The sequence below is a fragment of the Drosophila obscura genome, unplaced genomic scaffold (assembly GCF_018151105.1).
Source record: "Drosophila obscura isolate BZ-5 IFL unplaced genomic scaffold, ASM1815110v1 contig_150, whole genome shotgun sequence".
Lineage (NCBI taxonomy): Eukaryota > Metazoa > Arthropoda > Insecta > Diptera > Drosophilidae > Drosophila > Drosophila obscura.
Genome location: NW_024542736.1, coordinates 6,166,951 through 6,418,986, shown reverse-complemented (window position 1 = coordinate 6,418,986; position 252,036 = coordinate 6,166,951). Strand labels below are relative to the sequence as shown.

At 43.7% G+C, this 252,036-nt stretch overlaps 27 protein-coding genes, 1 non-coding gene and 1 pseudogene across 39 annotated transcripts; 19 read left to right on the top strand and 10 right to left on the bottom strand.

Moving 5' to 3' along the window:
- The first annotated feature begins 12,145 nt into the window (after nucleotides 1-12,145).
- On the top strand, nucleotides 12,146-14,900 carry LOC111066923. Its single transcript, XM_022355873.2, has 2 exons — nucleotides 12,146-12,775; nucleotides 12,834-14,900. The coding sequence occupies exons 1-2, from the start codon at nucleotides 12,354-12,356 to the stop codon at nucleotides 14,884-14,886; spliced, it is 2,475 nt and encodes an 824-aa protein (XP_022211565.2). The 5' UTR covers nucleotides 12,146-12,353; the 3' UTR covers nucleotides 14,887-14,900.
- A 173-nt stretch (nucleotides 14,901-15,073) lies between these two features.
- Nucleotides 15,074-18,996, top strand: LOC111066922. Its single transcript, XM_022355872.2, has 3 exons — nucleotides 15,074-15,863; nucleotides 15,927-16,179; nucleotides 16,236-18,996. Exons 1-3 carry the CDS (start codon nucleotides 15,322-15,324, stop codon nucleotides 18,651-18,653), a joined length of 3,213 nt encoding a protein of 1,070 aa, XP_022211564.2. The 5' UTR covers nucleotides 15,074-15,321; the 3' UTR covers nucleotides 18,654-18,996.
- Nucleotides 18,997-38,440: 19,444 nt separating this feature from the next.
- On the bottom strand, nucleotides 38,441-39,073 carry LOC111070595 (transcription initiation factor IIA subunit 2-like). The gene is made up of 2 exons (XM_022361264.2): nucleotides 38,808-39,073; nucleotides 38,441-38,742 (listed from the first exon to the last, which is right to left on the bottom strand). The coding sequence occupies exons 1-2, from the start codon at nucleotides 38,877-38,879 to the stop codon at nucleotides 38,485-38,487; spliced, it is 330 nt and encodes a 109-aa protein (XP_022216956.2). The 5' UTR covers nucleotides 38,880-39,073; the 3' UTR covers nucleotides 38,441-38,484.
- A 389-nt stretch (nucleotides 39,074-39,462) lies between these two features.
- Nucleotides 39,463-40,401, top strand: LOC111070586 (protein lifeguard 1). The gene has a single exon (XM_022361252.2). The coding sequence runs from the start codon at nucleotides 39,542-39,544 to the stop codon at nucleotides 40,340-40,342; it is 801 nt and encodes a 266-aa protein (XP_022216944.1). The 5' UTR covers nucleotides 39,463-39,541; the 3' UTR covers nucleotides 40,343-40,401.
- Nucleotides 40,402-48,750: 8,349 nt separating this feature from the next.
- Nucleotides 48,751-50,062, top strand: LOC111070570. The gene is made up of 2 exons (XM_022361232.2): nucleotides 48,751-49,085; nucleotides 49,512-50,062. Exons 1-2 carry the CDS (start codon nucleotides 49,077-49,079, stop codon nucleotides 49,962-49,964), a joined length of 462 nt encoding a protein of 153 aa, XP_022216924.1. The 5' UTR covers nucleotides 48,751-49,076; the 3' UTR covers nucleotides 49,965-50,062.
- A 904-nt stretch (nucleotides 50,063-50,966) lies between these two features.
- Nucleotides 50,967-54,991, bottom strand: LOC111070538 (DNA-directed RNA polymerase II subunit RPB2). Its single transcript, XM_022361154.2, is given in 5 exon segments — nucleotides 50,967-51,466; nucleotides 51,530-52,464; nucleotides 52,529-54,674; nucleotides 54,676-54,698; nucleotides 54,818-54,991. Coding segments are annotated over 5 exon segments (3,531 nt in total). The 5' UTR covers nucleotides 54,840-54,991; the 3' UTR covers nucleotides 50,967-51,061.
- Nucleotides 54,992-55,187: 196 nt separating this feature from the next.
- On the top strand, nucleotides 55,188-56,324 carry LOC111070564 (RPII140-upstream gene protein). Its single transcript, XM_022361221.2, has 4 exons — nucleotides 55,188-55,454; nucleotides 55,519-55,684; nucleotides 55,746-55,834; nucleotides 55,900-56,324. Exons 1-4 carry the CDS (start codon nucleotides 55,282-55,284, stop codon nucleotides 56,255-56,257), a joined length of 786 nt encoding a protein of 261 aa, XP_022216913.1. The 5' UTR covers nucleotides 55,188-55,281; the 3' UTR covers nucleotides 56,258-56,324.
- On the bottom strand, nucleotides 56,273-57,941 carry LOC111070555 (twinfilin). Its single transcript, XM_022361210.2, has 4 exons — nucleotides 57,784-57,941; nucleotides 57,647-57,724; nucleotides 56,792-57,567; nucleotides 56,273-56,737 (listed from the first exon to the last, which is right to left on the bottom strand). The coding sequence occupies exons 1-4, from the start codon at nucleotides 57,806-57,808 to the stop codon at nucleotides 56,579-56,581; spliced, it is 1,038 nt and encodes a 345-aa protein (XP_022216902.1). The 5' UTR covers nucleotides 57,809-57,941; the 3' UTR covers nucleotides 56,273-56,578.
- A 320-nt stretch (nucleotides 57,942-58,261) lies between these two features.
- LOC111070545 (abl interactor 2) lies at nucleotides 58,262-60,428 on the top strand. Of its 4 annotated transcripts, none has more exons than XM_022361178.2 (7): nucleotides 58,262-58,405; nucleotides 58,582-58,948; nucleotides 59,010-59,635; nucleotides 59,698-59,785; nucleotides 59,868-59,879; nucleotides 59,957-60,144; nucleotides 60,204-60,428. In XM_022361178.2, the coding sequence occupies exons 2-7, from the start codon at nucleotides 58,593-58,595 to the stop codon at nucleotides 60,365-60,367; spliced, it is 1,434 nt and encodes a 477-aa protein (XP_022216870.1). In that variant the 5' UTR covers nucleotides 58,262-58,405; nucleotides 58,582-58,592; the 3' UTR covers nucleotides 60,368-60,428. The 4 variants fall into 4 exon arrangements, with proteins under 4 accessions (XP_022216870.1, XP_022216859.1, XP_022216889.1 ...); XM_022361167.2 differs by having other exon boundaries at nucleotides 59,695-59,785; XM_022361197.2 differs by lacking the exon at nucleotides 59,868-59,879 and having other exon boundaries at nucleotides 58,263-58,405.
- A 1,776-nt stretch (nucleotides 60,429-62,204) lies between these two features.
- Nucleotides 62,205-68,320, top strand: LOC111069030 (kinesin-like protein KIF19). Its single transcript, XM_022358911.2, has 6 exons — nucleotides 62,205-62,401; nucleotides 65,606-65,782; nucleotides 65,844-67,284; nucleotides 67,337-67,485; nucleotides 67,542-67,885; nucleotides 67,951-68,320. Exons 2-6 carry the CDS (start codon nucleotides 65,672-65,674, stop codon nucleotides 68,156-68,158), a joined length of 2,253 nt encoding a protein of 750 aa, XP_022214603.2. The 5' UTR covers nucleotides 62,205-62,401; nucleotides 65,606-65,671; the 3' UTR covers nucleotides 68,159-68,320.
- An 87-nt stretch (nucleotides 68,321-68,407) lies between these two features.
- LOC111067834 (odorant receptor 88a) lies at nucleotides 68,408-69,996 on the bottom strand. 2 transcript variants are annotated; one of them, XM_022357170.2, is made up of 4 exons: nucleotides 69,734-69,849; nucleotides 68,855-69,632; nucleotides 68,640-68,795; nucleotides 68,408-68,582 (listed from the first exon to the last, which is right to left on the bottom strand). In XM_022357170.2, exons 1-4 carry the CDS (start codon nucleotides 69,748-69,750, stop codon nucleotides 68,535-68,537), a joined length of 999 nt encoding a protein of 332 aa, XP_022212862.1. In that variant the 5' UTR covers nucleotides 69,751-69,849; the 3' UTR covers nucleotides 68,408-68,534. The 2 variants fall into 2 exon arrangements, with proteins under 2 accessions (XP_022212862.1, XP_041447537.1); XM_041591603.1 differs by having other exon boundaries at nucleotides 68,855-69,996.
- Nucleotides 69,997-71,401: 1,405 nt separating this feature from the next.
- On the top strand, nucleotides 71,402-74,378 carry LOC111067816 (dynein regulatory complex subunit 6). The gene is made up of 2 exons (XM_022357130.2): nucleotides 71,402-71,799; nucleotides 72,049-74,378. Exons 1-2 carry the CDS (start codon nucleotides 71,713-71,715, stop codon nucleotides 73,840-73,842), a joined length of 1,881 nt encoding a protein of 626 aa, XP_022212822.1. The 5' UTR covers nucleotides 71,402-71,712; the 3' UTR covers nucleotides 73,843-74,378.
- A 1,861-nt stretch (nucleotides 74,379-76,239) lies between these two features.
- LOC111067827 (pyrokinin-1 receptor) lies at nucleotides 76,240-78,908 on the top strand. Its single transcript, XM_022357140.2, has 4 exons — nucleotides 76,240-77,680; nucleotides 77,906-78,123; nucleotides 78,182-78,340; nucleotides 78,400-78,908. Exons 1-4 carry the CDS (start codon nucleotides 76,768-76,770, stop codon nucleotides 78,478-78,480), a joined length of 1,371 nt encoding a protein of 456 aa, XP_022212832.2. The 5' UTR covers nucleotides 76,240-76,767; the 3' UTR covers nucleotides 78,481-78,908.
- A 2,437-nt stretch (nucleotides 78,909-81,345) lies between these two features.
- On the top strand, nucleotides 81,346-82,173 carry LOC111067891 (10 kDa heat shock protein, mitochondrial). The gene is made up of 2 exons (XM_022357231.2): nucleotides 81,346-81,455; nucleotides 81,520-82,173. The coding sequence occupies exon 2, from the start codon at nucleotides 81,520-81,522 to the stop codon at nucleotides 81,826-81,828; it is 309 nt and encodes a 102-aa protein (XP_022212923.1). The 5' UTR covers nucleotides 81,346-81,455; the 3' UTR covers nucleotides 81,829-82,173.
- A 698-nt stretch (nucleotides 82,174-82,871) lies between these two features.
- On the top strand, nucleotides 82,872-87,346 carry LOC111067875 (neuropeptide CCHamide-1). The gene is made up of 4 exons (XM_022357211.2): nucleotides 82,872-83,119; nucleotides 85,977-86,012; nucleotides 86,080-86,126; nucleotides 86,184-87,346. Exons 1-4 carry the CDS (start codon nucleotides 83,056-83,058, stop codon nucleotides 86,658-86,660), a joined length of 624 nt encoding a protein of 207 aa, XP_022212903.2. The 5' UTR covers nucleotides 82,872-83,055; the 3' UTR covers nucleotides 86,661-87,346.
- Nucleotides 86,745-89,268, bottom strand: LOC111067862 (ecdysteroid-regulated 16 kDa protein). Of its 2 annotated transcripts, none has more exons than XM_022357201.2 (3): nucleotides 89,235-89,268; nucleotides 87,710-87,844; nucleotides 86,745-87,647 (listed from the first exon to the last, which is right to left on the bottom strand). In XM_022357201.2, the coding sequence occupies exons 2-3, from the start codon at nucleotides 87,792-87,794 to the stop codon at nucleotides 87,253-87,255; spliced, it is 480 nt and encodes a 159-aa protein (XP_022212893.1). In that variant the 5' UTR covers nucleotides 87,795-87,844; nucleotides 89,235-89,268; the 3' UTR covers nucleotides 86,745-87,252. The 2 variants fall into 2 exon arrangements, with proteins under 2 accessions (XP_022212893.1, XP_022212884.1); XM_022357192.2 differs by lacking the exon at nucleotides 89,235-89,268 and adding an exon at nucleotides 88,258-88,367.
- A 1,517-nt stretch (nucleotides 89,269-90,785) lies between these two features.
- LOC111067854 lies at nucleotides 90,786-91,625 on the top strand (annotated as a pseudogene).
- A 215-nt stretch (nucleotides 91,626-91,840) lies between these two features.
- On the bottom strand, nucleotides 91,841-126,618 carry LOC111067374 (forkhead box protein O). Of its 3 annotated transcripts, none has more exons than XM_022356447.2 (11): nucleotides 126,513-126,618; nucleotides 125,276-125,642; nucleotides 116,628-116,991; nucleotides 116,345-116,559; nucleotides 102,258-102,550; nucleotides 100,571-100,852; nucleotides 100,101-100,305; nucleotides 99,255-99,441; nucleotides 99,015-99,112; nucleotides 98,128-98,945; nucleotides 91,841-93,045 (listed from the first exon to the last, which is right to left on the bottom strand). In XM_022356447.2, the coding sequence occupies exons 3-10, from the start codon at nucleotides 116,869-116,871 to the stop codon at nucleotides 98,508-98,510; spliced, it is 1,962 nt and encodes a 653-aa protein (XP_022212139.2). In that variant the 5' UTR covers nucleotides 116,872-116,991; nucleotides 125,276-125,642; nucleotides 126,513-126,618; the 3' UTR covers nucleotides 91,841-93,045; nucleotides 98,128-98,507. The 3 variants fall into 3 exon arrangements, with proteins under 3 accessions (XP_022212139.2, XP_022212123.2, XP_022212131.2); XM_022356431.2 differs by having other exon boundaries at nucleotides 99,015-99,139; nucleotides 126,513-126,617; XM_022356439.2 differs by lacking the exon at nucleotides 126,513-126,618 and adding an exon at nucleotides 126,131-126,317 and having other exon boundaries at nucleotides 99,015-99,139.
- A 13,275-nt stretch (nucleotides 126,619-139,893) lies between these two features.
- On the top strand, nucleotides 139,894-139,975 carry Trnas-gcu. Its single transcript has one exon. It is a non-coding gene; the product is annotated as a tRNA-Ser (tRNA).
- A 9,260-nt stretch (nucleotides 139,976-149,235) lies between these two features.
- LOC111069079 (huntingtin-interacting protein K) lies at nucleotides 149,236-150,768 on the top strand. The gene is made up of 4 exons (XM_022358974.2): nucleotides 149,236-149,539; nucleotides 150,087-150,275; nucleotides 150,343-150,450; nucleotides 150,554-150,768. Exons 1-4 carry the CDS (start codon nucleotides 149,507-149,509, stop codon nucleotides 150,650-150,652), a joined length of 429 nt encoding a protein of 142 aa, XP_022214666.1. The 5' UTR covers nucleotides 149,236-149,506; the 3' UTR covers nucleotides 150,653-150,768.
- Nucleotides 150,769-150,959: 191 nt separating this feature from the next.
- Nucleotides 150,960-153,517, bottom strand: LOC111069064 (dnaJ homolog subfamily B member 12). 2 transcript variants are annotated; one of them, XM_022358956.2, is made up of 7 exons: nucleotides 153,045-153,517; nucleotides 152,811-152,985; nucleotides 152,324-152,738; nucleotides 152,126-152,238; nucleotides 151,893-152,056; nucleotides 151,728-151,824; nucleotides 150,960-151,472 (listed from the first exon to the last, which is right to left on the bottom strand). In XM_022358956.2, the coding sequence occupies exons 1-7, from the start codon at nucleotides 153,175-153,177 to the stop codon at nucleotides 151,427-151,429; spliced, it is 1,143 nt and encodes a 380-aa protein (XP_022214648.1). In that variant the 5' UTR covers nucleotides 153,178-153,517; the 3' UTR covers nucleotides 150,960-151,426. The 2 variants fall into 2 exon arrangements, with proteins under 2 accessions (XP_022214648.1, XP_022214657.1); XM_022358965.2 differs by having other exon boundaries at nucleotides 150,960-151,824; nucleotides 153,045-153,516.
- Nucleotides 153,518-153,823: 306 nt separating this feature from the next.
- LOC111070679 (protein roadkill) lies at nucleotides 153,824-219,099 on the top strand. 4 transcript variants are annotated; one of them, XM_022361423.2, is made up of 9 exons: nucleotides 153,824-154,287; nucleotides 158,624-158,694; nucleotides 216,582-216,732; nucleotides 217,103-217,224; nucleotides 217,299-217,460; nucleotides 217,537-217,832; nucleotides 217,905-218,083; nucleotides 218,155-218,297; nucleotides 218,383-219,099. In XM_022361423.2, the coding sequence occupies exons 3-9, from the start codon at nucleotides 216,655-216,657 to the stop codon at nucleotides 218,525-218,527; spliced, it is 1,125 nt and encodes a 374-aa protein (XP_022217115.1). In that variant the 5' UTR covers nucleotides 153,824-154,287; nucleotides 158,624-158,694; nucleotides 216,582-216,654; the 3' UTR covers nucleotides 218,528-219,099. The 4 variants fall into 4 exon arrangements, with proteins under 4 accessions (XP_022217115.1, XP_022217107.1, XP_022217090.2 ...); XM_022361415.2 differs by lacking the exons at nucleotides 153,824-154,287; nucleotides 158,624-158,694 and adding an exon at nucleotides 162,596-162,720; XM_022361398.2 differs by lacking the exons at nucleotides 153,824-154,287; nucleotides 158,624-158,694 and adding an exon at nucleotides 205,316-207,061.
- LOC111070703 (probable cytochrome P450 6d5) lies at nucleotides 154,331-156,244 on the bottom strand. The gene is made up of 5 exons (XM_022361435.2): nucleotides 155,640-156,244; nucleotides 155,424-155,576; nucleotides 154,937-155,367; nucleotides 154,628-154,876; nucleotides 154,331-154,562 (listed from the first exon to the last, which is right to left on the bottom strand). The coding sequence occupies exons 1-5, from the start codon at nucleotides 156,167-156,169 to the stop codon at nucleotides 154,399-154,401; spliced, it is 1,527 nt and encodes a 508-aa protein (XP_022217127.1). The 5' UTR covers nucleotides 156,170-156,244; the 3' UTR covers nucleotides 154,331-154,398.
- Nucleotides 219,100-221,120: 2,021 nt separating the features above from the next.
- LOC111069171 (origin recognition complex subunit 2) lies at nucleotides 221,121-223,281 on the bottom strand. The gene is made up of 3 exons (XM_022359092.2): nucleotides 222,589-223,281; nucleotides 221,683-222,534; nucleotides 221,121-221,615 (listed from the first exon to the last, which is right to left on the bottom strand). Exons 1-3 carry the CDS (start codon nucleotides 223,193-223,195, stop codon nucleotides 221,179-221,181), a joined length of 1,896 nt encoding a protein of 631 aa, XP_022214784.1. The 5' UTR covers nucleotides 223,196-223,281; the 3' UTR covers nucleotides 221,121-221,178.
- An 822-nt stretch (nucleotides 223,282-224,103) lies between these two features.
- On the top strand, nucleotides 224,104-227,768 carry LOC111069186. The gene is made up of 6 exons (XM_022359116.2): nucleotides 224,104-224,354; nucleotides 224,477-224,667; nucleotides 224,727-226,233; nucleotides 226,298-227,085; nucleotides 227,154-227,350; nucleotides 227,412-227,768. The coding sequence occupies exons 2-6, from the start codon at nucleotides 224,522-224,524 to the stop codon at nucleotides 227,561-227,563; spliced, it is 2,790 nt and encodes a 929-aa protein (XP_022214808.2). The 5' UTR covers nucleotides 224,104-224,354; nucleotides 224,477-224,521; the 3' UTR covers nucleotides 227,564-227,768.
- Nucleotides 227,747-229,150, bottom strand: LOC111069190 (inositol polyphosphate 1-phosphatase). Its single transcript, XM_022359132.2, has 2 exons — nucleotides 228,586-229,150; nucleotides 227,747-228,525 (listed from the first exon to the last, which is right to left on the bottom strand). The coding sequence occupies exons 1-2, from the start codon at nucleotides 229,076-229,078 to the stop codon at nucleotides 227,891-227,893; spliced, it is 1,128 nt and encodes a 375-aa protein (XP_022214824.2). The 5' UTR covers nucleotides 229,079-229,150; the 3' UTR covers nucleotides 227,747-227,890.
- Nucleotides 229,151-237,416: 8,266 nt separating this feature from the next.
- Nucleotides 237,417-238,291, top strand: LOC111069196 (hepatoma-derived growth factor-like protein 1). The gene has a single exon (XM_022359143.2). It carries the CDS (start codon nucleotides 237,510-237,512, stop codon nucleotides 237,996-237,998), a length of 489 nt encoding a protein of 162 aa, XP_022214835.2. The 5' UTR covers nucleotides 237,417-237,509; the 3' UTR covers nucleotides 237,999-238,291.
- Nucleotides 238,292-241,536: 3,245 nt separating this feature from the next.
- LOC111068801 (protein arginine N-methyltransferase 1) lies at nucleotides 241,537-242,869 on the top strand. The gene is made up of 2 exons (XM_022358538.2): nucleotides 241,537-242,067; nucleotides 242,121-242,869. The coding sequence occupies exons 1-2, from the start codon at nucleotides 241,646-241,648 to the stop codon at nucleotides 242,752-242,754; spliced, it is 1,056 nt and encodes a 351-aa protein (XP_022214230.2). The 5' UTR covers nucleotides 241,537-241,645; the 3' UTR covers nucleotides 242,755-242,869.
- A 1,212-nt stretch (nucleotides 242,870-244,081) lies between these two features.
- LOC111068835 (protein arginine N-methyltransferase 1) lies at nucleotides 244,082-245,725 on the top strand. Its single transcript, XM_022358580.2, has 3 exons — nucleotides 244,082-244,521; nucleotides 244,592-244,821; nucleotides 244,887-245,725. Exons 1-3 carry the CDS (start codon nucleotides 244,198-244,200, stop codon nucleotides 245,698-245,700), a joined length of 1,368 nt encoding a protein of 455 aa, XP_022214272.2. The 5' UTR covers nucleotides 244,082-244,197; the 3' UTR covers nucleotides 245,701-245,725.
- Nucleotides 245,726-252,036: the final 6,311 nt, after the last annotated feature.

Genomic DNA, 252,036 nt, shown 5'->3' with positions numbered 1-252,036 from the left:
GCCGACTCTTTCAATTGCGGCAATTTAATTGGGAAACAAATTCAATTTCGTGCAAAACTTTCTCCACAAACGAAGGCTGATGCAGCGCTCCCCGAAGCGATCCGCTGAATGGGTGGGTGGGACGGTGAGTCTATCCGTTTGCATTCCGGCCTGCACTCGATATAACAATCATTAATTAATACCCAGCTCTTGCTCGTTTTTCTTGTACTTTCTGACTCCGATGCCGGCTGACAAGCGGCAAGCAGCCTGCTTAACTTAAACTGCACTCAATCGATTTTATATGCCCGGACTCTCACATGTAATGCATTTTAATTAAGAGGAAAGAAACCCCTGAGCCATGCAGCCATTCAGCCGTGCCCACCGCCCACTTCCCACTGTATGACCCTGAGGCAGGCTTCTGTCGATGCACACCCCCATCTTTGTCAAGGCCTCGCCCCCGCCTTGGGCTGGATCCTGCAGTTTGCAATTTTAAACCCAAATTGAATTACTCCATCGTCGTTGCTGTCGTCCTCGTCGTCGTCGTTGGCGGTCTGGTCTGTGGCCCCAGGTTCCCCAAACGACAGGCCTGACATCCCGCATATCTGATGAGGCTTTAAAAACGTCGCCTCTCAAGGTGGAAACAGACTGCGGCACTCAATTGTCGAGCCTCTAGTGTTAATTGCTGGCAAGTATTCTAAGAATTTTCGACTGGCGTGTGGGAAGGGATTTAGCCAGGAAATGGCTGCTTAGGAGAGAGCTGAAAATGCTGCTGTAAATTGTTATGGCAAAGCTGAAATGTGTCAGACTTGATTATTTTCGCTTAGATGAATAAATCTGGGAAGTAGAACAGCTGCAAACAAAACAAAAATATTTCAGCTTTTGCCACGCAATAAAATATTAATTCAGCGAAAAATAGCAAACAGCAAATTATGGGTGAAAAATCGAATTAAACTGAATAACTGAATCAAATCAAATATGAATAATATTTGATTTAAGTATAATGATCAGAGAACAGCAATTTACAAATCGTTGAGGCAAACGAAATTGTTGCAATTGATTTATGCGGATTTTTTGGTTTTGTTTTGGCCCGTGGTACACTCACAAACAATAATGCTTTCTCCCCCACATTTTCCATTTAATTAATTGATAAATATTTTGACCCACAACCAAACTCCAAACTTCAAACGTAATTTATTTGTACAAATATTATTTCTCTCCCTGTTGCTGCTCCATGATTTTCCAATTAAAGTCGAGCTCGTACGGGTATCCGCAGCCGAAACTAAAAACCAAACCCCTGTCCAGTGGTTGCCCTCTGCGCCGTGTGCTCCTGACAGCTGGCTCTGCCTCCTCCAGGCTTGCGGGTGGAAATGGGGATGCTGGCTGATGGAAAGTGTCCTGCCAGAGCTGCGGGGCAACAATGCAGGCGTGAACATAAATTTCAAGCTTCAGTGAACGGCCCTGCCAACCCATCATGCCAGCAGCCCTGCTGTCAGCCCCTCCGCTCCACTCGATTCCACTCCAATCCCTCCTCAATCCCCACTCAATCCTCAATCCTTGGCAGCCTGAATACGCCTGACATTGTCCTGGGGTCTGGGCCATGGCTAAAAGTGCCAAAGTTTATTATTAAATTATGTTGGCAAATAAAACTGTTGAAGTAAAATCAATTTTCGGAATTTCTCTCTGTTCTGTTTTTCGCTGAGAATTGTCCTTTGTCTCTCTCTCCCCCCGGTCTATTGTTCCCCTTCTTCCTCTGTGTGTGCGTGGTGTGTGTGTGTGTGTGTATGTGTGCGTGTGACCGAGTGAACCCTACTAATCAAATTAAGTTTATTTTTAAAAAACGTTTCATTCAGCCCGAAAAACCAACTCCTTGGGGAGCCCCAGCCACGCAAAACAAAAACCCTTTTCGATGCTGGTAATCGAATATTTTAGCCATCGTTAGCAGCTCTTCAACTCGCTGGCCGAGACCACAAATAGCTGCTAACTGCTTGACAGATACCCCCAAAATCGATTCCCGATATATGGTGAGGTATATATAGACCATATACCCATACAGAACCCCCATTCAAGAGATTTTTTGAAGACCTAAAATAGCGTGAATGTTCCGTTTAGCTAAATGAAAGCTGGAATATACTCGGAGTATGCCCATTGAATAGGCAAATTCCACAGAGCGAGAGATAGAGACAGAGAGAGACTCAATGAAAGAGACAGGTATATATAGAAAGAGAGACAGAGAGAGAGAGAGAGATAGGTACAGCAGAGCAGAGGCTGACAGCTTTCTTTATAGAATTACTTCTGGCGCAATAACTTTTCCAACTGAACGAGCCGCTGATGGAGCACACTCGCTTTGCTCTCTCTCTTTCTCTCTCTGTCTCTCTCTTTGTGTGAGTTACCTAGCCCCTTCTCTTGTTCCCTTTCATTTTCATTCTCTCTCTCTCTCTCTCTCTCTGTGAGGCTTCTCCTGTGTATTTCATCCTCTTTCATTCCATTCATTGATTTGCCTTTTGCCTTGGCCAACTAGTGCAGAACGTGCGACCTGACCAGCGACCAGCAGACATGAGCCGTTTCCCCTTTCCCCCCTTTTTTTGTTGCCTACTCCACTCACATTAACCCGCCAGCGGCCAAGTGCCATTGACTGACCCCAGGACAAAAATAGTTTGTGGGAAATTTCCCTTTTCTCTTCTTCTTCTTTTTTTCAGCTTAACCTCATCCCCCCCCCCATCTTATGTTAAGTGTTTTTATTGCTTATTAAATACTTACTAAAGTTCCCTTCCATCGCATGGAATTCTACAATAAGTACAATAATTCTGCTTAATTTTATTCTTGACGAAAATAGTTGCTGCTCAGGCTACCCTTATCAGGGTCACTTATGGTAATTACTATATTTTGTTATGAAGGTTAAAGTAAATATGTGGCAGGAGTAAATATTTTCGCCTAATTTGTTTTGTTTCTTTTGGTTTTCGCATAATCCTTGAGCTCGATTTGGCTGGCATTAGATAGGTTACAGTTTCCTGATTAATGAACGGATAGCAAAGCAAAAAGTTCATCATAAATAACGATACAAAAAAGTGCTGGGTACTAATCCACGAATTTCACATTCGTTTCATCGTTTAGAACATTCTCCTTTAAGGACTGTTTCTTGGTGCTGCCAAGAGTGCAAAATAAGTATAGGAATACTCATAGTCCTTTTTGGTTCTGGTCAATCAGGTGTTAAAGGTAACGCACCTGCAACTGCATTGGGAAATGTTCGTTGATGTTGCAGCTGTTCCTGTTGCTTCTCCAGTTCTTTGTTCCTGCCAAGTGGCCGTGCGGCTAGCCACTCGAGTGTATCATCATCCTGTCCCCTGTCCAGGGATAAGACAACAGCCAAACAAATGGCGGCTGGTCCGCCTAGGGCTGTGGCATCTTGGATTGGCTGGGCAACCGATGGCGATGTGGATGTGGATGTCGATGTCGAAATGCCGCCGGGCCACTCAGCAATGATTAATTACACTTAATTGTAATTTATGCGCTTCAGAAGTGGCAGAAGAGCAGGAGACACAACAGCAGGAGACCCATTCTTTTCCATTAGTCGAGAAACTGAGACTGCCACTGGGACTCCTCTGTCTGGCAGGAAAGACACTTTATTGAAATCTAGGCCTCCTCCATCGGTCTCCTGCTCTGTCCCTTTTGTAGCGCTAATTGGCTATTAAGCTGACGGAATTTTTAAAGCGTTTACTGCTGATTCACATTTTCATTAGCTAGGGCTTAGTCGTCGTGACTTTTGACCCGCACCAATTTGCTGGGTCTGAGAGTTGAGGGTGTAGGCATGCCTCCCGCTGCTGGCCAGCGGAGTGGACCCTCACTCTGGCTCTGACTCTGGCAAGAAACTGATATCAATCATGATGGTTGCTTGGCTTTCCTTTCCCTAAAGATCCCCATTAATCAGGCGGAGTTGTGGTCCTTGGGGAATGTTTATTTGATGGCTGCTTGTTCCATGCATTTGTCAGACTTCATTTGTGGCCCTTCTCTGCGGGCCAATCCGATTGTCAAATAGTTAATAATTTGCCATTTTTCAAAGAAGTTTGTTCGCTGTACAATGAATTCTTGAAGCATTTCCCCACACACACAATGCATTATTTCGTTTTGACAAAAGTTGTGGAAATTGTTTTGATTGCTTTCCACTTTGTTGTGTCCGGCAGCGTTCAATAATCATTATTGAAAAGTTTGCTTTGAAGTTTTTCAAGCAGTTCAATACGCTCTGAGTGTCAGCCACCCCACTGCCTAATTAGATCAGTTTCGGTGCAACAGAAAACTGTGAAATGGGAAATGCGGCTGCAGTGTGCAGCCGAGGGTTTCCTTCCTTCCTTCCAACATAAATTAAGCTGAACGGGCCACTCCTGGCACTCGTCCTGCCAGTTGCGCATTTTCCTTCTTTTGAAGAGTACTCGAAATGGTACTCGCAGTAAAAATTACGAGGCTTCCACACTTTTTACGAGCTTCGTCAGCATTGAGGAGGAAAATGAAGGAGCGAAAGGGAACGGAACTGCTGACATAGATTCCGCTCAAATATTTCGCACTACTTTTCATTTTACGATGGCACGCAATGAAAATTGTAATGGTGAAATGGTGAAATGTTTTCCCCTCCCCACTCGCTTTTCTCAGTTTTTCTTTTGTTTACTTAATATTTGCTTCGCCCTTTTCTTTTTGGCCTCGCATTTTGTTATGGTTTTTTTGGCGAACAGTTTCTGTTGTTGCAGCGAAAATAAAAGCGGAGAAGTGCAAACAATGCACTGAGTGATTGCCGTGAAACAGGCTGCGATTCCTGGCTGCCTCACACGCCCGACATGAGCATACATCTCCCCGCCCAACCCCAACCCCATTCATTCATCCATTTGGATTCATCCAACCAACCAACCAACCATCCAACCATCCATCCATCCATGGATCCATGTATAGCTTCTGTCAGGCTCTGGGCCATTTCCAACACTTTTGTTTGCACGCATAAATAAATTCTGGCAAATATGTTTTCTGAAACACACTCAAAAAAAAAAACGGAGCAAAGAGGTAAAGAGGCAAACAGCAAATGGCTGCACAAATTGTTTTCACTGGTCAGCTTAAAGATTCGCATGAATAAACCATGAATCTAGATGGTGAAAATGCATCAAGTATCGAATTATTTATTGCAACCATGGATAGGCCTTCAATGGCACTCTAAATTTCATCCAATAAGATTTAAATGCTTCGATACATCTATTTTGGCTGCCATTGGAAATATCTATTTCCACAAAGCTTTTACTCTAAGTAGAAACAAAATGTCAAAGAGAATTTCGTTTGCATTGCTGGTCGAATTATTCAGCAACTGAATTTTTGTTCATTCTAACTGTGAAACAAAAGCAACGTTTTTTTTTGGGGGGTTTGGGGATATATAGAAAACATGAAACATGCATGAAAAATTGGTGCAAGTCCCAGCTCTAAATGTTAGGTGTGTTTTATGGAAATATTTCAGAACTTCTCAACATTTTCATCCACAGGCGCCTTTGTCCTCTGGATGAGTGGTTGGCCCGGCAATCATCAAATTATCTAATGGACCTTGTGCCGCCACCAGCTTCCTTTCCTTTCTTTTCCCCATTTCTGGTCAGCAAAGTGAATGGAAGCCACTTAGTCCTGTGTTCCTCTGTTCCTATGGCACTGCAGCTGACAGCTGGCTTTGCTGCATTAAGCGCTCAAAACTGTCAAGTTTTGTGCAAGTTTTCTGCTGCTGCAACTGCTGCTCCTCCTCAGTGGTATAGCTGGTGTAGCAGCCTTCGTGGACTTGTGGCAACATTTTTTAGGCAGCAATAAAACTTTGGCTCTGGCATCGGGAAGATAACATGTCAAAGAATGGCTGACATGTTCGAATATGAGAGCAGTCAGAGCGGAAACGTGTGTGTGTGTGTGTTGGTGGTGCCATTCAGTCGCTGTGCAATAGTTTAATGGCCACACAATTGACACAAAAGCTGACACATTCCCACATATAAAAAGAACTGAACTGAACTGAAATGAACCGAAGCCGAGCTGAGCTGAGCTGGGATGCCGATGTGGCATTAGCAGATATCCCCCAGGGTTCAGAGCAGCATTTCCGCATTAGATTTCCAGTGCGGGTGGCAGTACCGCAGTTATATAGCACGCTCCGCTTGGGAGCATCAGTGTCTGCCATTAGTGGAAAATGTCAATAGCGAAGCTAGAAATATCCCACATTTGTCAGTGGTGAGTCTCCCTGGAACATATCAGATAGGCTTTGAATTATTAATTATCAATTTACCCCGAAGAGCAGCCACATATCACGCACACTAAAACACAGAAACACTGAAACACAGAGCAACTGAAACTCAAACTGAAACTGAAACTGAACTCAGCCATGGGCATTCTGTACCTACTCGTATAATTTACTACTATGTACTACTATGTTGTACCTCAAGGTGCAGATTGCGTTGTGTAAACTGTACTTTCCCCTCCCAAAGTAAACCTAAATTATGTAAATAACAAGACAAGCAGAGATTGTTTAACTCACCCCCCAAAGAGTATCAACCAAAGAACTATCAATTGGGGCTAAAGCCCAAAAACAAATCTAAACCTAAGGTATAAGCAAATGAAAGCGGAAACGGAAACAAAAACTACACAAAACAATGTTATAGATATTAGCTAAATGGCAAAGTCTTGTATCGAAGGACGAAACTAAATAAAGATGTGTACACTGTATGTATGTATGTATGTATGTATGTAATGTATGTAAGGCTCTTTTGTACCTCTTGCTCTCCCACTTTCGAATTTACTAAGGATCCCTTGAAAGCGCTAAGTAAAACTTGAACGTTTGTTTAGCTCTAAGTAAACTTAAACCCAAAACTAAATACCTTGAACACTTACACATATAAATATATATAGTATATAGATATATTTATGATATATGTGTGTATGTGAATTTATAGCAAATTGAACGAAACCCCTGGGGAGCAGATAGGCATACACAACTCTCTCTTCGGCTCCTGCTCCTGCTCTGTGGGTGTTACAATCTAAGAGTTAAGCTACAATTATGCTGAAAGCATTTAATAGTCTAAAACAAGAACAAGAACAACATAACATAGCATAACATACAATATTGGTAATCCGAATAGACACAAATTAACTTGTAAATTATTGAATCTCAACCCACACACACACACCACACCACACCACACACACAGATAGCCGTAAATCAGAAAAGCAAAAAGCAAATTTGTAGTCAAAAATAGTAGTTCATTGTTGCTGTCTAATGATACATACAAATGTATGAATAACGTATGAATTAAACCATAAATAAATGAATCAGTAAGTCAGTAAATATTTCAATGTGTGTGCGTTATGTAGCCCCACAACTAAAACAAAAAAAGGTTAAAGATTAAAGAAACATTCCAAAGAATTAGCGTTAATGTGTCTGTGTATAATCTGTACATGTCTTTATGTCTGTTAAGATCAAGAACACCTGGTGTACTCTCTCCCTACGCTCCAGGTTAACCCTGCACCTGATACCTTGTGCTTCACAACCTGTTCTGTATAAATTACTAAGCTCTGGTTTAAGTTTATCCCCCGAAAATACCTAGCAAAGTGAGAAATACTTAAATAAATACTGAAACATTATTGATAAGCATGAATTTGGCTTTTAGTTAATTGCATTTTCAGCCTCCCTCCCCATCATCGATAGCCTCGAATTTCTTTTGGGGGCAAACCGAAAAATGTACGAGAATTAAATGGGTAAGAACATTTCCAATTTGATTCATTTATCGCAGCAGTATCTCTCTCTCTGTCTCCATTTGGTTTCTAGGCCAGGTAAGTGTTAGAGCATTTTTCCAAAATTAAATTTCCCTCCCCCCCAACATCTGTACAGATATCGAACTGTCAGTGTCCAGGTTTCTGCCTCTGTGGCAGAGAATAGTGTTGGAATTCCTGGCGCAGCATGTGCAAGGAATTTCGAGTTCATTAAAAAAGAATTTTCCGGAATTCAATAACACAAACACAAATACAACACACACACACATGCAGAACCGAAGCGAACCGCAAGCGAATATTATTTGTTTGGTTTGGGGGGTTTTTCCGAGCCAGTTCTCTATGTGGGTGTGTGTGTGTGTGTGTGCGTGTGTCTGACTGAGCCTAAGGATGCACTGGCAAGCAAACAGACAAGCACAAACATGCACAAGCACGTTCATTCTCGCCTTGTCGGGCCTGAAGTTTTAATTTCCGCTTTGCGGTCACCAGCTGAAAGTCAGAAGCCATCGCGATTGTACTCGTACCAGTAAAAATCGCCTCTCTCTTCGTTAAGCTGATGCCAAACGGTACATTTTTCACCGACTGATTCTTTGGAAAAAGCAATTGAAATGCACCTCCCAATGCATATTGTGGGGAAAGGGGAACGTCTAATTTAATTGGTTCCTTCCAACGATGAAATGGCTCCCATTGTCATGCACAAATATATTCAAAAATGCTGCCAAATGAAAGTGGCAAAGAGTGTATGCGACGGTGAAAAATGTATCTTGTGAGAGCATTTTGCATATTATGCTGCCATTATTATCTACTCCTTTTGTATGCAATATTATGTCAGGCAGCGGATGTAATTTAACTCGAGGTTGGAAAAAATATTAAGGGCCCTTAACAATGGCAGCCTCCTCAAAGCCGAGGACTAAGCTAAATTCAGGTAAAAATCAAATAAATATTCAATTATTCAACTTAACCTGGAGTCGATTTTTTTCTACCTTTAACGCTTTAGAGAGTTTGGCACAAAGCGAAAGGGACTGGGACAGAGACTGGAGACAAACAGTCGGAGTCAATATTGAAATTTGCTTGAACATAATGCTTTTTCCCAGGCACATACAGATACATCCCCACCGACGAGTGTGTGGGTATACAAATGATATTGAAGCATCTGGCAAAGGGCAAATAAAAAATAGATGAACTTACTTGCCTTTCCCCTTATATTTTTATGTGTATGTACATATGTATGTATGTATGAGAAGAGGGGCAGTATGTGTGTGGGGCAGACAAATACCCTTAAGGCAGTTGATCAAGAAAAGCGAGGGGGAGCCACAATCCAGGACATTAAAATGAGCAAAAATGTCATAAAAATCGCAACCTTTTGCTTATCTCCAAATGGCAGAAAAATACCAAAAATTGAAGTCAAATTCTAATCAGGCAAAGCGAAGAAGCTTGACAGCCAGAAAGGTACGAGTATTAATCAAAGTAGGACCTGGAAGGATACACTTTCAGAGGCGATGGAAGCGATGCCGATGCCTCAAACAAAATCAATATTTGAGCGAAATGCAGCTTAAAGTTGTGGAAGCTGGGAAAGCTGCAACTGAAAAGGAACGCGGAGAAAGCCCCCATAATCCAGAGGGTAGAGCAGGCAACACTTTGGCTTTGGTATAGAAAGCCTACCATCCGCCATAATGTAACACTTTGGACAGAACGAGTAAGTTCTCAGTCTCTCAAAGACCAGAATCATCTCCCTTACATCTTCAGCATGCGGAGATTTATCGGATAGCTGAATTCCGACATCCAACTCCAGCTGCAGCTGTGAGGGATTTGCCAGCATATTTCAAACGCATTTAATGGCAGTGCTCATTTGTCTACCAGCAGCAACACCACCACCAGAGGCAGCCACATCAGCAATGCTCTTAGCCAGAATCAGTGGGTTAGATGCGGCTACAGGCACACAGCCACCTAAAAGAGCAGAAGCGAGACGGCGAAGAGGTGCCATGTGCCTTGTGCCTTGTACTTGTGGCGTATACGTAACGTGCGAAAACCGAACAAAGGGGCCAAAAAAGCATTTCCAAATGCTCACTCGCACTCGCACTCTCCCTCTTACCAATTACGAGTACTTGTGGCAATGGAATGTGGCTGTGAGATCCCTGCCACTGCCACTGTCATGGCCATTGCCGAAATAGAATTGGAATAAGTTTTGCCAGCTTTGCTGCTGTGGCAATATCTTTTGTTTTATTGTTTATCCAAAAGGATTTATTAAGCTCTACTTATGGCCAACATGCCTGGGGCCATATCACACTGTCCCACGCACACACACAAAAAGACAGAGACAGATTTAGATGGAGTTAGACAGGGCTTTGTGTCTCTGCAAGAAATTCTAATTGCTTGGTTTTTGGCTTAGCAAAGTGCTTGGCATTTGTTTTGAGTCGAGACATTAATTTGGCAAAGCAATTAAATTGCAGCTCGAACGAAGATGTGGAATTTGTGTGTATGCAAATAAGTTGGGGGCCAAAGTGCATCGGAAAACTCACTCGAAAGTGATTCAGCAAATAAGTTAGGCAATCTAATGCTGGAGACTAGACATTTCGGCAATTTCGTCCACCACTCGATGGACATTCAATATGGAAAGTCTGACCAGAGACAATTTCCATGAGGAATTCGGTTCGCCACTCGATTGATACTCGATCGAAACTCTGACAATGCCGAAAATTGTTTTGCAATTGCTTTCCATGACAAAATGGCCAACTAATTAAGAAGCCATTAATGCAACAATTCCGACCAGAGCAAAGCCAATTGTGCCGCACGAAAATGTTGGCCAGCCAGCGCTCTCTCATCGCCGTTTTCACACGTTTTGTGGGCGCAAACACATTTATGCAAACTCGGGGCTAAAATGTTGTTGCAACCAAAGGAGGACATTTTCTGGCACACTAGAAGGGTGTACACTATACAATGTACACCCTAACAAATGCAAGTCTGTTCAGACTTAATTGGAAATACTTTTAGTTAGGGGGCCAGTGGTTTTTTCTAATCAATCAAAGCTGTCTTTTAATTAAAGGATGAGTGACTAAATAAGTTTGTTTACTTGTTGTAGCGTTAGGATAAAGCATGAAATCAAATTAAATTAAAATGTGCTCGAAAATGCCTTTGAATGTCCTCAGTAATCAATTGGATGATTTCTAATTTAAAGAAAATCTAGCTAATAATAAAACAAAATGATTTAAGAGACGGATAGACGGAGATTGAAACCCAGTTGCAGCAACTCGCCGAACTACAGCAATCGATTAAAGGATTCCTGACATACAGCAGGAAACTAAACTTTGGGGTTTTGTGGTTCGATGTTCTCGTCCTTTGGTTAGAGTATCGTTGGGGGGCCCAACTAGTTTTGGATAATTTATGCACGAGTGGTTTCCACTTGGCCAGCAGGACCCGGCCAAACACTCGACAAACCAAAACATATACATAGAAACGAGCTGCGCCCCCATGGAACCAATTTGATATTGTTTGGCCAACAGCGAGCCACTCCCTTCCACTCCCACTCCCAGCACCCCCTTATCGTTCAGCCTCTCTGGATGCCCACCCACTTGGCTGCACTAATTTGTATCCAATTAAATCGGCTTAGTTAGTCGGGGAGTCTATTCTGTGCTGTCCTCTGCTGTTCTGTTCTGTTCTTCTCCTCCCTCGGAAAATCGTTTTCGTTTTGCAGTTCAGCATTTTTGGACAAATTTTGCAATGTTTCTACTCTACAACATCCCCCCCTACCCGTTTGAATAGTTTGATGAGGTGACGAGGGCGTGGTTGGGGAGGGGAGAGGTGCAGGCTGCCAGAGAACCGATAGGCGTTGACTTAATGCGCGAAATTTAATTAAAATTGAACTTAATTTAGATGAGCATGTGAGCGCGGGCTGATATGATAAATTGTGGCACACTTTAGTGGGCGTGGCAGTGGCATGCCTTGCGTGCTAAGCCGCTTACGAAAACCTGTACACTGAGGGGAAAGCCACCACAACTCTCCGCCTACACTAATTCGATACTGTAGGAGTAGTGGAAATATTGTTCTTTAATATCAGAACTTATTTTCTTGCAGTGCAGTGACCGAGGACCGAGCCGAGGCAATAAATTTCTGTGGGTTGAACGTAAGGGTGCAACCAAGGCATGGCAGAGGTCTTGGGGTAATGCCCTCTGCGGTGCAACAGGCTAAAGAGTGTGTCCGTGATGGCTGTGCCTCAAGTAATTAGAATAACATTTTTTTTGCGCCTTGGCCAAGAGCCAGACACCCTCGACAGTCTGCAGTGTCCCGTGGGGGCCAGCAATAGGTCACCGAAGGTCAGCGCTGGTAATGAGCTTTCCTTTTGGAGTTCCCACAGGAACTGGCAGGCACTTGGGAAAGATTTAAATTGATCCCAGTTTGATTTGATTTTCAGGTTCGACATGAACGAATAAATAAATTTCAGTTCTTCTTTTTTCAATTAGTTTTACATTTTTGAATCTTAGACACACAAAAGGACGGCATTTTGACTGCAAATTAAAGGAAAAGCTTTCCGCATTCTTTTTCTTTTACTTTGAATATTTTTAATCCAGCGACGAAATTCTCAATTGGGTTTGGCTGTCTGATAAATTAGGACTGCAGCAATGGCGGTAAACTTCCTGTGCGACATTGTCGTCAGCCACTTGGAGCTGCCCAATGAGGAGATCCGCGAACCGAAGCATCTTCAGGTGTCCATGCATTTTGGCCGAGTGCCCCTCAGCCTCACCTCCAGCTGCATCAATGTGCGCGAGTTCACGCCCACCAGTCAGACCGAGTTCAAGGACACTCCCAAATCGTTGCGCGAAAGTCTGGCGGCCAATGGGCTACCCATCACCGTGCGCCTGGCCGGCAAGACCCTGGGCACTGGCACGATGGAGTTGCCAGAGGACTTTACCGACCGCATCAGCGTTACGATGAGCGACTTGATGTTCGGCAACATCTGCAACCTGCAAGCCCAGAAGGGGATCGTTGGCACTGTGCAAATTATGCTGCGGCTCACCATCAAATGCGAGAATCCACCCAATGAGTAAGTACTAGAAGGACATTGCGGCTCCAAGGACATCCAATTCAAAGCTATTCCTTAGACCCGACACAGGCAGCAAGCGACGTCCGAGCTGTGCCAATCTGGGTCCCTCCATTAACGAGCAGGACATCATGTTCATGGTGGGATCCGCCGAACCGTGTGGTATTCCTTCGGATCCATGCGACGACCAACTGGTGCCCGAGCCGGGCGATGAGCGGCTCCAGTTGGATCTCTCGCGCTATCGCAGCCGGAACTCGCGGGTCGACCATGATGTGCCCGAGCCGCAGGAGGGGCCCTGCTTTGGACAGCTGCGACAGCTGACAGATAGGTATGGGAGCATCATTCAGTCGGTGGCCGATAGGGTCAAGGACCTGAAGCCCACGCCCTGCATAGTGCGTCCAGTCAGGGAGGAGACACCCCGGCGGGTGCCCATTCATCGGCAAGCGGAGCGCACGATACCCGTGCCACTGGGCGACACGGAAGAGTTGGGCATCAAGCCCATCCGCTTCTGTCCCGTTTGTCTGCACGCCATGTCCTGGCTGCCCAAGTTCGCCATGTGCCACAACTGCGGCACGCGGCCCATGCCCGTGCTGGAGAAGCGGCACACGGTGGAGCTGACGGCGGACAAGATCGTGGAGGAGCAGCTGCGCAAGCGAAAGAGTTATTCGGAAAACGAGGACTTCTGCCAGGATCCCTGCGATAAGAAAAAGCAGCAGATGCACGGCCACGGGGACGGCGATGCGGACAGTGACGGCTGCAAGCCCTGCTGCTGCACCTGCACCAGTGGCAAGGTGTGCGTCCGCTGCCGAATACGGAAGCTCTGCGAGGATGTATTTCAGCCACGGGAAAGCCAGGAGGCCAAGGAGTGCCCCAAGCCGCAGACAGGTGACGACTTCGCCGTGGTCACTGGGCCGCCGGAGAACTGTCGTCCGTACCTCACGCGCGTCTTCTCCGAACTCATCGATCTCTATCAGATCAACGACGCCCGGAAGGCCACCGAGCTGCAGGCGTGCTGCACTCAGTCGCTGCTGGCCATGAAAACGCCAAGTGCAGCCAAGAAAATGTCCGATGAGGCGCAGGCGGCCACGACGCACAGAGGTGTGCCCCTGGGTGGCATGGAGGAGCGCCACAAGACGGGCCACAAAACTTGTCTGTCCAGCGATAAGGCCGTGCCCCGGCACCACGGCTGGGACTGGATGAACACCGACGAGGCTCGCAAGCATGGCTGGCGTCCCGGTGTTATAGCGCGTTCCACCAGCCGAGTGATGAAGTTCTTTCTGGATCAAGAGGCGCACCGGAGCGTGTTCAGCGTCTGCCAGGAGCTGGCGGAGAAGAACAAGGAGACGGAGCTCCAGAGCCAGTCGGTGCTGAACGTGTGCAAGCGGAACCACGAGATCTTCGTGACCTTGCGCCCGCTCAGCACACTGGGCATGGAGCAGCATCCAATCACGTTCAAGATCGTCAAGAGCGAGCTGGCCATGGCCCTGAGTGAGCTCAAGCGGATACTCAAGGCCAAGGGCTTCGTCAAGTGCACCTGCCACCAGACGCTGATGCTGTGCACCTGTCGCAGTGCGCGCGAGAAGCGCCTCCTCGAACGAGCCATCGACAAGGAGTGCCGGCGGCGCACCATAGCCCCCTGTGTGGACAAACTGATCCTCACGGACACCAGCGACAGCGAGATGGAGTTCGAATTTGATGTGACGCCACCCGCGGGCAGCCAGAAGCCGCCCAGAAAGCAGAAGCGCACCTTGAACCACGGCACCCAAACGAGCAAAAAGGACCAACTGCCGCCTCCACCACTCTATCCCATTCCGCAGGATCCCTACTGGCGCGCCTTCGACTGCGGAGTGGGCGATCGGTACATGGGCACTGCCTTTGGCGACAACGAGGAAACCGTCTTCGAGGACGGCGTCTTTGGCTACAATGGCGGGGGCCAGCACGGCGAACCTCCTGCCCTTCGGGATCCGAGAATCTGGGGCACAAATCCAGGCGCTCCCATGCGCCTGGGCAGGGGTCGCAACGAGGGCAACAGCAATCGATTTGCTGGCACAGCGTGGCGCGGCTTAGCCCGCAGAGTAATAAGGAAAATGCGAATTGCGGCAGCCAATAAATAAACAGTGCATAAGTAGATAAATACTCGTAAGAAACAAAGTGAAATTGCAGCTGCTGGGGATGGGAACTGGGACTAGGACTGGGACTGGGGCAGACAGGTCGATGCCCTGCCGAACCATCGAAGTAGTCGGCACATCACAAATGTGTCCCCATAGAGATTTGTGTCCCCAAATCAAAGTTCAGTTTATTGTGAACATCGCAACGTCAGCTCAGTAGTTCAGATTTATTAGAGTAGTGTATTAAGTCTATTAAACAAAAAATTTTAAAGTAAAACAAAAATTTTAATACACCAAAAAAATTACACAAAATATTGTGCAGCGACCGCAGAGTCCAACCAAAACCCTCAGAGTCCAACAAAATCTTCAATTTGCTGCACAAAATTCTCGATTGTATCTGGACAGTGATTCCTACCCAAGTATAGTGCCCTCCGATTCACGATGTCAAAGCGAAGGATAGGGAGGCCGAGGGCCAAGTCTATGATTTTATTGTCTGCGCCAGAGCCCGCGCCAGCTGAGGCCGCGCCAGCGGAGAAAGCGAGGCCCACCACGGTTAAGGAGTCGCCGCCGCCGATATTCATCTTTGACGTTGTGGTGACCAATCTGGCGGCGAAGGGCGTAGAAATCGATGATCCCAAGCGGCTGGCCATCGATGTCAACTTCAATCGCATGCCCTTGACGCTCACCTCGAGCCGGATCAATGTCAACGAGTTCAAGCCGGGCAGCGGCCTGGAGTTCCAGACGTCGCCCAAATCGCTGCGCACCACCCTCGAGGAATGCGGCATGACGTTCGTGGTGAAGTACATGGATCGCGCCGTGGGCAACGGCCAGATATCCTTTCCCGAAGCGGTCACGGAGCGCATCGAAGCGGACATGAGCGACATCATTCACGTGGACACGTGTGTGCTGGGCAAGGGCGGGGAGTCGGCTGGTCAGCTGGAGGTACTCTGCCGCCTGGTCATCCGCTGCAACGATCTGCCAAAGTACGTAGAGAGTTAACCCCATGGACAGCCATGAAAATCCACTACTTATCCAATGCTCCGCAGGGGGGCCGAGAGCGAGTGCCAGCGCAACATGGACAAGAGCATCAATCCGCAGGACATAATGTTCGTGATGGGCGAGTCGCAGCACTGTCCCAGTCCCTGCGATCCCTGCCTGGATGCCTTGGACTCCGAGCCGGGGGACGAGCGACTGCGCCTGGATCTGCAGCGATATCGCAGCCACACGGCCGGCGCCATTGATCCCAACAAAATGATGACGGACAGGCCATCTGGTATTCCCGCTTGCTGTGAACTGAAGGTGGGTAATTAAGCTGTAAACTCCCATTGATAATCCCCTCCATCCCCCCCTTGCAGAAAATGGCCGTGGAGTATGAGCAGCTGATTGACTCCATAACCCGATCCACGGGCTGCGCGCCGCCTCCGAAGCCGCCGTGTCGGCACCCAGAGGAGTTCGATATGAGTCCCTGTCGCGACACCCACATGCCCGTGGATATGCACATGCTGGGTGATGCCCCCCCAGCGCCCCAACTGCCCTGCTTCTCGTACCTGCCGACGCGTCAGGAGCAGCAGCCGGACTTTTGCGATCGGAATCGCATACCCATGCCCATAGCAGACTGCGACGGCAAGCGGCCGGAGATCAAGCCCATCCGCTTCTGTCCCGTGTGCCTGACCAACATGTCCTGGATGCCCAAGTTCGCGTCCTGCCCAAAGTGTGGCATCAAGCCGATGCCGGTGGTGGAGGAGCGGCACAAGGAGAAGAAGCTGACGGCCGATCAGATTCTGCTCGAATTCCTGGGCAAACCGCCGGCCAACATCGATGATTACTGCGTGGATCCGTGCGACAAGGCGGCCAAGGACAAGGATGCTGGTGGCACCGACGAGTGTCCGCCCTGCCGCTGCACCTGCAAATTCGGCAAGCTCTGCGCCCACTGCCGCATCCGGAAACTGTGCGCAGACATCTTCAAGACGGACCAGGTGCAGGCCAAGTGCCCCAAGGTGGAGCCGCAGCCGACCGAAGACTTTTGCGTGGTGAACAAGTCCAGCAGCGAGGACTGTCGGCCCTATCTTGCCAAGGTATTCTCCGAGCTGCGCGACCTCTACGACATCAAGGACACTAAAAAGTTGTCCGACTTCGACGAGAACTGTGAGCTGAAGAAGACCAAGGAGGAGGAGGAGCCGCACAAGACGTCGCGCAAGGACGTTCGCAAGAACATCAGCAAGGATAACCTCAAGAAGATGACCACGCGAAAGCCTCTGTACATCCCAGGCGATGGCAAGCGCCCCACCAACACCCGCACCGTGACCGGCCGCCACAAGCACTGCGTGCGCCAGCCGGGCGGCGTGTCCAGGGACCACGGCTGGGCGTGGAGCAGCAGCTACGAGGCACGCAAGATGGGCTGGCGACCCGGCGCCATACGGCGGCCCATCAAGAAGCTGATGAAGTTCTTTCTGGTGGACTCTACCCGTGAGTCGGCCTTCAAGAAGTGCAAGGCCGCGGAGGCCGAGGCACTGGCCAAGGAGCTGCAGCAGCCGGTGCTCAATGTGTGCAAGAAGAACGGCGAGATCTTCATCACCCTGCGGCCGTTGAGCACGCTCGGGATGCGACAGAAGCCCATCACCTTCCGGGTGGTGAAGAGTGAGCTGGCCGTGGCGCTGCGCCACATCAAGCGGATACTCAAGGACAAGGGCTTCAGAAAGTGCACCTGCCGCCAGACGCTGATGATGTGCACCTGCCGCAACACCATGGAGAAGCAGCAGCTCTTCCGCGCCCTGAACAAGGAGTGCCAGCGCCACTGCATAGCGCCCTGCGCCGACCAGCTCATCCTCACCGACACCAGCGAGAGCGACATGGAGTTCGACTTCGATGTGACGCCCCCCGCGGGCACCGAGCAGCCGTACAGGCGACCCAAGGCGCGCACCGGAAACCGAGGCACCCAGACCAGCAAAAAGGACAAGCTACCGCCGCCGCCCAAGTATCCCGCGAAGCAGAATCCCTACTGGCGAGCGTACAACTGTGCCGCGGGCGATCGCTATGTGGCCACGGCCTTTGGGTCGCCCGGCGAGGATGTCTTCGAGGATGGTCTCTTTGGCTGGGGTGGCGGTGGACCGCACGGCCCGTCCGCCGAGCCTGGCGGCAAGCCGAAGGCGCCTGGCATCTGGGGCTCTCCTCAGGGTGGCCCGATGCCGGCGGGACCAGGAGGAGCCAGTCGAGGCGGCCGAGGCAATGCCTCTGGGGGTGGAGGAGGCGGAGGAGGAGCAGGCGGTGGTGGCGGTGGCGGCACAACCGGATGGAAAGGATTCCCCAAGGGTGTGGCTGCCAAAGTGGCCGCAGCTGCTGCTGGGGGAGGTCTGAAGGGAACACTGGCATCAGTTGGTCGTGGAGGCGGAGCAGGGGGAGCAGGCGGAGGAGGCGGAGGAGGCACCAGTGGACCCATTCCGGTGCGAATGCCTCAGCGCTATATGAAGGCCCAGGAGCAAGCGGCCAATGCCGAAAAGGAGGCCAAGCAGAAGGAAGTCGATCAGAAGAAGAAGGGCATCGACATGATGAAGTACCTGCAAAAGTCTGGAGCTCTCACCAAGCCGTGGAACCCAGCCGACGGCAAGGGTCCGAAGGGCAAGCAGACCGGCCCTGTTATCGGACCCGATGGCCTAACCGACGCACAGCGCAAGCGACGCGCTCTGCTCGAGATGCCCGTGCCCCCGCTGGATTCGATAACACGCCGGGGCAAGCCCTTCGATCCCTGTGCCGCCTACTGTGGCTACTACTGCTAAGCGCGCGTGTGTCTTCTCCACTTCTCCATCCCACCCGACACATCCGACACAACGATTTTCAAGCATTTCCATTTGGTGTGAAATTTTATTTGACACTTTTCCCCGCCTTCATGAAAAATTCAGCAAGTGTGTTGGCGTTTTGTTGTCGCTTTGCCTCGAAGCTGATCAACCAGCGACGATTCGCTTTCAATTGACATCACGTCTTCGCCAAGAACATGTACAGGGGGGGAAGGGGGGCCAAGCATCCACCTCACTAATGCTGCGAAAATCCAATGGCATTAACAAATGTTATGTTATGTAGAAGATTGTATAAAGCTTGTGCATTATGCATGAAATATGGCAATTTCAATTAGTTTTTAGTGCCACAAAACGAGAGACAGACAGACAGACAGGCATGGGATTTAATTTTGTAAGCCCAACAGCTTGTTTGCGATATTATAACAGCATTTTGGATTTGCCAGTCGACATTGGAATCGAGGGGAGTCGTTGCCAGCAGAGATTGAAAATGTTGTCTGTGCAGTTAATTAAATGGCAGGCACGCACAGGGCGAGAAGGAGACAGGAACGAGGAACAAGGGGCAGCGGGCATAGCATCTGCGGCACTTCATCAACGGAATTACACTTGGAGCAAATATTGCACAAAAAATATTGGCAAATTATATGAATATGAAACTTAAATCGGACTTAAACTTTCCATTTGGCATTAAAATAGCATTCCACTTCAAATGTGTTTGCATCACAGAAATAATACCAAGATCAGAAATCAAATATATATGTAAATATATTTAAATTCAAATATACCTTCAAGAATCAATAACAAAATAAATCTTGTACACCCCATTCTCTCAGTGCACAAGGGCACCCACACACACGCTCTACGCATAGAATAATAGCATACATAGTATATTAATGGGGAATTCTAATGCTATGCAAAATACCTAAGCTGATTAGGAGATATGGGTTCCCTATGGCACTCAATAGGGCCATGCGTGCCCATGTTTGGGGGTAATAAGTGGCCCAGCTCCACTATCGTACGAGTATCATAACATGATTGTTGCTCTCGACTCTTGGAAATCCCTCAACACAGTTGTACCCCCAAACACAACCCAAGAGACGCAACTTCATGGGGACAACGAACCGTTGTAAATTGAGTCAATTTATTCGAGACGAGTCGAGCAAAGTTACGAGCATCAAATTTGCACAAGAGGATGCGAAATTTTTTAATTATACAAATTACAGCAATTAAGCGGGAAATGGAAAAATGTGAAAAAATCCTTTTCTTGCGTGTTCATTAATAAAAGAAAAAGATATCTTACCTGAACTGAAAAAACAGCAAGGCGGGTAAAGAGGACCATAAGTATAAGATTGGTTTTGGAATTCTAAGACTCTCCAAGAAAAGTTGATGGCAGCGATGGTAGAACTTTTAATGAGTGACTCTATGTGTTCAACAACTAACCATACAGTATATAGATGTGCCAGTTCATACAACGAACGTGTCGCAGCTGAGTTTTCAGCGTACGTTCCCAGGTCTTCGGCTCTGGGACCGACGGCGTTCGGCACTGGGACCGACCGTGTTCGGCTAATGACGTGACACGAGACGAGTGTCTGTCTTGATGAGCGACTAGATCTCAGAGACTATAAAAGCTAGAGCAACCAAATTTTGTTTCCAGACTCATGTGATATCACACTGCTACAAGTGTATTTCAAAATATTCCACGCCCCCTTCCAAACCACAAAGTATGAAAATCTGTGGCAGGCACAATTTTAAAGATATGATAAAACTAAAACGATAAAACGCAGTATCGTAGAGAATGCCCATATCTACCAGATTGCCGAATCTGAATCTGATCGGATTATAATTATAGCCAGAATGAAGAAATTAATTTTCTGTTGGTTCCCCCGCCCCCTTCTGACAACTCTTTGTATTTCTTTGCTCTCATTTTTCGATCTAATTTCTCTCATTTCCTGCCTCCACTTTCCACCCCTAAAATGGCAGAAAACCGTTAAATTCAAATCTGAGATACCAGGCGAACAGAAATCAGCAGAAGGTCGATGGTTTTTTAATTTCTCTTTTTTTCTTGTTTCTCTTTGTATTTCGTTGCTCCCTTTTTTTCGATATAATTTCTCTCAATTTCTGCCTCCACTTTCCACCGCTCAAATGGCAGAAAACCGTTAAATTCAAATCTGAGATACCAGGCGAACAGAAATCAGCAGAAGGTCGCTGGTTTTTTAATTTCTCTTTTTTTCTTGTTTCTCTTTGTATTTCGTTGCTCTCCTTTTTCGATCTAATTTCTCTCAATTTCTGCCTCCACTTTCCACCGCTCAAATGGCAGAAAACCGTTAAATTCAAATCTGAGATACCAGGCGAACAGAAATCAGCAGAAGGTCGCTGGTTTTTTTAATTTCTCCTTTTTTCTTGTTTCTCTTTGTATTTCGTTGCTCTCATTTTTCAATCTAATTTCTCTCAATTTCCTGCCTCCACTTTCCACCGCTCAAATGGCACAAAACCGTTAAATTCAAATCTGAGATACCAGGCGAACAGAAATCAGCAGAAGGTCGCTGGTTTTTTTAATTTCTCTTTTTTTTCTTGTTTCTCTTTGTATTTCGTTGCTCGCTTTTCTCGATCTAATTTCTCTCAATTTCTGCCTCCACTTTCCACCGCTCAAATGGCACATAACCGTTAAATTCAAATCTGAGATACCAGGCGAACAGAAATCAGCAGAAGGTCGCTTGTTTTATTAATTTCCCTTTTTTTTCTTGTTTCTCTTTGTATTTCGTTGCTCCCTTTTTTTCGATATAATTTCTCTCAATTTCTGCCTCCATTTTCCTTCGCTCAAATGGCAGAAAACCGTTAAATTCAAATCTGAGATACAGAAACCAGAAACCAACAGAAGGTCGATGGTTTTTTTAATTTCTCTTTTTTTCCTGTTTCTCTTTGTATTTCGTTGCTCTCCTTTTTCGATATAATTTCTCTCAATTTCTGCCTCCACTTTCCACCGCTCAAATGGCAGAAAACCGTTAAATTCAAATCTGAGATACCAGGCGAACAGAAATCAGCAGAAGGTCGCTGGTTTTTTTAATTTCTCTTTTTTTCTTGTTTCTCTTTGTATTTCGTTGCTCTCCTTTTTCGATCTAATTTCTCTCATTTTCTGCCTCCACTTTCCACCGCTCAAATGGCAGAAAACCGTTAAATTCAAATCTGGGATACCAGGCGAACAGAAATCAGCAGAAGGTCGCTGGTTTTTTTAATTTCTCTTTTTTTCTTGTTTCTCTTTGTATTTCGTTGCTCGCTTTTTTCGATCTAATTTCTCTCATTTTCTGCCTCCACTTTCCACCGCTCAAATGGCAGAAAACCGTTAAATTCAAATCTGAGATACCAGGCGAACAGAAATCAGCAGAAGGTCGCTGGTTTTTTTAATTTCTCTTTTTTTCTTGTTTCTCTTTGTATTTCGTTGCTCTCTTTTTTCGATCTAATTTCTCTCATTTTCTGCCTCCACTTTCCACCGCTCAAATGGCACAAAACCGTTAAATTCAAATCTGAGATACCAGGCGAACAGAAATCAGCAGAAGGTCGCTGGTTTTTTTAATTTCTCTTTTTTTCTTGTTTCTCTTTGTATTTCGTTACTCTCCTTTTTCGATCTAATTTCTCTCATTTTCTGCCTCCACTTTCCACCGCTCAAATGGCAGAAAACCGTTAAATTCAAATCTGAGATACCAGGCGAACAGAAATCAGCAGAAGGTCGCTGGTTTTTTTAATTTCTCTTTTTTTCTTGTTTCTCTTTGTATTTTGTTACTCTCCTTTTTCGATCTAATTTCTCTCAATTCCTGCCTCCACTTTCCACCGCTCAAATGGCAGAAAACCGTTAAATTCAAATCTGAGATACCAGGCGAACAGAAATCAGCAGAAGGTCGCTGGTTTTTTTAATTTCTCTTATTTTCTTGTTTCTCTTTGTATTTCGTTGCTCTCATTTTTCGATCTAATTTCTCTCAATTTCTGCCTCCACTTTCCACCGCTCAAATGGCACAAAACCGTTAAATTCAAATCTGAGATACCAGGCGAACAGAAATCAGCAGAAGGTCGCTGGTTTTTTTAATTTCTCTTTTTTTCTTGTTTCTCTTTGTATTTTGTTACTCTCATTTTTCGATCTAATTTCTCTCAATTCCTGCCTCCACTTTCCACCGCTCAAATGGCAGAAAACCGTTAAATTCAAATCTGAGATACCAGGCGAACAGAAATTAGCAGAAGGTCGCTGGTTTTTTTTAATTTCTCTTTTTTTCTTGTTTCTCTTTATATTTTGTTGCTCTCTTTTTTCGATCTAATTTCTCTCAATTTCTTCCTCCACTTTCCCCCGCTCAAATGGCACATAACCGTTAAATTCAAATCTGAGATACCAGGCGAACAGAAATCAGCAGAAGGTCGCTTGTTTTATTAATTTCCCTTTTTTTCTTGTTTCTCTTTGTATTTCGTTGCTCTCTTTTTTTCGATCTAATTTCTCTCACTTTCTGCCGCCACTTTCCACCGCTCAAATGGCACATAACCGTTAAATTCAAATCTGAGATACCAGCCGAACAGAAATCAGCAGAAGGTCGCTTGGTATATTAATTTCCCTTTTTTTCTTGTTTCTCTTTGTATTTCGTTGCTCTCTTTTTTCGATCTAATTTCTCTCAATTTCTGCCTCCACTTTCCACCGCTCAAATGGCACAAAACCGTTAAATTCAAATCTGAGATACCAGGCGAACAGAAATCAGCAGAAGGTCGCTGGTTTTTTTAATTTCTCTTTTTTTCTTGTTTCTCTTTGTATTTCGTTGCTCTCTTTTTTTCGATCTAATTTCTCTCATTTTCTGCCTCCACTTTCCACCGCTCAAATGGCAGAAAACCGTTAAATTCAAATCTGAGATACCAGGCGAACAGAAATCAGCAGAAGGTCGCTGGTTTTTTTAATTTCTCTTTTTTTTCTTGTTTCTCTTTGTATTTCGTTGCTCTCTTTTTTCGATCTAATTTCTCTCAATTTCTGCCTCCATTTTCCTTCGCTCAAATGGCAGAAAACCGTTAAATTCAAATCTGAGATACCAGGCGAACAGAAATCAGCAGAAGGTCGCTGGTTTTTTTAATTTCTCTTTTTTTTCTTGTTTCTCTTTGTATTTCGTTGCTCTCCTTTTTCGATCTAATTTCTCTCATTTTCTGCCTCCACTTTCCACCGCTCAAATGGCAGAAAACCGTTAAATTCAAATCTGAGATACCAGGCGAACAGAAATCAGCAGAAGGTCGCTGGTTTTTTAATTTCTCTTTTTTTCTTGTTTCTCTTTGTATTTGGTTGCTCTCCTTTTTCGATCTAATTTCTCTCAATTTCTGCCTCCACTTTCCACCGCTCAAATGGCAGAAAACCGTTAAATTCAAATCTGAGATACCAGGCGAACAGAAATCAGCAGAAGGGCGCTGGTTTTTTTAATTTCTCTTTTTTTTCTTGTTTCTCTTTGTATTTCGTTGCTCTCTTTTTTCGATCTAATTTCTCTCATTTTCTGCCTCCACTTTCCACCGCTCAAATGGCAGAAAACCGTTAAATTCAAATCTGAGATACCAGCCGAACAGAAATCAGCAGAAGGGCGCTGGTTTTTTTAATTTCTCTTTTATTCTTGTTTCTCTTTGTATTTCGTTGCTCCCTTTTTTTCGATATAATTTCTCTCAATTTCTGCCTCCACTTTCCACCGCTCAAATGGCAGAAAACCGTTAAATTCAAATCTGAGATACCAGGCGAACAGAAATCAGCAGAAGGTCGCTGGTTTTTTTAATTTCTCTTTTTTTCTTGTTTCTCTTTGTATTTCGTTGCTCTCTTTTTTCGATCTAATTTCTCTCAATTTCTGCCTCCACTTTCCACCGCTCAAATGGCAGAAAACCGTTAAATTCAAATCTGAGATACCAGGCGAACAGAAATCAGCAGAAGGGCGCTGGTTTTTTTAATTTCTCTTATTTTCTTGTTTCTCTTTGTATTTCGTTGCTCTCCTTTTTCGATCTAATTTCACTCTTTTCCTGCCTCCACTTTCCACCGCTCAAATGGCAGAAAACCGTTAAATTCAAATCTGAGATACCAGGCAAACAGAAATCAGCAGAAGGTCACTGGATTTTTTAATTTCTCTTTTTTTTCTTGTTTCTCTTTGTATTTCGTTGCTCTCTTTTTTCCATCTAATTTCCCTCATTTTCTGCCTCCACTTTCCACCGCTCAAATGGCAGAAAACCGTTAAATTCAAATCTGAGATACCAGGCGAACAGAAATCAGCAGAAGGTCGATGGTTTTTTAATTTCTCTTTTTTTCTTGTTTCTCTTTGTATTTCGTTGCTCTCTTTTTTAGATCTAATTTCTCTCATTTCCTGCCTCCACTTTCCACCGCTCAAATGGCAGAAAACCGTTAAATTCAAATCTGAGATACCAGGCGAACAGAAATCAGCAGAAGGGCGCTGGTTTTTTTAATTTCTCTTATTTTCTTGTTTCTCTTTGTATTTCGTTGCTCTCGTTTTTTCGATCTAATTTCTCTCATTTCCTGCCTCCACTTTCCACCGCTCAAATGGCAGAAAACCGTTAAATTCAAATCTGAGATACCAGACAAACAGAAATCAGCAGAAGGTCGCTGGTTTTTTTAATTTCTCTTTTTTTTCTTGTTTCTCTTTGTATTTCGTTGCTCTCTTTTTTCGATCTAATTTCTCTCTTTTTCTGCCTCCACTTTCCACCGCTCAAATGGCAGAAAACCGTTAAACATATGGAATACCAGGCGAACAGAAATCAGCAGAAGGTCGCTGGTTTTTTTAATTTCTCTTTTTTTCTTGCTTCTCTTTGCATTTCATTGCTCTCTTTTTTTTTTTCTTTTCTTCTTGTTTCTCTTTGTATTTCGTTCTCTCTCTATCTAATTTCTCCAATTCCTCCTCCACTTCCAATAAATTAAATCTAAAACAACAGGAACGGAGAGGTCGCGGTTTTTCTTCTCTTCTCGTTGGCGCGTGGAAAGTGGAGGCAGAAAATGAGAGAATTAATGAAAAAGAGAGCAACGAAATACAAAAGAGAAACAAGAAAAAAGAAAATTAAAATACCTCTGCTGATTTCTGTTCGCCTGGTATCCCAGATTTGAATTAACGGTTTTTGCCATTTAGCGGTGGAAAGTGGAGGCAGAAAATGAGAAAATCAGATCGAAAAAAGAAGATGACGAAAAGAAGAAACAAGAAAAAAAGAAATAACCACTGCCTTCTGCTGATTTCTTGTTCGCCTGGTATCCAGATTTGAATTTAACGGTTTTCTGCCATTTGACGGTGGAAAGTGGAGGAGAAAATGAGAGAAATTAGAAAAAAGAGAGCAACAAATACAAAGAAAACAAGAAAAAAGAAATTAAAAAAACAGCGACCTTCTGCTGATTTCTGTTCGCCTGGTATCTCAGATTTGAATTTAACGGTTTTTTGCCATTTGAGCGGTGGAAAGTGGAGGCAGAAAAAAAAAAAATGAAATCGAAAAAGAGAGCAACGAAAATACAAAGAAAACAAGAAAAAAAGAGAAACTAAAAAAACCAGCGACCTTCTGCTGATTTCTGTTCGCCTGGTATCCCAGATTTGAATGGTTTTTTGCCATTTGAGCGGTGGAAAGTGGAGGCAGAAAATGAGAGAAATTAGATCGAAAAAAAAGACAACGAAATACAAAGAGAAACAAGAAAAAAAGAGAAATTAAAAAAACCAGCGACCTTCTGCTGATTTCTGTTCGCCTGGTATCTCAGATTTGAATTTAACGGTTTTCTGCCATTTGAGCGGTGGAAAGTGGAGGCAGAAAATGAGAGAAATTAGATCGAAAAAAAGAGCAACGAAATACAAAGAGAAACAAGAAAAAAGAGAAATTAAAAAAACCAGCGACCTTCTGCTGATTTCTATTCGCCTGGTATCTCAGATTTGAATTTAACGGTTTTCTGCCATTTAGCGGTGGAAAGTGGAGGCAGAAAATGAAAAAAATTAGATCGAAAAAAAGAGCAACGAAATACAAAGAGAAACAAGAAAAAAGAGAAATTAAAAAAACCAGCGACCTTCTGCTGATTTCTGTTCGCCTGGTATCTCAGATTTGAATTTAACGGTTTTCTGCCATTTAAGCGGTGGAAAGTGGAGGCAGAAAATGAGAAAAATTAGATCGAAAGCAACGAAATACAAAGAAAACAAGAAAAAAAGAAAATTAAAAAAACCAGCGACCTTCTGCTGATTTCTGTTCGCCTGGTATCTCAGATTTGAATTTAACGGTTTTCTGCCATTTGCGCGGTGAAAAGTGGAGGTAGACAATGAGAAAAATTAGATCGAAAAAAGAAATACAAAGAAATACAAAATACAAAGAGAAACAAGAAAAAAAAAGAAATTTAAAAAACCAGCGACCTTCTGCTGATTTCTGTTCGCCTGGTATCTCAGATTTGAATTTAACGGTTTTCTGCCATTTGCGCGGTGAAAAGTGGAGGCAGACAATGAGAGAAATTAGATCGAAAAAAAAGAGCAACGAAATACAAAGAGAAACAAGAAAAAAAGAGAAATTAAAAAAACCAGCGACCTTCTGCTGATTTCTGTTCGCCTGGTATCTCAGATTTGAATTTAACGGTTTTCTGCCATTTGAGCGGTGGAAAGTGGAGGCAGAAAATGAGAGAAATTAGATCGAAAAAAGAGCAACGAAATACAAAGAGAAACAAGAAAAAAAAAGAAATTAAAAAAACCAGCGACCTTCTGCTGATTTCTATTCGCCTGGTATCTCAGATTTGAATTTAACGGTTTTCTGCCATTTGAGCGGTGGAAAGTGGAGGCAGAAAATGAGAGAAAATTAGATCGAAAAATAGAGAGCAACGAAATACAAAGAGAAACAAGAAAAAAGAGAGAAATTAAAAAAACCAGCGACCTTCTGCTGATTTCTGTTCGCCTGGTATCTCAGATTTGAATTTAACGGTTTTCTGCCATTTGAGCGGTGGAAAGTGGAGGCAGAAAATGAGAGAAATTAGATCGAAAAAAGAGAGCAACGAAATACAAAGAGAAACAAGAAAAAAAGAGAAATTAAAAAAACCAGCGACCTTCTGCTGATTTCTGTTCGCCTGGTATCTCAGATTTGAATTTAACGGTTTTCTGCCATTTGAGCGGTGGAAAGTGGAGGCAGAAAATGAGAGAAATTAGATCGAAAAAAAGAGAGCAACGAAATACAAAGAGAAACAAGAAAAAAAGAGAAATTAAAAAAACCAGCGACCTTCTGCTGATTTCTGTTCGCCTGGTATCTCAGATTTGAATTTAACGGTTTTCTGCCATTTGAGCGGTGGAAAGTGGAGGCAGAAAATGAGAGAAATTAGATCGAAAAAAGAGAGCAACGAAATACAAAGAGAAACAAGAAAAAAAGAGAAATTAAAAAAACCAGCGACCTTCTGCTGATTTCTGTTCGCCTGGTATCTCAGATTTGAATTTAACGGTTTTCTGCCATTTGAGCGGTGGAAAGTGGAGGCAGAAAATGAGAGAAATTAGATCGAAAAAAAGAGAGCAACGAAATACAAAGAGAAACAAGAAAAAAAGAGAAATTAAAAAAACCAGCGACCTTCTGCTGATTTCTGTTCGCCTGGTATCTCAGATTTGAATTTAACGGTTTTCTGCCATTTGAGCGGTGGAAAGTGGAGGCAGGAAATGAGAGAAATTAGATCGAAAAAAAAGCAACGAAATACAAAGAGAAACAAGAAAAAAAGAGAAATTAAAAAAACCAGCGACCTTCTGCTGATTTCTGTTCGCCTGGTATCTCAGATTTGAATTTAACGGTTTTCTGCCATTTGAGCGGTGGAAAGTGGAGGCAGAAAATGAGAGAAATTAGATCGAAAAAAGAGAGCAACGAAATACAAAGAGAAACAAGAAAAAAAAAGAAATTTAAAAAACCAGCGACCTTCTGCTGATTTCTGTTCGCCTGGTATCTCAGATTTGAATTTAACGGTTTTTTGCCATTTGAGCGGTGGAAAGTGGAGGCAGAAAATGAGAGAAATTAGATCGAAAAAAGAGAGCAACGAAATACAAAGAGAAACAAGAAAAAAAGAGAAATTAAAAAAACCAGCGACCTTCTGCTGATTTCTGTTCGCCTGGTATCTCAGATTTGAATTTAACGGTTTTCTGCCATTTGAGCGGTGGAAAGTGGAGGCAGGAAATGAGAGAAATTAGATCGAAAAATGAGAGCAACGAAATACAAAGAGAAACAAGAAAAAAAGAGAAATTAAAAAAACCAGCGACCTTCTGCTGATTTCTGTTCGCCTGGTATCTCAGATTTGAATTTAACGGTTTTCTGCCATTTGAGCGGTGGAAAGTGGAGGCAGAAAATGAGAGAAATTAGATCGAAAAAAAGAGAGCAACGAAATACAAAGAGAAACAAGAAAAAAAGAGAAATTAAAAAAACCAGCGACCTTCTGCTGATTTCTGTTCGCCTGGTATCTCAGATTTGAATTTAACGGTTTTCTGCCATTTGAGCGGTGGAAAGTGGAGGCAGAAAATGAGAGAAATTAGATCGAAAAAGAAGAGCAACGAAATACAAAGAGAAACAAGAAAAAAAGAGAAATTAAAAAAACCAGCGACCTTCTGCTGATTTCTGTTCGCCTGGTATCTCAGATTTGAATTTAACGGTTTTCTGCCATTTGAGCGGTGGAAAGTGGAGGCAGAAAATGAGAGAAATTAGATCGAAAAAAAGAGCAACGAAATAAAGAAGAGAAACAAGAAAAAAAGAGAAATTAAAAAAACCAGCGACCTTCTGCTGATTTCTGTTCGCCTGGTATCCCAGATTTGAATTTAACGGTTTTCTGCCATTTGAGCGGTGGAAAGTGGAGGCAGAAAATGAGAGAAATTAGATCGAAAAAAAGAGAGCAACGAAATACAAAGAGAAACAAGAAAAAAAGAGAAATTTAAAAAACCAGCGACCTCCTGCTGATTTCTGTTCGCCTGGTATCTCAGATTTGAATTTAACGGTTTTCTGCCATTTGAGCGGTGGAAAGTGGAGGCAGAAAATGAGAGAAATTAGATCGAAAAAAAGAGAGCAACGAAATACAAAGAGAAACAAGAAAAAAAGAGAAATTAAAAAAACCAGCGACCTTCTGCTGATTTCTGTTCGCCTGGTATCCCAGATTTGAATTTAACGGTTTTCTGCCATTTGAGCGGTGGAAAGTGGAGGCAGAAAAAGAGAGAAAATAGATCAAAAAAAAAGCAACGAAATACAAAGAGAAACAAGAAAAAAGAGAAATTAAAAAAACCAGCGACCTTCTGCTGATTTCTGTTCGCCTGGTATCCCAGATTTGAATTTAACGGTTTTCTGCCATTTGAGCGGTGGAAAGTGGAGGCAGAAAATGAGAGAAATAGATCGAAAAAAAAAGAGCAACGAAATACAAAGAGAAACAAGAAAATAAAGAGAAATTAAAAAAACCAGCGACCTTCTGCTGATTTCTGTTCGCCTGGTATCTCAGATTTGAATTTAACGGTTTTCTGCCATTTGAGCGATGGAAAGTGGAGGCAGAAAATGAGAGAAATTAGATCGAAAAATGAGAGCAACGAAATACAAAGAGAAACAAGAAAATAAGAGAAATTAAAAAAACCAGCGACCTTCTGCTGATTTCTGTTCGCCTGGTATCTCAGATTTGAATTTAACGGTTTTCTGCCATTTGAGCGATGGAAAGTGGAGGCAGAAATTGAGAGAAATTAGATCGAAAAAAAGGGAGCAACGAAATACAAAGAGAAACAAGAAAAAAAGAGAAATTAAAAAAACCAGCGACCTTCTGCTGATTTCTGTTCGCCTGGTATCTCAAATTTGAATTTAACAGTTTTCTGCCATTTGAGCGGTGGAAAGTGGAGGCAGGAAATGAGAGAAATTATATCGAAAAATGAGAGCAACGAAATACAAAGAGAAACAAGAAAAAAAGAGAAATTAAAAAACCATCGACCTTCTGCTGATTTCTGTTCGCCTGGTATCTCAGATTTGAATTTAACGGTTTTCTGCCATTTGAGCGGTGGAAAGTGGAGGCAGGAAATGAGAGAAATTAGATCGAAAAATGAGAGCAACGAAATACAAAGAGAAGACAAAAGGGGGCGGGGGAACCAACAGAAAATTAATTTTTTCATTCTGGCTATAATTATAATCCGATCAGATTCAGATTCGGCAATCTGGTAGATATGGGCATTCTCTACGATACTGCGTTTTATCGTTTTAGTTTTATCGTATCTTTAAAATTTTGCCTGCCACAGATTTTTATACTTTGTGGTTTGGAAGGGGGCGTGGAATATTTTGAAATACACTTGTAGCAGTGTGATATCACATGAGTCTGGAAACAAAATTTGGTTGCTCTAGCTTTTATAGTCTCTGAGATCTTGGCGCTCATCAAGAGAGACAGTCGTCTCGTGTCACGTCATTAGCCGAACACGGTCGGTCCCAGTGCCGAACGCCGTCGGTGCCAGAGCCGGAGACCTGGGAACGTTCGCTGAAAACTCAGTTGCGACACGTTCGTTGTATGAACTGGCACATCTATGTATATACTGTATGGCTAGTGGTTCAACTAAGTTTTTTCACAGTGAAAACATGAAAAAGGTTTGGAAAGGTTTGTCTTCCTAAATTTTTAAAATTTAATCCAAATAAACTTTTAAGTAATTCCAAAGGAATTTAAATGTTATCGTTTATCAATAGAACTTTTAATGAATAAAATAAGAATTCTAACATAGGAATTAGCAATATATAAAGCATCTTCGCACTGCGAATTAATTTCAAATTAATTCATTTTCTACTAAGACTCCTTCTATTTTTGTGCCGCATTCCGATATGAATCCTCTTCAAAGCATTTGAAATTCATTAGAGTTTTCCTCAAATTTAAAGGAAATTTCCTCTCAATTTCCACCCCCAAAAAAATTTCTGTAATAAAACGTTTCTGCAGCAACATAAAATTCACAGAAATAGCCAACAGAAAATCGCCTGATAAATCGTGCAACAGTTTCAAGTTCCGTTGCGGAAATATTTTATAGGACACTTAGCAGGCGACAGGAGCACATTTATTTTTGGCAATGCACCAGATGGGCATGAAAATGTTTAAAATTTGTGGCACAAATTTGTAGCTGCGAACGAGGGACCACTGCAAGGATACACAGATGATTAAAATATTCGAAATTATGATTTAAGGCGAGCTGCCCCAGGATGCCCGCCCTGTCCTGCATAATTAAATGAAAGGCGGAGTAGGGTTGAAATTCTGGGCAAACTCTGTTGAATATTTCATTTAATGGGATTTTTAATTTGACGCTTTAAAGTCAGCAAGGCGGGAAAGAGCAGTGGAGGGCGGGGGAAAAGGTAAACGCATTTTGGCACTCCATAAATCAAACCGAAGAAGAGTACCCTCCAGCAAGTGAAACTGTTGATACCCTGGGCCAGGCACGAGAGGGAATGGCAATTACCGAAGAATGTAAAAATATTTATTTAGTGAGCTTGACCTCCGGTCGGGTGCTGGACTCTCCTCGAAAGACCCTCGCCCTGGCCGGCCATGTCAGTGGCCATTCGGTCTGGCAGTTAACATCCGTTTCCGTCAGCACAAACAAAGCTTTTATCGGACATAAAACTGTGGGCGAGGGCGCACGGGAACTTGCCGGTCTTGGCCACGTCAGACAGCGTTAAGAAAATGTTTTACACGAGTGAAGTGAAGGCGAGTGAAGGCGAGTGCCTGTCCAAGACACTTTATCATCATTTGTCAATTAGTTGCATTACCTTTAAAGCCGGCAACCGGCAAAGGAAGTCTTGGGAACGACAAGCCGCGGGCAGGTCCATTAGTAGCCGAGCCAACTTATTTGCTGCATAATTCATAATAATTATGCCGCCAGATTTGTGATGCCCCCCGAAACTTTTGCAACTGTCCAAATCATTCTCCTTTCCTACTTTCCCAATTTTGCCAACTTTTCTGTGGCGTTTTTGGCTCTTTTTGCAATTTTGAAGCAGCTGTGCAGGATTCGAGATTCCTGGCTGTCATATAGCTGCCACTAAGGAAGCCCTGCAACACCTGCTGCAACATCGCAGCGTCTTTTCTGTGTCGCTTTAAGCTGCCATAATGCCACAATGGCAAAGGCCAGCTGTCCCTTGTGTCACAATTGGGCTTTAATGAATATTCGATTGCAGCATTTTAATTGCCACACAACGTCACCACGGTTGCATGCTGCCCGACACGCAATCTCGAGTCTCGGGGCTGGCTGGCTGCCTCGCAACCGTTGCTCTAATTAATGCAGAAATCCGCTCTGCGACAACGCTGCGTATGAGCAGCAAAGCAGCGACGACAACGACAACGCTGCGTATGGGCAACGACTTGGAAACGTAATCGGAGTACAGTACCCTTCATGTGAGTCCACTCCTCTTTCAGGCAGTGGGGCCCGTGGCCCCGCCCTTGTCCAAAAACAAACAAACAGCAGCTTTACGATTCCATTAAAGGCTAAGGGAAACTGGCAGCCCGCCAAAAAAAGGGCATCAGCTTTCCCAGACTGCGAGAGTGTGGCTTAGTTTTTCACCAAAACTTTGACAGCACAAAGGAAAGTTTCCCAAAACTCGACTCCAGAAATGAGGCGCACACACACATTAAGTGCCACAATATTTTCCATTTAAAAAAATTTGATTTGGGTTTGTGGCACTCTTACTGCCAGATTTTAATTCGGGTTAGTCGGAGTTTTGGCCCATTGGAGCGGATTATAGGTGCTCGAAACTCTGTCAGACTTTTGCAAATCAACTTTGTAGCACCATAATCATTGGCTTTTGTCAACTCGGAATCATAAACAAAAACTCTGCTCTCGGGTATCTCTTTGTCAGCGCAAACTATAATAATCCGTAAAATAAAACTTTCTAGTTGAAAGAGCTCGAGCTCTCTCTCTCTCTGTCACCCACACTCGCCGAGTGTGGGGAGTGCGGCATGTGGCAGCGTTTGGGTCCGTGCTGCCCAAGTATGCAATAAAATAAAATATTTATTCATGCATGCGCATGCAAACAAGTGCGCGGCAAATTTCGCCTGAATTTTATTTTATTTCTATGGAATAAAACCCCAAATAAAATAAACCCCCGAAGCAAGTGCTTGCTTTGTGGCAGTGCCGGCATTTCGGAAGGCACTCTATAAAGAATTTTTCGAAACTTGGGTTAAATTTACCGACGGAAATTGAGCAAACGCCAAGAGATTTAAGGTTTAGAGAAACAAGAAAGAAAAGTTGAGTTTGCGGGCTTAAAGACTTAGCATGAAGCATGATCAACTCAGTACTGCTATGCCCCTATAGTTCGCTGATTGAATATGGTAATTATACATTAATGATTTATAAAAGTGTAGCAAAAAAAGCATACAAATTAAACCAAACGTTTCGGTCTACAACCAGAAAGCCCATTTGCCTTTCTCCGTTTCTTTTATTCAGCATTTAATTCAAAACTTTTTCCTCTGGCCCATAAACAATTTATTTAAAATTAAAAAATAAAATAACACCCCAAAAGCTTTGTTTTTGTAACAAAACTTTTCCTCCCTCAAGCGACAAGTGAATTTTGTTCAATGTGCTGTTGATTGATTTACAATTTTCCCCAGTGCATGTATTTTCATTTCCTTTTTGGGGGCCTCGGGGGATAAACATTTGTCATCGGTTTATAGCAATAAAAGATTAAATGAATAGTGAAACGATTCCAAATAATAAAAGTAGTAACAACCAAACCGAAAACAAAATAAAATAACATTTATATAGATTTGTTTGTTTAATGTTTTTGGGGTTATCATGTGGTGGCCGGCCGGCATTCAAAAGATTTGCATAGAGCAATTAAAAATATAGAAACCGAAGCCTGAAGGCAGCTGCTGGATGAAAATGAATTTCAATTAAATGAAAACCCCAATGAAAATCTCCAAAAATATAAGTGTCCGGTTAGCCATCGAGATGGAAAGTTTAAATTCAATAAAACGAAAGTTTTGGCTTGGAAATAAATTGCTCAACATTTTGTTTCCACTTAAACATACAGCAGCCATGCGTGGAGCGAGGGCGTTCACTGAAAAGTGCACAACTTGCTTTAAAAAAAATGCAGCTAACTTGAGTTTAAAAGAAGATGGAAGCCAAATCCTCTGCCTCAATAATTGTCTGGAGATGTAGCGGTTCCATCGCCTCCTCCTTCATGGACCACTGTCTGAGTGCGTTCGATGATGAGCCAATGACCATGAACTTATGGATATCTTGCGGTTAAATCTTGTTTCTTTATCCACTTTCTCTTCTCTCCTTTCTCTTTCTCTACGTGTTTGTGTGTGTGTGATTGGCAAATATTTTTGCTTGCTTGGAAAATATTTGTGCCAGTAGAAGAGAATGGCAATGGGTATGATTTTCTAGCTGAAAATTGTGAACTGCAAGCAGCCGCAGGCGAACAAAATGTGCAGCATATTAAACACTTTCCCCACACAGTGTCCCAGACTTGATTTTCCATGGAGTCATTGAACCGAAAAGGGCATTAAGCTGCCAATTTGCATGACAGACCTCCAGCCACTGAGTGATGCAAATGGAAATGGGATTGCCGTATGCATGAGGTGACCCAGCAGCAGGGTCTGAATAAACGAAAGTGGACAGAATCCTGTCTTAAAGTATACAGTTTATAAAGGATTCACTGACCATATAATAGAGTTTAAGGTAAGAAAGGAAAACTTACATTTCACACAGATTTTCATGTTTATTTTCCGTTTAATAATAATAATTTAATTTCTTAATCATTTATGTACCTTTTCAAGGCAAATTATGTAAATCAAGTACTTCAGTTACACCACTACATGGTTGATTCCTTTCATGCTGTCTTATCTGGCAACGCAACAGAAAATTGAGGCTAGGAGCAACAGCAGCACTACCATTATGCCTTTTCTACAAATTTTTCTTTCATCACTTTTAATGTACTAGTATTTATCACTTAACAATCCTTCAGTTTAAGCTCAGAGCTGTCTTTAATTATCACCAACAATAAAGGCTCGCCAGAAATAAAAACTAATTGTTGCTCCGAGCAGGAGCGTGGCCAGACTGCATCTAAAATAATACAGCGACTCAACGACTGCTGGTGCAGTTGCTCCTCATGGAGGTTCTTGCCATTGGCGTATTGTAAATTTTAATGACCGCGACAAAGGGTTAAGGATGGGGCCAGAACTGCTACCCAGTGCCGCGACTCTGCAATGAGCAAAAAAATTCAACAATGACAAACAAGCAACAACAAAAAAACTGGCGAAAATAAAACCAGAGTGAACATAAAATATTCCATAATAATGCATAAAATAAAGGAAATGGGGCCTCGGTAGTCGAGACTCGAAAAGAATTGAGTTCTCTCCGCATAAAATTCACACGAAACACGGAACGGAGTCGACTGGAGCGGAGCGGAGTGGAGTGTGGTTCTCCATAAAATAACTGTGAGTGTTGTGGGGTGGGGTGGGTGAATACACAAATACGGAGGAGGAGACGGAGAACCACGGATATTGTCAACGACATTTCTTGTGGATATTTTGGGCTGTTGCTGCTGGGGCTGCAGCGTACTTTTTATCAACTTTAAATCCGCAAAATGAGTTTTTCTTGTGGATTTGCATAGATTAAACTGCAATGGCTCTACTCTCTACTATCCTCTACCATAAGTATACACAACACCAGAATATCTATGTACTTATATACCTAATATTTTTCGGTGCCGGACACTGGTCGTTGTTCAGATTTCGTTGATGGTTGTTGGCTACCTCGTTATGGGTTGTTTGGCAAGTATTTGTTAAGCCAAAATCACTGGCTCGTGTCCCATTTGCCTTTTTTTTTTTGTATTTTTTGGGGTTCTGTTGAACTTCTGGCCAACATTTTGCTGTTGGCTTTCGGTCTTTTGTCATCGATTTTGTGGTTCAACTGCGTTTTGTGGCCATTCCTGTCGGCCATTCCCCTCTACGCTACGATTTCTTTAGTTTTTGGCGGTACTTTTGTTTTGTTTTTTTCGGGGCTCGGGCCAAAGTTTTTGTGTCGCTTGAAAACTCATTTAAAGTTTGGAAAGTGTTGATAGATGACTGCCAGCCAGTCAGCCACGCCCCTGTGGGCGCACCCTGTCTTAGATGTTTCCCATGCCGACCATTTTGGCCCTGTTCTGTTGTGACTAAGGCTGTTTTCATTAGCCCAGTCCCGACCCTCGAGGATTAGCTTGACACGTGACGCACTTCAGCTTTGGGACTCAGCTCCCTTGCCTTACCCCCAAAAAAATATAAAATAAAACATCAAAAAAAAAAGAGACAAAAGAAAACTTGTTGATAGTTGTTTGACAAAAGCTTAGGGCTTACCATGAGGATGGGAAGACGGGAATGGGTCTGGATTCACTTTAAAAAGCAACACGTGTTGTGCTAGAGTCAGACCCTGGCCCGTGTCCTGGGGCATGGCCTCACTAAATGGCACTTTGATTGATGTGTGGCACAAATGTGTCTGGGCACACCGTCACTTTCCAAATTCCGGAGCAATTGACGGGCCTCACATGCGACCAAAAAGGGAAAACAACCCAGATTTTGGCCAACTGTCAACTCAATTTGTGTGCAGGATTCCCCTAATTTCGTACCACACATAGAGGAATTATATACATAAGGCTTTTTATGTCGAGCGTAGAGTCTCCAGAGAACTACGTCAAAATGGGGAAGTGTGGCAATCAGAAAATGCCAAGTGCACTCCTCCATCGGTTCCTCCGGCCACTCCAGCCCCACAAAGGTGCTGAAAATACTGAAAAGCATTTTCGTTTCCAACCAACCAAAAAAAAATGGACGAAAAAAAAGCTCTCAATTTGTTGCTGAATTATGTCAAGGCGCAGAAGCGAGTGAGAGAGTCATAGATGTGGATGGGAGGAGGGCATTCAGCCCGAGTTTTGGGGTCTGTGAGCACCACCTGTCCTGGTTTCCGTTGCTTTTGTTAATCTGATGGTAGCCAAGATCAAGCCATAAACTATTGACCCACTCACCAAGGAGATTGTGCTTGCAGAGTCTAGAATCTTGACTCTAGAGTGAAGTCAAAGTTCTTTGAAGCCACTTAAAACATTTCATTTTTATTTTATTTATCTCTGAGAAACTAAACATTACTTTTGAGAGGTCATCTTTTTGAGAGGATATCACTCTGTTGACAGTTGCGTGGATCCTGTGTGTCCTGTGATGTGCGGACCGACGGGTTAATGGCAAAGCAGCTCATAGCATTCTCCAGCACCCGATGTAACTGGGTTAAAGCCCTTGATCTGCTTCCCCGTGAACAGCGTCACCAATATGCCCCAACCTAGAGGTTCTTCATCGTGATCATAGTCTGAATCTCATTAAAGCTTCTCCCAATACTTCAAATTGTTGAATGGCCAAAGGTCTCTTATTCCCCAGACGAATCGTGATCTAAAGGAATCAGATCAATTATTTTCTGAGAACATTCTTGTTGAAAGCAGGAACAGATTCGTTTCGTTCATTTTGTTTTTGGTTATGCCAAGCATTTTTATCAGGAATGATTTTACGGAATCGATACTATCGATACTTAAGAGTTGCTGAAGCGCGTGCTTATGGTTAAATTATTCAAATAAAATGATTCAAAACAAACAAAATTAATAAGACCGAATATTAAGAAGAACAACCAAGAAACAAAGGAAGAAAAGGTAAGTAGAAAGAACTAGAACGAACCAGAACTCCAATTGCAAATTCGAGGCCCTTTCTCTATCTCTCTCTTTTTTCTACGGAGCCCAACACTGAGAAAGGCTGCCAATTTGTTATACAAATGACAATGAAAATTATACACGACACTGAATTAATTTGTTTATTGTTTTATTTACTAAACAGTGATTTCTTTTATCGCTTTCTTCATTTCTTTTCATTGTTCTCCCCCTTGCATTCGCAGGCCACAATTTTCACCTTGTCGACCTTAAGGATTTCGGTTTTCTCGCTGAATGTCACATCTTTCAGCCGAAGGGTCCACACATTGTCGCAGAATTGGTAGGAATGCAGCTGGGTCCCCTTAAAGGTGAGGCGCGACTTTGCATTCTGTTTGATGGCCTCGGTGGTGCTCTTGTCGAACTGTTGGAGCACCGTGCGTGCCAGGACTGGCGTGATCTCACCTCTCTGCAATGGAGAGAGTTGGCACTTGCATTGGAGACACGCGGAAAGGCAGCTTTCGAGACACTAACCTGGATGAGCTCATCGAGGGTATCCTGCAACGTGTTGCCCAGGGTGGACGTTCGGTATAGCTGATAGTCCATTATTGTGTTGCTTTTTGCTAGCAATTACGTTTTACAATTACAATTTCACACACAAGCTCGACTCGGGTCTAGAAAAATGGCTACGAATTTATCGATAGGAAAATTTGTTATCGATGTGCGGATCTGAGACAAAAGCTGGCGGATTTTGCGCGTGTAATTTAGCTTAAAATGAAATTAATAACTGTACTAATACAGTGTAGTAAAACCCGTACAAAGTTTTTCCATTATCCGGCGTAATCTTCTCAACGTTTTATCTGCTGGTACTAGCAATTGTCCCGCTCTAGATGTCGCTACAGAGTTGCACGAGAGGAGTAGCCACGTGGCTCTCGCCTGCATGATTCTGATTAGCCCGAAAGGCCATGCTGCGCAGATCTCATGCAATTGGGTGTCTCTCCGGTGTGCTTCGATCAGAGCTTCGATTCACATTCGTCGCCTTGTACCGCCGGTCGACTCAAATTCAGTGTTTTGTGGCCAGGAGCTGGGAACAGATCTTATAGGGAATTCATAGCTTTTGTATTTACTCAAATAGCAAGTAACAAAGACGGCTTGACCCTCAAACCATCTCCGACTTTCCAATCAACCCTTGATTATTTTCCTTAGTTGAAACCTGGAAGTCTATCTAAACACTCGAGAAAAAACGAAACAAAAAAGAAGAATTAACAATGCAAGTCGCCAGTCAACCCATTCAGTACGGAAATCTGGGAGGACACCAAGCAGAGCTTCTCGCCATGGGGCCCCTGGGGCCATATGGATCGTATGGCTCCGACGATCCCGAGGGCCAGCCGAAGAACATGGGATTCAGCAATGACAGCATCCGACGGGGATTCATCCGCAAGGTGTACCTTATACTGATGGCCCAACTGGTGGCCACCTTTGGGGTCGTGTCGATCTTTGTGTTCAACGACAATGTCAAGATGTACGCCCTGCAGAATGGTTGGGTCTTCTGGTCGGCCCTGCTGCTGATGCTGGCCACGCTGCTGGGGCTGGTGTGCAGCCAGAGTCTGCGCCGCCAGACGCCGATGAACTTCATCTTCCTGGGCGGCTTCACCGTGGCCCAGTCGCTGCTGCTGGGCGTGTCGGCCTGCCGCTTTGGTCCCATGGAGGTCCTGATGGCTGTGGGCATCACGGCTGCCGTCTGCCTGGCCCTCACACTCTTCGCCATGCAGACAAAGTACGACTTCACCATGATGGGGGGCCTGCTCATCACCCTGCTGGTGATACTCTTGATATTTGGATTTGTGGCTGTGTTTGTGGGTGGCAGCATGCTCACCCTCATCTATGCCTCGGCCGGCGCCTTGCTATTCTCCATGTACCTGATCTACGACACACAGCTGATGATGGGTGGCCAACACCGTTACTCCATCAGTCCAGAGGAGTACATATTTGCGGCCTTAAATCTCTACTTGGATATAATAAACATATTCATGGACATTCTGGCCATAATTGGAGGCTCGGACAACTAACAGAAACAATTCTATATACGATATACTATATACGAGCTGCAGGCTTTGAGGCTTTCATTTAATTTTTAATTTGTTGATTTCACTCACGAGCCAATAAATCAAATTGTGCAGCATTAATTGAGGCTCGTTTACTCGTTTTCGAGTTGATTGCGTTGGGCATAAATTACAAATTACTATTACAGGACAACAGGTGCACACATCCGCACAGCCTCCCCCATGCGCATCTCCAGTGTCAATTAAGTTATTAGTTCAGAGCAATAAAACTGTCAAGGCCATAACAATATTAACATAAAGCCAACATAAATTGGCCGAAACTTTGGCAATAAATGTATCTACAAATGTCTGGAGAGTGTGTGGCTGTGGGTGTCGCTGACAGAAGCAGTCCGGCACCGAGGAGAGTCGCAAATCAAGTGAACTCGGGGCCAACATCTGGCCATGGGTATACATTTAATTAACAATTGACAGTCGCCTGACAGCTGGCTAAGCCCACAAAAGAACCCAAGGGCCAGGCATTAGGGGTATACGAGACAGATGGGGATATCAGATATCGATGGAGCTGAGTGGTTCCGCTGTGAAGCTGCAAAAGGAATTAGAATGAAATATAATAATAATAAAGATAAAGATGTAAGGAATATAACTGCAGATCATTTAGCAACAATAATTCCATTCAAACAAATGTACAGATCCTAGCAATCCCAGCAGTAACATCTCTCTTAAATTCCCCATAAAAAGTGCTTGTAAAAACTAGTTCCAACGATGGCACCCAATGAGACAGCACTAACAGGACCTGAACAAGAAGAGAAATGACCCCAAAAAGTTTGCGGTTGCGGCCATCAATAAAAGTTGGCTGGCGCATTCACATCCGAGCATCCACATCCACATTTAAGCATCCGCATTCGAATCCCGCATCTTATCTGCTCGCACGACCATGACCATGATCCCTGGCCGCAGTAAAGGTTCTTTTTTGGGTTTGGGGGGCCAACGTTACAAGCGCTTGGTTTTTGCATCTGTAGTTGTATCTGTGTATCTGTGTTTTTGTGTGGACAGTTTTGTTTCCTGTCAATGCTTTTGTCACTTTTCACACGTGTATACACATATGTACATACCCCCATACTACATATATTTACCGAGAGGAAAATGTCAAAAGGGCGCCCGCATTTTTGTTGTCACGTTTGTGGTTTATGTACACATTGCCCGGTCGGAAAAGCGGAAAAGTATCCCGAAACTAACAGTGATTCAGGTAAAACATGCACTTTTCTCCACTCGACACCAACACTCACAAATACACTCACTCATGTGTAATGTGAATACGTGGAGTTATGAGTCCCGTCCCCCACCACCACCCACCACCATTATGCACCCGCATTCATACGGAACTGGCATAAAGCCAACACTCACAGAAAAGTTTACGCTTATGGCCGACATACAGAATGTTTTTATTTCTACTTTAGTTTCAGTTTTAGCTGTCCTTTTTTACGGCTTTTGGGAACTTTTGCATATGTTTCGCAAACAGCAAGAGAGACAGCGATGGAGAAACTATTATGAATATTATATTTAGGACATGTTGCAAGTGCGTTAATGAGTTTTTTGTGCTCGTTTCGTATGCCGTCTCTATGTAATTAGTCGCCCATAGAAGTCGACCGACCCTCCAGCTGTAGCCATTAATCACACAACTCACACACTGACGAAGAAACTGGCAAAAGTTGACACAGATTTGACCTGAAGGGGGTTTGGCCAAAGGACGTTTAGACTCTAAGGAGATATTGTTAGCAGTAGTTCAGGGTTCAACGCACCCTTCCCCATGAAGGTGCAGGTTATGGATAAACTAAGCCACTATTATATTTGAATATATTCAATAAAATATGTAACAAGTTGATAAACTCACTCGTAATCACTGGTAATGCCGTAATTGATTCGGATTCAATTGATTCGATAATAGTTCTCGCATTACAAAAGTTAACAAACTGTCAGAGCCATTAAATGAAGTCAATTATTGGAGTTATGCTAGAAATAAATTTGGTTTGGCTTGGAAATTTAATTGGTCAGTTATTGGTAAAGTCAGCTCTCGAATTGGTCTGGAAATAGGATTGTCAGCTAGCGATTAGGAAATATAATTGTTTATAGAGTAGGGCCAATATATGGACATAATAAATTGAGTCTTATTGAGTACATTTCCCTGACATGATTCATGGAGGGACATTTGAAACTACATAGAACATTTTTTGCATTTATTCATAAAATGTTTAAAAGGTTTTTTAAAGAGGTTGCAAGTTTGATATCAAAAGAAAATCTTGCAAAGGAAGTGCCTTTCATTCCACACATTCTCGCATCGTATCATGTCCGATGGAATTTTCTTACAACTGTGGATGAGTTCACTCTGCAAACCAATTCACCCATAGAATGATTGCGGAACTGAATCAGAGCCCCAGAGCTATCAAACATCCATCAAATGTTGAGCCGAAAGTGAGCTGCAGCTGTGCAAAAGTAAATGTATATGTACATACATAAATACAGTACATATGTATATATGTATCATTGATGCAAGCAAAAATTCAGTTTTCTTGTGAAATTTTTGGGCGAATTTCCGTTTGCAGTTTGGCGTACGCCTACCGATGTCCGAAATCAATACGAACTCGGACTCAATCAAACATTTCCCCATCTGCATTCCGGTTCAGTGCTCTCTGCTTTTGCTCCAGCACACCACGTTGTTTGCCATTTGCCCAATCACAGATTTTTCTTTTTATCAATTTTCACGGAACTCTTCTACATTTCCCCTCACTCTGGCTGCCAGCTGACTCTCTCTCTCTCTCTCTTTTCCGACCAGTGCGCTGTGCAGTTTATTTTGCAATCAAATTGTTTTTATCACATCCGCACAACTAAACTGTAAACATTTGCAAGCAACACTTTTGCCAGTTCCGGCATTCCCTGAAAAAATGGTCCCTCTAAATCCAGAAAATAGGAGAATGCAAAATGAATATGATGCAGGGGCCAGGAGCGGCCTCAAGGTTTGAGTGACTATAACAGCTGCGTACAACGTTGTTTCTCTTGGATTGGATACATGTACCCACTAAATATCCGACATCCACGGATAGAGAATATCTAAGTTAAGAGCATGATGGTTATGCTACATTTACACCACTCTGCAATCGGAATGATGGTGTTCATAGCGTGATAGAACCTAATCTTATTATAATTATCATTTAATTGTTAAAATTTGCACTTTCCAAAACCTTATATGGCCCATCCGAACTCATCCCAAGCCGCCCCTGAACATAGACACGCAGACACGCAAAGCTAGATAGAAGAGAATATTCAAAAAAGAAAAATCCGACTCGAACTGCAACAAAAAATTAGAAAAAACTACGAGTGAGATGGGGAGACTACCCACAGTCAATGTTAGCGAGTGATAGAGGGTGGTGGGGGAGTGTGTGCTACAAAATGTTTCGATGAAGGCAGAGAAATTTGCAATCAAAGTTCAGAGATTCTGCTGCTGCTGTGCATACCCGGGGTATTTTTTCTGTAGTTTGCAGTTGTTTGGTTTTTAGCCACATTTAACTTGAGTTTGCGGAACGCAGGAAGATTGAAAACCAAACCGAAGGCGAAAATCAATTAATGGCTCGGCGGGGAAAACAGTTGGAAAGCGTAGCTCCGCTCCGACTAATTGTTGGTCGAAAAGTTGGCAAACAAGTCTGTGAATGGAATGCCATATGCGAGCGAAATTTTTTGTGGTGGAGGGGAGGGTACGAGCATTGTGGGCTCTTTGGGGCAACGGCAAATTCATGAAAATTTCAATCGCTTTCCATTTTGCGGTAAGCTGCTTAAATGCGCCTTTGATCCACGAAGTAGTCGGGATGCCGGGACCCGAACCAGCATCCCCAGACTTCGACCAGAGGCAATTTTTGACCGGCCACGTGATGAGCATCAAAAGCGTATTCAAATACACGGCCAGAAAGTGACAAACAGGCAAGACGCAGAGCAGAGCTTAGGGGAAGTTGGCCAAAACATACAAATTGTCGAGCCGCATTTACAACGAGAACTGGGGGTCAGAAGGTGGCATGGGAGGACAGACAGTTGCCGGAGCAGTCATGCACACGGAGCCACAGACCCGAATCGGGCCACGGACTTGACTTCGGAATGGGACTAAGCCTGAAGCCTCTGAAGCGGGGACAATTTAACAATCTAATTTATTTATGAAAGCCAAAATGCACTTCGATTGTCCGACAATGGAAGATGTGACCGAAATTCAATTTAAATCATCAACTTATTGATGGGCATTAAGCCAATTCCAGGCGCAGTCACGTGTCCCACACCTGAGTCAATAAGCTATGGACAAATGGCTGACCAGAAAGATATTAAGATGGAAAAAGGGATAATGAGCTAAGCCCTTCTAGTATTTTGATCCATTTATTTCTCAAATATTCTGTTCCATATCGATAATCATATATATGTAGTTACCAATCCCCAACTGCAATCTTTTCTTCCTAATTTAAGTAAAAACTTCAAGGCGTTACAGTCTTACCTCGGCAATTTTTCAATTAGTTTTCGCCACACCAATTCTTGCTCTGTTTCTGGTTCTGATTCCCAAACTGTGTCAGCCACGCCCATGGCACACTCACGCCCACTGAAAAAAAAATAATATGAGTGGAACAGCAAGCAGAAAAGGTAGCAAACAGGAGGCAGGTTAATAACCGACATGCCACGAAAAATTAATAGCAAACCATTTAGCCAAGTTTTCGCGGCTGCCACGCGACGAGGCCAAGAAGGAAAACACCCACAAATAGCAGCAGTAGTGGGTGGTGGAAATTATGCAGCGGCAGCAGGAGACATCAGAGGGGCAGGGTAGAGGCAGCGCCTCTCTCCAGACAGTAAATGGAAATGAAAACCTTTGACTTAATTTGCGGCCAAGCATTGGGTTTGAGAGGTGCGAGCGTGCGAGTGTGAGTAGACTTGCAATTTAATTAACAGAGCCAGTTAGACAGTTAAACTAAGCCCTGGTCCCATTCCATAAGACACCACCTTAAACGCACACACACGCAGAGAATGTGACCCTTGAGCCCCCTGCTGAACCCCTTGTTCGACCAAAATAAAAGTGCTCCACTCAAGTGGTGCACGCAAAATAACTTAAAAGCCGCAAAGTGGCTGGCAAAAACTATTTAAGTTTATGCGATAACAACAGTTAAGAGGGTCCTTTGCTTCAGACCATCTTTTGGATAGGTTGAAGAGGGTGTCACAGGGTATTCCAAATGAAAGGTAAGGCAGGTAAGTTTCAGCCTTTAGATAGTTCGAATATATGTGCGAGGCTGCTATAAAGCATCGATGTATAGACATGAATCATTAGGTATTGTTTATATAGATACGTTACTACTGCCTTACCTTCCAACTTAATGTTCCATCTATTTTATTTGCCACAATATTGCATACTTTCAGGCGCGGACCACATTCTTCAGTGTGCGTCCGTGCGTGTGCAGAGGGAGTGTAAGAGTAAGTGTGCGTGTGTGTATGTGTGTGCAGTTATGTAATTATGGTAATTAAAAACGCGCAGCAAACGTCGCTTGTTGGGGCTCCGCCGTTTGTCTTGTCATCGTATTTCATAGTTAAGCACCTTTTGGCTTTTCCTATTTGAACAAAAGCCATAGACAGAGAGGAGGATCCCCAACACTCACACACACACACACACAGACACAGACCTCTGTCACAAACACAGATACTCCAACCCTTAAACATTCGCATTTACATACATGAATAATATTACAGGGAGACAGAGAGAGAGTGAGAGGCATCGCCTGTTTCCCCAACAGAATTATGATTATTTTGTTATAAATTGTAGCTGTCTCACTTTGTCAGACTCCACCCACAAACACACACACACACACAATTATCAATTAACAATGCTAATGAGGCTCCAATCTGCCTGAAAATTGTGCAAGGCAAAAACTGTGCAAACCACACGTCGCGCCAAAAGGTGTTGAAACTGAAAAATCCGCTTAAATCTGGTCTGCGGGGATTATTACTCTGCACTTTAACCGAAATCAAAATCATCCACAAAAGAAAATACACATAAAAAGTTGTATATAAATGTTAATATAAAACATCTGGATTATTTATCTCCCAATGAACATTTAATGGCTTTAAGGCTTCATTGATTAAAGCGAAACATAAAGTTTATTACAGCTTACAACAAATAATAATAATATATTAAATGTGTTAAATGTAAACCGGAATGGAATACCGGGAAAAAAGTTGACAGCACATTAAAACAGAATTTAAGGGCTTAGTATTTGCTTTCCTGAAAATGTAATGTTTCATATTCAATGAATGAAATTTTACTCTTTGTGTTGTGTTCGTTTTCGTGTTCATGTTTTTTTCTTCCTGTGTGTAATATAAAACTCCACAAACATCAACAACTTGCATAAGATATTGGCAAAAATATGCGAGATATAAAAATTGCTTACTAATTCGATTGGCAAAATGTAGACGCGAAATCTTACCAAAACATTTGCAATTCCATTCGCTTTCCTACCTCCCTCTCATTAGCTTTTAAATAAATATAAATCAGCCAAACTAACAAAATACAAAATAAATATTTATAAATATCAAAGTGTCAAACCTTCCTGTTTACATTCAAAATTATATAAAATAGCAAACGAAAAAACACAAGAAAAACCATAGTTATGAAATGTACATACATATTGATCCAATTAACTAATTGCTGATTCACATTTAAACAATTATTTGGCATTCTTTCACTAATTTCAAATTAAACAAAAAATTCCGATTGAATTTACATTCTAAACAACAAATTCAATTACCTCTTTCGACTCCCCTATCCATACTCTTTCCGTTCTCTCTGTGTACATAAACTGACATATTATTTTCATTACAATCAAATTTGCTCACATTGTTTGCAGTTTCGGATTAACCTTTGCCTCTGCCTCTGCACATTGATGGCCACCTAATCCCCGCCGCAAGTCCCTGAATGTTACAGTGTTACACGACACCTGTTAGTCCACTGCCAGCACACATCGATGGGGATTCCCATCGCCTCCCCCACTCGAAGACCCGATACAATTGCGTATGGTTATGGCTTTTGGCCAGACGCATAAACCACAATTTGTGGTTAATACTGGCGCCACAAACATCGATGCCGACACCTCTAAAATCGAATCGAAAGCTTTCCCTTTTTTTCTGGTAAACAGTAGCGATAGAGGTAGAAAAAAAAAAACAAAAACATACACTTGAGTATTCCACATTTTACACGATTCCCCCGCAAGCATGCGAATGGTCTCATTAAGAGCGTCCGCTTCTTGGCCCAAAAGAATGAAACCAAAACGAAAACGAATCCGAAACGAAACGAAAGTACAAATCAAATATGCAAAATGCGGACACCCACAGCAGTACTGCTGTACGGGGTAGAGTCTCTCCGAACTTACAGCTTCGTCTTCAGATGTGCTGCAATTAATAAGTCACGAATCTATGGTCTGTGGTCGAGCGAAATCGGGCGACAAAAATGTGTTTTGATTATGCGATGATGGGTTTTCCAAACTGTAATTATTTTCTTTGCCAGTTTGTTTTCTTGCCGTTGCCATTTAGGCCATAATTTCACATTTAAAGCGATTAAATTTCATCTGGGGACAGCGCTTGTTATTTTGCTTCAATTACACTTGCTTATTTATTTTATGTTACACTTGCAAGGGGTATAATGACTTTTACCCGATGGCCTTCCTTTCTTGTTTTATTTCTTGCTGTTTCTTGTGCACTTTTGCTGCAGTGTTGGGCTCTTGTACTCGAGCTTGTGATTGATTTGCAGCTTGTCCAAGGTGCGTGTGATTAATATGCCAGCAATCATCAGCTGCAACTGTAGAAGCCACAAACAAAATGTATTTATCTTGATCGCTTGCCCCCTCGACTAAGCATAGAAATTATTCAATTATTACTTGTTAAGAAAAAAGACAAACACTCGTAAAACTATCCAGCAAATGTGCAAAACTCTTTACCAAACTCAAGGCAGCGCAAATATTTGCTAATTAAGCATTTCTACGTGCCTAAATATAACTCTCTGAGTGTTTTTTTTTTTTTTGTTTCTGTCTACAATCTTTATTTTGCTTACCATTCAGAGGCAGTAATAATAAATTTGACATCACAGCATAAAATTACCGGCAGCAGCTGCTGAATGTATGTAAGTCTGGAACTCAGCCTGAGCTCATCGCGCGGCTTAAAACCGAATTGATTGATAAATATTGTATGCTGATAGCATTGACCCGTGCGGATCTCCGACCTACTGATCAATTACTAGCACAAATAATGAGTGATCTCCCAGCAGCCACAGCAGCATCTCTGGGCCGTCTTTGGCGTTGCGTTTGCACAACATTTTTGCAATTTGTTGACAGCTCTGCTGGAAGCTCTGCTGCTACTCGTGACTCCGTGGAACTTCAGTCCCATCCGATCCGACTCCAGAGTCAGCCTCTGCCTCTGCTTTGGTGGTAAATGAAGTTCGCTTGGCCTTGTCGCACGCCAGTCTGCCTCTGACATTTGCACGTCGCGCTTCATCGTCTGCGTTCCGTCTGCGCCGCCGTCTCCGACTTCTGTGATATTTCTATTTTATTGGCCAAAAGAGCAAGCAAGAGTGCCGAAAATACAAAATAACAACAACAAAAAGGCGAACCAAAGCCGCTTACAATATCAGAAAATTTGATTTTTGTTGAGCGAACTTGAGCTGTGATTTATATCAAACGCAATGAAAACGGTAATTCAAAGACAAGAATCGATCCATAAAGAGTGTCGAATCACCCCATCAAAGTGTGTGTTTTGACTGGAAGCGATGATTCCGGTTGGTCACATTTCTCAATTAGCTGAATCAGATCTGGAGATCAATTCGATATAATTAGATATGCAAATCGCTGCTTTATCGCTGCTTAAACTTACGACTTGGTGCTATATTTTTGTCAAGATTTATCACCATGGGGATGAAGTAATGTTGGGCATTGATTTTAGCTTTTATAGACTACTTCGAGGGAAATCAGGAAACCTCTCCATTCAATTAAACGTCTCACAACTCTAAAGTTATCTTTTCAGTTGTGGTATAGAGTAATTTTTAGGCATAGCAGATCTCACGATTACTGACTTTCCTCTAATATATTTCTAACAGCTTCTTTATTTTGTCTCCTCCTAGCTCTGCTCTTTCCTTCGTCACACACTCAGCCTTGTTCTGCTGATGGTTTCCATACAGTCGTCCTGGGCAGCTCCTGCTCTGCGCTTCAGCGATAACGAGGTGGATGAACTGGAGGCATATCCCACATCGCCCAGCCAAGTGCTGCCTATCCAGCCGCTGCTCATCTATCCGCAACAAAGGGCCAATCTCTACCAGGCACGCACCTTGGGGGGCAACGATGATAGGGACATCATTTTCGTGAAGCTGCTGCAGGACAAGTCCAGTGGCTACCGGCCCAAGCAGCAGCGCCTTGTCATGGAGGAGGAGAAACCCGCGCAGCGCAAGGAGCTGGGCCTGAAGGACTTCTTCTATGTGAAGGCCCACACAAACGGGCGCTTCAGTCACGAGCGCCTGAAGGTCTACAGAGTGCCCGAGTTCTACGCCATCAGTGTGTTCCGCAACGGAGACACATAAGCAGGGAGGAAGGGTGGCGAGAATGCGCTGCATCTTAACGATGCACAGAAGTAATTTAAGTTATTTTTAAGACGCTATAAATAAATACCATACCTCAGGAATGCTTAAGAGCAGCTCTCCTTATTGCTGCAGGGGGGCTGAACCTCTTATGAGAGACACTTTGCGTGAGGATTTACACGCAATTTCAATTATTCATCAAACAAGGCAAAGGCGCTCCCGCTCGGATCAGTCTGCAGAATGATGGGTGTCAGCGTCGCCTTCGCCGTCGCCATCGCCATCAGCATCAACATTCGCATCAACATGGACTCAGACATGAACTTTGCTGGGGCTGGGGAGCCACGTCAAGCGGCAATTAATAACTGTCACTCAATTGGCGGCTTCGGCGCACGTCGAACTAAAGCTCCAACCTCCACCCTCCAGCACCTGCCTCCAGCCACAGCTCCACCTCCATCTCCAGCAGCAACAAAGAACTAATCCCTTTTGTCATTGAGCGGCACCGACCGCGGGCCAAAGCATTACGTCAAAATCAAAGAAAGCAACAAAAGCATAAACAAAGCATAAATCGAAATGGAAATGCTTTCTACTGAAAGTCGAACTGTGGATACACTCAAAGCAGTGTCTAGACATTTAAAAATAGCTAATGAATAGTATATGCATAAGAATCCGCTTAGAACCCATATACCTGGAATTATCTACGCATCATCCATCATGATCGGATAATTTTTGTAGACAGAATTTACTCACTTTATTATTATTATATTTTATTGATAAATGATCAGTTTACATCCCAAGTCTTCCAGCATAGGCCTTATACCCGATTGAAAGCAATGCGAAATAAGTAAATAAATCACATCCCATTTGAAACTCTTCAACTCTTGTCAGACTTTCGCCCAAAAATAATTGTAGGCACGTCTGGTGGCGTCTTTAAAATGCAGCCCAGGCATTTGCTCCACATGGGCGACAGAGAGACAATGGAGACCCGTCAGACAGAAAGAAATTGAGTGTCAATTATGGTAATTTAATAATTAACTGCTAATGGGAGCTGCTGGGAGGAGCTCCCCAATCTGGGGCCTAGGGCAATTAAGCGCAGCGCTCTGTCAGTTGACCATCAGACGGGGCGCAATGTTCATGGACATCAGCTCCTGGAAGAGCAGCTTGGCCGCGTAGGGGAGGCGCACCTGGGAGATTTGCGTCTTGTTCTTGCAGCCCTTGCACTCGAACGTATTATTGCGCAGATTGGCAATGGCGATCAGGCCGCAGAAATTACAGATATGGACGCGATACGGATCGGAAACCTCAAAGAGACGCTCCCTAAGGAATTGGGCGGCGCCGTGAGAGATCTGGCAATCACGCTCCATCTCACCGAAACGCAGGCCGCCGTCACGGGCTCTGCCCTCCATAGGCTGTCGCACCAGAATCTGGACAGGGCCGCGGGCACGTGAATGGATCTTGTCGTCCACCATATGCTTCAGACGCTGATAGTATGTGGGTCCCAAGAATACCTAAAGCAGAAGGGCATTTCCATTGAAAGAGAGCTCACAAATGGAAGTGTGTATGGGACTCACCTGGGCATTGATCTTGCGTCCTGTGTGGCCATTGTACATGACCTCGTTGCCACGCAGATGATAGCCGTACTCCTGCAGGAACGTGGAGATCTTCTGCACGTTGACGGCATCGTTGAAGGGCGTGGCATCACCGATTTCTCCCTTGTTGGAACCCAGCTTGCCCTGCAGGCACTCGATTAAATGCCCGATTGTCATACGAGAGGGGATGGCATGGGGATTGATGATGATATCGGGGGCCAGTCCCTCGCATGTGAAGGGCATATCCTCCTGCCGATACTGGATGCCGCACGTTCCCTTCTGCCCGTGACGAGAGGCAAACTTGTCGCCGATCTGTGGTATGCGCACGGAGCGCACACGAATCTTGCAGAACTTATAGCCCTCGCTGTTGAGGGTCAGCATCACCTGGTCCACGATGCCCGTCTCGGAGTTACGCAGGAAGGTGGAGGCATCTCGCTTGGCAAACCTCTTCGTGTTGCTGTCCAGCTCGTCATCGTTTTCCGGCAGGGTGATGGTCTTTCCAATCACCACATCGTCACCAGAGACACGAATGCCAGGGGCTATGATGCCGTCGTCGTCCAGTTTGTCGTAGTGGGCATTCCGCATGCCCTGGCAGGTGCCGCGATGGGGTTTCTCAAAGTTCTCCTCCTGATCGCCCACCCGCTTGTTCTCCGAATCCTTGTACGACCGGTAGAACACCGATCGGAAGAATCCTCGCTCCACCGCCGAGGCATTCAGGATGACAGAATCCTCCTGGTTGTAGCCCGTGTAGCAGAGAATGGCCACAATCGAATTGATGCCGGCGGGCAGCTCTCTGAAGCGCAGATACTCCATAGATCGTGTGGTGACCAGCGGCTTCATGGGATAGTACAGCACATGGGCGAGCGTGTCCATCCGCACATGGAAGTTGGTGATGTACACGCCCATGGCTTGTTTGCCTGTGGAAGGGGGAGAGGAGTATAAGAACAAGATTGATACTCCAAAGGGGATTGGATGCCTTACCCATAGCACTTTGATAGGTGTTACGCGGACTCTGGTTGTGATCGGGGAAGGGTATAATGGAGGCGCAGACGCCCAGGATCATGGCGGGATGAATCTCGCAGTGCGTATAGGTCGTACAGTAGGCATAGTCCTTGTCCTGTTTGAGATCGTAAGGCGACATGGCAATCATGACCGTCTCCTCCTCAAGGGTATCGATGTACTCCACCACGCCGGAGGCCACCAGCACCTGCCAGCTGTAGTTGTTGTAGTCGCGCTCCTTCAACATCTCCACATGGGTTTTCTTCAGCAGCAGCGATCCATTCTCCACGATCAGCAGCGGCCGACAGATGCGACCCGCATCCGTGTAGATTCGAATCTCTCGATCGCGAATATCTCGGATCATGGACACCTCCGACACGATGATGTCCATCTGGCGACGCAGTTTTCGGAGCGTGGCCATCAGCTGCTCGGGATCCCGATGGATGCCCACCCAGCAGCCGTTCACAAAGATCTTGGTGGCATCCGCAATCGCCGAAGGTGCAATCTCCTCCAGATTCTCCATGGACCACTCCTCCAAGAACTCCAGAATGGGCGACGGCTGTGAGCCCACGGATATGTAGGCCATCAGAGCCAGATTCTTGACCAAACCGACGGCGGCTCCCTCTGGAGTCTCGGCGGGACACAGCATGCCCCAGAGCGTGTTGTGCAGCTGGCGGGGCTTCGCCAACTTTCCGTCGCGGCCGATGGGCGAGTTGACGCGACGCAAATGGGACAGGGTCGAGGCGAAGGTCAGGCGGTTCAGCACCTGGGAGACACCGGCACGCGCCTGATGGGCTTTTTTCTGGTCGCCCCAGTTGCCGGTGGCCAGGGAGTAGCGCAGGCCGTCGGTAATGATGTTCGTCTTGATGGCCAGCTCCAGATTGAAATCCTTTCCGCGATCGATGAACTTTTGTGTGTACATGCGCACCTCCTTCATCAGGTTCTTGAAGAGGCCGCGGAAGAGGAAGGCCAGCAGGGGTCCGGCCAGATCCAGGCGCTTGTTGCCGTAGTGATCGCGATCGTCCAGCTCCCGGCGACCCAGCGAGGCCAGCAGCAGGCGGTGCACCATATAGCCGAGGAAATACGCTTTCTTTGTCTCGCAGAAATCGGAGACTCCCACATGGGGCAGCATTTCCTTCTGCAGGATCTCCTTGGCGTACTTTATACGCTTGTCCTTCGTCACTCCAGGACGGGCGCCACGTGCTCCGATGAAGTTGAGGGCCACATTCTGCTCCTGCACCACGAAGGCCTCGTCCAGCGATGGCTTCACCATTTCCATCATCTCCGGATCGTCGAAGTCGTAGATGATGTGCTCGAGGATGTCGCGATCGGCTACGAAGCCCAGGGCACGGAACACAATCATAATGGGTATTTCCTGCTTGATGTACGGCAGGATGGCAATGATTCTCTGTCCAATGGCGGACTTCTTGATGTTCTGCGATCCTCGCGCCATCATGTTCACCCACAGCGTGGAAGTGGGTCGCGAGCTGTGCTCCAGACAGGAGCGTATCTCCGTCTTGAAGGCATACTTGCCATCCTTCATGCTGAACACATACACGGTGTTTGTGGCCATCTTCTCCTGGGCAATCAGCACCTTCTCGGAGCCGTTGATGATGAAGTAGCCGCCGGGATCCAGCGGGCACTCGTTCAACTCGGTCAAATCACGATCCGTCAGCTGGGAGAGCAGGCAGTAGGTGGATCTCAGCATAATGGGAATCTTGCCGATGAAGGTCTTCTGGTGCTGCGTCTCCACGGGATCTAGGCCTTCCACATTCTTTGTCTTTGTGATGTCCACGTACAGGGGGGCCGAGTAGGTGAGGTTTCGCAGACGCGCCTCGTTCGGCATCATGGGACTGGGCGAACCATCCTTCTCCCAATGCGTCGGCTTCGACAGATAGATCTGTTCGAACTTAAGCGAGAATCTTGGCGGCGTCTCCACCTCCCCGGATGTGTGCTGTGCCTCTGCCTGCAGCTCGATGGCCGGCGAGTCCTCCACAATGCGTTGCACAGACATCTGAATGAACTCATCGAAGCTGTCCAGCTGCTGCCGCACCAGACCCTTCTCATCGAAGTAAGCGTTGATCACGATCCAGCAGGCCTCCTGCCACAGCTCGTGGGAGATCTCCTCTGGCATTCTCCTCCTCGAACAGCTCTGCAATGACATATTTATTAGCAAAAAATTATAGAAAAACACGAACGGAGCGCTAGTGCTCCATCGCCGCCATGTTAATTTTTGCCGCAGCGTGCCTTGTGGCATCTTTTTTTCCACACCTTCTTCGTTGTCGTACATCATCTTGTCGAGTTTGCTAGAGTGCGAGAGCACTTAAAGCGTATTAATAAATATTGATATATCGATTTAATCTTATTTAAACTATAAAAACACACAATATTTCACAACAATTCTTGGCAAAAACCGCGTTCGGCGGCGTTTTGTCTTGCAGTGTTGGACAGCGCGCATTCTAAAACAATAACAAGAATTATGTTATTTTAATATGCTAAATTTGTTACGCAAACTAAACTGATCTGTGTAAAAATGGAAATATTAAATATTACAAATCATTAAATTATGCAATATATTATTTTATTGGACATTTTCAGTTTAAATAAATATGCGTTTGAAGACACTCCAACTGAGTCCGCATCACTTTGCAGCACTAAAAAAACAGCCGGGCAACAGCTGGTCTTTCGCATGTTTTCCTCCTTTTCTTGTTATTCAACGCAACGCAGATTTTCGAATGAGTTTTTTAAGAAAAGGCGGCCGGTTTTTGATTGCCGGCATAGTGCCGGCCATACAGGATTCCCCTGATGACATCGTCGACAAGGAGAACAAAACCTACAAAGCCTATTTGGCCAGCAAACCGCCAGATGAGACCGGTCTCGAACGTCTGAAGCATATGTTCACAATTGAGTGGGTAAAATGTTGATAATAAGAAGTATTCCACGGCTAATGATACTTATCCATGGTTAAACAGTGAATTTGGCAGCATATCCTCCGAGCTGAACTCTATTTACCAGGCTGGCTTCCTTGGCTTCCTTATTGGAGCCATCTACGGCGGCGTTACACAATCGCGGGTGAGCTACATGAATTTCATGGAGAACAATCAGGCCACGGCCTTTAAATCCCACTTTGATGCCAAGGTGAGTGCCTGCACTACACTTTTGTGTGCTCTAGTCCTTTAGCTTTGAGTTTTGATTACAGAAAAAACTGCAGGATGAGTTCACAGTGAATTTCGCCAAAGGTGGCTTCAAATGGGGCTGGCGTATGGGTCTTTTCACGACCTCCTACTTGTGAGTGCCTCCTACCATCAACTGAGACGAGATCCCAATTGACTTACGTCCTCTCTCGATTCCAGTGGCATCATCACCTGCATCTCTGTTTACCGCGACAAATCCTCCATTTACGAATACCTCGCCGCTGGCTCCATAACCGGTGCTACATACAAAATGAATCTGGGTCTTCGGGGCATGGCTGCTGGCGGCATAATCGGTGGCTTCCTGGGCGGAATTGCTGGCGTGACTTCCCTGCTGCTGATGAAGGCCTCGGGCACATCCATGCAGGAGGTACGATACTGGCAGTACAAGTGGCGAGTAAATCGCGACGACAACATTCAGGCGGCATTCAAGAAGATGTCCGAGGACGAAGACCCCGCGCTGTTCAAGGCCCACGACAATCGCGTACCCGAAGAGGTGTCCCTGGACTCGGTTAAGTAAAATGTTGAAAAAGTGTAGACTTAGATCAGAGTTTAATTTAAATAAATTGCATATATGTCCATTTAAAGTTAGACAGAAATACATTTAAGGAAGCCCACAATGGCTGCTGCTATGCGTTGTTTCAGTTGATGCCTAGTGCAACTAAGGATTTGGATACGTTTCAAGATACAGATACAGATACATGGAGACATGGGTACGGAAGACACAACATAGAGAAGAGACGAGAAGACTTGCATGCTGACACGAAATAAATTAAATGCTTTGCTAGGAAATCGAAAGTTGAAGGTGGAGGAGAGCATTGACTCGGTGGGGTATTGCGATTCAGACTTGGTCTTCGTTGGAGGGACGCGTGAGGCGCTTGGCGCCCCGATTCGGTGGGCCCTTGGGCTTGGCAAATGCCGGACGATGCAATATCTTCTTTGGATGCAGCTCGTCTAACAGGTAGGCTTCAGTCAACTCGTTGCCGTTGTCGATTTCCAGCTGGAGGAGCGAAAGATTAGACAAGCAATCGGAATGACAGGTTTTTCCACTTACCTTTTTAACCACATCGACTCCCATTGCCGCCAGCTGCTCGAGGAACGGTGCCTTGCAGCTGGAGTACATCATGCGCTCGCGCACTGAGCACGTGTAGCCGGGCATGGAGTAGACAAACACATATGACTCCTGGTAGTCGCCCTCGTGGGTGTGCCTGAACAGGAACAGATGATAGCGGGCATGATCCTCGGGCACCTGCTTGGGCAGAGCGCTAAGCTCCACCTGGGCCGCATGGGCGACATGGATGCGCTCCTCCTCCAGATCGATGCGAAACTGCAAGTAGTCGTAGTTGCCACGCACCAGATCTTGCACAGCGGCCACCGTGGCATCCGTTAGGGGGCAGGAGATCCCGCCGAGTGTCTGGTGCCGTGTGTTCGTGCTGATTTCGGTGTGGACCTCCGTCTTGCGCAACTCCTTGAGCTCCTCCTCGCGCATGGTGAGCGGTGCGGGAGCCGCAAAGTCCCGCTTGTGCTTGCGGTAGCCCTCCAGCGTGGTCTCCTCCAGAGTGGTGGCGTGCAGCTCCTCTGTGATGTACGCGGACCCGAACTCCGTCTTGAGCGTGGCCTTGGTGGAGGCATACACCATCTTTTGGCGTATACTGGCAGCGTCCGGGATCCAGCTGATCAGCAGCCAGCTGTGACCCAGCGGTATCTTCGCGTCCAGCCGGTACAATATGTAGCAGGGCACATTCTCCTCCAGCAGCGGCCCCAACAGCTTATCGTAGTCGCGCTCCCAATCCTTCTTCGCATCAGCTGTGGCGCTACAGCTGAGCTGTTCTGTGGGGGCGGAAGAGAGGCCGGAAGCCGTGTGCTTATCACTGGATACACAGTATATTTATCGTGTATATATACTCACCATTCTCTATGGATACTTTAAGCACTCGCAATTTTCCATTTTTGGCCTTTCCAAACAGCTTTGCCAGTTGCTCATTGGCTGCGGGAGCACAAAGGAATGTTAATCTTGGGTTTTATTAGGTGTAGATAAGAACGTACCTCGGATTCCCGTTTGGTGAGACATTTTAAATGCAGCTAGCTAAATTTACCGAAAAAAAATTATTACTAATGCTGACCAGTGTGACCGACCATAACGAAATTTATCGTCTCACTTTCAAAATATACTGTAAATATACTGTATTGTATTGCATGCTGTGTGTATTGGAAAACATAAAGCCAGTAGACGTTTCTAGAAAAGGCTAGAAACACAAACTTTGCGTTTTGTCTCTCATCCTATCTCCTTCTATTATGAGAATTAATTAAATAAGAAATACTTGAAACCCGATACCATCGAAGAAAGTGCAAGGTGTGCGACGTAAAAGAGAGAGAACGATTTCCAGAATATTATATGTTGTATGGGAAAATAACGTAGTACGAGTAAAATAATTATGATATAATGTAGTATTGTTACTCTGAAATACGACCATTCATTGCACTTATTTAATATACCTGGTACGATCGATAGTGCCATACGCTATTTCGATAGCAGCTCGTTAGTGTAATCGATTTTCACGCTGTGCTTGGTAAAATGTAAAGGAAAAGTGCATTTAATTTTAATTGCATTTAACGCGACCAAATCGACACAAAAAAGCATTTATAGTGCAAGCGCATAGTAAATAAAGTGAGTAGTAATTAGGTTTCGGCGTTTATCCACGGTCTAGTGGGCAATCAGAGTGGCTCTGTCGCTGGCGCAGCATTCGCAGTCGCTGCCGACGTCAGCAGAGGCCAGTCACCGCCCCAAATGTTTACATGCCATGAAAAACGAAGCAAAGCTGATGGTTTTTTCCTCTTGGACAGCATCCACACCCATGTTAACCGAAGCCCCCATGGCCAGTGACAACATAATGGACGAACTAGCATCTTTGATACGCACCGAGATCCCCGACGGCCGCCAGAGCCTGCGAGACAGCTACACCAATCTCGAGAGGGTGGCTGACTACTGCGAGGACACCTACTATCGGGCGGAAAACAAGAAGGGGGCTCTGGAGGCCACCAAGAACTACACCACCCAATCGCTGGCCAGCGTCGCCTACCAGATCAACACCCTTGCATATAGCTACATGCAGCTCCTCGAACTGCAGGCCCAGCAGCTCAGCGAAATGGAGTCGCAGATGAATCACATCGCCCAGACGGTGCACATTCACAAGGAGAAGGTGGCCAGGAGGTAAGAGGAGTGTTGTGTGTGTGCCCTGTGTCCTTTTCGATATTGAAACCTTTGCTTCCAGGGAAATTGGCGTCTTGACGGCCAACAAAGTGAGCTCGCGGCAATTCAAGATCGTGGCCCCCATCAATCCGGAGAAGCCCATCAAGTATGTGCGCAAGCCGATCGACTACTCGATTCTGGACGAGATCGGGCATGGCATCAATTCTGCCCAGCATCAGGTGCGTCAGAAGCACCGCGGCTCCAGCCATGGGTCTGTGCAATCCCTAATACCGCCTTCGGTGGGTCCGCCGCCCACCACCAAGCCACCGACGCCGCCGCAAATGTCGCGTGCCGGCAACACGGGTACCCTGGGCAAGTCGGTGAGCAATACCGGGACGCTGGGCAAGAGCTCACGAGAGTATCGCACTCCGCCGGTGGTCAATCCGCCGCAGGTGCCCTCGCACTACGCCCCCAACTATCCCATCGGGCATCCGAAGCGCATGTCGACGGCCTCGTCCAGCACCACGATGACCACCACCACCATGGGCGGAGGGGCAGCAGGCAATGAGCGTGCCGCGGGATACAGTGCGCTGCCCATGCCCCCGAGCCAGCAGATAGCCACGCACGTAAATCTACCCTCGGCGGGTATGATGCAATCGCTGCCACCACCGCCGCCTACCACCTACGACGACAGGAGCAGTATGCCACGTGAGTTAGCTTCAAATGATGACCCGAGCGAAGGCTAATAATCGCTTCCTGATATTTAGCAGCTCCTCCTTCGCCGCTGACGGTGTCGCAGCACGAGATGACCGAGCAGAGCCACATCGGAATGCACACGCTGGGACGCAATATCAACAGGTAAGTCGCATCCCGCCACCCTGCATCCCTGCATCTGCCTGTATATGTAACTCATTTCATTGTTCTCTATGCAACACCCAAGGAATCCGAATCGGTAAATTGCATGCTAATTCATTATGTTCCCACATATTTATGTTCCCAGCACTTGATTAACCCTTGACTTTGCCACAGGAATCATTTCAGCTTAAATTTTGCACGTCCGGGCTCGCAGTCACCGCCCTTGCCGCCACCGCCGCCGCCAGAGGATGAGCACCAGGACTTTGGCAGGCCACGCACCTCGACGGGCCCCCAACTGGCGCCCATTGTGCCCGAGGATCAGAATTTGCCTGGCTGGGTACCCAAGAACTTTATAGAAAAGGGTGAGGCGGATCCCTGAGGGAAACACTGTAAAACATAATATTTATTAAATTTATTTCAGTGGTGGCCATTTATGACTACTATGCGGACAAGGATGATGAGCTCAGCTTCCAGGAGAGCTCGGTGCTGTATGTGCTGAAGAAGAATGACGATGGCTGGTGGGAGGGCGTCATGGATGGCGTGACCGGCCTCTTTCCGGGCAACTATGTGGAGCCCTGCGTCTAATTAGAGCTGCTGCTGCTGCGGCTGCGGCTGCTTCGTATTCTAAAAACATGCCAACCCATTACAATAATCTGCATTATCTGGTCTGTTCCCGTCTTCAGTCGTTCCCAAAGGATATCCCAGAACTTTACTAAACTCTTTTTGTGTGTGTTTCTTTGGAGACTCTGAAGACCGGAACAGACTCGTTTGACAATGACGATAACGATTTTGAGCATATTTTGATAAGGACAATTATACAATTACACATACACACACACAAACACACATACATAGGCACAAGCCGCGAGAGAGCAAGTATTCCATTAACAGACATCAGCCTCAAGCTGCATTTAGTCTAATATCAAGCCAAGCACAGGATCCATTGTCCACGCTCTGAATTGCTGAATGGGAGATTCGGAGCACATTTGTGACCGCATTTAGCAGAGCCCAGAGCCCAAAGCCTGCTGCAAACTCAAACTATTTACACTTTAGTAGCAGAAAATATTGCAAAAAGTTAATAATTAATAACGAAAGACATTCGAAGCCTATATTTAGACGAATTCATGTCCTGACCACCCAAACCCGACCGCATCCGCAACCAATCCAAATATTTGCCCACAGTTATGTCAAGCGATTTTTCTTTGTTTGTTTGCCTTCCGCTTGGATTAAAATTTTTACCCCCCCTTGGATCGGCCCAGTCCATCCAGCAATAATGCCGTAGGTTATATAAATTTCAGTTAGCATTTAATTCGTTAGATATGCGTATTCGTTTGCGTTTTGCTTTTGCCTTTGTCTGCACTTTTAAGAACCGCAACGAGAATATATAAATATTTTTTGCAATTAAATATTTAGTCGAAATGGAATATGGAAAATGGAATTGCCCAAAAACGGAATCAAATCAAATCTATACACAATATGCAAAACGCTCTACCATGTACTCGTACCCCTATTTGTATTCGTATGAATAATAGCTAATAAAAAATTTCAATTACTAGACCGTGCCAGTCCTTGTACACACTTGACCGTGCAATTTGTCGTGACCTTCACGTGTGTGTGCGCGCCCATAAAAGAAAATTTGTTAATTGGAGGGAGGCCCTGCCAAAATGTGAAATGCAAATGAAAATCCTTGGACATGCATCCATTCGGGGGAGTGATGGATGGGGATGGGAGGTATACATGGATATAGGTATGCCAACATTCCATTTATTTAGGCCACTCGCCCGAATCAGTCAATCAATCAATCATAATCGTTTCCCCAACAACGAAATCGACATGCTGCTCCATAAACATGTATGCATTTCAATGTCTTGTCCTGTTTTCCCATGGAAAACTTTAAGTTTGCATCAAGGAAATGTACGACTTCTCGGTGATATGTGGAAAATACGCTCGCATTTATTATTTGGGGGAAATACTCGTAGTAGAAGTTGAAGTTGATGTGGCGGAAATGCCTCGCCATTTGGACGTGCCGTCCGACAGACGATTGTGTTAGAGTGATTTGCATAAAATGTGCTGAGAGCCGCGAGAATGCCTTACTTATTTGTCGACAATTATTAAAGTGGACCTCAACAAACGCCAAGCAAGAAATAGTTGTTCGGATCCGACACTTGACCGGCGCACGAAGCGAGGAACGCTCAACTCCTGCTCAAACTCCACCTGAAATGTATGCAAAATGGCGCATTAGCATTTCAACAATTCACAAACGAAAAACAACCCAAAAGGAAGAACCCACACACCCACCTCCCTCGTGCCGTGCCGTCTCTGCCACCCAACCCCAGCACTTGGGCTCGGGGCAGGACACGTCCGTGCTGTGCCTATAATTTCGTTATTTCTGACCAGTTGAGTGTGGTCCGTCGTCGCGAAAGGTTCAGTTCAAGCCGCTTTGCAACTCGGAATTTCATTTTTTTGTAGCCCGAGCCGCAACTGATTCGTCCGTTCACCGGTTTAGTTTCACCTTCCGTTTTCAAAAATCTTTTTGACGGTAAAGTTTTTTCCGTTTTCGGGTGCAGTGACACAGCAAATACCAAGGACCAAAGCGGATATAACGAAACAAAACTATTTGTAAGTGCGCCATTTTGCAGAGGTGCTTCAGAAGTTGTTATCAAATGTTTTCTATATATAATCGATCTTTGAGTCGTCCGTTCTGCAAATACAAGAGAGCCGTGTTCCATGAATGGGGAAACTCTGCAGGAACCGCATTTAATTGACCTACTTGGGGGTTGCCCTATCCTCGGAGTCGCATTTGCCTTCAGCTCAACTGTAAAATATTACATTATTTCATGTCAGAGATTGGGGCCAGACCCCCGTACCCAATCCACCAATCCTCAGTCTCGTAGCCAGCCATTGGCCATTTTGTTGTGTGCCGAATGTGTGAGATATGCGAATACTTTTCGGCCCGACTGTATTTACCAACAATGCGGACAAGTTGGCCCACTTATTGGCTCAAGTTCTTGAGACTTTATCACGCACAGCATTTCGCTACATACCACACGTTTTCATGTTTCCTCCCCCCTTCACTCCGCTCAACTTAATGAAGGTTAAAGTTTTCGCACTTGCATGACGTCACTTAACCTGGAAATGCAGCGCAACAGCAGCCAGGGGGGCTGGTCACTTTACTCGATGAGGATGATAAAAATAGCCAATGGCCACGGCGCTGCCCAGAGAAATGGCTTTCGTGTAATTAAGTAAATCCTGTCCATCAATCACACAGGACTGCTGCGTATACGCAACGTTCTCCCGAGGGTAATTACAGTCTAAAAAACCTTTGGGCAACTTTGGTTGAACTGTGATTAGACGGGGGTGGAACCAGACAAGCGTGCCGAGTTTTCTTTTGAAACCATATACAACTGCTCCAACGATTTGTCAAACATTTCCAATAGGAAAATCTGGTAAACACATTTGTTGAGTCTATAAATTTAAGAAGACATTGAAATCACTGCTTGATTTACATTGGAGTGGGTTCTTATGGGCATTTTACTTCTTCGTATCAATATACATTGCAAGCCCCGACTAATTAAGGTTTAGTTTTCTTTGTTTTATTTGGATCCCAATTTGAAGTATTTGTTAGGCTTTGTCGGATCAATGGTTACAGTCGAAATTTGCCTATTCTTCATTAGACTTCTCATGTCCTACAATTTTCAATGATTTGTCAATGTTAATCTCTGATTTTTATAAAAGAAACTCCATTTGACAGTTGGGAACATTCGAAGCCTTTGAATTACATTAATTTTACTTGTTTTTTTGAATAGTTTCTGCATATATATACCCTTTGGGTTTATTAGTCCACTTTTAGAGTTAAAAACTTTGGATTATTTTGATGTAATGGCTGCTAATAGGTACTGCTTTTTTAAGGCCATATTTCAATTATTTTTTTAACGTTTTAGTGTTTAATTTCCCAAGTAGGATCTTTATCTAAAGCCTCTATTTACCTGGACAAACTCTTTGTTGTGTCTTTTCATTGTTTGGCTCATTAGGCGGCCTATGAAAATCATTAACCATAAAGAGTCTTTGCCACACGCTATTATTTATCTACGGATTGATGCGTTGGAAGTGCCTTCCCCCTGCGATAGTATAGGACTCTGAACCCAGTGGAACAGTGGATCCAGCTCATAAAAGGCACTCAAATAACCACTACCCCTGTTCCAATTCCCACTCCCGATTTCCACTAATGAGCTCCACTATAGTTGAAAAAGAAAACTAAAACGAGGGCGGCCTGTGGTATACAAATATTACCACCTCATTGCCGGGGATCGGGGTTCAGTAGCCCACGGAGAGAGGCAAATCAAAACGCGCCACACCAAAACATTAAAAACATTAGCAACAAAGGCAGACAAAGCCAACCACGCAGCGCTCCCCACGTAGTCCATCCGCCCATTCAACCACTCAACCACCCATAGCATTCCACAGGATATGCCTCCACATGGGCAGTACGCCAGGAGTTCAGCTGTCCACTGGCTGTCGTGTCTGCTGGCAATTTACACAAATTCAATAAACGACAAAAGCCAGTCATACTCGACTCGTGGAATATGAAACGAGAACTGGGAAAAGTGTTGAGGTCCCTCCACTCGCGGTTTGCTTTGGACTCTTTTTTTTGGTGGGTTGGATTTTGTGTGGGAGGATTGGTTTGGCGCTCTCATTAAACTATTTGAATCGATTTTACGTAGTATTATCAAATTAGTTGTGTTGTGGCGGAATCCCTCATCGTTCAACGCGCCCCATTGGTCGCAGTGGAGAAGTCCCTCAAGAGTGTCCCCTACTCGCCTCTACTGCCATGTCCCTTATTGTTGACACTCGAGGCCCGTAATTTGTGTACATATTTGAGGAGAAAGTGCCGCGGATGCTTTCTGGGCTGTTCCATAACATATTCATGACAGCCACTGGACATGGAATTAAAGTTAATAATGTATTTTCACTTGGCACCCACAACACAACTTCGATGGTCACACACGTTTTATAATTAAGCAGCTCTCAGCTAAATTAAATAGTTATGGGAGGGGCTGAAGCGACAGTTTGTGGAGGGAAGCTCAGAGGTAGGTAAATAGGTTTTGGAACAGGCCATCTAATGGATAATGTGATGGACAGCAAAACAAAAGTTGGAAACTAGATTGTAGCTGTCAGTTGATTCCATCATTGACACGAAGACTTTGGATAGTTAAAGAACTTTGGGAATATGCGTTTTGGATTAGAAGAACTTGGAACAGGTAAACATTAACATCGGATAATGGTCCGTGGGGGTGTTGGATGAAAGGAAAGGAAAACAGGGGTTCCAAAATCCATTGATCCTTCCCTTAACACTATTATTTCGTGAGTGTAAAATACCCAAAAATATATGCCAGAATAACCTTCCAGAAGCTTTTAGTGCTTAAACCTTGAAGGTGTTTTAAACCCTAGTGGATAGGTTCATGGGACTTTCCCAGTTCATTGAGTGTTCCCACTCCCGTCGAATAAACTTCAATGATTTGCATGCCAAGACACGCAGAGAGGTGTTTCGGGGTATTCAAGTTCACGGCTTGATTTATGGCTCACGCCAACTCCTCCAGAAGGTAAGCGGGACCCTAAGGACTCCAAGGTGCCCCTGGCCCATGCTTCGAACTCATTCGGGGCAAGACCTTGGCGCGAAAATTTACAAATCCATTAGGACAGCTCGCCAGCGAGGGTGTTGCCGGGCTGATGACATTTTTACGATTGTTGACAACAAATTGACACAATTTGTAATGGTTTTGTTGGTTCCCCATCACCCATCACCCGTTATCCGTCACCCGGCAGGTCATCAGCCAGGCCAGGCGGCACGTGTCCAGCGAAGGGCATTCGTCCAGCGACCATCAATTGGATATGGCGGCCAGTGCGGGAGCTGGCAGCTGGTCGGGCAGTAGCGGAGGAAGCACATCCTCCCAAGGACGAGCCATTGCAACGGCCCAAACCGGACAGGATGAGCGTCTAGTGGTAGGTCGAAGCACGAGATGATATCCACAGGGATATTTAATCCGGAATCCTCTTATTTTAGGTGGCAGTTCGAGTACGTCCCAGTTTGGAGGCCGCTGAACGCTGCATCGAGGTGATCTCCGGAGGATCGCTGCTGTACGACGATGGCGGCAAGAATCGTCCGCGGCAGTACTCGTATGACCATGTGTTCCGGGAGAACGACACACAAGAGCAGGTGTACAAGACAACAACGGCGCCCCTGGTGCGAGATGTCCTCAGCGGCTTCAATGCGGCCGTGTTCGCCTACGGAGCCACTGGATCCGGCAAGACGCACACCATGCTCGGCCCTGTGCCGCGCAAGAAACCAGCGACGGGTGACCGTGCCCCGCCCACCGCCACCGCCGCCGGGTGTGAGGCGGATGTAAGCAGCCAGGACATTGGGCTAATGGTGCGCGCCATCGAGGATATCTTTGCGCACATCGAGTCCGTGGAGGGGGACGGGGCCTGCAAGGTCTCCATCTCGTATCTGGAGATCTACAATGAGCTCATCCGCGATCTACTGAATCCGGGCGGACCGCTGGAGCTGCGCGAGGATAATCGCGGACAGCGGATCACGGTGGCCGGTCTGTCGGAGATCACCACGTCCAGCCGCAAGGAGGTGGTGGGGCTGCTGCTGAAGGGAAACAAGGCTCGGACCATGGAGCCGACGGCCGCCAATCAGACCTCCTCCCGCAGCCACGCCCTGCTCAGCATCACGGTGCAGACGCACACTCCGCTGGGCACCAAGCAGGGGCGTCTCTTCCTCACCGATCTGGCCGGCTCAGAGCGGGCCAAGAAGACCAAGAACCGGGGCAAACGACTCCAGGAGGGAGCCCACATCAACCGCAGTCTCCTGGCGCTGGGCAACTGCATCAACGCGTTGTCCGGCGGCGCCCGCTACGTCAACTACCGCGACTCCAAGCTCACACGCCTGCTGAAGGAGGCACTGAGCGGCCGCTGCAAGACGGTCATGATCGCCCATGTGGCGCCCGAGAGCAAGCACCGCGATGAGACGAAGAACACCCTCGTGTACGCGGATCGGGCCAACAGCATCACCACCAAGCTGCAGAACTCTGTGTACATTGACGAGTTCAAGAACTTCCCCACCAAGCACTACCAGAGCCTGGTCTCGGAGCTACGCGACGAGGTCTCCCGCCTGCGCACCAAAATGCTGACCGATCGGCCACGCAGCGGAAAAGCAGCAGCAGCCGCAGCGACGATGGCGATGGCGATGCCGACGACAGCCAGCATCCAGCAGCCTCCAGTCGAGGTTGAGGAGCCGGACGATCAAAGGAAGACGGAGCTGCGGTACTTGCGGGAACAGATCGTGCTTACCTTCAAGCAGCAGATGAAGCTACGCCGCAAGCTGCTGGAGGCAGAGAGTCATCTGCTGGGCCTTGAACTGGACGCCGAGCGGCAGCATATGATCATCTCCCACTGGCAGGGACGCATTGGCAAGCTCTACGATGCCATGGGCGAAGATGGTAAGTATTCTTTGATGCTGCTCCTTGCAGAGGATTGATATTTCCTCCACAGATGTCGAATCGGAGGGCTCGGTGGCCCTGAAGAATGCCTGGGGCGAGCTGGCGGCCATTGAGAAGGAGAACAGACGCTACAAGGAGATACGCGAACGCACCGAACAGGAGCTGGAGCAATGTCGGCAGAAGGGCGTCAAGCTGGAGGACGTGAGTTTTCACAGTTTCCATATTGTGCCGCAGACTTAATTAGCTTTCAATTTCAGGAGCTGCCAGAGCGGATCACGAGCGACGAGGAGCGGGAACTGCTGGCCCTGCTTTGTCGCGTCCACGAGCTGGAGGCGGACAAGGTGTCCCTGCAGGCGGAGCGACTGGCCCGCCAAGCGGAGCTGCGACGACGTGACCTACAGCTGCTCCGGGCTGAGCGGCAACGACGCCTGTGCGAGGACATCATCAGTTCGCAGCGGCGGCTCATCGAGGAGGGAAACGTGGATCTGCCGGACGAGCTGCGTGAGCTCTACGGCCTCTATCAGCAGGAGATTCATGCGGGCGTCGTCACGCCCAGCACCAGCAGCTACGAGAAAAAGCTGCCGCCCATCTACACAGCGGGGTAAGAGTCAAGTCCCCTTCTGCAATTGGCTCTATGTCCAATGATCCATTTTGCATTTCACACAGATCCGATTCACCAGGCTCTAGCTCCAGCTCGGAGTGGTCTCCGGCCTCTCCTTTGCCGCCCATCGAGATCCACGCGGATCCTGTGGATCGCGTGATGGGTCCGCCCGTAAATCCACGTCTGCCCCGACTAGCCACTGGCACGGCAGGTGGTCCACGACGTTCATCTCTGCGAATGGCCAGGAATACGCATTCGCGGCCGCACCCGTAGGAACGATGGCAGTCCAGGTGCAGTGAACTGGAGGTGCTCAGGAATAGTTGTTACTAAGGGTTAGGATTACACGCGTGTAGGGTGGGTCACCCTGCAGACGGTTTGCTCGAAAAGCTCTACCTAATTATTGTATTATATCTCTTACCAACTTATATCTTATAAACTTATACGTATCTTTGATCATATGAATAAACGAATGGAAAGCTTAAATGAGTGGATATTGCCAGTTAAAGTCACCCAAAGGGCAGATACATATTCTGAAATTCTACTATAGAATCGGTTTTACACTACAGGACCCTCTACTAGGGTAAGATAATCGTGTGTGCTAGTTGTAACTCACTTCACTAAAGAACTTATGGGATTCTTAGTGCATTTCCTAGTGCGATTTTAGAAAGGTGAAGAGTCTGTAGGCCAACTGCATGATCTGAAAATGAACAAAAGATATAATACAGACGATCTTTATTCGACTTTATCCACTCACATCGGTAAAGTGCACCATATTGATTTCGATCAAACCAAAGGCGCCGAGCTTCTGGGTGCGCTGCGAGTACTGCAGCCACAGCAGAAAGAACTTGCGATACCTCCTGCTGCCCATGTACCAGGCCTGGTCACTTAGCGCTGACTCTAGGCGAGCAGACTGTCACAGGAAGGAAGGGGTTAAAGAATATTATTAACGGACTTAATTAGATGACTCACCGCATCCTCTAGCTGGGTACCCCGCAGACAGATCTCAAAGGTGAATGCGACCAGAACCATCGTGGGAATAACATACTGGACCATTATGAACAGATCCGTTGTTTCCGAGATCATGAAAAGATTTAAGCAGAGCGATCCGGATCCTATGAAATTGCTCAACAAAAAGGCCACCTTGAAGATGTCGTTGTATTGAGCGCACAGCCGATTCAGGAGCTGCTGACGCTGCACTAGAGTCCTTAGGTGTGCAAAGAATTCAACTTCATTGGTCACACTGTCCACGGGATTGATGGCCTCCAGGTGTCTGCAGAGATGATCCAGATGCATGATCAGGTGCCCCTGCATCACGTTGAACAGATTGTCGAAGGTTATGAAAAAGGATACCCCGCAGGCGGTGCACGACACGTCGAACAGCCACACTAGAAGAAAGAATCTGGGGTTTCTCCTCAGGTCGAAGGGCATCCAGCCGCCGAGGAGTTGCTGGTGCTGGGTTATGGGCGCCCCGAGGCCCTCGTTGGTCAGCAGATAGACGGCCAGCGGCAGGATGCAGAACATCGGCCCTGCCAAGTGTACATAGACCCGCAGGAATCGATACCGCTGCCAGAAGGAGCTGTATGTGCGCTCCAGGCGCATTTCCTTCTGCCGGTCAATGTCCAGGGGGCACTCCCGATCCAATGCATTGACAAAATCGATAATCTCGCGACGCTTCACGAAGAGCATCAGTCCCCGGATCGAAAAGTAAATTGTGATGCTAAGCACGGGTGGGTTCTGATTGTGGGGCCTGCCCATAAACACATTGCCGATGATGTCCCAGCCGTTGAACAAGAAGAAAATCACATTTAAAATCGCTGCTATCCAAAAGCCTATCGAGGAGGAGTTCACCAGACGATTGTCCCCATCCCGCTTCCAGTCGAAGTGCACAAACCGGGTCCACTGCTGGAACTTTTGAGTCCTTAGAAAGTCCTCCATCCTGATTGGGTTCCTTGGCTCGGTGTTTTTCATCGTGGCTTACTGTACTGTACTCTGGGACCTTGCCTCCAATCGGCTTATATATAGTGCCACACATCGTTGCAGTTAGTAGGGTCCTGCAGCTAGGATTCCTAACAATTAGTTAGCTGCACTGCCTCTGTCTTTGTTTCAGTGGGTTGATTCAGCTGAAATTATCAGAATAAATCAAGAGTTCTCCGCTTTTGCAATACTTTACAAACTTCACCGTTCCGTCGTGGAATTGCAGCCCTTGCCAATTATGAGAATACCTGCAATTAGTAGAAATTAACTAACAAGTGTTGAAATAATTACATGGTATGTCTGTACTTAAAGCGAATTCCATCAGTTTAGACTTTAAAGGTTTAAATCACTGGCAGCTTAAAAAATAAACTCAGTAAGAAAACAACCAATGCACGACGAGGTGTTACTGCGAAGCAACGCGACCGCATCCGTATGAAGTGAACTTTGGACCAAAAATCGCCCTTACTCAATACAATATATCTTGACATCTTGTGAACGTATTTTCCATTATATGAATATAGAACCATATTTTGAGGTTAGGTTATTTTCAGTTGCATGCAAACAAAGCTTATCGTCCATCGATAAGCGTGTTATTCAGCACTGGGAACAAACTATTTTGCGGGGACCATTTTGAGTCTGGTTTAATAATGTCGAGTTCGAACTATTGGAATATATTTAGCTACAAGAGTTGCAAGAAACACTGAAATATACTGGAAATATTCAATTGCTTGTCGGTTTTCATCACTTTCCGCGTGCACATTACTTTTGCGAGGGATAAGTAAAGTGGGAGTGCATCCTTTAAGCTGTACAAATCGCATACACAGAAGGAGCCTGCCTTCTGATTTCCTTTGTCCAGATCCTTAAAGTTGAAAAGAACGCACTGTATGCTTTAAGCTGTGTGTGCACAAATTGCAGCCCCTGCGCGCGCAGCTATGTTTTTGTATGTACTTTTTTCAATTGCCCTGTCTGGCTCATTTCCACTTAGTAATCGTCTCCCCCTCTCTCACATCAAGGCCGCCCCTCATGGACGCCGTTTTTTTTTTGTATGTGGGTCACAAGCAGCAAACATAAACAAAATAGAACGCAGTAAGAGAGTCTGTCTCGCAACAAAAGAGCAAGAGAGGTAATTTACAGTGCGCATGTCCAAAGTGTATTAATATAAGGTGTGGCTTAATACTCTTGAGTGGCCTATTCGCTGGAGTGCCATATGTGCTTCAGTTGTGGTACAGAGAACAATATAATTCAGTATGCTAAATGTTATAATGATATACTAAGTCGCTCACAAATTATAACTAAATTTGACAACCTAGTTAATAAGAGACTGTCATGTGCTCATGAAAGAGTCGACTCTGAGAGTCGTAGGTCCCTGTTGTGTTTACCGCCCTTACCTTTCATGGAATATGCACTGCGCTGGCCCTTTTGGGGTGAGTGTGTGCGAGTGAGCGAGAGGGAGAGAGCATGCGTGCTGGAAGTATCTCTGCAGCGGCAATCAAATTTTCATTATTAGATACACAGCTGTAGCTGTGTGCTGCAAGTGGTTCGTTTTTCCGTCGTTCGCTGCCTGGAAAACATACATAGTTGGATTTTCCAAGGTGCACAACGGCAGCAGGTTGCCGTCAAACAACTCGTAATCAAAATCCAACGAAAAGTGTTTCAAAACAACAGCAAAATTCTGTCGAATCAACGGAAAAGTTCCATTTGACTATTTTCCAATTAACGCTTCTGTGCGGAGGCACCGAAAATCAGGTTCGGGGCTAGAGAAGTGAAGTTGAAGTTGTTCTGCAGAGGCGCTAAAAACGGTGTATTTCCGGTTTTTTTTCAACCAAATCTGAAGAAACAGATAGAGCCATTGGATGGGGAATAGTCTTACTACGTGTGGAAAACCCAGCCAGCGTCGCGAGAGGAGGTTCTTGGAGAGGCTGAGCAACACCTACGCTCAGGTAAGTTCTCGTGACGTGGGAGTCTTTCCACCTGTCACCTGGCTGCGCAAAGTGTGGGTGGCAAAGTGCAGCGTTTGGTCCCTGACAACAGTGCAGGTTCCCTGGCAACGGTGCAGGTGAGCAGTGCAGCCCAGGGATGGTGCCTCCCCTCCCTCGACTGCAGTATGGTTATCACCCATGGCTACCAGGTCATATAGCTCTTTCAGCAGCAAACACCTAACAGATGTCCATATTTTCTACCCATTTCAGACTCACAGGAAAATAGAGTTCAGGATGATGCCGCTGCTGGGGCTGTCACGGAACAAGAAAGGTTCGTCGGCATCGCCGCCACTCTCGCCGGATAAGAAGGATCGCAGGGCAGTGCGGAAGATACAAGTCCCCATCGATATGCTGCCCAACGAGATGTGGCTGGAGGTCATGTCCTATCTGTCCTACAACGATCTCAAGCAGCTGCGGATGGTGTCCTGGCACTGCTACGACCTGGTCAACCGTCGCAAATTAATGTACCAGGGCAAGGTGATCGTGACCAGGCACAATCTCGCGGCGATCAAGGAGCATGTGGAGAATGCACCTTCGAAAATGACCTTCGAGAGGATGGAGTTGCGCAACCTGAAGCAGTCCCCGAAGCTGGATAGCTTCCTGAAGCTGGTCGGTCCGGAGGTGAGGCATCTGCAAGTGAGTCATGCGCCCGTCTTTCGCAACATAAACGGAAAGATGCCCAACCTGAAGGTGTTGACGATTGCCGCCAGCAATGTGTTTGACGACACTCTTGGGATCAACCTGAAGCAGTTCATCAATCTGGAGGCCTTCGAGTGTGACGGCGTCAGTCTGGACTCGACGCTGAAGATCAGCATGCTGCTGCAGCTAAGGAAACCCGCGAACAAGGTGCGACTTCGTCACCTGCAGTTCGAGTTCACGCACGACAACGAGGAAGTTCTGGTGGCAGTGCTCCGGGACCATGCCGAAACGTTGGAGTACATTGACATATTCTTCAGCTGTGCGCCCAGCGTCGACGTGCTGCCGTGGTGTCTGGCCTTCGAGGAAATGCGCAACCTCAGCATCCTGAAGCTGTCGGGCAACTGTCACCTGCTCCTGCTGGAGTCCATTCTTGTGTCGGTGCCGAAGGTGGCTCCGTTGCGCCAACTGGACCTCACCGGCATGCTCTCGCTGACCAACGATCTGTTCCTGTATGTGGCTTCCAAGTGGGAGTACACTCTCAAGTCCCTGGACCTCATGTTCTGCGTGCAGCTCAACAGCGCCTGCATCGATGCCCTGCGCCAACTGAGCGGCCAGCTGAAGTGCTTGACCATGGCCTACTGCCGCGAAATGACGGGCGTGGCCCTGCTCAAGGGGATTGCCTACAAGCCCAACTATATAATCCAGGAGCTGCATCTCGAGGAGGTCTGCTTCATCGACGAGGAGTCGCTGTGCGAGCTGCTCGTGCGACTCTATAATCTGCGTCGCCTCAGCCTGGACAACTGTCGGCAGGCGGTGACCGATCGCACCATGTCGCTCATCTGCAAGTACCAGACGAGTCTGCGCCAACTAAACATCGAATACTGCATCAAGATCACGGACAAGGGCTTCTTGGGCTGCCCAGAGTTTCCCTATCCCATCACCCGTCTGCGGGGACTACGCGAGCTGAACCTACGCGGCTGCAAGAACTTGACAGATCGTGTCCTGAAGGAGGCGCTGATACTGCCAGAGCTACGTGTCCTCTCGCTGGGCTATTGCTCGTTCTTCTACCCGGAGGGCTTCGAGGCGCTGACCCACAACGCACCGGCCATCGAAACGCTGTGCGTGGCCAGCTGCATGAAGGTGGACGATGACACCGTGAGACACTTTATGCGTAATCTGAAGCGCTTGCGGAGCATCAACATAAGCAACTGCATGAGGCTCACGCTGCAGTCCATTCACCATATACTGAGGCATGGGCACAACATGGTGGAGCTGATTGCATGCTCCATCGATGGCATGGACCAGGAGCAGGCCCAGCGGCTCCTAGAGAAGCAGCGCCCACAAATGAAGCAGGTGCTGCTATAGCAGGAGAGGTACATTCACTGACAGGACGTCAGAGTTCTTCCCTACAACTGGGGGAGACAGAGCTATTACGGCAGCGATGACGAGGAGGATGTTGACGTTGAGGAAATCGAAGTCGTGGTTTAAGAACAGAAGAGAACAGAAGTCCCAGTGAAATATGATGAAGCAAAGCGTCCATCGTATATACGTCTATAATCTATAAAGATACTTATCCGCTGTCACTGCACATTCGTGTAGCAATCCTTGAAGGTGAAATCTTAAAGTTGTAATCCCCATCGATCCGTTACCTTCAGATCAGCCACAACACAAGCCAAATATCGTAGCAACGTACACACAACGCGTACCTCCAACACAACACCTTCACCCACCTATCCCAACATTTCAATGTTCCATAAATCCCAAGACGAGGATCGACCTGGTCTGATTTCCCTTTACTGACCAAACAAACACTTTCGGATTGTGCAATACTAGTAGAAACAATTATGCGCTGTTTAAACAAAAATTAAGACTCTAATTTAATCAATAACAATATACATACATACATACATACCATATGTATGTACTCTACTCGTATTGTGTATAACCCATTAATCGGATGGATCCACATGCAGCACAATTATATATATATATACTCGTACACGTACACGTACATATGATATGTGCTTTTGTGTCTATACTATACAAATTATAGTCAATGAACGGCATCCAGGCTGTAGGTAGCCGAAAGAAGGTCCAATCACTTGAGGAATCACGTTATCATCGTAGGATTCCAATTCATTTGAGGGTTTCGAGCTTGATAAACGAAAGAGGCTGGTAGCATAAGTATTCAATGATATTTCAAGTTCAAGCACAACATAACCACATACACATATACGAATATATAATGATAATCCCTTGATGTTAAGTGCAATTTTTTTTGAGAAAAAAGGAATTTGTATTCCTGGGATATGCAGATTAGAAATAATTGAATTTTTGCAAGAAAAACTTTTGGAGAACTTTACTTTACGAACACTTTTGGAACGTGTGCTGGAAATTAAATTGAAATGGAAATGGAAACTATGCGTTAATTTACAACATAAGAAAATAATAGCCCTGAAAAGGGGGAATACTGTAAGGAATATCCTGCTGGTAATATATAGTACATATATACGTACATATACTGTGCTAATTTCGAAGAACTTTAATAAACATGCATATATTATTGAATGTTAGACACAATGCTGGTGTGTTTTTGTTTGTACGTGGGTTGCATCCCCTTGAGTTTTCATTCATCATTCGCTTCGATTCGATGTCGTTGATTGATGGCATTTCTCCCATCCTTCGCATGCAGTTGGCAAAAGCTTTTCAAGCTCGCCCAACGTCTTGTCGGTCGGCTGCAAGTGAAAAAGCTACCAAGCTACGACGAATCTATCCTTTCGTTTGACTCGTGCCAAATTCCACAGGGCACCGCACCTCACGCACTTTGACACCCATCGACGGGGCGTGTGACCAGAGCTTGAGGGGGGCATAGGGTGTGCCTGCTTATCGGGGGGGTTGGATGGGGGACACCAGACACGGAGTGGCAGCCTTCACTTAGCATCGTGCTAAACGAAACGAAACAAACGAATGAAATTATTATGTGGCCATAGAGAATGTCACTCGTCAGCGGCGTGGAACTACAGACCTATGACCAAAACGCATTTGTGCCAACTTTTCTCAGTTTTCCCAGCGCCTCTGCCAGCGTGTGGCTGCTCTTTTTGTTTTGCCCAAATGTAGCCTAATGCCCCCATAAGTTGCCTGCTTCATAGCCACTATGAAATATGGTTGCCAAAATACAAACAGGATGGGTGCGAGCACGGGGCGAGACGTATATTCATAATACATATACATATGTGACTGAAAGGTGCGTGGAATAACTGTAGGCATTGTGATAGATTGTCACGGAAGATCCATCTGCAGATGCAGCGCATATGATAAGCTCTTTTGCTCGTTTTTTTCGCAAGTTTATCTGTGCATTGTCCTATCAATATCCCGACTGGCAGCTACTTTATAAGGCCTCCCCTTGCGACAAAGGACCTTCCATTATTTAGTTGGAAATACTTGTAGTGCTGTTTATTAAATCTATTAAAGATTTGTGATGTTTGTGTGTAGCAACTGGAAATTCAATATGTAAGAACAAAACTTTAAAAAATAAACATTCAAATACTCAAGTAAAGAATGTCCTCTTCCATATCCCATATCTATCAGCCATCACATGTCTCCTTGCTAATTTATTCAAACACTTAGTCGCACCGTAATCATTATGTCGCGCACGTTACGCTCTCATGTGAGGGAAAACTGCGACGCTTCGTCGCTAGCTTTTAGATACAAATCTGAATGAAATGTCGCCGCTGCTTATCAGATAAGTTTGGAGCGCGCTGGAGTACGGTTGCTCTGCTGAATGGAGACGGTACACGGACACGAACACGAACACGGACTCCAAACTTGAATCGCTCGCTCTGCCGCTCTGTGTGTTTACAAGTCGAGAATTGTCGTTGAGTACGAGTACGTGTGTAGGCGACGTGCCTCCAAAATCAGAGCCAAGTCAACGTCCGGGTGCGAGTGCAGTGACGGGAACGGACTACGGAATACGGTTATCGTGGCCGGGGAACGGTACGGAAATTGGGGATCGACCTCGCCGCTTGGTAATTTGGTGCGTTTGCGTGCCAGTGGCAGTGCCAGTGCCAGTGACTTTCGAGAGAGTCAAGACGCTAGCAGACGAGTCAGACTAGTCGCTGGATGAGTCTCCGTTCGCGTCATCGAATTATTATAATTAGCATAGTTGGGGGGGACATAGCCGCAGGCAGATAAACGGCAACGGCATCGGAATTTGTCGCAGCTAGTGGAAATTTTGTGAAAACAAAAGCCGCTTTCGTAAGGGGATAAGTTCCAGTTCCGGAGCACAGGAATATGCCCGACGCCGACACCCAATCGGAGATCCTGGCCAGCGCCAGCGCCACCGACGACAACGGTCCACTGTGGACGGCTGGGAATGTGAGCCAACTGCTGGGCCCGGCGCGCGATTCGCTGTCCATTGTGGTGCCGGTGACGGTCGTCTACTCGCTGATCTTCCTCAGCGGCGTGGTGGGCAACATCAGCACCTGCATCGTGATCAAGAAGAATCGATCGATGCACACGGCCACCAACTACTACCTCTTCTCGCTGGCCATCTCCGATTTCCTGCTGCTGCTGTCGGGCGTGCCTCAGGAGGTGTGGTTCATCTGGTCCAAGTATCCGTACGTCTTTGGCGAGTACTTCTGCTTGGGACGCGGTCTGCTGGCCGAGACCTCGGCCAATGCCACCGTTCTGACCATCACCGCCTTCACCGTGGAGCGGTACATAGCCATCTGCCACCCCTTCCTGGGGCAGGCCATGAGCAAGCTGAGTCGTGCCATCCGCATTATCGGTCTCGTCTGGGCCCTGGCCGTGCTCACCGCCATACCACAGGCGGCCCAATTCGGTATCAACAGCTACGCGGGCGTGGACAAGTGCGTGGTGGTGCGCGTCATCGTCGAGCACTCGTTCCAGCTCTCCACCTTCATCTTCTTCTTTGCGCCCATGTCCATTATCTTTGTGCTCTACCTGTTGATCGGACTGCAGCTGTACCGCTCCAACCTGAGCGATGGCCCAGCCCCAGCCGCAGCATTGGCGCCGTTTAGGAGGTCACAGCTCAAGAATGTGCAATCGGACACAATCCTGTACCGCTATGCCGGCTCCAGCTCAGCGGTGAACATCAATGGTGGGACCGGCTCAGGCGCCCAGCTGAGCTCCGTGCGGGGCCGGCTCAATCACTATGGGACACGGCGTGTGCTGAGGATGCTCGGTAATTATGCAGCCCTGGGGTAGACAAGACCAGACCAGACCAACCCAGACATCGGGCCATATGCCATAATCGTCCTAAGCTTGTTAATCAGTCGCTCTCCAGCCAATTTATTGCGTTTGTCATTTGTCATTTGTCGTTTCTCATTTATGATTATGGCGATTGCCAAAAAAAAACGTCCAAAAAAGAGTCCAGCATTTCATTCACTTTTTATCTGTCTCCTGGCAGTGGCTGTGGTGGTCTGCTTCTTCCTTTGCTGGGCCCCCTTCCATGCCCAGCGTCTGATTGCCATCTATGCCCCCGCCCGGGGCGCCAAGCTGCACGAACAGCACGAGCTCCTCTACACGGTTATGACATATATCTCCGGGGTGCTCTACTATCTCTCCACCTGCATCAATCCGCTGCTCTACAACATCATGAGCAACAAGTTTCGCGAGGCCTTCAAGGTATGGGTAATTTTCTATCGCACTGGATCTATCATCCAATAACTATCCCTCATTGCAGGCTGTGCTCTTTGGCAAGAAGTTGTCCAAGGGTTCGCTGAACTCTCGCCACCACATCGAGTCGCAGCGGCTGAGGAGAGCGCTCAACTCCTCCAGCCAGACACAGCGCGTCTCCATTGAGTCGGCGGAGGCGCAACAGTCGAAACAGACACTAACGCAGGTGGGTGGTACCCTGCTATCAATGTATCAATTACCTCTCGACTACTTTCTCTCTCTCAGACTCCGCTGCATGATCGTCAGGCCCCGGCCAAGCCGCCGCTCGCCTCCCAGTATGCCATGATCAATGCCCAGAGCAACTAGAGGGCAGACTGGAGGCAACTCAATCTTCATCTAGCTCACCGAACCGCTTGCTTCCTAATGCTAATTTATTTGAATATTGTTTAAGCCAGATTGTTAGTTAGTCACTTGTTTTTGTCTTTACTAATTCCACAGCTATGGCCGCTGCTGCTACCAAAGCGTTTAGTACAAGCTGCATTTGCAATCATTTGCCTTGCAATTAGACCTTAATTACTCTCTACTCTCTGTCTATATATTTATCTACTGTAACGATTTTCATTCATTTAGAATCAGAATCAGTGTCGGCACGAGTACGCCTGAGCTAGTCTTTCGAGCATTAAGATTTACGACTATTTAGTTTAAGAATAGTATTCAATGTGCTTCGCTCTCTGCAATTAACTTAATGGCAACACGCCTAGTGGGTATTTGCGCTGGAAAGAAAAGCCTTGCAGACTCAAGAATATTTAAAAAAGAAAACAAATATCTACGATATCCAAACAAAATCCAAATGTGGCACAAATATTCGATATGTAGATCCGTAATTTCTAAGAAAAGTCATTGACACTTTTTAAAAGCAATTTCAGTTGCAAGTCAACTAAATATAAAATTCAATTCATAGTTTCAACAGTGTCAATAAGGTATAACCGCTGCTGGAAAATATATATGTATGTAAATTCCTTTCAAGTCGTTGTATTTAATACAATCGTAGGGCCTACCGCATTCTGCCTGCCTTCATTTCTGTATCAGTTCACTTTAACAAGCCTTAAAGCCAGCGAATTATCAGCAAAATACATTTAAAGATTGATTATAATGCATTGACTTTATTGAACAGCCAACGCTGTTGAATCAATGGGAATTGAACCCTTGAGGAATTATAATGAACGGATATACCCAAATTATTCCACAAATAAAACTTAGCATATTCCCATAGCCATTTGCCTTTTTTTCCGCATCCCCGTATCGCTCTCCCTTTAGCCACTACTAAGGATTCGCCGTGCTCTAGCTTCAAATGTAATTTGGCCATAAATATATTTGGGTTTTGTATCGATTGTCGCCCTGTCGTCTGCCCGACTACAAATGAAATTCTAATGAGGTGCCAGGCGGTTGGTTCAAGGTCATGCAAATGCACGGACTACGTGGCGCATTAGTAATCCTGCAAATTGTTATGAAAATGCAATCAGCCAAATGGATGCCAGTGGCCCCCTTTGATTTGTATCCGCAGACCCGCAGTCCCGCAGAGGAGAGGTTGCATAGAGGACCTGTCCGTTACCGAGCGTTAGTACGTCGCAAATGCGTCAAAGTCCAAAGCGCAGCGGGGCCATAAAGGAACCCACAACAATCAGGCCAACAAAAAAGCGAGAGTGAAACAGTCAGTTGGATAAAAACCACACCAAATTGTACGTTCCACCAGCGTCACGTCACGTAAAGCCGAAAGAAAATATATATCACAGACACACATGCCTGCAAAAATGACGTAGAAATTATGAAGTTTTGTGATTTACGAGCGGAAAGCAGCAGGAAGGAAAACGCGGAAAATATGTTTAGGTTAGAGTACCGATGGTTTAGATACCCTTGCTGTTTTATTTACATACACTACATACATACATGTATATGTATATCTGTAGGTCCAATGGCAGCTAAAAGGTATTTAAGCTGATTCGATGTGGATCAACTTTGGTTTAATTACTTAATTAATACATATGTATATGTAAAACTTACATGTGTAACGCTTTGTTTTGCTAACTTCAAAAGTGCAAAAGTCTTGTCTTGTGAGCTATTGTTCGTATGATGATTTATATATATACATATGTATATATAAACTTCAAATCATATAAAACTGTTACTTTGTTGGAAATATGTTAAGTAAACCATGGTTTTACCCATTACGATTACGATGGACACCTCCGATGATTCATATGCCAACAATACTGTCCTTAGCCTTAGTGAGTTCGGATGATCTTTGTGATTCCGACTAATCTACTCGTATATAAAACAATGATTTGTAGTTCGGCCAACAATATTTACACTTTAATGTGTCAAAATACCATTAATTTCTTTGCTGAACTCATACAAACAATACGCCGCGTATAATGCAGGGATATAAAAAAAAGCCCCTGGAAAAAGTTAGACCAAACAAAATTTCTAACAGCATTTAACGCGCTACAAGTTTAGGCACACACCCACACAAACTCACACAAACAAACTTTAGCACGTACAACACACATACACACACAAGGCAGGAAGGAATCCTCACACACGGACACACAGAGAGAGGGCGAGAGGGAGCAGGATGAACCAGCAAAACAATAGAGCAAGAAAAACTACCGGAAAGGGAAGGCAAAAAACAAGCCCCACCCCTACCCCAAGAACTAAGCTTAGTAAGCTCAACTGCCAACAGGTGGCGCTGACGCCAGCGTGGGAATTAATCAAAGCGAAAAACATAACGGACATCAAACAAGCCACCAGGCAGGCAGCGACCAGGCCACACAGCTGTGGTTGGCTGGGTTTGGGTGGACCATGTTAGTCGGAATTATTATGGCAGTGAACTGTTTTTTGTGGAAACTACTGCCACAGTGGGTTCATGATTTAATGTCCATACCTCAAAAAAATTATACAATTTATTTAACATCAAGAAATAATAAAGGCCCATTAGTTAACGTCCCATTCCAGCCCTCTTACAGAACGAAAGCTTTGTCCTAGCAAGTATATTTAAAGCTTTTCTGTTTTCCATTGGGAAACAGTTTCCATTGTGAGACTAGCAACCGAAACATTGACAGCTTCGTATTTGTATTTGCATTCTATTAATTTTTCTCAATCGCAGTAACCTCTTTTAACGCTTCCATCGCACTAGCCTGGATTTTTTTCAGTGAACAAATTTATTTGTAGGACTGGGAAATTGGGGGAAAAATCAGTACCAAGTCGAGAGCGGAACGAAGCACATCGTGACGAGAACAAAAAAACCAAAAACAAAACCAAAAAATTATTTTTCTGAAAATAAAGTAAGAATTCAAAATTATTTTTTTGTAAAAAAAAAATTAAAATAATCTTCGGTAACATTTTCAGATGGCCAACGCTATCAAGAAGGTCATTCCCATGCTGGACCGCATACTGATCCAGCGCTTTGAGGTGAAGACTACCACTGCTGGTGGCATCCTGCTGCCGGAGGAGTCGGTGCCCAAGGAGATGCAGGGCTTGGTGGTGGCCGTTGGACCCGGAGCCCGTAACCCTGCCGGAGCTGGACACCTGTCCGTCGCCGTCAAGGAAGGCGATCGTGTCCTGTTGCCCAAGTACGGGGGCACCAAGGTTGACATGGACGACAAAAGGGAGTACGTGCTCTTCCGCGAGAGCGACATCCTGGCCAAGCTGGAGTAAGGGATGGAGCGGCGATCCCTACACAACCACACATACACATACATAGACATGTACGTACACACACACACACTGTTCGCATACTTGCACACACATACCGGCGCAGCGAAAAAACTCATTTCAATTTTTCTACTGCTCTACTTGCGTTCGATTTTAAATGATTATCATGTGTTGAATGCTTATTTAGTATCTTGGACACACATTTTGGACACACAACTGTACTCGAACCACACATGCATATGTAGTGCATCCCACTGCACTAAATGGGATGAATGCGTTGACCGCACTTGGCCGCCACATACCATTTTATGTTTATGTTATAAAGCTTTGAAATAAATAATAAAATACTGAAATATTTCTAAATCACTAGGAGAAGGCAAACAGTGAAAGCTCTTTTAGGTAGGAGATGATGGCAAGAAAATATCAGAGGAGGAAAGCTTTAAGCTAAAATATTTACATTAAATGTGGGACATTTCTGAAATATTTTTGACATTTGTGAACAGTCTACTTGGTTATACTTTTACCAGAGTTTGCAGTCCAAATTGAAATGAAGCTCGTTCCTGTTTAAAAACTATAGAGTTTCCAGCTTGCAGAGTTGCCACTGTAATTAAAAGTTAATCCTTGACGTCAGCCACAAAATAAACTCTTTTTTGCGTGGGGGGCCCCCCGAGCTGCAGCAACTTCAACTACGGCGTGTTTTATAGCTTCGCCTTTGCCGGAGGTTGTGGAGACGAATCTGACTCCCCTACGACTACGCACCTGGCACACCAACACAAACATCCACATGCCAGCCCACTCAGCGCCAGTCTGCTGTCCATGGGGCAGGCAGGCAACCAGGCAGCCAGGCAAGTAGCCTGTTGCGTGGGCGCCTCTCTCTATGCTCATTGGCGGCGCTAGCCTCGTCTTTCTTCGTGCCCGACTGCCCGATTCGGGTTTCGGGCTCTGCATTGGCTATCCGTGTTATCTTTTGGCGCTCTACTGGTGCCATGCTGGTTGCATGCCTCCTCTACGAGTAGCTATAAAAGCCGTTGGTCGACCACATTTTGTTGGCAATTCGAAAAGTGTTGGCAGCAAACTCTGATCAACAAGTGCTGGAGGTGAAAAGTGCAGAAAGTTGAGCAAAAGTTCACAAAGTTTTGGAAAATATTCCAAATTAGAAAAGACATTGGAAAAATTTGAAAATTAACACAGTTTTAAGTGCCGGATTTTTGGATCTAAATTTGCTTGAAAATGTGGTACATGAAGTGCAGTTGGACTTTGTTGGTTTTTGTGGCACTGTTTGCCCTGGTGACAGGTAAAATGATTTCAGAAAATTCTAGAATAAATATTACTATTATTTTCCCTCTACATATAAATCATAAAAGCGTTGTTTTTAATTTCATTAAAAATTGGCTAAAAATCCATTGAAAATAAAGTGTCCTTTTCTGAAGCATACTTTTAGGCACCTGCAAATGGTGAAATTCTTATTTCCGCTTGAGTCAGTTGCTGCCGCGTCATGATCATAAATGTTTCTAGGAATTTCCTAGCTTATCGTACCATAAAAATACCAAACTACCAACTGATTAACAAGCGATAGTCTGGTTTTGCCATATCCCCAATCCTGCACTCCCCATTCATTTGATCCCATTGCCACAAATCCGTCTTATCAGCTTCAGTTTTATGCACATTTTCCTGTTGATACGCCTTTGTTTGTTCGTTGCTTCAGCGGCTTCCCTTTTAGATTTTCTCTATACAATTTCTTACTCACCGCAAAAGGCCAAAAGGACAGCAGGGAATCAGGGTGTAAAGAACATGGAGAAGCATGGCACAGAGATCATGGGCGGCTGGGCTTACCTTTTTGGACGGACCCTCCCTCACTCCAAATGCGTCGACGCTTTCAATTGCTGTCGTAAATTAATCCAAACTGCGTACCAAATAACAACCGGCAACCGACAATGGTAAGCGGCACAGCCACGGTGGAAATGGAGACCGATAGACTAAGAGACAGCGGGAAATTCAGCGGGAAAAAACCCAAAGCGAACGTGTGAACCCATCAAGCTGTGCCGCTTGCAGGCATTGCAGTTGTGGGTGGCATTCCGTGTCCATCCCCCACTGCTGGTGGTGGCAGTGGCGAAGTGGTGGGGGCAGAGATTGGGCATAGACGAAAGCTAAAAAAGTTGGGCGTTTCAGTGGATGAAGGTGAAACCAAAAATGATATGCATGCAAATTGGGTTAGGTTCAGGTCGAAATGCGCATTAAAAATGATCATAGAAAAGAACAATTGGAGTTGTTTGGGATTGAAAGTCATTGCAAAATCAATATGAGTTCTCTGGCGTATCTGATTACAAAAACAAAATTTCTAAGCTCAATCCTATAAATACAAATATTAATGATTATGAGCAAGTGTAGGGAAATCGTAACTTTATTAGCCACTATATGATCTCATCGAAATGATTTTATGTGAAAGATCCATTAGCTTACAAGGGATTATTTCGTAAGTAGGGTTCTATGTGCAATTTTTAGAGCTAGAGAAAAAACAGAGATCTGTTGGCACTTGGCAGAATTCTAAGCACGAGTGGGGTTTGAGGTTATAAACAATTTTGTTCACACCTGATTGATGGAAATAAATGTACTGAATGTTCAGTTATATCCCTTAGACAAAGAGCATCTCACACTAATAACACTTAAGTACAGGTCTGACCAGAACTGCCAGCTAATAATCACATAAGATAAGCAAACCCATCTGTAATGATGCTCAAACGCAAATGTGTCTGCCATAAATGATTAAAATCAACTTTACCACTTTACGACCTTTTTCTGGTGAATCCCCAAACCCCCAATTAAACAAAAACTCAGATGGTCTCCGTCAGATATGGCTGCACTTCACTTCACTTAGGTACTTGTGCAAAAAAGACCATTAAAAGTGGGTTCAAGCAAATTGTTTTGAGTTGAGGCTATTAAAAAAAAAGACGCCAACGCGAATCTAGAGCTGACCAAGATCAAGGATATGACCATTAAAAAGGAGGGTCACGTTAATTAGGTGATGGTGAAAGCCTTGGAGAGATAGAGAGAGAGAGAGGAAGGATGGTCGATGGTCTGTGGGCGGCTGTTAAACGGAGCCTTCGTTTAATGACAGCCCTTCGATGCGGCGCCCCAAAAGGCTTCGAGAGCTGGCCCCGCTATCTCTGATGGCCTCTATGCCTGTCAACAAGTGTGCGTGTGTGCATGTGTGTGTGTATGGTGCTTGTATTGGTGTATCTGTGAGTGCCCGGCAACAATTAATCCACGGTTTAAGTAATTGACAAATGATTACATGTTTGATATATGGCCAGGGTAGCAACAGCCCAGCGAGGAGGAGTCATGATAGAATCGTCTGGTCTGACATTTATATTTATCTTGGCTTATGCAAACACCCCATCCCTCTATCCGACGACATCCCCCACTCTTATAACCAGGCCAATTGTCAGCCATCTGCGTCATGGAACTTGTTGCTGCTGTTTGCTGCTGCTGCTTTTGTGTAACCCGGAGATCTCCTATTCCATGCTGCTTCCATTCACACACACTTACACAGGAGTGACAGTTGCGCAAAAGCGTATTCACATCCGTATCCAAGTGTCCGTGCATGTCCCAGCTGAGCCTTTCAACGCTGACGCCTTCTGATGCGTTGCCGTCCATTTGTGTGATTAGTTCTGGTCTCTTCTTTTGGGGGCCACACAATGCAGGAGCACGAGTTGTGTCGCATCAAGGACACGTTGTATAAGAGCTACAACGCCACAGGTAGGATGATGATGATGCTGCTGCTGCTGCTGCTGCTAGGCAAAGGCTACGCCCACACCTTACACTTGGAGGTGTATGGGAGGCCTCCGCCTGAGTGCATTACTCAACCCGCTCTGACTCTGGCATATGAGTGCCGTGCCGTAATGGTCGCATTTATCATGGGTCGCGACATTAGCGGCCGAAGCACACAATAAACAACTGCAGCAGCATCCAGTTGCCACTTTCCCTGGCTTACATTTAACTTTTCCCCGTTTTAAAGAATAACCTTTGCCCTAGGCACAACGGGGGTCTACCCATAAATTTATGCGCGCACACAGTCTTAGCGCGTCAATGTGAATCCACATGAAGATGATGATTTATTCTAAATAGAAAAAAAATATATTTCATACTTGCAGGTTCCTGCCTGGAATACGGACATTCCTGTTGGGGAGGTAAGTTTTTCACTGAGAAATATTCCATGGATTTTCTTTAACATTTTGTGGCTGTTTCTTTGCTCAGCTCACGGCAAGCGTTCCGGTGGCAAGGCAGCAGTTGCTGCAGCCAAGGTAAGCTGCGATGCTGTGCATGATGCGTGTATTTCCTTACTCCTTCTGTTTCCCCAGACTGTCGGCAATCCTCTGGCGGTGGAAACTCTGGCTGAGCAGCTCTATAACAACAACCACAACAACAACAACAACCCTGAAGACACCGATGACGACGCCAACACCAACAACATCAGCCTGAACAACATGCCCTCGAGAGTCGCTGCTTTGCCTGCACAAAGTGGCGACAACGAGGAACGGAATAGGAACCATCGCAGTCATGAGGCCAACGATCTGAAGTGGACGCAACTGATGAGGCAACAGCATCGATATCAACTGCGGCAGCAGCAGCAGGAGCAGTCACGACGCAGTCACGCAGCCGGTGGCAGAGGCGGCGGACAGTACGATGCAGCCGCTGAGAGTTGGCGCAAATTGCAGCAGGCCCTCATAATGGCCCAAGCCCAAGCCCAGGTCGAGGCTGAGGCTGAGGGAGAGGACGAGGCTGAGCAGCAGCAGCAGCAACAGACTCTCAGCGAACTCTATGAACTCAAGAAGTGAACATTGCCCCTCCCCAGGCGTATACTTAATTAAATTGCCAAAACTATGCGGAAAAGCGACTAAGCAAAAACAAAGAACAAAACAGAAGATGAAACGATATTTATTGCACCACCATCATCATTGCATGTTGGCCAGCAATTAAGAATAAATTGCAAATAATTAAACAGATCATATCGGGAGAGAGAGAGAGAGCGCGAGAGCAGATCAGGTTAATTGGGGGGGGAGGAGTGTTCCATTTTATTGAATTCAAAATGTAAATGAAACCTTTGCGTAGAATTTGTTGTTGTTGGTTTTTATTATTACATACATACATACATGCATGCATATACACATACATATATATGTAGAACACACCTCACAACTGATCGAACAGATCAGTGGGCGGGTGGGGGGTTTGGGTTACTCTTCAGGCACAATATTGCGTCACTGGCTGGATGCCGCAATATTGGCACACACATCAAGAACTTTGCTTTGCTTTCATTCACTTAACCGTACTTAATCCCTAACTTACTATGATATGCAAATATGCAGATTTTAAGAGATTCAACCTTAATAAACGCTAACATCGCTTAACAATCTCTTTGATCTCTGTCTAGGCTTTGATTTTGGCGGGTATCTGGAAGCAGGCCGCATCGCCCTGCTTGTCGCCTAGTCCCCAGTGGATCTCCAGGCTGACGGTGGGGTAAAGGGGCAGAATCTTGAAGCTATTTTTGTAGGTGTAGTTCTGGCCGGCCTTCAGCGGACAGCCCACATGTTTCTCGCCAGCCTCGTCGTAGATATGCGGACAGGCACTGGTGCCGTAGTAGCCGGGGAAGGGCAGTGGCACATCCAAAATGATGCCCTGTATGTCCGAGGTGAGCTCCTGGAAGTCGCGCTCTGGCCGAATTTTCATCATAATGCTGGCCTCCGTGTTGCGCTTCAGTATGCACCGGCTCTTGGGACAATTGGAGATGGACACATCACTGGAACTCAGGGCCTTGGACTTGGCTGTGGGAATCACCAGAGATTTAATGCCTACACTCCAAAGTTTACTCTCCGTTTTTACTCACATTTCGGGCAGGGCCTGACCTCAGTGGCTGTCGAGCATCCCAGCAGGGCGGCGCAGATCAAAAACAGTCCAGAGTTGAGCTTCATTTTGCTGCTTCTGCTGTCGTTGGTCGTTGTGCGAGTACTTTTACTTGTGGCTAATTGTAGGAGAAGTGATATGGATTTAACGATAGGTCGCTAATTGCTGGTCAACTACTCTGGCTATGGCCGGGCCTCGAGAGCTTTGGCTTGGCTTGGCTTGTTATCAAGCTCGAGTCGAGGCCAAAACCGGTTGCACTCGTCTCGAAAGATCGACCTTGACTTAAAACTTAAAGCACACACGAAAATCATGCAAACAAACTGCAAAATCAAAAGGCAATTACACCTGACAACACAAGTCAAATGGGGTGGGAGGAGGGGAGAGATCTGTCAGTTCAGAAGATGCCATTCCACAGACTGATTGGCACTTTAATTCTTGTGGGACTGTAACCATTATTTGGTTCACTTTCTTGCTTTTTTAACCCTATCCATTTGTATTTTTCTGCTGCCTCCAGCTAATTGAATAATTTACCAATTTCCACAGCAATTGTCGTCAATTTGAGTTGTTGGCTTGACTTTTTACACGGAGCTACGGAGCTTGTACTTCCAGTGCGACTGACGGCGATCGGCAACTGAAACCTGAGCCGCATCGCATGTGCCGTATATATAGAAAGATAACCTCAGACCTGACTGACTGACTCTGTGTATCTGTTTTTGTTTCTGTTTCTGTGTGTCTCTGCCTCTGGCTCTGTCCTATGACTCACAAGCTTAATTTTCTTGCCCTGCCTGGCATGCCAAGCATCTGATTATATCAAGAAACGCCGACGGAGTAACCAATTCTTGAATTCTGTGTGCGTTGAAAGGTTTTCCCAATGAAAAGTGAAATCAATGCATTGCCAAACGAGTTTGGAAAGCAGCTCAAATCAGTCGCCACTGATCGATATCCAAGTCTGTAGATAGAGACCCCATCCTAGGGCATATATTACAACACAGAGCCGACCCTACAGATGCCCTACCTAAGGCCAACAAAGGTGCGATGTCCACAGACAGGTTAATTGAGTAAGTCTCTCTCCCATAAAGTCTCAAGAGGCCCGTGTGGAAAATGTTGCCAATCATTTCTGTTTGGCTTAGACACATTCGATGCTTAAAATGCAATTTGCATTCACACATCTATGGCAGATTATATCATAAACAAGCTAAAAATGGGATAGGAACTAATCCCACGCGGCCCGGCCCCATCGATCGCTCTTCTCATTGGTTATGCGGCACGGCACCCGCACCCGACTCGCAACGCTGACTTGTGCAAAAAGCGTTTCAGTTTCAATTTAGTTAAACTGTTTAAGAATTAGCAGCGCGTTCTCCTGCCTTTCTTTGTGTGTTGTCAGTCAGGAAGTTGACGAGCTTATGACGTGCCCACTTCTGAGACGATCGTCACTCCAGCGCCCAATTAGCATTTCTCATTTAGAAAGTTGGACCACACACGAAACTGAGAACTTGGGTTCGACTTACAGCTGGGGCAGGGGAATGGCAGGCGTTTGTTACGGCTGCGGTTTGTTAACGGTTTGATTTCGGGTTAGCCGATCTTGTGACTGCAGCGAACGGGGCTTGAAATGCAACTGACAAAAAACCGAAAGCTGTGGCCAAATGGATGGATCGGCCCCAGCCGGTTTGTCTTTACACAACATTTCAGTTTCCTATTCGAGTGCAAGAGAATTGAAAGTTTCCGGTCTTTTGTTGCACTCTCGTGAACAGCACTAGCATAGATATACATGTACATATGTATGTATGTAGGTGTGTGTGCGGTCAACGTTTAATCAGCAACCAAAACTTGAGCCTGAACTGAGAGGAAAACGGTGATGATTTACAAAATGTTGAACTGCGTTGTAAGTATTTGTTGACGCTGCCGCCTCGCATACGGAATCAGCGGGAGCTGGAAGTGGCTCCCACTCAATGTGAGGAAGACAGAATGGGGAAATGATATTTGTTTGCTGTTCCACTCGGAAATGTATGAGTACGTATGTTCATCCCATGGTTGATGCTCGAATGGGTGTGGCAGAGGGGATGGGCTGACACTTCGAACTTCAAAATGGATTCCAATTTTGGATGAAGTCCCGAGAGTTCTGTTCCGGTATCCGATGGTGATACAAATCCTAACTTTGGTCGTCACACATTAACCAATATGCTACGATGTTGCGGAGCATTGTTGCGGATTTAGCGATTTCCATTAGTTCCATTTCTTGCCGCCAATTTAATACTGGCTCCATGACGATTTTCTTTGGAACTATGGCGGCGCAGTGGCGCTGCATGTGGTCATAGTTTGAACTACACTATCAGGATTCAGACCGGCCACCTTCTGTCAGAATGTTATAATATTATTTCTGACAAAAGCTCGCCGCCATGGTGTAACATAACATGTTAACAAAATATATTACGTTGTCACCTCGTTATGTTATGGTGTAACATAACATGTTAACATAATATGTTATGGTTTCGCCCTGTTATGTTATGGTGTGGTGTGGCCAACCTTGCTCGACGACGATGGCGCGAAAATTGTTTGAATTTCGAATCGGAAAGCGATAATAATATAAACATATAAAATATAAATAAATGACTAAAAAATATAAACAGTAATATGCTCACCTTACTTTCTCTAGAACTTGTTCTCTCCGAGCAGATCCACTGCTCCTACAAGCCGGGTTGTATAAGTTGGTTCTCCTATGTGACTTGCGAAATTTATAATATTCCCAGAAAATATTTTTATAACAAAATGCTTCCCATGCCCATGTCTTCAATTCTTTCAACTGCCCCAATATATCTCTTGACTTACAAAAAATTCCCTAAAATGCAGGTGCATGTGAATCCCAACAAAAAAGGAGCAACAAGTTGGCGGTGCATGGGATAAGTTCAGGGCCCTCGTAACGAATATACAAAAGTAAATCACAAACGGGAGCTGGGCTCCAAGCGGGGATTTTCTAGCTGATAAGACAGATAGAATATCGATGCCGAGGTGATCCCCCCCTCGTACGTATTCGCGATTGCTATAAAAGCGTAAGGTGAGCCACAATCAGGCATCAGTCAGCCACAGCCAACACAACTCAAACCAAACACAACATGCAGAAGGGAAGCATTCTAATTGTGGCACTTGTTGCTCTGGGAGCCATAGCCGAGGCAATGCCTAATTACCAAACAGTGCCCTACACCCCACCGCCGACCCCACCACCACGCTGGCGGTTCCGCCGCCAGGTTTTGGGCGGTTCATTGGCCTCAAATCCGGCCGGGGGCGCCGATGCCCGTATGGATCTAACCAAGGCATTTGGCACTCCCGATCACAATGCGGTGGTTCAGGCGTTTGCAGCTGGAAACACCCAATCTGGGTCCAGCCACCGTTGGCGGAACTGCGGCCTACAATAAGTAAGTGGATCACAAGCAACATCCGACAGACGGGCGGAGTCTAACGAGCTTCTCCTCTTTTCTCACAGCCATGGCCATGGTGCCTCTGTGACCAGGACCCACACTCCCGGCGTGAAGGACGCCTTCCAGCAGGAGGTGCATGCCAATCTCTTCAACGACGGCGTACACAATCTCGATGCCAAGGCGTTTGCCTCGCAGAACAAGCTGGCCAACGGCTTCGAGTTCCAACGCAATGGCGCCGCTCTCGACTACTCCCACATCAATGGTCATGGTGCCAGTGTGACGCACAGCAATTTCCCCGGCATCGGTCGTCAGTTGGGCGCAGAGGCTCGTGCCAATCTCTGGTCCTCGGCCGATCGCAACACGCACATCGATCTGACTGGAACGGCCAACAAGTGGATGAGTGGCCCATTCTCCAATCAAAGGACAGACTTTGGCGCTGGTCTGGGTCTAACCCATCGTTTCGGTGGTTAAAGCTGCCTTTAAATTTATTTTATTTATTGTTATTTATGGAAAGAATAAAATGTAGAAAATTTTACCAGAATTCCAATGACATATACATTCAATGTGCAGCCTGCAGCTGAAAAGTGGCTTGAGAATATGATGAGCATTATATTTATAATACTCAGATCAATATTTCTGTTGATATATTGAATCCCAACAGACTTTCTTCCGCTGTGGACAAACCAATGAATGTTCGTTTGTTTGTTTCTTAAATTGAATCATCGATTTATTCATCTTCACTCCGTTTTTGCATTTGTTTTAAATAGTATGAACTACATTTGAATTGTACAATCTAGTTATTAATTAACATTTAGCCCATAAAAGTACACAATGAGGCGCAAGTATGTGTTTAATGTTTTCTGCTTATGCATTTGCTTCTATTATTTTTTTTGGATATTGATGTGATTTGCTTCTTTGCCAGGCAACATTTACATTTACTAATTTACTTATTTTGAAATTTCGTGAATTACATTCAATGTGGATTTTAGTTGTTATTGTTTGCTTTCGTTTCGTTTTTGCTCTTTTATTAACGTGTGACAGCTACATATGTATGTATAGGTTGGTGTATGTGTATTCATTTAACAAAAGGTGAATAGCGCATTCTTCGGGGGGGTAGGTAGGTGTAGGTTATGGTAGAGCTACTAACTAACCAGAGAACATTTTACGTATTCCATTGCGAGTCTTAAGCATAATTTTTACACAAGTTTTCTTTCATTCATTAAGGGTTTCGTTTGCTGTCTCTCTCTAGAAAAAATATACAATTACAATTAGATTTTCAATTAAATACATTAATTAAGCATAAATTATTACATAATTGTGCTAATTTCTTTCGGTTTCTATTTTCTGTTTATGCTTCTTGTTATTTTTTTACCATCCTTTCATTTTTTTTTTTTGCATAGCTTTTACTGTTGTTTTCTTGACGAATATTTCCCCTTTTTAGTGGTATTTTTTTTTCTTCGAACATTTAGTGTACGTTTCACGTTTGTTTATAATTATTATTATAGTTTGTTGGTTGCATTACGTCAAGGTTATTAAAATTAATATGTACAAAGTTGAACTTATTGACTAACCATATTTGTTATTTTCAATTCTATTTCTTCCGTTTATTTTTCCTTCATTAGTGCTGACTTTTCACCGGCTCTCAAGGCTCACAAGGAAGTGAGGTTGTTTTTACCATTTCCTTTCCTTTCTATTTTTTCCATTCATTCCATTTTCATTCCTTTATTTGCAGCAGAGAATTTCACTAATTGTAGCATCTAATTATTGGTTATTATTGGTATTATTTGTATGCTTCGTTTCTATGTGTAATGCATATATACTCGTATATATTTTTGTAATTATATGTCTATGTATATGTACTGTACTGTACTGTATGTATGTTAGATTAGAAGCGACCAGATTTATCCTGAAACGAGAAAAAATAAGAGAAAACTTTATTAGAATTTATACTTTTATCAAATGAGTCGCAGTCTCACAGTAGAGGAGTATCTCAGTGCCACATCAACACTTCATAAAAGGACAATCAGCATGTCCTAAAAATGACCAAGCCCATCCTTATCCTAGAGGCTAATTTATTCAGATTTTGTCAGAGTTGGGAATGGGGGAAAGGACCACTTGACACTTGGCAGCCTCTTGTTAACTTGTCGCCTGCCTAGCCATCAGAAATATTCATAAGCAATGCGATGAGGGGAGATAATAGGGAGAAAGAAACGGCCTCAACTATGGCAATTTTTATGCAAATTTCACAGCCCCGCACCGCACAGAAAAAAAGGCACAAAAACTACCAACGCCTGAAAATTATGCCATAAAAACGAGAGCACTAAACATTTAAAATAAGATTTCGCGCTGCTCTCGGGTTTGGCTAGGCACTTGGGCTCATAACCAATAAATTGCCTTTGGTGGCAAATTGTTGTCACTCCGAGAGGTTGGGGCACAAAACATAAAAATCAAAGCTCGTCCTCGTTTGTCGTCGTCGCTTATCGCTGACAATTTTATTAGTTACAGCTTTAAATTATATTCTGTATGTAGATCACGCGCAATTTTTATGACCTGCAATTGAATTTTATGCGGCCCTTAAGCTTCGGGCAGAGAACGAGAACGCAAAAGAGTGTCACCGAGACAGAAAGAGAGAGAGAGACAGGGCACAGTGTGAACAGAAAACATTGCCTACTTATGTGCGCTTTATGGCCAATACCCACCGCCGCACCCCCTTGGGGGCATTAAATTTGTGTGTGTGTGTGTGTCTGAGTGTGGCAGGGTGGGAGTGAGTGCCTTGGCCTGTGATTAGTTGCCACGCCCCCGGCATATTTGCAACGTCTTTCACGGACCGATTGGCAAGGCGGGTAAGGCACCTGCAGCTGTCTTTACCTTTACCCATGCCGTGTGGCTTATATCCTTCGTGCCACACCACTATGGTCCCGGCCAGGCACCGGGACCCAAGGGGGCGGGGGAAATTAGGGGACGGGAGGGGGGTGGTAGCAGCCACAGCCCACCGGGAGTAGCCAATAGACACCGGTTGTGGTGGGGAGCGGCCGGACCGGCACCGGGGGCGGAAAAAACAACATAAAGGGGCACCAAGCCGGGCCAGCACACCAGCTACCAGCTACCTTCCGTCTTGCAGTTTATTACAAAACGCGTTGCCTGTTTGCTTTATTACTTATGGCGTGCGGTGTGCGTGTGTGTGTGCTCCTTCCTGTCACGTCATTATCCTTTGTCCATGCAACAAGTGTTTAAATCGCTCGCAGAGCTTTATTTGCTCGAGTGTGCGTTTGTGCCAGCGATTGTGTGTAGGTCTCTACTTCTGAGTCCTTAAGGACCTTAAGCAGCTTGTACACAAGCCGTTTTTCCGTTTACCCCGTAACCCTGTCGCTGTCCCTGCTTCCTTTGGCTTTGTTTTCCTTCCTTTAGCGAGTGCCAAGCCCCGGACTAGAGGACCGGAGGACCGGAGTACCGAAGCGACCTCCGAATCGTGTCGAGTTAAGTGAGTGTAAATGCGGTTTGGTTGCCACAAGGAACCCCAGCACTCTCATGCCCCTGCGGCAGGTCCTTGTGCTGTCTGTCTGTGTCTGTGTGTGTGTGCGTCTGTGCCCTCGCTTATCATTGTTACCGCTGGCTGGCAGCTTAAATGTTATTAAATTGCTGACAATTTGTATTATGAAGTCGCGAAGCGCAACTCGCTGACAAATTGATTTCCACTCCCGTTTGCCGTTTTCCGTTTCCCGTTTCGCCATCCGGGATAATGAAATTTTCATTTGAATGCCAATGCGGTGTGTGTGTGTGTGTGTGGTGGCAGTGTCCTTTTGCTCCACCTTCTCTCTTGCCCTACAATTTCCCTCTACCATTTTCGTGCACTTGAACAATTAGTTGTGACACTTTTGCGGCGCCAAACCTGTCCAAAGTTTGTCAAACAATCTGCGGGGATTAGGTGGGCCCCGCCGGACACATCCCGTCGCTAATTCAATTTATTCATCCGCCGCACCCGCTGGGAATTTATTAATGATGCACTGGCATTAAAATTTAATCAAATGTGAGGCTGGGCAGGAAAGAAAGTTTCTGCTCTTTGAATTATTCAGCGAGTTGCGGACAAGTTTCAACACCTAAACGAAAGCTGCGGCTGTCCTGGTCCTGCCCCTGGAATGGTTGCCTAGGCATAGTCCAGGTCTGGGTCTGGGTTTGGGTTTGGGTCTGGGTTTGGGTTCTGATCCCCTCTGATAGGCCACAGGACAATGAAGCCGCACATTTTTTTTCCTGCCCCAATTCCCATTTTCCGCCAGATTTTTTTCCAATTTTTTTTTTTTGTTTCCTTCTTTGTCAACTAATAAATTGCCTGAAAATGCTTTTGTGTTTCACGCGCGGTTTCACCAGGGCAACCAACCTGCGCCTCCTTCTCATTTTGTATAGCTTGAGATGGGGGCATGCCCCACGGTGGCACGGTGGCACGATGGCATGGTGGCACAGCACAGCTGCAGCCATAATTTGAGTGTGACTTTATTATGTGTCAAGTCAGTCAATCTGCGGACGATGATGTGATTTCCTCCAGCCACCGCTTCACGAGTTTACAGCGCTGCCTCAGCGCCTTTTATAGACAGGACTCCCAGGGCTGTCGCCCAGATGTTGCGGCAACTTATTGAGTGGCAGGGGCATGTGGCACGATGTGTCGCTGCTGGCTAATAAGCCGCGACTTCTGCTTAAAGTTACATGATTTCTTTTTTTTTTTATTAAATATGCAACAGCCTCTCGCTCGTTCTTCGGCTTCTTTAAGGCATTTGCATAATAAGAATAGAATTTCCCACCCCCCCTCCTGTCACTCGCCGCTGAATTATGAAAAGTGAAAGATATGGAAATGGCAATGGAAATCCGCTCATCCTCATCTGCTGATGCAATTCAAATTATTCACTCAAATGAAGCGAAAGACCAGACCCAGACCAGAGCAGACCCCACGCCAAACACAAAAGTTTGCACTTGGCATAAATTTTCGAAATCCTCTCTGCCTCCGAATGGAATCTTATTTTATTAGCACGTCATGCGATTGGCGCCAAAACTTGACAAAGTTACAACTTTCTTCACTAACAACTTGGTCTTCTGCAAACCATTTACCATTTCTTTCTCTCGGCATTTCTTTCTTTTTTTTTTTTTTTTTTTGCTGTTTTCTAATTGTTGTCTTACAGCAGAACTTAATGTGGAATTCAATTTGTGTGGGTGTGCGGACAGGACAAAGGTTTTTGTTTCCTCCCCTTCCCTTCTCTGAGCAGTTTTTTGCTTAAGAAAGTTTGCCACAAAACAAAAATGCCCAGTGACAGTTACCAGTGCGACATTGAGACAAAAAAAAAAGCAGAAGTGGAAGCGAAAGCCAAGCTGGAGGAATGTTAATCAGAGCTGAGCATAATTGAGCGGACAGGGAAACCTGAGGATGTATTGTACATTAAAAGCCATAAGGACTGTGAGAGTGATACGATATCGATCACAGTTTTGCTTTAGAGACAACTAATGGTTAGAGTAAGTCAGAGTGAAAACAGATTCAAGTATTGAAGTACCTTTATGAGAGAGTTCTCACATAAGACATAACACTTTTTCTTGGTAGAAGGTAACTATTTATATTGCCTTATCAGTAATCTTCCAATTTATCTATTTTCAAGTTACTCTTTGGACTCTAAAGCTGAGCACTAGCATAGACACAACAAGCACACAATACCTTCCAAATCAAAGTAAATAAGTATCAAAATCTATATAAATTAAGTCTCTACTAATTTTTATTCTAAAGCTCATCAATCCGCGCGCACTTGACACTTTCAATCCTCAACTATCAAAGCATTTCAATTTTAAATCTCAACCATTAGCTACGTCCGCTCACACCAGCTGGTAAGTCTGTGTAATTTTTCAATATTAGCAGCGTTTAACGCGCTTGATTTGACTTGCACCCACACCGTACACATCCTACAGCACCAGCACCCCATCAAACCCAACCATCCACCCTCTGTCTCTTCAGGTGGGCAGCGACGTAACAGTAGCCACGGGGCGGTGGGGGCAGTCAAATATCAGTGGCATGCATAAGTCACCCTAAGGACGTAATTAATTTTTCAGCATTTGCTTTTCGACTGCTTGCCCCTGGAGTTGCCTTGACTAATTTGCGCCGTGGTTTGCATGAGAAGAGATGCCTGGTGCTGCCTTCGGGGGTTTTCTCCCTCTCGACTTGGGACACGGAATTGGGAGTCAAATTAGCGCGACTTGTGGAAGGACACTTGCCTGCCCACGGCCCACGGACAACCGTCCACATTCACGTATACGTATCCATGCATCGTATCGTCGTTCGTCCTTCGCCCGTTTCGTTCGAAAAGTGGCCTCTTACATATTTTATGGCTTAGGTAAATTGACTTAATTTGCTATAATTTGAGTGAGCTTTGAGTGAGGGGCAGACACATCACATCACATCACAGCACATGCCATGCCCCAGCCACACCACACTTTAAAATCGCTCAAATTGAAAAGGACTTAAAGCGATTCCCCTCCATTCTACCTACTCCTGACAATGTATTATGATAATTGAACGCGTGTAATTGCCCTCAAATAGCGGCAGACAAACACACAAAAAAACAAACAAAAAAAAAACATAATAAGACTCGAAGGAAAAAAAAAGGAAATCCACGAAATAAAATGTCCATAAAAGATTCATGGGAAGTGAATCATGAAATGAATTCAAGTGAAGACGATTTCTATATAAAACAGGACACACAGCAAAGTCGCAGTGCAAAACTAAGAGCAATCAGAAAAGGAAAAATCTTTAAGAATATTTTTGGGTGTAGGAGGGCTAGAGGGGTGGATGGTTGGTCTCTTGTACTTTTTTCTTTACATATTCATAAAATGTGCCGTGAAATGACATTATTAACATAATTTATGCTGTCACATTGAATGGCTTTTAGGGCTGATGGAAATTGAAAGCGACTTCCCCTCCGTTCACTCGCTCTCATTGCGCGCTCGTTTCGTTACTCACTTTGTAAACTTTTTAGTGGCGGTCCAGCTGCGGCGACTCCTCCTCCTGCCTCTCCTTTCTGCTTTCTGCTTTCTGCTTCCTGCTTTCTCTTGCATCCTGATTTCTACTGCTTGTTGCTTACTGCTCACTGATCCTGCAGCTGCTCCGTAACCATTTATGTTTCAGTTTCCGTTTCCCATCTGCGGTGCTTAAAAAACTTTACACTATTGTCCTTAGAATAAGCGTTTTAAAGCGTTCCATTGGCAACACACACACACGCACATGCACGCATACACAAACAACACCCACAACATACAACGGATATAGCCTATCGATCAATCATCGTTTCATCCATCGATGAAGCATCTCTAATCCTCTTCCATCGATCGATTGAATCAATCCTAATGCACCCACGAGGGCGGAGAGGTCACCACACTGGGCTGCGAGTACTGTACCCGTGCGGCATTCAGATTTGTTGTTGCCGTCTGTGTGGCCAAGTCGAGGCTGCTGTTGCTGCTGCTGCTGTTATTATTATTATTGTTGTTGTTGCTCAGCAGCAACTGTTGCTGGTGCTGATGGTGTTGCTGCTGCTGCTGCTGTTGGAGATGCTGCTGCTGTTGCTGTTGCTGCTGTTGCAACTGTGCCTGCAACTGATTCAGCTGCACTGCGGCACTGAGACTGCTGCTGGACAAGGTGGTGGTGGAGCCGCTCAGGTTGCTGCTGCTGCTCATCGTTGTACTATTGTTCACCAGGCTCACCAACGGAGCATTCGTGCTGACACTGGCCAGGGGTATATTGATGTCCAGCAGGCCATCGTAGCTCATTTCCTGTTGCAGCAGCTGTAAGGGGTAAAGCAGCATCGTGTGAGTATATATCTATAATTAATAAGATCGTATCCTCTCACTTACCTCCTCTACGTTGCACTCCAGATTCCCCACCGGGAAGTTCTCCAAATTAAATTCGTCTATGGGCTGCCCCTCATTGTTGAGCACCTCCAGGCATTGTCCTATCAAAGTAGAGGCGCAGTTATTATCTATGGCATTTGACATCAACATTTGGCAGTTAGAAGAAGATTTTGGGAGAAAGCAGGATAGGATATAGATAACAGAGTTTCACATAGAGGTCACATTGTTGCCGTTGTTGCTCACCTTCAAATTCCACTTTCAGCTGTTGCTGCTGCTGTTGTTGCTGTTGCTGCTGCTGCTGCTGTTGGACGAGCAGATCCGAGGAGCCATCTAGCACCACATTGCTGTAGGTGTTGAGCGAATCCGAGGAGGGCTCGCTATTGGGATACGCGGGCGACATTGTGGTGGTGACTGAATTGGGCGAGAGACCCTGTTCCAAAAAAGAGGCAAACAGATGGATGATTAGTTAGAATGGCAACTAAAGTATGTAGCTAATTATAATCAGTACCCATTAAATCTCCGTCTGATTCTTTAAAAATCGATTCTATCAGAGAAATAAAAGAATACTTGATACTGAATACTCGTACTTGCTTAGATCTGCTAATTGATTCAATAAAAAAGTTTTGAAGTCGTTTTTATTCCTATTATATACAAATCCATGGGACATAAGTGCATTTAAATTTTTAAATCCATTAAAACACAGTGATTAGAACTATTGATCACAAATATGGCATAATTAAGGTTGTAATTTCAGTAAAATATTCTTAAAAGTCGCGTTTTAATAGTCAGAATTTAATTTAGCTAGAGCTTGTTGATGCATAAATTTGATAGCTTCCCCTGTTAATTCTCTATTTTATACAGAAGAATGAAGCCACCAGAATCAGAATCAGATGACAGCTCTGTGGATTAACTAAAGTGTAATCCAATGAACAAACAAATGGATGCAATACTTGGATCAAATAGTCGTAATCGCAGCAAACTCTGATTGAATCAAATACGAGCAGTTGTAAGTACTCTTCTGTTCGAATAACTCACTCCGAATGATGATGATTGATTCCATTGAAATAGTAGTAGATTGTTGGTACTTACGTCCCGCGCATTGTGCAGGCAGCTGCAGTTGAGTGATCGGTGCAGCAGGCACTGCGACTGCGACTGTGGCTGCAGCGTCTGGTAGCCGACGGTGGCGGGGCCGTTCAGCGTGTAGGATGGCTGCTGCTGTTGTTGCTGCTGGAGCTGCGGGGGCTGGTATGGCGGCGGTGGTGGCTGTGATGGGAGGCCCGAAGCGGCGCTGAACCTGCTCCAGCCGTACGATCGTTGGGTGGCAAGAACGAGAAGAGAAGTTGACTTTATAGACATGTTTTTTTATAGATCGAATATCGGATATCAAATGGGAATCGGCAAGACATGCAAGTGTACGTTTTGTGGCATGCAACAACCAACGCAAAACAAACAACATAAGAGTGTGTGTGTGTTTTGGGGTGGAGTGGGGTTACATGGGGCGACAACACACACATAATGGAAACCAAAGGAAACACTCTCAACACTCATCGAGAACTGACCCTTGCTGCTGCTGCTGCTGCTGTTGCTGCTGCTGCTGCTGTTGTTGCTGTTGCTGCTGCTGTTGGGTGCACAGTGTCAGCTCGTCCGCTATGGAGCCCGTGAGCTCCTCGAGGGCCTGGGCATGGGCCTGTGTCATCGTCGTATTCTGGTAGTCACCCGGAAAGCCCCAGAGATCCTGGGGCTCGAGATCCTGTGCTCGTATGGGACTAAGGCGTCCGCAGGAACTGGCATTCGATGAGGCGCGCTGACGGAAATCAGGCGACAATTGGAACCCGCCGCCGCTTCAATATCGCACACAAAAACGAAGAAGAAAAAAAAAAACGGAAAGAAAAAACAAAATAGAAAAAATTGGCGGATAAATTATAAGAATAAATTCAACAAATCAACAACAAATCAAAGGACGAAACTTATAGACAAGACTAGGAGACGGACGGAGGACGGACGAGGTAAAATGAGATCCAAAAAAGGCTCAAAATATTCTACAAATCAATCGCACAATAGAAGCTCAAGCGCTGATTGTTGAATAAACTTCTAGCTGATCATGCTCTAAAAGCGATACGTACTAAGAGTTATGATATTTGTATATGTAGGTACTAATTTAACTTAATTAAATCTACATTATGCAATAGAATTATCATGCTTAAATTTGCCTAAAAATTATATTTAATTGGATATTACTAGGGCTAATAGTGTTATAAAAATTGGTTGAATATAGTGTGTATACGAATATATGGAAACGGAACCCTCTCTTTCAATTATTTCAGTTGTACATACATATGTATGTGCTTACAGTTTGTTTGAATCAAGAATCGAATCGTGATTCATAACACTTTTTTGCACAATCTTCTGTGTCAGTGGGGAAGCGTGCTGATATTCCCATTCTCGTGCGACTTGAACACTTATTCATCGCGTGTGAGACAATGTGAATGTAATAATAGGCTACCATCAAAGTGGTTCGATCAGCTTGCACAATAATTCATCGATTAGCAGGCGGCACACGTACAAAAGGTATCGATAATTTTTAAATCAATGTAATCGAAGAAAGAAAACGATCAGCAATGTGACTCCGATACTCTGATCGTGATAAATATTGAAATTTATAAATATCAGATAAATCGCCTCATCATCAAACGTTATTATATATTGGCCGTTGGAAGGGAAGGAAAGCCGGTTTTTCGTCGATAAATATATCGATAAATAGCGATAAAAATCTTGTAAAAATATAAACAGAATGACCTTGAAGAGGAAACCTTCTTCTGTGAAGAGTACAGAGTAAAAAACATTTTTATTGATTGAATTGAATTTTATATTTTAAATTTTGAGGTGATTTAACATTGAATTTGGATTCTTAAATTGTGGCCCAAAATAAGGACCTAATAATAGGGACATAATCTTTTATAGACTTTCAGTTTTCCCTTCAGTAGTCCGGAGTCCTGAGGCTTCGGCAACAGGTTGGAGGTCGAAGGTCCTTGAATACTGTGTTTGCTGCAATTGCGGAAGCTATAATTATGCCATATCTTTCAGAAAGATCTTAGGTATTCAGATTCAGGTATCTCTGCCCGTTTTGCCAAACTTAGTAAACCAACTAAATACCAAACTCTAATCGTAGGATCTACTAGCTACATAACTAAGCAACTAACTAATGATCAACGCAGAGGGAGTATCTTAAATGAAATTGATAGTTACCTGTGCAGTGGACTCTCCGGAAAGTGATCCAATCCCTCGCTGACACTGCTACTTGGCGAGGGTGTGGCATCGTTGAGACCCACCACGCCGGCCTGCCGCAGGGCCTCTACTCGCTTCTTTGCCCGACCGCGACGCTTCTCGTAGCGCGACGTCTCCATGGAGGCGGCACGGCGACGCACCGATTTGCCCGGCTTGGCCTCCGGATTCAGCATCCACCAGGAGGACTTGCCGGTGCCCTCGTTCTGGACGCGCATGAAGCGATTGTGCAGCGACAGATTGTGCCGTATCGAGTTCTGTAACGAGCAGTAGAAATTGGAGTGAATTTTTTGTAGAGAAATATCTTTTGCAAAATTTGCAAATCCCCAAGACAGAAAGACGTAACGTAACGAAACGTTCTTTCGTTCGTTCGTTGAGCTGATGTAACAATTTGTAAGCAATTTCTATGACCCCCATACCCCCCCTACCCATACTTTCCCCAGGCTCTCTCTTCTCTCTCTCTCTCTGTGTTTGCTGCGTTTCCTTTTGCCGGTTTTGCCATTCAATTGTCTGTCGACATTTTTATGGTTTACAGGGCGCACACACACACACACACACTCACTCACACACGGACACGCATACCCTCCTCTAATTGGAAGACGTCTTCGTCTTCACTAGACCTCGTCGCCTGTCGACTGTAGTCGTCGTCGTCGTCGTCGTCGCCTGTCAATTCATATTTTCCAGCAATTGTCATAAATAACCGCGTGTAAGCAGCGTAATGACAGCAAATCGACATACGACTACACCCCAACCCCGATCCCAATTCCAATCCTCTAGCAATCTATAACTCTGTCTAGGTGCTGGGTACTGGTTACTGGTTGCTGGTTACTGGGTTGGGTCCAACAATTACATGTCATCGAGTGCAAAAAGTGTAAAAGGGAAATAAATAGAGAAGAAACAAATGGAATCAAACACGTTTAGTGTGGATTTGTCATCAGGCTGAACAAAAAAAAATAGATAGAAAAGTAAAAAAAAAGGAGAGCGAGGACGGGGACTAGCAGCATCAGGATCAGAATCAGGAAGGGAGTGCGTTGTGGCAACACAAACTAAATGGAGCATTACAAAACTAAACTAACTGTAAAGGCAACTTGCCACAGATTCCACCCACCCGCATAGACACCACCCCTGCCCTCAAACAGCCAGAACCCAAAAAAAAAAAGAAACGATTGCGACGCGTCGCGTCGCGAGGCGGCACATTGGCGCCATTTATCACCGTTGCCACAGGACATGTGAGTGGGTGAGTGGGTGTACACTGTACAGACGCCAAAACCTGTGCACAGACAATGCCCCCCGCACCCCCTCCGCAGACTTTTTCTAATACTTTTCATGGATCTGCTTTACTCCACAGATACTTTTTCCTATGAAAACTTTTACTTGGCGTCAGTCAGTGGCTGGGAGTCTCCTGTGTCCTGTGTCCCGCGTCCTGCGTGCGGAGTGTGTGTGTATGCGTCTCCTCCTGTAATGACATTTTCTTCTTTGGGGGTTTTCTCCAACTAATTTTACCCCCTTCGTCCATAAAGTTATCATTTTTATTTAAATGTTTAAGTGCCACCCCCCACCCCCCTCTGCAGTCTTTTTCCCCTTTTTCTCCTCCTTCCTCCAGTAAACATTTTCAAACATTTTCTTTTGGCAAACGTTCTGATTATGCTAATGGCCAGATTGTGGAATTATCCGAACCAACATCCGCCCAGAAACAGGATGTACATATATATAGACGTACTTGCTTGGGTGAGTAATGGGTATATATCTGTATCTGAGAATAAAGTTCTCAGTTCATACAACGTTTGGCAAGGGGTTAAATGAATGGAAAGGCAAAAGGTTATGTCATATTTCAGAGGGAGTAACAGGAGCTGCAGAACGACAATTGCAAAGCAATTTGAGGAAAAGTTTATGAAGAAGTTAGCAGTGTTTCCCATTTCACAGATATTTACATATTTTTATGTGAATAACTTTATGGGAATGCTGATGATATTGTATATATAGCAAAGCTACCGCTACATCTACTATAGGGCTACATTCAATGTAATTACCGTGTAATTTAAGGTTCAATTAAACCTCTAAGTTCCCCAAAAAACTTATCTATAATTCTTGTATACTTCTCGAGCACAAATGTAACAACTTATAATGCAAAATGGTGTTTTTACTTTGGTTTAAAGCAACACGATGGCCTTAAAGATCAGGCAGCAGGCAGAAAGGCACGCAGGCAGGCAGGCAGGCGCTTACACGCTCAAGGCCATAAAATCAAGGCAAAATGCAAACAAATGGCATTTATAATTTATGGCACACACTTCATTGAATATTCATAAACTTAAATCTGGCCAAAAAGAACAGAACAGCAGCAGAGAGAACCACATACACAATTCATCTAACTAATTGGGACTATTAAATCTAGCAAGAGAGAGTGAGAGAGAGATACGAGACACGAGAGAATTATGCGAGAGAGACTCCGGCGACAGCGACCACATGCCGGCCAGGCCTCCAAGGAGAGCAACCTCCTCCTCCATTCCCCTCTGAAGAAAGTCCTGTCGACACATTTGGTTACCAAGGAGCTGCATTATGAGAGTGTGTGCCTAGCCATCCAAAGGGAAGTACGATATACATATATAGGTCACCAGCCGACCCACCCACCACCCAACCATTTCGCATCCATGGCAAAAATACATACATACGTTCATACATATGTATGTACATTGTATGAATGCAAAGAAATCGCGGGGGCAAAAACTGCGACAAAACTGGGCTTCCATTGAATTTACTTTTAGCAGCAAATGAGCAAAAAAAAAATATATATGTGTATATCCAAGCAATGGAAATTTCATGCGAGTATTCCCCCCACCCATTCCATTCGTTGGAGTGTCGTCAAGGATATGCTTACGAGTAGATGTATCCTTATTGTTCCGTGTTCAATTAATGTGCAACGAGCGTGAATCACAATGGATTGCCCTGCCCTGCCCAATATCGCCCAATGGAAATCGATGCTTGGAAATCATAGTTAAAGTTCCTTCCCCCCAATTACAATTATTACAGCAACAACTTTTGGATTTATTGGCGGGGGGGCGGGGTTTCTGATTCATTTCTTTATAATTTATATGAGTAATTGTCAGAGAGATACGCAGACCAAGGGTAGAGAGAGGGAGGGACGGAGAGCAAGCCAAGCGGGGGAGAGAGCACTAAAATATATTAAATCTTCCAATCTCGTTCTTCCTCTTCCTTTGAGGGTGCCCCAGCGCCCGGGGGTTCCACTGTATCGCATGATACGCTGTCATCTTCCCTCAAATATGCATATTTCATTGGGCCATTCAGCCGCACAGAGTCTCACAGAGAAGCGGAACATAGCGCTTTCTGTGGGTGAATCGCGACATGTGGCGCTAACTGGGTCGCCCTCGTCATTGCGGCGCAAGTGGCTGTTGAAAGAGGGCAAGAGGGCGGGGGAGTGGCTAGACATGTACAAGGCAGAGAGATACATCAGAAGGTCTGGAAATCTGAAGTGTTTTCTTGTAGGTAAATTCTGCCAAAATAATGTTTGACTTTAAGCAGAATTTCTGAGGTTTTCATGCATTCAAAGTAAGAAATCTCCCAAGCCCAATTTTTCACAAATAATCTTTCCTTTTTTCAAAGGTCAAACTCTTAAATTTTGAGCACAAATTTAAATCCTTTCCGCTTATACATTTCAAGTCTAAACCTTTTCTTTTCAAAACAACAAAACTTCTACACGCAGCATTTCAAATGAATCGCGGTTGTTCGCGTTTCAAAAAATTCAACAAAAATAGGTACAAAATAATAGAAAAAAAAACCAACCGTTCATTGGACACCCAGATCTATATCGGTTTATGGTAAAAGGTTAACATCAGATGGGTGTAGTGGGGTGGGCAGGAGCGAGTGTAGTGTAGGGTTATCGGGAGAAAGAGCGGGAATCGCGCCAATCCAACGGCAAAACAGCTGCAGCGATTCTCACACACAAATCAAATGAAACCCCAAAGTACTCCAGTGGACTCGCAAATACAAACACACACACACACACACAACACTCTCGCAGCGGAAAAAAAGGAAAGATTATTCGCATTTAGATGTGAAATTGAGATATAAATTTTTGAAACGACACTCTCCATGGCTCCCACACCACCCTGCCCCGCTCTCTATGCAGTTAAGGGGGCAGAACAGGTAGAACGGCACAGCCCCTCACCATCCACGCCACTAGCACACCTCATTCATTCAGCTAATTGCTGGCATGCCACCGACTGGGCAGCCGTTGAAATTTAATACCCAAACGTAGTAGCAACCGCATTGAAAATGCGAATTGCAATTTGGACTGAGAGATACCCTACGAATAAGTGATATTCTTCTCAGATTGAAACGTTGTAGATAGATCCCTGCATTTCGAAGGGCTACAGTCACAAAATTTAGCAAATAGATATGCTGGAGAACATACAGACTTGATTGATATTCCACTGCTATTCGTAACATGTCTTATCAGATATTAATATATATTCATACAGACTCGACTCGAGCTCCTCTTCCCTCCTCTATTATCCCCATCATTCCATAAACCAAACACAAACACCAATATGCCCTTGAACTCCATAAACCAAAAAGTTAAAAAAATAAAAACACAAATTCAATGGCAGCAGCAGACCCGTAAGTTTGGTTTTAGATTCGATTTTTGTCATCGCATTTCAAGTCGAAAATTTAATTGTTTGAGCAAAACATTTTTTGTGCGGCTGGAACGGCTGTACGGCTTGGATGGCCAATTTGTAAACAGTCTCTGTTTCTGTTTCAGAGTTAGGTGCGGTGCGATGCCTCCAAAAGACTAAACAAATCGCAGAGAAGAGATGAGGATGAGAACTTATGTATGATGATGATGGTGTCTGGGATAAATGGTCTGTCCGGCTCGTGTGTCTGCAAATTCTGTTTACCGACAGCCTAATTAATTGTTTAAACAATTTCAATGTTTGCAGTCAAGATGGCAACAGATGAGATTCGATTGGATTCGACAATTGTTTACCCAAACGAACAATCGAAGAGCCGATCATTGACAGTTGCCATTAAATTGCAAATGAGTTGGAAATTTCAAAAAACCATTTGGAAACTTATCACGAAACAGTCGCTGCTTGATTGGATTCCGTATAATTTCTGGCGCGTGTGCAACTCAAAATCATCGAAAATTGATAGGAACTCAAGTAATTGATTAGATAATGACCCCAGACTACCAGATACCCCAGATAATGACCTACAACAAGCGAACATTCAATGGGTTTTTGTCTTTCCCTAGAATTTGATTGGCCAAAAAGATATGGAAAAGTAGAACACTTTCTTGGTGGAAGCCCTTTGTAACATCCATCAAATGATAAATTAAGTGACATGTCTGGGCTTATCATATGTTTTATGGGATATACAATACAAATATTTCTTGGGAGAACTTTTTGTAGTCTCTCTACAAACATTTCCCACTTTAAAGCACACATTTCATTCAGTCTAAAATCAATATTTAAACAATTTCTATATGAATAAGCCATTCAGCAAACAAAAACGAACTTCAAACTGTTCAAACTAAATAAAAGAGCAATAGACAGACGGGTGTAGTGTGGAAAAATGTTCGCCCTAGCAACTAGATATAACCCAACCAACCACCCCCCGTGATATCTACAAACCCCTCCTCTGGGGGTATCCAAATATTCCAAAGATACGGAATATGTGGAACATAAAACAGGCAGACGGTCGCATTATCATTGGCAATGATGATGTGATGATATGATATGGAATTGCAAAACTTTTCTTTTACTTTTTGTCTGTGTGTTTCGGTTTCCCTTTTTTTTTTTGAACGCTGGCAAACTTTTATAGTAGAAATAGGAAGAGTTTTCCTGCGACAAAGCCGCCAAACAAGGATTAATCGCAGGACACGTCGGCGCCTGCGTGCCAAACGGAAACGGAAATCAAATGACAACAAAAAAAAAATGATAGTTTCCATGCCGCATTTCGATTGAAGAAGCACCTGAAGAAAGGAGAACCTTTAAGCGGAGAGAATCCAGAGAAATAAAGTTCTGGCTGTCAGGGTGTCTGTCTGTCTGCCTGCCTGTCATTATGTGTCTGCGGTACAAGTGCACTTTATAAGCAGTCCATAAGTGTCGCATTTTGTTGGCGGCGACAAAGGACACCCAAGGAATGAATTGAAAGAAAAGATTGCATAGGGAATTGGTAGACTTTGCAATGCACTTTCTGAAAAAGGCTTCTGTGGGATAATACATACATATATAATAGAATCTATGAAATGTATGGCAGAATGTCCAAGCGAAAATCAGTTGATTTCTTGCTTGCAAAAATGTAGTTCTCATTTAAGAATTTTTTCCTTCATCGTTAGGCAGCTCTTTATTCGATTTTCTTTACTATATCAGCAACTCAAAGTTCTAGTCTGTTGCAGGCGTTGTCCTCTTTTGGTGAGTGTATAAATCGGGTAAGGAATATCCTCAAGTAGAAGCAATCGAACTATAACTGGAAGCTCCACACAAAACTTTTGCAATTGCACTCTGGCCAACGAAATCGGGCCAAATGATGTGCAATTTCTAGATGGTTATGTGTGTGTGTGTGTGTGTTTGCTGCTTAGTGCGGGCGGGTCGAGGACATTGCCCCAAAATGTATGCAATAGAAATAGAATTGAAGCCAAGTTCATAAATGTGTTTGTCGTCTGCTGCCCATGCCCATGCCGGGGCCATGGCCATTCCTTTGCAATGTTTATGAAGCAGTTCTGCTCCCTGTGTGACATTCATTAAGTACAAATAGGAGAGAAAATCCCACCCTCTGTAGCTGTGGTTGGACTGTTGGGTTACTTAGTGTTCCCTGATTGATTATGTGACTGAAGTTTGGGGCAGTCGTAAGGCTTGAGGCTTAAAGAGAGTCGCGCGAACAAATTAAATAATCATTTTTCCATTTCCAATTGCTTTAAGGAGAAACTCCAACAATTTTCCAAAAAAAAAAATAAAACTTTATTTACGATCTCGTGTGTGTATGTGTGTTTGTGTGTCCATTGGCCGCCCCATTAGTTTGCTTCCTTCCTTCCTGCTACACACAAACTCCCCGTTTTGGCCATTAACTGGACATCCATACAATGGACGACGCCCCTCTCCACCTCCCGGCGAACTTTGCAAATGATAAATGTGGGTGAAACATCCAGCAAGTGGTCTTTGAGCGACTATCAATGGGATTTGGAGTTGTCATCGTCTGTCTAAGCCACGCCCTCCCCACCGCCACATGCATTCGCCTTTTGCCCATAAACTTTTGAGAGCGGAAAAAAAGAAGGGAAATTATAATTTTATTATGTTTCGAAAAAGTTGTCAGTAAGATAGAACCCATAAAACATTTGGTCTAATCATATCTCTTACTACAGGGTATAGCAGTGCCATAACATTCCATGGTTCTACTTTTCGTTGCGCCTTTTGTCTTACGTTTTTATCGCCTTTTGGGTTGGTCAATTCCACAAGAGAAGTGCGGCGAGACGTAGCCCCTTCAGTTTGGTTGATTTTATGGCTTATTTCTTATGATTATTGCATATTTATTGCGAAGCAGACTCTGGACTGGACTGGACTACGTTCTGGCTTCTGGCTCTGACGACGGACGGGTGTCGCTTTTTTTATGGGAGCCCCCCCCCCCGCACCATCGGACACATGAGATAATTTCTCAATAAATAATTTGCAATTTTTTTATCCGTCTCAGACACAAGAAACCAGTTTCAATTTGCGATGCCTTGATTGCAGTTAATATATTTATATATATGTATCACACAATTACGACTATAGAAAGCACACAAAAAACGAGGACAAACTTTGATATTTATATGTACATATGTATGTATGTGAAGAACAGAACCGAACAGCCCACGTACATATTAATAAGGTTTATAAATAACTCTATGCATTTAAAAATCAGTCGAATCGACACTAGAATACCCAGTGATCAGGCACAGTTCAGGTACATATTTAGTGCTGAATATACCCCTGTACATTTTCGAGCAGTGGGCATCAAAAGTCATCGTTGGTGGAAACCAGAATGTGTGGCACACTCGTAAAATTCTTCCACTCAAAATTGCGATATTTTTTTTTGTGTTCCGTTTATCCCCCATAAAACTGAAAAGTGCGCAACATTTTCATAGCCCATGGATTGGGGATCAGGGTACGGGGATCGGGATCAGGCCACCAGACATTCGGCGGCAATGCCAGACAGCGATACGAGAAGCCTCCCTCACACCGCCTGCCACTTGCATTCCGTGCTGTGTTCGTGCACAAATCGTAAAATTCTAAGCAGAACATAAATTTTACAATACATATATTGTAGATACATCATGTGACTGCCTGAGTTTAACAACACGGAGAGAGCGGCAAGTGGAGCCCCCGGGGCTGTGCGCTGGTGGTGTTAATTTGTACAACAAATTCCGTCGTGGGGCAGGCTGTAAAATTCCCAATCCCCACCCCACAGCACAACACTAACCTCACACAATGCAAAACCGCGTGCAATATGTACGAGTAAGTACAGCATAATTAATAGCCGCGCCGCAATTACGATCTAGCGATCATATTTCTAGATCTTTTGAAGCAATCGGAAATTAGTGAGTGCATTAATTAAAGAATGCCTGATATATGTACACATAAGCACCAATACTCTAGCTGTATCTCAGGTTACATCTATTATAAAACCAATATATAGAGGAAACAGCCAGTTAAACATGCTGATAGGTTCAGAACTTTCCAAGCACTATTAGAATCGCTTTAAATTTCATGTAATTATTACCACACAAATGCTATAAGATCTCTTTTAAGTGGCAGCGTTGATATAATCACTCATAACACACTGATTGCGAAAACCCTTCCTTATTAATTTACTTATTATTTATTTATTAATTAAGTCATCAATGCCAAGTCTATATAGAAAGAGTGCCAGGGTAACACCCAATACTACACCCCATGTTAGCTCAGGACTTTGCGAACTAATCTTTTCCAGCAAATACTTGGAATGTTCGTTCGGTAATAAATGACATATCACCCCAGGGCTCATACCCCCCAACAACCGGTCATAAAAAATGTTAACTAACATTTTTCCAAAAACAAAAAAAAAAAACAAAAACAAGTGTAACTAATGCACTAAGCAAAAACAAAACGAAAAAAAAAGAAGGCGCGTCTGCTTCCGTGTCGGCAGAGTAACCCGAAAAGGGGGCGTGTTCGCTCGTAGTCGAGTGAGGGAATCCGAGTAGTATTACGCAGTGGTTGCATGCAAATAATGGAAATACTCAAACAAACGAATAGAAATTGAATACACCGAATGGCATCACGAGTGGGCAGCAAAGGCGCTCGGTCGTGAGTGGCAGTTGGTGGGGGAGAGGGAGCGGTAGGGGGAGGGGCCTGGCGCAAGGTTAATGCTTATTTATAAATGAATAATATGTGAATGTTAGACTTCTAATGATCTCGTTCTTGTTCTCATTCTTGTTCTCGTTTTTAGTGATTGAATTTTGATTTCATTTCATTCCAGTATTTGCACGTTTCGGGCAAACAAAAAAATTCAAATGAAAACTAATACTAAAGTATTCAATTTAATTGCAGTTTTATGGCACACAACATTTGTTTACGTTTTTGGTGTATTGTTTTTGCATTTAAATGCACTTTAAGCCCAATGAAATGCGCCGCAAAAAAAACATATGTATAACTCGTACACACCCTGCGTATACTTAATGTTCGGTTAACGAGCGTGAAAATTTGAGTGAAAAACAGTAATCAAGAGAGCGAGAGAGCGCGAAAGAGAGAGAGAGAGAGAGAGAGAGAGTGGCAGTGTGAGAAGGTGCACACTCTCAAGTGTCACACTGATTGCCACCACACGCCAAACAATTTCTAACGTAAATTGTTCACCCTATCCCTTAATGAATGCCCATTGTTTACTCTTTTTTTTGTTGCATATTTATACATATATTTACTTCGTATTTGAAGAGCTTACGTCTTACGACCGACCCCCTGCAAATTTGTACACTGCATTTTGTGCACTGGGCAAGTGAGTGACAGGCCACGGTAAAGGCTGAGTAATGCGCATTTTGCAGGAACATTTCCAACGGCTTCAAGTTGTAGACACACGTGCATTTCTGGCAGCGGTGGAGGGGGTTGCAGGAGTGCTGCCAAGGCCATTGATAAGTCCATTGATAACAGACCAGAATGAGAACCAAGGTTGTGTAAGTGCTAGGTACAGCAAGTATATATAGGGTATCAAAGTTTTACATGGCATGTGGTAAAGCCTATCTGTAAGATTACAATGAAGTTGAAATGGTTAAGGGAAATTTCCACAGAATAGAAAAAGTCTTGCAAATTCAATTGAATTCTTTTGAAGAGAAGCTTCTGGGAACGGAAGGGAATTCGTTCACAACCCCCTTCGGTAGGACTTTGGTATCTTTCCTATTAAATGCTTCTTGATGAACGCTGTGTATGCTTCATTTTTCTTCATCCTTCATTTACAATTTCTTTTCTTTTAATTCTGCTAATGTTTTTCTATAGTTTTTGTTTCATTGAATTCTCCTTTGATGATTTTATCAGATTTTCTCAGATGATATTCTATCTTTTTTCCTTAATTCTGCATCTCTCTTGTGTTTCCCTTAAGCTTCTTCAAATATTTCTCACATATAAGCTTGCCCCTCAATCTTGTTCATACGTTCGTCATCTTATTTACGTTTTCCTCAACCAATTCTTCACTTTTGCCTTACCAATTTTTCATATTATTCCATTCAATATTGCTTCATTTTTTTTGCTCAACATTTTCCCCCTTCGTTTTATATTTGATGAGCAAAAATTGAACATATAAATCTTTCAAACATCCTTCAACACCATCTGATCTTTTAGCCCCCATCCCATCCTACACTTCTCTGCATTCCTCACCTTTCCCACACTTTGCCAAAAAAATCAGGAAATAAATTCCTATATATGTGATGCCACCTAAGAAGGCATCCCATCCATAAATTACACAAATTTCCAAACATAATTACGAAAGAAAAAAAAAAACTAAATAAAAACCATGAAAATGTTGCGGGGCCTCAAGAAGAATATTTATAACACGTTGCGGGTCGCTGCCAATTAAAAGATTCAGAAAAAAAAAAACCACAAAAAAAAAAGAATGAAAAAAAGAAACACAAAAATAAATATGATAAAAGGAGCAGCAGAGGAAAAATAGAAGGAAATACTTGGCACCGGTTCAATGGCCAAAACGCAGCAGAGGAGAAGGTGGCTGGGTGGATGATGATGATGAAGACAGGCCACGAGCCACCATTCCACTATCCAGAAGAAGCCTTCGAAATGCAGTCCGCTACTGACGACGCCGAGTGGAACAAAAAATTTAAAATTCCTCAAATGTCATTTGAGTGTTTCGCTCGTTTCGTTCTTTATGATTACGACGAGTATGATGATGACTATTCGAAGAGGAAGTTCCTTACGCTTCGAAATGCAGAGGAGGCGGGGCGGCGGACACAAAAAGGAAGTAAGTGTCAGGTGGAACAGGCAACGTGTTGCATAAATTAGCCAGAGGGGTCTATAAACATTTATAAAAGGAATGTCCAGAGACTGGCTGGCTGGCTGGCTGGCTAAAACTCTTCCTTTCAATATGCGAAGAAAACTATCTATAAATAGATACTAGAGGATGTATCTGTATGTGAAGAAAATACGAGTACAACTGTATCTGTGTGTTTAGTTCTGTGGAAGTGCTTGCAGCAGATACTATATATATATTCCCATTCTTTGAGAAGTTCTACTAGGAAACTCTGCAACGATTGCAGTTCTGCTTTTCGCAGAAACTCTCTCTCCCTCCCTCCCTTCCCCCATTTAAAACGAAGAATGTTTCTACGACGCGGAAATACTCCTAATATTAGTACGAAATTCTTTATCAATTTTTTTGATTGTTATTTCCCGCCACGCAACCCATAAACTCGTAATCAAAATCAAAAACAAAAACAGAAACCCAATGCGAGGGGACATCTACGGGGGCTACGCCCGGGGCATTGCGACTACTTCCGTGAAGTCCTCGAAGGCAAACAACCGAAACAATTATAAACAATCATCATCGCAGATTAATATAAATAATGAAAATATTAGTTCACAAACCCAAAACAAACCAAAAAAAAAAAAAACCATACGGGAAATAAAAGAGCTCCAAAACAATTCTCTGGAAGCGCGCTGTCTGGGCAGAAAAGATTCGGTTCGGGTATCGGGTTTTCGGGGTCTACGTCTTCGATTTCGTATTTTCAGCGCATTCTTCAATTATTATTATTTTTTGTTTGGTCGGTCGTACGAGTATTTTTATCACTCGCGAGGTGCCAAAAGCAAGAGAAACGAACCCCCTCGTACGGGTAATGAAATATCAGCAAAAATGACTTGGTAAAGAAAACAATCACGTGAATGACGCACTGCAGTAAACGTAGAAATATGAGTAGATCGAATGATTTTTATAAACGGAAGGAACCCATGCAGTGGGGGGTTCAGTAGAAGAAGAGTTGAATAACACCGTGGAAGGCAGAGTAATACGTGATCAATGGGGAGTACAGACTGTTGTATGAATAAAGTATTATTGTGGATACTTCCAATTGAAGTTAATTTGCTCTATAAAATATAATAAAAGAGACTAACAGACTGAGGGGCGTTGCTTGAATGATTTGCAACATACATAGCCCACAGGAAATGATGTGCAGTAAATTTGACTACAATCGAACCTATTCCTTAACGCAACATCAAAAATCCATGCTCTAAAATGCCAAGGAAATATCACATTCAATTCTACCAAAAACAAAAAAAAAATCCCCTCCTTAAAAGTATCTATCAGTCAAAATGTTCGTGATGGACATCCTCTAATTCTTAAATCCACAAACAAAATATACGAAAAGATGGCAGATTGTGCAGCATGTCAATGAACTTATGGCACTTGCTGATAACATTGCAAAAAGTATCTATATTATTAACACACACACACACACACACTCACACATAGATACTTATAGCTATGTAAGGGAAGTGTATCAGTGGAAACACAAAAAAAAAAATTCATGAAAATTAAGATGTACACAGAAATCAAATGCTTTTTTTTTTTTAATTTTTTGTCGAATTATGAAACGGAAACCCGTATAATATTAGGGGGAGGCTTTAGTATAAGATAGTATTCATTTCATGGGCTTACTATTATTACCTATTATTTTTTGGCCTATAAAAATAAGCCCTGCCAGCAAAAACGGGTGCCCTAATTAAAGCTAGAGATTCTACAGCTTCTATAAGCTTCTATTCTCGATCAGTAAGCTGTAAAATATTAGCGAACATGATGGTGAAAATGTAGCGTAAAGAGACAGTAAGAAATGTAAATATGAAATAATTTTGGGATAAAAGAAGACGCATACCAACAAGTGGAAATTGCATAATAATACACGTAAAAGCAGCAAAAAACAAAACAAACAAAAATAATAAAAAAGAAAACAAAGCTACAAAAAATATATAAACCACACAAAGAGTTCACTTCACTCTCTCCTTCTTTTTTCATTCTGTTTCTCCTTCATTTTTTTCTCCATTTTATAGACTTTGGCCATGAACTTGACCGTTTGCGCCCCGCCCTGTGTTTGTTGCCCGAAATGCGAATGAAATTGCTATTTGAAAGCCAAAAGAGCAAGCTATTATGAGAGAGAATAAAATACAATAGTACAAAGCAGAAAGCTCTCAAAAAAAAAGAAGAAACACGAAAAATAAACTGGATATGGAAGATGAGGTACAAAATAAAGCTAAAGACCTGGGAGGGCCGCTTAAGTGAAGTAGATGCTGTAATAAAGTCACCAGAGAAAGTGGAAAGGCAACTTTTAAAGTACCTTCGAATGTAAAGAAACGAAATATTATGATGATGGAAATATTACAGATTACTCCCATTGAGTTCGAGCATATCAGAAAGTTGCAAAAGGGTACAGGATACAGGAACAATTGCAGATGAAAAATGATGTTCACTTTGAAATATATCCCCAAAAAACCCAAAATATTGCAGAAGAAACTCTTCAAGGTGTTTCCAGTTCTTACCTTCCATCCGGCACTGCTATTCGAATCGCCTTTATCCTTGAAGTATGGCACATTCTGGACCATCCACTCGTAGATCTGACTGAGGGTCAAACGCTTGTCGGTGGCGGAGCCAATGGCATGCGTGATGAGATCCGCATAGGAAAGATTTCCCCATGCATTGCGACGCGATGAATTCTTTTTGGCTGCATTTGCATTCTGTATAGCCTGCTGTGAGTCTTTAAGAATGGAAAGAGATAAGTTATACACAAACATATACACAGATACGGTAGATACAGATGCATACCTCCTGCTGCCAATTGCTGATTACTGGCCTTTGTACTGTCCAATTCGTCGGCCTGTTCCACAAAGTTCTCGGGCCGCGGACAGGGCCATGTGTTGGATCTCGCACGTGTCTGGGGCTCAAAGCCCACATCGCCGGGAAGGTCGCCGCCTCCGCCGCCACCCACCACTCCGCCCAGCTGGTCCATGGCCAGGCCATTATCTGTGTGGGACAGCGTTGGCCAGTCCTGCGCGAAGCCGTCCATCATTGGGTGGTACCACTGTTCGGTGTAAAGTTGCAGCTTTGCAGCTTTTCAGGAACTCCCAAAAAAAAACACACACACACACACAGACAACAAAGCTTTCGCTTTAAGATCTGTTTTTGTTCACTGCAAAGAAGAGAAGAAAGAGGAGTGCTTAGATTTAACCTTGAATTCGTGTCTAGTCATTGTGTCAGTCGTTCCTCATGTAATACACGTATCTTAGTGCAAGATCATTCAGTGATCGTTTTATCATTTCATTGGGAAATTACATTCTGATTGTTTCCGTGCGGAAAAACGATTACAAAATGATCTTGAGTCTTGCTATCAAATCGTTAAAGTAAAGTAATTGACGTTTTGGGTTTTGCCTAGATTGAACACATTTTGAAGATTAAAAACAAATGAATAACTGCTCAGACACACGGCGAGAGAGAAAGAGAAAGCAACGAGAGTTGCGGACAAAGAAATCGCTCTTGATTAATCCAAACAATTGATATTTTTGGGAAAATACGACGATTGAGAGAATAGTAAATAATATTCTATTGAGAGCCAAAGAACACACACTTTTAAAGAGAGTCATTTAGAGAGAACGAGAACGAGAGTTAACTATTAAGAGAGCGTCTTATCAGCAAACACACACAAGGCAAACAAGAGAGAGAAGAAACAGCAGGCAACGGCAATGAGCGATACGATGCGTTGATCGTTGATAATGTAGGTTATGATCTTGTTCTCAAAATGCCACACATATTTTCTATGTATGAATTTCAATATATTCAAACACTCGTACACTCTGTTTGATGCTTGAAATGTGGAATGGAAATCAATTAATTTTAATAAAATCTATGAATGCCTTTGAATGACTAAATTTAGCAAAACAGAACGGAGCAGAACAGAGCATAACGGAGCAGAACGGAGCGGAACGGAACGAAGGAGAACGAAGAATAGAAGCGATTTCAACTAGTCTCAAAGTCTGGCGACAACTGACAGTTATCAATGTCCGACCGTATAATTGTTGATAGTATATGTATTTTGGTGGGTAAATAATCAAAATAAAAGTTCAAACATCTCGCTCTATCTCTCTCTCTCTCTCTCTGTATATAGTATGTTTGTATGATCGGAAGAGACAATCTGTTTGTGTATGTATGTGTGTGTGTACTCTCGTAAAAGGTCTATTGACACTGTCTGGAATGGGCGGAAAGACCGGGAGACTGCTGATAAGTTATTGAAGCTTGACGAGCATCGTACGGGAACCTTGATAGGGAATGGGGATTCTGTCTGTTGCAATTTTAACCAAAATAAAGTAATACAAATTAAAAGAAGACTAAAGAAGATTTTGAATTACCAAAAAAAATGTTTTTTAGATTTGCCTGAGCTTTGATCTTTGTACAAAAGAGAGCTTGCACGACAAGGTAGCTGATCTCATTATAAATACCCATAATTATTCCTTGTAAATTATCAAATCAAACCGTTCAAACCTTAGCCTCTTCTAACTGTAGCTCAAGTTGCGCTCTTGAAGCATAAGAGAGAAAAGCTCAATGCAAATAAAGAGCACACACACACGCACTTTTCTCTTCCACTCTCCTCTCTCTCTCTCTCTCTTTATTTTGATAATGTAAACAAATTGAAAAAAGTGTGTGTAAAGGCGCGTAAACTCAATTAAACACACTCACACACACTCAAGGCACTCAATCATATCTCTGTATGCGTATATTCGCATTTTTTATTTCAGTCAACGGCAAGCACATAGATAGAGGGGAAGGGAGAGGTACATGTAGAAGTAGGTACGACTAGAGAGTGATAGAAAGAGAGGAGGCGGACGGCGGATGGCGGGGCCAAAGCATTTTGCCTTGAGAACACGGAAGTTCATTCATTCGGGATTTTTTTTTGTACCTAAAAAACATTTGTGGCGGGGCGGCCTACCTGAACATCGCGTCGCATCAACGAACTATTTTTGTTCTGGGAAATCATCTCTGGCAGTGGCCTGATGCCGCATGCCGCAAACTTTAGACTTTGGCAAAAAACACATAAAACACTCAGAATTATATATGTCCGTTTCTGCATGTATTATCTACATATACATATACATACATATGTACATATGAATATGGGTTTGTGCGCGTATTTAAATAACGCAATTATTTAGATAAGGTCGCACCGTCGCTGTCGTTGTTTTTGTCATTATATAATATCTTTCTGGCGAAAGGTTTATGGCCGCAAATAATTCTGCCCCCAAAAAAAAAAAACTAAGTAGCAAATCGAATTGGAAACAGAAAAATAAGGAAACATTCCGACAACCTGACCTAAGCCAATACTACAACACTACAAACTACAATTAAAACACTACGCGAGTAAAAGTCACAAAAATCAAAGCAGAAATATAATGAGAGGCTGTCAAAAAAGAGACACAGAGAGAGAGAAAGCACAAAAAAACACATCTTAGAACATTAGAAACTATGATCGAATGGCATATACTCTCTACCCAATGTTCCAGACAGAGAGAGAGCACGAAAAACGAATCAACTTTTCGAGCTTTCGGTTCACAAAAACCTTCGGGTAGCACCTTCGGGGGATCGTGACCACAGCTTACCTCTTTCTCTTTATCTTTTAGGTTTTTTTCATGGTATAGCATTTAGGCCCCCAACAAGCTCTTCATGCTTCCCGCATAAATGGATTTGAATATTTTATTTACATCCACAACCACTAGTTGTTTCATGATCTTTGTCATGTTGATACCTGCCATAACTGCTAAGAATTTTTGTTCTATTCCAAGTATCCGTTAAACGAGGTGGGCACAAAAAACACACAAAAATACCCTCGCTTTACTCGGTATCAAATACGTCGTAGAGTGCGTTTTCTCCATCTAAAAATAAACCATTTGGGGGAGTGTAAAATTCTAATTGCTGCCAACTAATTCAAGTATATTAAGATGAGCATTTTCTGTTTGCATTTTTGCCTGGCTGTTAAATATAATCTACGATTCAATTGTATATTCGGCCAAGTGCCAAATTGCGTCGCAAAGACGTTCAACAAATGGGAATGCTAATATATTGAATACCATGCAATAGGAGTTGATAATATTGTAGAACGTCATTATTTGAAACAACTCAAGACCGAATAACAATAACATCAAAACAAATTGTAAGCAAAAATAAGGTTTCTTTCCTCTCAGATGGAAAATAGTGGATTGGGTAGTGGATTTGATTTGCTTTTGGCCTGTGGCCTATGGCCTGATGTGAGTAGATGCGTCACACGGCTTAAAATCCATTGAAGAGAGTGAGAAAGAAAGATTAAAATTAAGAAATGGGGTTTTCAATACATCATTTATTGCATTAGATTAAAGACGCAAGATTCGGCTGACGCATATTTGCGTAGGTGTTTTCCCCCGATGCGATCATAAGAAGATCAATAGCAAATACATCTCGAATGAGCATGTGCGAGATTATGTTAATGGTTGCAAATACATAAGCTTGTAAACAACCGCTGGGCAGACAGACATAACCTACTCCATAAAACCCATATGCTATATGTAATCTTTAAGAGATATTCAGAATCAGATGATTCAGACTAAGTGTTTGTTTTCCATACCCCCCACGTGGGTGTACGTTGGAGAAATTAGCCTTGAAAATAGTCCATACGTAATATGTATTTTCCTCGCGTATATTACAAAATATTCTAAATTTCTATGGTGAAATTTGTACAGAAAATATTGTGAGGAAATGTGCGAGTATTTTGGGGGCAAAGTATTTCAATGTCACGGGCAGCAAAACGTAGCATAATATCATTTGACAAGCGCCCCATTAGGGAAATGACTCGGGCTGTCTCTTTGGGTTTTCACATATCTAGGGAGGTGTGGCAATTGTTTTGGTAAATGGGGCACGCAACAAGTTGAAAATTTCTACAACCAATGTACATTCACGTATCTATCTGTGTATAGGTAGCAGTATATAAGAGAAAAATAGAGAACGAAAGGTAAAAACAGATCTTAAATAATAATAAAAAAAAGAAAAGCCCACAAAAGCAAACCAAATAAAGATGGCAATAAAAAAAAAGATATAATGAAAATAAAAACAGAATCCGAATGAGAATGAGAATGAGTACAAAAAGTATAAAAGAAAACGAAAACGAGAAGAAGAAGAAGAAAAGAATATAAAACGAAACGATTCGAAGCGAAAGAAAAGAAAAACAACAGAGCAACAGAGAACAAAACAAAAATAAACTGAACACTTGTTACGTAATTCCTTTAATAGTTCTCTCTTTTTGCTCTCATCTCTTCTGCTGCTCCCACGAACTTTTCTCGTTTGTTTCGTTTGATTCCACATATGCATATTCTATATGTATTGGTTAAATCCACTTCTCGGGGGTACAGAAATGTTCCGCTATCAGCGCCTACAGTTCTACCAAAAAAAAATCTCTTGACTTTGAGAACATCTGCTCCGGAGACCCGAGAATTGCCCTCTCCGGAGATCAAATGATAAGCCATCAAGTCATAGGAATCAGGGGCGTAGACTACACATTAGGGGTGTAATAATTGGTGGAGGTCATTATAAGCATAATCAATAAAAAGTGGGTCAAACTATTATTTCTAGTTGTAAATAGAAATCAAATTAAACAAGTCAGCCTAAATCTAGACTAATCCACAGACACATTTTAACGGGTTAAACATAAAATAAAATAATAATAAAAAACAAACGAAAGGTCTCTCCCAAAAGGTGAAAATTATCATTTACCATAAAAACAGGTAAACTATATAAAAAATATAATGCCTCCATCAAATGGTGACCCCGACAATGGTAGGACTGAAGCCTGATCCAAAGCTTGAGGTTTATCCAAAGACTAACAACTTATATCCTTTCCTGTATAGTTAATGTCATACGATCAAGGAACGAATCAAAACTTAAGGGCCACACTGGTGACCCCGCCACAATGTCAAACCCTGAGGGCCTTGATTGACCTGACCCACCCATGGACAGCGCCGCCACTGCTGCTGCCGCTGTCACTCTCTGCTTATCATTTTAAGGGGAAACCGAAAGATCACGAACCGGGATCACAAAACTATCTGCCAGATGCGAAGCTCTGCCCCTCAAAACCATGTGATTATTTTCGTATGCATGGAAACTCTTACTCGTATGCCTGTCCCCCGCGGACCCTGCCTCTTGCCCCTCCTCACCTCCCCGCACATAAGACCGGGTTCAGCAATGTGGAAGTAAAAGAGATCTACTCCCCAGCAGCAGCAGCAGCAGCCGTAACTCGTCAAACAGGATTATGTAGCAAAGTAAGTCAACTCTCGAGAGAAGGTCTCCCCAGCCAAAAACTAAAAAAAAAAAAGAAGAAAATAAAGTAAAAAAAAAGAAACCTAAAACAGAGAAAAAAAAAGAGCAAGACTGACAGCTGGTCAATCGGACGGGACAGCATCGGCATCGAAGATACAATACACAGTAACAACTGGTATGGTCTGCACTGATCTGGTCTGGTCTGGCCCTCTGCCTAATGAGCTGACGACGACGACATCAATCCCCAGCCCAAGCCAAAGCCCAAAGCCCAAACCCAAGCACCTCGCGACCCTACAATGTAGGGGGATCATAATGATTAACATTATGATGATGATAATGATGATGATGATGACGATGACGAGGCCACATCGAAGTCACTTGTCCGCTATACTCTACTAGTCTGTGCATGTATGTTGCATCCGTGTGAGTGTGTGTGTGTGTATGTATATATGCGGTTTGTCACCCTCCCTAAAGCCGGAACGACCTTTGGTTTTGAAGTATTTTAATTATATTCCAAGTAAAAGCTAACCTACTGATAAAGAACTTGCTTGAAATTGGAATGCACTCTTACATTCTTTTCGACAAAATAATATTGAAGATATATTAAGAATATTTTAAGAATATTGGTTCTTGAACAGATTGTTTATTCCACTGGATTTTCAATGGATTTCTGTTGCAATCCTTTTCACTCTTTCTTCCTGTACTCCATTCGCAGTGCGTTTCTTATCGAAAGCAGGAGAGAGAGAGAGACAGAACGCGGGAGATAAAAGCAAAGATAAATAGGAATAGGAATAATGCACATCATATTTGTATGCACATTGTAACTGTTGCTATGGTATGCTGCTCTGCTCTCCCTCTCTGTCTCTTTTTGTGGTTTGCGCTTATCTTAAATGTTCGTCCCTCCCTCTCACTCGTTTGCTGCTATCTCTGTGCGAAGCTTTACGGCTTTAACCCCCTCCTTGACATTGCCAAAACCTAAACCTTGGACAACAAATCTCTTCAGGCGACACTTTCCATCTGTATCTGTGTAGAAAGTAGAATTTACTTGTGCTTTTTGCTACGATTTCATTGTTTTGTGCATTCTGCGAAGTGGAAAGGAGGGAATACACGTGTAGAAGGGAAGGAGTGAAATGCTTTCCATAATTTTCTCATTACTTTTCATTCCAGCAGGCAGCACTCTCCTCTCCAGCGACAAGTGCCTGTGCCGCCTGCATTCCCACTGCATTCTGGTTTTTTCTACGCTGTTAATATTTAATAATTTATTAAGTCAATTATCGCGGAAGCTTATTCAAATAAAAGCTTATTGAAAGTGCAGTTAGCTAACAGCCCAGAGTCTCTGGCCCCTTTCTTTGCCTCTCTCTCTCCCTTCTCTCACCGAACACACACACGTGGAGGCTTGGGAGAGAAACACGCGCTAGGAAAGAGAGCAGTTCAAGGGAGAGTGGAGAGCGGGGAGCGGATAGCGGGGAGCACTAGAGTATGCGGCGACACAAAGGCAATGTGCAATAGTTCACAGTCACCGAAGGAGGAATGCAGCGGCAGCAGCAGCAGCGAATGCAAATGTAGGAAGTAGGCAAAAGAGCGCGTGCAATGTTTGTAGAATTCATTTAAATAATTAAAAGAGCAAACGATTCCGAAACCCATCAGTCGATTGACGAATTGATGGGCTTGATGGATGGATGGCTGGATGGATAGAAAACTTGTGATGTGATCATCCTCCTTTCCAGTTAATCATCTTAATTGAGGATGCTTTTGAGGTGCAATCTTCGCATCCTGGTACTTGTAGTTAGTATTTGGATCGATTTGGTGTTTGTTTTTATTGCACTCTTAAGTCTCATCGATTCTTTGAATCATTTCATTGATAAATATTTGTGGACATTCCCATTCTCTCAATCGAAGGTTGATAAAGAAGCTGGAATCTTTTTTTAACAGAATTACAACCAAAAATGTATCTTTCAAATTTTAACTCTTAATTCTTCCTCCTTCTTCTTCAATCTTTCCATCATCTATTCTCACCCATTTCTTCCATCCACTACTTTCTCCCAACTCCCAATTAAAAAATTTTTCAACAAACTTTAGCACATTTTCTAAACTTTATCGGTGCGGCACGTTCCACCGTTGTGGCCTGCAAACACTCCAGATATGATAACACCCACACAGACCCACTGTGGGCCATCAGCTTCTTGGTAGCACCTTGGCACCTCTTACCGCGGCGATAGATAAAAAAAAACCTTGTCATAAAGAACTCTTTTTGACAGCCAAACCGAGTGGCGAATTCAACCCATTTATTAAAATTAAACCTTATCACATTTCAATGTCAATAATATTTTTTTAAAATACAGAAACATGCGAGTACTTACTCGTACTCGTAGCAAACGAATCGAATCGAAAATCGGTAGGAAATCGGGGGAATACAAACAACAAGAGCAAACTATTATGTACAAGCGACACACGACACTCGGGGCTCGGGAGCTCCAAGGGGTTTCAGTGTGCTATCAGTGGATGGTGTGTGGCGCTGAATGTTCTATTTTTAGAGCTATTATCAGCAATGCTCTAATTAAGATCTCCCCACCAATCCCCCCAGGTTCCCCTCTCTCTCAACAATCTCAACAGTCGAATAAAAGCAACACAAAAACCAAACTAATAAAACACCGCACGCTTGCCACAGAATATCAATCGAACGTGACTTTTCTTTTCATCATTCGAATGAAACTCACTTTCTTATTGATCTTGAAAAAGCGAAAGGCTTTACAAAATATGGAGGCATCTAAAAATTACACTGCAATTATACCTTTCCGGGGTTCGTAAAAGCTATGGAATTTTGGCAAAATTATTCCCAATGGATTCCTAAATAACTATAAATATTGTTTGGGTAGCTCTCAAGGGATTGCCCCTCAACGATGGCTGAACAAACAAATACCATAAAGTTATAAGAATCTATCGACACGAAAACGTTTGAAAAACCTTTAATTAATATCAATTTGATTTGATAGATTGTAAGGCCACTTATTAAAATTTAAAAATACTTTTCTTTTAGTTTCGGATCTCTGATCTACATACATATGTGTTTAATCATTCTTATTGATAGAAACTATTATATTCTTTTAGCAGGTATAGTTCTAGTTATAGTTTTAGTTATTTACCCGCCAAAAAAGTGCCAAATGGTTATGGAAATTATTCAGCAAACTGTTGCTCCTTGTTGACTGCGGTATACTTTGTAGATATTAGATGTTATAACTGCCAACGATGTTGATTTATTTATGTTTGTGTTGTATGTTGTTGTTAATTGGCACTGTTTTAATTTGTTTTTTTGCACTTTTAATGGGGGGTTTTTATGGGATATTTCTCGTTATAGTTGATAATGTTGTTTTTGTTTTGAGCAAAACTTGTGCTTTCTTTACGTTTTATATATATGTTATTATCAGATCTCTACAGGTTTTGAATAAGCATAACTTTTTGCTCGGTTTTGGGGTTTTTGTTTATTTTGTTGGGCGGCGGTTTTTGCTTAAGCTGTATTTACAAAAATATTTGAAAAATTATAGTGAAATTCTAGAGAATTAAATGAAAACAACACAAGAGAGCAGCAATAACACAATCAAAAAGCACAACAAAGAGAAAAGCACACACACACGCGCGAAACGATAAGAGAGTGTCTAAAAGAGAAGCACTCTACTCTCTGTGTGGATCACGATCACGTCACGTCATCAATTCATGCCAATTGGACGCACACACACACACACGCACACATACAACCGTTTAATTGGAATTCGTATGAGAATTCAATGAAAACCGAAAATGTTGTTTAAAGTTCAAATGGGTGGGAGAGAATACAACAAATTTTTAATATAAACACGTTTCAGGTTTACTCTAATTTGCGCACACACACATACACACACAGCCCCCAACACCGCCTAAGCGGTGTGCGTGTTGAAATTTTCAAAATTTGTTCCCCAAAAAGCCAAAAAATATAAAAATCGCAATATACCCGCCCGCCATACGTTCATACAAGAAAATACAACAACGTGACTTCTTCGAGACGAAGATCATCCAAGCATCGTGCTACGTATATGTTGTATATACGCTCTCGGATATATATATCTCCTCTCTATCTTTTCTCTTTTGCTTTTATTTCGCTTTACGCTACGCTTTACGGAACGCGTTCTTTTTACGCTTTAGTTTTTTCGAATTTTGTTTTTTTTTTTTTTTTTTTTTGGTGGGGACACTTTTTCTTTCTTTCACATGTTTTTGATTGCACACATTTCTTTCACTTGTTTCTATATTTATTTTTTTTTTTTCAAAACGCGTGATCGATCGTGGTTTTTGTGGGGGACGGGACGGTGGCAAGTTAAGTTTGGGTTAAGTAGTGTTTAGATGAACGACCTCGTGGCTTTTAACCGCGCAAGACTACTTCGTTAACGCTGCTGCTTCTAGTTGGAAAGTTGGATGCCGACTGTGAACACTGATTCGTCGTTTCATTTCAGTCGTTCAATCGTTCATTCGTTTCGTGGCGCAAAAAAGGCGGTCGCTCTGGTGTGTGTGTGTGCGCGTATGTGTGTGTGCTTGTATTACGTCGTTCGTAATACGAAGCAAAGCAACAATCGGAAAAGAGCGAGAGAGCGCAAACAAGCTTTGCTCTCCGTTGCTGGCCATTCAAGTTCCACATGGTGCTCCCCACTTACGTTCCACTCACACACAACACAAAAAACCGCCTTTTATTTTATTTTTTGCCGCTCACTCTTTACTTTTTTTTTTATACAAACTAACACACACACATGCTAACATAAATACATGAGCATATATGTATGTATTTATAGTAGATATCAAGAAATAAAAGACATAGTTTACCTATTTTATACATTTGGAATTTAAATTTGATGCCTTTTACACATTCTTCAACGAAAGGTGATCAGAGAGTGTGGTCTTTCCGAGCGTCGGGCGGGGGGGGTTAGTGGATAGAAGGTGTGAAATGAGGCGGCGCTGTGGGGTGTCTGTGGATTGTGGATGGGTCAGTGATTGGGTGGGTTGCTTCGTTGGGTGGTTTTGCGTTTGGCATTGCTGATAAGAATACGTTAGGCAGCTGTTATCTCACAACTTCTCTTCTTCTTCTCTCTCTCTCTCTCTCTCTCGAGAACACTATCTCTAGTGCTCTCTTGCAGTCATTCTCTTCCTCTCACTCTTGGACACTCACTCTCTCTCTCACTCTCTTGCACATTCCGTTGATTGTCTCGTGATGGAAAATTTCCCGAAATTGCATTCCACTGATAATGCCAGCGCTGCACATTTGTGCAGTTGTCTATATAAGAGGGGAATAAATGTTCATACATACATACATACATACATCTACGTAATGATACGTAATTAATATTTCAAAGATATTTCATAGATTTCAATAATATCAACAACACCGTCCTTACATATTCTGGTTTAAAATTCGATAAAAAAAAATATATGTAATACCCAAGACTCCACTATGAGAATTAATCTGTGTCAAAGTGTGTGTGCGTGCCTTCAAGCTTTTTTTGGGAACAAGTATTTTATTACCATAGCTTTTTTCTACATCCATCTCCTCACCGCCCCTCTCCATATCTACATATATACAGAGTACCAGTTTAAGCATATTCGCCTAGTCCCGGGGCCCCAGACACTTGCTCTTTTTGCCCCATGTGTGAGTGTTTATCGGTGTTTTTTTTTTTTAATGTGCCTGCCACATAAATTCTGCAACATTACACGGCTAATGAAGTCTAGACGGCTGTGGCCGATCCACCACTTTATGGATCGTCTAAAACTTAACCGCGCTGCCCAGTCCCGAGATGAGTCGCCAGACGTGCTTCAGGTGGATTAGAGACGATTAAAAACTGGACTGGCATCCAATGCGAAATTCGAAATAAATATGCGAAGAATTTGTAGAAAATTATGGGAAATTTTTGGGGTATACAGGAAACACAACCCTAAAATTATATATATTTCAACAAACATTATATGGAACTTTGGAACTTTTTAAACTCATACCGTCTGAAAGTTTTTAAAAACCCCAGGAATAAAGATAAAATCAGATACGAGTGTAGTTATCTTTTGCCAGTTTATAAAGGATAAGCTTAAGTAAGTACCACCTTGGTATAGGTAAGTTTCATTGGGCAACCCACAGCACATAACAATAGTATATGTACATAAGTTGGGTTAGAAAGAAAAAAAAGCTCAAGATACCATCGATATTCGAAGTGAATGCCTGTCGAAGCTTATTAGAACCAATCGAACAGTGTCTCAATGAAAAACCCGCCCACTCGTATCGCACCAAACACAAGAAATTCCATTCAGATTACACAAACGTCTCTTAGACATCAACACCCTGGTCCCCCCACCAAAGCCCCTCCAGTACTTGACCATAATTGCTGCCAGAAACATTAAAGAGATGCTTGTCTTTTGGGCACTGACGCTTGGGATACCCCTTTAATGAGGGGAAAAGGGCGTACGTTCCTCCAGCAATAATACTGGTCGAAAGCCAGTTGTTCAAAGAGCCTTAACCTATAATATTGGTCCGATCGGAACTTATTTCTACAATCTAGTAGATATGATCAATCTATACTATTTTCTTTTTCCGTTATCGCGTTTCTTAAATTTCTATGGGGACTATCCTTATGGGATCGGATACTCTACCTTCTGACTGATACATAAACCAATTTAATATACTCCTGGACTCTAAAAATATTGGGTACATAAATATTGTACGGGTGCTTAAAGCGTTTTTATTTTTGCGTTGGCGCGTGGCGAATTGCAGACTGTCGACGCCCGTTGGCGGAACACTCCACTCGCTGGCTCGCTCTCCATCCCCGTCGCAGTCTGCGTCTCGTAATCACTGCCAAAATTGACAAACTGGACACGCTAGGCATTAGCTCAGGTTTCAAATTGGGCGCCAAACATCGCCAAGCCAATGGAGCTTTCAGTCGAAAGAGTGACGTGACGCCAACAGTCAACAGCCAACTCCTCCAGTGACGTACTCTCTCAGACACAGCCATAATAGCATTTCTTTCTCTTATTGCGCCTGCGCGAAGCTTTTAAGCCGCTAGCAAAAAAAATAAAAAAGAAAAAAAAGAGCAATCGACGACGTAGTATTGTAACAATTGACATTAGAAAGATGTTGGGGCCCCCGAACCGATACGATCCGAAACGAGTGGAACCGAAGCACAGCACAACAGAGTAGATTGGCCTTCAAAAAATTATAATTTCTGTTTTAATGTCTCGACTCGACAGTGTGTTGGTATGCGGCATATGGGGGGTGGGGTTTCGGGGTCTTGCTGGTGCTAAGTATTGCTGGTGGTCTGATGTTTGTGGCTCCAGTTGGCCCTCTTCGCCTCGCCCCGCCACGACCCACCCGATGTTTGTTTATAGGTTCCGACTGTAAGTGTGTGTTGTGTATCTTTTATGGAAATTTGAATATTGTTAGTAACAATTTGTTAGCTCAACAATTTATAGAGAGCATTGTGTGCGGTTTTTGAATTGAGAACACACTTTTATTTGGTAGATAACTGATAGCGAAATGGGCGGGTCGGTTAAGCGATGAACAGTGAAATATTTTTAGGTGAAGAGCTGCTTAAAAGGTAATTGTATGAAAGCTATTAAATTTTGCTTGGCATTTAGATCTTAAACATCCTAAGAGTTCATCAAATCGACCTCCAATGAAATCCCCATAAAGTAAAAGTAAACTAAAATCTTTGGAATTTTACTATATTCACTTTCATTTTTTTTCTCTTCTTAACATTCCAATAATTTTCATGGATTATAGTGAGAATAATTCGCCATAATCCACTTGATCAACTGTATCTGAAACGGTATTTTTCAGTGCTATTGCTTTGTGGAAGGAACACAAGTTTTTGTGACGTTGCAGGCCAGATGATGTCGAATGTTGATGAGCTCCAATCAGGAATATTAAAAAAAATAAAAAAATTCATATGTATATACATATGTACGTAAATATATGTACATATGTATGTTTGGATTTATATACAGATGTACATATGTATGTAAGTGTATGGGTGTATATTTATATATTTGTCAAAAGCGAGCCCCCCTGATGTGGCTCCACATGGAATGCCTCAGACCAAAGGCGTAGTCAGGAAGTCTCTTTATGGGGGCTTACAAAAAGAAGGCGAACGGGAATATGAATCAATCATAGACAGATGTAAAACATAGAATAGAAGGGAAGGAAAGCATGGAAAGGTGATTGAAGGCTTTCATGGATTACTCCCCACTATTATTATTATTATTATGCATATCATATTTTAGTATCACATATATAGCCATATATAGCCAGTATGAATATTAGTCATGTATATCTCGTTCTCTCTTTCTGTTTCCCAGTGTAGCGTATAAAGATGAACCCTGGAACTCCAATCAAAGCTAGATCGATCCCCCCTTGGGATACGCCCCTGTCTATGGCACACACACGCACACATATACACAGATCTCAACACATGGGATGGAATGGCTTTGGGGCGCGGAACGGCACTCACATCATAGTAGTACTCTTGCATTGGAGGCTATTTCCAATAACTGTACCGGTAGCGTGTGGCATTTAAAATGCAAAAAAAAAAAAGAAGAAAAAAATATCGGGTAAGCGTTATCTCTAATTTATTGAGATTAAGGCAAACTGATTAATTTAACGACGTAATTGATGCAGCCGCAAAAGCGCACGATTCGACCCAAACACACAGAACTGACGCAACACACACAGATACACACGGATGCACAGATGGTGTTGTACCTGCCCACGGCCCACGGCCCTCAATCTCCTCCAGAGATTGGAACGGAGAATATTCCTGATAGAAGTGCGACTTAGATTGGCCGCTCCAGTGACGGGGGGAAACAGTGTTGTTGGAAAGTGACTGGACTGTCGAGTGACGACTGTCGATCGGTTAGGTTAGGGGCGGGTTCTGAGCGGTTCGTTTCGGATCGGGCCCGTTTAATATGCAAATATGTTGGGCCAGCGAGAGTGGCGCATATGTAAATTTGATGAAGCGTTTCCTGAAGTCGAAACGATCCCAAGATATTCACAAGATACAAGAGCGCGATCCACACACCACACGACGAACAGCGCCCACACCACACCGCTTAGCATCCACATAGCGCGCCATAGAGCCGACCACGTGGTCGGTTCTCGCCTCTCAAGTTCAGACGAAGCACATAGACAAAGCGCAGAGCGCAATAAATAGGCAAAAACGCGAAAGAGAAACGGCAAAGCAAAACGGAAAGAGCAAAGCGTAAAAATATACCATAAAAGAGAGCAAGCAACTAGTACGAGTGTATACGAGAGCCATACACTGAGCGAAAAGATGGTGACAATAGACAGGTTCCGCTCCTCTTGTTCACCGTTCACCGATTCGATCAAATATTCACTCCGATATGTATCACATTTTTCAATGGGAATTTTGGAAAAAATCTCTGTCAGTGTAGCAATGCCCTGAGAAATAATTGAGGAAAACCACATGGTACGCGAAAATATTTCAAAGCGCCGCAAACCAGTTGCGCCGGCGGCAGAGACGGCGAAAGCAGAGCAAACACGATGAAAAAGCGGAAACAAATACCAAAAGAAAAGTGGCAAAATAGCATACAAAATCAATGATCGGAATGGATGATCGACTGGTGTCTAAATTTTGATTCAGATATTCATTTTCTGCATCTGCATTGCTAACATTTTCGCTGTGTTCCAAGCTCCAAGGAAGGGTATTAAGAGAGCGCGGTTTATGTAAACAAAACGAAGATTGTCGGAGGTGTACAGGGAGACGAAAATTCCAAAAGCCCCCAAACCGAAACAAGAACAAATTTGCGTCAAGCCAAAGGTAGAAATACAGAAAGCAGAAACAGAATTAAAAACCTAACCTTACCTAATGTGGGCTATGAAGTGGCACGCAGCACACTCACATACACATGCTCTCTCTTTGCTGACACACCACACTCCCCCTCCATCAGCACACAACAAACCAAATACAACCATTCACTAATACTCAGGCAGTAGCGTACGCGAAAACGTGGTACGCCAACAGCGACGTCAGCGTCGGCCTATTGCGTCGTTCACAAATTCTTATAGTAAAAAAGTTTGAGAATTGTGTTGGGAAAAGGGGTGGGGGACCGAAAGAACAGACGAGATAAAAGGGTAACGGAGTGGGGAGTGGGGATAAAAGAGAAAACTTTTTAGATATCGTTTTGGCAGGTAAAAAGTTTCTGGTTTGTGGGAGAATTCTTAGCCGCAGCTCAGAAATTAGATACGCTATGAAAAACGATACACAAAAGTTGAAACGGGCTGAAACGTTGCAGCGTGACATCTAGAATTTAAACTCTCTAGAATCTATACTTAAATCAGAAAAATCAACGTTCTAATTTCTATGCAAAGGACCTTCCTCTCCCCACTGATCTTGCAATCAACTCGCACTCCTGCCGCCACAAACAATACCATCCAAAATACTCTCTTCCTTGGCCACTTGTTGGATTCTACTTCAGGCTGTACTTACATTCCACAAAACGTTCTCTCTCTCTCACACACCCGCAGACACACACACACGGAACTTGCTCTCTTCGCGAACAAACTTTGTCTCGTCGGATGATGTCCTTCGTGAACGTCGATTTCTTACGACAAACTTTTCGCAGCCTTCGGTTCGATTGCTTGACTCTTCACCCAACCCAGCCCCCCCCTCCCCCACAGTACCGTTCAAACACAGGCTGGCTCGCTCGCACCAGAGCGGGATGGCACTTGTGGAAGGACTCGCCTACAGGCAGGTAACGGTAACACGCACCGGAATGCCCGGGTCCTTTTCTTGTGACACACTTTTGTGGCCGTGCATTCGTGAGCCGTTCCACCTGTGGTACAGTTTAACGCCTTGGTTAATGTCCCCGCTCCCGCTCCAAGTGGGTGTGGCCGGGTCTGCAGCCAGGAGTCTGCGCAAGAGGTCCTCGCCTGCAATAGGTTGGTCCTCAGCTAGTTGCCCGTTTAATTGCCGACTGGCTGCGGGTCCTTGACGAGCCTCCTGGTTGGATGGGAGCAGCCTAGGGAGCGAAGCGTCTCGCACTGTTGTGTGCTACCCATCCTGCTGCAGGACTCTACCGACGGTTCCTATTGTTCCATCGTTGTCCGTCGGCTATTCGGTTGCTCCTTTGGTTTGTTTGCCGTCGGGCTTTGTTTGGTGGTTGTTAGGACGGACTCTCTCCCACGTCCTTGGATGTATCCTATTATGTGGCAGGAGACAGAGATAGAGAGATAGCGAGGGAGAGAGGGATACGGGAGAGGGGGTGTGTAAGTGGGTGACAAATGGTAATGGTCCATTACCATATTGTACGCATACATTACACGTGTATCTCATAAAAAGGTGCTTACATATTCACTATTCACATCCATGGGTACACACATTTATCCGTACATATGCTGGATCGGGGTCACCATAGTCCTTGGCGGAATACGAATACCTACTCTTCCTTCAGCGTTTCGTCTTTAATTACTTCTGTTATTCAATGGAGACGCACAATGATACCCTCCCAATGATGTAAGGATACGGTTTTGGGCGCTGCCATATCAACAAGTTGACTGCCTGCCTGCCCCTGCCCCTGCCCCCTACCCGTTACCATTCTACTGGTCATCCTTATCCTTTATCATGGTCCAGTTCATGCATCCATTAGGAAAATTATGCTCACGAATACTCGCACTCGTACTCGTCCTCGTACTTGTGTGTGTGTGTGTGTGTGAACAGTTTCCCCCAACATTTGACCCATTTAAGTCATTATAAAACCTCTTAATTAAACACTTTGTTCTGCGGTCTCTATGTCTCTATGCCAGAGATTCCTTTTTGCTTTTTGGGGGTGGGTTTCAGTCTCGGCGGTGGGTGTGGGTATCATATTTAGTTTAGTTTTATTTGCTTTGTGTTATTTATGGAACATCTGGGAGGAGGCTTGTCGTATTCCAAGGAACTCTTAGAATGGAAGAGAACATGCGTAAAGTTGATTAGATATTGCTTATTGAAATCAAAGTTATTTTGCATTTGAATTTAGAAAAAAGCTTAAACAATCAATGCGATTCTTTGAAAGCAATCATCAGAGATATCATCTTGCTTGTCACGGGAGCCTAAAAGACTTCTAAGGCGACTCTGGGTGCTTAGAATCCTTAAGTCTTATAGATTCTGCTTAGGCATATTCAGTTTAAGGGACAGAATGGTTTCCAGCAACCCCATAAATACTTGAAACAATGTCTTAAGGTTCTGCGACTACAAAAAAGTAATAAAAATTACAAATTAGGGAAAAGATTCTTATACTCGTAGATACATATGTATCCTTAATACTCTTTGCCATTCAACAATAAGCAGCTTCGCGTTGCGACTAAGTAGGTCAAAGGGCAGGCAAACGACGAAGCGAAGAAGGAGGCTGGTTGGTTGGTTGAACGCGAAGTGGGTGTACAATGGAGGCCCAGCCTCTTACGTATAAGTATACGCGTATATAAATATGATACGAGTGTATTTCTGGTTGCTTATCGTTGTTATCAATGTGATTTCTTATCACTTGTACAGGTCGAACAGTTTGGCCTGCCTATGATGTCTTTTATTTGTGGATATATTTGAGCTTGGTGGAAGCTATGTTTAACAATCATGGTGTTACTCGGAACGACTAGATAGTGTGAGCTATGGACGGACAGATGATAACTCATTTGTGCTTGAAAAAGAGATTGACTTCTCTTCAAAAATATTTCCATGGGATGATCATTACACGAAGTTTCTACGTATCCACATCTTTCCTATAGTTTATCAACTTGTTCTACATTTGAGGCTTCACTGTGCAAACAGTTTTTTTTGCACTTTTGATGGCTACATTGAACCTCTCTCTGCTCGAAGTTTTGCTATGAATTTTGCTGCCGTTGGAAAATTCTTTGTTTCGCTCATTTGCATGATTATCACTGACTGATAGACTGTACTTATACATATGTACATATGTATGTATAGGTACATACATATGTATAGTGAGTGGGATCAATGATAGCCACTGCCGGGGGGGTGTGGCAGTTTTTGTTGCAAGCGGCACAAGCTTTTGTGTGCACTTGTGTCGTCGGCCTTGCTGATTGCAGTTCCACTTCCACAGCATACGAGTATTTGTATGGGTTTTCCTTCTCATTTGCTTGTTGCTGGGCAATATGAAAATAGCAATTGCAAAATGCAATTTCTACTCCCATAAGCATGCGGAAATATCAAGTTGGGTTTCCAAGTCTGGGGTTTCGAGCCTCAGCTCATCTCCTTTGTTCCAATTATAGATGCAAGTTGACTTCATAAGACTGTATCTCTCGAGTGTATTTTATATACATATGTGCATGTATATGTACGTATTTATATGTGCCGGTTTGTGTCTGGCGCTTGGCTGATATAAGGCCGAGGGACTCGCCACCGTCTGGCGGAATTTCTGAATTGAATGATTCTGATTTGTGCTGCTGCTGCTGCTCCGGAGGTACGGGAGTAGTGGGCAGCCCAAGCAGCTGATTGCAAGTTCTTGGAGAGCAAAATTCATTTCATGAATGAAGTTGAATGCACTGGCAACAAGTTGAGGCGATATCCAACAGACGACGAGGCATTCTGAAATTCCTTTAATATCGGAGTAAGCGATATGCAAGTATAAGTGCATATGAGGGGGAATACGAGAGAGAAGTTCCTTGAGATAATATTCTGGGTTATACATTAAAGGAACGAAGGAAATATTTTCCCCGTCAGCGTGCATTATACTAAACCTGTCGAAAATATTTATTGATTTCTTTACCCAATTCTGTTGGAAAGATTTAACTTAGAAAATGGAGGTACTAGTTGTGTAAACATAAGTTAGGGAATTGTGTAAAAAGAATTGAAGGAAAATTTTTTTGAGTTACCAAACATACACATATTCCATCCCCCCATTTCTTCATGTTTACTTTAATGATCATTATTAAAGCATACCTTCCGCTTCTTTGGAGCCGCTAGAACCCTTTGTAATATGCTAATCTTCTTAGTTTTTTTTCTGGGTTCCACATCGCCCCATGTAAGATGTTAGGCATTAAGGAAGACATTTATATTGATTAGTTGATTCATAAATTGAAACTATTCATTCCATAATCATAAATTATGCAGCTTTTTTCTGTATAATCAAGCGATTAAAATGTAAAACATTTGCATATCAAATGATGATGATACCCAGAACTGCGGCGGTCAAAGAGCGGGGGCGTTGATATGGGAGAGGGATCGGGGGAATGCGATTGCCCTTTTGCCAAGATTTTTCCAACACAGCTGTCGATGGCTCCAGCAGTGGCTCCAGCGACCATAAAGCAATGGAAAAATTGCCAAGGCAACCAATAGCCACTAAAAGGCTTAGATAATCCATTAGTGCCCAAAGGCCAGGCCAAAAGGTATAAAAAGGGCAACACAAATCAGATGGCTTCGGGGCTCAACGAAAATGGGATGCTCTTTGCCAGGAATAGTTCTGGGTTCTGAAATTCGATTAAAGGCGTGAAAATGGATGATGAATGTGTTCTGAACGGATTAATGATCTAATGGTGTTTGAATGTTGATCATTGAATACAGCTTATGATAAAAGAATGCGGAATAAAATAATATATTCAGAGATCCTTAGGCGAGACATAAAAACTATGATTATTCTCCATTACAAAATCAATATTGATGGGGAATATTGGAATAAATAAAATTAAGGCAAAGAAAGCAGTAATCAATGGAAACTACAGATGAATATTTTGATCAATTCAAAACCTTTTCTACAGTGATTTACTAAAATTCTTTGCAGAAGTCTCGTGGTAGATCATCACTGTTCTTTCTGTCAGCAAACTTCAGGATGAACCCATCCCATCCTCATCCAAGAAGAGTATTCCAAAGAGGAGACACAAACGTGTCTACATTGCCAGGACGACGACGATGACGATGGCGACGACGAGAATGTGGAGTAAACCCCCCACCCAGCCCAATCCCACCTCAATCCCACCCACCCGCTATATCCTGTGCGTGCGGGTGCGTCTGTCTGAGTGTAGTAAGTGTATCTGTGTGTGTATGGGAAGCTATGGTCGACACAGCAATTTGTACAAGTCAAACCCGTTGGCGCCAAAAGTCTACGGTGCTGCCAATGGCAAAAGGAAAAACCCGAAAACGAAAGATGAAAATCGGCTTAAAAAAGGCGCCCAACCAAGCATTGGGCCAAAGAGTGCCAAAGGTGCTGTATAGAGCAGCCTCCCTACCCCCTACCCCCGTCTCTATGCCCCTGGAGAGGATAATTTATAACCCGACAAACTTTGCGTACAAAAGTTTTCCTCTCTCTCGCTGTTTTTTTTTTTTGCTGTTGTGCTGCGTTGCGATGAAAAGTTTTCCACGTTGCGCGGCGTTGGCGATTTTTAATTCTTGCGCTAAATTGTTTAAAAATGTTCGAGAAGAATTCTGCTTCTGCAAAGCACGGAACTTTGACACCACGGCCCCCGCAACCACCCTCCTCTCCCAGAGACCCTTGCTGGCCACCCACTATTGGCAAAGGGATAACTAACAAAAAAAAGTTTGTGGCATGTTGACCACTTTGTCGTCGGCCTTTGGCTAGTTTTTTCTCGATACCCTGTATGCGCAGGGTGTCGTGTGCGAATGAGTTGGTTTTGCGTGGATTTTTGTAACGGACAGTGCAGAATTTATATTTATATTTATGCTCTGTCTATCGGTTTGAAATTACATCTAGAATTCGGATGCTTTAAGCTCTGCTGAAGCCGATCTTGTCTTGTAAATTTCTACAAATAAATTGCGTGATGTTTTTTAATTTTAGTAAATAATTTTTTTAATTATACAGTTATTATTATTATTTATTTATTTAATATTTTTAATATTTAACCTGTGAGGGATTAAAAATTTAAAAAATATCTTGTTCTCATTCGATGATTTTATCTAACTTCCAATATAAATCCTGTTCCAATACCTGTTGTCCTAAGGCTCTAATTAAAAAAAAATTAACCCAATTAAGAGGTATCCCTTAGTCATGACCATCTCCAGTGAGCCGTTCCACTCGCTTGATTCCTCACTTTGTTGAAATTTCCGCTTCAGTGTCGATGCAATTTGTATTAGAAAACTTTGCTAGAACCGAAAGAGATGGCAACTAAATGAAAGAGGGAGAGGCAGAGGAAGAGGGAGAGGCAGAGAGAGGTTCAAAAGAATTTTCAGAGTGCACAAAGTATCTGAAGGCAATAAATTCTTCGTAACGAACATTTTTACCAACTCTGATTTATGCTCAATTAGCAGCCGGGCCCTCCCCTTGGCAGCACCCATGGAAGCTACTGCAATTGCAGATGCAGATTCACAGATACAGATACAGATACGTATCAATAAACCTGACAACGCCTTCACACAACATTCATCAAAACTCTTTTGGCGCTTTTGCTGGCTCGACTTTTATGGTATCCCCCCCATACCCAAACCCATACCCATCCCATGGCCTCTGGTTCTGGTTCCTGCGGTCGTAAAACCATTTAAGTCCCTGCCGCCGACGCCTTGGTAGATTTTATGCACGGTTAACCCGATATCTGCGGGTGGGAGGGAGTTGGGGTTTGTGATCGTAAAACTATACACGCGCCTTCCCCTACCCTCCAAAGCCGTCATAAAGGCGTCAAAGTCAATTTCTTTTATCCTTCCTTTTGGACCCTTTCATATGCTCTTCGCCTCTTCACGCAATTTTTTTTATGACTTAATACGATTTAACAAAGTTTCCGTGGGGGCAGGAGGACGCTGAACAATACATACAACGTACACTTCTTATGGGGGAAAGATAACTTTTAGAGTTTGCCGCTCGTAAAAATTAATTTAAATTGATTTCTCTGATGAGTCCGAAGCGTGGCCTGGGGCCGTAATCAGAGCCTGGCTTTGGCCGTGGTTCAAGGAACTGCTTAGAATCCTCCATAAATGCGGTGTCGTGTCAAGCGATTAGCAATGTGATAATCTTGCCATTCAAAATCTTAGAGGCCATGCATGATATAGCGCTTGATTGGGTAGAAGGGATCTGATTGGAAAATCAAAACCTTTCAGGGCTAAGCTTTGGAGAGATCTTTGGTGAGAGAACTTCGCCTTTGGAGAGGAACTCCCTGATTGTTCCCAGGGCGCAATGTTCCATGTTCGATTGGAATCAAGGGTTCAAAGATGATATCTGGGGGTCACAATACAGCAAAAAAAAACCATCTAAGCAGCTTTAAGCATAATTCTTAATCAGCTTGATTTATGAATTCTATTTAGTAGAAAAGTTCTTAAACACGTTTAGAAACCTCTTTTACCATCTGCCACGGGCAAAAACAACTTCTTTGTATACGTGCCACATGCCACGTTAAGATTCGCTCAATTATTTCGCTCAATTGCCATCACTAATTGCATTCTGCGAGAGATAGAGAGATGAAGATGCCTTCCATGCTTTATATGCTGGCGATCTCTTATGGCCATAGTTGGCACCTAATTTATTCATTATCTAACCATAAATTATATAAGATCTAGGCAAACGCAGCTGTTGGCTGGAAGGCTGGCTGCAAACCAGTTATCATCATCAACCGAACAATGGCCAGAGCTTTGTCCCAGTTCTAAGTTTAGATAAGAAAATTTCCGCTCATAACTCTCATTCGCACAAAGGCACACAGAGAACAGACATCAAACAGCGCGAAGAGCGATGAGATGGAAGAAAGTATAAGCTGGTAGAAGTATAAGTAAAGAAGTTGTGGCGTAGAGAAGAACCACCAAAAGATTCAAAGAGAGAAAGTGACGAGGTGGCCGAGAGGTTAAGGCGTTGGACTGCTAATCCAATGTGCTCTGCACGCGTGGGTTCGAATCCCATCCTCGTCGATAATCGTTTTTTATTGCATTCCAAACTATTTTTCTTTTTTTTTTTTAATAGCCTAGAGATATCTTAAGGTATTCTTGCACTATAGCTAAATATTTTAAATAAAAATTGAACAAAAAAATATTTAAATTTGACTCATTTTGGGGCATTTCTTTTACCATGTAATTTTCTTTGTAATTGTAGAAGCTTTATAGCTTTTTATGTTGATTATGTCTAAGCCTTAAACATTTTTTCAAATAGATTTAAATTCTTGGCTTGAAGATTTAATATTTTTTTCCGTATAAATATTGATTTTAATCGAAAAGCTGCTGGTTTAATAACTCAGAAATTATTCAATAAATCATTACCTAAAGCTAGACTTTGATCAATAATATTCGTATACTGAAACTTTAAGATTGTTTGAACTTTAAGAAATTTCTACAATGTTTTGGTAGATTAATTTTAATTAATCGATCTTTAATCCTTGTAGTTTGAGAGGTTTCAAGAAATTCGTATATATGTATATGAAGAATAATCTGTGCTATTATCAGTTTGGGTTCCCAAATGTCAAAGAAATTTCCCTTGAATTGATAATTTCAAAATCGATCATTTTTTACTGATTTGTTTCTTATATTTTTCCTTACATATTCCCTTTAAATCTTAAATTTGCTCACCTGCACTTTTGGCAGCCTTTGTCTCTAGACAACGTTTTCCTCTTTTTTTTCAATTTCTTGGCTGGAGTCATATATCAATATATATATTTTGGCTGCCTGATGTGCGGCTAGGCATCGATATGAGTATGAATACGAGTCATACCCAGTCATCCAGCTTAACCCAATTGGCCATAAAGCCAAGAGGCAAGTGGCAAAAGCCAGAGAGCCGCCTGCCACAAAAATTCAGAGGCAGCCACACTTTGCCTTGATGAAAGTGGCGCGCGGCTAAAGGAATGGCAGCCAAATGTTTCCACAATTGCTGTCCTCTCTCCTCCAACTCCTCCTCCAGTCCACACTTGTGGCCAAAAATCACAAAAAATCCAGAGTGCGGAAGAGCGAGAGATGGATGGAAAGCCAAGGCAAATGAATTGGATTGAATTGGAATTGTAGGCGATAAAAATAAATCTTTGCAAGTGCGCAACGCGGCGCCGTCAACAGCTGACGTGCTGCAGGATGACAAAAGGAGGGGGGTGCAAGGGCGGGTTGACAGTGGAGGATATTTGGGTTGCGGGTGGTGGGGGGATTTTGGTAATGATGAAATTGAAAAGCTCCATCTATGTGCAATGGAACAAGCAGAGCTCTCTCCAACCATTGCCATAAGTCATACGATGAGCATTTTGCTTTGGAAATTTTTGCATTGCTAGGGTTATGATATTGTTAGCTTAGAATAAGGGTAGAAAAAAAGAAAATCCCCCCCATGTAGCTGTATCCTATTCTATACACGCCACTGAGCCTGGCTGGGACACACATCAACTCTGTTCGAGTCACTTCAATATGCAAATGCTGCTCAATCGAGCTTGTCTCTCATTTTTATGCCCCAACCAGCAGCAGCAGCAACACTACACACTACACAGCTCCCCAACCACTGCCAGCCAGTGCTACTTTAAAGCCTTACTGGACAGGACCTCATCAAACATTTCGGCAAAATATTCCTCAACTTTCCCATAGTCGTCATCAAATTTGATGCGTTTTCTATCGCTGGCCATTTCTGCAGCAGCAGCAGCCGCAGCAGCAGCAGCAGCAGCGCGGGGGGTTCATAAAACGACACACAAACTTTACGATATGAACAAAAATTTGTCATTGGGAAAGATGTGCCATAAATGATTTCGTTCTGCTGTCCGCCAAAGTGTCGCATTGACGATGATGATTCCTCTACATCTGATGATGATGATGTTGATGATTGTACATATTGAAATATTTTGTGTATTGGATTATGCTTAGTGTGGATTGTTTATGGTCATGCATTGGGTTGGAAATCGTTTAACTTTTGTAGGCTGTCATATGTTTAGATGATAGATCATTTGATTGAATTTAAATTAAAGAATTTTTACTGCTAAGAGCTCTTATAATTTATCGCATTCCTTTCAAATGCGATAGTCATAATATCTTTCTGATATGTCACTTTAGAGCACTTTATATCCAGCAAATTTCATAACATATATTTTCATGTTTGCAGCAACTTTATTTCCATCTATTTTTTGATTTCCCTGCTGATAATTTAAAAATCTTCTTCGAACCAAATTTAAGTCCGATTTTATTTCCATTTGTATTTCAAAAAATTTTCATGCACTTTTTCAACTTTAATTCACATTGAAACTTCACCTGATGCCTGCCTCTACCTGCCTCAAGGTCGATTCAACCAAAAAAATAAAAACCTCCAAAATTTAAGGCCATGGCAGACATGGTCTTACATGGGCTTTCACCCACGCAATGCACAAAAGAGCGAGTTTCAGGCGAGGGTAGGGGGTTTCACTGGGTCTCAGGACAACCCATCGAGAGGGTCGGAGTCCGAGAGCTGATTGAATAATCGCACCACTGCGCCCTGCCGCTGCGCTCCGCTCCGTCTCATGTGGGGAGGACAGTGGAACAAATCGTGTCTAATAGACTGATTAATATACAAGATTTCCAGTTTGGCTCAAGTCAGGTCGAGCAGAGAGAGCCTGATGCCCTGCCCTTCCCTGCCTTGCCCCTGCTATGCCCCCCTCTTGGCCACATGTAACACGATTCGTGTGGATTAACTCTGCTTCAAATTGATTGATTGTTAAAATGATGTATAGACATTTGATGGTTTTTTTTTCCACTGCTCGTTTTTGCCTTCTCGCCTTTGGCTCTCTTCCCATTCCCCACACCCCCACCCCACCTCTCTGTATAGCACCTTCCACATCCAATATTTCGACCGTCTGGCAGGTCTCACTTCTAATTAGTAACTCGTAACACTCTCAGGCGAAAAATTAATATTTGAAGATTATTTTCTCTTGGTTTTTTTTTTTTTCGTATTTTAGCAAACTTTTTTTTGTTTTGGCTAAATATGGTGAGCATATCAAATTGATTGAACGGAACGAAAGAACAAGTTTCTAGAGGAGATGGGGATGAGTACGGGGGATAGAACCATTATAATGAAACAACCCTTTGGTTTAATGGGAAAAAGTAGCAGAGTATTCATAGAAATTATAATAATGTGATATATTAGTCGGATGTCCGGTTGTGTTCATTGATTTACACACTCCCAAAGATACCCTAGAATTGGTCTTGCTATGGGGTATATTAAATGAAGGAGGCTGTGGGAAACGTGACTCTGATAGATGCAGAGAGAGAGACAGAGCGTGAGAGATAGCATGTGAAAATAATAGCGAAAATGACTGAATAAATGAATGAATTTATATTAATATGAATATTCTGAATTTATATTAATATGAATATTCTCTGTAGATTCTTATAGTAAATATCCAATTTTTATTGCATAATAATTGCTAATGCAGCTCGTGCTCTGTTCCGAAAGAGAGGTATCCAGCTTGTCGATACCGTTTCTCTCAAAAGCCGCCTCCACCAGACAAAGGAAAAAGGTTCCGCTGAAAAGTATTGCACTGCTATTTATATTTTATTATCCTTAGCACACATCCCCACACTTTCCCAAAGATATATGGGATGTACATTTAGTTCCATCTCTGCCTCAACCTCACCCCTCGCTCTGACTCTGTTCCTCTCTTTCCCACTTGGTACACCTTAAGTGCGCTGTGTGGCATCCGTAGTTTGGTTATAAAAAAGAAATATTACACATTATGCCAAATTGGCGGAGACTGTCAGGCGACAATAATAACGTTTAAACTTAAATGCATGGCACAATGGCAGACAGTTTTAGTGTTTGCCGGTCTTATAAAGTCCACCAAAAATACTACGCACTGTAGCCACCCACCCACCACCCCCTGCCATCATTCGTAAGGGTTATGGTGGCATAACCCATTGATAAGAAGAGCCTGGGAAATGTTTATGCACTTCTACCCGGACTGGCAAAGTTCCTCTCAAAAGCTTATCACAACTTTTGCCCCTGAGTTTCTGCATTCTTGGCTGTTGGTGGTTTTTAACTAGAGTTTACTTAACGGTAAAATGTGGCATGTGGCAGTGGGGTACGGGTGGGTGGAGAGATCGAAAAGAAATGTGCAAAATAACAGTCAAAAACTTATTGAATGACTTCGGGACAAAGTGGCAACGTAGCTGCATTAAGAGAACTGCTTTAATGCGAACTGAAATAGTGTTGCTGCAGTGTTGATAAATGTCAGGGTTTTCTGGCTATAAATACAGAGGTTTATGGGGAGAGCTCTAAATGTTAAAGAAACTCTGCTGGATACATAAAAGCTTAGAAATCATTCAATCTTCAACAAAGTTAATTTTGTTCACGTTTCACAACACATTCTTGTGTTGGAAAGTGATGTATAGATAATATTACACTTGTCAACACTGAATTGTATTGGAAACAGACTTAAGGACCAATGTTTCGGAATTCTGAGTGGATTTTGAGCATTCAAAACCCACGACAATAACTAACTATCAATAATTCAATTGAACAACAAGGTCATCTAATCATCAGATATGACCACAATTTATTTGATAAAAAATATCAAATGCCATCCATTCATTATGCCCTCCCGCCACCCTTCAGCCGGGCAACCTTTTTGTAGGCGCTCAATTGTCTACCTAGAGAGTAAGTACCGCTATATCAAGCAGGTCCTGCACCATTCCCCATGCCCCACGCCATCCACTCTTAATCTCTTTCTTGTAAAAGTAGGTAACTTATGTAAATGTTAACAGACACTGAAAATGAAACAAAGGAAGACAAAAAAAAATCCGACCTACAGCCATATTAAGACCCAAAACCAAAAACCCCAAAATCGAAGCAAAAGCAGTAGGAGGAAAGGGGGCAAAGGGAAAGCCCAGGAAAAACTCAGTGAGTCGAAAGGTATAAAGGATGTTTGGAGTCGTTTCGCCTAACGACACTAATAAAATATTGAACAGGCCATCGATAACCGAAAGGAGTTTGCTGCGGACGTCAACGAACCTTTGGTAGGGTGCGGGGTGGAACGTGTAGGAGTCCTGGGATCCTGGCGAATGCCTGGGAAGGAGAAACGCTTACGTAGATGGCAAAGATGACGATTAAAACAAATTTCCACGACAACCTGGCGCCGTTTAGCCAACGGAAGGAAGCGAAATTGTTAAACGCAAAAGTTGCAAAATGTCAGGGATACATTATGGGCCATGGGGGCAGGAGCAGGAGCAGGAGGCAAAACGGAAGCAAAGACTTTACGAGACACACACACACACACACAGAGACACTCGAGGAGTGTTTGCACCTTGGTACCATAGAAAAGATGTGTGGGGGTCTGAGAATGAAGGAGCCAAGTTGGCAAGTTGCAGACAAGTTTTAAATGAATGAGCATCGGCTTCCGTTCGATGCGTTTCGTAGCTGGCCAATGCCCAGAGCACATTGGGATGTATCTCTGGGATACAGATGTGTGTGCATGTGTGTGTGTGTGTGTGTGTGTGTGTGTGTCCATCCTGTGAAGCATGACAATGGCCAAAAAGGATGCTTGCTCGAGTGGCGACCACTTGCCAATTGCGATTATGGTTTATGTACAGACCCGATAAAGGTCGTCAATGGGTCGCCGCTGCCAACCACACCAGCTATGAATGCCTTGCCTTGCCTTGCCGCCTTGCCGAACAATACGGATGAGCCCCACTTTCAGCAAGGAGCAAGTTTTCCCACTTCGATATCAGTTACTGTTGGAACTTTCTGCTGACCATTCGAGCGCCTTCAATGGCTCAATTATCCTCCACTCTCTCTCTGGACAATGGGCGAAGGATTACTCCTTGTGGCGTCACTCAAGCGCACATATACAACATGTAGATAAATATACACAATAAACACAGTAGATTTGATCCGAGATTCCAAGTGTTATTAGCGTAATTGAGTTTGCCAGCCAATTATCCATGCAATGGGCCGAAAAGAGGGACCCAAATTTAAAGATATTCGCCCTCCCATTTCCGGGCTGAGAGTTGTGTCCTTGAATTTAAATTTTAATGCAATTTCACTCTCTCACTGTGGGTGGATTCAGCTCGGAAATGTGCAACAGTTCTTGAAAATTGCATTTTCTTAATTTATTTGCTATGCAAATTTATTTATTGACTGACGTACCGAATTTCCAGCCACTGTCCTGCCCAATGGCACAGACACAGATGGCGTGGAATCACGTTGCAACATGGATATGCAACACAGACAGGGGCAGAGGCAGGCAGACAGACAGTCGATTGCATTCTTCATAAAGGGAAATCCCCCACCAAACAGCAGGGGGAAAGAGAGAGACATGTCCATGAGCCTGAAGGCTGTGTTGTCTTTTGCAGGGGGTTTGGCTCATAGGTAATCAGGGGTCCCATCATCAGCCAATGCCAGCCATATCCTTTGCATCCTTGGCTTTATTTGGTTTTCGAAATTAGAAATCTAATCTGGTAGTCAATGTGAATGTTTGTATGTATGTATAAGCCAATCAATGGGAATGAAATGCATTTTGTGCATGAAGAGTGGATGGGAAATGCAGGAAGAAATGAGGTTAAAGATCAGGGCAATTGACTGGGCAAGTAACTAGTCGGCAGGACAATTCCTCGCTGTAAAGGTGCCCAAGGACAGATCTCTTTGCGTAGTTAGCAAATGGGAAGTGCATTGGCCTCTACGGTTTGAAAAACATATTGAAGATATCTTATAGTAAGCAATGTGAAGTTCCAACCAATATGATTTATATCATATATCCAAGACCCTTCGTCTTCACTCACAAACATTTTAATTCCTTCATATTTGGAGTTTGTAAACCAAGTACGTGTCAATTTTCACCATATCAGGATTTAAGGTCCCAAATTATTGCATAATCCTGATGTCAGTCTGTATCATTTGTGCCTCGCGTCATGTTCTATCTTTTTCGTTGACTTCGCACCCACACTATCCAACAACGAATAAGAGAAAACAATAAAAACCAAACTGTAAAACAGGAAGTGTAACCACAAAAAAGGGCAACCACAACATGCCCTCCTGCCCCTGCCCCACCGCTCCAGCGGGCAAAAGACAATGCAAGTCAAATTACGTCACGCGACCGAAAAATTGTTCGCCCCACACGCCCCTCTCTCTTATCCCAAGGCTTCCAATTCTCACTCCAAAGCTTCCATTCTCATTCCTACGATTGCTTGCTATCCAAGTGAGCTCTCCCAGTGCCCCTACCTTCCCACTCCCCTCTCTCCCACTCCCTTTCCCACCATACCTTCCCCTCTTACCGACTCCCATCATATATTCTCTTCTCCCACTCTGCTATCTCTGAAACGGTTGCAAAAAATTTACTGTGTGAATTTTGGGCTGCAACCCGCACATGTACGTCCCCACACACACACACACACTCCATACACCATGCACCCAACAGGAGAGAGAGAGAGAGAGAGAGGGAGTGAAGAAAGGATATGTGGCATTGCCAGCCACAATGCCAACCGAAATTGCCAACTTAATTTATGTTCGACGCTAATTAGCGCCATAATTTAATTTCCAATTGGAAAAACGAAACAGAGCCAAAAAAAGCGGTAGAAAGTGGGTGGCAAGAGAATGGCCAGTGGGTGGGCAGGATAAACCGTGGGATTGAAATGAGAACCGAGAACTGGGCTAACCAAGCAGTACTACAAAAAATTTGCCACTGCGCGCCTGTTGCCTCTCAAGTGGAGACACAGATGTCAGATGCACTCTCTTCCACAGACAACACACACACAACAAAAACACACACGGATGCGGTTTTTAGCTGCACTTGCTGTAAACACATTTTTCGGCACTCACTTTTTTGGATACACTACACGAGGGTATGACGAGGGTATGACGAGGGTATGACGATTGTAAGCTGAATTTTGTATTGAAGTTTGCAAAGCACAGAAGAAATCTCATCGGGACCCCAGTGCGCATTTTCGAGTATCCCTTTTTTCGGTATGGTCTTTCCTAGTGTAGTCTTTTTTAGTCCTTAGGACTTAACATCTGAATATAAAAGGAATTTTATTTTGGGTGGATTTCCACATTTCCAATAGGCAAAAGCGTGAATAAGTGTCCCCATTGCATTGAGAATTATATATATGTAGAAGGAAATATTTGACAACACAGTCTGTCTACTTGACTCTACTTCTATAAACATTTTTTTTTTTTAATTTTTCTCAGGGAAGTGACTTGAATATTTATCATATTTAGAATAAAGGGTATCTTTTAGTGGTTACATAGTAAAGGTTTTTTTTTTAATCAGCGCTCTACTGCCACTTCTGCTCTTCCATGCGCACTGCATTAAAAATGTTAAACACTAAAAAAAATGCTTGGCTATCAAAATAAAATCGAATTAAGTGCAGCGCACATATGGATGTGCCCCAAAAAACACACGACACACACTCTCCCCGAAACACATACCGCTTCCCGCGCCCACAGCTTCACAGCATCGCCAAACATCCTCTTAAAGCCCCCCTCTACACCCCACGAAAACTCTGCCCCCACTGACAAATGATGTTGACCGCCCATGGTCATGGATGCTAATTAATCTTGATTTTCAACGGAACTCCAGGCGAAGGAGTGCAAGCAGATACAAGAAGATAGGGAGAGAGGGAGACAGAGGGAGTTAGAGATAGAGCTGGAGAGAACGCTGGAGTGTATATCCTTACGTCAAAGTGACAATTAAATTAATCATGATGGCAAACGATTATGTCAACAGGACACACTGACTCAGACCACCCGCTGCGCAGGCGGGTACGGGGTACGGGATACGATGGAGGGTCAGTTTAGGATGTACGCGTGCATATGGTAGTCACTGTATAAGTATATGGAAGGAAATCCTCTGCCAGTGCAGAAATCTAATTATATCCGACATCAAACTTATAATTAACATTTTGACCGCAGCACAAAATTTTGCAAAAAGTTAAAAAGAAACTAAATAAAAAGTAGAGAAAACAGAAAGTGGGATAAAGGGGGAACAGGCAGCACACACACACACACACACACCGCCAAAGAGACATGCAAGAGACATTTTTAATTAGTTTTGCGGTTGACACACAAACTTAAATTTCAATTTAATGAAGTTTAATGTTAAAGAAAAATGATAAAAAAAATAATACTAAATTTATAGAATTTTCGATTTTAATTCAGTAAAATTAGCATTTTCATGAAATCTGGAATATATTCAAGTAATCTTGTTGTTTTCGATCAACATTTAAGTAAAAACATATGAAAAATTTCATTTAAATTAAAAATTCCAATTTATGCAAAAATCTTTTAGAATTTTTAGATAAATCCCATCAAATTTCAGGTACTCTTCGTTTCCAACAAACTCAATTAGAGTGAAAGAAACATGAAAGATGACTATATTTCTGGGAGTTTTAATGCTTTTACTATTCTTTTGGATTTTGATTGAGGACCCCTAAAATTAAACCAAAATTCAAATTCACGCGCCTAAATTAGCAGACAAGTTGGCAGTACTCATTGAACCAGCAGTTCGCGGTCGTTGCAACTAGTTCATGACACAGCTACCAGACCTCTGTTCATCGCAGGTAAGTGGCAGCGCTTACCTTTTGGACAGGTGATTTCTGCTCGCTTGATTTAATATAATTTAATTTATAAAATATCTAAGTAAGCGTTATCGTATTGATATTGCCGGCACACCATCTCTAGTTTAAGTGCTGTAAAGCATTTGTTTTTAAATCATGTAGAGAATTTCATCCCTGTGTAGTTTCCATGTCTAAAAACGCGTAGTTACCATGTAAGACCAAATTAATTTTGTGTTGACGTTTTTAGCTTAAACCTTATTTTTCAAGCAATCCAATAAAAACGAACATTTAAATTAGCCAATCTGGCAGAAAATTTATTCAATTGCTAAATTAAATTGCATTTTTAGCGCTGAAGTTTCTAGCTAGCTAGTATTAACAAACGGAATATCAAAATCGAAGAAATATCATAAACAAAAAAAAAAGAACGCGTAGTGTAAACGTTTTCTACAGTCAAGTAGTGTAGTACATACATAGGCAGCACGAGGCGGCTAGAGCAGCATTAATAAAAAAAATATAATTTTAAACAAATCACTAAATAAACCAAAACCAGACGACAGACAACATGACGGAAGCCGAACAGGAGGTGGAGGTGAATGGCACCGAGGCGGAGGATGAGGGTCAGGACGAGCAGGACACAAAACAAAAGAAACAAACGCGTCACGACGGCGGTGCCGCGGATCTGGAACGTGTTACGGACTATGCGGAGGAAAAGGAGATCTCTGCAGCAAATATATCCAGTGTACGTATAACCCAGATGTCTATTCTTTTGTCTGGAGAACTAATCCAGCGGTTTCTCTGACCTGCAGGCGGTGGCACAGTTTGGCAACCAGCGCAACAAGGAGAACGAGCTGCGTGTCGCCAAGGAGAAGGAGCTGCAAATGGTCCAAGTGAAAAAGGAAGACATCGAACTGATTGTACGTATATGACGACCGTCTGGACACCCTTTTGCAGAACGAGGGTGTGGGCGTATGCTCAATGCTTAATGGCTTGACATTCTCCCTCTTTTATTTTTTTTAGATGAACGAGCTGCTGGTTAGCAAAGCGCATGCCGAGAAGGTTCTACGGGAGCAGAGCGGCGATGTTGTGGCCGCCCTGGAGGCCATCATAAGCAATTGACGGTGCTACTGGAGTCTGGACCATCTGTTTACCATCTTTTACTTAGCATAACACTGCTTTATTTGTACATTTATAAACTCTTAGTGAAGAAACAAACATAAACAAATGATTTATAAGCGATGTTCTTTTTTTTTTTTTAGATATTGGTTGGATTTGGGGAGATCTAATTGAAAGTGATTCCAAAAATGTTATGGAGAAATGTTATCAAGAGAAAACTAATGGATAGTTCTCTGTGTGGCAGCTACAATTTAAAAATATATAGAACCCAACTTTTCCACCCATCTATAAATAAATATCAATGCAACAATCATTGCAAACAAATATTAATTATATTTAAAACCAAAGAAAACCAATTCTAGCAGTTGTATGGCCATGGAAACACTTTTTATAATGATTTGCTTGAAGTTTTATTCAGAGTATCGCAAAACACTGCCCAATGAATGATTGATAGGATGTGTCCTTAAGAAAAAACCAGTTTACAATTTGTCTATCAATGTTTTTTTTTTGTATGTATATATGTATGTATGCATCATCGTATCATTTGCATTATGCCTAAATATCCGAATTCTAAATAATGAAAAAAACACGCTTATCCATGGATTTTCAGCCTCCCACTTATAGATACTCGTACTCGTTGATACGTGATGTGACTTAATGGCAGTTGCGTTCGCTTCGCTTTCAAACATGCCGCAGGGGGGTTTGGAGGGGTTTAATGGTTCAATGTGGAGGATTGCACTATAATTTATATGTTCAACTGTCGGAGGACGACATCTTCTACCATATATTCTGTACGTTTTTACCATCAAGCCATATAAAAACTCTATTTGATTGGTCGAGGAAGGTAGGAGGATGGTGTGGGTGGGGGGGAGAAAGAAAAGGTGTTTCAGTATATATAAAAATGATAACAATCAAATGATAAAACAATGAAATTCATTTATAACAACTATAAGCAATGGGTGTGTATGGTTGGTGGGGGGGCTGGGGGGACAAAACTACAACCAAAGGTAATGGCTTTTAAAAAGGGGAATTTTCGTGTAGCAGCAACATGTAGCAACTAGATTATGTGATTAAATACTTTTGCAGATTCTCGCATGAAGGCGTATTGATATTCTGCGCTTTGCGATACAGGTCCCGATCGCCAAACGTACGCGCCTTGGCCAGCATAGAGTCACCTGTAAACGGGCAAGACAATCATTAGCTATAGGAGTCAGCTATAGAAGGTGGCCGCTGTTGTACTCACGATAATTCCGTTCACGACTGCAAGAGTGCTTGAGATGATTGACAAAGTCCTCCTCAACAGACTCCTCCAGTCGCGCCACAGAGCCCTGATACTCTGAATAGAAATTCTCCTTGACATAGTAAGGAACCTTAAGGCCGTTCGTCTCACGCTTCACCGAGTATTTACTTGTGAAGAAAATGCAATTAAGATTAGAAAAAAAATCTTCCAGATGGGAATCTCTCTCGGGTACTCACTGCGAGGGCGTCAAGCTGTACATAGGATCAGAGATAAAGAAGGACGACATCATGGACAGGCCAATGAGCAGCAAGATAGGCAACAAATTGATCAAAGCCGATGAATTGTTTCCCTGTAAACACAAAACGATTAGACTTAAGATAAGTCTCTGTTCGCCGTAGCTGGGTTCAAAGGTCACTTCACTCCACGCCACATACCTCGCGATCCTCACGTTGCTGCCGTTGACGCCGCTGCTGTCGCATATAAACATTCTGCTGTGGGAAGCCGCCATTGAAGAACATATTGAACAGCTCCTCGGCACTGATGTCGGCCTGGAAACCGCGCGAATATCCATATTCATTGTAGTACTGTCCATGCCCATGGTTTCCCCCTCCATTATTATGTGTATTGACACTGCTCGTCTCGTTAATGCCATAAAGATCATAATTCTTGCGTTTCTCCGCATCGGTCAGGACGCCAACAGCATTGCCGAGTGCCTTGAAGGCCTCCACGGCGCCAGGGGCCTTGTTCTTGTCGGGATGCAATTGTAGGGCCAACTTTTTGTAGGCCTTCTTGATCTCCGAATCCGTGGCGGTCTTGTTCACACCCAATACCTCGTAATAGTCTTTACATCTGTGCAAATTATTGGAATATGGAAATTAGTACAGAGGGAAACGGAAAAGGGTTTTCTGGGGGGGAACAAACTTTTTGATCTTGCGCACAGCCTCTAGCTGATCGTTGGAGTAGTCTGGAGCGGTGTTACGCGAGTCCGAATTGGTGCGCTTTCTGGGTCCACTGTCCTTCTCATCGGCGGCAGCCGCTGGTCGAGATTTGCCATTGCTGCCGCTGCCAGGTGTGCTCTTCACTCTGGCCAGTAGCTCTAAAAGAGAATATCAACTTAGTAGCTATGGGAAATATGTAATAACTCCCACTGCTTACTCTTTGCATTCTCCGTGGGATAGAGTTTTTCTGCCTTGAGCAGGAACTTTTCTGCCTTGTCGATTTTGCCCTCGGCCAGGGACTGCACCGCGAGATCAATGCAGCGCTGTGCCTCGTCCTTATTGCCCTCCATGTTGGTTATTGGATGTTGCCTCTGGGACAGGTGATGACTTTTTTGGATACTACGTGGTGTTCGAGGCGCCGTTTCGTCAGTAAATACTGGCTTATCACTGTATGCGTAGGGCAGCCCGTATGTGTGTATATATTATGATATATTTCCGGACTACACACAGCCAACACACATCTAACAGGGCCTGCTACTGGTGTTTTTGCTATCAGTTAAGGCGCTGCTCTATTTTTAGTTGTAGCTGCCACTAGTATTGCCCATTTACTTAAGGTCTTCCACTATAATTTAATTGATTTTTACTAGGACAGGATGAAATTTTTCACTAGGGCTGCATGACCATTGATGACACTATCGATCAAATCGATGGTTTTAGAATTGTGCGATAGATCGTTTTGTTCGACAATCTAAATATATCGTTTCTGACAAAAAAATATGATTTCGAAGTCTAAAAGGGTAATTAGCGCACTTTGAGAGGATTTAAAAATAAATTTAAAATGTAATATAGTTCTGTACACATTTTGTACCTATTTTTAAGCGAATTTAAATTTTTTCGGTGGAAATGTCGTTACATCGATGGTTTAAACCATTCGACGGTAAAACTATCGTCGGAACGACAATCGATGGTTTTGCAGCCCTACCCACGAGCACGAATGCGCTGATTCGGGCCTTAATTCCGTCATATTTATTTAGTAAATTGATAAAGTAATAGAAAAAAGTAATGCAATGCTGCATTCAATGAGCTAGCCAAACGGGCCCCAAATACAAGTGAAGTGCAATATAAATAATTAACGGCAAAGGCAGCTGCTGCCCCGTGTGCCCCCTTATTCACGCCGCGTACGCTCTGTGTGGTGTTGCTTTGTGTGCGTGTGCGTGCGTATGTGTGTGTGTGTGTGGTGTTTGGCCTGGAAAAAGTGAAAGAAGCAATAATTTTTTTTCGGCCATATTGTGTGTTGTCATTGCTCGGGTAAAAGTGCATTTTGAATGCAGATGCAACTGTCACACACAGGAAAATATAATACTCGAAATACCCCCCATATATCATTGAGTATATAGTGTTTGTGTGCGCCGACTTATGTAAATCGTGGGAAGAATACTACTATTTACATTCACAAAGAGGTGCGTATTTTCTTTGTGTGTATGATGGGCGGGGGGAGGGGGGTTGGTTGTTATTATTTGATTTATTATTAACTCTAAGAACTATAACTAGACAGAGACATTTGTGGGCGGCTACTTTTTGCGGGATAGACGGACGGGAACACCGCCGTTGGGCATCAGAGGGATCCCATGGACAGAGAACTCGATCTCTCGCTTTTCCTTACGCATCTCCAGGTTGAAATTCGAGAGAACCTTGGCCACTGCAATCTTAACGTTGACTTTTCCCATGCGTAGACCTACAGGAACAGGAAAGTTCTCATTACAGAAAAGAGAATCCTATTAGTGGGTCTCTCGTTCTTACCAATGCAATGACGCGGACCCTCGCCAAAGGGCAAATACGCCGCTGGATTAAAGTTCTTATTCTCATCCAAGTACCTCTCTGGTTGGTAGGCCAATGGATCTGGGAAGTTCTCTGCATCGCGATGCATTCCAATCAATGAAATGATAATGGGCGTACCCTTTTTGATGACCATTTTGCTATCGGGCACTGGATATTCCTGTGTGCATACACGATTCAGCAGGGGCAGGGCAGGATATTTGCGTGCAGTCTCTGCAAAGGAACACAACACTCTCTTTTATAGAAGCACAAACTCTGCCTGCCAAGACTTACCCATTATGCATAGCTCCAGATACTTCATATCCTGTATGGCATCGTAGGTTAGCTTTCCATCGTGCTTCTCCAGCGCACTCTTCACATCCTCCACGGCCTTGGCCATCACCTCTGGATTCTGGGTCAACTCGTAGATGGTAAATGCCGCCGTTGAGGCTGTCGTCTCATAGCCAGCCACAAAGAAAATAAACAGCTGTCCGGCAATAAAATCCTTGGACACTGTTTTCAGTCCTTTGCTGACATTCTCCGCCGACCACATGCCATCGTCGTTGCTAATCTTTCCCGTGTTGCGGAGCTGCAACAGGAGTTGCAAGAGATCGCGTCGCACGATATTTTTCTCTTCCCTGAGATCCACAGTGCGGTGGGAGAGTTCCCTCAATCGTTCAGGTCCCTCCTGGGTCCAACCCAAGCGAACAAAAAGCTTTTCCAATCTACGGATGAAAGAGCTCAGCCAGAAGTTGTGGAATTTCCCAGCATGAGAACTTACCCTGGATACAGGAAGGATGTGGTGCCGCGTAGAATATCCGTAAATTTATTCTGATTGATGGTTTTTGTGATGGCCAGAAATTCATTGTTGGGATCAGCAAAACTATCCACGTCCAGGCCAAAGATAGACGATGCAATGATATCCACAGCATAGCTAAAGGCATAACAGAGGGTAATTAGATCGAAAAAGGGATATTATTCCCCTCTTTTTACTCACGTTAACATCAACGATTTCAGTTCTATCTCCTGACTACCCTCTTGTGGTAGTTTTTCATTCAAATGTGCCACCAGCTTATCGCCAATTGCCTCGGAAGTCGAGAACATGGCCTTCAATTTTCCCGATGTAAACGAAGGCGTTAGCTTTGCCCTCAAATTTCGCCAATTACTCCCCTCCAATGCAAATATAGTGGCCGACATGGGATCGTTCTTCTCATCCACATAGATGCCACGATCATGGAAGCTGGCAAAATCCTTGACCAAAATATCATGCACCAGCTGTGGATCGCGCACCAGCAAGGCAGGACGCAGGGTCAGATACATGCCCAATACGGGCTCCTTTGTGGCCGTGTACATGTCATAGATGGCCATGCCAAAGGATCGTTTGCCCCTGCGCACGGCATCCAAGGCGCCAAAGGGTATGGTGACCCCCGCAGAGGGGAAACCCTGACGATCCCAGTAGCTGAATGTCCATTTGAGATACACAAAAAGCAGGCTGACTGCCGCAACCAGCAAAAGTATTCCAATCATTGTCGGCAGATTCGATTCACTACGTTTCTCTTATAGAAATGATGTGCCTCTCTAGAGCGTTGAAACGATACTGAACTGCTAGATTCCACTGACGATTTATAGTCGTTGGCGACTCGCGGGGAGTGTTTCGTTTCGAGGGCTCAACATTTCGCTTATATTTGTTAAAAGGCTAGATTGTGTTATCTCTAAAAAAAATAATACAAAAACGTTATGGATTACCGATACTAGGGGTAGTATTCCCTTCATCAGTGTGACATGGCATTTTCATCAGTTCAGGAAGAAAACAAACAGTTTTTCCTATCGACTTGCAGGTACGAATACTGAGACAGAATGTTGATAATGACAGAGTAGCCAGCCACTTAAATCGTTTAAATAATCATATATTATACACTTGTATATTCGATGTGTGTTTTAATTGTGGTCGCTGAGTGCAAAAGTAGCCAAGTGACTTGCAATGAAATTCTATTATTAGACACTTATTTTATGGTAGTTTTTCTTGTGTAAATAGTCTAGCCAATTTTAAAGAAAGTTTAGGAGATATTAGGAAATTAAAATTCCTAGTTTACTCATAATTTTTCTTTCATTTCCAGCTTGTGCATGGAAATATATTTAATAAAATTATCTTTTAAGTATTTTTGAATTATCTTTAAAGTAGTATCATCCTTAAAGTATTTGTAGGGGCTTCGGACCCTTAGAATCATGCTGTTTCTGTACTCTTTGTGATACTGTCATAATTCTTGGAAAATGCTTAAGATAAAACATTAAGATAAGCTGTGCGCCCCCCCTCCCCCAGGGGATAAACCCAAGGAAATCCTAGATATAAACTCCTTAAACTCTAAACAGACGAAAAGGGTTCCCTTGGGGCAAAACATAATCCGTAAAAGCTGTTGCAGGTTGGTTATTCGATTAACCTTTAACCGGAATTTGTACGCTTATTTTGTTAGACATAATTTCATGAAATCCAAAACGAATAAAAACTGGTTTTCAACATGCTAATTAAGAAAACGAATTGTTGTGAATAATATACCATATGGGAAGGCACGTTTTGCACCCATATTTAACTAAGAGACGAGTAAGCAAATCTATGTTTGTTCTATAAACTACGTTTACATAGATCAACTCATATGAATCTGTGGAATCTGTAGAGTATATTAAATGGGGGAACCGCTTAGGTCATCGTTTTGACAGTAGAATATGGTTTAACATTGTATTTGCGTAAAATAACAGCCAGCAACAACCTCTTTTGAACAATCTCAACTTGATTTAATGCCATTGAAGCTGTAGAGAGACTTTTGTTTAATCAAATTTAATTTACGAAAGCTCTCCAAAGCTTGCATCAGCTGCCACGCAAATGAATAGCTGGCTACATTTATTAAAATATAACGCTCATATGTGGTGCTATCTACAATATTTTGGTATAGCAATTCCTTACTAAACACACAGAGAAAAAGTTATGAAGTACTATGTTGCTAATAATCCTATAATAATGCATTAAAATGCCTTTTGCTCTAGCAAAAATAGTGCTCGGAAGCCAGGTGTTCAAAGAGCCAAACGACTAGGGCTCTTTTTTTTTATTAATATTTTGGCTTTAATAATGATCAGATCTTAATGTTCGCAATCTAGTAGATGTTATTGGTATATTATATTATTTATTCGGCATCTATTTATTACGTGCCAAAAAGAATTTCGAAATTTGATAAAAATCTGAGTAATACGTATAAAAAAGAATTTTCATTGCCTACAAAATCCATTATCGATTTCTTCTATTGTGAAATTGTGAAACTTTGTTAAACCATGAAAATTTTGTATATTTTAACGAAATTATAAAAAATGGCTTGTCGGTCTATTTTTCTTCTAGATAATAGTTATGGTTAACAAAAAGTTTGATTATGCGGAATTGATAAAGTTTTTGGTTTGGTAAAGTTCTTTCTGCCTGGGAAGTAAAAACAAATTGATAAAACTTTCTTCTTGGGGATATGTGGGTGTTGAATGCTACCTATGCAAAATAAATTGACCTAGGCTTAAGTGGTGTTTTTGGGTGGTTTCCCCCTCTTTGAGAGTGGGTGTTTCTGGGTAGATGCTATAGCCCAAAAACTTTCCACTTGCCACCGCTTTGACCCGTTTTGTTGACTTTCGACGTTTATATGATGGGGCCTGCATGTGTGGAAGAGGAAGCGCCATTGCAGGAAAAAGAGGGAATGGGGGCCTCTCTGTGTCTCGTTAAGGTTGTTAACTTGAGAACTTTTGTGCGCTGTCAAAGGTACTCCTCGTACTCGCATTTGTTGTTGTTTGCCGTTCAGCGGAATGGATGGCAACGACATTGTCATGACGTTGGGGCATGGGCCTGGACTCGTAAGACGTTGAACCGATACCCCAATGTATTTTTGTATATATTTTGTTTATAAAGCGAGTTTGCTTTTTTTTTTTATTTTTTTAAATATGTTTTTCTTACAGACCTCTCCTCCTTGCCTCTAAGCTGGGATTATTAAGGGACGTTTGTAGCCCCTAAAATATCACATAATAAGGTGAGTTTTTTGTCCATCGTTTTATCAATATATCAAATCATATCATATCATCAATTATTATATTCTAATTAGAGTTCCTTTTGTTATTGGACTTTAATCGGGCATTAAATGATTTCCATTTAATTTGGTTTTCTCCCTCAAAGATATGCAGTCAATAGCATTAGCTCTCCCTCTCCCTCCCTCTTTTTGGCTCTTCCACTCCATCCCATTGTTTTGCCTCTGATAAGACTTGCAAAAAATAGCCTTGATAAGGGCCTTGAACAGCCGCCGCCATCAAACATCTCTCTCAAGCCGCTTCGCTCTCTAAAAATGCTGCCCACCAAAGCTTCGTGAAAGCTCTCTCTGCGCGCAAAGTCAAAACCCAAAGACAAACAAATGCAAAATCAGAAGAAAGCTTTTCAGTGTCGTTTTTGCTCTCTCACTGAACGCAAAAATGAGCTCTTCGCTCTCGCGGCACATGAGAATTGAGAATATTGAATGTTTGAATGTTTTCTTGGTCGGGCGGGTGAATCAAAAATTATACGGCAAGCTAAAACAGCTGGTGTGCTTTTTCCGTGCCGTCCGCGACTCCGTACCACACAAAAACCCCCCCGCACATTTACGTCGTCGGCCTAGTGTGTGTGTTGCTAACTAATTTTCCATAAAAAAACCTATTCGAAACGGTAATGAGTACTCCAAAAGGTGAATTTTCGAAACAAAATTAATAGCGTGACCCCTAGGCGCGCGTGTCTCTCTCTCCCCAGACCTTAATGTGACCTTAATATTAGTGGATATTGCTTGGGGAAAATGTGTATTAAATCTTCAAGACAAAAAGTGTACAATTAAAAGAGCTTTAACCGGAGGTTAAACCCACAAGAACAACGACCACGACTGCTTCCTCGAATCTAACGCCCTTCAAAATCGTTTAAGCCACAAAAAAAAAGCCTGAGACCAGTGTTTCCATACATATATCGAAACTTTGGTTAGGAGTCGGCTTTTCTACACACAGAACACTTTCTTATAGAATCAACCCGGTGAATGCTTGCCCTCTCTTTCTCTCTATCTAGCCTCCAATTCACCCACCCACTCCTTGCTCTCTCTGTCCATCTTTCTGGTCATATCTGATTCTTTATCGCTCACTCTTTCGCTCTTGCTGTTCGTCTCTAATGCAAATCACATGTTTATGTGGTCGCTCGAATTTGATTAAATTTATACACAATTAATTTTTGTTTGCCCAGTACATATATGAGAGCTTTCGCTGTTGGCGTTGCCAGATGTCTCTCGTTCAAATAGCATTGACATTCTACAAAGGGAGAGGGAGATAGCCACAGAGAGCGAGTGGGTGGGCGGAAAGGGGCGGGAGCACTACACATGTTTTGTGTGAAAGCTCTCCCATCCACACAACTAAAAACATGTGCTGTGTCCACTCTGTCTGTCCACTATTTTTGTTTATTGTTTATAAATGAGAGAGACTCTCTCTCTCTCTCTGGCCATGTTTCCCTCTCTTTCGCACTGCATTGGAGGTCAGTCTCTGCCCCAGCAAAACACCCACAGCAAATGCCGGCGCTGCGCTCTCAACTGCGCAAGTTTTTGGCTTTGCTTGGAGCTTATTTGTTTGTGTGTGAGTGTGTGTTTTTTTTTTTCTTCTCTATTAAGTGTGTGTGTGTATATAGTTAGTGTGCCCATGTGTGTGTGCGTGTGGAAACGAGTGATATAGGAAGAACCTTGTATTTGTACATATGCTCATGAGGCTATGGAATGGAATGGCATTTAGTAGGTTGTAGTTTTGTTGTTGTTGTTGCTGCTCTACAGCTTTTGTTGTAGTTTCTCAATTCCGTTGAAGCTGCTGCTGCCCCCTGCCACCCCCTCCGCCCGTGCTCTCTGATTATGTTGGTTTTCTGTTATCATAGAGTTTATTTCATTGGGGTGTCTGTCGTCTGTACATGACATTTGGAATCAGCTCAGGAACTTCGTTTCAAACGTGTTTCCATTGAAGTGTTTCATAATCGATCTCTTTGATGCATCAAAAGCGATTTGTTTGATGTTTCAGAGGGAAAGGTTCTTTTTAGAACCTCTTACTTCTTTGTTCTACTGCTTGATTCTAGCTGCTTTCATGGTCAAGCAGGTTAAAATAAATACGATTTCCAATCAATTCACTTCCTTAGCTTCTGTTGGGTTTTTTGAGAAGTTTTTTAGTGTTTCTTTTTAAAAAAAAAACCTGGTAGATTGTAGAAGTGCTTCCTCTCTCCCTGTCCTCTCTACAGCTTTATATCCCACATTCATATAAATCGTTTAACCCATCTAATGCTCAATAGTTGTAACCACCTGATACTGAAGTTATTCCATATTTCGCTCTGTTTCTACTGCTTCTTCTAGTTACAGCTATTCCGAGATTTCAAACAGTTTCCTGCATTCCGTTTGAAATGTTTTTCCCAATTATTTTCCCACAAGTTTTCTTTAGCAGCTTCCTCCTCCTCCTCCTCCTGTCCCCTCTTCTAGTTCTGAGTTCTCCTTCTTCTTTGCGTCTTGGGCGTCAATGCTGACCTCCAAAGCTCTTTTTTTTTTTTGCACTGATTTATTTTGCCGGCTCGCAGCAGCAGAAGGCGGCAGTAGCAGTAGCAGCTGCGGAAGCGCCACCAGATTTCTACTTCTGCCTCATCTGTTCCGTTCCTTTGCTGCTTGTTTGCTCCTCTTCTGCTTTTCTCTCTTTTTTCTTTTTTGTGTTTTCTTTTTATTGATTTCGTTTACTATTTAGCCCCGAAGGCTGTGGATTCTTTTTTAATGCCGGGCCATGTGCAAAAATGTCTAGAAAGAGATGCACTGCAGGTCCACACAGTGTGCAAAAGAGAGGTCTAGACTCTAGTCAGTGAGAGAGAGAGAGACAGTAGAGCTTTTAGCACTCTTTGTTTAATTTTTGTTATCAGAAAACAACAACAAAAAAACTCAAAAAAATTCTGCTGCTGCTGCTGATAACTGGAATCGTTTTTGGTGCTGTGTGTTTCCAGTATCTTTTTTTTTTTTTTTTGTTTCGTGAATTTATTTTTATTTTGATTTGGCATTGAACATTGTACGCTCGGTTTTTTCACCCTTCCACATTGATGTATGAGTGCCGTGCGTGATAATGTGCGCCTGTGTTGGTTATAGTTATACCCTGAATGAGGAGGGTATTATGGGACAGTTTTGCTTATAAATATGGCCTTGTCGGCATGTCCGCGTGCACGTTTGTTTGTTCTCAAGCATAGACGTCTCTCATCTTTGCAGATAGCTCAATGAAATTTTGGACATAATCTGCTTACGTGAATAGGTAGAGCATATACGAAATTCAGCCAAGTCGGTAAAGTAAAGGTCGCACGGCAATACATTCTTCTACAGAACTCGGTGAAATTAGAATCCAAATGCGACTACCATATCAGTTTCTACTAGAACGAAACATATGTACTACACCCAAAATAGTTCAATGATACTGTGAAAAATGAAAATTTGTATCACCATATCGTATATCTTTCATAAATAAAATGTATCTTTAAGGGTATTCAAAGCTTCGACCTTCAGCCCTTCTTTCATTGACTTTTTGATTATTTCGCGTACAAATATCACGTATTGTAAAATGGGGAGTACGTACGACGTATAGGAACCTGGTCATTATATGGTCACACACGTACGCCTCACAATTGAAATGTGATACAATTTATGTGATTTCTTCTTGTTCTTTGGTTTCTTTATGGTTCTCTTGGGGGAAGTTGTTTAACATTTCCCAGCTGATTTTGGTCGTTGTCGTTGTTGTTGGAATACCATTATTAATCATAATTAATTTCTTTGTTGAAGCACAAAATGCAAAGAACTTGAAAAGATTCTCTAAATAAGTGCCAAAAACGTTGAAAATTGTATAAAGAACATTTTTTATACAAACAACCAATAAAAATCAAAGCCAAAAAGTTTTGATCTGTGATTTTGTGTGCGAAAACAGTTTGCGGAAAAATCTATCAAAGTGGATACCCTGGCGTTACCTCACGGAGGGCTTTCTCATGTTAGAATGGCCTTAGCCAGGTAAGAAGAGTCCTCTTAAAATTACTAATAAATGGATATAAAATATAACAATTTTATATGTTCTTTAATCTACTATTCTTTCATAATAGTTTTGGAAGCACATTAAGGGTTGATTCATTGTACAATTGGCATAGAGCATCTTCAATCTTTGATACTTTAAGAACAGTGTGTGTTTTCAGATAAGGTCTTTGTATGCTAAGAACTTATCACATAATAGATAATATAACTCTTTAGAAATTATATTGCAGGACAAAAGATAACTAAAACTATTTAGAGTAGCAGCAGTATATGTATGCATGTATCTATAAGTATACCGCTGCTAAACATCTATGGAATACCGCAATACCCTCTAAAAGATCATAAATATTCTATTTAGTTCTAATTTGAAATAATCCTCCAATATTTCCGCTAGCTTCAATGCAAGATCGAACATAAAGACAACCATAAAGTTTGATGATCTTGGGACAGACATCAATTAGTTTTGTGATGCCCCCCCTCCGCGCGTCATGCCACAAACAACAACAAAATTCAATGTCGTCATTAAAAGCGATTACCGTTAAGCTATGAAAATATACAGCGATCGGAATCGGTGGGGTTGCGGTGGTGGCGGTGGCGGCGGGGGGATGAAAACAATCAAATGAATGCAACATTTGTTGCATGCATGTGTGTATTTGTGTGTGTGTGTGTGTGCATTAAAATTCAGGGGCAATGCCGTGCCTAGATGTAATTACCGTTATACTCAAGTGCAAAAAGTGCATATGGGAGATAAATATCGGCTGACCCCCCTGCCACACGCCCCCTCTTTCTCTATCTCTCTCTCTCTCTGTCTGGCCCATCAGGTGATTGTCGTTTTCATTAAAGTGAAATGAAATTTCAAAAACAAAAGCAAAGGCAAAGAAAAGCAGAGAAAATGGCAAAGAAAGAGTAAGGTTCGGTTACCCTGGCAGAGCCAGCCGATAATGTTATAGGTATCCTCATCTTATGGATCAGTCGTCCCAGGTTTCGAGTTACATATTTGCATGGATCAGATATAGGATCAGATATATTGTATAGTGGCAGATGGATTGCTTTTCTGCGTCGCCTTAAGTCCAAAATCCCCTGCCTGTATAGGGCATCAGAAACTTATTGCAATTGGCGTAATTGTAATTACAAACTTTTTGCCGCAAGCCTTTAATAATAGCAGGGAGATGTGGCAGCAACAGCAGGGAAGGACTAATGGAGAGAGAGAGAGAGCGGGGCGCGCGAGATTATATGAATTGACTTAAGGGACAGCAGGTCCAAGGGAGAGGGAGAGGGGCAGTGTGTACTTGTGTGTGGGTGAGAGGAGTACAAAGAGTGGAGATTAATAGAAAGGTAGAGTGTGATAGTTAAATACTGGCGTTGGGCGAAGGTAAGCGAGTGGAGAATGGAGTAGGGTGACCCCTCTGCTGCTGCCGCTGCTTCTGCTGCTGTTGCGCTTCACTTTCACGGATTTCGAAAATGTCTCTTGCATTGAAACTCGATTTCAACTATTTATAGAGTGAAAGTAGACGACGAACGATCCACACTCTTCACTCAAAATGAAGATCAACGGCCAAGGCTCTCTCACCATCTTGCTCTAAGATTGTTGTTCTGCCGTGTCTCGTGAAATGTGTAAGCTGTTAGCATGCTCCCTCCACCCTTCCATTACACAATGGGAACAATGAGAGCACTCTGTGCGCATGCCTCACCTCGTTTTAATACACTTTGGGCATGCAGGCAAAGCCTCGTGCTAATTCATTTTAATTCGTTTGACCGAAGGTGAATCGTCGAGCAACGAGTGTGACAGAGAGGGAGAGCGCGTGTATGTAAGTGGGGGAAAATAGCGATGAGCTATGAGCTATGACCTTGTGTGTGGGCTGAGAGAGAGGGAGAGGTGGGAGGGAGAAGGGCTGGCTGGCTGGCATACGACAGCTGCTGCTCTTGCTCTTTATTTTGCTGTGTGCAAGAGCACGTTAGATTAAACCGGAGGTGTACGATAGTCTTGCTCTTTGGGTGGCCTAATCTCACGTGTCTCTTGGTGCCTCGATAAAGTCTGAAAGCAACTACTGCAGACTTAGGCCCCCCACTCCCCACCCCTTCTGTGCAGCATACCTTTGGCATGAGGAAGTGTATGCAAGCGTTTTTTTTTTCTTTCTATTTTATGCGAAGGTGTTTTCATTTCCACTTTGTTTCGCCGTCGCTGCCGCTTTTGTTGCTTTTGTTGCCAAGGCATTTGTAATTACTTACACATACACGTATACGTTGCTGTGCGTGTGTGTGTATGTTCATTTTGTTGTAATCGTGGGTTTCAACAGCATTTTGTTATTGTAAAATGTACAACATACGACGAGCAAATGCTGCTGTTTCAATTTGTGCCTGCGATAAGGTCGTCCGTCGTCTTGCTCTATGATTTTGCGTAATTACAGTTGATAAAATATTTTCAATGCTGGGAAACCTTTTTGAAAAAACCCTGACAAGGGGTCATGTGGGTGGAGATTCTGGGTGAGGTCGTAACTGAGTATAAAATTGGATTGTTATCACAGATACGGAAATAGAAACTTCCCATTAGTGAGAAATGTTCCCATAAATGACTCACAAAACCATTCCCTCGTCCGAAGGATGTTCCACAAAAACATGGAAAAGAAACAGTAAACAAATTTAATTATAATGGATATATGTTATCAGAAAGAACCTTTTCCTACCAGATTTAAGCTGAAAATTACTAATTTTTTATTTTTTCTAAGTGGAAGGAATTTACATTTGAATTTAACCAACAATTTTCTTTATATCACACACACACAAAACCCCTTTCAAATTTTCTAATAATTTTCCAATATCAGTTTTTGACACCTGCCATATGCTGGCCTCTCTGGCATCAAGGTTCTTTGACACCGAACGATGTCCCTGCTGTCAGTCAGTGGAACCTGTTGAAAAGGAGAGAGAGAGATAGAGCTTATGGGGTCTCTCCCATTGTCATAGTGCCACAGAGTGGTTGGGGGTGGACTGGGGATTGAATATGGAAATCAATGTGGTCAATAAGAGTGAAGGTTTCCCCCCCCCTAATAAACCAATCCATAAATTCTACACGAGTGTGGCGGGATGGATGTGGGTGGGTGCCTGTGCACCGTGTGAGACCCTCAAACTTTGTCATTTTGACGTTGACAAATAGATAAAGTTGAATAAAGGGGGGCTTGGAGGGACAGACTACACTGTGATAGAGCTAAGGTTATAGAACATAGAACCCAAAAAAGAAAAAAAAAACCCTCGTTCTATATTTATATCGATGACATGATTTCATTTCAATGTTCATGCCACACAAAACTCACGATTCCCCCAGCCCGATAACAATGACACACAATTCACGAGTGTGTGAGCACGCGAGTGGATGTGTGTGTGTATGTGTGTGTGGGGGGTAGGTGGAGGTTGCCACCAGCCACCCGCAACGGAATCCGACTACAATCATTGACCCTCAGTCGATGTCCATGCCTTCAATCTGATGGCTCTGGCCTGGCCTGGCACCCCTGTCCCCACGATATGCGTGTGTGTGTGGCGTCAAATTTATTGATTCAAAATATGTTATATGTCTCGCTGGCCTAATTGCTGTGGCCTGGCCAGACACACCAAAAGGGAATTATTAAATGTGAATTGAGTGGAGTACTGGGGTGGGGCGGAAAATCCTTCTCAATAGGTTAGGATTAGGGGACAGGTTTTGGGAATGTATTTTGAGGTTCCACAACTAGATTTATCGAAAGATACAGTTTGGGTGGCATTTGTTGGAGATTCTAAACTGAAGATACAAGAAAAAAGAATGCCAAGAAATCCCAAAATCTTCATCATATTACTCTCCCTCCAAATCCAAAATCTCGAAAGGTCAAGTAGTCTTTCGTTACTTACTAGTTTCTACTTACTATTTAGTTACTAGTTTCATTTTCAAGCACCTATGCCTATCCCCTTTCTCCATCCCAATCTCAATTACCATTAACTTCGTTCTCCTTTCTTCTCGTTGTCGCTCTTGAGATGCAAAGAGCAGCAGCAGCAGCAAGCAACATTCAAACATTTAACACGCAGAAATGCTTACAACAAAATAAAAAACAACAACAATAAAACAATGAAAAAGCCAAAAGGAGGTGGAGGCTAAAAGCAATACAACACAACGCAGCAGAGCAGAGCAGTGCTGAGCGGTGCTGAGCAGACAGCGCTGCAGCAGAGCCAGCGACCAGAGCAGCTGACAAGCGACAAAAATGCAACGCCAACGCCAACGTCCAAAGCCAAAGCCAGCAGCGCGCGTTGACGTGTGCTTACATACAAAAGCAATGCTGCTGCTGCCGCTGCTGCTGCCGCTGCCGCTGTCGCTGGTGCCGCTTTAGCCTCGTTACAGCGCGTCAGCCGCGCCCTCGTAAATGGCAGCAGCAGCAGAAGGCAGCGCAGTCGCCCTCCATGTGGCCACAACAGAAAATCTCTTAACACCCGAATTCGTCACCAAAACTTTGGACACTTACAACAGCCAGAGGAGGCCAGGGGCAGAGGCACAGGCAGGAAAGGCAGCGAGAGAGAGAGAGGCCAAAAAGCTGACGTCAACGTCTGCGTTGGCGGTGGCAGCAGCGTGTACTACTTTTGTTTTCATTGAAAACGTTTGCTGTAATATGTTTGTGGTATGTTGTGTTGTGGCACATCGCAGTCGCAAGTCGCTATTGCTGCCGCTGCCTCTGTTGCGTTGCAGTCTCTGCTGCTCACATGGTCACTGAGCTTTGGGCTTCGCTGCCTCTGACACCATGTGCTCGCTAGCTGGCTCTCTCTCCCACTGCCGCCCGCCACCCTCTCTCACATTGTGGTGTGTCTCTACTGCCTGTCCTCTCTCTCTCTGTTTCAGCTGCTGCCTCCCCGCTCGGCCTCTGCTGACTTTACTGCCTAGCGTTGCCTCGCTCATTTGTTTTGGGTCGTATTGACCTTCTTAAAAAGTAGGTAACCTCATTTCTCATTTATCGTGTACAACTTACATGCTGCCTCCTCTGCCGTTACCTCGGTCGCTGTTGATGTCTCTGTTGCCGTTGCTGCTGCTGCCCCTCTGTCTCTGCCAGCTGAGGGTTGCTGCGTTGAGGCGTTGCGTTGTGTTGTGGTGTAAGATCATGTTGGTGGTGGTGCTAGTGGGTGGTTGTGGGGAGGGGGGCTTGTCTCAGCTGTCACTCAAAGAAATCGCATCGCACGCACTGAGAACGCCTTAATTGTTTTGGCCAAGATTCTTTGATTTGTAAATGTAAATTTTATAAACGTATCTGTTGGGGGGAATACTCTCTCTTAAAAGAAGGAATAAAATAAAGTCATATATTTCGATAAAAAAAAACATTTTTCTTTCTTTTAAAAAAATATATATTCGAAAATTTATTAATTCTTTGATCATTTTAGATGTCAAATGTAATTCGATTTGTGTGGGAAATTGTGCCAGGCCATGCTCCAAAGGGATTTGATCAATCCAAAGCCATTTCTTTAATGAAACTCTTTTATTTCGTTTGTCACCGGTAGCGGCGTCAATTGAGAAATAAAAAAATCATTTGGTTAAAGAGAAAACCCTGAAGAGAGTAGAGTGACTTTGAGCTTTTGAGGAAGTCTCTTCCTCATTCTAGCACACACATACGAAGGGCATTCAATGTCTCTCTCTCTCTCTCTCTCTCTCTTGCACTCAATTGATCGCTTCCTTGTGTCGCTCTAGCGGCTGACGTCACAAGGCGACGGGGCTGGCGGCGGGTGGGTGGGCGATATGTCATGTAATTGAGTCCGGAAAATTGAGCAAGGTTTTCCTTTTTGGGCCCTGAAGGCTATGAAACATACATAATTTGAAATATAATTTGTGTTGCACTTATGCCTGAGAGATTCTCTCATTGAGAGGCATTGAACGTTCAGCGTTTTGCGCGCTCAGTTGAGAAGAGAGTGAGATGAGCGGAGGGCGCGGGAGAGTGGAGCGTAGCGTAGCGTACCGGAGCGGAGGTTGTCGCCGTCGCCGTCACCGTCAGAGTCTCGTTTACTATTGACACCATTAATGCTGCCCCGAATGTAGGTCAATTGCGCGCTAATTGCCCCGCACTCGCCTTCTGCCGCCGGGGTCGACTCAATGCTGCCGCTGCTGCTGTTGCCAGTCTGTCCGCTGTTGCTGTTGCTACTGTCGCTATGCTACTGTTGCTGTTGCCCCTACTGATTGACAGCAGTCGCTTGACCTTTTAGGCCTCAGGAGCAGCTGTAACTGAGGCTGAAGCAGCAAAGAAATTGCTAATATTACGCATACGCCATGTGAAACGACTACAATATATAAATCTGTGATTGGGGGGGCGATTACTGTTGGTTTTTGGATGCCCTATGAAAGGCAACAAATTTTGTCAAGCAGCAAGAAAAGGATGCCACTCACAGTATCTGGATTTCCTTAACATCTTTCAATCTAAAACAATTCTTTATAAAACAACATTAAACTAAATTTTAGTTAAGTTTCATCTGATGAATCTGATGAGTGGCATCCCTAATAACTCGACATCTTTCAGAGTATCAACAACTTCGCTTAGCCATCCTTTTTTTTTCTTTAGGGGCACACTTTTTTGGGGCACTCATCAGCGCCCCGAAAACTGTGACCCAGTTTCCGCATTTTTCGGAAACTGAAAAAGTTTTTTTGGTTGTTCGCATTTGTTGCTGGTTTCTTTTGTATTTTTTGCATATTTTATGATTTAATCAAAGGAAATTATGCACGCATATAGAGCAGAGCAACAGAGCCACACAGAGTCACAGAGAGAGCATCCCAATCCCATCATCAGGGTGTGCCCTGGGAAAAGAAATGGAGAATCATACGAGTGGCGGCAGCAGCAGAGGCAGCGGCAGAGAGACTCATTGGGCAATAAAACAGAAACTTGACCCAATTCTGATGCCTCCGCCGCTGCCAGCCAGCTGTCTTCAGGGCCTGGGAAATGGTGCTGCTCATCCGATAGAATAGATAGAACCCTGAAATGTGTATTATAATGATATAAAATTCCATAGGTAAAAGGCTAAGAAAAATACACAAATTGAAAGGGGTTATAAATCGATCGATCTATGAGCTAATTGAGTACTTGGGACACAGCATTGGATTCGTAATAAAAATCGCTTGAAATAGCAAATAAAACAATCGTTTCGTTGAGTAATCCCAAAGAATTTGTACCAAGCAATATCAGAAATGTGAATGTAAATATTGTTGTAATTTCCATTTAAATGTTCATATTTATGGACATCCCAACAGAATCTCTTTGAAAAATTATGAAATTTTAATTTGAAATCTTGATAGATTTATGTGAAGTTATGAATTTTTCTCATTAGAAAATTTGATGAGAGAATAATACTTTTTGTTTGAAGTAAATTGTTTTCGAAGAATTCTAAATTCGGAATTTTATTAATAGATTCAGGGAATGTTACGCAACGATATTGATCCCAAATATTGGGCTCCATTTTGTATACCAAAAATTAAGTTTTCATTGATATACTTTTGAGATTCATCTCAAACCTATTAAATCTCTGTAAATCTTGTTAAATAAATTCAACAGAAAAAATTCTATTATTTAATTGTATTTTGTTCACTTTAATCTTTAGATTTTGTCCCAATGCCTCCCGCCCCCCCCAAGAGTAATGTTTCTCCTCTCCATCTGGAATGCCACTTGTTTGGCTTCTTCATAATTTCCCATTTTGCACACTACAATTATTTTGTATTCAGTTGAATTGCAACAGATGGTGCCAGCCCATCACCCACAGCCCAACCTCTCCTTCTCTCTCTCTCTCTCTCTGTCTTCCCTTTGATTAATGCATTCATTCCCCTGGTGGGAGACCGCCCTTTGGAGCCTTGCCCCTCGAATTGTGCTTCTATTTCATTATTACTATTATTAGTCGCATTGTTTGAAGCACTCGCCCAGTCATTTGCCTGTTGCTAGCCAGTGGCTGGCTGTCCCTTTCTGTCTGTTCTCTCTCTCTCTGTGTCTCTCTTTATCTGTCTGTAATTTACGCGCTTCGATACATTTTGCTGTACTATTTGTAAAAGGGTATACGTTTTCCGACAAAAAAATTGCAATTTAGAAAATAAACAATTAAAAGAAGAGTTTTAAAGTTTTTAAAATTTAATTTAAAATAAAAATAAATAATTTTAAACTTAAAATTTTGTTTTAACATTATATGAATAGTGCAATTTTTAGTTTGGTCTTTTGTTAATGTTTTAAATGACAAATCAATCGGAAATACGGAATTAAGAATTTGACATCATGCGTAATGCAACAGCGCCCCACTGTCACGTTTTTCGTTTCTTTACCGGAATCTGAGATTTCTAAAGTATTCCCGCTTCGTTTTATTTAAATAAGCTGCTCTGTCATCTGTTTTCTGTTTCATTTGTTCTGTCATTCCCCTGCACTGTCTGTCCCTGGCTCTCTGGTTGGCGGTAAGGTATTCCCTTTCCCCATTGACGGCCAGACCAGAGACAGATCCCAGACCTCAAGCCCGCGAGTACAATAATGAGAGTGGTGCCCAACTACTAACCGAAGCCGAACCCAAAACGAACTGAAAACTGAATCGAGAAACCAGCTACGGTTCTAGCCTTGTGATTTTACTTGTTGTTGTTGTTGGTACCTTTAACCTTTGGGTTAATGGAAGCAGCGCCGCTCAGAGACGTATCCTTGAAAGTATCTATCCGACGAGGGTCATCAACTACTGCGGCTGGGACTGGGGCTGCTGCTGCTCTTGCTTTTTCATGGTCGAAACGAAGCTCTGGATTAAAACAGGGAGGGAGCACTAAATATAATAAAATATGAAAAGGAAAAGGGAGATATGCAGGATTTGCCAGAGTAATCGTTGGGTGTGTCATTGGGTGCCGCCGCCACACGTGCATCTAATGAGCAGCGATACAGCCAACCCCAAACCATTATCAGTAATTGCCTTTTTAGTTGGCTCAAATATCGATTTGTGCTTTTGCATGTTGTATGTTACCCTGTTTTCCATAATCAATATATTTATACCATCTATATAGTGCGATGTATCTGATAGATAGTGACCGAAGCACACGCACATCCATGCCCCCTCTCCCCAAAGAGAGTGAGAGAGAGAGAATAAAAACTACGGTTTCAGGTCAGGGTTTCCGAAAAGTACACACACCCAACCCGAACCCGAGCCCCTGCCCCCCCGACCAGACCATAATTATCTGACAATGAGATTGCGGACGAACGGACCCCGGAATGGACCCTGAAAGAAGCGGCTGGGCAGGCCAGCGGAGGCAGGGAGGGGGCTTAAAAAGTAAACTGCATTAATGAAAAACTGGGTTATAATTGAAATCAATGAACAAACAGACAGGCCACAGAGCTACGCTACGCTACAGTTCGTAAATCCAGATCCCAAAAGTGGACTTTCAACATAAACAATGCATAAATCCAAAAGATACTTGCCACAGAGGCGGCAGCGGCGGCATCCACGAGAGCCCTACAAAAGTCAAACGATTTATGACGAATGCCACCAACAGTGGAAAGTCGACTCCCGAAAGGTACAGTGGTACAAAAAGCATTCGAAATTGATTGTAGACTGGGATTGAAAAAAAAATTCATTTTATTTTTACTAATTAAATAAGTGAATTAGTTATTTAATTTTAAGAAATCACCTTTATTATAATTTTATTTTTGATCTTGTATCTATCATATTAGAATCAACTTTCAGATAATTTCCTACATAAAAATTATACCCACAAATATCACTTATGTATGGTGGTCCACTGGTACCAGTACAGTGTCCACTACCTTTGCCCTGAGTGTTTCACTATCTGTCTCTCTCTCTCTCACTTTATGGTGTTTCATTCCATTCCGTTTCGTTACGGCACGCTTAAGCGCTTAACAAATTGAATTCAAGTGGCGGCGGCATCACAAGAAAAGCAGAGACAAACCAGCAGAGAAGAAGAAGACACAAAGAAGAAGCAGCAGCCCAAGAGGTAAAAGAAGAAGTAACCGCAAAAGAAGAAGCGGCAACGGCAGCAACAGCACAAGAAGAAACCGCAAGAGAGAAGAAGAAGAAGAAGAAAAGACAGGGGGACGCCTTCAAACAGCTTTCGTGCGTGACAAAAATGATGACAAAACTTGTCCAACCATCCGGCCCCCCCCCCCCCCCCCCATATACCCGTCCATTGATGCACATTGTACATTTTTTTTTGTGGAGCAATGTAGATGGCATTTTCCTTTTTTTTTTTTATTGTCATCGTTTCTGCTTCCTCAAGATTTGCATAGCGAGTGGTTGTTTCAATTCCATTCCATTGCGCTTCGGTTTCGTTTCACTGTTTATGCTTCTGGTTGACCATGAAACGGCGACCGATCGAGCCGAAGAGACGACAGACATATGGATGGGATGACATGCTCTTAAAGCTCTTTTGATCATCATATTCTCTTGCTCTTGTAATTTGTATCTTTAAGATATGAGCAACCGACTACTGCCTGCTGCTGCTGCTGCATCTCTCTACACATATTCCACATAAACAATTTATGATGTAGCCCAAGAGTTAAGTCGCTCGAAAGGCGTGTCCGCCGCCTGTCCATTGTCTGTCCCTCGATTCTTGTGTGTCTGTGTTTCCGCTTCATCTCCAAAAGTATCTCAAGAGCAATAACGACCTCTGCCGCCGTCGCCGCTGCTGTTGCTGCTGCGGTTGAGGCTACCTGTCTGCCGTCGTATCTGTATCTTTTGTATCTGTCTGTGTGAATGTATCTGATGGCTACTTAATGTCGACTCAACTTGTATGGCCGCTGACCGCTTCCTTGTCTCTCGCTCTCTCGAGGTTGGATCTCTCTCTCTCTACGTCTCTCTGTCTCCCTCTCTGAATTTTGAATATGTTTAATCCGACTACCTCTTCTCTCAACTGCCATTTATGGTTGATAATCGCTTGTATTATATCGCATTTCGTCTACCTACTCGCTGTATCTTCAAATTTGATCTAGTATTCATGAGGAAGAGGGGCAGCATGACACGGCCTAAACCATCTCCACTAATTACTTGAGGTTTTCCCTCATCACCCTGTTCTGGTTTTTAGTTTCTATAATAAATCAGTTCTCATTTGAGAGTTCTCCCTACTTATCCCGCTCTTCATTTTTTTTTAGCGGAAAAGCGTGAAAATTATGCCATCTGTTATCTGTGAAACGCTTTCACCCAAGAGAACTCTAGTCGCTTGTCGAGAATTTAACACTCTGTTGGCCACACAGCGTAATTTGATAGTCGTTAGAAAGTATTTTACTTTTGTATTTACTTTTCAGCTTGTAAGCGACGATCTCAGGCCTAGTTTTCATGTTTCCAGATGATGTTGAGAGATTATGGAATACCCCAAAATATGGAAAACAGAAAGCCGAGATTGTTAGATGTTGAAAAAGGGGAAGAGTTTTCGTTGAATTAAGTAGGTAATATTTTCCAAAAATTTGTTTTCAAAACAGAGTTGAGAATCTCTAATTAGTGTTGGTAAACACTTAATCATTGAGCTTAAAAATGCTTGCAAAATTACAAAGCCCCCAAGAAACCAGCATTTGGATTAACCCTTAAATTTTTAGTAACCAATTTCTCAATTGCTCACCCACTTTCCATCTTTTTGCCATTCATCGTACAATTAAGCTATTCAATCTTAGCCATTCACCCCATGGCGCTTTCCCAAGGCCCACTCACGCCCACTCAAACGAAAAGCCATGGCGTAAGGAGGGGGGTGGGGCGAAAACCCATCTGGGAAAAATGCAACAACTAATCGCCAGAGTAAAAGTTAACTTTTGTTCGAAGAAAATCAAATGCGAATGCAACAAAACAGCAACAGCCACGGCAGCGGCGACGGCAGCGGCATCCCATGGCCAATGAAACCCATTTCACTTCCTGTTTATCTATAAGATACTTTTACAAATGAGCAGCAGCAGCAGCGGCGGCAGCGGCAGCAGCATCGGGGCATCGACGAATGAATGCAGCTGCCATGCACACATATAATTAACTGCACAGAGCGTTTCGTGGTGGGATACATTGGATGGATATTTGAAAGCGAGGCAACGATGTGAAATTGAAATTGAAATTGGTCCTTTTCACTCTTCAAAATGAAAACATCCCAGCGAGCAGAGAGCCAGTGTGATCAGCGGGGGGGAAACAGACAGGGAGAGAGAGTGAGAGTGAGAGATGATGATGTGCTTCGAGAGTATCTTTTACTCAAATGAAAGTAAAGGAAAGTACTACTGCGGGTGGGCGCCCGCAGAGGCGGAGTCAGAGTCGAAAAGCCAGCCAAATGAAATCAAATAATGAAATGAAATGAAATCTGCTTTCAAAGTTAGCAAAACAAAATCAAATCCGAAACCGAAGAAGTCTTAAGCGTTGGCTAAAGAATTTAAAACGATTTCAATGGATATTAAAATGGATATTGATTGGGTTTAATTTAGGGAATGATCTACATATGCGAAGGGTATTTATCATCTGGTTTGATTGCACTTTATGTAACCCTTCAGCTGTGGCATTTCTTGATGTGCCAGTCACATGTAAACGTTGAATAATACAACTCTGGGCAGTTGCTTTCATAAAAGAATGATAAAAGAGACACTAGAGAGAGAAAAATGTATTTGTTCATCACTAAAGTTATAAATTTATGAATTTACATATCTTCTTCATTCTTGGTACCTTCTCTGCATCTCTTGTGCATCTCTTTCGCTCTCGTACGCTGCCTCATACTCTCACTTGCTGTCTCGCTTTGGTTAAATGAAAGCTTGACGCTGGCCCGACGACAGCTGCCGCAACAGCAGCAGAGGCCGCAGAGGGGCAGCCTCGATAACAGCAGCGGCAACAGCTACAGCAACAACAAAAACAACGGCAGACGTTTTCAAGGTGGCAACTGTCATTCACTTGGCGGCCAGGCAGCAGCGGCAACTGCTGTAAGCTTCAGCTTCAGTCTCAAAATTCAACTTCAGCTTCAGCTGCTGCTGCTGCTGCGGCGTCCTCCTCCAGCTCTTTGGCATTGACTTGACACCTTGCCAGCAGCTAAATTTATGAAGTGAGAGTCGCCCCAGAGTCAGTCGCAATGGAATGGAAGTGGAAGTCGATGAGACGGAGTCACATTCGAAGTCGAAGTCGCAGCCGAAGCCGAAGCCAAGCCGCCTGCAATGCATTACTTTCTCTTCCTGTTTCGGCGTTAAATGAATGGAAATCATAAAACTTCACTCCAAAGCGAAACCCAACATGAAAAACTATTGAGAGGCCCAACTAATGTGGGTGCAGAGCAGCTGCTGCAACTGCAACTGCAATCTGATGTCGGGATTCGTGTGGAAGACAGAATGTGTGTGGACTCCACTGAACAAAGACAATAACAAATGACAGTTGTCTGTCTTTTGATGACAGTTTTACTCTAATGAAAGGGTGTTCGGATACTGGGGTGAAATTTGTAGAGCAAAGACCTTGGAATACCTTTATAAGCAGGGATATACCTCTATTTGCACCCACTATCCGCTTCATAAAATTCCCATAAGCGAAAGGACAAAGGATGAAGTCCCAATAAAACTGGGAAATGTGCAAGCGAAATTTCCCTTATCCTACGAATAATATTATTTAAGCTCTGCCAGATATATTTTCTTTTTATGAATCATAAATTTCGAAGAGTATATAAAGATGTGCTTCTCCGTAGATAGTTTTTTTTTGTATTGCTGGCACGCTGCTTGTCCAGCCAATTCTCATCTCAATTGCTGCCACAGACTTGACGTTTTTCTCTGTATCTTTGTATCTTTTGTTGCTGCTGTCTGGTGTCTGCAGTTGATTTCATTTGTTTAAAAGTTGGAAAAAGAGTGGACAGCGCCCAACACCCACGCTCCAAGGGGGTGGGCACAGGCGGAAGGGAATGGCGTCTAGACATTGGAAGGTACAAAACAACAAAATGGGAGTGGAGTGTTTTTTGGATTGCTTTATGTATTATGGTGATAATGGATTATGGGAGATATAAAATCAAAGATTAAAAAAAAATTGCCCCCAAATATTACCATTTCATTCCATTAAACCCTTCTTAAATATTTCAAACATTAAGATGTATCTTTATCTTTTGGTTTGTGTATCCACACAATCGCTGGAATCTCTGAGGTTCACTGAACTTTTTCTGACTCACACACAAAATGTTGTTTCGCTTTGGTTTTTCTAGATTTATTTTTTTCGGTTTTTCTCCTTTTTGTGTGAGTGTGTGTGTGTCTGTGTGTGTGTTTGTTGCTGCACAAAATTTGCATTTTGTACAATTATTTGTCGTCGTTAGTTTATTGCACAATTGGACAACAAGTCGAAATGAGTTTAACCGTAAAGTGTGGCTGGCTGACTGTCTGTCTGTTGATTGTCTCTGTGTTTGTGCAATGCTTAGCAGGCAGATACGGCTACACAGTGGAATGGAAAAGTGATTTTGCGGGAGAAGAAAATATAAATTAAAGATTGTAAAAGAGCAGAAAGAGAGCATAAAACCCTTCTCTTTGCTACTAAGCCACTCTGGGAGAGTGAAGGTGAATAGGTGAATATATTAATCTTCCCATTAGCCCACAATATTGATGCTAAGCCACTCTGGAATAGGGCCAACAAGTATCCTAAGCTGTTCTTCTTAGCACAGTAGGATTCTTATCTCTCTCTATGAATTCCCTTCATGGATAACCTTTTCCCCCCTCTGTAACCCTCCTGCCAATGATCCAATGCTTAAGCAATTCCCATTAAATGTCTGTTCGATAAATTTGCATTTGCCACTGTGCCACAATATGTTAAAGTCTTGGGGTGCCCCCGCCCCCCATCCCCGTGAACGCTACAGTTCAGTTCGGAGTCGACTCCCCGATGCAGTGCACCTCCCTTCCTTCTCCCTGGTGTGGCATTCTTGATAAGTTAAGCTTTATGGTTGCGCTAGTTCATTAAATTTATTTTACAGACACACGGGTCGGGTCTCTCTCGCTCTCGCTCTGCCTGCCCCCTACAGCAGCAACAATGTGGCATGGCCTGGGCCCAGCTTTGTGGCCCTCCTTGTGCCGCACCTAAAGACTCAACTTTTGTGTTGTTGCAGAACGAACGGGAACGGAAGAAAGAGAGCAACCAGAAGCACAGACACAATCCTGTTCTCCTCCTCCTCCCTCTCTCTCTCGTAAAACTCTCTTTCGCTCTCTCTCTCTTTCTGTCCCCCACTATCTGTTTGTGGCATGAAACATCTCTCACAGTAGTCGTCTTGTGGCCGGGCATAGTGTGGCAAAGTAGTAAATTTAATGTCAGTTGCATTTAAATTGAAACTTGAGTGCCGCCCTTCTGCTTGAAGGTTCTCTCTCCATCCCGTCCTTCTTCCCACTCCCCTGCTTCATATTTTGCCTTCAGTCTGCTCTCTATCCTTTTCGTACCGTTAAACACTTCTCTCCCTTCGTACCGGCTAACCAAATACTTCGTTTGTGGCTCTTGTCGACAGTTTGAGTTAATTTCAGAGTGTTCCGCCTTTTCCGCACACATTTAGTTGCAAGTACAGTGAGTTTCATAGCTAATGAAGCCCTAGTGCTAACCCTTTATTGTTAAGACACACTGGGATAGAAAGAGAGAGAGGGAGACTAGAAGATTGGAATTTCATAAGGTTTTTGTATATTTTCCTTAGGAAATTGTCAGACAAACTCGATACACTTTCGATAGGCTATTGCTTGCATACGATTACTTTTTCGATTATTTATTAAAGAGTTGACTTAAAGCTGCGCAACGCACTGTTTTGTGGGGATGTATCTATGTATCTTTGGCCTCTGGCAGGCATCCCAGAAAGAACGGAACATGCAAGGGACACAGCAGAAGGATGAATATGAAGAAGTGTAGAAGGATGGAAGATGAAGAGTGCAGATGGAGGATTGCCCCTGATTGAATCCCCCCTTAACCACTCCCCCCCTGAGTTCGTTCTGTTGCTGTTGCTGCCGTTTCCATTTCTGCATCCCCAATCCCTTTTTATGGTTTTCCCCCTCGCTCTCTCGCTCTCCCTGTCTCCCTGTCTGTCTGGCTGTATCTCCTCCTCCTATCATAAAATTTAAAGTTGAGCAACGAGTAAAAGTTGGACCCTTGACTCTGGGAGTCATCGTCGTCGTCGTCGCTGTGTTGCTGTTGTATTACTTTAACGCGCTCCACTGAAAGATACAAATTGTTATGCAAAATGGTGAAAAGTTTCATTCGGATACGGTACGATATACATGGTACCAGCGACTATATGTACATATGACTGACTGACTTCTTCACTTGTTTTGTTTTTTGTGCTACCCTATACAAAGTATGGGTAATATGATTTGGAGCAAAGTTGCAAAACGAGAACCTATTAGATCCTATAAATATATGAGAAAAGTTTGCATAGACAATTTTTGTTTTAGATCGGATTACTATATTCTCAAGATATTATTATTTATAGAATAATTTATTTACTTTTATACCAATTTAAATTTACAAAAATTTAATGTAAATCAGATCGCTGTATCCTAATGTTTTTAAACGAAAAATATCTCTTAAAAACAAAAAAAATGTCTCTGAGAAAACTTTTTTAATTCCAAAGTTTGAACGAACCAAATCATAAGAAAATATAGCCCCATGTATTTCTATACCAAAGATGTATTTTCGAGTGTATCCTCTACCTTCGTTCTACGCAATTTCTTTTCTTTTTTATATCAATGTTGTACCCGTTGAAAAAAAAAAGAAAAACATTTTTGCTGTACATTATTTTTTGTTTTTGTTTTGTTTGATTTATTTTCTTTTTATGTTGATCTGCTTTTTGCAGCCGTCGCATGGTCGCTGTCTACGCTTTTATTTAATTTCGCTTCCCTCAAAAAAATGTTCATTGTATCTCTCTGTGCAACTTCAATTGGTTGTTGCTTCATGGTGGTGCCCCTCACTGTGTTGTGTAGCTGGTGGTGCCCCTCGCTTTCAGCAGACTTGTCTTCCCAGCTACAGAGATCTTCCCCTTCTTTTGTGGACAGAGAGAGAGAGAGAGAGGCAGGCAAAAGACAATGCACAATGCGATCTTTATCAGAGGCAAAAAGCCTGGCAAAACCGTTGAGAGACGAGAGACTCATTGTACAATATGTTATTTATGTTGTTTAATATTCCCTTACATGTCACGGTCCTCCCTCCCCCTCTACCGTAAACCTCCTCCTGCTTTGAACCTTTATTAATCGGTTGTAAACCTTTAACTCTTGTCGTTTCAGGTATGTTTATCATCCGATGACATTTATGTTGACAATTGGCGAGGGTCGCTTGTGTCTGGTGTCTCTGGTGTGTGTGTAAGTAAATGGGGTTAAGCAGATCTCAGATTTGATCTATGAGTGAAGGCTGGGAGCGGGTGTTTATATAAGCAAAAGTACAGTTTTGTAAGCCATGGGAATGGGGAAGAAATGTTTTTTTTTTAATGGAAATATTGGTAGGCAGTTAATTAAAAGGAACTTTGGAATGGTAAACGATGAAGAATCGGTTCTTGTTAGTTGATACTAAATTCGGGAAAAATATTTAATTTAAATGTTATAAAAAATACTAAAAAAAATATCGTAATAAATATAGGAATATACTATTTAAGAAATATTAAAACAAAAAAAATTAAAATAAATTAGTTTGAGTGAATAATAGTTATTATTAAATTTTTTTGGATAAAAATGCTGGAAAAGTATATCAGGAAATCATCTGTATCTCGATAAGACTATAAAAAAAGCTTGGCAATTGAATCCAAATCCAAAAAAAATAATTGTAGATCCTTTAGAGCAAATCTTTCACAAACTCAATTTAAGGGTCGACATCGTGTCCCTTCTGGGACCCAAATTTATACCAAATTTTATTTTAAACCCAAAATTATGTAAATTTTGCAAAATGAAATCCCCCGCAAAAAAAATTTCTTAACAATCTCTCTTACTCTGGTTTTTTACGCGCAAACTTATTCAAAATTAATGGCCATCAGGCAAAGAGAGAGAAAAAAGCCGCCTCGACCAAGCCCCGGGGCCATTGAAACACAAAACGCCCTAAACCTCAAGGTTTTGCCTCGAGTCGATGGCACGTTTAATGCCCCCGAAAAAACAGTCGAGGAGTCGAGACACCTATATAAGACTTCTAACGTCTATAATTACTAAGCAAATACACGCACAAATGCACGAAAGATACGCCAGATACTCGCAGATACAAAGATACAGATACCACCAGATACAGTCACGAATGTACGTTCGCTCGTTCGTTCGGTCAATAGCCAGACCAAAAAGCTTGTTAATTATGCCCCGTCCTCTAACCAACGAAATTATGACAAATTTATGTGGCCAAGAATAAGTTTTGGAGTACGATCGACGGGGAGAAGTTCAAATAGTCCGCCCATTCGAATAAACAAAAACCGAACCCCCAACAACTACACCAAACCAAAAAAACAGAAAGAAAAAAACTACCCATAGTAACATGAAGAGGAGCTCCCCACCATTCAACAAAAAAAAAGAGACGCGCGAGACACATTCTACGGCAAACATTGCCCCAAAACTGAAATAAAATCGTGAGCCATTTGAAACTTATGACGGGACCGACCAAAGGGGGTTCATGGTCAAAACAACCTGAGTTCGTTAAAACAATAAAAAAAATAAGGCAAAAAGCAGCAAAGAGAGAAGCACAAAATAACAGAAAGGCGCAGAATGCGAAAAACAAATGAACAAAATTTGTGTGTACCCGCGGGAATAAAATAAAAAGAAAGAAAACGGGCAAAGAAAATTAAGGGGGGGTTGGATAAGAATAAGCGAAGATTCGATCGAGAAAATACTCTATTCTCTCTATTCTAGGGATGAGATTTATGACAGTTCTATTGGTTCACTGTACAAATGTCCCATAAGCGAAAGGAGACTTGCGTTCCACTCGCTCCATGTTCCACTGTTAAACAGTCCTTGAATTGCTGCAGCAATGTCCCATAAAAAAACTTAAAAAACTATTTTTAGTGCTGCAAACTTCTCCCCTAACCACACCGTATAACAACTTTGCTAAAGGGTATCGCTGAAATAACTCAAGCATGCTGAAAGATTTTTGCTGTCAATATTTATGGCTAGCAAACAATATTCTAATGGATGTTTCTCTGTTTTGTATGTGAGATTTCGTGCAAAAGTTTATCCAACTCCCCAGAGAAGTATCTTGTATCTTGAGCAAAAGTTTTTGCATGTATCTGAAGTGGTCTCTCTCTCTACGTCTGTCTCTCTGTCTATCGGATGTCAGGCCCGTGTCTGTCCATAAATTATGCTCTCTATGGGGGCTGGGACTGGGCTTCTTTGCTGGTCTTCAGCTGCTTGAATATTTGTGCTAAAACTTCTAGTTTCGTTGTTGTCGCTCGTTGTGCCTCCGCCTCTGCTTCGCTTCTCTTCCGTTTGAAGCGTGTGCACACCTTGAAAATAACTTCCAAGGTTGCCTCTGCCTCCGATGAGAATGATTGCCACTGCCGCTGTCTTGCTGTCGCTGTCTTGCTGTCTCTATCTATCAGTAGGTGCCCCGCTCTGTCGCTTTTTGCACGATTTCATTGTATGCCCCGTGCCATGGCCTCACACTCTGGGCTTGTAGGGTTCTGTGGTTCCCATCATCGCCCTGCCCTGTCTGCCCTGTCTGCCCTGTCCCTGTCCCTGCCCCTAGCCTACCACGGATGCGGATGGGGCCGTCCACCGAGTGTGTGAGTACTTGTCTTCTTGTTCAACTTGTTCTCAACCGCTCAACCCGTTCATCAGCCAAGTTCTGGTCTGGAATTAGCTTTGTTTTGCTGTTTAGCCTTTAGCCGGTTGTTGCCATCGCCTGCTTGTTGGTCTGTTCGCTCAGTGACGTCAGAAATGTTTAGCCGGTTCCGGTTCTGGTCTTCATTTCCAATGTAAATCAATGCTAATCAAAAAAGGGAAGCCATAAAAACGATTAAATGAAGGGAATGATAATAAATGATGAACAGAAGAAACCCAAGAACAAGTTTTAACTGTGTGAATTAATTAAATAAAGGTCCTAAAGTAAAGTAAAGGTCCTATTCAGTAATGAATCCTTCTATAAAACATTTATTTGTTCTTTATCACAGCTGTTTTCATTCCATTGCTACATCAAAACTATCTGTTTTTGTAAATTAAAAAAAAAATGTTTTAAATATATGTATATTTTTTTTTTTGTTTATTTATTTTTGTTAAATATATTTTTTTAAATATTCCTAGGGTTTTTCTAATTGAATTTTTGCATTTTCTGTTGTTTTTTTGATGGTTTTCAAGTTTTTTTGTGAATGTCTCACGTACTGCGAAATGTGAGCATTTTAATGATCTAAATTATGGTTACTTTATTGCGTTATTAATAACATTTTGATTGCATCACGTAGGCACGCAACGAACGGCGAAGAGCAGAGCTCTTCCCCAAAAATCCGATCCTCTGAAGCTCTTTTTATGCTTTTGGGGCTGTCAACACGCGCTTCTTGGGGGCTCTGCTCACGTTTCACATACATATTTATTTTTTTTTTTTTTCGGTGGCGTCCACGTAAATGGAAATGGCATGGAAATGGGTGCAAGGTGTGTGTGCGTCTGTGTGTGGGGAGGGAAGTGGGGCAGTGTCTGCGAAGAGGAGGCACTGGGGTTTGAGGAGTCTCCGCGTCTCCATCTCCTCCTTGGATTGGATTCCATGCACTCGCGAAGGGCACTGCCAGTTTCATTTTGCAGCTGGTAGAAATCGTGCTTCAAGCGTCCAGCCTTGGGTTTGTCTCCACTTACCCCTGCTGCCTCTTGGGGAGGGGGCAGCACCCCACTCTCTTTTTTCGGTGGTGTCTTATCAATGTTTTTCGAGTGCCGTTTTTCAGTTAATTTTCCGTTTCTGTTATTGAATTTTTACAACTGGCCAAAGTGGGTCAAAGATACAGATACAAAGCCCGAGACTCTTTGCCTCTGCCTCTGCCTCTGTTTCTGCCACTGCCACTGCCGGCGTCGCAGTCAGCGTCATTGTCGGCATCGTCGTCACATAATAAAGAGAGCGGCTATGGCGGCATCGTCGACGGTAATTTAATGTTCATTAATGTCTGGGGCATAATTTTTGGGCACTTCTTCTTTTGCGTGCAACGTGCCACGAAGAAGATGAGGAATGTGGCAACAGCCAGGCCAGAGAGCAGGCCGCTCGCTTTATCCTTCGAACGGAGATCGAAGCGGCAGGCAGGCAGCAGCTGCCGAAAATTGCAAGCGACTCTCCTTCGTATTTAAATGGTCTTATTTTCTGTTCAGTTTTAAGTATTTAATTTTAACAGCAACGAAGGAAAGGCTTTCCAGCAGGAGAGTCTGTCTGATCTCATAAGTTTAATGTTTCGCATAAACGATCGGAATATGCAGATGAAAAGGTGCTTAAGATGCGATTTAAGTGATTTAAGTGCTCTGGCATGGCTTATACATATCGCTTATTTAGGTCCTATGGAGAGTATTACTTTAATCGTTCCTTTTGGGCGGAGCAGAAGTGGAAGAAGTATGCTCCAGCGTGTGTTGCAGATATCAACGAACATCAATCGGATATATTTTTTCGATATTTCCATTTATCTATTAATTTATCTGTCTTCTAATATTTTTATTCATCAGCATCGTATCTTTCTATTAATCGTTTTCATCCTTATACCTTTGCTACTTTCTAGCTAGTCATCTCTTTTCAACCTTGAATATTGTCTCTCCACCCTCTTTTGTCATCTTTCTTCCACCATCAAGCTGCATTCTGTGCAGTTATCTTTTGTCAACCATCAAGCTGTCTGTTGGCTGTCCCGTCAACTCTCTTGTCATCTCCTTTCAACCTTATTTGTCGTGTGTCTAGTTACCTCGCTTTAACCTTAGCTGATGTCTCATTTTCTTTCTCTTTGGACAGTGCTTAACAGGTGATTCCTCTCAAGGAATATCTTAAATAAGGTACGAGTATCTAACAGGCTATCTAAAGCAATTATTTAGAACACTTAGGAATTGTAATACCACAAAAAGGATTCTTTGTCATACTTTGAGGTGATTTTCTATTCAATGATAATTTCATTCTGCTTTTAAAACAATTATTTTCCTTTGAAAAACATTCAAAAACCGAAGAATATTCTTTAAAATTTCAAATACTTTAAATCCCTTTCATTTCTTCGATCTACCTTTGATAAATGTCTCTTATCTTTCGGTTTTTCTTAAAAGTTGAGGAAAACTAAGTGGGTGTGGGGGTTTTCAAACCCTTTTTGGCAGTCATGTTGGCGCCGCTTTTACACGGTTATTTAAGTGTTAAGCACTCGATCACGCCCACCGCCCACTGCCTACAACCATTATCTTTCTGTAGATCCACTGAAGCGGAACCCGTGGCTAATATTTGTGACGTGTGTGTGTGTGTGTGTGGTGGAGTGTTGCAAGCGCCACAGCGTACCCATAGTTTAGGGTCTGAAGGGTAGATACAATACCTCTAGTACTTGACTTCGTAGCAGCTGCAGGGCTGGAAGAAAAATTATTGGATTGGATGGGATGCCTTGATTGACTGCTTGATTGATTGTTTAGCCTGGAGGGTAGACCCTTTTGGGTGGAGGGCGGGGTGTGGATGTTGCCTCTAATTGAATTATAATAATAAGAAGAGCAGCGTAATTGTAGAGATCTATTCCCTGAGGACACTCCCGGCATATCTGTCAGATACCAGCAACATTTCTTGCCGTATCTTTTATTGCCCCTGGAAACTCCCCTGCTTTTCCAGCACTCAAAATATCCTCAACTGTTCATCAATTACAAGAAGAGAATTCTCTCTGGCCCAAACGGTTGGCCACACTCAAATTTCACCTTACAAAACGGAAATGAGACAACATCTTCGCCCCCATAAACGTGTGGCAATGTAGTCTTTCAGCATTATTTTAGGGCCAAAAGTGGGCAGGATGTAGCCCTAAGGGGATATTGTGGAGGGTACAAAATCAATATTGTTTCTGGTGGCAAAGTGTTTTGCCATTTTTGCGGGAATTGTCGAAAAGCGAAGCAGCGATAAGCTGACAATAGAAAAGTGCCAGGAAAACTAAGATTTCAGCTTCTGGCCAGTACGAAAACAAGCACAGGGGTGGCGTAAGGAGGGGTTTCTGTTCAGGAAAAAGGGGATGTTCTTTAAGGAACAAGTTTTTTTTTTTAATAAAATAAGTGCAAATAATGAAATAAAAAGAAATGATTTTCTCTTTTCACAATGTCCCCTGCCATCGCTGCCACGTCCTTTTGTTTTTTTTTTTTTGTGGGAATACAGAATGCATTCAATTTAATATCGGAAAAGCTCTTGGTCCTTGGTCTCATATGTGTGGATTCAGTTTTGGCATCTTTGAGATACTTTTTACGTCTTTATTTTCTGTGTAAGTTTTTTCTTTTTTCTCTTTTTTTTGGGTACAAAGAAAGCGTCAGGCAGTTGATAGGCAGCCGGCGGCGATATTGTTTCAGCTCCATAAACTATTACATAAAAAATTGAAAGCCAAATGCGACAGAGAGAGAAATAGAGGAAGGAGAATGTGCAGAGAGAGAGAGAGAAAGGTGAAGAGGGCAGATAGGAGGAGAGCGCGGCTTGTGGCTGTGGTAACGAGAGATTTGCTTGAAGGAGAAATCATTAGAGACAAAGTGGGAGACGAGAGAAAAAATGACAATGTGAGAAAGAGGTGGACAGGGACAGAGACACAAATGCAGGAGGTAGACACGGAGTTGGGCTTTCATTTTGTTTCTGGCTTACTGCAGCGTTACAAACTTCATAGGAAAACTACCATACTGCTCTCTCCTAAGGGTAAAACAAACTGAAAACTTGCTGATAGCTGGAGAAGGAGAGACCAACAGAGAGGGAGAGAGATACAGAGAGAGTGGACGAGTGGGATGCAGAGATAAAAGGAGACAAAAGGCAAGTGAATGTTTGGGTGCCTCACTGCAATGAAAGGAGGAGGTGCTGCAGCGGAGAAGATTGTCGTGGGACAGAGTGAAGGGGCCGGGCCCGGCCGGGCCAGGCCGTGTCTGTCGTTATGCGGTGATATATTCAGGCGATATCACCAGAAATCCCCCAGACCCCGAAGCTCAATTGAAGCTCGAGTTATGTTTATGACAGTTTTCCCTGCTGCTGCTGCTTTCCATTTTCCATGCTTCTCTGTTTCTCTCTTTCTGTCTCTTTGGGAAAATGCAAATTTGTGCAACGATGCGTTTTGCCAGCATTTAAAACGCGCGCGTGAAAGTCTCTGCAGCTAAGTTAATAATAGTTTTGGCCCCCGACTCCAATCGCTTGTGGATGTTGTGGCCCGTTGATGATCCTTATTAATGATGATGATGAATGCTGTTGATGGCTATAAGAGTACACACATATGTATGTATGTACGTGCATGTGCGAATCAGGAAGGAAAATACTTGATGGATTGTTTGAAAGTGCAATAAATTAACAGTTTTAAATGGTAGAAAAGAGAATACCCTTTTAAGCAGATACGTTTCAGTATCAGACCAAGGAAAATAAGTTCTCCTGTGAGAAAAGCTCTATCCATCTCTCTTACAGTGTGGCTTAGCAGTTAAAGTATAAGACGTTACCCTTTTACCCTTCTACCCAAGTTTACTTTACTCTACAAATATCTCATAAATATAAAAATATGCTTCAATAACCCGCCGAACTTTCGCGCTAAACAAAAAGTTTTCCAAAGCTTTTTTTATTTTGCTTTTGCCCGCTTCATAAAATCAAAAGAATTTCTATAGCCAATCGAATGGCGAATGCTTTCATTAACAATTTTCACATGATTTTCGTCACAGTTTTCTCAACTGATTTTCTCTTCAGCTTTTTCGTAGCTGCGCTGCTTGCTGCTGGCTGCACTGGCTGGCTGTTGTTGTGGTTGATTTTTCAGTTAGTTGCTTTTGCAATTGTTGCCAAGCAGAAATCATTTCCAAAGGCCATTCAACGGTTTGGATCGGCAGCACTAAATTGTTGGCTTTTGCGCTGCTGTTGCCGGCCATTGGCGTGAAATTTGTGTGAATAACTCGAAACGAAGCAGAAAAACAACAAAAGCAACGACAGCTTTTCACTCTGCCAGGCCAAAAAAAAAAAAAACTATGCCTATGAGCAGGCGGCCTGCTTCTCTGGCCGTGAAACAGTCAGCAGAGGTAGTAGCCACCAGACACCAGCGGCACATGGCACCACTTTCGGGCCTTCGCCTGGGGAGGGGGGGTCTCTCTGAACTGCGTGGCGTCCTCCATTTGGTGGAGATTATGCGTGAGTATTTATTGTTTCAACTCGAATTGTTTGAATGTTTGGATTTTGTGTGTGTGTGACCGAAATGAGGAAAATTTGAGAGAAAATCAAACTATTTGCAGATGCACTTTTGGGAGTTCGATACGAGCTTAAGTACTTCGGATATTTAATGGAAATGCAACAGTCTCAATGGGATTTATTTAATCAAAATGTAAAAAAAAAATAGAGAGAAAAGCTAATTTCTTAAGAAGCAGTGTTGTAAAATGTCATAGCTGTTGACATCTCCAGAATGGTTGTGTTGAAAAATGTGCTAATAAAGTGGTAAAGCACATTTTTTAATTCATATTGAAAAGTCACCAATAATAATATGATTTGAAGATAAATTATTTTTTTCAATTTGTATTCATTCAGTCAGTTAATGTTACCATCTTTTGACCCAAAAGAGTACAAGAAGTTGTGGGCCTAACAAGCGCTCATTGCCAGCCAGCCAGTAAAGTAGAGTAGAGGAAGAGGCAACCATCAGAGGGGCAGATTTAGAGCCACAGATGAGACCCTCAAATACGTTTAAAGTAAATCTAAACTTTCGATGGTTTTAGGCAAACACTCCAGTGTGTGCGTCCACCGTCTCATCATTAGTTCAGATGTGTGGAAGCCAACAAAAACAAAAAAAAACAGAGAAAAAAATGGTCATGGATGCCCTTAAAGTCGCACATGACAAAAAGGCAACACCAACAAAAACCCTAGACACCAAAAGATAGACGACAAATGGACAGCTATGGGCCAACGCCTAGGTCGTCCAGTGTCTCTACCCTCACTCCCTATAGAGATATATCTCCAGAGAGAGAGAATGGACTGGTGGGGGGGGGCCTGTCAACTTTTGACATGATTGTCCAATGTCCGAATGTCTGGCTTTGGTTGATTTATGATTGGGATTAATATCACACATCTCTCGAATGTATTTCTTTATAATTTCTCGTTGTACCTTTTTGACGAACATTTTTTTTTTGGAGGTTCATGTAGATTTCTAAATGGATTTCAACTTTGGGCTAATTTCACTTTGGCATTTCGTTGTCGTCGTCACAAAATGATTTCATATTTTATTGGTATACTTTTTACGGAACGAAATGATTTCTTTTCTTTTTTTTTGTGAATTTTGTTTCGGTTGAACGAGCGATTATTGATGGATACTTTGTAAAGAGGTTCTTAAGTTTTATCGACCCCTTTAACCCCTTTGTGTGTGGCTTTGTGGATAGAATTGAACGCAGAGTGTGTGGGTGAAGATTCTGGGAATTGAAACGATTTTGGGTTTTAATGAATCATTAAGGTCTTCAGAAATTTATGATCCTCGTCTAACATTTTATGATGATCTCAAATGTTCACTCAAAGCAGGAGTCAATTCTCATAAGCAACTCATAAATCATCGAGTCCTATAGGAAATTTAAGTTTTTGTTTGGATAAAGTGCTACCAAAAATATATGATCTAGGGAACGCGTTAAAAATTGACTTTGAAGATCTTTCATTAATTTATGTTCGATAATAAATCAGAATATTGATTTATTTTATTTTCCCAAATCATGGATACTTTGTTTTTATGGGTTACGTACTTTTTATATGGGGAATATATACACACTGATGTATGCATGTTCTCTTGAAGATGAAAATATATTTTCAGACAACTGTTATACAAAATTTTTCTGTCATTCAATGTGCATGCAGAGAATACTCTTAAATCTCATTTCTAGAGTTAAATTACTCTGGAGCACATTAAGTAAAATCTAAAACATTTAATTAATTAAGATTTTTTGCCTCTTTTATATCATTACAGGTATGTACATGCGGAATGAGTGCTGTGCTGCATTGGGTGCCATAAAAGGGCATTCCCTTCCATAAAAAAAAACCATAAAATACTATCGCCCTGATCTCGTTTGTCCAAGGATCCCATTAAAGTTAAAAACACGTTACCCAAGCGCGTGAGTAATTATAATTTATTTAAATCGATTACGAGGCTACGAGATGGTGCTCCAGACAAAAGGGAAACTCGATCGATTCGATTCGTATCGATGCGATCTCCATTCGCGGTCTGGCTCTGGCTGTGGCTCGGGCTCTGGGGTCTCTCTGGTGACCCATTTCGGAAAGCCCAGCGCAATTATTCATTTATAACGACACTAAAAAAATGTCTGAAATAAAAGAAGAGAAGCGAAGCGATAAGCAAACCAGTTGAAACGATCCATCGATGCGTGTGCCCCAAATATCTAGAGTTATTCCACTCAAAAGGGTTGATCTCGGTGCAAAAGGGGCAACGAACGAATCGATCATCTGTTAGAACTTCTGTTGAAGAGAAAGAGAGAATAATGAAAGATGAAAGCCAAAAGAAGAGGTGTTAATGATCGTTCAATTCTATTAATAGATTGGCGAAATATAATTCTGCTACTGTCGATGTTTCGATCTTTGCTTTTGCATTACTTCTCTCCTGTGGCCTCACTGGTGATTAGCCAGACTGGAAGAGATAGAGATAGCCTTCAGGCAGAGCATAAGCCATTTGCTCCGCTTCCTTATGCCTCCGCTCTCCTTGGTCAAGTCTTAAGTACTGACTTAGCGAAACTGCAGAACATTTAGTAGTCGTGTTTGACTTCGTTTTGGCTCTGGCTACCACAGATCTTGAGCAGTTCTTGTCTTTGCCTTCATTCAATTCGCTTTCTATATCAAATCAGAAATCGCATAATCACAAAACAAAATACTTGTGGATTTTAACACCCAAACACATACATACATATGTACATAAATGCATACCGCAAATCATCTGCTGTCCCATTAAGCCAGGTACTTGGTGCTTAACCAGAAAAGAAGAGCTCAGTAAAGCAAGGGCACCACTACTCAGTCAGTCAGAGCCCAGGGCCAGAGTAGCCCTGCTGCCCTCTCTGTGCTCCAGCTCCATCCTCCTCCGAACATTAGGTAATCCTCATTTCGGTTGAAATCCAACAGAAATTGGGTCAAAATTTTCACCTGAAAACGTTTTTTTTTTTTTTTGCCTCTAATTTGACAGACGACAGCGACCGCATTTTGGTGGCATTTTCTGTTTCCTTCTCTCTGTCTCTGTCTCGGTTTCGACTTCTTTTCCTTCCTCTTATGCTTGCTTGCTGTCTGTGCTTCTGTTTCTCCTTCTTCTTTGGCTTCTTTTACTACTTTTAAACTCTCGCGCTTACAATTTTAATTGCGGATGCGCACACTTTCGTTTTCGTTTCGTTTGGTTGGCGTCTCTGTCTCTCTGGCTTTGTTGTTGCCATCTATCTCTGATGATGTCGTTGCTATCTCTCTTTGTTGATTTTGTTGTTGCTGCTGCTGGGTGTCCCCACGCATTAAGTGAGGCCTATCCTATGGATAGCCGGCGCTGTCTTTTTTTTTTGCGGCTTTCCCAAAAAAAAAAGATCCGAAAGGAAATCTAGCTTTATGTTCGAAATATTTGATACCCCGTGATGTATACTTCCCATTAGGACTAATTAATAATACAGCAACAATCACGAGGATCTGTTGAATATTTCACCCAGATATCTTTAAAACTAAGATACACTGAGACGCTTTCCATGAGTATCCATTTATTACTGCTAAGCTGCACTGTGAGAGGGAGAGAGTTGAAAAGAGTCAGCCACTGGAAAAGTATTTATTCATTCTGGCTATAAATATAGAGGTATAAATGCTGATCAAGAATACCCTACATATAATCTATAGAGTAGGCGATGCTACCGTCTCTACAGACCCACAATACCCTCGAAAAAGGGCATACAAATAAGACAAAAAACACATATATATGTACATATAACCGCAGCTTACAGTTTCACTTGAGGGAAATCGCACCTTACCTCTTCGTTTTCTCCCTTCCCCTGCGCCCTCTGATCACGACTTACCTCACCTCTGGTTATGACATAACCCAACTTTTTCTGCTGCTGCTGCTGCTGCGACTGCGCTGCGCTGCTCCTCTGCGACTGCTCTGTGGAAAGTTAAACACAAAAATTTGTTTGTCGTTCGCTTTGAAAATTTTGCAACTTGGAAAGTTGCTTTTGTTGCTGTTGCTGTGTTTCTGGGGCAGCAAATTGAATTTCACATTAGTGTTGCAGTTGCAATTACCCCTGCACACCCCTCCACCACACCCTGCAAAACAAAAATCGAGAGGAAAAACTACAGGAAAATTGTGCAATGCGGCCGCACATTTAGAAAGTATCATATGGGTGCCCGGCCCCACCCCCGAAGGCAGCGTAAGACTTTCATTTGAATAGGCGACTGCTAACAAAACAAACACACAATAAATTGAGATACATTTCGGAAAAGTATCTCCTGTTCGTCTCTCTCTCTCTCTCTCCCCTGGCTAATGGTGGATAATAATAATAATCACTTAATTTGAACGCTAATTTGTGGCTCTTCTGCTGAAACTGCGACTGCCACTGCCACTGCTTCTTTTTCTTTCTCTCGCAGTCGGTCTTCCATTCACTTAATGACTTTCTTTAGCCCAAAAACGATTGGAGATCACCACGGGATGGAAGGTTGTGATCTGCTTTTTCTCTAAAGAGGCTTTCCACCGGAGAAACGAAGTCCCAGGGAAAATTATGCAAAAACAATGAAGAAAGGTTAACGTTTTGGAAGTCGAAATTGTTGATACTCTTATGTGCATAAATAAAGGTTTACTATGGTTAGAAAATTTAGAAAAGACGATCGAAGTCATGGTAGATGTGCTAGCTAATCGTATATATAATGAGAGGTGGCTATGATTATTTTGATGATTAAAGAATGCCGTTTATAAAGTTTCTTGAATTATATACAATAATCCAACCTTTACTTCTAAGACACACTGGTAGAGGGATAGATTGAGGCTGTAGTTATAGTACCTTCTGATAGAGTATTTACAATGAGCAATACCCTCTTTGCCATGGCGATGCCCTGCTCTGCTTTTTGCTACTTCTTGGCTGAGCTTTCAAATGCAAATCGTCTCGCTGTTCATTTGAACAATTTCATTTGGGGTTTTTGAAAGTTCCAGAGAGGGAAATTTATGTGCCGGCCACAACGATAAAAAAAAGCGAAACGTAACGGGGCAAACCGAACCAAAACAAAAAAAAATTCCCGAGGGTCTGGTAACAATGCGGGCAATTCGTTATGAGTGGGTGGGAGGGGGAGTGAGGGTTATGGAGGGTGTTATACGTAGAGAGAGGGAGGGATATGATATGGTCTAATGGGGGACGGACGGACGGAGGTTAACCCCAAAGTAAAGTGCCAAGTGTGGGGGCGATAGACGGAGAAGGGTCGGTCAGGTCCCGCGTCCGTCTGTCCCCATGACATTTCGACACGAACATTCGTGTTTCTGTACTATTGTTCACCATTTGATTTGTTGTCTTGTTGTTGTTGTTGTTGTTGCTGTTGCTTTTGCTGTTTCTACTATTGTAAATGCTATTTTAAGATGCATATTCGAAACAGCGAGAGAGAGAGGGAGATAGGGAGAAATAAATTCATTTTAATAGAGTTTTCACCTTTCGAATTGGGTTTTATAACTTGGGTTTGGGTCGCTTGATTGACGCGATATAAGCAAGTCACTTACTTTCGATTGGTGTCATTTGATAGGTCAACAGTCAGTCGATTGGCGTATAACTGTTATATAATACGCGGTTTTGTGGTTAAGTTGGGATGTTGTTATCATGAGATTATTGTGTTATTAAAGTATAACAGTTGTATTACAGTTTGTATAACAGTTCAAAATCGATTAATAACTTTAAAGTATACATAAATAAGTACCATAATGTATCAATAATTTTATACTGTATAACACTTTCATTGTGTATATGTATGTATAAACTCATAGTGCATGTTTCTATGTGTACAACACCTACTAATGTGCGCTTTTGCAATTTATGCAAATGTAACATCCATTCACACCCTCTTGGCAGTTTTCACCGCTCATGTATCACAGTTGGCCGGCAAATTAATCTCCAGCTAAGCTTCAAATCGAATTGGGATATGAATCCCCACTCGAGATTCCCATTAACACCCCACCCGCTGTCGTACTCTTTCCCCCTCTCTCTCTCTTTCTCTGATACCCCATAGCATACACATTACAAATTGAATTTCCATTCGCTTTGCCAATCAATTCCAATCTGTGGATCCGTGTGTCCCCCCGCACAGGGCTACATACGAGGGCTACGAAATGCCGGAACTATACGGTGGCCTAAAAAACAAATTCATGCACTTTTTCCATCCATCCTCGCCGATTTCACTCTTGGATTCGTAACACACCAAAAAGAGAGGAGAAGAAGAGTTGCAGCGGCAGCAAGAGAAAGACTTTAAATTTATATTTAAAACAAAAAGAGACCGAAATATCGCTGAAACCACCCGCGATTTGTTTGGTATCCAAATCTCACCCGCGCTATCACACACGACGACAACGATGACGCTGAGGGCCCCACACTGTTGCCATCAACTCTCTTTTTCTGCCGCTGCCCGATTATCTACACCTTTCACCTTTCACGCCAACAACAACAGCTACTCGCACAGCCCTGGCCTGGCCTGGCTCGGCGATGCTCAACCTTTGTTGTAGTTTCTTCTCTCTCCAAAGCCGGCACAAACATTAAATTTGCTTCGCTCTTGGGCAGCCTTTCTAATTTCAATTGTCTTTTAGTTTTGCGATTGTTGTGCAATCGAATTAATTGCCGAGCTCCCCCCACCCCCCATAGAGACGGGAGTAACCCTAACAAGAGCGGGGAAGACCCTGCAAAGGAGCCCAATTAAGAGGGGTAACCCTAACAAGAGCATGTGAAAAGCCCATAGCCCTTTTATAAATTCCAATGGTGGATAGCCCCCTAACATGAAAAGTGATAAAGTGATCGCCCTCTGTCTCTCAGGCATTCCAACGGTGAGGGGGCAACCCTAAACAGAGTAGTCATGAAGCCATTACTCTCTCAGGAATTAAACATATGGTCATGCATAGAGGACTAGCGCTTCATGAAACCATTTCTCATGCCTTTCCGAAATATTCGCAACCCTAACAGAAGCATGCACTCCGGCAGTGTGGCAACCATACCACAAAGACTAGAAGAAAATCTATCTCCTTCCTATCCTGCTCCCTGCTCTCCACGCTTCACTCTCTTCTCCATTTGCTACTGCTGCTGTTGCTTTTCCTCATTCTTAGAGTGACATTTTACAAAAGAAAAAAAAAACAGCAGCGGCAGCGTCGCCCACTAAAAACCCCAGAGCCAAAACTCTACCCAAAATTGTATTACATAAACGCTTCGAGGGATTTCCACATACCAGCAACAAAAACAAAAACAACAACGACACACATAAAGAAAAAAAAATTAGTTTCACCTCTTTTTCATGGCTTGAGCTTTAAAAAGCGCAGCAAATTATAAAATAAGCAAAACCAAACTTTAAAAAAAAAAAAACTCCAAAGAAGAAAGGGTAGATTTTCGGGGACACTCGAAGATTTAGATACCTCTTTTTATTTACTAAAAATTATTGATATAGGCTTTAGATTTCTATAAAATTTTCCTAGAATTATATAAAATTTATTTTAGTGAGCAAATTAAAAAAATTGTTGGCTCTAAAGTAAAGCTCCATTCCGCCAAAACCTCAGCATGAGTCTGTCATGCCCCTCCCTATACCCCCTAGGGTAGCTCAGAAATAACAATTTTTATCTCAATGCGAGAGGCGCGAGAGTCGCCCACAGTCCGATGCTGCCGCTGCAGCTGCAGCTTGCAATCGCTTTTTTCTTCGGCTAACTGTTTTTGTTTTTTTTGGCAACACCAAAAATTGAAACCAAGAGAAACCCAAATAAACGGCTAAAAAAAGAGACGAATAAAAAATGAACGGCAAATGACAAAACGTAGCCGACGACGACGTTGCCGTTGCCGTCGTTCGCTGGGGATATTACATAACAAGCGCGACGCGTTTTTTGTGCAAGCCCCAACGGCGGCAGCAGCGTCGTCATATGGCCCCAAAAAGGGGGCACGACAGCAGCAGCAGAGACACAGCAGCAGCAGCAACAGCAGACAACAAACGTAACAAGCGGCAAACACGAATGAGAGAGACACAAACACAAACACAAACACAAAACTTTGGCTTAGTTTGAGCGAGCGAAACGGAACGTAGATCGAACCGAAGAGCCGAAGAGCTGCGAGCCGATCTCAAAGAAAACGTTCGAAAGAGCGAAACACCTTTTCGGGTGGTGGTGAGGAGGGGTTTCTTTCGGCTTTCTTTTTCACCATCAGTCTCTTCACTCCCCTCTTCTCCTTCTATCTCTCTCTGGCCCACAAACTGTTACTTACATCTCTCCTTTTTTTTTTTTTTTTTGGGACTGTCCTAATTTAGCTTAATTACACATACAACAGCAAATACAACCAGAAAGGAAGTTCAGTCCGTTGGAAAGACGAAGCTTTAGATACTCTTGAAGCGCTATATAGTTTCCATATTGTGTATTAATATTATGTACTGTAATGTACTCATAATGATTTGATTTCAATTGGTTGTTCCCATGGACAAAAAAGTATTTGGCTTGCTACCGATTTTTTTTTATAACTTTCGATTTGTTTTTTCTTTATATCCCTTTTGAGACTTACGATCTTGTTCAAAAACTCTAAAACAGAAGGATAAGTTTCGGCAGAGGCTTAGTTTTCATGATGATAACTTCACTGCGTTGCAAAGATCTCCTCCAAATAGTAATAGCCTTTAAAAAGAGTATATTCAGAGCATACTTTGCAGATATTGTGCGTAACGACGGGCGGCGTCTGCTGGGCCTTCTTTCTCCCTCCTCCCCCCTCCATCCACCTCGTCATTTTACTCATCTTCGTTCAGACACCATTTTAATGTTCCATCTGTCTGCTCCAAACCTTTTCTTCACATTTGTATTTTTTTTTTATGTAATTCGCTTTATTTTTTGTGGGTCTTTGCGTTTAAATGTTTGTCCGTCGCCGTCGCGCACACAGTTTTCACTCTTTCATTTCGAAAATTTACGTTTATTTACAATTTGTCTTCATTTAGGGCGACGCTCAGACGCAGACACCCCAACAGTTCGTTTTTTTTTTGTTGTATATTTTATTATTATTTCTTACCACTTTTGAGGGCCAACTCTTTCCGCGTATTGGATTGTGGGGGGGTGGGGGGTCCATTGTAATGTTAACTCTCTTAACTGGGCCTTGACGCGCCAGTCGCGTTGCCTCGTTTCTTTTTTTCAGTTTTTTCTGTTTGCTGTCGAGTTTTTCTTGGCTAAATATGATTAACAGCTGATTTGAAAGTTTTTTTTTTTGGGGCATTGGAAGTGTTGGAAAGCCATGCGATAATTTAGATTACTGAAAGCTGGAGCCAAGCGGCAATTTCGGGAGTAAAAAGATATCGTAGGAATAAAATCCTCTAAATCTGAAATTATTTTCTTGGTATTACTAGTTTCTCCATTGTTAATATATATCTCGCATGCATTAATCATCTTTTCCTTATCGATCGGAAGCTTGTTTTATCGATAGCGATATTCTCTTACCTTGAGAACGTTTTTTCGGCGAGATTAATTGGAATCATTAATTATTGTTAAATCTATTATCAATATGCCAAAATCGAGCGCTTGAGCGCTTCAATGCAATTTCTTATCTTTATTTCTTTCTATTAGACGGAATTTTGCGTATACGAAAAAAAAGTGACAGCCTTGAAATGATAAGAAAATGATAACCTAATGGATTGACATTTCTTATGTGTGTAGACATAAAAACATTAATGAATGGAAAGTTCTTGTAGAATGGAAGCACGGACTTATTAGTGAGCAGATAATATTGTGAAGGAGTAGTCTTTGGGTAGAAGTATTGTTGGAACCCATTAAGGTTCTCCGATTGATCTAACTGATGAATCATTGAGCACTTTTCGTTGGAACACTTAGAACATGTACCATAAACAAATATTCCGCATTAGGTAAATTGCCACAAAAAAAAAACCACAGAAATTGTTCAATGAAAAGCAAACAAAAATTCACATCCAATTACAAAGAAGTCCCCCGCTTAATGGCTTTTGAAAATCACTTAACAAGACACGAATCGGAGACGCCACCCAAGACGAAGGCAACAACCACCCAGCCCAGACCAGCCCACTCCACACTTTTCCAGACATAAAACCCAACCTGTAGCTAATTTTACAGACTAATTACAACCTAAAGGCCTCGTAATAATAAAGATAATAATAATAATAAAAAAAAACAAAAGGGAAATTAATTACCCGCCGCCTTAATCCACAAAAACAAACAGCAAGAATGCCAGGGAATGACAGACCGACAAGTGTCAAAGGTCAGAAGAGAGGCGCGCTCTTAAGGGGGGGAAAAAAAAACTTCTGTATGGGAATAAAAAGGGAAAACCTTGGACTTGATCTGGAGGGAAAGCAATTAAAAACAGAAGAGCAATAGCAGGCAGCAATAAAAATCCATAAAAAGACAAAAGGCCAGAAAGTAAATTGAAACGGGAGTTGGACAAACAAAACGATTCTACTTGTTGGTATCTTTTTTGGTTCTTGCCTCTTGGCTCTGACTCTCTTGATTCTTGGTTCTTGGCTCTTGGACCCTGGGCCCTGTCTCTGAGGCCTGCCTTGTGCCTGTCCAAGCGAGACGTATCCGGACAGTCAACGATATGGCTATGGCTATGGCTATGGTATGGGGGTCTCTGGGCCCACCAACGCTGTTTGATATTCGTGTGTGGCTCGCTGTCGTCATCAGAGACCGCCGTCCCGTCCGGACGGTCCTGAGGCCGAGGCCGCGACTGCCTCACATGTTTGTTCCTCTGTTTGTCTCTCTGCTGTGTCTGTCTGTGTGGAGTATCTGTGTGTGTTTAGGCACTGCGTCTGCGCTTAATACACCCAAATACACACTCGTCAGAGCATGAGCCAATGATGTTTGCCCACAGCCATAACCCGAAACCACTTTGGTGGCATTTTTTTGTGTGTTGTATTTAAATTATTAAAAACAAAACAAAAAACCACCCAGAAAATTGTATTTAATCGTGAAAGAGAGGGAGAGAGAGGGAAAAAAGGAGTTCCCATCCTAAGCAAAGGCTCTCCAGGAGTTTTGGTATTTGAATTATAAATTTCTACAGATATGGGATACGTTCAGGGGTACAGTAAAGACTACCTGTGATCTACAGGACATCATCAGACAGAGAGAAGGAGATCTTTAATAGATCTGTTTTAAGTCATGGCTAAAGAAAAAATGGTACACGCGTCATGCGGCACCGGCCGCCACCTTTTCTTCAACTAATTAAATTTCCCATTCTGCGTGTGTCTACTGTAAGCAGCGGAGATTTGTGTGCCTTTAAAGGCCACACACAAAGCCCCAAGAGATACGCACACGCACTTCAAATTAGCCTAGGACGCAGATACAGATACAAGAGCCAGCCACACATGCAGATACTCCGATGCAAAAACAGGCAGGAGCAGGGAGCAGGGAAACCACACATGCAGATACCCTCAATCCACAATCCACACCTGAAAGCAGAAGATCTTTGTGTGTGTTCTCTCCTCTCCACTCCTCACCAAAGAGCACATCCATCACACATCCATCCATCAGACAAAAGAGCAGCTAAGCAGCGGAAAAGCCAAAAGATTGAATTATATGCCATTGAAAGTCGGTTGTAATTGTTAGAGAATTGTTTGCGCTGTAGAAAAAGGAACCCACAGAAGAGAACTCCAAAGATCTTTCAGAATGAAGAAAGGGGTTGTACGAAAGCGAACGAGAACAAGAAGTACATGAGGGACCGCACCGCACCGCATCGTATCGCACCACAGAGCCGGACCACACACGATGGCCTGGATGGTTCGTTGATCTACAGGTGCTAAGGTTTCCTCTGGTGGTCTTTTGCCTATTCGGATGGCACCTTTTCAGCGTTTAATGAGCGTAAACAAACTCCGTGGGATGCAATTCCCCGACACGGGAGAGGAGAGGAGATCAGAGCAGAGCCTTCATCCTCTACTGGAAACTACTAAGACTTCTCCTTGTTCTGGCATCTCCTTTTGGCTTCTATGACTTCTCCTTCTCCTTTAGCTGCCTCTGCGATTTGTGGTTTTAGCCAGCGGGATGTGGTGGTAGTAGATCCATCAAGACGATGCCTTTTTGCAGTTTGCAGCTCACAAAACCCAAAGACAATTTCATAATTTACCTTCCACGCAGAGACGCAGAGTCACAAAGGGTAGGGGTAGGGGGTTGGGTTTGAATGTTTTGACATTTTTGTTTGAGTCCCGCAGATAAGATCTTGACAAAATCCCATTCTGGGTGTTCCCTTCTTCTCCTTTAAATGATGATCTCGCTTTGTGTCGCTGGTTGGTCTGCTCTTGGCTGCCTTTTCTTCTGACTCTTTTGTGTGGAATGGATCTTTGTATATTGATGAAACAATTGAGAGACTGAAAAGATAATCGCACGACTTGACAAATTGTTTGCACAGACATTTTTGCACATTCAAACAATTTGTCGAAGGATTTGTCAGTTTCAGAATCAGATTTCGAAAAAACAGGAAATGCATTTCATAATTTTAGTGGGTTTGTTGCTACCTGAAGGCAGAGCTTCTCAAGCTCTATCTCTTCTCAGTCATCTGTGGCTCTCTGTGGCTGTATTGTATAATCGAAACCACAAGCCAAAAACCAAATACAAATTTAACCCAAGGCCAAGTGAAACTTTTCTTTTGCCCTTAACGGGCCAAAATGGGTTTGGTTTCTCACAAATACGAAACCGAATCGACTGGAAATTGTAAATCATTTTATGATTTATCTGTGAACTAGTTTTCGATGGGCGCGTGACAGACAGAGAGAGAGGTAATATAGGCCCGAAAAAGGCGAGTTACAAAACATCAAACACAATCAAAAGGGAAGACTGAATGAAGCCTGAAGCCCGAAGCTGAAGCTGGTAGCAAAACCAATGCGAGATCCCATCGCTCAGACTCTGTTTAATTTTAACCGAAACCTCATGTAACTTGGAATCTATTTGGGTTATCTGTGGAGCATTTTGAGGATTGTATAAGAATTAATATATTATTATTGAATGAGATTAAAGACGACTAGTTTTGAGATTACGGAGTTTGATTTAGTTTTTATGGAGAAATTGCGGATTAGGAAGGAATACTAGTGGATAAAAGTATAGAAACCCCCGACTAACATTAAGACCTCTATCTGAGCCCATATTTCCCTTTGCTGCTACTTACAGAAATTGGCCTCTTAGCAGATTAACTCCGTGGCGTAAGCGACAATAAGAAAGCATAGAAAGGAGAGTAAAAGAGGCTAAGATAAAACACCAGAAAGCCAAAGCCAAAGCAAGAGTCAAGCGCCGTCAAACAAAAAAAAAAAAAGAGATGACGACAAAGCGCAGATTTCTATGATCGTTGTATCTTTTTCGTTTGTGTGAAATGCGGAAAGCTGTGTGCTCCAATCATTCATTTGTTAAATGAGCAACAGACACACAACAGCAACAACAACAAAAGGAGGAAAAAAAAAAGATTGTGAAAATGTGAAATGTAAATTTCTCGACAAAAAACCAAACCGAAAACCGAACCGAAAAACGCCAATTGCTGCAAAGTGATTACGAAAAGTCGATCTCTCTCTGTCTAGGGGACGCTCTCCCTCTGTACCTTTCTCACACACTCTCTCTCTCTCCTCTCTCTGTCTCTGTCTCTGTCTCTCTATCTTTGAAAGTTTCACCTGGGGCACGAGTGCGGAAGTGATCCCACAGCAACAGCAGCCGCAGCAGCAGCATTTTCGGAGTCAACTTACAACTCCATTTCGTATTTAACGGATGCAATGTCAGCGTCTCGTAACTGGTTAATCTGTTGGCTTTGATCTCTTGAGTTTTCTGTGAGGGAGAGTGGGAGGGGCAGGGGATTTCTGCCTACTTTTCGAAGGCAATCTTAAATCTCCAAATCAATTAACACTTTCGTTGCGTCGCTGCCCACGCAAAACGCTTACGCAGGCAGAGCGAACAGGCAGAGCAGTCAGCGTAGTCAGCGCAGTCAGCGGCAGCACAGCCTCCAGTTTAGATTGCTTTGATTTCAATTTTTGTCATCTGAGGTGCTTGCAATGCTGCACAGTGATACAAAATAATAATTGTATGCCAGTGGGTAGAACATCTCCCGAACAGTCGACTATTTTCTACAATCATTTTCTTCGTTTGATTACGTTTTATTTTCACTTGTAAACCCACTTTTCATTCACTTTTTGACTCAAATGCGTCATCTATTTATAAGTTTTATAATCTTGAGCTTGATCTCATTTCCATTTCCACCTTTTGGCAAAAACCCCAATTCAAATGCCACTTGAAGCACTGTGCCATGTGGCGGCGCCTGCCTCGATTGTGAAAATTGGGTTATTGTCAGCAAGCAGCAGCAACAGCAGCAACAGCAGCAGCAACAAACCATTCAAGCGGCAGGCAGGCAGGCATTTTTATTAAAACTTTTTGTTTTATTTATGGAAATTAGTGTCAAGTAAATCATGTGCATGAGCATATTGGCACACACAAAAACAATAACCTGCAATCTATGAGTAGTCCTACATATATCAAGCATATGGGAAAGCGTTAAATGAAATTTCTATTTCATTGAAAATCGATTGCTGATGATGAGTGGCAGCAGCAGCGGGAGAGGAAAGCAGTGGCGGAGGAGCTACACGGGTCAGCAGGCGCCATGATGTTGTGAAAGTTCCAATGAAATTGAAACTCATTGAAGATTCAATGACTAAGTGGAAAAGGTGAACCAGTTGATATTCGCGTTTATGTATGCTTCCGCAAAAGGCACTGAAACATACAGAAAGGAAGTTGAAATATAGACGCCTCCAGCAGATGGAGATCTGCTGCTGGCTGACCCAAAAGGTCACTGAACGTCCGTTTTGTACATTCAAAAAAAGATGAGCCAATCATACAACCTGAAACCCAGACACACTCGAATACGTACGAATACGAATAGATGACGCTTTATATGGCGGTGTGTGGGGGTGTTGATAACTTTGAAATTGATTGTTGTTGCTGTTGGATGCTTCAATTATGTTTAACGAACGGATTTGCCTTGGAATTTCTATGACTGGACCGTGAACCTTTGACGAGAAACCTTTGTTAAAATCGTATTATTCTTGGTTGGCAACAGAATTCGAGGTGAAACTGTACCCACGCTTAACGTGAAAAAAAATAGTTTAAAGTAAATGTTAAAAATTTGTTCTGCCTGCAAATGGATTGCTAGAAGGGTATTTCATGTGCATAAATTGGGACTACAAAAAATATGTCCTGGCACCCGAGGGGCGCCTACCGCATAAAGAGTGTGGAAATCTTTTATGGGTTTTTACGGAAGTAGTTCCCAGCTAAAACTACCTAACTCCATAGTACCCAATGCCTTGTACATTTGTGGACAACTCAATTATGCCAACGATTTCACAAGTTTTCGAACCTACTCCAGGCCTACCCCCCACTGTTGGGGTATTTGAACCACTTGCGAGTGTGCAATGGGTTCACATAACTCGACTTTCAACACCTTCGGTCCGTCGCAACATCAAAGGGCGGGGTATTACTGTCCAATTTTCACACATTCTAGCCAAAATGCCACATTGAGAGGAGACCAGAGGCATGGACTTGGACGTGGACCGACTGAAACCATCTAACTAATGAGCAGGCAAACAGATGAACGGAGCAACGGAACGGACAGACGAATGGGCCACACGTGTGGATTGGTTATGCGTGATTGTTGCCGAGAAGTCGGACGGAAGCTGCAACTAATGCGAGACATCTCCAGCGTGTGTGTGTGTGTGCTCGTGTGTGGCCCTTATCCAAAAGGACACACACGAAGCCCTTTTGGCCTTATGCTAATTTGCAGGCCATAAATGAGACGAATGGTGCCGCCGAGTGGCAAAGCGATGTGCGAGTAGTTGCAGATGCGGTGTATCTCTGTATCTGTATCTGTAGTTGTGGTAAGTGGAAAAGTGCTGCTGCTGCGACTAGCTATGAAGTGGCAGCAGCAGAGGCCGCACGGGGGGCCCAACGCAATGCCAGCTACATACATGTGTTGCCAGTGCCACCGACAACGCCCCATTTGGATACACACACACCAAAAAAGTGACAAAACGGAAGGATAAAGTGGAGTGGTCCGACCATGGAATACCCTGTAGTCAGATAGTCAGAGAAGGCCAAAAGTGAGATGAAGAAACGCTCTCATTAGACTGTTCCATTATTATATTATTCTTCTTGCTCTCTGCAGGGTATCAAAAGCGTCACCAAAGGATGGCCAAAAGCTTATGTGTTCCAATGTCAATTGTTCCAACAAAGAGAATCTCTTGTGTGAGTGGGCGATAACTGTAATTCACAGTGATAGGAAATGAAGGGAAGGCCGCCCGCCGCGGTCCCATTGAAGAGCCACAAGAAGAAGAAGGGGCTAGCGCAAGAGAGAGGGATACAGATAGATAGTGATAGCAGCAGAGCGGATCGACCGCCGCCTGTGTGTGTCCAAGCGATTACGGTTAATCGGCCACGCCAAGGACCGGCTAGCGGCCTCCATTTTGTGCCTTCAATCCTGTGACCACACACACACACGCACGCATGCATATATGTGGACACACGCGCAATAATTTATCAGCTGGCCCTCAAACTTAAGATACATTCTCTCTCTCTCTTTCTTTCTGTCGCTCACTCACGCACGTTTGGCTCTCTGCACTTGCGCTCAATTTTCAGTGTCGTTTTGTCGGTTGCATCGCTCTCTCTCTCTCCCTCTCACGAAAGTGTAGGTGTGCTCTGCTCACCCCCCACCCTCTTCCCCATGCGTTACGTTACATGAGGTGAAACGAAATGAAAACTGAAACGCTGCGGGCAGCGCAGCCAGCGTTGACAGCAAAGCAGCCGCGTCGCAGTCGCTGTCCCATAAGAAGAGAGCGTAATGCGCTCTCTCTCTCTCTTGCTCAGCCGGCAGACTTTTTACAGTTCACTGGCAGCATGTTGCAGAGGCCTCTCAATGTTGCCGGAGAGCTCAGACTTGATACGTAAAAATGAGTCTGAAAGGTATATAAAGTATTTAATGTGAATTTTAGCTTGCAAGCGCGGAATTTTTTAGCCCGTGTTGCCTGCTGTCCATACCTTGTTTTTTATCTCAGCAACATTTTTAGGCACCTGCAACATTTGAAGGCGGGGCGGGCGTGTTTGAAACGGCCTTGCGAACACGAACATGCTTAAACGTGTTCAAGTCGTTCCCCGTTATTCGAGCCGAGAGGTTGCAGCCGACTTGGCCAACGTTTGAACTGCACGGTTGCTGCGCGCGCGTCCAATAAGTTAATACAAACCAATAAAAGTACAAAAGTTTATACATTTTAACATAAGATTAACTTTGGATTCCGCTTCCGGCCGTGCCGTGTCTCTGTCGTTCTGCTCTCCTCCGCCCTGCTTTCGAGTGTTGTTCGCCCACCAAACAGCCAAAAAAAAAAAAGATACCAACCGAAAATCCAAAGCACACACTCGAAAAATTATACAAAAAAAAAAGTAAGGCATTTGGAGCAATGTGTGGCACAAAGATTTGTTGAAATGTTTTAAAAGAATTGAAACAGAAATTGAGCAATTTTTTAACGAAATCAAAGAGAAAAAACAAAATCAAAAATCCATAAAAGTTTTGGTGTACCATAAGTGTGTGGGTGTGTGTGTATTGTTAAGATAAAGATATATCCATATATCCATAAAGAAAGAGATAAAAGATTGAATTGAAATCGTTTGAATTGAAAGTAAAATGTTTGAGCCCTATGTGAAAATCAAGAAAAAGCGAAATGTCCATGAAATTTATCAACAAAACGACGAGAATTTAGAACGGGAACGTGAACGGGACCGGGACCAACAACAACAACAACAGGAGCCACAAGAGTCGCAGGAGGATAGTAGTGATAATTGTTGCTGCCTGGAGGAGGTGCCCCCAACAGCAGTGGGAGTGGGAGAGGCCGCCACAGTGGCAACAACAGCAACAGGAGGAGCCAGCAGCAGCAGCAGTGGCAACTGCAGCCGATTGCAGCAATTGATTTCCACGCCGCCAGTATTATTGCGTAGATCTTCGCTTTCGCCGCCGCACCACCACCACCAGCACCACCACCATCCACAAGGGGGCAACTCTCCCTTGCAGCAGCTTCCACCACAAGCTGTAAGCACACCACCGCCCACACCACCCACACCACCGCACCACCAGCAACAGCAGCAGCAGCAGCAACATCTAGCTGCTGCGCCTTCAGTTTTGCAACAGCATTTGGGTCACCTGAATTACGAAAGTGGAGCAACTGCAGCAGCAGCACAAGCAGCTCAAGCGGCAGCAGCGGGAGCTGGAACCAGTAGAAGTGGATCGGCAACACTGGCACAACATTTGGCAACACCCAGCAGCATATTGCAGGCGGCATACAGTGGCAGTGGCAGCCACAACTTGCAAAATATATTGACGCGCTCACAAAGTTCCTCCTCCTCCACCTCCAACTCCGCCTCACACGTTGCAAGCACCACCTCTGCCGCTGCCGCTGCATCTGCCTCATCGTCCAGCTCCTCCAACAATAACAATTGCAGCAGCGCCTGTGCGGGGAATACCCATTACAACGGTGGCAGCAGCAGCAGCAACCACAGCAGCAATCACCACAGCAACAGCATCATTGCCAGCCGTTTGTTTGGGGCAGCATCATCCTCTTCTTCATCGTCCAGTCCCTCCTCCTCCTCCTCTTCGTTGTCGTCGTCGTCTTCGTCATCCCACCTGCCGTCATCGTCGCCTCATCATCTGCATAGCCATCATTCCGCGTTGACCAACTCCATCACGAATCGCATCAATCAGAGTATAAGGCGGCATCTCAATCAGCAGCAGCATCATCCCATCAGCGCCTCCTCCTCATCCTCCTCCTCAAGTGGCACGTCGTCTCGTTTGCCGCATTATCAGACGCAACAATCGCCGATCCACCAGCAACACCAGCAACACCAACAGCAGCTGCAGCATTATAATTGCGCTCATCCTGGACAACAGCAGCAACATCATCATCATCATCACCAGAGTAGTAGCAGCAGCAGTGGCAGTGGCAGCAACCATCATCATCAACAACAGCAACACCAACACCACAGCAACAATCAACAGCAACAACCACAACAATCTCCTCTGTGCCTAGTATTATTAGTTAAATGCCCCAATTCTAAGGAATTTTGTAACGCAGCCGCCGCAAATTTCTGTGATAAAAGGTAAGGGATACACCAAAAAAAAAATGGAACGAACCTACTATTGTTCTTATGTGTGGCATGGGGCATATACACATATGTACATATGTAAATGAGAACAGCAGGCAAAACGAATGCTTAAATGCCATCGAATGACATTTTGTACAGTAATCTTATGTGAGTTATTTACACCTCTAAATGGTGGCAAAAGCTAATGCAAATTCAGTCAGAAAAGTGGCAAAAGCTAATGGAAATTTGGCACAAAACATGACTGAAGATAATTTAAATATTCGAAAATGTTCTAGTGATCTATAAATGATAATATTGGAACTTAAAAAGGTTACAATAGGGTCTCTTTATTGTGCACATTTAAGTAAGCAGGGAATCCATCACTGACAAAAGCAATCGATACTCGAATTGATCTTTAAATTATGTGCCTGAATGATTAGATTATGGCAAAAATATACTTAAAGAAGGAGAAGATTGATTCGAATATGAGTTAAATGTATTTTTTAAAGTTTCTTAAAGTTTCCTACTTGGCTTCTAATCATACAAAACTCTACAAAAACAGGCGAAACTTTATTTATGAACCAATCAAGCTCCTTTAAACCATACGAAAACCCACACCTACCATAAGGTATTTATATGACTTCACTAACTAAACAGAACAAAAAAAACCCGCACATAAACGATTTGGGACATAGCAACAAGTAAAGTACTAAATTATGGCACATTTTACTCGGTTTATGAAGGACTTGTAAGGCAAATAATCATTAGCAGCAATTCGAATGGTAAATGCTCTTGAGATGTGCCTCGCTTATGGGGGGGTGGGGGGCTATGACTATGACCCACTTCTTTGGTATTCAGGCAACAGGACAGGACCTGCCCTTCTTTTCCTGCCTGCCCTGAGCTACATTTTGCATACACAACACTCGTAGTCGGAAACCCATTGTCACATCCTTGAATTACTGAAAACCACACAACAAACAAACCACTAAACAAACAAAACTTTTCATTGGTACTATATATATTTTTGTGTATGTACACATATATTATTTTTGATGACTTGTAAGTTTGTTGCTGTAGTATGTATAGACCTCGATGGATGGTTTTTCTGTGCATAAGGCTGACCTTACTTTTGCGTAAGTAATTGGTTTCCTCCATGAAACCTGATGATGATGATTTGCCTACTGATTCTCTATTGATTGGTGGTTGCACGTGGTGGTGGTCACTGATCCAACCCCCCAAACCCCTAAAACCTTCTACCCTCGTTTTCTCTTTTTCGTTTTCCCTTGCCCTGAAAATGTCGTAATATTGCATGGGCGTATGAAATACAAAACTTAAGTAATTAAGTTTTCTCTCACTCTCCCCCCCTTCCTCATCTCTATCTGTGAGTTCTCTCAGCCACCCTAAGCGTGCTTTTCTTTGAGCTTTCGACCACACACAAACACAGCCACACACACGGAAAAAGTTGACCCCAAAAGTCGTTCGCCTAACCTAAAAAAAAAAGTATAACAATTTGGTAAACAACAAAGAAAATGTTTGTGTTTTATGCTGATGCGTTTTGTTTACCGTTTCATCCATTGAGTGGCACTCAATTTTCGGCTAATTAATGGGCGTGGAGAGCAGCTGTTTTTTCTGTCATTAAAGAAATGAGCAAGAAAGGTAAAAAGAGAAAGAGAGGGGAGAGTGAAGAACGAGAAAGAGAGAAAGGGAAAAAGACGGAGAGAGAGTGGAACAGAGAAGAGTGTGTACTGGAGAATTGAGACCATGGCTATGGCGGCTGCTGCTGGTGAACACAGCGAGAGAGTGAGAGAGAGGGGAGACCTCTTTCTTTAATTCTTTTGACCATGTGCCACAAAATTGTTAATGTTCTTTTACCCCCCTTACCGCCCTTTCATCCATTTTGTTGCACTTGTTGCTCATGGCCTTGCTGGAGTGAAATTCTCTGATAATCAAGAACAAAAAAAACGTTTCTTTGTGCCGCCTCTGAGTCATGGATGGGGCTAGGGGAAGGGGGTTTGGCTTTATCAGTGCTTTGGCCCCGCATTGACGTCTGCGAATCTACATATACACACAGGCACACACACACACAGGGTGGGTGCAATGAGAGGCTGTACAGGGTGTCTGCTGTCATTCTGTCTCGCTCTGCGGTTTTTGGGGGGAACCAAATGGGAAGTCTGCTTCACTGAATTTTTGCTGCTGTGAAAGGGCTCTGGCGGCTGGCAGTCGCCTTGGCAACATTATGCAATGACCTCTTTCAGCTTCCGCTCGCCGCTCCACTCCACTCTGCTCTGCTCTGCTCCCACCTATCCATCATAACTCCCTTTGAAAGCTGAATATGGTACATTTGATATGATAGTTACTGGAGGGGAAAGAAATGAAAGTTGATATTTCTGAACACTTATTGAAGAAAACCACACCGAAAACTTGGATTTGAAATATTTTACAATACTATTGTTCAGATATCAGCGGTTTATGGAACGTTTCATGCTACGGATCATAAAATTAGATAGGAACAAACATCAGTATTTATCACTGAAAACTAATTGAAAGTACATATTTCTGAACACTTAATTATTACTTAATGATAAGTATAGGATTTGTTGCAAAGTTTTAAGCTTTAAACTGAGTAGTAGAATGGATAATGTATTAAGCATCAATAGAATTGCTGAAGAATGTCCAATGTTGGTTTTAACCAAATTATAATCTCTTTCACTTATTTTCTGATATCTGCTGTGGCTGCAATGCAACTTTCCCATTTGTGTGACTGGTGCCTGCCACGGGCTGCTGTCGTCTCCCATTTATTTTATATAAATTATTGAAAACTTTCAAAAGTTAAGGCGAAATTAAATTCATTAACATAGTTGCTGTCCACATTCGTTAGTGCTGATATGGCATGCGGATCTGATGATAACATGTAGCACGTACCATTTGCAATGATTACTCGATTAATATACTATCAAAGTGGGTGCTATATCTTTGCCAAGAAGTTTTTAATATGGTATGCAAATACTTGATCTGCTGCAAAGATATATCCATCATCATGTGCACTTATTAAGAGAATTCAACATAATAAAAGTCTTTCCTCATCATCAAGATCCCATAACTATATCTCATAGCTAAAATCTACGATCTGCAAGGGGAGTATCTTTTTGGCTGTGGCCTCCATTCTTTTTGGAGCAATTGCTCTTTCGAATCGTGTGTCTTGAACTCTGCTACAGATACAGATTCAGGAGGAGTTTTCACTTTGCTTTCAACACGGCGCAACATTTCACCCAATAATCGTAAAACGAAAAATCTGCCTCGCTCTCTCACTCAACCCACATTTTATTTAGAACAAATCTCTTGGAAATCAGGGCGAAAAGCAAACAAGAATTTCTAAGCCAATAAAACAGAGAGAGAGGGAGAGGGAGGAGAGATCGACAGGGGTAGAGGAGGCAGAAGACAGGCAGTCGTCTTTAAGCCAAATACAGATCACGAAGACGCATTGAGCCTAAAGAAAAAGTAGTAGAAATCCAAAGAGCAACAACGAAGCAAAGAAAAAAAAAAAAGAAAAAAGAAAGCACGACAAAAACAAAATGTGAAAACGCATGAAAGCCAATTTCTCGCCATCTCCCTCTCACGCGCCGCTCTCTTCAGTGCCGCTCAATTTGTTTAGAAAGTGCAGAGAAAGAGGTAAAAGCGGCAAAATGCAAACAAGAAAGCTCCGTCCGGTGTCCGGGGCGTCGGGTGTCTCGCAAAAGTTTGCCCCAAAAAATATTTGAATGGGGAAAATTGGGCACACATGGCATATGTTGCTTATTAATTTATTGATTTCGACATGATGATGATCATGCCCACAGATCATAATGATGTTTGCCAGCAAACTTGTTATACAACAACAACAACAACCACAACAAAGAAAACACTTAGAGCCACGCGCTGCAACTCCAACCAAAGAGAGGCTCAGACAAGAGAGCGAGAGAGAGGTGCACACAGAGAGCGTAAAGCTCGACGACGTCATCAAACAAGTTTGACTCGCTTTACGATTACATAAAAGTGTTGCTCTCGTTTCGAACTTCGGCTTTGGCTTCGTGTTTGCTTTTGCCATCGGGTGAAAACGTTCGCTGCTGCCCACCTACGCGCCTGCGCACAGTCCCCGCCATACAAATAAGCACAGAGCAAAGCAAAGCAAAGCAACGCAGCGACGTCGTCGCCGACGTTGTGATGTTGCTCATTTTTTATGCTGCTTGTAATCTTTACGTAATCGAAATATGTTTTCCCCTCATTATTATTTGCGGTTCAAAAATGGTCAACTTTCATTTATGCTGCAATGCCAGCCCCCCCACGAATCGGGCCAACTCGAACCAAAATACAAAAAGTGTCAAACAAATGTTGCAAGCCACGCCTACGGCCTACTTTCAGGCACACACAAAGTGTGACAAAGGCCTCGTCTTCAGTTGATTAGCATTTCAAATCCAAAAAAAAAATAAAAATAAAAACAAACAGAAAAAACTAAGCCACGGCAGTTATGTAAAAATTAACAGCATAGTCGCATTATGCGTGGAAAATGGGACGCCGTGATGACCATTGTCACATGCTGATGATGCTGAGATCTGTTGAAATTAATTGGAATTTTATAAGGTCAGAAAGGGGTCAAAGAGTTGAAGCATCTTCGATGGGTTTCCTATAGTTAATTAATTTCAGGAAAATATCATTGACAGGAGTAAATTCTCTACAATTACTAAAAATGATAAATGGCCCAGGAACCCCCCCTTTAGAGCGTTCTCTATAACTCTGTAAAATCAAAGCTTGTGTCCATTTAGGGTAATCCATAATCCAGCTGCCTAAGGGAGCAGCCTCCCCGTCTAACAAAGTTTTTCCTGCAATCAAGGATCATTTAAGAGGTTAATGTATGGTAACATAATTTCCCAAACTTTCAATTGTTTTCATTAATACAAACAATGAAAAGAAAAAAAAAACAATCCAATAGGCCCAAACAAGGTAAAAACAGCAAAAAAATCGAAACAGAAGGCAAATTTCACTCCACTTACATGATTTCGTACGCTTTATATAACAACAAAAGCTCAGCTAAAGGGGCAGAGGCGGCAGCAGAGGCGACGACGCTTGTTGACTTTCACGAAAACTGCAGGCAAAAGTGCATATGCGAGAGGGAGACAGCGAAAAGGAGAGGAGCTTTCTCTCCCTCTGCAAAAAAACGCAATGCGGATCGTGGATCGTATCGTGGAGCGTGGATTGTGGATTGCGGGGGGCGTAGGTAGGGAGGGCAAAAGGCAAATGGACGGACGATCGGCTTGAGTGAAAGACCCCAAAACGAAATCCAAAAAAAAAAAACGAACCACAACAAATGGAGACAAAACAAAAGCGATAAAAAAAATGTTGAGCGTGGGAGTTTTGAAAATTAATATGCGTCAAACTCTTGACGACACTCCAGGGAAGGCGGAGAGAGCTGGCTGGAGTGCAGGGAGAGTTGGAGAGAAATTGCATGCGTTGACTTATCTCTCTATCTCTGTCTTTTCTTTTCATCGGGTGGGTGGGTGTCATCGTTGCTGTTGTTGAAGCGTTTGCTGCTGCTGTTGCTGCATTTGTAGCGGAAGTGAAGTTGTCGGTTGTTCGTTGTTTCGTTGTTTGGGGAGCAAACGAACCGAACGTGTTGGATGGAAGGAGAGTTTCTCTTTTGAAATCATTTTCATTGGCATGAAAGTTCACATTATTTAAATTAAATTGCCAACCGGCGACGCTTCTTCCTCTTGTCACGGTGCGCCCCTCTCTTCCCCACTCCAGAAGAGATGAGATTTCTTAGGGTCGAAGCTTTGGATACCCTACCCTTTTGATAATGGACCATAGGATTGATCTATTAATAAATTACAATTTACAGGGTGGATCAACAGCAATAAGATCCGTTTTCCATTGTTCCTAAGGGTTCCATTGAATTAGCTTTCGTCTTTTAAGGGTGCTGCAAGCTGTTCATCAAACATATGATACCCTCCTTTTGTTGGGGTACCAAATATGTGTCTTTGCATTTACAATATGTAAAAAGAAAAGCGTTTCCTTTTGCTCGCTCACTCAGCGACAGCAGAAAAGCGTTTTTCACTCCGCTCCATTCATTTGTTGTTGCTTTTGGTGGTGTTTGGTGTTTGGGCGGCGAGTGAAAGGAGGCATTTGTTGTTGTTGGTGAAAACTTTTGTGGCAGCCGCCATGCAAGTGAAAATTCATGCGATAATTTGTTGCAAAGAAAATACAAAAAATGAACAATTTTCACCATTTTTGTTGTATTGTTTATTTTTGCCTTTTGCCTTTTGTTGTCGACATTCGTTCGCGGTGATTGTTGTTGTAGTTTTTATCAAATTTCATTTAAATGCTAATGAAAAGTTTCCGGAAGTGTGGAAAGCGCCAAAGCGAGTCGCTCGCTCAAATTATATAACTTTTCCTCTTTTCTTTTATTTATTTATTTTTTTTTTTTGGCGGAAAGATTTTGGTGAAAAGTTGTGAGCCACACAATCTCACTATGGCCTCCGCCTCCCCTCCTGTCTCTTTGGAGCAGCTGCTGGCAAATCAATTTCACCTTCTCCCCCTTTCCCCTTTCCTTTCTTCAGCGCCTTCCTCCTTTCGCTTAAGCCGATTTATGGGATTTCTTTAACGCGTGCTGCACCCCGACTCTGCTGCGCCGTTTCTTCATCTGTCATAAATTCTCACTGCTTTTTCGTTCTTCCTTCATTTTCTCTCTCCTTTGTGGGTGAGAGCAGCCCACACAAAGACAGCGAAGCGAAAGAGAGGAAGGCGGCTGCTCATCTGTCCGCCGAGGATCGCCCAGGGTGATCTTCTCTCCTACTCCCTCTCCCACTCTTCCTGTCCCTGTCCCTTCCTGCGTCTCAGCTGTCGGATGTTTGAACAGGCGCGTCCTCCTGCATTAGATTAGACTGGCACCGAACCTACAGTACGGGGCGGCATATACTGTTGATATTGGGAAGGGTCAGTATTTGTGGTTTTGCTTTGGACCATGGCTAATGGCTTTTGGCAGCTAAGCAAGTATAGCTAATGGCATGACTGGGGGAAATTAAATGGAAAGGCATTTGCATTCAGATGTGTGCGTGTGTTTGCTAAACAAATTTCATTATAATCACATTTCGAGTCAAAATCCTCTCAGTCGGGGGTTTTGGAGGTCTTCTCTAAAAATTGCTTATATTTGAGTCTTACAGTAATTACAATTAGACCTCAGAGGTCTTACCAAGAGTAATACAATTTCATTGGTATTTTCTTGAAGTCTTGAAAACAGAATGAAGGTCCACCCTAATCCACATTACAGTACTTCACGTCATCGCGCGGAGAGCCAGAACTTTACCCTTCCTCCTGCTACTGCTGTCCGCTCATTAAGCTTCGACTTCTTGAGCTTAACCTTCTTATGCCCCCCTCACCCTCCCTACACATTGTGTCATTTGCCTTGTGGCGCCATATCCAAATAATTTTCAATGTCATAACGAAACAAATTTTTTTTTTCGGCTCTTGGGCCCTTGAGAGAGCGAGAGGCGAGCCAGAGGCTTGAGAGAGAGAGAGAGAGAGAAGAGGCAGCTTAAGGTAATGGCTGAGTGTGTGTGTGTGCGTGTGTGTTGATGTTTGTGTGCGTGTCTCAATGCCAAATCAATGTCATTAACATTAAAGCACACTCACTAAAAATTGAACAAAGCGGCCCCTGCCTGCCTGCCTACGAGTGCTAAACAGTGGAGTTGCGCTGCTGCCTGCTGCCTGCGTTGGCTGCTCTGCTGACTGATGACTGCTCTGCCGGCAGTTGGTTTTACGGTTTGTTCACCTTGACGAAATGCTCTGGCCTTTTCCTCGGGCTGTATGACAGCTCACACATGCCAACGCACACAGAGAGGGGAAACAGAGGCCCATTGAAGGTCCTTCCCAGCTGGATTTGATGATGGCCATCAAAATCGCCAGCACATCAGCCTGCCAGCCACCAAGGTATACGCAGGATAAGGTACTTGTGTACATATACATATGTATGTATGTATGGTAACCTACAAGCGGCCCCGCGCGTTGGCACCTTGAAAAAATCTCAACCTTGCGGGAGAGCAGAACACAGAGGCTATTATTGTTGATGCTGGTTGGTGTACAAGGCTGCGCCTTGTACAGATTTTCCGAGTTTTCCTCCGCTTAATTGTACAAATAGTTCTGCTGCCGCGGCTGCCGCTGCTGCTGCCGCTGCTTCTGCTGCATCTGCGCCTGCTTGCAACTCCGACACAAACGAAACGAAACGAGACGAATGTGTTTTGTTATAGTGTGGCAGATCTACCTCTACCTATCTGTCCCCTCCCTCTCCTGAGCATCACCTTCACCCTATGCATCGCTGACCCATTGTTTGTCAATTTTCCACTCTTGGCTACAATTCTGGCTGTTCTGTGTTGGCCCTTTGTTTGCTGTCATCTGCAGAGCCAGAGCCAGAGCCTCTTCTTTGCCTGTTTTGTGTCCTTAGACACGGATTTCCTTTCCTTTCCTTTAGATTTTTGAGGTCCATCAGTGCATCAGTTTTCTTTTGCTGCTCCTGCGCAACGGTTGTGTTCTTCATCTTTTGTGATATTCTTGCCGTTCGTTCTTGCTCTTGTCTCCCAGTCAAAGCGCAACGAACTTTTAAAGCTTCCAAAGCTTCTTACTGTGATCTGCATATGCTGACATCTCGCTTCGATTTACACGCATTCCATCTGCCTCCCTCACACGCCCACGCTCTCAGGCGCTGACTAATGTGCGGAATAACGGTTAACGTTTGAGATTCCTTCGTTCCGCAATTGCACAATTATGATTCCACGCTGTCGCGGCTGCACTTTTTGGCGCATTTCATTTTGTGTTGTCCTCGCGTTTGTGTCGTTTTAATTGTGTGTGTTTTTTTTTTGTTAAACTGAAAATAACCCCTCAGCACTTGAGTTTATACTTGTTAATTTGTCGTTAACCTGTAACCTGTCTCGCTGATTTTATTCCGTGTTTTGTGTGCGCGCGTATTTTAAACGGGCGGCAAGCTGGAGAACTCCCTGCTGTTGAAGCTGCTCAATCTACTCGCGAGGCACTCGACTTCTGACTCCAATTTTGTCAAAGTTGAATTCGAGCGCAGTATCATGGATTTAATCCAAGAGCCAAGGTGAAACCAATCTCACATTTAGATTATATATTAAGTGTAATCTGCTGAAAATTGCATAGAATCAAAGATGATTTCCTTCTCGAAATTCATGCTTCGATCTCTCTTATATCTCTCTCAGTTCCTCTGCACCTTACTTCTTCTCTCACAAAATAATGGAATACAGTTTTTATAAAACCAAAACAAAATGGTTTCTTAACCACAAATAAAAGTTTTCCATCGGTCTATAAAGCTTTCTTTTTACTGTCAAATAAAAATATGTATTATCTATAGGAAATTGTTATCCAAAGTACAAAATATGTGCTATATTCTAATGAGGTTATCAACTAATTTCTTTTCTTTTTGTATTAAAAGGCATTTTATCTATCAATATCTAATGCTAATCTATTCTTTTTGTTGCATTTTTTACAGATTGCCGGTGAACGAATGTCAGGCAAGCCAAACAGCTAGAGTCACCTCGAACCTGCACGCATCCAGTAGCACGATGGCGGTCAGCCGTGTTCCCTCGCCGCCCTTGCCGGAAGTTAATACGCCAGTTGCCGAGAACTGGTGTTATACGCAGGTAAATTCGACTCCCAATCCTCATCATCATCCTCAGTTTCAGCCTCCTACCTCCCTTTCTGCTGATAATCCCACAGAAGGGATTAAATTTCCCTTCCTATACATACAAATGGTCCGTCCGAGCATTCCTCTTCGTGTGGATTTTTGCATTCCTATGGATTTGCCGATCGAATTTCACAATTTTTCGTGTAAACCGAATCCATTTTGTTGTGAGGCGTTGTAAATGCATTTCCGTTTGGGATACAGGTGTGTGGCGTCGGGAGAATCCATTGAAGTTAGGGGAGAAATTGGAGATGGTCTCACAGGAAGGAGATTTACCACCTGAAAATTTTACTAACGCTGCTCTTCGCATTCTCTTCTCATCTTTCCAGGTTAAAGTGGTTAAATTTAGTTATATGTGGACCATAAATAACTTTAGTTTTTGTCGGGAAGAGATGGGTGAGGTACTCAAATCGTCCACATTCTCAGCCGGTGCTAATGACAAACTGAAATGGTAAGAAAACAAACAAACATCTTAGATCGAAATATACAGATATCTAAAATGCATCTCCTCTGTTTCTCTTCCAGGTGTTTACGGGTTAATCCAAAGGGTCTCGATGAGGAGAGCAAGGATTACTTATCATTATATTTACTGTTAGTTTCGTGTAATAAATCAGAAGTCAGAGCCAAGTTCAAATTTTCCATACTGAATGCGAAACGTGAGGAGACCAAAGCCATGGAATCCCAAAGGTAAATCCATCAATCTTCAACATCCGCAAGGATCATCACTAATCAATCAAAAACCTTTTTTATTTGTCCTTTGTAGAGCTTACCGTTTTGTACAGGGCAAAGATTGGGGCTTCAAGAAATTCATTAGACGCGACTTCCTGCTGGACGAGGCCAACGGCCTGCTGCCGGAGGACAAGCTAACGATCTTCTGTGAGGTTAGCGTCGTTGCGGACAGTGTTAACATCTCCGGACAATCCAATATTGTGCAGTTCAAAGTGCCCGAGTGCAAGCTCTCCGAGGATCTTGGCAATCTCTTTGACAATGAGAAATTCAGCGATGTGACGCTCTCAGTGGGCGGTCGAGAGTTTCAGGCGCACAAGGCCATACTGGCAGGTAAGCACAAACTAAAACTCCTATCATATACGAATCGCTTTAACCCACATATGTTTTGTATGATATTTTCAGCGCGCAGCGATGTCTTTGCGGCCATGTTTGAGCATGAAATGGAGGAGCGTAAGCTGAATCGTGTCGCCATAACCGATGTGGATCATGAGGTTCTTAAAGAAATGCTGCGATTCATATACACGGGCAAGGCGCCCAATTTAGAAAAAATGGCTGATGATCTCCTAGCGGCTGCTGATAAGGTAAGAAAATCTCGAGAATTACTTATTTTTAGACTGTTTTGTAATCAGGAATCTCTTTTTTAATTATGCAGTATGCACTCGAAAAGCTGAAAGTGATGTGTGAGGAGGCGCTGTGCGTCAATCTCTCTGTTGAAACAGCAGCCGAAACATTAATATTAGCTGATCTCCATAGTGCGGATCAATTGAAAGCACAAACGATAGATTTCATAAATACGTAAGTGCTTTAAGCCATAGTTTTTCCCCCCCTTTTGGTTTTCCATTTACTTATCTTTGTATTTTGCCTCTGTTTCGTACTTTAGTCATGCCACCGATGTGATGGAAACCTCTGGATGGCAAAATATGATCACAACACATTCACATTTGATAGCGGAGGCATTTCGTGCACTCGCAACACAACAAATCCCACCAATTGGACCACCAAGGAAACGCGTGAAAATGAGCTGAAACCACACTTCAACAACAACAACAACTACAACAACAACAATAAACAACCCGAAAGCAACACCAATAACAAACTACAAGAATCAAAGCAATATACTATATGAAATTTACCAGAAATGCAATCATTTCTTCAATCGTTTGGCAGCTAACCTCAAGAGAACAACATGCCGCAGAACAACAGATACAATAATTACACCAACAACAATCAATTATTTCAACAACAACAACAACAGCAAAATCAGGCAGAAGAATATTATGAAAATGGAGTTAGAGTTAGAGTTGAAGAATGATGAAAGAAAGAAGATGGAAATGAGGAGCAGGAGCAGGAGTAGGCAGTACCGTATATTGTTTCGATTTTTGAGTAATTTAATTCATTTTTCAACATAAAAACTTGATTTTAAATGTATTTTTATTTGAATTTTGTTGATTTATGATTATGATCCTATGATTAAAATGTTTACGAGTAATAATTATCCATTAATTCTACGTTTAAGTCCAACAAATAAAAGAAACAAACAACAAACGTACTAAGTAAAATAAAGCAAGAGAGAGAGCCGAAACACACACAAAAGAAAGTTGAAAATATAATAAAACCTATAATATAATATAAAATAAAGTAAAAGAGAGTAAAAGGAGCGATAAAGAGATCCATCAAAAAATAAAATTAAAACAAAACAAAACAAAAAAAAAAAAACGAAAAAGCAAACAGAAAATGCAATGAGAGAAAAACGCAACTATTATTATTATTCTAATTGTAACGAATTATGATTACCGATTACAAAGCGTACACTTTGATTGTGATGTATATTCGATGAGAGAGAGTATGAATATGAATATGAATATGAGATGAGGATGAGTATGACTAATGTTGAGTGACGAATAACGAATAACGTGTAATGATGAGTATGTAATTGAGTAATGCATAATGATACGGATATGATAATGAAGTTGATTTATACTATATTGTGTGTATATGTAAACTCGGAAACAATTTTCTCCATTCATTCAAGGTTTAATTTCGCCTCACCTATCGAATCCCCACTCTCCTTCTTTAGTGGAAGAGTGCGGACATGGTATTCCACCTATTATTTGAATCCACTATATTGGATGTTTTCGTCTGATCAGCCAGAGTGATTCCAAGTGGCTTCATGCTGAGGTCTACTTTCTACCCATCGTTAAAGCGTTTACCATGTGCAAATGTCTATCAGAAGAGCAGCTCTTTTCCTCATTGCAATACAAAATATCATATCCCCAATGCTACCACCGCTATCACAGCCCTTTACACCCACCAACATCCTACTTTCGGATCCCTAGGAAGAAACCAGAACCTTGTCACACTTTCTTTGTTTTTTGTTTTCTCTTTTTTTTTTTTTAAATAATTTAAACAGAGCAACTTTAATTTTTTCGTTTAAGCGCAAATGTAATTAATTTGTTGTACAAAACTCTTTAAACAAAAACAAAAAAAAAAACAAAAACTATCATAAAATAAAAGCAAAACGTAGCAATTTGTGTATAGTAAGCAGATAAAAACCACAAACAAAAAATACCAACGCATCAATTCATTCATTTTGTGGCATTCCAAGGGAATGAGAAGTGGGATTGTGGTGAAGGATGGATGGATGGATGGATGGCTACAGTAGATCCTCCCATTAGTCGCTCTTTACAATAGAAATAGCAACTGCGAAACAAGATCGAACGAATAAAGTGACAGTAAAGTAAACGTGATAAACAACTTATCTAAACTAAAGTAAACTTTAAAGTAATTGAGACATTTTTTTATGCTAAAATGCGAATCGTAAGAACACATTAGAACTCCTGGGATCCTGGGAGTGTGTCAAATTCAGGTATTCAGGAATCAACATTGTAGAGAAAAGAACAAGAACCAGAATAACAACAGCAACAAATACAAATAATAATGATGTAAAAGTGTAAAATGCAAATGCAAAAATGCTTTCCATTCAATATCGTACTTCCGATTGCATTAACCGAAAATGTATATAGAAAAAAAAACTCCTCTAGCCTTAGTCGTCGCATCAATTCCATTTTGTTTCGACTGCACAAGAATGCTTTAAATCCGTGTATGTGCCGTGTGAGTGTATAATATTAGCTAAAGAATAGGGATTCCGGGAAGAGCATCTATATGTTTGCTATACCAATATTTGTTTCACTTTGTCGCTCGCTCGCACGCTCTCCTTTCGAGTGTTGAATCACAATTGAGAGTGTTGCGAGGGCAGGCATCCATCTTTACCAACACTGCTAATCATTTGAATACTCTGCTGAAAATTGAATGGGGGTAGGGGGAGCGGAAACAGCGGGTAGATCTGTTTGGTAATACAAAATCAAAACTTATGATCTAAAATATATATAGTATACATGTATCTAGCAAAGCAAACAAAAAAAAAAAGAAAACGGACACCAAGAGAATCAGATACAACTTTTATGCATGCGCCAATCTAAATGTGTAGGAAGTCGAGTGAGTGAGTGGAGCTCATCCGTAAATCTAATTGAAATCAACCATAAATTAAAGTAACTTCGAATGGGCAATACAAGTGAAAGCAACACACGACATTTTTAAAGAGCAAAATTGTAATTGTATTTAACAATATTAGATAATAAATTAATATGTTCTAAAATGATGCGACGGCCTACTATTCCTATTTCTTCTCCTGCTCATCCAGGAACTGTTGCAGCAGGGCTCCATCAATGGGTATGTTTAGCTGCTCGGAGCCATCGACGCTGCGCTTCGACTTGACCAGCTTGTGGTCCAGGAACTCTGTGAGCTGGGCGCGCAATGCCAGATCCGAGCTAACCAAAAAGGACTCGCGGCAACTAGAATAGAGATCCTTGAAGGGCATACCCTGATACTGGGCATTGCCTTTGTTCTTCAGCTGGTACTTGACAATCAGCATGTAAATGCCGCGCGAGTTGGTCGTCAGCGAGCAGAAGACACTGCGCATCGAGGACAGAGCCAGCTCGCCAGAGTTCTGCACCAGCAGCGAGTTCTCGAAGGCTGTCTCGTCTGTGTAGGGCAACATGGTGGTGCAGTCCCACCAGGAGAAATTAAAGTTGCTCAGCTTTCCCTGGTCCCATACTGCAGGAGCAACAGGTGGAACGTTAGAAGACAGCCCTTAGGGAGCAATGAGTGCGCGAGTACTTACGCAGTGGTGTATTGATGTGATCGATGGAAGCCAGCAGATGGATGTTGGACACACGAGCGAGGCGGGACAGTATGGCCTGGGCCTTCACGTTCCGCAACATAGCACCGTCCAGGTTGTGCACGATCAGAAAGAGATGCGTCTCTGGTATCAGGGCGAACTCCTCCTCGATCATGTCCACAGCTTCGTGTGGATTTGTCGGACTGATGCCGGCGTCCAAGATTTCACTGGTGATGCTGTCTAACATGTCCTTGATCGTGAGACTGGGAAAGAAACCGTTCACCACCAGAACTGTCTGGTGGGAAAGGACCTCGTGGTGGAAGGACTGCAGCAGCTGGCGCTTGGAGCCCAGCCCGTACAGCAGAAGGTTGAATCCCTCGTTTAGGATGCACATCCATTTGGGAAAGTACGAGCGATACTCCTCCATGATGGCATTGATGGCGGTCTCGTGCTCCGCAGACACTTTCATTTCGGAGAGCAGGCTGAACAGACGATCGGCGGCCAGGCGAGGATTCTTCAGCCGATCCAGAGTGTGGTCCGAGGTGAGAATCTTGCTGCTGGCATGCGAATGGAAGTAGCCTTCGCTCTCTGGCACAAACTCATTCGATTTTTTGGCCCGTGCCGACTGGCGGAGGCGAGCCGCTGAAGGAGTCTTGGGCAGGACGGGCACCACGATTGCACGGCGCGTCTTGCACGGTGTCTTGGGCTCATCGTCGGCGGCATCGTTGTCCGAGGAGTTGCCGTCGCTGCTACTGCTGCTACTGCTGCTAGACGACGACTCTGCGCCGCTGGGCCGATAGTCGCTTTCATCCCCAGAGAAATCCTCTTCGGAGTCGGCCACAATCTTGGCAATCTCTGAAAGAGAATCACTTTTAGTGATACATCATATAAGATCAACCGAGTACTCACGATTCTTGACACGGCTGCGCACACGGGACGGCGTCTTTGGCTGCTCTGTGGGCTTCTTTCGCTTGGTGTCGGGCGTCTTGACGCCCAAGCGAGGCGTCTTTGGCGTCTTGGGTGTACGCGGCGTGGCACTGAGAGCTGCCAGAGCCATGGCATCTCGCTTCTTGGGCGTGTTGAACCCGAACAGGCTGGCGCCGGCCACATTATGCTCCAACTGGATTAGGTTCAGGTCTGGCCTGGCCTCGATTTCCGCCTCCTTCTCGCCAACCTCCGCCAGCTCTTCTCCGTTGCTCTCCTCCTCGCTACACTCCACATAGTTCACAACAATGTGCTCGTGCTCCTCGCGGTCCTGGCGCTGGCCAGACTTGCTCTTCTTCTGATATACCTGATACTTTTTGGTGGGACTGGGCTTGCGTGTGGAGCGTCGAGCGACTGGATGTGGCTCCTCCTCTTCGGATCCCGCTGCATCTTCCTGCACGACCAACGCCGTGTCCAGGTCAGCCACAGAACCGTCATCCTCGGAGTTGGTTAAATTCTCAATGGATTTCAGGTTTCTTGATTTCTTTTGCTTCTTTGGTGTTCTGTACTCGCCATGATTAGTGGCGCTCATTGTAAAACTCTAGAAAACTGCTACAATATCAAAACGAAATTGTTATTTTTTGATCAAAATAAAAACAGCGCAGAAGAAGCGGGAAACGATCGATGACACTAATCGATACTATCGATGAATGCGACATTTAAAATACTTTTTCTTGGTATTTTTATAGCGCACAAAAAAATACCGAAGTCTTACAGCTCACCAATAATTGGTATCGGGACAGGGATAAATTTATTTACAGATAAAAAATCAAATGCATAATTAGGTATAAAGCATGTGATTCTAAGACAAATTCATTATTACTGGTTTATAGCAGCTTGGAACAAAACATTTATCATCAATAAAAGAAATAAGGTACGCATGCAGAAACTTGGTTGAACAGCAACAATGACGGAATGTGACCAGAGTTCACACTTACGTTTATGCTTTTGGCCGTTTTTGGTTGAACCCTATTATATTAACCATCCAATATATAGCAGTTCTGAAAACAACCCAATCTTGTACTAAAATTTATTGAGGAATTGGTTAAAATTATTTGTTAAGGGCTGAAAGGGCCAACTAGCTAGTAATATTAAACTGAATATTAAAATCATGGAATACGATCAATAAAATAGAACGCTAGCCCATTGTCGACCAGGGGGGTATTTAATATTTCCACGAAATTTATTTAACTTTAACTTATTTTACGCATTACACGTGAAATATGTCGGTGGTCATTTTTGTTATATAAGTAAAGAGGAGGATGGAGCTACAAGGTCCCTTTACAAACAGCATTATTTTCTGCGGTTTAGCAAAGGGTGCTCATCTTTTTAAATGGAGGGGTGTTAAGTGGGTTAAGTATCGTTTGATCGCCGGAGGGTATTTTTCGTTATCGACGCGGTCACGCTGTCGACGCGGCTGCTTTGAACCTAAAATACTAAGTTTAGAGTAAAGTGAATATTGCAAACTTGCAGAAAACGTAATTTTCCATTAAAGAACTATCAAGTGCGTTCGTTTTGTGACAATTTTCGTCATTCATGCGACGCGAAGCATTTGAAACTAAGAAAACATTGATATCTGGATAGCGGCATCGCTTTAAACATAAATATATATCGCACACATCTGTAGTTGAACAATTTACTATACTATAACTACGAAAACTCGGAACGCGCTGCCTTCACATTTTCTGTGTGTAAGTATTTGCCGTCGGCGCCACGCATTAACCGTTAGGTCGGCCATTTTGATTTTGCATTCTCTTTCGTCTTCTTCCATTCATGTGTACACACACACGTACTTTTTTTTGCGTGATCGTAGCGTGGAAGAATTCGTTCTCGAAATTGCCATTGATTGATTTGTAAAATGAGTGCCGTGGCTGCTAATATGTTTTGTGCAGTATGCGGTGATGCCGCTGCAATGATGTGCGAGCGTTGCCTGGAGCCGTATTGCAAAAAAGATTGTCAAAGCGCAGATTGGCGACGCCACAAATATTACTGCAGCCCCATGCCGTAAGTAGCCGCTGCTGAAATTTTTGTCTTCCATGCGTACATGTGTGTGATATTTTTAGTGTGCTGGTGCCCAAAAAAAATGCGCCGAGCTCTGAGCCGCCAAAGCTTGCAAATATTCCGAAACCAAAACCAAATCCGAATCCAATCAATACCGAATTGGTGTCCTGCTCCAAGCCAGTGGTATCTCCGTCCAATGCAGTCAAGACCGTTGCATCCGAGAACCATGTGACTACCGCCATAGTGAAAGACGAGAAGAAGCCACTGTCCTCTGTCTGGCGTGAAACGTTCTTGCCGCCGCTGAAAGACTTTTTCGAGTGCCGTGTGACGTACATGGAATCTGATGGCGTCATCTGGGTAGTGGATGCGGCCAATATTGAGGTAATGGAGCAATTCAACGAGAACATGCAGCGCGTCAAGCCAAAGCTTACCCTGGCCAAATCTGTTGTTGAGGACTCGCTGGTTGTGGTTCAAGGCGACAAAAACATGCATCGCGGACATGTGCTCTCTGTGGATACGCAGTCTGAGACTGCTATGATCCGTCTGATCGATCATGGATCGGTAGTCACTTTTTCTTTGCTGGAAATCTACGATCCGCTGTCGCGCATGGCAGATATCAAAACGTTTGCGATTCAAGTGAAGCTGCTGTCGAATACGGGCGTGCAGAGTAACAAGCATCTGACGCTGCGCATACTGGGCCCCAAGACCCAGGAGGGCGTCTACCCGGTACAGCTGAAGCCCAAGATGACCATTCCGCTCAATTTGCCGATTAAGATGCTGCAGGTGAACCCGGAGGTGAGTCTGGTCCGGATCCTGGAAGGTTGTCTGAAGCGCGAAGAGAAGCCCATTGCCCTGCTTCAAATAGCAACAATAAAGCAGATCAACGCCGCCATGTGTGACAAACTGGAGGGAAAACAGCAACAGCCGATCTCTGGCCCTCTTCCATTAGATACGTGCCCAACCATATTTTTGGCCACTCGCACCAACCAGGGCTACCGACGCGCCTTTTTGCTGGACGTAATTGAAGGGCCGCCTGCGCGTACTTTCCTGGTGTATGAGATGGACGAGGGTCGCATCTCCATCACCACTGACGTGTGCCGCATTCCCAGCGAGCTGCTCGGTCATCCCATTCAGACATTTGCCATGAATCTGAGCGACGAAGAGCAACAGCCACCGCTGGAGCAACTGGTGGACAGCATTGGGCCCGATTTTACTCTCAAATTGCGTCTGGAGAGCATTCAAGGGCAGGAAAAGGTGCGCAAGGCCAGTGCCGCCTTGCTGTCCAAAGGGAAGCAGATAGGCGAAGTGGAGCTGAAAACGTTCCTGGGTGAGGTGTCCACAATGGGTCACAAGTACTGGCGTGAGGCGATCAAGAACGGCACCATGGTTCGCATAACTCACATTGTCGACTACAAGGAAGTCTTTATCAGCTCCAGCGTCACCTTGCAATATGCAAACCTTTTCAAGCGCATGGAAAAGAAGTGCAAACCCTTCGAGCCCTCGGTCCAGATTCCGATTGGCTGCATTGTGCTGGTGGTGAGTCCCAAACTGGGACACTTCCGTGGCGAGGTAAACATATTTACGTGACTCCAACATGTACAAATAAAAAACATATCCCCCCGCATCTTTTCAGATCTCTGGTGTTGCAAACGACTTATTCAGTGTCTACAATATTGACACTGGCGCAACACATCAGGTGGATGGCCAGTTCCTGCGCATGGCCTGTCGTTTCCTCAACAACATGCCCGTGAGTCTGTGGCGCGTCAAACTAAAGTCGGTTTGCGACATTCCTGCATGTGCAGTGACCCCAAACAATGCCGGGTGTCAACTGATGCAGGAGCTCTTGGCCGAAAATGTCGAATTTCGCGTCGAGATCGTTGGGTCCAACAATCAATTGGTGGACTTGCATTCGGGCTCGGGCGAGGGGACATCGCTTGCGCTTCGAATTCTGCCGCTAATGTTTACGCCCGTTTCGAATAAATCGCAAGAAGTAGCTGCTACAGATCCAGCTCCTGCGCCTGCTCCTGCTCCGGCGGCAGTTCCAGCTCCGGCAGCAGTTCCTGCTCCGGCAGAACTGAAAAGCTCTCTAAAAGAACTCAACGTCAAGACGTCTACAACTGCGTCAGAGATGTCCAAAGATCTTCCACCTTTGCCGCTATCGCCCCCAGCTTCCCCCGCTATCGAGACTAAAGAGACACCAAAATTCCAACGTTTCTATTACAAGGATTTGCCTAAGGTTCTTATTCCACTGAGCGCACGTGTTGAGGTTTTCCTTCTGAATGCAACAGGATTATCGGACACTGGCGCCATCACCGCCTGTCATTTTAAAGACGAAGAAGATGCTGCAAACTATCAGAATTTGTTTAAATTAATTGATGACGAAGGAAAGTTGTCGCACCCGAACATAGACTTTGTGCCAAGGTAAGTCCTATGCCAGCCCATAAAGCCAACAAGTAATCCAATTTCTCTATCCAATATTATCGGCACAGTGTTGGAGAAATGTGCCTGGCCCTGTTCAGCGAGGACAATAACTGGTATCGTGGCGTATGCGAGGAGATACTCGGCAACAAGGCTCGCATTTTCTACTGCGACTTTGGAAATCGTGAGGTCGTTTCCGTCAAGAAACTCAAGCCCATTAGCGCCAGTCTTTTTCAGGTCATCAATGCCACCAAATGTTACATCGAGGGTATGTGCTGTCTCATAAAAAACTAACTCTTTAATAGTTATTAATCACCTGTTGCTTTCAGGTTTCGACAAGTCGGAGAAGTTCAGTCAATGGCAGGAACATATTAAGACGGAAGTGCTCATTCCGTGCACCGTCAAGGAGGGCCCCGACTCCGATTCGCGTACCCTTGTCATACTCGATCTGGACAAGATCGTGCCCCAACAAGCTTCCTAACTCATTTTCGAGTTTTACCTTAAGACAACAAGGATCGCGTTCCTTCATTATAATCGCTAGTTATAAGTATTAATACCACCGTACACCATCAGTGTACGCATCGAGACTTTTGAAAATGTTTTTGAAAATATTCGTTTCTTTTCGCGATTTAGTTTTTGTTTTTTTTTCGACTTGGCAGGTCCTGTATAGATGATCCTTTAATACATACATATATCATTACATATTCGGATACAATACAATATATATTCACTGTTAACGTTCCACAACATTTATCTTTCAACTAAATTCAATTACAACACTTATAATGAGATTACAACAACACCAACACTAGCAACATTGTTCGGCCAGCTTGGCGAGGAGCAGCTCCATCGCCTCAACGTTGCGTACGGCGATTATGCCAGTAGCATTTCGCTTCCAATCCGATTCAGAGTTCTGCATAAGGTACTTTAGGGCCACTCCCTTCTGCTCCACCACGCTCGCACCATAGTCGAAGACATCACCGCCCAGAGCGCGTAGAATAGCCTGCGGGGCACAGGTGTCCCACTTGAACGTAGATCCTTTGCTGAGGAGATACACTTCCACCTCACGGGTGATGACTTTCAGGGCCTTGTGGCCAGCGCCAGCTGAGAATGCAAATTCGTAGCCCAGGTCGAGTAATCGCTGAAGTATATCCGACTGCTCAGAGCTGGAAAAGATGGCAAGCTGCCGGTGCTCGTCCCGCGCCTCAAAGTCACAGTTGTGGGCCTGCAGGCTGGGCAAGCAGATGCCCCAAAACATCGAGGAGCTGTACACGTGCTCGTCCAGCTTATTGCCAAAGGGCTGGGCAACGACTCCAATCACGGGAACGCCCGTGTCACGTTCATAGACGCCTATCAGAACGGTTACACAGTCCAGGCCGGTGGAGGTGATGCCGGGAAAGTCGGTGAACATCGTATCGCCCGAGATGTACTCTGCGGTGGCGTCTGCAAAGGACAAAACAAAGCATTAACAATTGCCAAGGACAGGCATGTCCACCCACGTACCAATTGGATCAATCCATATGCCCAGATTGGCATAGTCCAGATCCTCGGGCAGCTCTGGAATCTCCTTCAGCTTGCTGCTCTCAAAGTTGACTACGCGATGCACTTCGTCGGCCAGTGCGCTGGCTGCACCCTCATGGCCACTGAGTACCGCCTCCAAGCAGGCGGCGGTGTCCGTTGCAGAGGCCCCCACAGCAACGGTGACACTCTCTCCCAGCTTATTGGTAAAGTTTGGCGATTCCTCGCCAAGAGTGGCGTCCTGCATCTCTGGAAAGACCGCGCCCACCTCGTGTTTGATGGTTTCCTGGATTAGCACATCGGCCAGCGTTTTAAAATCGTGTTCGAACCGCTCGTTAGCCTCTCCTTCCGCCTTTTCCTGGACAAGCAGCGACAGCAGCTTTTCATTGGCTCGGCATGTCCTGGCTATATTGGCCGCCTTTTCCGCACAGTTAATCAGCACCCGCAAGAGGTTTGCTTTGTCCTCTTCCGAGCCCATTTTCAGCAGATTTTTTATATTTTTACATATTTTTGTATGGCTTTTTAGAGGGCACAGTCGATAGTTTGATGTTTTCCTGCTATCCTAAAAGGATAAATCGATAGCATCGATTGTTTTTTTCAAAACATTCAACGTTGATATTCCTCGATTTTGATATTCCGTTTAATATTACTAGCTAGCTGCGACTCTTAGCCCTAAACAAATAATTTTGTCCGATAGATACATACATTTTCTACAAGATTGAACAGTTTTCAGAAGTCCTTTTTATTGGATTATTTACATATTAAGGTTGAAACAAAAACAACATAAAACGAATGTGACGTCGTTTTGTGGCGTTGCCAGACTAGTGCAATTCGTAGTTGCTGCGGGCTGCCATACCATGATATTTTGTGACATGATATTCCTCGATTTTGATATTCCGTTTAATATTACTAGCTAGTTGGCCCTCTCAGCCATAAACCAATAATTTTATCCGATTCCTCAATGAATTTTGTTAAGGATTGGCTTGTTTTCAGAAGCTTCTTACATAATAAGGTTCAAACAAAAACAACATAAAACGGCAAACTCTAAACGTAAATGTTTGACTAATAGGCCGTTTACATTGTGGGCCCTCTCAGCGTCATTTCTTCTTCGTACATCTCTTGCAGGTAGACGCTTTTTTTTTTTACATATGGTTAAGCATAGGGCCCTAGTGGTGGCTGCAAAAGTTGCGTCAGTTTCTGCTTCATGTGCGCTCTATTCGATATATTCGATTGCTTTTGCTCATAATTTTGTTAAGGATTTTCTTCAGAACTATCAGCGCAATTATCACCACTAATAACAAAAAAAAATTGTAGATCAAAAATCAAATTTTGGCGCTAAAAATGTATGATTGTGCAAAAAGGTGAAAATATCATAAATTTATTAAATTAAAATACTTGAAACTGATTCTATTATTATCATATGAAATTTTTCTTACCCCCTGATGCCATTAAGACACTGCTGGAGACGAACTTCGGTGGTTTTTCATAATTTTGAAGAAGAACTCCCACAAACTCTACAATGAAATGTCTGTAAAATAATATTCTAAATATTTAGAATCCCAATTTTTTTTGTCCATTTTCTGATCTTCGTCTTTACTTAAGGTTCTGTTGACGTGTTTTGTTTCGAAAATTTGTGTATCTTCCGTCCTCTTGAACTCATCAAACACCCAAATCCAAATTCAAGAAGCACGTCTTTCCAATGTAAACGCCTTTTTCTGCTTCATTGCGGTCTATGCCGATTAATCAGGATAGCAACCGTACGCACCCAGTGTTAAAAAGTTATAGCTTTATTAGTAATTGAGCCAATACTTCAGTGTTGAGAAGCGTAAAATAGTCGGAATCAGCAGTACGAGAGATCAGGGTCACACTTAGGGATGAGAAACACTTTTGATGGACAAGATATCGATAGCAAATATTTGGCGGTCATTTTTGAATCAATTTTAATGCCTGTACTTTAATTTGTTAGAAAAGAAGGGAGGCCCTCTCGCTCAGATGATTCAATTTTTTTGTTATATCACGTTGGATACTTTAATAACTCATTAACCTAATGTTTAAAATTGATTGAAGAGCTCCGCTTATCAGCATGCCCCTGAAGCTGGAAGGGAAGCAGCTTTCACATCTTCATTGAAACAATTTTAATTGTCAATTAAAAATTACGCACTCACCGCCCCTTCGGCCCCGCTCAGCAACTAGCCCAGCCCAGCCATGAATCATGCCCCGCCAAGGAGCAGCTTAGTCCCCGTCCACCCAACAGGAGTTGAGGGCTTTGTTACAGCTGCGGCTGCTGCATAATTTGCACCCGATCTTATCAACGAGCACTGCTAATGATTCGCATTAATGATGCTGCATACATGGGCCCGCTCCCATACACTGCTCTCCATTCCCCCCATAACGATCTCTGGTTCTGGGTTTTGGGCTTACGCACTTTGGCATCTTATGAAATGAGACCATCAATCAGTAACCACTGCCCCTCCACTCTCTCCACTCCACTCCACTCCACTCCAATCCACTCCACTGATGCATTTGCATATAAATTGCTGCTAATGTCGCGCTATCAAAGTGACTGCATCAATGCGGCATTCCTGCCATGCCTGGCCCTCTGCCTGTGCCTGGGCCTGGGACAGTCCTGGCGTGGCCCTTAGGGCCTGTACAGCTTGGCTTATGCTAATTTTTTCCCATGCCTTGCAGGCCTCGCAGGCCTCTCTCAGCCCTGGCCATTGATGTTTGGATAACGTTGACTTGATGACTTTGCATAATTTACGCCGCCGCCACAGAGCGGATAGAGAGAGAGGTCGCTGTTGCTGCTGGTGCTGCTGCTGCTGCAGCCACATTTTGGCTGCTTTGGGTTAATTTTTCACTCAACCACGTTTGCCTTTTTAATGTGTTAATATTCATGGGGAAAGAGGCACCACAACACAATGTTTTTTAGCTGGTTTTCCTTCTCCTCAGCCTCGTTGTGACTTTTGACGTTTCAATTTGGCCGTTGCGTGATCTTTAGCCAAACGATTTTTCAAACCGGCGGGCATTTATCAACAGCTCAACCAAAGGCATTTGTCATCATCCCCACATACATACATATACTATGTGGCATATACATATGTAGTATATATCCCCCGGGCCAGATCATCCCCGGCTCAGGCTTAGTGGTATGTAAATTTGATTGGTGCGTATTTTGCATTTTGCATTTTGCTCAGAGCGAAAGCAAATATTTTCTTGGTCTTTTGGTCTCCTTTGTTAGCCATTAGTAAAACTCTCTTAATTGCTGTTGTGTGTGCTGCCCCCTCCACCCGCCACACTCCACACTTAACAGCCTTTTAATTAATCGCTCGAATTGAACAAATTCTTAATGAGTCTTTAATTAATAGCCAAAACGAAATGTGTGTCGTGCCGTGCCACTCTCGCGGCTCTCTCTAAATACGAAATATTTAAATTTTATTGTGACTTGATTGTCTCTTGTCTCTGTCTCTTGTACATTATTCGCCCTCTCTGTCTGTCGCTGTGGCTCCACCCCTGAGGTGTCTGAAACGAGTTTTGACGCTTCCAAAAAACTGTTGGCTTGATTATTTGTTTGTTTTATATTACTATAAAATGCCACAACAAGCCCCACAACACACAGTCAGTGGATGAGAATGGGTTTTCTTACTCAAGTGATGCTTCAGAGCTTCATTAGAGATCGTCTAACGGTTGGTTTCTTTTGGCTAGATACGAGTATACCTCCTTGGGGGGCGTTTCTATGCTTTGTTCGATCAATTTTCCAATTTATTAAGCTGTCGTTATGGTGAATGATGAACGAACATCATCAGTGGTGCAGTCAAGCAAGCCAAGTGCAGTGGGGCGTATACTTATTGTGCGCCACTTGTCCAGCGCCCACTCATCCGCCAGCTCTGTGTTCTATTGCACTCACTCCCCGCCCTTCTGGACACCTCAGCCATCTTCGATTTGCCCGCAGCACAAACTGGATTGGGTCCGAATCGGAATCGGAATGGCACTCGGCGCGGATTGTCGTTGCGTTAATTTATGCGCTTCAAGGTGTTTGGTTTGGTTTGCCTTCTTACGCTTATTGGCAGGCAGCTCGTTGGCTTCCCTGAGAAATGGGCTGGTGGGGAAATTTTCGTTCATATTTGCATTGCTAGTTAATTGTTTGCATTTCGGCGAGCAAGCGAAGGGAGTGGCTGCTCCAATGGCCAATTATGGCAGCACCCCCAGGCACAAGGCTGATCAATGGCAGAGTTCTTGGTCTGGCATTAATCAAGGGGGGAGAGAAACAATTCAATGCCTAACAGCAAAGCATTTTCCAGCAATTTCTAATTTAGCGAGAGAGCTTCCAATATCTGTCCTCAACTGAGTTCAAGTGATCTGTCACGTTGCTCTGCGGGCTCCACAGAAGCCCATCCTCTCACTCATCCATTTCAATGCAAATCCAAGGAGGGGAGCAAATGGCAATCCTGCTCGGCGTAACCTATCCCTCCATTGGATGCCGCCGCATGTGTCCCATTGTGATCGTGTTCGCCACAGCGCTTAACATTTGACCATCGATCGGAGCGGAAGCGTGAAATACAACATGCGGCAATGCGGCAGTCGGCTATAATGCAGATACCGATACAAATACAAATACAAATCTGTTTTTGCCATTGCCGTGGCCTGTTGGTTATAAATTTTATGCATTTTTGCGCATAGTTTGCCATTTTGCCACTTTAACATTATTGTTATGATGATAAGCGAGCCACAGAGCCACAGTCGGAGGCAGAGCCGCAGAGAGCGATCGTTCCAGGGTCTCCAGGCCATGCTGGATGCCAGATTCATCCAGGAGTTGCCCACACTCTCAGGCCCAGCTTCATGCCATGTCCGACTGTCGGTCGAAGCATACGCGCATCCTGCCTTCGCCTTCGTCTTTGTCCGTTTGCTGTTTGCTGATCTTCAATGCGATCTGCAGCTTGTTTGGCTTTCCTCTGTATTTAAAATCATTTCATTTTCTGGGGGCCAAAGTGTGAATATAATTTAATGTGCCTGCGCCGTGTCCGTGTCCGACTGTCCCTGTCCCTCCGTTCGGTCTGCCCATCTGTGTGTGTGTGCGCAATTTTCAATATCTTCTGTTGTCCCTGCTGCAGAAAGATTATTTATTATGCTTGATTGGTTTTCAAGTGATCATAAAGTAAGTGATCGTCGTGTTGGCCCCGGACTCTTGGCCAATTGTGGCGCTGTCCGTTGGCATTGAGTTGGCCAGGCACTGGCGTTAATATGTAGATTTGGAGGCGTAGATTTATGTCCAATGGGGTGGAGTAGGAGTAGGAGTTGGAGTTGGAGTTGCCATATGAATATGAGTAGGAGGCTGATCATTGCCTGACCCTGCCGGCAGAGATAGCTTCATCTGGCCATGGCCATATCCTGCTCGAACTCCCACAAATGGCCTCCAACATTTTAACATTTAATTGACATTGATGATTGTCCCACTGGACAAGTCTGAGAACGCGCGTCTGGTATCCCATCCAGCGACTGGTAAACCTCTCTGGCATACCAAATGGCATACCCGGGCCGCGGAATTATTAATTTTCATATCGGGGAGTCGGGGCGTAGAGGAGCCATGGGGCTGTCAGCTGTGCTCGCCATCAAGCTGGACATGAAGAAGACATACAAAATAAATTTTCTGGCATTTGCAGACAGCCGGCAGACAATGCGAATCGAATGGGTGTGTGTCTTGTACGATCCCACTCGATGGGATGGATCCTATTTCTTGGATGCCTCATTTCAGGTTGCGTTTCTAGGGCCCATCCATTCCGAGTTTGTCTATTGGGGGCTAGACAAATGTTAAATGCCTGAAATCAACGCCGCCGAGTCATTGGGTGCTGTGCTCTGCCTCCCTGCCATTAATCCATCCATCCGAGAGCTTTCTGTCTGGGGTCTGTGGCTGTGCTGTGGCTTTCTTCGAGCTGTTGTCGGGTGTGTGTGTGTTTTGTTTTCGCTTCTTTAAATGAACGTTATTAAAGAGATGTTTATCGCTGAGTGATTTATTCATTAAAAAAACATTTATTAGCCAGAAACAAGCTGACTGCCCATGGTCTCATGGTTCATGCGTGTGTGTGCGTGCCAGCAACTCACATCGCACTCACATTCACATTTACCTTCACATTCGTCCATTTGGCTGGCTGGCTGTCTTGGCCTGGCTGGCTGGCCCGCTTTTGGACGCCTCGTCTGTGCCTCATTTGTGCGGCATTAAAATGCAAAAGCGTGTTTGTTCCTGGAAAACTGCAAAGCCCCCCACCACTCACCACACACCACACACCCAACTCCCTTCTTATCAGAATTGCGGGTGTGGACTCTGCCAGGTGAGGCGTGTGCGGCTTTGTTTTATGAACTTGCATATTTTCACTCTTTCCACTGCGTGTGTGTGTGTTTGGGTGTGGGCGTGCGTTTTAATCACTTAATTAGAGAGTCTCTTAATTGACTTGGACTTGGACTTGTGGCCAATTATGCACACAATTGAGGTGCAGTGCGGGTTTGTGTTTGTGCAGGAAATGTGCCCCGAATGCGACGAGTTCGTGCCTTGAGTCTTTTGTTCAGCGGTGCCTGCAGACCCATTCAGCAGAAGGTGAACTAAAGGACACCTCCAATCTGAGCAAGCTTCTATTTCGCCCAGTGCAAAGACATCTGCAACAAGCTTGCCATTATATATCTGGGTTATCATTGCCATTGCCCTCCCAAGCGCCCGCTCGACCTGTTCTGCTGTGCACTTGAAGCCAGCTAAGCCAACCCATTCATTAGCCCCATTTGGCCTTCCTCCGCAAAAAACCTGTTGATGAGCTCCACTCGATTTGATGGTCGATTTTCTCCAATTTGATTATATGTCCACAGTTGCCATTTAGAGCCCAGACACACCCACACCCCCTGACTTTATTCCCATGTTGAGTTTCCTTCCACTGCCAAAGTGCAATGGGAAATTGTCTCGTTCTGTGCAGACATTTCAATTAACATTTTGGCTAAGCATAACGTAAATATTGGTTTGCCTCTGCCCAGGCTCTGATGCTGTCCAGTCAATGAAGCCAATAAAATGGCACAAGACAAGTCGGGACTGAACTGAACTGGAGTTCGTACTCGTAACATAAATACTTGTTAGTCGCCATAGACATTCGAGTCCACAGTGCACAAGCACCAAGCACCATTCCACCACTGTCATGGCCCATCCCCATCCCCATACCCATCCATGGTTATGCATCATCAAACTGAGGCTTGCCTGGGGGGATAGTAGCTTGGTGGTGCCTTCTTCTGCCTGTTGGTGTCATAAGGAAGCGTCTAAATGATTCATAATTTATGCCTGGGCTCTTTTTCCTGTCGCTATTCCCATTCTATCTATCTCTCTCTCTCTTCCATTCCCATTTCCATTCCCATTCCCACTCCCAAACCTATTCACTTGGTCATTCAATCGTTTCGTTACTTAATTTTTCCAACTTAACGCGATGGCTTGTGCCTCTTGGCCAGGCCTCCTTCTGCTGTTCCTCTCTCCTCGTGTAATTGTAATGCATTTTGGGGCTGGTAAAGTGCGTGGCCGTCGTCGTCGTCGTCGTTGTTGTGGCTGTCGTTTGTCTGGGCCGTTGATAGTTGAAAAAATTACTTACAAATTACATGCGTAGCTTATGCCCCCGTGCCGCCTTCAGCTTGTTTGCTTAATGTGCTTTGTGCCTGCCACACTAGACGGGGGGGAAAGGCTGTAGCTGTGGCTGTGGCTGTGGCAGGGGCAGGTTGATAGGTATTAGCGTTCTGTCTCGTGGCTGGCTCGTAAATTGCATTTTCTAATTGAATTCTGAGCACTGCAGCGGCAAGTGACAGTCCAGAGAGAGGTCGCCACTATCACCCAGCTCCATGCACAGCCAATCCTTACCCACCACCATATATCCGTATACAGGTGTGCATGTGGAGGTTGGGGGGTGGGGGGTAAATATCCAACACCTTTGGGCTGCCACACTGGTTCCTAGAACTCGACGCTGCTTAATTTCCCATCATTATGGCATTTATGCCAAGTGCAAAGCTCATTAGCATATAAAATATGGTTGTAATTACGCCTGGTAAATAATGCAATTTTGCACATTTTATAGGCCATGTTGGTGCTAAATTAAAATTATTATAATTGAGTTAAGATGGAAAGGGCCGTAGTTCGTTGCAGTTGGCAGTCGAAGGGCTCCGCTGGCTGGGCCTGGCTTAGTGGAATTTCGCATGGTTTAAAATGCAGCGCGGTACATGGCCATAAAGTGTAGCTGCGTTTAGCTTAAACAAGTCGACAATTTAAAAAGCCAATTTGCGCATAATACGACGAACGTGAGCGAAAATTTAAAACAGAAATTGCACACATTGAAACAGGTAAAAGGGTTGCGTGTTTCGCTCATCTGTGTGTCCGCGCAAATTTCCACGCCCAATGACCATTAATGCAAATGTTGTTTGCTCATTACGGCGGGTATCATTGACCGCCCGCCCACAAGCACTCGGACATGCTACTTCTCGGTACACATATGACCCACTTCGAATTGCCATTCGAATTCAAATTTGAATTCAAATTTCAAATGCATCCTCATCAAATCGATAACAACACTGCTCACATGCAACCTTGCATCGAAGTGGATATCGGGAGGCGTTTGGTTCGTCGCATATTATTGTCGATTCGAATTATTCCTTCATTATTTCATTCACATATATCGTACAAACAATTTGTACTATTTAAGCATCAAAATAAATACTAATTAAACAATTTTTAATTATAAGCTTAACACGTTTTACACTCTGGCGACGCCATTGATATCACCGATCTGGCAGCTCAGTTTTCGCTGATCGGACAACCTTATTTTAAGAATCTTTCGTCCACGACCACGAAACTTGTGTCCAAATAGTGTTTTTTATATCACTTTTGACGAAAGATTAACGCAATGGGAAAGCGCAGGCGATTGAAGAAAACCCCGCTCACCGATGGACAATTTGTGTTCGCTAAAATGCGAGGATTTCGCGCTTGGCCAGGCCGCCTTGTAAATCGTCTTGGCACCGAATACAATGTCTATTTCTATGGCACGTGGGATCATGCCAGGGTGTCGCAGAAGCACATTTTTGACTTTGCAAAACATTCGAAGCGGTACGGAAAAGTAAACGATCGCAACTCCAAAGTGTGCCGATCGTTCCGAGCAGCCATGTTGGAAATGCAGCTTGCCATTGCCGAGCCCGAATTGGATATCGGCTACTTCAATATGGTGGCTCATCTAACGACCGGCGCTGGATTACCACAAGACGAGTCCTATTCGGAATTGGAGATGAATACGGACTCGGACTCGGAGGAAGTGCCACCTAAGGGTAAACGTATAGCCCCCATGTATCACATAGTCGGCGACAGTGACTCTGACGTGGAGAACAACGCTCCGAACTAAAATATTAAGCTAAAAATCCAAATTTTTCAATTATCCCATTTTTTTTATTTTGTTTTCCACATTAAATCGAAAGTTTATGTTTGTATCCAAGAAGAAAGTGTATGCTTGGACTCGGACGTGGAGAACAACTCTCCGAATTAAAATATTAAGCTAAAAGTCCAAATTTTTCAATTTTCCCATTTTTTTTATTTTGTTTTCCACATTAAATCGAAACAGCTAAAGTTTATGTTTGTATCCAAGAAGAAAGTTTATGCTTGTTGATGCTTATGCTTAAAATAAAAACAAACTTATGTATCTACCATTTAAGCCCGAGTTCCAGGAATCAGATGGGTCGCAGGAATCGTTACTGATTAGGGAGGCGTGGGCGTGCCTCTGGCCATAATGGCCGCTGCGTGATCTCCGCTTTTGATGCTGACCTCCACACATATACCGACCTGCGGCCCCGCTAATCGAAGCCCACTTTGGGGGCACGTATTCGCATTAAATGCTGCAGCATCAGCATGGCCCACTCAACCCCTGGACCCATGAAGCCTCCCCAGGGGCGTGTGCTTGCAGCCTGCGCCTGCTGGATAGTTTAGCTAAATGCCATCGTAAAAGAGCGTCGGCCGTAAAACAAACAAGCCCCAGCAAGGAGCATCACAGCACATTCCCACCCTACTTTCGGTGATGGCCTCTGGTTTAATTGGACAACGGAACAGCAGCCGGAGCGGGCAGCAGCAGGAGGGGGCCAGGACACCGCTTCGATTAACAAATTATCGCCACCGCAGTAAATGAATCGCTGCAGGTTCCGCATCTGTAAAGCATCCAGGTACTCGTATTTGGGTTAACAAGAGGGCCTGCAGCTCCGCTGGGGACGCTGCTGATCATGGTCCTGCCTGCAGATGACCGCAAATCAGATTCAGTGCGCCGGCAATGAGATTTGCAACCGCATCAATTTGTTTTAATGCCAAAAATGCTTTTGCATTACTCCAACAGATTGCGGCAGCTGCCGAATCGGAGTAGGAGGAGGAGGAGCTGCTGATCTGCGATCTGCAGATCTGCAGATCTGTGTTGGTGGCTCCAGCATCCTTGCCGACAGCTGTCGTTGTCCTGTGTTCCTCTGCGGTCAGCAGGGGCCAGATTGTTAAGGAGTCTAGTCAGATATGCATATGCATGTTGGCTGTGGACTGGCATCCCATATGATTCCTGGATCCCCCCTTGGATCCGCCCCCTGTCCAATGCAGTAAAATGTCAAATTAATGTTACAACATGTCCAACAACTTTTGATGGCATTTGACAATGTTGAGTGGAAATTCCTGCAGGTGACGCAATTTCCCTGTAATTTGTTTGGCCGCACGTACGTGGCATGGGCACGGGCATGGGGCATGGACTTCGACTGCGACTTCGATATCATGCAGCCAGCAGCGTCAGCGTCAATTGTGCCTGCCCAGCATTAACAAAAAACTGCGCCAAGGGACCTGCAACTGTTTCGAGTTCTAGATGAGTGTGTGTGCTGGCTGGTCTGGCCTGGCTGGCCTGTCTGCCGTGTTGTTGGCTAACTGGGGGCTTGCCCCGCTCGGTGTGGCAAGGTGTCAATGTGTGGGCATGTCGCACACGTGTGCTGCTTGCCTCTTGCCCTAGGGCCATAAATTTACTTAGTTTATTTGCTGCTACCACTGCTCCTGCCACAGAGCAGACAATGCAGGGGACGCGAGGCCCAGTTCAACGGAAATTTGTGAAGGAAATCAAATTAAAATTTTGCTAATTTATCAGTCGCTCCAAAATCGTGACCCCCCCAGTCCTGTGTCCACTGTCCGGCAGGGGGGGCGCTAATTGGCCAACACAAAGGAAACGGGCCCAAAAGGGAGCTGGACAGAGCTTGGTGCGAAATTTTTGCATTTTATCGAAACGACTTCATCACAGTTCGGCGGCTGAGTCCATGCTTCGAGGGCCGAAACAAAGGCATTCTAATTAAAATTCCCAAGTGTCAAAAATTTTATTTATTTCTTTGCCAAAAGTAAGTGCATCAATCAAATTTTTGCACAACCAGCAATTAATTTTTTGGTCATCCAGAGTCAGGGGTGGCTTGCCGGAGAATGGCGGCAGGCAGCTCTGTTAAAATCAAATTGCCGCATCGTTAACACCCCGGGGGAAAGTCGATTGGATTTTGTGAATTGGCATGGTATAGGAATTGGATTGGGTTTGGCCGCTTAATCGATGACTGATTGTTCAAATGAAAGTTACACCCAGCAGCACAGCAACGCAGAACCCACAGGGGAGATGTGTCAGAACTTGGCTTCAAAGTGGGGAGGTGGTTCAACTCTCTCGCCCTCCGCTACACAACAGTTTGCTGTCTCGGGTGTGCTCTCTATTAAAACGATTACGATAGGCCAATCCTCCCCTGGTTTGGGTATATTTGGCAGCCCTTTGTTGGGCCTTCGAGTGAGCACATGTTATTATTTGTTTTTGATGAAGTGGTTGATTACAATCGACCCTCCCCAGTCATTTTCAGCCACCCCTTGTCGATCCCGCTAGCAACAATGCCCAAAGTGGTAGGCAGAGCCATCAATTCTTAATGTTTATGGCCATGGCCATGCGCTGCGCTCTTGTGGGTCAGCAGGTGAAAATCTAGCTACACGACAAATGCGCTCCAAGTATGTCGAAGAAGACATCATCATTGAATTGAATATGCAAAGCATCAACGCGCAGTGATTTTTATTTGCCACAGTGGGTGGGCATTCTCATTGGGAACACGGCAACACTAATGGAAACTTGCGTAGCCATTTAATTGATTTGTGCCAAAAGTTTTATAGGTTTTTAAAGCCAGTCCGAAACACAGGGCTGAATAAATGGATTTGATTGTTGGCCAGCCAGGCAGGCCCACTCCCAGACAGAGACCCCCGACTGATGAGCGGGCCTAATTATGGAACGACCAAAATGGCAAATTAGCATAAAATTTAGCAACATTAAAAATTATACTTTATTATGCTCCAATCCCTCGTGTGTGTGCTCCTTTTTATTGTTGCTCTGTGACTAAATTGATTAATGAGCCAATTTAATAGTTTCGTCTGCTTACGGAGATATTTTTATGACACTTCAAAAATTATGACAAGCATTTCCAGCTATTTTTTTTCGCCCGTTAACCCGTCCGGCACATGTTGCACAATTTGTATTCAGCCTAACCATTTTGGGGGCCCACAGTGAAAGTGCTCGGAGCGGTTCGAGTAGCAGGCGTAGAGCTCTTAAAATTGGCTATAAACCTCGTTTTTAGGGCTGGGCGGATTAGACGGGTTATGGTACGGCGTTGAGGTGTTGGCGGCATAGTTCTTTCACGATCTTTGCTGTTGGGCAATTGTGTGGGTGGATCGGCACTTTTTGGCACTTTTAATGGGTCCATTAAAGGTAGCTCTTGATTTATCTGGCTGTTTTACCATTGAGATGCCTAGGAGAAGAGAGGAGACAGGAAGAAAACCAACAAAATACGAATTTAATGCTACCCATCAGCTGATTATGCGACAGTGTGACCATATTCTCGTGCCGCCTGACAGGCTTTTAGATTGCGTCAAAACATTGCGAGAAATGGAAATTAATATTTGTAACTAACGAATTCAGTCAGATTCGAGTTCTTATAGGACTGAAAACTCTCTTTCTAGTTGTAAAGTGTCAGCATGTCCGGCGATCAGGGCGATGTGTCCAGCTGCAAGCTGGAGAAACTCCAGCTGAATGAGGAGCTGGAGCAGAGCGACTTCTTTCAGACCTACTCTCGCCTGGAGACGCACATGGATCTGCTGAAGGACTCGGCGCGCACCACGGCCTATCAGGATGCCATTCAACACAACCGACAGCTCTTCGAGGGCAAGGTTGTGCTGGATGTGGGCTGCGGCATGGGGATTCTCTCGATCTTTGCGGCCAAGGCGGGGGCCAGCAAGGTGATTGGAGTGGAGAACGCGGACATTGCCGCACTGGCCAGCCAGATAGTGAAGGATAATGGAAAGGAGAACGTGGTGAATGTGGTCAAGGGGCTGATTGAGGAGGTGGAGCTGCCCGATGGCATTCAGCAGGTGGACATAATTGTGTCCGAGTGGATGGGGTGAGTAGCGCCAGCCAGGGAGCGCCCTTCCCACTCACATCTCTCTTCATTAGCAACGCTTTGTACATGGAGGGCATGCTGCATTCGGTGCTCTTCGCCCGCGACAAGTGGCTGCGCCCCGGTGGCCTGGTGCTGCCCAATGTGGCCAATCTGTGGATAGCTGGTGCCTGTGATCCGCATCGCTCTCTCAACAATGACTTCTGGAACAACGTCGAGGGCTTCGACATGAGCAGCGTCAAGAATCAGGTGGCCCATGAGGCTGTCGTGGACTGTGTGGCCAGCCAGAATTTGCTCACCAACGAGTATCTCGTGCACACGACTCGCCTGGAGAGTGCCCCCAATGCACCGATCAAGTTTCGCACGACCTTTGAGCTGGAGGCCCTGCGCACCGGTATAATCCACTCGATGATCCTGTACTTTGACGTGGGCTTCTTTGTGGGCCAGACGGAGAAGCCCGTGACGCTTTCCACCTCGCCCCAGTCGCCCTGGACGCACTGGGAGCAGACCGTCCTGCATCTGGACACTCCCATTTATGTCCAGGCTCACGAACGGATCAGCGGCGGGGTCGGCATGTTTCCCAGCGCGGGAAACAGTCGCTGCATGAACTTCGAGCTGGGCATCCGCTCCAAGGAAGCCCAGGGCCAGGCGTCGCATTTCAAGTACTTTACCTCATCGCAGAAGCTGTAGCTGTAGCTGCAGCTGGTGGGGATGGGATCGCATTTGTGTCGTAAGATGACGCAAATGCCATCAACAGATATTTGCCTTATTCGCGTCGTCGATCATTAAATGCGCTGAACAGAAATGATAACTGCCATAAAATGGGTCGTTAAACGCGGTTCGAGAAGTGTTTGCCCCGGGGATGGGGCAATCAATCGCGTCGAAGCTTAGAAAGTGGACAACCCGAAATGTTAACGACTTTCTTAACAAATTAATTTGAAAGCCCGAGCTTAGAGCTTAGTTCCAGCTCAGTCCGCATTTGAGTCATTCGGGAATGTGAAAATGGCCTGTCTGTGTCTCCTCTGCTGCTGCTGCTGCTGCTGCTGCTCTTCTCCCCTAATTAATTGATGGCCCGTCGTATAAATTTGTGAAAGCCAACGCCGTGGGCCCACAATGAATGCCTTTTATGCGTTTATAACTCTATTTACTATTTTAGTCATTTACATTGTCTCGTCTCATTTCGTTTCGTTTCGACACACAGAAATTCTGTGTCGATTTCGAGGGGTCGGGCCGGGGCGAAGGCTCCAGAAATCTCTTGTCAGCTCGTTTTGTGTTTGTGCATGGGCCGGGCCATTGTTAATGGCAGTTCTTAAAAAGCCATAAAACTGCTTTATACGTTCATGAAATTAATATGCACACCATTATTGGACATGATTATAAAATATTGGTTATCTAGCGCACACAAAAGCGCCACAAATGAGAGGCCAGGCAACATCCAACGGAATGGCCAACGAACGAACGGACACGGGGCAAGGGGCAGCGAAGATCTCTTTGATTTCTGGCCAACACTTGTTCCAGCGTTGCTCCCTGCGGCGCACATTAACAAAATTCTAAACAACAGCAATAGCAACAGCCAGCAACGCAGCAGCGTAGGCCCAACAAACATCTCAATTTGTATTGCTTCCCGCTTCACCCCATCCCTCTATGACCGATTCCTTGTTCTGCGCCGTCTTGTTGTCTGGGTATCGGATTGCTGGCATTTGTCAACGGAGCGGGACACTGCGCAACGAGCCATCTATAAATTAGAGACTCGTTAGACAGCTTAACCCCTGGGCTCCCATGGGGCTAGTCCTGCCCGGAGCCTGTTGATAAGGTGTGCGCTGCGATCCCACACTTTTCTCACAACAAATTAAGTTATGGGCTATGGCCACTTGCATGGCGATAAGCACGGACAGGGGCATCTTATTTAGCATTTTTGTAGTGGGTTTCTGGTTCACAATTCTGAGTGAACTAGTTCCATCACCGAGGTACTGACACGAAACTCCGTTATAGAACTTTTATCATCTCTTTTCTCCATTTGTCATTGCTAGAGTCAAAACTACATAACATAATTTTATTCCAATTTGTAAAAAAAAAAACTAATTAATTTCTTTTCCCGGGTACTCATTGTTCAGGCAGGGTCTACAGTTAAAAATGAAGTTTAATATTGTGCCGGTCGAGGAATTGAATCTGCTGGAGCTGTCCCAGATTGAAATGGGCTTTGAATGGATGCCGGAGGAGCAAATCGACGATGTCGTATCTGTTTCAAATGAGGATTATTTGGATGAGAATCTCAGCTATTTTGGTTCTGACGAGGATGTGACACCGGAGCAGTATCCCGATGGGCTCTCCGAGGACAATAATGTCAGCGAAACGCAGGAGCAGCAGGACGAGACCGGGGACTTGGTGATGGATCGAAGTACTGCAGATGCCTTGGGCAAGTTTATTCGCAGCAACTTGGATCTTTTCGTCAACAAGGTAAGATATGGACTGGTGACATTCCCGCCCTGCCATCCAAAATAACCCGACACGCCTCCCCACCACCTAGATTGTCTTGGACGTGGGCTGCTACTGTGGTGTCCTCAGCCAGCATTGCATCCAGGCTGGGGCGGCGCTGGTCCTTGCCACGGGCAACGGGAATGCCGCAAAATATGTAATGGCGAACGCCATCGCGCATGGCATGGGCGAAGTGTTTGTGCCGATCAGGGGCTCGATTGCCGAGATCGAGTTGCCTTTCGGCATTGAAAATGTGGACGTCATTGTCTCAGAGTGGATGGGGTGGGTGCAGAGTAGCTTAGCCGATTGGATATCGAGTCTCTGACGCTCTGATTATTCCTTCACAGACATTCGGTCTTCGTGGGCTCGCGGTTCAAGGATGTTCTCTATGCCCGAGACAAGTGGCTGGTAGAGGGCGGCCTAATCTTTCCGAATGTGGGAAAGTTGTACATCACAGGCCTCTTTGACAATCCCATAAAGTACACGGAAACCTATCTGGCCGACACGATCGAAGACAGCCGGGACTATCCCACCCACACGTCTGGCTCCGATTCAGAGGAAGGAGGAGAATACATTGTGCGGAAGCCAAGTATGTTGGAAGCTCATGTCTGCCCGGTGGATGTGATTACCCAAAAGTATCTCCTGCAAACCATCGATCTCTACACGGCTGTGGATGCTGCGGAAAGCTTTACAAGAGACTTCAAACTGCGCATTCTCAAGGATGGCTTAGTGCTAGCTGTGGCTCTGCACTGTGAGATTTGCGTGGCCCTGCCCAACCGCAAGCTAAGGCGACTGTTCTCCACTGGGCCCAGGCATCCCGAGACCTATCTGAATCAGACTGTTTTGCTGCTGGAGACACCGAATACTGTGGCAAAGGATATGCTGTTGAAGGGTGTTTTCGGCTTGTACCGCAATCAACGCCGACATGGCGAAGTAGAGTACTCCCTGCGCTTGAAGGGGGGTCACTTTGATCCATATTTTGAGCCCCAGAAAGATCCACGCGCAGCAGAGGACGATTTTTTTACGGCAAATGATTCCTTGGCATTACTGTTCGGCGAGGGCGAGGAGCCAATGGCAGAACTAAATTCAGAAGTAGACACCGACTCTGGGACAGATTCAGGGACAGGGACAGGGCCATACCTTTATTACAGTTTTGCTTAACAAATAAAAAGGGGATGCGAATGCAATGTCGATGTTCATGCTGATGTTGCTTGATGTATTCATGGCAACGTTTTGGGGCAGTTCGTCTGAAAGGCCAACACGTCGATCGCTGTTGCTGTTGTTCTTGTTGTTGTTGCTGCAGCTGCGATGGGGATGTGTATATGTGGTTGGACTGTGGGGACTGAGCGATCGTTGGACGATCAAAATTTATGGCCGTGCTGCATCAATTAGGGCGGCGGCGATCCGACGACTGCTAACCGTTGCTACTCAAAAGACAATGGGCCCAAACACAGTCCAGAGTGTGGATCTCTTTTTGTTCGATTTTGCTGTTCCTGCTGCTGCTGTTGCTTTGGCTGAACTGATCGGTGTTTAGCTTTGACGTTGCTACAACGATTTAAAATGATGTCGCGCATAATTCACCGATCGAGGATCGAGGATCGAGGCTCGGGATCGACGATCAGAGACCATGTTCTGGCAGACTGTGCGTCGTGATTTGGGGCTCTGGGGTCGGCTCTGCCCTCGTTTACAGTAAGAGTTCTTTTGTTTCTGATCTCATAACTGATCGCTGATCGCACTTGGTTAGCTATAAGGAGACCGATCCTCGCTTCTCGATTCTCGACCCTCGGCTAATGTCATTCGCTTTCCCTCTCCCCTCCATCTTCTCTCGATCACATGCTTAAGTGACATTTCGTCTGCTGAATCTGTATCTGAAGCTGTAGCTGTAGCTGTAGATGGATGTGGATATGGGTCGGAGTCCGAGTCTGGGTCCCGTGATGGATTAGCATCGTTTTGCCGTGAGGATAATGTGTCGTCTGCAATGATTTTCGTTGACATGTGTTTTTTTTTGTTTTGTTTCTTCTTCGGCCTGGAACCAGAGGTTTGGCTTTCATTTCATGTCAGGCCCTGGCCAGGGTCCGGTTCTCGGAAATAATTATGCTACTTTTGTGCAAAAATAACAGCATTTTTGTACAAATTGCATAAAAATTTAAATTGCTTCGGCAGCAAAGATGAACGGAACGGATTTTCGGTGTTTTTGTGTGTGTGTTGTTCGTCCTGCTGGAAAGCGCAGAAAATTGCTTAATAATGAAATGCCAATGGATTAAGCGCAATTTGTGCGGCATTCGGCTGTGGCCTGGACCCACTGATTGTCCCCCTTGGATCTTTATCTTTATCGTGTTTTTGCTGCTCTCCGATCCACCACAATCATCATCAACATTATCATCATCGTTATTATAATGATCATCATCATGGAGGAACGAACAACTTCAACACGTTCGATTTTGTCTGATTCTGCATTTTATTTTACACCTAACGAGGCCGTGATGGAGGCAGGGAGGGAGGGAGCACCCTATGGAGGAATGTATAGCTGGCTCTCTCCGGTCGTCCCTTTCGCACGCTGGGGCCTCGCAGCGTTTTCATTAAATTCGCTTAATAGCGCAATATAATTTAAACAAGTAGTAACATAAAATAAAACTCACAGCCACGCACTGAAAGGCATAAAGAAAGAAGCAAATTACTCCAGAGAACCAGAGAACCGAACCGAACGGAGCAGAACAGAACGATACCATACCAGACCAGACATCGGCAAACGCATTCGAATTCGAACTCCTGGACATGCAGTGCGGCAGGGAGGGAGAGAAAGGCAGGAGGAGTACCCTCAGTGGTCTCAGTGGTCTCAGTCTCAGTTCCCGATCCCTGAGCCCAGTTATGGCGCATGGGCGAGACCGCTCCACTGCCCAGTGCAATAAGTTCGCTTAACGAGGGTTTAATTTATGATTTGTTATGTTTCCGGTTCATGTTCTTGTTGCCAGCAAAATTATTGGCCATAAAGCTAAGGTGTGGATTATAGTTGCTGGCAGTAGTACGGAGTGGCAGCAGCAGCCAGGCCAAGTCATTCGGAAAGCGAAGGGAGAGAAGCTGATGAGGTCACCCCTAAGGTATGGCACATGGCATATGCTACATGGTAGGGTCACCAAGCGGTTGCTGTGGGTCACCAGCAAAAGCATCTTCGCATTGTCTGCTTAGGCACTCATTTGAAGAGGTCACCAGTTGTCTGTTTGTCCCTGGCCCAAACTGCATATAGCTGCACTTGTTTCCCTGTCATATGCCTCTGTGCAGCAACTGCTTTGGACAGTTTTGTCTGTGCCCACTAATAGTCCTTAATCCTTTCACGCTCACTGTGCATTTTCAGGCGCGCTGCATCGTTGCGTTGAAAATCGATTTGTATTTTTATTTCCTACCATTTTTTTTTTGTGGCTCTTGCGTTGGGCTGCGCCTGCGCAAACAACTCGTCCCATGGATAACAACGGATAAGGGAATAAGCAAAGACAAGCCAAGACACACTGTGGCCAGGAGGTGGACTAGCCCCGCGAAACGGCGAAACGTGCCCAGTAGGAAGGCGCAGGGGAGCTGCAGAGCTGCTCGGTCCAAGCAACGCCAACGAGTATCTGGTGGAACATAAATTACGCGACTAACAAGCAGCGCCCCGTGCAGCTCAAGCTAAAAAAAAAAACACTTGCGGAGGGGTCGAGGAGGACGACAAAAAAAAAAGAAACACTTCATACTTGGGAACAGACCTGGGGGACGACTAACGTATTGGGCCAGAGACAGAGCCAGGGAATGGGCATGGGCATGGGCATGGGTCTTACCAAAGTGAGTTGCACAAAATTATAAATGAAAGCGGGTGTTGGATGCTGTTCTTCGTTCATCCCATTCTCAATCCCATTCGCATTCCCAATCCCCATCCATATCCAGGGACCACATCCACGTCCACGATTAGGTGCAGCAATTTGGTTGGGGCTGTCTGTGATTGAGACCGAGGCAGTGCTCGAAACGAAGTTAAAAATCAAATTAGCGAATGTGTTGAAAATTAAAAACAAATTCACGGATAAATTGCATCTGCCAGATACGCAATTATTATGAGGGCAGGCCCTGGGTTGGCAAAGGAGAGGATCGCGTGGAGAGGATAAGACGTGGCCTAACTTATGGACTCAGACAGCCCCCTCTGTGGGTTCTGTGGACTCTGTGGACTCGGAGGGACTCTGCTTGCTTCTGCTGCATACTGGACTCTGGGTTCTCGATTCTCGCTTCTCGATTCTGGTACGGTGTCAGTGGCTATGGCTCTGGCTGTGTGCTTGTATCTGTATTTGTGTGTGTGTGTGTGTGTGTGTGTCCCTCGAGGTGTTGCAATTTGACGTTTTTTACGCGAGTTTTTATTCCATGAAATCCGCATGAATTTCATGAGGATGCAGCAGCCACAGACGCAGCTTCAGCATCAGCATCGCACGCAGTGCAAATACTTGGCCCTAAATGGCTCCCTCTCTCTCTCTCTCTCTCTCTTGACTTTTTTTTGTCTGTGCTGCTGTTGCTGGCCACGGCGAAAAACACGTCGAATTAACACGCTCTAAGGGGCAGCTGGATGAGTGCTTGTGGTTGGGATGTGGCAATGTGTATGGGGCAAGGGGCATCGGGATTGCGACTGTGCCTCATCAGCCAGGCTTTTTTGTACATTTAAATGTTGGCAAATTAGCTGAAATTTCTTCTCGCAATTTGCATGTGTGTGTGCGTGTGTGTGTGTGTGAGATATATAATTATACTCGTAGTCGAATTTTTTGGCGAGGGTAAAGCTCCTGGCAGCCCAAAAGCCGCTCAGCTGGCGCCGTGTCTGCGGCGACTCTGGCAAATAAATCGCGCTGCTGTTGAACTTTTTATCTGCCTGCAGGGACACGACGACGACGACGATGAGAGCCGGGGAGGACAGCGACAGGGGGGCAGGGACAGAGCCCTGGACGGCGCAATGGCACTGCTGCTGCTGCTGCCACAGAGATGGAAGTCGGCCACGCCCCTTGTTGTCCTGTGTGCTCTGGCAGCTCTGGGGCCTTGGCAAGTTCTCAAAGCAACTTGGAGTCGGAGTTGGAGTCGAGTTCGGAGCCGTAAAAAAAAGGGCGCAAATTTTATGAGCGCATCGTTTAACAAATGAATTTACAACCGTGCAACGCCCAAATGTCTGGCGTTCAAATTCAAATTCCTCTGCAACGAAACGAAACGAAACAAAAATCTTGGCCCAGCTCCCAGAACCGCAACCACAAGCAGAACCAAAACCAGAACCACAGCCAGAACGAGAGTCCGTGTGCGAGTCCGAGTCGAAGCCAGAACCTGAGCGGCTGACTTACGTGGCACACGGAGGCGTATGCTTCATATGCACACCCAGACAAACAAAACAAACCCATAGAGGAGCATGATTTGTGTCTGGCATTTGGCCAAGTGATTTAAAACAAATACGAGAAGGCAGGCAGGGACACAACCAGGCCGAGACGGACTATCATCATCATCATCATCAGCATCAGCATCATTGGTGGAGTGGAGCATTACCACCACGTTGCGGAATGGCAATGGCGATGGGTGATGGTGATGCTGATGCTGATGCTGATGATCGTCGTCTGCGGCCTGGCCTGGCCAGGAGTTACATTAACGCTTTCATTAGCCCAGTTTTCGCCTCGTCGGCCGCCCTTTTTATCGAGGCTGCCTCCACTTTGTCGCTCATAAATCGAGATCATTCATTGCCAATTGCCACTCGCGCGTCGCTCCACTCGTTAAGTGCAGTTTAATGAGCTGCCTGGACCCGAGCGACTCTCCAGTTGCACCTTGTCCTCCGCCGGCGTGCTGGCCGAGGGGCCTGGTCAGCGTTTACAATTTGGTAATTGTCCCTGGCCTGTCAATAAGTTTTTATGGCCTCTACCCTGCCCCATAAAGGGAAAGCTTCTCGGCCCCCAGTCGCAGTATCAGTTTCGGTTCGAGTTCGAGTCTCAGTTTAAGTTTCAGTTTCAGCTACTCGGCAATTACCGACACGATCACAAATTGCCAGAAGAGACGGGGCTGGTAATTTGTGAACTTAATGTCGGGTATGCAAATACATGGAAGGGAAGGGAAGGCATTCAATCGATCGACTCTTCGATCATGTCAAGGATATGCACTTCCTGCGCTGCTCATTCCCCTGCCGCTTCCCTCCTTGATGGCAAATCAATTTTTCGACAAACTTCTTAGATGACGACACGACAGCCGACAGCCGACAGCCGTCACCTCAAACCCAAATGGAATTTCACACTTGGACCTAAATCCAATATGTAAATAGCCAGCGGTCAGAGCAAGGCGATCCTTGGCATTGTCCTTCGAGCCTGTGTCTGGCTGTGGCTCAGCTGCCGCACAAAGAGGCCCTTGAAGAGCGGAGACCCTGTTCGGCTCTTCTGTGCTGGCGAGTGGCACTTCAGGCCGCTCATTGTTTGCCTAATAAATGACTGGCCATTGTCGGGGGGTATAAATGTCAAAAGGTTGCCTCTTTTGACACCCCAGCAACGGCCAGAACTAGGACAATGCAGCGGACCCAGGGGCATGTCAGTTTTTGCGAATGTGTCCGAGCAGCAACCCCGTGGCTGAGTACACACGATGATCATTTATGTGTCATTAAGACATCCACAGGGCAGGACAGCGTCAGGGCGAAATTAAGGCGAACCACTGTCGATCGAGGAGTAGCGATCAGCAGCGAGCAGCAGCTGTCAGCTAGGACCGGGAGTGGAACGAACGTACTGCCGGGCGCAGCTTGAGATCGCCATTTGGTCGGCTAATGGGGCCGCCCATATACATACATATCCAGCGACTGACGGATCGGCATGCATGGCACATGCATGATGAAGTTGTTGCACTGATCACCGCTCAAACGATCGAGCATCGAGTGGGGGGCATGGGGGATGGGGGCGAGTCAATTTGCAGCAACTTGCCGGACGCGTTTGTCAATTAAAATCAAATTCATTTCATGCTAGAGCAAATGTTTGAGAGACTCCAGACTCCGCTCATGGCAGCAGTGCGGGAATCGGGATTTTGTACGGGTATCATTAACCACTTAGGCGCTAGTGCAATAACTTTTAATCAGCCAATAAATTTGGAACGATTTATCAAAAAATGAAACACGGAGAACCCACGGAAGGCAGACGGTGCAGGGCAGGGCAGGACGCTGAAAATGTTGTTGGCCAAATTGCCTCTAATAACCGCAATCGATCGTTATTTTTTGTGGTTATTAATACGGATGCGTGTCTGGGGCTGCGAGCTGCGAGCTGGAAGCTGGAACTGAAGCTGATGCTGATGCTGTAGTCCGCGTGGATCTGCAATCTGCAACGGCTTCTCAGGTAGTTCACAAGTAACTGCAAATTGCTGCCGTCGATAAAACTCAAATTGGCTGGAGATGGAGCTGGAGCTGGGGCGCATCCCCTCGCACCTCCCCATACCATCCGCGATACTGTCTGGATGCGGCAATCGATCGTTGAATTTGCCTAATGGCGACGG

Excerpts from the sequence above, each read along its gene's own strand:
- LOC111066923 (XM_022355873.2), top strand. The coding sequence starts at position 12,354 with ATGGCGGTAAACTTCCTGTGCGACATTGTCGTCAGCCACTTGGAGCTG. Across the intron at positions 12,776-12,833 it reads TGCGAGAATCCACCCAATGA|ACCCGACACAGGCAGCAAGC; the intron begins GTAAGTACTAGA and ends GCTATTCCTTAG.
- LOC111066922 (XM_022355872.2), top strand. The coding sequence starts at position 15,322 with ATGTCAAAGCGAAGGATAGGGAGGCCGAGGGCCAAGTCTATGATTTTA. Across the intron at positions 15,864-15,926 it reads CGCTGCAACGATCTGCCAAA|GGGGGCCGAGAGCGAGTGCC; the intron begins GTACGTAGAGAG and ends AATGCTCCGCAG. Across the intron at positions 16,180-16,235 it reads CCGCTTGCTGTGAACTGAAG|AAAATGGCCGTGGAGTATGA; the intron begins GTGGGTAATTAA and ends CCCCCCTTGCAG.
- LOC111070595 (XM_022361264.2), bottom strand. The coding sequence starts at position 38,879 with ATGGACTATCAGCTATACCGAACGTCCACCCTGGGCAACACGTTGCAG. Across the intron at positions 38,743-38,807 it reads CCCTCGATGAGCTCATCCAG|AGAGGTGAGATCACGCCAGT; the intron begins GTTAGTGTCTCG and ends TCTCCATTGCAG.
- LOC111070586 (XM_022361252.2), top strand. The coding sequence starts at position 39,542 with ATGCAAGTCGCCAGTCAACCCATTCAGTACGGAAATCTGGGAGGACAC.
- LOC111070564 (XM_022361221.2), top strand. The coding sequence starts at position 55,282 with ATGAGTTTTTTAAGAAAAGGCGGCCGGTTTTTGATTGCCGGCATAGTG. Across the intron at positions 55,455-55,518 it reads AAGCATATGTTCACAATTGA|TGAATTTGGCAGCATATCCT; the intron begins GTGGGTAAAATG and ends ATGGTTAAACAG. Across the intron at positions 55,685-55,745 it reads AATCCCACTTTGATGCCAAG|AAAAAACTGCAGGATGAGTT; the intron begins GTGAGTGCCTGC and ends TTTTGATTACAG.
- LOC111070555 (XM_022361210.2), bottom strand. The coding sequence starts at position 57,808 with ATGTCTCACCAAACGGGAATCCGAG. Across the intron at positions 57,725-57,783 it reads TCACCAAACGGGAATCCGAG|CCAATGAGCAACTGGCAAAG; the intron begins GTACGTTCTTAT and ends GTGCTCCCGCAG. Across the intron at positions 57,568-57,646 it reads TAAAGTATCCATAGAGAATG|AACAGCTCAGCTGTAGCGCC; the intron begins GTGAGTATATAT and ends CCGCCCCCACAG.
- LOC111070545 (XM_022361167.2), top strand. The coding sequence starts at position 58,593 with ATGTTAACCGAAGCCCCCATGGCCAGTGACAACATAATGGACGAACTA. Across the intron at positions 58,949-59,009 it reads AAGGAGAAGGTGGCCAGGAG|GGAAATTGGCGTCTTGACGG; the intron begins GTAAGAGGAGTG and ends CTTTGCTTCCAG. Across the intron at positions 60,145-60,203 it reads CAAGAACTTTATAGAAAAGG|TGGTGGCCATTTATGACTAC; the intron begins GTGAGGCGGATC and ends AATTTATTTCAG.
- LOC111069030 (XM_022358911.2), top strand. The coding sequence starts at position 65,672 with ATGGCGGCCAGTGCGGGAGCTGGCAGCTGGTCGGGCAGTAGCGGAGGA. Across the intron at positions 67,285-67,336 it reads CGATGCCATGGGCGAAGATG|ATGTCGAATCGGAGGGCTCG; the intron begins GTAAGTATTCTT and ends TTTCCTCCACAG. Across the intron at positions 67,886-67,950 it reads CCGCCCATCTACACAGCGGG|ATCCGATTCACCAGGCTCTA; the intron begins GTAAGAGTCAAG and ends CATTTCACACAG.
- LOC111067834 (XM_041591603.1), bottom strand. The coding sequence starts at position 69,853 with ATGAAAAACACCGAGCCAAGGAACCCAATCAGGATGGAGGACTTTCTA. Across the intron at positions 68,796-68,854 it reads GTACCCAGCTAGAGGATGCG|TCTGCTCGCCTAGAGTCAGC; the intron begins GTGAGTCATCTA and ends TTCCTGTGACAG. Across the intron at positions 68,583-68,639 it reads ATATGGTGCACTTTACCGAT|ATCATGCAGTTGGCCTACAG; the intron begins GTGAGTGGATAA and ends GTTCATTTTCAG.
- LOC111067816 (XM_022357130.2), top strand. The coding sequence starts at position 71,713 with ATGGGGAATAGTCTTACTACGTGTGGAAAACCCAGCCAGCGTCGCGAG. Across the intron at positions 71,800-72,048 it reads TGAGCAACACCTACGCTCAG|ACTCACAGGAAAATAGAGTT; the intron begins GTAAGTTCTCGT and ends TACCCATTTCAG.
- LOC111067827 (XM_022357140.2), top strand. The coding sequence starts at position 76,768 with ATGCCCGACGCCGACACCCAATCGGAGATCCTGGCCAGCGCCAGCGCC. Across the intron at positions 78,124-78,181 it reads AGTTTCGCGAGGCCTTCAAG|GCTGTGCTCTTTGGCAAGAA; the intron begins GTATGGGTAATT and ends CCCTCATTGCAG. Across the intron at positions 78,341-78,399 it reads CGAAACAGACACTAACGCAG|ACTCCGCTGCATGATCGTCA; the intron begins GTGGGTGGTACC and ends TCTCTCTCTCAG.
- LOC111067891 (XM_022357231.2), top strand. The coding sequence starts at position 81,520 with ATGGCCAACGCTATCAAGAAGGTCATTCCCATGCTGGACCGCATACTG.
- LOC111067875 (XM_022357211.2), top strand. The coding sequence starts at position 83,056 with ATGTGGTACATGAAGTGCAGTTGGACTTTGTTGGTTTTTGTGGCACTG. Across the intron at positions 83,120-85,976 it reads ACTGTTTGCCCTGGTGACAG|GTTCCTGCCTGGAATACGGA; the intron begins GTAAAATGATTT and ends TCATACTTGCAG. Across the intron at positions 86,013-86,079 it reads CGGACATTCCTGTTGGGGAG|CTCACGGCAAGCGTTCCGGT; the intron begins GTAAGTTTTTCA and ends TTCTTTGCTCAG.
- LOC111067862 (XM_022357201.2), bottom strand. The coding sequence starts at position 87,794 with ATGAAGCTCAACTCTGGACTGTTTTTGATCTGCGCCGCCCTGCTGGGA. Across the intron at positions 87,648-87,709 it reads GGTCAGGCCCTGCCCGAAAT|CCAAGTCCAAGGCCCTGAGT; the intron begins GTGAGTAAAAAC and ends TGATTCCCACAG.
- LOC111067374 (XM_022356431.2), bottom strand. The coding sequence starts at position 116,871 with ATGATGGACGGCTTCGCGCAGGACTGGCCAACGCTGTCCCACACAGAT. Across the intron at positions 102,551-116,344 it reads ATAGCAGTGCCGGATGGAAG|AACTCGATACGGCACAATCT; the intron begins GTAAGAACTGGA and ends TGCTCGTTACAG. Across the intron at positions 99,442-100,100 it reads GCCTGCACAATGCGCGGGAC|GGTCTCTCGCCCAATTCAGT; the intron begins GTAAGTACCAAC and ends TTTTTGGAACAG.
- LOC111069079 (XM_022358974.2), top strand. The coding sequence starts at position 149,507 with ATGACACAGCTACCAGACCTCTGTTCATCGCAG. Across the intron at positions 149,540-150,086 it reads CAGACCTCTGTTCATCGCAG|ACGACAGACAACATGACGGA; the intron begins GTAAGTGGCAGC and ends AACCAAAACCAG. Across the intron at positions 150,451-150,553 it reads AGGAAGACATCGAACTGATT|ATGAACGAGCTGCTGGTTAG; the intron begins GTACGTATATGA and ends TATTTTTTTTAG.
- LOC111069064 (XM_022358956.2), bottom strand. The coding sequence starts at position 153,177 with ATGGAGGGCAATAAGGACGAGGCACAGCGCTGCATTGATCTCGCGGTG. Across the intron at positions 152,739-152,810 it reads GCTGTGCGCAAGATCAAAAA|ATGTAAAGACTATTACGAGG; the intron begins GTTTGTTCCCCC and ends TAATTTGCACAG. Across the intron at positions 152,239-152,323 it reads AGCAACGTGAGGATCGCGAG|GGAAACAATTCATCGGCTTT; the intron begins GTATGTGGCGTG and ends TTGTGTTTACAG.
- LOC111070703 (XM_022361435.2), bottom strand. The coding sequence starts at position 156,169 with ATGATTGGAATACTTTTGCTGGTTGCGGCAGTCAGCCTGCTTTTTGTG. Across the intron at positions 155,368-155,423 it reads ACATCCTTCCTGTATCCAGG|ATTGGAAAAGCTTTTTGTTC; the intron begins GTAAGTTCTCAT and ends TTTCATCCGTAG. Across the intron at positions 154,877-154,936 it reads TCTGGAGCTATGCATAATGG|AGACTGCACGCAAATATCCT; the intron begins GTAAGTCTTGGC and ends GTTCCTTTGCAG.
- LOC111070679 (XM_022361398.2), top strand. The coding sequence starts at position 205,596 with ATGTTTGAGCCCTATGTGAAAATCAAGAAAAAGCGAAATGTCCATGAA. Across the intron at positions 207,062-216,581 it reads GCAAATTTCTGTGATAAAAG|ATTGCCGGTGAACGAATGTC; the intron begins GTAAGGGATACA and ends CATTTTTTACAG. Across the intron at positions 217,461-217,536 it reads AAAGCCATGGAATCCCAAAG|AGCTTACCGTTTTGTACAGG; the intron begins GTAAATCCATCA and ends TGTCCTTTGTAG.
- LOC111069171 (XM_022359092.2), bottom strand. The coding sequence starts at position 223,195 with ATGAGCGCCACTAATCATGGCGAGTACAGAACACCAAAGAAGCAAAAG. Across the intron at positions 222,535-222,588 it reads GCGCAGCCGTGTCAAGAATC|AGATTGCCAAGATTGTGGCC; the intron begins GTGAGTACTCGG and ends ATTCTCTTTCAG. Across the intron at positions 221,616-221,682 it reads TCACATCAATACACCACTGC|TATGGGACCAGGGAAAGCTG; the intron begins GTAAGTACTCGC and ends TTGCTCCTGCAG.
- LOC111069186 (XM_022359116.2), top strand. The coding sequence starts at position 224,522 with ATGAGTGCCGTGGCTGCTAATATGTTTTGTGCAGTATGCGGTGATGCC. Across the intron at positions 224,668-224,726 it reads TATTACTGCAGCCCCATGCC|TGTGCTGGTGCCCAAAAAAA; the intron begins GTAAGTAGCCGC and ends TGATATTTTTAG. Across the intron at positions 226,234-226,297 it reads TGGGACACTTCCGTGGCGAG|ATCTCTGGTGTTGCAAACGA; the intron begins GTAAACATATTT and ends GCATCTTTTCAG.
- LOC111069190 (XM_022359132.2), bottom strand. The coding sequence starts at position 229,078 with ATGGGCTCGGAAGAGGACAAAGCAAACCTCTTGCGGGTGCTGATTAAC. Across the intron at positions 228,526-228,585 it reads CATATGGATTGATCCAATTG|ACGCCACCGCAGAGTACATC; the intron begins GTACGTGGGTGG and ends TGTCCTTTGCAG.
- LOC111069196 (XM_022359143.2), top strand. The coding sequence starts at position 237,510 with ATGGGAAAGCGCAGGCGATTGAAGAAAACCCCGCTCACCGATGGACAA.
- LOC111068801 (XM_022358538.2), top strand. The coding sequence starts at position 241,646 with ATGTCCGGCGATCAGGGCGATGTGTCCAGCTGCAAGCTGGAGAAACTC. Across the intron at positions 242,068-242,120 it reads ATTGTGTCCGAGTGGATGGG|CAACGCTTTGTACATGGAGG; the intron begins GTGAGTAGCGCC and ends TCTCTTCATTAG.
- LOC111068835 (XM_022358580.2), top strand. The coding sequence starts at position 244,198 with ATGAAGTTTAATATTGTGCCGGTCGAGGAATTGAATCTGCTGGAGCTG. Across the intron at positions 244,522-244,591 it reads TGGATCTTTTCGTCAACAAG|ATTGTCTTGGACGTGGGCTG; the intron begins GTAAGATATGGA and ends CCCACCACCTAG. Across the intron at positions 244,822-244,886 it reads ATTGTCTCAGAGTGGATGGG|ACATTCGGTCTTCGTGGGCT; the intron begins GTGGGTGCAGAG and ends ATTCCTTCACAG.